The 280,318-nt window shown below is 34.4% G+C and overlaps 1 protein-coding gene across 1 annotated transcript; it reads right to left on the bottom strand.

Annotated features, from left to right (window-relative positions):
- Positions 1-74,531: 74,531 nt before the first annotated feature.
- LOC149578885 (amino acid permease 3-like) lies at positions 74,532-254,023 on the bottom strand. The gene is given in 8 exon segments (XM_089801591.1): positions 74,532-74,753; positions 75,536-75,615; positions 199,373-199,520; positions 199,606-199,748; positions 199,937-200,151; positions 201,995-202,088; positions 202,430-202,666; positions 253,666-254,023. Coding segments are annotated over 8 exon segments (1,497 nt in total).
- Positions 254,024-280,318: the final 26,295 nt, after the last annotated feature.

Genomic DNA, 280,318 nt, shown 5'->3' with positions numbered 1-280,318 from the left:
TGTTCTTTTGTATTTATATATTCCAATCTGACTTCTTTATCTTGAACCAATTCTCTCAAGAAATGATATTTTATAGCAATGTGTTTTGTTTTTTTATGCATCACTGAATTCTTTGATATATTGATTGCACTGGTGTTGTCACAGTATATGAGTACTAGATCCTTGATCTCTATCTTCATACCTACCAATAGTTGTTTGAACCAAATAATATTAGAACAATTGACTATTGTTGCTATATATTCTACATCTTTTGTGGATTGAGAAATAGAATTTTGTTTCTTGCTTGTCCAAGATACTAGTCTTTTACCAAGAAAGAATGTTCCACCACTAGTTCTTTTTTTGTCATCAATACTTCCTGCCCAATCAACATCTGTGAATACTTTTAAGTTCAAATTGCCTCCTATTTTGTACCATAAACCATATTCTTTAGTACCTTTTAGATATCTCATGATTCTTTTGACTGTTATCATGTGATTTCCTCTGGGAGTTGTTGAGAATGTTGCCACCATATTGACTGTTAATGCAATATCAGGCCTTGTATGTATTATATAATGCAATTTTCCAATCATTGATCTGTATGTGGTCTGATCTACCTCTTTGGAATCATCATTTTTGGAAAGTTTATGTCCAGTAGACATAAGGGTTCCAACTAGTCTTGAATCCTCTATTCCAAATTTCTTTAGTAACTCCTTGATGTATTTAGATTGAATAATGTAGATTCCATCTTTCTTCTATTGAATCTGAAATTCAACAAAGAATTTTATCTCACCAAACATAAACATCTCAAATTGTTTACTCATTTCTTCTGAAAATTCCTTGCAAATGTCATCATTTCCTATGAATAAAGTGTTATCCACAAATATTTCTACCAACACAATCTTCTTATCTGGTCCTTCTTTGATGTACAGGTTATTGTTATCATTTGTTCTTTGAAAACTAATCTATATCAAGTAGTTATGAAGTCTTTCATACCAAGCTCTAGGAGCTTGCTTGAGACCATATAATACCTTGTGTAATTTCTATACCATGTCCTCTTTGCTAGGATCTACAAAACCTTTAGGTTGTTCAATATAGACTTCTTTATCAAGAATGCAGATTTTACATCCATTGATAAACTTTAAATCCTATGTGAGTTGCATATGCTAGTAAAGTTCTAACACCTTCTAATCTTGCAATAGGAGAAAAAGTTTCATTGTAATCAATACCTTCTTCTTGAAAATAGCCTTCACATACCAACCTTGCTTTGTTTCTAAAAACTTTTCCATCTTCATCTAGCTTATTTCTGAATTTCCACTTTGTGCCAATTACATTTTTATCCTTGGGTCTAGGAACAAGAGTCCAAATTTTGTTCTTCTCTATCTATTCTATTTCTTCATTCATTGCATTAATCCAACTTTCATTATCCAAAGCATTTTTAACATTTCTAGGGTCAAATTCAGCAAGTAAACATGTACCTTTCAATTTGTTTATTGTCATTCTTCCATCTGATTTGTCTCTAATGATCTGATTGGGTGCATGATGCCTTTTGACATATCTTGCTAACATAGGTTCTTTGGATTGGAGTATGTTTCAATGACTTCATCATGAACTTTAGTATTGAGCTTAGGTCCCATTGTCTTTGACTCGGGTCCATCAAACTTGGTTTGCTCTTGTAGTAGCTTGGTAGCCTCTGATTGTGACTCAAGTCCTTCAAACTGTGACTAAGGTTGCATTGTCTGCAACTTGGTAGCTGTTGGATATTTTGGGGACTTGAGAGGTGAAGCCTCCTTTCTTTCAGATATATTTGGCAGGGTATCAAGTTCATAGTAAAGAAATCTTCTATAATCCTCAGGGTCTTTGTTGCTTTATTCTTCACTATTTTCTACAAACTCATCAATTCTCACATGTGCACTTTTTATGATTTTATGAGTAAAAAAATTCAAACATTTGTATGTTTTACTTCTGTAGGAGTATCCTAGGAATATGCCTTCATCACCTTTGACATCAAATTTACCTTTTCTAGATTCTTTCAAGATATAACATTTGCTACCAAATAGTTTCAAGTAACTTACATTAGGTTTGTAGCCATACCATAGTTCATAAGGAGTTTGATTTGAGTCTTTCTTTAGATGTACTATGTTCAAGGTATGAATGCATTGTTGATTGCTTCCTTCCAATATTTGATTGGAACATTCTTTTCTATCATTAGTGTTCTTGCACAATCCATGATGGATTTGTTCCTTCTTTTAGCTATACCATTTTGTTGTTGTGTACTAGGGGCTAATACTTGTATTTTAATTCTTTTTTCAATGTAGACTTTATTGGAGATGAATTCACCACCTCTATTTGATCTCAAACATTTCAACTTCTTTTCAGTTTCCTTTTCTACTCTTGCTAGATACCACTTGAATTTTTGAAAGGCTTCAGATTTTTCTTTTAGATACAGTACAATCATCATTCTAGAATAGTCATTAAAAAAAAAAAAAAAAAACTTATCTCCACTATAACTCTCTATTTCAATAGGTCCACATAAGTCTGTATGCACAAGCTCTAAGACTTCTTTAGAATGATAGTTCTTGCTTTTGAAACTAGTCTTTCCCATCTTACCAATTTGACAATTTTTACATAGACCCGTATTAGGTTTCATCAAGCTAGGAATACCTCTTACTCTTCTATGTTTTCTTATCTTAACCAGGTTATCAAAGTTTACATGACATAATCTTTTGTGCCATAACCAACTTTCTTATACTTGAGCAATAAAACATGAACTTTTACTGAGATCTTTCTTTATTTTCCAGATCCAACCATATTTCATTTTCTTTATTTGCCAAATCCAACCAGATTTCCTTTTCCATCTAGTAGTTTGGCCTTCCCATTTATAAATTCCACCTTGAATCCAATGTTATTCAACTATGCCACTCAGTAGATTATGCTTTAGCCCTTCAACCCAATAAACATTATCACATATAAGTTCATTGGTTTATGAGATACATCCTTTTCCTTTTATGCAACAAGGTTCATTGTTTCCAAATCTTACACTACCACCACCATAATATTCCATGTGCTCAAACTTTTTTTTGTCTCCAGTCATATGATTTGAGCAACCACTGTCAATAATCCATGTATCATTTTTGCTAACATGAGAGATAAGTGCCATCTTATGTCCTTAATCATCAGATTCATATTTTACAACAATATATACCATCTCATCGTCACTGTTATCAGAATCTTTAGCCATAAGACAAGATTTCTTACCTTTGTCCTTATAATTTTTGAATTCCTTCTTGCCTTTTTACTTATTATTTTTCTTTTCATCCTTGCTTTCTCATTTTGGGCACCTTGTATCAATGTGACCAATTTCTTCACAAGAAAAACATACTAGAGGAATCTTACCTTTGTACTTTCCTCTGCCTTTGGAATATTTCTTTGCAAGTAGGGCTTCAACAACTTCAAGATCATTGTCAGAACTTTCTTCTGTTTCTCCTTCACTTCTTGATTGATTGGCCTTTGATTTCTTACTCTTTTTCTTGAGTGAGAGTTTGGCTTCAAATGCAGACTCAATATCTTTGGAACTAGGAACATAGTTATCATAGTTATCTACTCAAAAGTTGTTAGTCTTCCAACTAAAGCATCCAAAGTTATATTTCTATTTGGGTCACATCTCATCTCTTTAATAATAGACATTCTAATTGAATAGATAGGAAGAAGGGTTCTAAGTACCTTGCTTACAATTGTTTTGTCATCAATGTCTCCTCCAGATGCTTTGATTGTGCTCACACTTGCTTTGATTCTTTCCACATATTTTGCAATGTTTTCATCTTCTCTCATTTTCATCTGATCAAATTGTCCTCTGAGACCTTTTTCTTTAGCTCTTCTTACATTGTCATCTCCTCCATAAATGTCTTTTAGTTTGATCCAAATTGCATGAGCTTTAGTACATTCTTTTACTTCATCAAATTCAACATAATTAAGAGTAGATGCATTATCAATCATCATGATGTTATGATTTTTCTTTTCAACAATGTCGTCAACTAATAATGTTCTAGTAGGAGTCTTGTCTTCAGTATCAAGATACTTACAACTTGAATTATGATAGTTGCTAGATGTAACTTTATAAATCCTTGTCATGCTGCAAAGTTTTCTCAGTTTAACTTGGGAATCTCTCTTCTATAAGACATCCTGATCTTTAGCTTAGGTCCTTGAAACCCTCTCTACAAGCACCAAAAGCGCTAATACCAATTGTTAGAAATATAAGAGGAGTAACTAAGAGGGGAGGGGTGAATCAATTACCACTAAAATAAATCACAGATCCCTTAGATGTCAATACAAAACAACTATGTAAAAACTTAAATCTATTGATGCTCAGTAAACACACATAAACTGTTGTAACTTGGTAAACACTAAAAATGCTCGACAAAAACCTAACATGAAAATCTTAAGAAGTTATCTATGATTACTTATTACTTTAACTTAGTTGCAAACACATAAGAGAAATAGTATGAACACATTTGACACCAAGATTTAACATGGAAACCCAATTTGAGAAAAACCACCAATTGCAACTAGTTATTGATTTTCACTTTTCTAAAGTGAGCCCTATTAGGAACCAACCCTATTAAAGGTTACAAAACACATTGTTAGTTTTGACCTTGTTAGAGGATTTAATCACCCTATTAGGAGTGGCCTCATTAGAGGTATTTTGACAAATAGAAATGCCACATTGTTAGAGGATTTACAAATAGCTATTAAACTAACTCTATTAAGAGATTTAGATCACTGCTACAATAGTTAGAGACTAACAATGACATGACCTGATTTGGATGCAACTAAATTGCTGATTACAAATCTTAATTTTGGCTTATACTTGTTCCTTCTTGATCAAATACATCTTTACAACTCCACAAGGATGTTCAATTGCTAATTACAGATCTCAATTCTAGCTTATACTTGTTCCCTCTTGATCGAATACATCTTTTTAGCTCCACAAGGATATTTTTCTTATCCTTCTGATTTGTTTCCTCTTAGCATCATCAAATCTTCAATTTTCTTTCATGCATTACAATTTCTAATCCTCAATATTTATATCTTTCATATTGTCAAGTCGGCTAGAATATAACTTAGAATAATTAATATTCATTTCCTCATTCAACTAGAACCAATAGACAAGTCAATTAAACTTAATATGCCAAAACAAGAAAATCCTTTGTTAGTTGACCCTGCTCAATAGATACTAACTTAGAAACAATTCTCCTATGTTAACCAAGTGAACTCGATCAACACTACATACTCACAAAGTCCCTTTGGTAATCGAGTGAGCTTGGTTAACACTGGTTTCATCCAAAATTTCTTTCATTAATTGAGTGAGCTTGGTTAACACTCAACTTCCACAAAATTTCCTTTGGCACTCGAGTGAACTTGGTAGACATTGTCTTTTCAACTAGGCAAACTCTTGAATGCTCGATAGACCCAGAAAACTATCTTCAATGCCTAAATGAGCTCGGCATACACTGACTAGTAATGACATGGAATTTTGTGTAACATCAAAGACAATACACAATTAATCAATTGTTCCAGTTCAACTTGTTCTTAGAAACCCTTTTTTTTTATAAGTTTGAGTGTAGTCTCTCGTATCATGCTCTGGGTGCTTGTTTCAATCCCTACAATGAATTCTTTAGTCTACACACTTGATTTTTTCCTTATTTATTTTCAAATGTTTCTAATTATTCAATGTACACTTCCTCCTCTAGAATTCCATTCAAGAATGTAGATTTTACATCTACTTAGTACACTCTAAAGTTCTTGTATGTTGAAAATGCTAGGAGTATCTTGACTCCTTCTATTCTAGCCACTGATGTAAAAGTTTCTCCTTAGTCTATGCCTTCCTCTTACATATATCCTTTGCAAACAAGCCTAGCCCTGTTTCTAACTACTTCTCCATCCTCGTTCATCTTATTTCTAAACACCCACTATATAATAATGACATTCTTGTCTTTAGGTCAGGACACAAAGGTCCATGTATCATTCTTTATTATTTGATTAATCTCTTCCTTCATTACCTTTCTCCATTCTTCATCTTTGAGAGCTTCCCTTATAGCTTTGGGCTCCATGTGTGAGAGAAGACAATATATCTATCTTTCCTTTCTCCTAGTCATCACTCTATTATGTTTCTCTCCAATGATCTAATTGGCTAAGTGACATCTTCTTACATACATTACTAGCATTGGTTCCCCTTCAAGTGTCTCTGTTGTTTGTTCTTTAGGTTGAGAAACTCCTTCCTGAGCTAGTACAACTTCTTGTATAGATTCTAATTCCATTCATACTCTCTTCACTATATCATTTAGTGGGATATATTCAAACTATTTTTAGTCTTCCAGTTCTTTCTTGCTTCTTCTTCATTCTTCTTAGAAAACTCATCTACCTTCACATTAGTAGATTCCACAAGCTTATTTATCTAGAGATTCAAACACTAGTATACTTTTTCTTTTGGTAGAGTTCCCAAGAAAGATACCCTCATCATTTCTAGGTTCAATCTTTTCTTGGTATTCATCTCTCTTGATGTAGCATTTTCTTATGAATACCTTGAAGTAACTCATAGATGGTGAGTGACAAAACCACAACTCATATGAACTCTTCTTTGTTCCCTTCTTCATGTGTACCTATTCAAGGTGTATAAATTTGTGCTTACAAATTCTCTCTGATAGGTCTGTGCAATATTATTATGTATCATCAATTTTCTAGCATAATCTATGATTGTTATGCTTCTTCTTTCAACGATAATATTTTGTTGTGGTGTCTGGGGGGATGACATATGTCTTTTGACTCTTCTCTCCCCACAGTAACTCCTAAGTTCTTATGAGGTAAAATCACATCCCAAATCTAATCACAACAATATTAATACTCAACTAGTCTCCCTTTCCATCTTTTCCTTGTAGGCTTTGAACATGTAGAAGGCTTCTGAATTTTTCTTCAAATAGATAGTCCACATCATTCTAGAAAAATCATCAATAAACAACATAAAGTATTTGTCGCCAAATACACTCTCTGTCCTCACGGGATGATCACACAAGTCAACATCAACTAGATCTAAATTTTTTTGAGAAGTAAATGAGTCACAAGAGAAACTAGAAATTTCCAACTTTCCTAGTTGACAATCTTTACACATAACATTGTCTGGTTTAGTAATAGTAGGTAGACCCCTTACATAGTTTTTCATTCCTACCTTAACAATTCTTTCAAAGTTTACATGACATAACCTTTTATGCCACAAGGAACTATTTCCATTCTTAGCTACCAAGTATTTATTATCAAAAATATTGAGGCAAAAAAGGTTACCTCTGCTTTGATCCCTCATAGCTAAAAGCTTGCATGTCTTCCCAAATATTCTACAAGACCCCTTGTTAATTAAATTCAAACCTATAACATTTATCCATCAACTAGGCCACACTCAACATGTTATATTTCAATCCCTCCACTAAATATACATCTTCACAATCAGTGGACTCATTTAGGGCTACAATACCCTTACCTATTATTGTACATGGTGAGTTGTTTTCAAACTTCACCATTCTTCCATCATAGGCTTTGACCTTATAGAACCTTCTTCTATCACTAGACATGTGGTGTGAGAAACCACTGTCAATTATCCAGTTCTTGTCGATACTGGTATTGGTTATCTGGTTTCTTTTCACCCTTTCTTCTGTGAGGAAAACTTCATCCTCATCTTCATCATCACCACTAGTTGATTCTTTATCAGTCACACCTTCTTCAACAATGTAGGATCACTTCTTCTCCTTCTCTTTGGAGTTTTCCATCTTTTCCTAGTCTCCTTCATATTCTCTAGACATCTAGCATCATAGTGTCCTAATTTTTTTGCATGTTAGAGCATTTGAATGGAAGCTTACCTTTGTACTTCCCTTTCCCTCTAACCATTTTTTTTGTGAAACAAGCCTCCAATTCTTCTTTTTTGGCTTCTTCAACATAAAAAATCTTTTTTTCTCTTCTATATCTAGATGTGCCACCTCCTCCTTTCTTCTTTGTGTTGCAGTTAGTGTAACCAAGGCCTTGAATGCAATTTCAACCTTAGGTTGATTGTTTTTGTAGTTTTTAAGCTCAAATACAACACACTTGAGCTTTCCTAACAAGGCACCAAGAGGTACCTCTATTTTGTCTATTATTCTCAGCTCTTGAATAGCTGACACCCTTATGACATATTTAGGTAGCAAGGTTCTTGATATCTCTCTTACATACTCATCTTTTTATAGTATGCCTCCAAGCCCTCTGATGGATATCATCACATCTTTCACTCACTTGGTATAGGTCTCTATGTCCTCTCCTTTCTACATCCTCATGTCATCAAACCTTCCTCTTAGGATTTTAGATTTAGCGTTCATGACACACTTATCACCACCTTAGAATATTTTGAGCTTCCCCCACATCTTATATATTATTTCTAGATCTTCTACACCTTTGTACTTAGAGTAGGACAAGGTGATGGCTAGAGTATCCATTATAGCCGTGTTCACTTCTTTCTCCTTCATCTAGTCCATAGTGAGTTGGCCAATACATGTTCAACATATTTGACCTCTATATGGGTCTAGTAAGCATCACCAAGAGTTTTCAGGTGCAACCACATCTTTCTACATCACGAGCTATAATTTTCCTTAGAAAACTTTGATGCTTCTCTTCTAAACATTGTTGAGATAATGGGTGTTGCACACATTACATAATATTGTTATATTGTATTATTTTATTTTATTATGTAATGTTGCACCTAGATGGACATTCAACATGTAAAGATTCTCATGGGATATACTTGATGAGTTGTATTGTAACATTGTGATAATATTTGATGTAATTATTTAATATTGGGGAAAAGAATTAAATTTTTCATATTAAATGTGGGGTCAATGGGTTAGGTAGCACATGGTTTTAGCACATGATTTATATTATACCACTTGGTGGTTTTGTGGGACTTGCTACTATATAAGCAACCAAAAGGGTAGTTATTGGTGTGACAAGAAGAAGAAAAAAAGACAAAAGGCAAGAGTCGAGAAGGACAAAGCTTTGAGGTTAGCTAAGGGAGTATTTGTGAAGGTTGGAAGCATGGCATGGGATGTGTGGATTCATGCTTGTTCACATGGATTGCTTAGTTGTGGCTATGGCTTTTAAGGCTTCCATGGTTGTAGTGCAATGATATTTTTTGTTGAATAATACATGGTGATGGATGCTTTTGGAGTCTGGGTTTTTCCCTTAATGAAGGTTTCCCAAGGTATTTCTTGTGTCACAATTTTTGTGGGTATGTTGTCTACTCTCTTGCATGTGGATTTTAATTCCATATTTATTTCAAATCTATCATGGGTTATGTAGAAATGGTTATAATTCTTTGCTGCAAGTTTCCTTACAAATTGTATTAAAGCTATGGTTTTGTTATTGTAACCCTAGATTGAATCCATGGGAATGCATGAGAGGATAAAAGAAATGGCAAGATATATTAGGTTTTTATTGCATATCTAAGGGTTTTAGATTTATTATTATGATGGGATGTTGGTAGATTTTGGGCATGTGAAATTATTGGTCAAAAGGTTTTTTCGGATGTTTCATTTGAATGAGGGTTTTAGGGGGAAGCTTGCAGAAATGACCTCTTGGGTAAAAACATACTTCACCATTGGATCCAAGTTGATATTTCCATAAATTTTGATATATAATATGCCCTAGTTTGGCCATGTTCAAAGGAAATGAAAGAGTTTTTTAGTTTTAGCCTATGATGGCCATCAAATTTAATCTCATTGGAATTTTTGTCACAAAAAAAAAATCATAGTGGAAATGGTAAAAAGAACATCTTAGTAAAATGACCATAACTTTCTCTCAGGATATCAGATTTCAAACTTCTTACAAGCATTGGAAAGCTAATTTAAAGAACTACAACTTGGTGTAGGTTTGGTGCTTGGCCAAAGAAAGGGATCAAAATACTATAACAATCAATTGCTTAATCTAGGATTGGACATCCTGAGTGTTTCTAACCCAACTCATTTGGACTCATTTAATTTATCAACTAGGGATGTAAACTTGAAATGGTGTCTATAAAGTATATGATTCAAACTTCTCTCAACTTAAGAATTATTCTATCGAAATTCAAATGATTATGCTACAGGAAATCTATGCTAAAGTTGATAATCAAATCTATTTTAACAAAGCATGACAATACAACTGAGAACTACTTCAACTGCTTATGCTGCAGGAACAATCCACTAATTCTACTATCAATGGATGTAGGAACAATAGAGTCTACTCTAGTTCAATGAACTGAAGGTAAATCCTATGCTAATTAATTAGTTCACTTCCTATGTGGCCCCCCATAGAGAAGTGAAGTAGAACTACTCAAAGATGGAAACTTGAAATGATCTTTTTAGTCATAACAATAGTAAACATACATATTGATAAACAACAATATTACATTCAGTATTCAAGACTTAGAAAACTTCTTCCTTCTACTAAAAACCACTAATTAATTCCTCCTCTGGAACATAGACTTTCAATTATTTAAGTACAAACTAGGAACATAATTCCTAGATTTTAGACTTCAACAACTACCGAAATAATGGATGGCATTGAATATTACAAGAGATGTATTAACTTTGGTGCCAAATGGAACATGAATTTAGTAGCTCACAACCCCTAGATTTCTCACTTTGACTCCCACTTTCCTAAAAAATGGGTACTAGCTATTATGAACAAAATGGTTGGTGATGTGGAAGGTCATTAATAAAATTTACCACCATTTGCTTGAGCTGTTGACTTCACTTAGCTGAGTTGACTTTACCTTCGAATCTACAAAATATTAGTGCCTCCAAAGTAATATCATATATCAAGACTAATTCAAAATATATCATCTAAATTAGTTTAACCTATGTCACATTGCTACAGGAGAACTACCCAACCTAGCTAAGGAAGAAAAAAAGCATTCTCACTATTCTGTAATCAAATGACATATCATATCATAGCATATTCATTTTAGTCTTGGAAAGTAATTATGCACACATTTGTCTAAAATTATCATAAACATCATGTTCTTAAATATCAAAGTTTTAAGAAAGTTTGCAAATTCAACTAAAAATGAAATTATAAAATAGACCATATTTTGGTCTCATCATTCCTCGCAACTAAAACTTTGACTTGTCCTCAAGGAAACATGAAATTTTTTACCCTTGTAGCCATCTTGAAATCTAAGGGAACACTCTATCCTTTACCTTATGTAGTATAATTCCAATAAAAGCCCTTACTCTTCCTGTACCCTTCCCATTTGCAGAGCTCTTCTGTAATATCAAATTTCTCTAAATCTTGCTTATTAGGAAGCAATGGGGACAATAACAGTGGAGGTTGAAAAGTTAAAGGGATCCAATCACTTTTCTTTTCTTCCCCTAGCTTAATGTACTGAAGTGCTCACTGAGTAGCCATGATAATATTCAACGGAGAATGAGGTTCCTTCTTCTACAAGTCTTCACTCAATCCTATCTATGCCATTGATTTCCATGCCTTGCTGTAGGGAGATCTATTTTTTCCATAACTTTATATTCTTGATAGGCTTCCTCCATTAAAGGAGAAATAATCTGGTTTCTAGATTTTGATTGAGCAACTTTCAACCAATCATAGTACATTGTTCTGCCATCTTTGGCTTCAGGCCTAAGAAAAAGTGGAATCTCATACTCTAATTCTCTATATTGGGAGGCCTCATTTTCTCTACTAACTTCATTTTGGATCCAAGACATTAATGCCTTTAATTGAATATTACCCACATAAAGCAGATGGTTCCAATCTCTATTGTTAGGGACTACTAAGTTATGTAAAAGAGTTCACAGACTAAATTTTTGATGGCTATAGGGGTAGTATGAAAAGCTTGGAAGAATTCCTGAGGAGTATTCAATGTTAAACTTTTACCTTGCATTACATAGGTCATCTGATAATTGACAAATTGTTCTTTCAAGAAGAGAGCATAAATAGGAGAAGGAGAGTAATAAGACATCAATTTAGGAATCATGGCAATGACTTTTGTAAGTTTGCCACTTAATTGTTTAATTTCCACATCCTTTTCAATAAATTCTTGAGTTTGATTGAAGATGGTTTTTTCTAAGCTCTCTCACTATTTTCCATTCTTACCTCTCCTAAATTAACTGATTAGATGGCTATAAAATAATGCTTAACAATGAAATAGTGGAACCAGGATGGTAAATAACATGTGACACAGGTGAAGGACCAAGAGGAACAACTTGCTAGGTTGCAAAGACTAAAGCATCAAGTCCTTGCAAAAGAATCTTCTCAACAATAGTATTAACTATCTCCAAATTTATTCCAATATATTTTTCATGAAATTCTCTCTTTTGAAGAATAGGAGGAGAGTCTGCAACTCTGACAGATACACTGTCGTCATTGTCTGAATCTATGGAAATGATGGGCAACTGGACAGAGGATGTTTCTACTATTGTAGGTACATGTTCTACACTTTCTTCATTTGAACCATCTTCAATGATGATCTTATCCTTATCAAAAGAAGAGTATTGCTCTTTTTTAATAGTTACATTTTCAGACATAGGGGATTGAAAAGACATACCCTCATCGGGTTTTACAAATGATTAGCTCCTTTGAGTTCTACACCTGAGGGGTACTTCTGCTACCTTTGAAGCTGTAGGAAGTTCTAAAGATGTTTCTTGTACATTCCCTTTCTTCTTCTTATAAACCCTAGGAACTGTAGGAGAGCTAGTATTTGGGGAAAATTTAATTTTCATTTTACCCTTATCAGATCTTGGACCTGACCCAGAGGTAGAAGCTATGGAAGTGGAAATTGGGATTCTTCGTGACCTCCTAGGTTTGGACGAGGAAGAGGTTGGTGTTGAGTTTACAAGATTTTCTTGAGGTTCTCTTTCCTTTTCAACTTGCTCTACAGGTTGCCTAACAGGGTTTTGTACTTTGTCTTCAACAAAATCATCTCAAGATATCCCAAGTTGTTCCCTAAGGGCTTTTTCTAAGATGAGCTTAATAAAACAATGGTGTGCAATATCTTTTGGGGTTCCTTTTTGCACTACAACAACTCTTTTTAACAAAATGTGATACATTAAATGAGGAACATTTAAAGGGCAGTCATCATGTCTCAGGTAGCTCAAAAATTTGAAATGTGTGGCATGCAAATATGTCTGTCTCTCCTCATAAGTAAAATATCTCACAATATATATAGCCCATTGATTAAACGGTTTTGGTAAAGATGTGTGGATTGTACCTTGTTTCTGGTCTATCTGAAGCCGTGGGTCTATGTGTACAGTGAATTGGGCTCTAGTTGATACAACATTCAATGTATTTGAAAACTCCTCCCCTACCAGAGGCAATTCCATTATCTCAACTACAATTTCAAGTGAAAACGAAACCCATTCCTCTGACTATGGCAAAACCATCCCTTGACATCTGTAAAAATTCTAAGGTAAGCTCCTCATCCCATGCAAATAGTTTGAACATGTAATTTGTCCATCCCCTGGCTTGAAATATAGGTAGGAAAACTAGGTTTCCCAACAATGTTGTATGGTCAGTTGGTTCTCTTATTTTCAAACCACCACGAATTATTCCTCCGGAATGATTATAGGAGTAATTTCAAAAATGGAAAAACTTGTAACAAGATGAGAAGACAAGTGATAGTACTTGCTTTAAGAAACTAACATTTTTAACATTTAAGATTAGTTAATTCTGCATTAAGTACCTCAGCTGGAACTCGTACTTACCAATTTCCAAAAATGTGCAACATAAAGGTAACGGTCACATCACATCATTCTTTTTATCATGTGGTGGAATATAAAGAATAACATGAACATTTAATGATCACAAAAATGAATAAAATATAATACCCCTCCCCCCAACTAAATTAGGCAATAGCTCCTATAGTTTCTAGTGACAAAGGTAACTAAAAATAGAACAACACATTAAGAAAAAGTTTGAACTTGAGTATGTGTATGAACCTTGTAATTCGTGTTGTCAGATGCAAGTTGATGAAGGGTGAGGTGAGCTGAAAGATGAGAAAAAATAGAGTGAGGTGGAATTATTATGAAGAAAATACTTTCACAAAGAAAGTAGTTTATTATGATGAGTGAAATACTCTTAGAGAGAGGACGACAAATGAGTGAGAAACTCATCTGTAGTTGCTATAGGAATTGTAGGATCAATAGATGATTGGAATTGCTGTAGGAACTCTTCATGGCTACATGACTTATGGTACAGTTTTAAGTGGTTCCCATTAACAAGTAGTTTGAAGTGACCAAGATCAATGGTAGAGAGCTACATTGCACCATTTTCAAATACAAAAATGATTTCATATGGTCCAGGCCAACAGGTTTGGAATTTTCCTAGAGTTTGTGGATAATAGGAAGCATATAGCAGGGCCCAATCTCCAATAGAAAACTTCTTGTCATGGATGAACTTATCATGCCATTTCTTTCACTGCCATTGAATTATCTTAGTATTATGTAGGGCTGATTTGTGGTACTCATCAAGGGCATTTAGCTATAGTAACCTATCTTCTTGAGCCTTTGAAAGATCAACATCCAATTCAAAAGCAATTTTTAAAGTCTTGTGCTCAAATTCTATAGGCATGGAAGTAGATTTACCATAAAGTAATTCAAATGGGTTAAATCCAGTGGTGCTCTTCCATGTAGTCCTATAAGCCAAAATTGCTTCAAGAAGCTGTGTAACCCAATCCCATTTGTGAATAGCAACTGTCTTGGTGAGGATTGCTTCTATCTCCTTGTTTTTGATTTCTACTTGACCATTAGCTTGAGGATGGTATGGGGAAGATGTACCATGATGGATCATGTACTTCTTCATGAGTTTTGCAATCAGGTTGGATGTGAATTGAGTTCCTTGATCTGTGACAATTTCTCTAGGTACTCCAAATCTGGTGAATATGCATTCATATAGAGAATCTGCTACTTTGTGATCTCTGGCATGTATCATAGATTGTGCTTCAACCCATTTAGTTGCATAATTAGTACATACTAAGATGTATGATTTGCCATGAGAAGAGGGTTCTATTGGACTGAAAATCAGTACCCAACTTGTCAAAAGGCATGACAACCACCTATGTTGTAGATGCATTTCATCAGATTTAGTGGGCCTTCCCATGCATTGGCATTGATTGCATCACCTTGTATAGTTTGTTGCATCTTTGTGGAGAGTAGGCCAGTAGTATCTAGTTGTTAAAATCTTGTAGGTTATTCTCTCTACTACAAAATGACCTCCACATGGTTCATCATGACATGCCTGTAGGATGTCATAGGTTTCATCTTCCCTCACACATCAGTGAGTTACTTGATCTGGTCTAGTGTAGAACATCAACCCAGCTATCCACGAGAAATTGAAACTTTTTCCCACTAAGAGACGGTGCTGCTTGGGTGAAAAGTGTGGTGGTTTTCTTCCTATAGCAAGGTAATTTTCTTTCTCTACGAACCATGGGTTATAAATTTCTATTGAAAATAGATGCTCATCAAGGAAGTTGTCATCTATGGCTACAAGATCATTAGGTACTTGAAGTTGTGACAGAAAATCTACTACTACATTAGCTCGACTTGGTTTATTTATTATCTTCACATTAAACTCCCACATGAGGAGTATCCAACATGCTAATCTACCGAAAATAATCAGTTTGTTCATCAAATATTTTATAGTAGAGTGATTAGTGTAGAAAAAAACCTCATAGCTTGTGATGTAATGCCAAAAGTTATTAAGTGCATACACAACAACAAGCAATTCTTTTTCAGTGACAGTATAATTCAGCTTAGCACCCTGCAAATTCTTACTAATATAGTAAATGGCATGCTCAATAGTGCCTTCTTTTTTGCCTAGAACTCTTCCTAAAGTAGTATCAGATGCATTAGTGTGAATGTGAAAAGGTAGCTTCCAATTAGGTCCTCTAAGAATAGGTATTGTAGTTAAAACATCCTTCAATTGTTGGAATGTCGCTTGATAGTCTTCTGTCCACTCAAATTTAGTTGTCTTCTTGAGTAATTTGTAGAAGGGGGTAGCAAGCTTACTGAAGTTTTTGATGAACCTCTTGTAGTAATTGAAATGTCCAAGAAAGCTTTTGACATCTGTTTTCTTAGTTGGTGTTAGTAGATTAGTAATTATAGCGATCTTTGCAGGGTCCACTTGAATTCCACAAGAGGAAAGGTAGTGGCCAAGAACAACTCCTTATTCCATCATGAAATACCATATCTCACTATTATGAGAAAGTGTGTTTTCTTGACACCTTTTTAACACTTTCTCCAAGTTGGCATGAGCTTGTTCAAACGTGTCACCATAAGTGGTGAAATCATCCATATAGATTTCAACACAATTAATAGCTATGTCAGAAAATATGCTAAGTACCACTCGTTGAAAAGTTGCAGTTGCATTACATAATCCAAGTGGTAAGACAAAGTAAGAAAATTTTCCCCATGGATAGGTGAACATTGTCTTATCTTGATCTTCTAGAAAGATTTGGTTTTGATTATATCCACTGAAACTATCTAAAAATGAAAAATATATTCTCCTTGCTAGGTTATCTAGTACTTGATCAATAAATGGTAGAGGAAAGTGATCCTTTTAAGTGGCATTATTAAGCTATATTTCTTTGGAACAATAACTAGAGGTGACATCCACTGGCTATCAAAAATAGGATAGATAAATCCAGCACTAAGAAGTTTTTGTAACTCTACTTTGACTATATCTTTTAATGTTGGGTTTACTCTCCTCTGGTTGTCTTACTGGATTACATTTTGAGTTAATAAATATTCTATGTGTACAAAGACTAGGATCTAAGCCCTTCATGTCAGTATAGTCCCACGCAAAGGCTTGCTAACTATCTTACAATAGTTTAATGAGACTTGTCATCTGAGATGCGGTAAGGTAATTATTGATATTCAACACTTTTCTTGCAAAAATCTTAGCTCTCTTTTCCTTATCCATCTTTAAAACCTCTACTATTGATGGAGATTTAATTTCATGGGGTAATAATGCATGAAGGCAATTAGGTGCTATAGGAGATTGAGATGCATCACATTTAGGCAATACAGTTTGTAAGGATCCAATAGGATTTGCAGAAGCAGAGTCCTCAAAATCATACTAATTAGTAAGGATTGTAGCTAGTACATCATCTTCTTCCTAGGTTACAACAAATGGGTTTCTCTCATGCATCATGAGTTGTTGAATAGAATTGACTTATGAAGGATCATCACCAACATTTGGCCAAGAAAATTGGTCAAGATCTAGTTGTGGTTTTCTAGTAGAGTATAGAGTTAACTTTTTAGTCTTGGCACCATCTGATATTGTTATTTTTCCTGCTCGACATGCAATGCATGCATCTGTAGTGGCCAACCAAGGTCTTCCTAAGATTAATGGATATCCTCCAAGGGTACCTCTAGGTGACATCACAACAAAGTATAAAGGAAATTCAAGGGAACCCAAGGTTACAATGATATCTTCTATCTTACCATCAGGCTTGATAGTTGAGTTGTTTGCTAACTGAAGTATTGTAGGAGTGTCCCTTAATCCAAAAATGCTAAGTCTTAACAAGACTTCTCTAGTCATGACATTTATTGGCACTCCTAGATCAATCAAAACATTTTGAATTTAGATGCCATTTATGTGTATGGTAACCATAGGACTTCTTAGGTCAAAATACTTAGGCATTAGGTCTTTGCTTAACATTAAATCAAAAAGTTGTCTCAACACATGGACAGTAGGAGGATCATTTTTCTTTCTACTAGACTACTTGACACATGCTTCTTTTATAGCTTTATTGCAAAGGGGAATCTCCTTAAGTGCATCCAATAAGGGAATCTGGATAGTCATTTGTTTAAGCTAGTTTAGGAGATCAGTTGCTATAGGATTTGGTTTAGATGGAGTTGTAGGAACTGACCTTTGCAGATATGGGGGAGTAGATGCTTGTGGGGGAATTGAGGCATCATCTAGTTGATTTGTTGGAATATTTTCAGTATCAGTGACTTCAGTTATTATAGGTCCTTTAGGTGGAGGCAACTTGGTTCTAGACCTTAGATGAATATCATTTATCTGCAAAGAATAAGCATGTTGCTTATTGTTGGGATTTGGTGTTGGTTGAGAAGGAAGTTGTGGTTGCTTCTATGGGATAACATTGGTTGTAGGAGGTAGAGGCATTAGGGTTTGCTACTGAGGTGAAGGCATCAGGGATTTCTATTGAGGTGGTTGGTTAGGCCCCCATTGAGGTGGTTGCTACAAATTCCCTTGGTAGATAGGTTGCTGGTTAGGGTCCTACTAAGGATACTAGTTATTTTATTGAGGCCATTCAATATTTTTCTATGGATACTGAGGTGGTTGTTGGTAGGTTTGGTTATACTATGGCTGTTGGTTGGGCCAATTATTGTTCCCATTCTATCCTTGAGGGGTAGAATTTGGAGGAATAGTGCCTTGCCACTGATTATTATTATAACTAAGATTATTTATAGGGTCTTGAGACATACCTTGTCTCTAAGCCCATGGCCATCTTTGAGCAACATAGATCACTTCTCATGTATCCTCATCAATTTCTTTGAACTCAGTGGACAATGGTTGTGCATTCATTGCTGCAATGGTCTTTCATGTGGAGTTCTTCTTCCTTTCTTTGCAATGAGGGAAAAATTTAGTTAGCATAGCATCAACTTCATCCTTTTTCCTTTGGACTTGCATGGTATCCAACTAAGTAGTGACATCATTAATCATATCTTGCTTGAAGTAAGACAGTAGGTTAGATACTCTTGACCCACTATTGGTCTTATGTGGTAGGCTCCTTAGTCCTCTATCTCTAATCACCTAAAAATGGTCATCTAGACTATTAGCCCTCTTTTCAATATTTTGGCTAAATTAATTTAATCATTTACCTAGACCAAATTGCTAATAATCAATTTATTTGATTATAACCTATAGTTTGACTATGCTATCCTAAGTTCATTATTTGATTAAAAGAACATATCCCCTTTTAATTAAATAAAACACCCCATTCTTCTAACCCACTTAAAGTGCACACATAAAGTCCTTTTTTCTATTTTGCAATTAAAAGAAAAGGCTTTATGACTTTTGTCTTATATGACAAGTCAACTTATATTCTATTGGTTAATTTGTGTGTGCACATGGATCACTCCTCTTTTTGAATTCCACCGTTGATCATCCACCATCTTCATCTTGATCTCCACCATCCATATGACTTTAAAATGGAGAGAGCTTTCCCCTTCAAATCATCCATCTTTTGAGTATTGTTATGCTACAAGTCTTCTAACAGGTTTCTTTTGAGCTTTGTGGAGAACTTCTATTTCTTGTCTACATTCTCTCATCCATAGCATCCTAGCTTAGCTTAGCTTTTATTTTTATATGTAGCTTAATAGTTGGATTTGTAACACTCTCATCCATGCTTAGCATAGCTACACTTTGCATCTCATTCTAGCTTAATTTTTATTTGCATTACATTCTTGAGGAACTCCTTGAGACATTTACATTCTTGCATCTTGTCTTTGGAACCTCCCATTACATGGTTTACTAGCAAGAAGAGTATTCTTAAGGCTCAGTTGAGAGCCCTTGAACTTGAAATACACTCTCTTGCACTCCGTGGATAGGGAGCTCTAAGTTGGCATCTAAGCATTCCAAACTCATGGAATCATTTGGATAGAAGGGTTTAGAGTGGGACACTTTCAAGTGTACATTTTTGGCACCCACTGTAGGGCTTGAATCAAGTTTCTAGCTCCATTTACTTTTATTTGTCATCTCTAATTTTTTACAGCAGCATATTGGATCTAATCAAATGCTTTTTAGAATTATCACTTGGGTTTTAAGGCCAACCCATAAGTAGATTGGTTTGAAGGCCAAAAATCTAGTTGGTTTAAAGATTTGATGATATCTTTGAAACCGCTTGGATTTTGGTTCTAAAATGCTTTTTGCAAGTTGGGTATGTGTCCAACATGTCTTAGTCCAATTTTCAAATCATTTTGACTTGATTTGTGTGAGTTATAATATTTTCTTCTTTTTTTTTCATAAAAAGTCATTTTTGGTCAGAAATCAATGTCTTTTTCAGAAAAAATTACATTTTCAAAAAGCTTTTTGAATTCTAAGGGGGGTACTTTTTTTGTGTTTTGAATTTTGAGGTCATATTAAGGATAAAAAATGCGATTTGATAAATCTAGCCTGTTTTGACAAAATGGGTCTATAAGGCACAAATGAAGAGATTTTTTTAAATTTCTTACATTTTTGGAAAGCTCTCTAGTTTTTAGTAGGGGTTTCTTCTTTTCATTTCTATTTTTGAATCTAAAATTATAGCAAAAAAGTCTAATCTTGTTGACTAGGTCAAAAGAAAAGAATAAAAATGAGAGCATTTGTGATTAGTTTGCACTTTCTTTGCATACACTTGATTGGAAGATAACTTGGATATTTGAGGCAACTAACCACTTTTTATTGCAATTTTTAATGTTATTTCACACTAACTTGTGGTGCTAACAAGTTGTGATTGTAGGTTTCCATCCTTGTGAAAAAAAAAATTGAAATATTGCATAAAAAGAATGCATGTCAAAGCTTCAAATGCACAAGGGCTACTAATGATTGTTTGCAGGGCTGCCCAATGCATAAAAACCCAATTTTTCTTGTTCTTTACTTTTACATGTGCGACATATACTAGTTGTTTGTTTTTAGGCACATTAAAACTTACTATTGAGATCTTTTGGTGATAGGAGAGTATGCTCTTCACCCTTGTGGTGAATCAGAAATCTTGACTTACCATTTGGTTTCAAGAGTAAGATGCAACTAAATCTTCTTGGTGCATTTGAGAAAAAATGATTGGAATAGGAGAGTATTCTCTTCACCCTTGTGGTGATCAGAAATCTTGACTCCCAAAAGTTGATCCGCTCTTTGTGTAGTTTAGAACCCTTTAGAGGGCCTTCTCTCGGACAACTTGAGAGGAATGACCCAAGTGGGGACAAGCAGATTACCTGGCTCTTCCAACCAACTATAAACTCAAGGCTATCAAGGACACAAAAATTTGGTAGACATAGTGTTTGTCTTCGCCTAGTGTGATCGCTTATAGGATTCTGACCATAGGGAGATCACTAGGCAAGAATGCTTAAGGTACTCTTGTGGTCACGAGATCAGTTACTCATCACAAGGTGAGGTGTCCCGTAATTGGGAGCAAGAGGAACACTATGAACAGAAGCCCTATCTAAACACTCTAAGTTAGTAACTACCCTTTTTAGCCGCTCAACTTCTTGGTGCAAGGATTGATCCTAGTGGATTACTCGGATCACCCAAGATTTTACACTCACCATATGTGTTCCCTTGGTTATGCTTATGACACTTCCATGAAAAAGCCAATATCTCTTGTGGGAAACCACTTGGTATGAGGTGAAGGAGCATCAAGTGTGGGCCAAGTTATTGAGTAACGAACCATGTCCTTTAGGTAGATATTGCTTGATGTGTTCTCGAATGTGGTATACCTATGAAAATCTTTTGAACATACACATGACGATAATTCTAGGGATTTTTTTTAAGATGTCACATATGATTGTATCATGCAAGGTTGCTTTGTCCCTTGCTTGATTGTTTGGAAACTGCTCCATGTGTCACTATCTTGCTTGGAAAGAAATTGTTTTCGAACATCAAACTTGCTATGCTATCAACTATTGTCAAACTTTGTCAACCAAGTCAAAGCATCAAGTCTTAACATTTTTCTTGTGTTGCTTGCTAAGGGGAGTCTCATCATTTGATTTTTATCTTCTATGTCTCTAGTTCTTGAACATGCTTAAAGTGGCTCTTTGGTCTTAGTGCTCTTGGTCTTTTTTTCTTCATGGTCTATGTTTGCTTGCTAATTATCTTTTTGCTAAAATGGTTACCTTGATTTCTTGACTGCACTCTTAGCTTGGAAAAGTTGTTCACTTGTCACCTCACTTGCTCTATCTACTTGGCTATTGGCTTCTTGCCTAGCTCTTGACTTGAGTCACTAGTGTCATAAGTAACTTGGACACTTTCTTGACAAGTCACTTTACTCTATCTTTATCATATTGGCAAGTGAATAATCTACCTCTCTAGTTTGGACATCAAGTTATCTTGTGTCACCTTATTAGCTTCCTCTAGTCTCCTTCATGCTTGATTATCTATCTACCACTATGGAATTCAAAGCTTGTGCTACCAAACCTCAACCAAATCTAGATGATCACGATATCCTCCATGTCACTAGAGAGTTTCAAGATCTATATGTGCAATACAAATAACTAGAAGAGACAAATGATCTTTCTTACCTTCATCTCTCTAAGCGCATGACAAAAAAGAAGTCTAAACTTTAGAAAAGGTTAGAGGAGAAGATTTCATCATTACATGAATCTTCCTTTAGGTCTTTACATGCATGTGAGTCACCTTCTTTGAGGTCATCCTCTTCTTCTAGGTCTACATGCTCTACTTTAAGACATCAAATGTCTTCATCTTCTAGATCTAACAACCTCTTTAGAGAACAAGCAAGTGATACCTCCTTTGAGCCTATGCTAAAATTTCATGATGGACCTATCTTTGAACAAGATAATGATGAAGACATGGATGCATACCATTCACTTGAGAAACAACAAAAGGACTCTAGACATACTTCTAATAGAACTTTTGCTCCCTTGGAAGATTCTTATGATGACACTTTGCAAAAACTTCTTGGCAATAAGATCATCATGTTATCTAAGTCTAGCTCATATGGAAACCTATTCTTGGATATCTATTGTGCTTATCATCAACATAATGATCATAGTACTTCAGATTGCATTGAGCTAAAACCTAAAATTTAAGATATTATTGATAATGGAATTATTGATACCTCTAATGATTCATGTGATAAGGATACTTTTCTTGAGAAAGATCATATTAATGAACCTATGTCTAGTGATGGTTTCCTTGATACCTCCACTTCTTCCAACACTCATGCATCTCCCAACACTTCAAATCTTTCCAACATGCCTCCATCAAATAAAAAACCTAATGCTTTCCACATTGACTACGTGTATCCTCAAGGGCTACCTCTAAAAGAAACTCAAGCAAACCTTCACTTGGCTACAAACCTTTTCCATGCTACTAATCCTAAATATCCTCAACCTTCATGCACTACTATGCCTAATCCAAGCACTACTCCATTCACTTGTCATTCTCCCTTGTCCTTAGAAGTGGCTCCATGTCAAGAGGACTCTCAAAAAGAAAAAGCTATAAATGTCAAGAAAGATCAAGATCAAGCACTTTTTCATCTCTTTCAAGATTTTTCCCTTCCATATCCTATATCTTGTCCACCTCCTAAGTATGATGAAGATACCACTTCCATTATCTCCCTTGAGCTTACTGAAAATTATGAGAAAATTTCTCTTCATATGCTATCCAAAGCTACTTGTCAAGATCAAAGTATCTCCTCATGTTCTACTTCTCCATATCCACTTCAAAAAATTTCTCAAGCTTCAAGTGCTCCTATTAAAAATGTTGCTCTTGTCAAAGCTACTTATGAGTCTATTGATGGCTTTGACCATGTTGCTCACTCTAAAGATGTTGATATCCCTTTTCACTATCCATTTGCATCTCCTAAGTCTATCCTTGGTCCTTATCTATCAAAGCTAAAGCCTTCAAACCTTCCATCTATATTGGGACCTTATGTTCCTTCATCTCCTACATTTTCCACTCCTAGCTCTCTTGTCATACCTCAAGATCAACAAAGATGCTCATCCTTGATGAATTATCACCCATCTATCCACCTAAACTAGTCATATTAGCTTTATTCATCCACAAATCCCAAGTCCTTTGGAAGTGAGAATAAACATAAGAATCCATTGAAAAATGAAGATCACTATGTCCCATCTAATAGACATGTGAAAGCTAAGGAAGGACAAAAATTCAAGGGACTCGAAAGGTCCACTACTCAAAGAGCTAAACCAAAGAAAATATGGGTTCCTAAATCCATCATTATACAAATGCACTCTCAAGCACCCAAAGAACAAGGAAAATCTAAAGCTATGTGGATTCCCAAGTCTCTTTTAAAAGACTTGAATATTGAAAATACTTCTAAGTTGACATTCAAGCTTCCAAAGGCTTCCATTCCATCTTCTTCCAAAAATCTTCCTAAAATTATTCCAAAGCCTTCCACTCCACTTTTTTCCAAATCTCTTCTACCACCTCATACATCTAAACCTTAAGCTATTTCATCCATGATTCCTCCGTCATTCCAATACCCTTCAAGGTGTGTGCCAATGTTGATCTTGTCCAATATTTTAGCTACCCTCATGAAATCCTCTAAATCTTACACTTACTTTCTATACATGAACTATTATCCTCCATATACTCTTCCTACTACCATTTCTTCTGCATCATCCTATCAACATCTTTGAGTGTACCTTTCTATGGTCTTGTCTTATCATGACTTATCTTTCCTATAGGAGCACTATCTACATTCAAAAAGCTTGAGCTCTTTCCAAAAATTTAAAAAATTCAAAAAAAAAATGAAAATGTGTCTTGGTGAAAACAACTTCTTGTGGCACCTTGGTAGCAAAATTAAAGAGAAATGAATCCATCCTATGGTGAAAACTACTTCTTGTGGCACCTTGGATAAGTACTATGATGAAAACTTGGCAAACAAGCATCATGCATAATTCTTCCATCATCCATCTATCCCCTCTTCTCTCTTTGATCTTGACAATGTTGAACTATCTGTGTATATTGGCTATCTTATCCACGAGATTTTCTATTGTGCTCTCTCATTCACTCATAGCCTCCATCTTGAGCTTTATTTTTATTGCTCTATCCCATCACTATCCTATCTAGTTGACCCCTTGGTCTTGATCATAATAAATGAAACATGGTTCTCATAAGTCTCTTGACATGGCTACTCTTTTGGACTACACACTTCATGCTATCTCACTTGTTGGCTTCATTGCTAATCCTACATGCTATCTTTCTCATTACTTCCATTGCTTATCAAAAATATGCTTCATATGACTATTTCACCTCTTTTCCTAGCTTGGGTACTCTTGAGGAGTCAATTCTTGAGGATCACTTTCACTTGCTTCACATTCCTTTCTTATGAATCTTTGCTTATCCAGCAGCTCGTTGCTCCATCATATCCTATACCTTGCTAGACATTGGGAGAAAATGATGTGATCTTGCTTGAGAACTAGTAATCTCTAAAACCTTCTAAAAAATCCAAAAAATCATATATGATGCTAAAAAAATCTTAAAAATTAAAAAATATCCTAAAAAAATATCATCTTAGTTAAAATCTAGAAATAGGTGCTTTGATGTATCACCAAAAAAATTGAAAAATTGAAATATACAAAAAAAGTGAAAAAAGTCCTAAAAAAATCTGTCAACTGGTGAAAACTTGGAAACAGGTGCTACTTGAAACCCTCACACCTATGTCTATCAGTCTCAATCACTCATTTCACTACACATTTCCTAGCTTGGAATTATTTCTTGTCCTTGTCTTGGGGGCAAAACTACTTAGCCCATTGAGGTATTCTTGTGCATTAGGGTTTCTTTGACAACTCACAAAACAATGTTTCTCAACACTACCCCCACCCACTTTGACATCAAGTGTTTCTCAACACTTTTTAGATAGTTTACCTATGGTCTCCAATGTCACGATATTTCTCACTATCAAAATCAAGTCTTGAAGAAATGACCAAGTGACTTACACACACGCACTTTAACACTTAAACGACTGAGCTATGCTGACCTTTATCTACTTTGTGTGCTGTCTATGATGATTTCTTTGCCATGTGTTCCCTCCCTAATAGTCTTTCAAGGATGTCATTGACTAGAAGACTGGGGGCATGGGACATATTTTCTTGATTTTTGCTTGTGGGTATACTTTGTTCATCTATAGTGTTGTAAGCATTTATGCTTGTCCTATTCAAAATTTTGACTTACAAATGTATCGTCCTTAACTATTTTTCAAGACCGCACTTGGAGTTTATCCTAGCGCTTATGCCTTGATATAGGTGTAATCTTGCTAAATTAAACTTAGGGAATCTAATCGCGTAGTTATCTTGACTTACATGTCTATCATGCTTAGATTGGATTTCCACATACCTATCTGATATTGATCATATTCATATCCTCATAGTTATACTAGTGATGGTTGTATGATCTCATGATGTCCCTAATAAATGCTCAATGATGAAATTAAGAGTCTAAATGTTATGCACTTCTTGCTGGTAAACCACTTTGCATATTAGCTTGCATTTTAGGTTCATTTTCTAGCTTAGTCTTGCATTCTTGCATATGGAAAAAGCTCTCTCTTCATCTTTTCGTAAACATATCGGCTAACTCCTTTCATAGATTTCTTTACTTTCTTCTTGTTCATGTCTTTTCTCCTTCTTAATCTTTCACTTCATCTCTTTTCTATCTTATCATCACATTATATAAAATTTTGACCTCTTAAATAATTTTGACATCCTAGATTCATTTTCAGGATCGAAATTCAAATTTAAGTTCATCATGATGGTCAAAATTGTCGTTTAAATTTCTACTTTCTTCTGAGTAGTTAGCTGACCTTTTGAGGTCTAATCTCTGAATCATCACTAGGGCATCTTCATTTCTTTATGTCTTCATCATTTCCATACCTCATATCTACTTCAATTCACCATTTCATGTCTAAAATCACCTTTCTACTCATTTTGACCTAATTTTTATGCTATATCCTTCAAGGTCCACTCTAGTCAAACTGGGGCATTTTATCAAATTTTTATAGTCATTCTTGGGTTCTAATCATCTATTTGTCATCTTGTACATTGCTATATTCTAATTTTATCATGTCTAGCTAGTTTTTGCATCCCCTTAACTCATTTCAATTTCGATTTCGAGGGGGCAGAAATACTCTATCACTGATTGCTACAACTATCTATTTCTTAGGAGAATTTGTTTGATCTTCTCACTTGTTCTCGATCTATCTACTTTGCTAAGTATTAGTATTCTTCTTGAATTATGACATCATCTTTTTCTAGTGTTCAGTACTACCACTATCAGGCTGTACATTTAGGACTTGCTATCTTTTTCTACATTTCATTCTTCAAAATTAGATATCTATATCTATCACTGCCTACTTGGATTTCTATTTTCTTTGACATAATGTGTTCCCAAATTGATCACGCATTAGTCAAAGAGGGGCAAATGTAATCACCTAAAAATGGTCATCTAGATTATTAGCCCCCTTTCAATATTTTGGCTAAATTAATTTAATCATTTACCTAGACCAAATTGCTAATAATCAATTTATTTGATTATAACCTATAGTTTGACTATGCTATCCTAAGTTCATTATTTGATTAAAAGAACATGTCCCCTTTTAATTAAATAAAAGACCCCATTCTTCTAACCCACTTAAAGTGTACACATAAAGTCATTTTTCTATTTTGCAATTAAAAGAAAAGGCTTTATGACTTTTGTCTTATATGACAAGTCAACTTATATTCTATTGGTTAATTTGTGTGTGCACATGGATCACTCCTCTTTTTGAATTCTACCGTTGATCATCCACCATCTTCATCTTAATCTCCACCATCCGTACAACTTTAAAATGGAGAGAGCTTTCCCCTTCAAATCATCCATCTTTTGAGTATTGTTATGCTGTAGGTTTTCTAACAGGTTTCTTTAATTGGAGCTTTGTGGAGAACTTCTATTTCTTGTCTACATTCTCTCATCCATGGCATCCTAGCTTAGCTTAGCTTTTATTTTTACATGTGGCTTAATAGTTGGATTTGTAACACTCTCATCCATGCTTACTAGCTTAGTCTTTATTTGCATTACATTCTTGAGGAACTCCTTGAGACATTTACATTCTTGCATCTTGTCTTTGGAACCTCCCATTGCATGGTTTACTAGCAAGAAGAGTATTCTTAAGGCTTAGTTGAGAGCCATTGAACTTGAAATACACTCTCTTGCACTCATGGATTGGGAGCTCTAAGCTAGCATCCAAGCATTCCAAACTCATGGAATCGTTTGGATAAAAGGGTTTAGAGTGGGACACTTTTGAGTGTACACTATCTTTCTTCACAGTAGCTCTTAAATAGTTTTGACACATTTCCTTGATTTCATTCCAAGTGCTTTGTGTAACATCTCCTCCAGCCATTAGGTCCAAGGCTTCCATGCTTTCTTCTTGCACACCTCTCAGAAAAAAGATGCTTCTTAGATTCTTCATTTACATTATGTTGTGTGTTCCGTTGCACATTGAACAAAAATCTAGAAACATAGTCTTCCAAGGTTTCACCCTCCTTCTGTGACATTATAAAAATGTCACCCCCCTTCATATCTTGACCTCTGCAATATTCTTTATATTTTTGAAGAAAAACATTACTCATTTTAGTCCAGTTTTCTACAACATTTACACCCAACCCCATGAACCATCATAGAGCAACCTCCTTCGGAGTAGAGGGAAACAATTTCAACTTATGGGCATCAATTGCATAGTCATAGCTCCTATAAAGAATGTCAAACTCTAAGAGTAAGGTTTTAGGGTCTTCTGTAATAAGGCCATAGAATTTTGGAAGGGCAACAACAGGTATGTTCTTCAAATTTTGATTCCCTTGCTAAGGTGGAATAGGAAAAGGAAAGGTAGGCATAGCCATTCCTGAAGGAAGAGGTGGTGCTTGATATATAACAATGGCTAGTGGACTATCTTGATATGCAGGCTTAACAAAAAGTTCATTCAAGTGGAGTGATTCTTCTGAAGATGAAGAAGGTATTTCAACTTGAATATCAACAAATCAATTTTCAAAAGGTTCGTCTTCATCATTCTCTTTTTGGGGTTCATCTAGTTTAGAATGAACATCATTGGATGGTTCTTCCTGATTATCACAAGGAAGGAATCTCCCAAGGTGGTCTCTTCTTCTATGCATAGCATTCTTCTTTAATACTAAATTCTATTCTATAGGGAATAAAAGTGCAACTATAAAGATTGGTTTGAATTAACAGCATCCCTAGTAATGGCACCAAAAATGCTTGGCCAAAGAAAGGGATCAAAATACTATAGCAATGGACTACTTAATCCAAGATTGGAAATCTTGAGTATTTCTAACCCAACTCATTTGGACTCATTTAGTTTATCAACCAAGGATGTAAACTTGAAATGGTGTTTGCAAAGTATATGCTTCAAACTTCTCTCAACTTAAGAATTATTCTACGAAAATTAAAATGATTATGCTATAGGAAATCTATGCTAAAGCTAAGAATCAAATCTATTTTAACAAAGCATGACAATACAACTAAGAACTACTTCAACTACATATGCTACAAGAATAGTGCACTAATTCTGCTACCAATGGCTATAGGAACACCAGAGTCTACTCTAGTTCTACAAACTGAAGATAAATCCTATGCTAATTAATTAGTTCACTTCCTATGTGGGCCCCCACATAGAAGTGAAGTAGAACTACTCAAAGATGGAAACCTGAAATGATCTTTTTATTCATGACAATAGTAAACATACATATTGATAGACAACAAGATTACATTCAGTATTCAAGACTCAGAAAACTTCTTCCTTCTACTAAAAACCACTAATTAATTCCTCCTCTGGAACACAAACTTCAAGTTATTTAAGCACAAACTAGGAACATAATTCCTAGATTTTAGGTTTCAACAACTACCGAAACAATGGACAACATTGAATATTACAAGAGATGTATTAACTTTGGCACCAAATGGAACATGAATTTAGGAGCTCACAACCCTTGGATTTCCCGCTTTGCCTCCTGCTTTCCTGAAAATAGGTACTAGATGTTATGAATGAAATGGTTGGTAATGTGGAAGGTCATTAATGAAATTTACCACCATTTTCTCAGGCTACTGACTCCACTTAGCTAAGTTGACTTTACCTTTGAATCTGCAAAATATTGGTGCCTCCAACATAATAACATACATCAAGACTAATTCAAAATATTTCATCTAAATTAGTTTACCCTATGTCACATTGCTGTAGGAGAACTACCCAACCTAGCTAAGGAAGAAAAAAATTATTCTCACTATTTTGTAATCAAATGATATATCATTTCATAGCATATTCATTTTAGTCCTAGAAAGTAATTATGCACACATTTGTCTGAAATTATCATAAACATCATGTTCTTAAACATCAAAGTTTTAAGAAAGTTTGCAAATTCAACTAAAAATGAAATTATAAAATAGACCATATTCTAGTCTCATCATTTGGCTCTGTGATTTTGACATTTTTTAAGGTTTTTTAAGAGCTTGCATGTTAGATTTTCTATATTTTGAGCATAGATTAGGGCATAACTTGGGCATACAGAGTCAGATTTTGGACTTTGAGTAGGCAACAAAAAGCTCTTGGAGAGCTTTATAGATTGTTTTAGATTTGGTGCAAGTTTGGCATGGTTTATTTAGTGATATATTAATTTAAATAGTTTATGATATATATTGGCTATGGTAGCATTGTGAGTTCATGACATTGTATATTTTCTAGATTTAAGATTTGATGTCATTGTATACTCAGTTCATATTTTAAATTGGTCTCATGATGATATAGTTATCAGTATTTGATTTGGATATGTATGATAACTTGTTGGGTCTACAAGTTGTGTAGTGTTGTAAGCAGTCTATACTTACAGGTTGCATTTATGGCTTGGATATGGGCTATCTTTACCCATTGATCTTTTATTATTGGTGCATATTTAGATTGGTGGCTTTGATTTGGGTTTTTTATGCCCTAAGTCACATGATTTTTTGATTTTTTTTTCATGTAGAAGGGATGAGATGTTGTTACTAGGTACAGTCATGGTGGAGGATTTTGGTTGACTATTTTATGCTGTCAAGCTAGACACATTAGGAGTTAATTGCTCAATTCATGGATGTGATCATGGTGCCATGAATTTTGGCATTACATGATTGGATATATAGGTACGTCCTTGGTATTCATTGATTTGGATTTCTAATTTGGTTATGGTGGTATATATATTCTTGGTTGAGGATATTTGGTTTCTTTTAAGGAGCTCATGATGTGCACTTTGAGTTCTTTGATGGTTTGATGCCTTATTTGATTCTCATGGTTAGAGAATGATTTTTTTTCATCATGATATCATGGATATCTTAGATACATGATTTAGTGGGAGCTTGTGGCAGTGATGAAATGAAAATGAAGGATTAGTTCTTGGTTTGGTTTGTATCTTCTCGGTTTGGAGATCTTGGTTTCACTTGGTATTGACACTTTGGTTGTGTGAGTGTAGACCTAGAGGATCTTCATGTAGGAGATGGATGTTATGATGCCATGGGTTACTCGATACCACAGCTGAGTGGGAGTTCTTGACATTGATATATTTATTGAGTGTTTACAAATGTTGGAGGTTTGTCTTAGATCATGTTGTTGCAGAAGCATCTTTGACATTTGCATGGTGCACTTGGTTATCTTCATGATATGTGAAGATAGTTAGATCTTGAGGACTCATGGAGTTCTTGGTTATCTTAATGGTGTATGGAGATGGTTCTCCATGGTATGTGGAGATGGTTTTTCTTCATGGTATGTGGAGATGGTTGCATCGTGAGGACTAATGGGGTTCTTGGTAAAGGTGTGGTTTATGCTTTCATTTGACATGTTATCCTTGATGTGAGGATGGTTTCATTATTATGCCATGGTATACTCTTGATATGCATTTAGAGTTGTGACATGTTATAGTATGTTCATATGGAGCATGTTATCTCTTTGGTTGAGATGGTTAGATCATATTATCATGTTTATGTTCCTGAGGCCATGGTTAGAACTTTGACATTGATCTTGGTTTAGTTTCTTCGTATTGAGTACATTGATCATAACCTGGATACTTCATGATATTGCTATGTTACATTTGGAGTTGGCATGGATTGATTGGTTACAGGTGCTCATGGTTACTTAGAGATGGTGGTGATGTTGATTTCTCTTGGATTGGAGAATTATATATTGGGATAATTATTTGATTTTAGCAAGAAGTCCAAGGGGCAATCACCTGATATAGACTTGAGAGGAGATTGTTCTTAGATGAGTCTTAGTTGGAGACTTGGATATCTTGATGAGCATTCTCATTCCCCACTCTTGGTCTACTTGTCGGTTTGCTACCTTGAGAGGTATAGCCCATTATGTCTCTCAGGTGCATTATGTTTATGCTTGTCTTTCATGGATATGGATCTTGAGTTATGGTCAATGAGTTAGTTTTGGAGGGTTCATTTGAGAGATGGTTTAACATTATTTATCTCCATTTGCATATATTGTTATGTTGGTTGAATTTGGGAGATGGTTTTATATTGGGCATATTCCTTGGATTAGGAATGGTTATTTCTTGAGTTAGAAATGGTTTATGAGTTTGATCTTCTTGTGAGAGATATACATCCATGATTAGTTATATGGTATGGTTTGGGTGTTGTTGTGGCTTCTTTCTGAGGTTTTATGAAGGAGATCATACTTGCACAATTTACATCTAGAGGTGTGTGTAGAAGGATATGATATAGGTTATGATTTGCATGGTTTCTCTTTGGTCTTGGTTATCTTCCTAGATGTTTAGTTTTACTTACATTGAATTTGATATTGGTTAGAGATTGTGATCACTAGTTTGTGCTCATGTATGCCATGTGAGAGATGATATGGTTATTCCTTTATCTCTTTCCTTTGTTTATTGTGGAGAACTTGGGAGAGTATTGGAGATTTTTTTATAGAGTTACAAGTTATTGGTTTATGTGTTGTGGATGTCCTTGATACTACATGAATTCACTTCTTTGAGATGTTGTGAGTGGATTGGTTATAGATTTGACATTATCTTTTGTAGTGGGAGCTTCTTGGTATATATGTTGTAGGTATTATTCTTGAGGCTTGTGATTGCAGGTTGTAGATTGGATATGTTGATGATGTGAGATTCACTTGGTATACCTTTGGAGGCATGGATAGTTGGATGGGTTTGGCACTTGCTGTGGGTGTTATTTCAACTATGGATATTTTGATAATATGGATACATGTGATTACCTTTGGATCAGGTTTTTGTGCTAGGCATTTTAGTTGGTATAGGATTTTATGATCGTCTAATGTGATAGGTTGGGTGGCTTTCTCTTTGGATGGCTTCTATGTATGTTCGATAGTAGTAACATAATAGGAGGTGAGATCATTCATGTTTGAGATGCTAGATACTTTGATTTTGTTATGGGTACTAGGATGGAACACATGGTGTACTTTGATCCATGATGGTGGATGTGTTGGGAGGGATTATTTTCTTGTTCATTTATGTGGCTACAAATTGACCCTATGCAATGTATACAACAAGTGGGAGATTGTTGAGATAATGGATGTTGCATACATTAAATACTATTGTTATATTGTATTATTTTATTTTATTTTATTATGTAATGTTGCACCTAGATGGACATATGACATGTAAAGATTTCCATGGGATATACTTGATGAGTTGTATTGTATCATTGTGATAATATTTGATGTAATTATTTAATATTGGGAAAAAGAATTAAATTTCCAATATTACATGTGGGGTCAATGAGTTAGGTAGCAGCACATGGTCTATGTAATACCACTTGGTAGTTTTGTGGGACTTGCTACTATATAAGCAACCAAAAGGGTAGTTATCGGTGTGACAAGAAGAAGAAAAAAGGACAAAAAACAAGAGTTGAGCAAGACAAGGCTTGACAAATTAGCCAAGGGAATATTTGCGAAGGTTGGAAGCATGGCATGGGATGTGTGGATTCATGCTTGTTCACATGGATTGCTTAGTTGTGGCTATGGCTTTGAAGGCTTCCATGGTTGTATTGCAATGGTGTTTTTTGTTAAATAATACATGGCAATGGATGCTTTTGAAGGCTGGATTTTTCCCTCAATGAGGGTTTCCCAGGGTATATCTTGTGTCACAATTTTTGTGGGTATGCTGTCTATTCTCTTGCATGTGGATTTTAATTTCATATTTACTTCAGATCTATTATGGATTATTTGGAAATGGTTATATTCTTTGTTGCAAGTTTTCTTACAAAGACTTTGATCTTTTTCCTCGAGTTGTTTTACTCTTACTTTAGAGGACCTAGGATTTGATACCAATTGTTGGTCCAATCATAGGTTTGTATACTTTGGGGGGGTGAACTAGTATACTCTAGTAGTTTCAAATTTTCTACTTTTATCACACATTACACTAGTCTATAGGTTTGTGCTAACTACAACTTAATCGACCAAGGTTTAGTTAAAATAGTGAACATGAATTTAGAAACAGATAAAATAGTATTTATCTCATGGAGACTTATCTAGGGTAAAAAACACAATCTATGAGTCGATCCTCACAAAGCTTGTGCTATTTTAAAGTGTGCCCAGTCAAGAGCATATCTCTATTAAAATATTACAACAATATTTCTAGGTGCCACCTAGTTAAGGGATTTGAATGAGACCTATTAAAATATTTCCCTATTAGGAGTAGCCTAGTTAAATTGTTTTATAGTACACAAGTTAATGTGTCACCTTGCTAGGGGATTTAATATAAAGAACCTATTAGGGTTCACCCTTGATGGGATTTACTTTTGTAGAGATTAGTAAACAACATGGGAATAATCTAATGTAATAGTTACTACACTTAGCTTTTGTAGTGCTAACTTGACCCATCTGCAACTATAATTTTCCTTCTCTTGATTATGTAACTTTAGACATGATTATTTATGTGCTTGGCATTGATTTCACTTGCATACGATTACACTTTTGTTGTTTGGGATCATTTGTTTCTCGTCAAGCACACTAAATCCTTAGTTGTGACTTCTCTTTATCTCTCTTTCTCACTTCAAGATTACACTTAGCTCAACTCTATTAACTCTTTGGCTAATCAATCAACATTCTAACCTTTTCTCTTTCTACTATATTTTTTTTATAGTCTCTTCTCATTTCACTTTGAAACCCTAATCTGTGCATTCAAAATTTGAATTGTCAATCCTACTCCTAGCTTAACTTCATGTTGTTGTTGTGCACTTCTCTCGTAAGATATAGTACATTCATACAAGAGTCATGGATGTCTTGTGTCCTTAATGACTTGCATTGATGGAAAGAGTTCAAATTTGAATTCTTTCAACTATTGATGCCCTACATAGTAACCCTTCGCTCATTCCAAGAGGATAAAAATTGATTGGACACATTTTTTTCATGGCCACCAATCATGCTCTCTATGTGGGAAAAAATTCCCCCATTCTCACACACAAACATCACCTTTGGATTTTTTTGAATGCCTCATCAATTTTTTTTGGCTCTATTTGTAGCTTGGCTCCACTCATGGTAGGAAAATGAAGATAATATAGTTGAATGGAACTATAGATGGAAAAGGTAGGTTATTTCTTAATAAAAACCAAACTCCTTTTGATGGTTGTCCTAATCACAACTTTTATTGTAATAATGACCATTGGATAGTAACATCTCATAATATAACCCACATGATTGTATACATGGGAAATTTTAAAATGAATTTTTTGGTTGACTTTGGTACAAACCCCATCTTTTTTTATTCTTGGGAATGTTCATGGTGCAATTATTATTTCTATAGTTCTAGAAGGGCTCATGACTTGTCATCATAGTCCTTGGTCAATTTAAAATTGATGAAATCATTTTTAACTTAGATATACTACTCAGCAACATAAGTTTCCATGTGTCACCAAAATGATTGATCATCATTAAAATGACAAGGAAAGTATAACCATTAATTACTAGGGTTGTAACCCCACTCCCCATCATTTAAGTTAATAGTATGACTGTGAAATGTGTTCCTTCATAAAATTCTTACAATAAAGAAAAATAATAGTTTGCTACTCAATTCTCATTTCTTTCTCTATTCTTAATTGCATGGTGATGTTACCTAGTAAGATTCAAAATATTGATGAAAAAATGTTCACATAATCTATCTAGAAAAGACATGTCATATCAAAAACATTATACCAAAAAAACCATATTAGTGATTACAAAAATTAAGATAACATAAACTTTACTACTCAAGTAAAGTATCATATGAAATTTTTATTTAAAAATTAAATGAATTAAAATTTATTTTTAAAGCTATCCATCATTTTTACCACTTTTGAGTTTCTTTCCAATCATTTGAAGTTCATGGATTGTTTGACATAACAAAAAATAATTCAAGGAGATACAATACTACACACAATGATTCAATGCGACATTTCTAACATTTTCTTTCAATTGCTCATAAATTTGTCTATTCTAAAAATCTATACATTTAGCAAAATATCTTGTTTTAACACCAAGACATAGACTCCGACCATACCATAGCTCTTGTTTCAATAATTTATCAAATCAATTGTTTACCATTTTTTTTTTGGCTTGAGAGGTTTTGAGAGTGGTCATGTGTTCTAAATGGATTCACAATGAGCCACTACATACATATATTTGAAAATTCCTAAAAAATATGTGTGGACATACATTGGTTGATTTTCTATTGGCATTCCAATTCAGAGTGCAAAATATGGAAAAATTTAATCCAAATGATTAGGTCAGAGATGCCATTTTAAAACATGTTCCATATTCTTATCTTAATGAAAATCATTTGTCAACACAAATAACACTAAAGTTGGAATCATTTTTCTCTCTAATTAATGTACAAGGCTCAATATTGTGTCTTAAATTTAGTGTTTTTTCAAGTTGATTGAAGAAAATAGATGCCTAGCTTGGCAAGAGCTTCTTTCTCCCCACGTTGAGTTTAGTAGCTTTTTAAAATTGTAATAATAGAATTTCTTTTTCTTTATCATATCATATTACCTAGCTTCTTCTCTACATAAGTTTCTTGGTCGGAGTTCCTTCCTTTTCCAGTTCCTTTTGGTTAAGGTCTCTATGTATATAGTGTAGCCATTATCCTAAGGTTTTAGTTATAAGCTTATAGATACCCTTCAATAGAACAAATGCTTTTAGTATCAACATTGTAAATAGTCTAGGTTCCTTATCTCAACACTATAAACAATACATTTATACTTATGATCCAAACTAAATAGTATATTTTTTCAATTCTCAAGTACTAAAAATGAAATTTGTATAATCTCAATTGTGTATTAGCTCGTATTATTCATTTTGGATAGTAAGATCAATTTTAGTATGGTGTTAATATATGCTTCCAATATTTCTCTGCTATTGTAGTTGGTAACACATGAAAATAGATACATCTATCACTTAAATCAGAGCTTAAATCATGATCAACATTTGTAATATATTAGGCAATTGCTTTATTTGAATTATAGTAGCCAAGGTCAAGCATATGTTCCTTCATACTTATTCAATATTTTTTAAGCAAACAAAGACATCTAATTATTAGATGTGATATGAAAAGCATTCAATGATTTGTATAATTGATCTTGCTACAATGATAAAACTCCATGTCAACAAAATCCCATAAGGATAAACCCCTAAGCAAGCACTAATCAGGCTTTAGTCCAGGAGACAAATATGTTATTACTATTTAGGAACAAGAAATCTCTAAACATGAGGTAGGAATCCAAATTCATAAGGATACCAAGTAAGCATGTAAGCTATGTAAATCCTCTTCAACTAATAACTTCTAAAGGAAACTCTATCAAAATCAAAGTCACAAAAGAATGCAAAATAATGGTAATTAAATTGGTTCTAGTACTTGATTAAGCTTGAGCTTGTTCACTTTCATCCATAGAAAAAATTATACCTAAATCAACAACAATCACAAAATAATATAATAATTATGGATTAGCCCCCAAATAAGAGTATTTGATCCTCATTACCACAAGAAAATTTCTAGAGTAATGCTACAAGGGTCTCATATCTCAGAACCGATTTTAACCTTTCTTCATACTATCAGTAAGACTAACCCATAAATAAAAATCAATGGTATAATTATTGTTGTCAATTAGGATTGTGCCCTTAGCAAGATGAAATATCTAGCTATCTTGTTGAAACATGGAAACTCTCTCGGGTGGTGGGTTTTCCTAAAATGAGAGATGCATATCTAGATCTGGATGGTTCCTAAATAGTGATCACTTAAAAACTTAATTGTATGTAGGAAAAGGGATGAAAAGTGAATGAGAATAATGAATACTTAACCTAAATGAGGTGATACACCAATGATTTGTATGCAACTTTAATTAAATCAATGCAAATTATCCACAATACAAATGATTCACAATAGCTAGACAAGAGTTTAATTACAAAATTATTTCTACGCAAGGACCCAAATATTTTTTTTTGAAAGGAAAACCTAACCTTTACCAATTTTTTGTAAAGAATAAGGACACAAACAAAGACTTGCAATTACAAGTATTGAGATTATAAGATGTAATAAGGAAAATAGCTTGAATAAAGGATGAACACAACATAAATGCAAAGAACCCACAATATTGCACAAGAATAAATGAGAAGGCACGTTGAATCTATATAATCAATGCTAGAATTATTTCTACTACAAAGTGCTCCTAAAATCAACTCAAAAATTTACAATGTGCAAAAAATATGAGTGAGAAAGAAGAGAGCTCATAATGAGGTGGAAATACAATAATTATAGCTCAAAACCCTAATTTGGATATGAGAAAAATGCATGAAAAATAAGGCTCAAAACTGCTCGAATCTATGAAGAAATCCATCAAAGCTGCCCTCAAGTACCTATTGTAACAAAAGCTTACACCTTTGCCAGAAGTTTTTACCTAAAGGCAACCTTGTGAAACATGGAAACAATCTCTAAGTTGTGGAACTTGAACTGTGAGATTGAGCCTCTAGAGAAGGTCAACTTCCTTACTATCAGGGTGCACCTAAATACTCTTGAGAGGAAAAGGGAGAAGGAGATGCATGGAAATCAAACTACCTAATCTAATCTAAAAGGGTGATACACCAAAATGGTATGTTCAATCTTATCTCTGCCTAAGAATGCACAATTAACCAACATAATCTCAAAGGATGCAAATTCAATTCTTACTTAATATAAGAACTACATATAGATTAGGAAACAAAAGAATTCTATAAGGAAGAAACTTCACTCTATATCATTCAAATACACAAACAGATACAACAATACAATTGGGTAATACACACAATATGTTAACAAAAGGAAAGAAGGTATTGCATAGTATATTAATGGATGAAAGAGATACAATAGAGAATTATGATAGTTGAGAGGCACATGAAATTATAGTAGTAAGGTAGATAATAAAATACTAGAGAATTAGGGAAAGATTGACCCTTGGGAGGGTTACAAAACTTGCTTTTATAGTTCAAGCATAACTAAGATAGCTTCTACCCTAAGGCATAACTCAACTACTACTATTAAAGCTACAAAGAATAATCACTACAAATCTGGAGAAGATCTGATCTTGGTACACATCTAGATGTAGGAAATCATATATTTCATAGCCAATAGAGCCTTGAGAAGATAGAAACATTAGCCATTAATGCATAACCAAATAAATAGATAACTAGTTGGTGATGGAGGATGAAATTGCATTAAATAGGCATAGAGAACAAAAAAGGTGGTTGCAGACGATCAAGAAGATCAAATTTTTCCATTAAAGAGTTGCCTTTCCTTGTTCTCAGCATGCCAAGTTAGATAAATCAACTAGTCAACTGAAGTTAAACCCCACATTGTACCTTCCCTACAATTTGATTGGTTAGAGACCCTTTTATTTTCTAGCTTGGACAAGTAGAAAATCCTCTTATATTAAGGTCAACTCAAGAACCCATGATCATACGATCATTCAAATAGTCAAAACCCTTGTATCATCTCTAGTTGAAAACCCAACCCTTACAATCTCACAATCACTAGTGTATCTTTTGGTCGTGGGTCTTCATTTGATCTTGCAACAAGTGGTTATCATTAGCCATTTTATAACTTTGGTAGTTACCCTAGTAGCTATCATTGACCTTTGACAGCACGACAACAGTCATCTTTCCTTGGTGTAGCATCGGCAACACCAAATTCTCCCTTTGCAATCATATGACAACACATTGCTTGTGATCTCATGACAACATGATGACATGATAACAATCTGGTGCAAGGTCATGAGACCATTAATATCCTTTCACGATATTACGATGGACACTTGATTGACCTTACAATCTTACGATCACAGTCTATCATAACATCATCAATAGCCATTGTAACCCTTGTGATCTTATGATTGCAGTCAACTAGTCCTCTATCGAGCTATCAATGGTCTCATCATTTTATACTTATGATCTCAAAAACAATAATTTATCATGAGATTGCAACCTTGAATGCTTTCTTTTGTTGATGAAGAATTCAATTCAATCTCAATTGCCTTCGTTCAATGAATTATCACTTAAAAAATGGTTCCTCATGATGCTATGACAATAGGAATACATGAGATTGGGCCCATATGGACACATTTCCAAAGATCACTTCCTTGCTTTGACTAAACCTTGTGCACCTTCATAATGTAGGAATGTGATAACCCTTGATCAACATCTAATCAACAGTTACAAAAAACTTAGAAGGCATTGATGAAGCTCTTACCCTTGGCCAATAGAACACATCAACTTGGTAGCAACCTTGACACATTCGTTCCAACTTTGGCAGCCCACACTAAGAATTAGACCCACCAATCTACATGGTGACAAGGCGCTTACCCGCTTTCATTAAAGATCATGCATTTTGAAAATGAGGGCATATGACCTCCATCTATCATCTGGAATCTAATGGTAGAGATCCATCTATGATGTTGCTCCCTCCCTCATTTGTACTTACGACCATACTATATTACAATGCTATGATAACCTTCTTATTATATGGTAACACATCTTGAAAACTTGCCTTAAGATCTTACGATCAACTACCCTATCGTAGCATCATAACCCTACTTTATTTCTCATGTTCTTGGGATCCTATGATCTCTCGATGCTATGATAACCCAATATCATGACAATAACTACCTCGTATGGTCAAGATTCCTTAACATTTTCCTTACAATCCTACGAACACTGGAACTAAAAGAACCTAGACCCACCTTACATGTGGCAGCCTATCGTTGTGTCGATATGACTAATAACCTTGCAACTTTGGATAGAACAAAATGATAGTTGTAGATCTTCTTCAATTCTGACAGCTAAGAATAGTGGGACCCTTGACCTAAAACTTGCATTTTCTATCCTTCATGTGACGATGTGACAAGGGGAAACACAACATCACCACTAAAATTATGTGGTTAAATAAAATGTTCTAATGCCATGCTAATTGCTAGGAAAAATTGCCTTGCACCATTACCACCTGGAACACAATTAAACCCTGACTATGTGTGATCAAGTGATGGATGTTATCACATGGTTGTAACTTAAAACCCTTTAAAGGATATAACATGAAAGGCTTGAGGCCATAGGATATAAAAATAACCTAAGGTTTTGGCGTATCCTTATATTCTTCAAATGTTTGAATTTTTGAATATTATGATTGTTGGTATGCTTAGGTTTTTGAAATCAATTTTTGGGTGGGAGAGAAATTTTGGCTAATAGTAGCTACCCAACTAATAGCCAACTGAAATCTACCTCTTTATCCTCAAAAAGCATGCAAAAAACCTTGGTTGGATCCATTAAATTAGCCAAAAATACCACATGTCAAATTGCTAAAAATCATGTAAAAAATGCATAAAAGAGGTTTCCCAAGTGATCTGTAAATGTAACTAGGCTTAACTGCTCAAAAGAACTCACCAAAATTAGCACTTAAGTGCCCAACAAATGCATGAGAAAGTGAAACTACCCCCATCTAAAAACTAACTCCCTATGACGTTTAGTTAACTGAAACAATCTTCCTCTGCTAAAAATAGAACTCTATGCTCAACTGAAAGTTATTTCGAGTCTTTGAATTCATAACACAAGGTTCTCTTCAATTCTCTAATTTTTGCATTAAAAAAATTAATATTATCAGAGGCTTTATAATTTTAGCCATTTGACATATTAATTTTACAATATGCAAATACAAATAATTGAGTTTTCTTTAATTTAAAATGTTCAATAAATATTAAATAATTTGATATCAATTTAATAAATATTAAACACATTAATAAAGAAATTAAAATAAGATAAATTTATTTCATAAGTTTATATGTTAAATGAAAATAAGTTTTAACATCATTTAATATATAAACTAATAAATGAATTTTATTCTTATTTTAATTTGTAAAATTAAGAAAAAATTGCTCTTACAATAATGCAGACCCAACAAACTCTTATAAATTAAATTTGATAGAGAATTTAGGTTCGAAAGATAAAAAATGTTAAAGGAATCCAAACATCTCATTTTTGGCATTCTTACTTTTCTAGAGCTTTCTGGGTAGCCTCTATGACTTATCGGCTAGGGTTTGAGGTGGCATTTTACTGCTTGTTAGCAACCGAGAAATTTCTAAAACTCTAGTAAGGAACAATCTATCATTTTATATTTTCTCTATAAGAAATGACTTTCGTGATCCTTGTTTCTTCTTCTTCTTTTTTCTCTATCGCCTGATACCTATCTTGGGTTCTAAATTTTGGTTGTGAACCTAGAGTTGTCATCATAGCGACTATAACTAGAGTTTTAATGTGCATCCTTGAAAAACTAGCCTGGTAAGTCTTGGCCCTTTTGAAATGAATATATCTATTCAATATGATATTGGGCTACTTAAATGAAGTGCTCTATTATGGTAAAAGACAATGATACATGTGCATAGATGGATTATTCTCTCTAACATGGTGCTTAAGGATTTTTCATCATTTAAACAAGATTTGTCAATCTATTCTTGTGATTTGTTGAAACTCTCTAAAATGCATATCTAGTATATTGAGAAGATTCCTTTATTTGTTTATTTACTTTTCTACGCTGTGGATTTATAGACCTTTTTACTGTATGCAATGAATTAGACATGCAATATTGTTATTCTTTTATAATCGAGGTCATAAGTTTATGGGTATTTCACTAGTGGACTTTTTGTGCTGAAAGTAGTGATATCTAAGCTCTGTAAATAAAATTCCAAGCTTTGTAATACTAGGGCATTCTTTTTGGAAAGTGATGCTACAGATATTTTCATTTATCTTGGTTGTTATAGATGATTTCTTTTTTGTGCGGTCTTATTAGATAACATTATTTCAAAAATTTGAAATTGGGTTTTTACAAAATTTATTGGGTTTTTTCAATATCTAAATATATAAATTCAATCCCAATTTTGTAAAAACCCAATTTGTACTTTTTGAGATATGGTAAAAATATGAATACCTACCCTTCTCTATCCATTTGGCTATTTTTCCAATATCTATGAAATTCTACTATATAGTTGCTAAAAGTGTTTTTCCTTATTTGATGATTCCAATATAGAATAAACTAGAAAACTTATGTGCTTATTTTTCCTAGCATTCATTCCTTGTGCTTGACTTGTCGCATTCATTGTGCCTTTACAATGCCTTGGTAGATAATTTCATGACTATTTTATGCATTCCCTCCATGTATCTTTGTATCTTAGAACATTGCTATAATTTCTTTAGATTTTGCACTCTGCTTATCAGAGTAACTCTATGTCGAAGAAATCTTCAAATCTTTTAAACTATGCTACAATTACTTCTCATTCTTGGACTGAATATTAGGTTTACTAAGTGTGCATCATGTTATCCTTATATATGACAAAATCAAGTTTTTTTGTAGCTCTTTATCTCTAGAACATATCCTCTTAAATAGCCATGAATTTATGGATGAATATGATGCTTTACTTTACCTTGAACTAGATATGAATTTTCTATTTCTTTATTGTTTGGATTAGTGCTTCTTTGTGCATCATGATCTTTCTACATAGTGAAAATGCCATTTCTTTTTATATTTTGTTAATATTGTGAACATTTTCAAGCTAGGAATAAATAGAACTTTCATATTTTGTTTACTTCCCTATAGTTTGCTTAACCTTCTAGCATCTAAAACTAGTTAATAGTGTTGTGTTCCCTTACCTTTGATGTAGACTGTTGCAGCTTCATAACTGGATATGTAGCTCTTTTATAAACATGTAGTTGTTCTGATTACCTTGTGAAACAAAATAACTATGTAATATCTTAGAAATAATAAGAAATTTTAAAATGCTGATTTTTGAAATATATTGATATCTCTTTGTCCCTTGCCATTCTAAGAATTTTCCTCACATTAGAACTTAAATAACCATGTTCTGGACATAACCCAATTTTATTTTGCAAGGTTCTTCTTTACTTTCCCATAAATCTCCATGCAACATGACTACACTTTTTGGAAAATAACATTTTTGTTTTCTTTTATGCTTCTCATAAGATGAGTACAAATAGTAAATGCATAGAGAGTAGTTTACTTGTATCAATAATTTGAATAGCCAAAAACTGATTAGTAACTATTGTAATTTAAATTGAATGAATATCCTTTTAGCATATTGAAGTTTGTGAAGTCCATACTTAGTCTTGAGATCCTTTTTCTTTCTTTTTTGTAAATAGTTAATAAAGTTTTGTATAGATAAATTGTTGAAGTTTGATCTTATGATATGAAGGTATATCTTATATTTATATGAAGCATTACGTACATTACATCAAAACAAGACCTCATTTAACTCATTCTTAAACTAGAGCTGAGTTTGGTATATTGTTAAGTTTATGAAGCATTGTTGACAAAATACCTTCCTCCTTTTGTATGAAAGTAGCAAACCCATTTAAGAACACATTGATCTCTTTGTGATAGTATACAATCTTATTCTTTATATCAAAACAACCATCTTACAAACATATCATCTTAATTTGATCTATTTACATTTGAAACTTGATACTCTTTATAACTGAAAAGGTCTCAAAACAAGTTGTTGTGTCCCTTCAACAACCTCACACCCAATTATGTGTCTTCAATAGCTCCATGACTCAATTGAAAGGTTTCATACCTAAACTTATGTATGTCCCTTTGATAATCTCCTCATTATCTCCAATCTTCTACTTTGGCTCAACCAGAAGGTCCCATACATGTAATAAATGAATGCCCCCTCAACAGTCTCCCCAAAATCTTCATTCTTTGCCTCTACATGATTCGGTCAAAAGGTTTCATGAGTGCAACTTATGCATGATCCTTCAACAACCTTAAGTCTTCATACCTATGTCTGCACATGAAATAAACTTATTAGTATAAAACATTCTTTTCTCTCTATTTTCTTCCTTCTCCTTTGCATCTTTTAATGCTTATTGCTCATGTACGACTGATTTGTTTTCATCTAATGTGTATATATTGCTTGATTACGTAGAATTGGTTAGAAATGATTTAATTTTGTATTCTTGAGCTCAGTTATTCATATGAATGACCCATTTTTCTTTGTTGTTTCCACAGGTGGCTGAAGAGATGTAAGGACCTAGGGACTTCATCAATTTCTTCAAGTCAGGCAACCACCATCTGATAATGACAAAAAACACTCTACTCCATTTCTTATTTGGTTCTCCATATTTGAACAATGTATACATGTCTTCTATATTGAACTTTGAATATTCTAAAAATGTCATAAAATAAATTCTAAGTTCATCAAAGTATTTCTATTTTAAAAGCTATCACAACTTGTGTGAATTGAATACAATGTACCTTCTTCCTAATATAATAAATGAATGTTTTATCTCTACAACTTTGAGCCTTCTGAATACTTTGAAATTAACAATGGTCAAAACCATTTAATAATTCAACTCATCATGCAACCATGATTTGTTAATCTATTTACTTAACCAACGGTGATGTATGAAATCAATCTGAACTTATTTCCACATAGGCAATGAAATTAACAATGGTCAAAACCATTTAATAATTCAACTCATCATGCAACCATGATTTATTAATCTATTTACTTAACTAGTAGTGATATATGAAATCAATTTGAACTTATTTCCACATAGGCAATCAAATTTGACAAAATTTATAAATTTTTGCATATGTAGTGAAAATAGTTAACAATTACAAACTGTGTAAGAAATAAAATGATATGAATCTATGTTAAGATATTAATAGCACAGGATTGGTAGAATAAACTGTCCAAATAGAAATTCAAACTATCAAAATTAAGAGTCCTCTTAGAAATCTTAAAACTCAAATCAAATAAAACTCTAAACTAAAAAATCAAATAAAATAATTAAGAGAACTAAGTATAGAAATAGATTTAAATTTATCATCTATAAATTAATCATATTATAATATTTTTAAAAAAACTTGATATTAAATTATCCCTTTATCCAATATTTTGTTCATATTTAATTTTCAAATTGTCTAATGGACTTTGCAGGATCATGAATAAAAATGAGTTCTAAGTGTTTTAAGTTACATGAGTCAATAAAGGAAAGGATGCAACAAGTATCTTAATCCCTTAAATAAAATACATTACCTCTAATCATCAAATAGTAAGACTACCTAATAATTCAAAAAACTAATGAGGCAAAAACAAACATAAAAACGTACAAATTGATCTGAATCTAAAACATAAAGATGCTTATAGATCAAACAAGAAGTACAAACCATATGTCCAAAAAGAATTTCTAATACTCAAATTAAACTAAACTAAAAGCTTAATAAAAAAAATACTATAACTTAAAATTTAGTATACATGCATCCATTAGATTAGATTATATTATACAATGTTTCAATATGCATGCATCCATTAGATTATACAATGCTTAAACTTTGTAGGTTATTTTCCTAGGTCAAAACAACTTTGCAAAAATGTAAACATGAACCAACATAAGAACATTCACACAATTTGACACAATGATTTTACATGGAAACCCAATTTGGGAAAAACCACTAGTAACATGCTACCAATTATCACTCTTCTAAAGTGATGCCATGTGAAAGGCCAACCCTGTTAATGGTTACAATATACATTGTTAAATGTGACTCAGTTAAAAGATTTCAATCACCCTATTTGGAGTGAGCCTTGTTAGAGGACTTTGGACCATTCCATTAGAATGTCACTCAGTTAAAGGATTTACAAATGATTGTTAGGTCAACCTTAATCCAAAGGATTTTATCCACACTAGTACAATTATTAGAAAGTAACAATAGGACTTGATTTGATAAGAACTTACAACTCCATTGTAGATTACAGATATCTATTTCAATCCTCCATTCTACTTGGCATTCATACTCTTCATCTCTAATAGCTTGCTCACCCTTCAAGCATTCATACTCTTAATTCTTCTTGCTTTGCATGCCAACTGTAGTCACCTCTGTTCAACCACTAAATGAAGCAACACCCAAGATTCCTTATCTTCCTTAGGTTCTTGCACATGACAACCCTAGCTTTTGACCAACTATCTCTATAAATAGAGAATTTAGATCTTTTGTCACTTAACCATAATCATCCACTATAGGGTTAGGTAAGATTAGGTAAGAAAAAATGAATCTACCCACTTTTCCATTTGGTTCCACTACAAACTTCTTCTACAATCTTCCTTGTATTTGCCACAAAATGGTTTACCTTGAATTATGTGCCACCAACTCATCATAGTTATTTTCCATACACTTCACATAATTCAAGAAAGAAAAATAGTCAGCTTAGATTTGTCAAATTTTCAATTTAACATAGTTTGTTGTCACTCAACATCGATATTATTCTATCACTCAACCAACACTAGTTCACTCGGCAAACACTAAAGTTTATTGATGCTTGACACCAACTAAACTTTACTCATCATATACTAACATTCACTTGGCTTGCACTATTTTTCATCTTGGCTTGGATCCTCTTGTTTATCACTCAGCTTCTATTGATTTCTACTCAGCTTGCACTAACTACTCGACAAGGCTTGACAAACACTTTTCTTACTTGATCTTCTTCTAGTCTTAACTTGAGGAATCTTTCATTTCAGAATTTAAGTAGATAAACAATACACTATAGTACCAAGTCTTACTTGGTCTTAGTGCTTCTTTTACATATCAAATAACTCAACCTTTATCTAGGTGCTATTGTCATCTCCTCCTTTCAAATCCTCTTCATCAATCAACTAAATGATAAATTTCAGACCAAAAAACAATCGTCTCACCACTAGGTAGTATGTTTAACATCATTGATAAAATAATGATTGTTCTATTATAGGTTCTTCGCTTACTAATAATCTCGTATCAACAATCTCTTTCTTTGGCATTGATGGCAAACCAATACCAAAAAGAAAATAATATCTTTGAAATTTCTTCCTCTGTCAATATATGTCCTTCCTCTATATAGGGTAATTTGAGCTTTGTCAATCTCCTTCAATATATCCCCCTTATATCTCCCTTATCAAATTATTCTTCTCTTTCTCTATCTCCCTCTTTGGAGTATCTCTCCCCCTTTCTAATATTTATGTACTTATCTTGACTTATCTTGCTTAGTACTTATATCCCTCTTTGATAATAATGTCAAAGTCTTGTCATCTCTATATACGAATATAATCCATTCCAGGTTCTCCCTCTATCACCTTGTATGTGACTGTAAGTCTTCCAATTTAGCTCCTTCATTGCTTTAGGTAGCTCCTAAAATAAGATCCATTGCATCAAGTTGTAAGATACAACATTTAGCTCTGTTGATGTAGGATACTACTCATGCTTCTGAAGTAGCTTTGGATAGGGATATCACCCCTAGTTTACCTCTAATATATTCATGATATTAGCTATCTATTCTTTTGTATTCACATATTCCATCCTCATTTATTTGTCTTGAACCAACTCACTCAAGTAATTATACTTGATTGCATGTGCTTAGTCTTTGTGTGCATCACATGGTTCTTTGATATGTTTACAACACTTGTATTATCACAATAAAGTACCATAGGTTTAGTGATTTCCTCCATCACACCTTTGAGTAGCTATTTAATCCATACCACATTTGCACAATTTACTGTAGCAACCACATATTCAGCTTCGACTGTAGATTGAGATATACTATTTTGTTTCTTGCTAGTCAAGTTGACCAGTCCCTTTCCTAAGAAAAATGCTTCACTACTTGTGCTCTTTCTGTCATCAATATTTCTATCCTAGTTGGCATTTATATAGGCTCTTAACTCAAAATTTTTATTTTTCTCATAGTATAGACCATAGTTTTCTATTCTTTGCAGATATCTCATAGTTCTCTTAAACCATAAAATGATTCTCCTTGGAATTTGTAGAAAATATTGCAACAATCTCAACAGCTAATGGAATGTTAGGTCTTCTATGTACTACATATTGCAACTTCCCAATTATAGATATCTATAACATTTGATTCACATCAACATAATCATCATTCTTTGATAGTTTGTGTCTTGTCACCATAGGAGTGCTAACTGGTTTTGAATCCTCTAAACCAAAAGTTTTCCATATTTTCTTTACATATTTAGACTAAGTGATGTATATACCATATTTCATCTGGTATACTTGTAAACCAAAAAAGAACTTGATTTCTCCAATCATAGACATCTCAAATTTTTTCTTCATTTCATTTGCAAATGCCTTGGATAATGTATCTTGACCTCCAAATATGATATCATCAACAAAAACTTCAGCTAATAAATTACTTTTACCTCCTTCTATCTTTAAGTAGAGATTGTTGTTATTATCATTCTTCTCAAAACTAATCTTCACAAGATAATTGTGAAGCCTTTCACACCATGTTCTTGGGGCTTTCTTTAAACCATATAAAGCTTTGTGTAGTCTACATACTGTGTTCTTATTGTTTGGATCAAAATATCCTTCAAGCTATTCTATTTAAACTTCTTCTTCTAATATACCATTCAAAAATTTTGATGTCACATCCATTTGATAAACTTTGAAACCTTTGTATGCAAAGTAAGCAAGTAGAGTTCTTACTCCTTCCAATTTTGCAACTGGGGCAAATATTTCTCCATATACCATGTTCTTGTTGTTTGGATCAAAATATCCTTCAAGCTATTCTATGTAAACTTCTTCTTCTAATATACCATTCAGAAATTTCGATGTCACATCCATTTGATAAACTTTGAAACCTTTGTATGCAAAGTAAGCAAGGAGAGTTCTTACTCCTTCCATTTTTGCAACTAGGGCAAATGTTTCTCCATAGTCTATTCCTTCTTCTCGTGTATAACTCATGCAAAATAATCTTGCCTTATTTCTTGTGACTTCACCATTTTCATCTAACTTTCTTTTGTACACCCACTTGGTTCTAATTTCATTCTTGTTCTCTAGTTTGGGTACTAGAGTCCATGTTTTGTTCTTCTCAATCTAATCAATCTCTTCTATCATGGCTTTACTCCAATCTTCATTCTCTAAGAAATCTTTCACTATCTTAGGCTCATGCATGCTCAACAAACATGTATCATTTCTCAACGTATTCCTTATCATTGGTCTAGCTTCTTTATCTTCAATAATTTGTGCCGTAGGGTGATGTCTTTTGACATACTTTGACAATTTTGGTTCTACTGTTCTTTCTTCAAAAGACTTTTTGAATTCAAAATCCCTATTTACTTCTCTATTAGGCAGATCAACATTCCTTACATGTACACTTATCTTAGAATCATAATGTATCTCATCTTCTATTTGCAACTTGGCTCCTGACTATAGCTCAGTTCCTAAATGCAACTTGACATTCATTATATGTGACTCAATAGTCACTAAAATTTGCTTTTGATTTCCAACTTGGTTTACAACATCTTCATCAGTAGACATAACTTCATAAAAGTATATAAAGGATTTGTACTCTTCAGGTTCCTTGATAGGTTCAGTTTCATGAACTTTTGTATATTCATCAAACTCCACATTTGTACTTTCCACAACTTTGTTAGTGTTAGTATTCAAACACTTATAAGCTTAACTTCTTGTGGAATAGCCAAGGAATATACCTTCTTCACTTTTAGCATCTAATTTACTATTTTTGAAATCCTTAAGAATGTAACACTTGTTTCCAAATACCTTAAAATATTTGACATTGGGTGAGTATCCATACCATAGTTCAAATGATGTTGAATGAGTACCTTTCTTGACTTGTACATGGTTCAAGGTATAAACAACTATTCTTATAGCTTCTCTCCAGTATTTCAAAGAACCATTCTTCTCCATCATGCATGTTCTAGTAATATCTATTATAGATCTATTACTCCTTTCAAAAATCCCATTTTGTGGAGGGGTTCTAGGTGCAAAAGTCTATCTCTTGATTCCTCTATCATTACAAAACATCTCAAACTCATTTGATGTAAATTCTCCACCTCTATCAGATCTTAGACATTTCAAGATTTTTCTTGTCTCCTTTTCAACTCTAGATAAGTACCACTTAAACATTGGGAAAGCATTAGATTTCTATTTCAAAAATACAACTATCATCATCCTAGAATAATCATCAACAAATAGGATAATGTACTTGTCATCTTTGTAGCTTTCCACATCAATTGGTCCACACAAATAAGTGTTAAATAACACCAAAATTTCTTTAGAGGTGTTTGTATTACTTTTAGAACTAGATTTTGTCATATTTCCTAACTAACATTGTTTGTAAATCATATTGCTAGGTTTCTTTAGTTTAGGAAAACCTCTAACTCTTTTCATGTTACTGATACTGACTAAGTTATCAAAGTTAACATGACATAACCTCTTGTGTCATAGCCACACATCATAAAATTATACAAGACAAGTAGCATCATTCATATCAAGATAAAATAGATTACCTCTAGTTCGATCACCTTTCCCAATTAGTTTCCAATTAGTATGATAGATCTTTGCTATCTTGTTCTCAAAATCAACTTTGCAACCTGAATTATTCAGCCATGACACACTCAACAAGTTATAGTTAAGTCCTACATAATAAACATTGCCACACATGATCTTTTCTGTGAGTTTGATTTATCCTTTTCCTTTCATCAGATTGGGTGCATCATTACTCAACCTTACACTATTTCCATCATAATAATAAAGATTTATGAACTTACATTTATCTCTAGTCATGTGATGTGAACACCCACTATCAATGATCTATCTATCAGTCTTGTTCACATAAGATACTAGTGTAGTTGCCTCATTAGAATCAGAATCATCCTTCATTGCAACATACACCACTTCATCATCATGGTCATCAGATCCATCTTTGGTTTCCTCCTCAGGAATATAGCAAGACTACTTTCCTTTATCTTTGTAATCTTTGTCATCCTCATCTCTTTTTCTTCCATATTTGTCTCTAGTTCTATTGTTCTTCTTTTCTGGACATCTAGTAGCAATATGACTAACCTCATTACAATTAAAGCACATGATATGTAGCTTACCTTTGAATTTCCCTTTCCCTTTGTGAAATCTCCTTGCTAGAAATGCTTCAAGTTGTTCTATATCCTCCTCATTTGTATCACTGTCACTAGAAACATATTTTCTCTTTAGGTTCCTTTAATGAAAATTTAGCTTTGAAAATAGATCTAACATTCTTAGATTTGAAATGATCAAAATTAGAGAATTCAAAGGCAATGAGCCTACCTACCAAACTTTCAAGGGACATATTAGTACTAGGTATACATCTTAGTTCTTGTATTATAGAAATTCTAATAACATAGATGGGCATAAGTGTTCTCAGTACTTTTCTCATTACAGTATCATTACCAATGATACCATTAGCTCCTCTAATAGCATTAACATCATCTTTTATTCTAGAGCAATATTGAACAATGTTCTCACCTTCTTGTATTCTCATGTCATCGAAATTTTGTCTTAGACTTTAAGATTTGGCTCTCAAAACATTTTTATCTCCTTCATAAATTGTGTGTAAAGCATCCCACATCTTCTTTGCACTGTCATAATCCTTGATGTCATCAAACTTAGAGCAACTTAGGGTAGAAGCAATCTCCAACATTTCCTAATTATGTTCTTTCCTCTTTTTTTAGATCATCAAGTTAGGTCTCCAGCAAGATCAACATGCTTAGTAGTGATGGTAGATTGTGCATAATCTCCAAGACCTCCTAGGTGTAGCTTCATCTAAATTTTCCACATAGGAAAGTTTCCTTGTTAAGGTTGGGTACCTCTCTTTCAGACATCTCTGCTATTTTTCTTTTAGTACTTTCAAATTGATCCTCTCAAGCACTATGCCTTTGATACCAATTGTTGGAATTCTTTAGAATAACTAAGAGGGGGGTGAATCAGTTATCCAAGGTCCAGATGTAAAAATAAAAAGTTTCAATCCTTGGTAGACCCATATCCATAAAACTTCAATGTGCGTGCATCCATTATATCATACAATACTTAAACTTTGTAGGTTATCATCCTAGGTGAAAACAACTTTGCAGAAATATAAAATGAAACAACATAAGAACATTCACACAATTTGACACAAGGATTTTATGTGGAAACCCAATTTTGAAAAAATCACCAGTAACATGCTACCAATTCTCACTCTTTTGAAGTGATATCATGTGAAAGGCCCACCCTATTAAAGGTTAAAATATACACTATTAAACGTGACCCAGTTAAAGGATTTCAATCACCAAGTTAGGAGTGAGCCTTGTTAGAGGACTTTAGACCATTCCATTATAATGTCACCCAGTTAAAGGATTTACAAATGATTGTTAGGTCAACCTTAATCCAAAGTATTTTATCCACATTGGTTTAGTTATTAGAAAGTAACAGTAGGACTTGATCTAATAAAAACTTACAACTTAATTGTAGATTACATATCTCAGTTTCAATCCTCCATTCTACTTGGCATTCATACTCTTTAGCTTTGATAGCTTTTTCACCCTTCAACCATTCATATTGTTCACCATTTTTTCCCTCCTTCAAAAATTTGAATATCTAGGGCGACAACCATGCCCACGTTCATTTGACCATTCATTAATGCCTTGCAAGTCTAATAGGGATACACGATACTTTGAATTTTCCTTTTATATCCCTAAAATCTTATAAGATTTAATGTTAAATGAAGCATTTAAGCTGTGACAATTCAACTTTTCCTTTTTCACATGGTCACAGGTAGTTAAGGCTTAACTGTCAAGGGGGCCATGAATGCACAAAATAGTCAAGATCAATGTCAGTGCGACTTCAAAGCTCAAATGGGTAGCATACAGATTCAAGTTGTGACCATGTGAAACCTAACCACAATAGTTCAGACATGTGTACTTTCATAGCTTCGTAGGTGGTCAAAGCTAACCTAGGGTTAGGTTGGTGAAGTTGTGAATACCTTTGGTCACTCCATCGCAAGGTTAAATGCTCAACCTCAGTTTTAGGTTGTGAAGGAGTGACAAGTTAACATGTGTCTTCGTGGGCATGATTCATTTGAGTTCTCTTATTTCATTGTCACATGGGTCAAGTTTTTGAAGGAGTATCTTGTTGAATCAGGTAAATAAATTGCATCAATATCATTCCATTGAAAAGATTTTGTGCTTCAGGTTATGAAGCTGAGAAGGAGCTAGTCATGTGGTTATTGCTAGGTTGTAGCAGTTAACAAAGGTAGTTGTTTGTGGTTATGAAGTTGTGAGAGGAATTGAATAGTTAAAAGATGTAGTCATCGTAGCTCTCAAAGATGCAATCAGTTTCATGGTTGCAAAACTATGAATGGAAACACTATAGTTGAGATCATAACAGTCGTGGTGTCGCATGTATTTTATGTTGCACTTAGTTTTAGGTTGTGAAAGGGTGACAAAGGGAAAAATGAATGGCTTAGCACCATTGTAGGGGAAAGAAATGTTAGACCCATAGACGAGGCGATGTTGCAAAGAGTTAATTTTATGATGGTGCAAGGTCACAATAGTTAAGGGGCTTAAGTGATAAATGGCTGTGAAGTAGTGATAAAGCAAATATGAAGGCATCGCAGTTTCGCATAGCCAAATAGTTAAAGATAAATATGAGTTCTGAAACCATGATTAGAGGTAGTCAAGAGGTCAACATAAGATAGAAGCTAGATTAGATGGCAGGATACTTCAGGGATAATGGCTCACATGGTGAGTTTTATGGTTGACTCCATTTGACTGATGACATGGTTGACTTGGTGTGTCGAACAAAGAAAGGTAACTCTTTAATGGTGAATCGATCCTTTGATCACTTGCAACTACTTTTGGTGTTCTTCATGCCTGGTAAACTTAAAGGAGATTCCTCCCACCACTGGGTTCCTCCATCTACCCAATCAAGATAGTAATGATCATCATTTTTTTTTTTTTCAGAACCAAATTTGCATGCAAGGATCAAATTTCCCATATGGGGATGTGCATCTGATCATGATTTCCTCTGCTCAGTAGTTATTACTCCTTTGCAATCTCAACTCTACCTGGTTATGGTTTGAGCTCAACATAGTATCAGAGTTATGTTTGAACTCTATAAAAGGTAGTTGTAAATGTGTTTTAGGGGTTGGAGTTTTTTACAAAAAGTAATCCTGTCATGATCTCTTAGGATTCCTTCATACTTTTTTGTAGATCACTTGTAACCACTAGATGAAATGTTGTTGAATTAACTTGGAAGCTTAAATAAAGGAACAATTCAAGGCCCTTATTATGTTCTTTTTTTTAGTGTAAGCTACTGATCTAATATACTCTTGTGATTTATTTTTGAATCCCTAATTTGGTGTCTCAGTCCTTATTAGCAAGTGAGGTTTGGAATCCTCATACAAGTTTTGAGTCATGACATTTTTCTTCCTTTTCAAGTTTTGTTAAACTATGAATGTTATCATTCCCTTCAGAATCTTGTCTAAAGTTTTTGCTTCTTGTGAAATATTTATGTATGAATGTGTTCTAAGATCAATATTGTGCCACCCTTAACCATTCAGGAAAGCTCCCTCGTGTCTTCTCAATAGTATTTTCATCTTAATGTTTGGTGATCCCTCATGTATTCTCAACAATATTTTCATCTTAATATTTGGTGCATCACCTTAGCCTTGGGTTTTCAGGTTTAGTACTCCTATCCCTTTCCCTCTCAAGTTTAATTTCATGTTTAAAGAAGCAAATAGGTGAAGCATCATAAGGAACAAGCCTATAACCCAAAGATTCACTCCTCCTACCTTAGAAGTGTTTCCATGTTACTCCAAGTGACTGGATCTTAGGATCCAGTTGAAGTGAAACTTTTTGAGATAACACATACTCTTAAGCCTTCTTGCTTTGCATGCTAACTACAATCACCTCTGTTCACCCACTAAATTAAGCAATACCCTAGACTCCTTGTCTTCCTAAGCTTCTCACACATCACAACCTTTGCTTCTAACCAGCTATTGCTATAAATAGAAATTTTAGATCTTTTTCTGCTTAACCACAATCATCCATTTTAGGGATAAGTAGGATTAGGTAAGATTCAATGAATCTACCCATTTTTCTATTTGGTTCCTCTAGAAACTTCTTCTACAATCTTCCTTGTATTTGCCACAAAATAGTTTACCTTCAATTCGGTGCCACTAGCTCATTATAGTTATTTTCCACATGCTTCACATAAATCAAGAAAGAAAAATAGCCGACTTAGATTCATCAAATCTTGGATTTTACACAGTTTCCTGTCACTCAACATCCATACTATTCTATCACTCAACCAACACTAGTTCACTTGGAAAACACTAAAGTTCACTGATGCTTGGCACCAACTAAATTTTACTTGGCATATACTAACATTCACTCGGCTTGTACTATTTTTCATCTTTGCTCGACACCTCTTATTTTTCAATGGACTTCGACTGATTTTTGTTCGGCTTGCACTGACTACTCAACAAGGCTTGGCAAATATTTTTCTTACTTGATCTTCTTCCAGTCTCAACTTGAGTAATCTTTCATTTTAGACTTTAAGTAGATAAACAATACACTACTGTATCAATGTATTACTTGGTCTTAGTGCTTCTTTTGCATACCAAATAACTCAACCTTTCTCTAGGTGCTATTGTTATCTCCTCTTTTCAAATCCTCTTCATCAATCAACTAAATGATAGCTTTCAAAACAAAAAACAATCATCCCACTAGTAGTTAGTAGGGTTTGACATCATTGACAAAATAATGACTGTTACATTACATGTTCTTCACTTCAAAATAATCTCATATCAACATATTAAAAGTTATAGGGCTTAGAAAATGAAAAGGAAGTCAGATCAAATAAGAGAAAAGTTTTGATAAACTATAAATGTATGAAATAAATTAAATATTTTATTTTATAGAACCATTTTAAAGTATTAATAAAGTATTAACATATACTTTGTAAAGGAAGGCATGCCTTCATAAATCTTCCTAAAAATGCAAGGGAGAGTATGCCCTCTCAAAGACCTTTGAATAGTAACAAAGGCGAATATATCAACACACATACATGACATTACATGTCCTAGACAATAGTGGGGGTTTTCTTCCCCATTCTTTTTCCTCCAGTGCCCGCATTTTGAACAAGGTAAAGGTATTTATAAATTATTTCAAAATATATTGTATAGGACATTAAGCCTTTTACCAATAATAATGATAATAATAATAATAATAGAATTTCATTTTTTTAAAGCACAATTTTTTTCCCCTAAATTCTTTGTTTTCAATTCAAGGAAAAGAAATTTGGGAATAATTAGTTTCCATCTCATTATAAATTTATTCTTAAACAATCTAAAAAAATTAAAAGGTGCTCCAAGAGTCCTTAAAACTAAAGGATGGAATTATTTAAGGGATTAGAATAGTCATTAATGGTAAATTTTTTGAATATATATCCAAATCTAGATAAATGCTTCACTCATGGTTATTCTCTGCATTGAGTAGTTAGTTTTGAAATTTTATTTTGACATGCCTACTTTTCTTTCCTAATGGTCCTGGTTATCAAATTAGAAAATAAAATAAATTTTGAAGTCCCAATATTTTCTATTGAACCTTGATGTGAAAACATCTTTGAGGAGAGGAGATTAGCTGCAAATTTCCTTTAAAAAGTTGCATTTCAGTTTCATTGCTATATTATCTGACTTTGTAATGGAGAAAAGTAAAGCATGTCACAACTAAATGATTTCTTCAAGACACTAAAGTAAGGACTTGGTAGCATGTATCGAACAATTTTGTAATATTTTCACAAGGTTTACTTGCTTTTAATTTCCACCAATTTACAACATTGAACATTCCACTCCTCTATATTGAGAAAGTGAGCCACACTTGATTCAGGACTTTCAAAGGAGAATGAATTGGTCACAACAATCTATTTAGTATTCAAATTTAATGACAATGGAGAAGGTACAACCTAAGATGGACAATTTCCCCTTTCTTGTAATTATGAAAAAATACAACATGAAACCATATTGGTTGAATATCAAAATTCATTAGGTTTCACATCTTATTTTCTTAAGTTTTAAAGAAATTTTTTTGATATGTATGTGTGAAGCAAATGAAGTTGTTAGATGTAAATTGTTGAATACATCAGTTAATACCAAGTTAGATATGTGTGCAACCTTTGTATTATGCCTCCTTTGCTATTTCACAAGGTTCACCTTGTCGCCCCTTGTGAAATAGTGCTACATCATGTTAACTGTGTGTATAAAAGTTGTCTAGAGGTGGCTGAAGTATTTATTATGAAGTTTTAATTATTGAAGCTTCTAGATGATGGCACCCAAAATTGTATTTTAAATTAGTTTTTTGGTGCCCTATTTATTGCTCTTGTAATATATACATCCAATGTAAGATGTAATAGAATGTAATGAAATCTTTGGTTGTAGAGTGTTGTTGGTGATTGATTAATAAAAGGATAACCAATTTTCTCTAGTGGGTTTTGTGTATTCTCATATTGTTGTTGTTTATTCCTTATTGGTGTTGAATGTATATTGGTATGTTATGTTGTTAATCTCTTTCTCTATTTATTTCTCTATTATCTTTTCTAAAAAATATTATAAGAGCCAATTTTGAAGATCTAGAAAAGCCAAGGTTTTGCAATAGTGAGAATTCGTTGTTACAAAGTGAGGATGATGAAGGTTTGAAAATCTGGGAAAGCCAAGGGTTTGCAACTGTGAAATTTTTTTTTGCAGACAAAGTGAGGAGAGTAGAAGGTTGGAATTGATTAAAGGAGATTGAAAGATTTAGTCAAACAAGTTGTGTTTGTATCGTGTAGAGACATAGGGAGAACTAGTCATGTTTGTATCTTGTAGAGAGAGAAGGTTAACTAGTTTGTGTTTAACATGTAAAGATAGAGAAAGCAATAGTGAATTATTGCTAGAGAGAATTCCAAGTAAGAGAGCAAGATTGCATTAGTTATTTTGGAATGAATAATTCCAAGAAAATAGATGTATCAAATCTTCTTGATTGGGCTCAATCTATCATGTCTTTATCCTATGGATATGGAGAAATTGATGATGAAGTAGGAGTTGCTTATCCCACTGGAGAGTTTCTTTCATGTGACTTCTATGCTGATCGAAAAGAATTTTCAAATGAATTAGATTGTAAAGTAGAATTTTTTTATAGAGGAGTTCATCAACATGTTGGAACCCAATAGTGATTATAGAAGAAGAATTGATAGGTCTCTTGATGATGTGTACTTGTTTGAAGATTTAGTACCTCAAGAAGTAGACGATTGGACAAAAATGAAGGTGTCATTTGTAGAGACTGTTAGAGGAGAAAAAGATGAAGGGGTAGATGATACTATGGTTAGCATGCTGAAAGACATGGCTGATCCAAAAGATGATGTCATTGTTGTAAATGAAGATGCCTTTCTAGAAAAGCAAGTGTGTGAGGTTAAGGGTGAAGAATCTTCCACTATTATAAACATAGTGGTGAAGAAAGAGCCAAAGATAAAATCATGGAAGAGGCTAAGGAGGTTTTGAAGATGGCCATGAAAACTGTTGTTGAGCCTGCAAAAGATGACAAAGAATAGGTGGAAAGAGAGGAACGAAGGGTGATGATGAATTCAACAGGTTCAACAGAGGGTTCACAATTTGATGGTGAAAAAGAAGAGATAGTAGACATGGATGTTAATGTGGATATGGAACCTAATATGACTATTCTTGCAACATGTGCTAAATTGGCAATTTTGGAACAAGGTAAGCATGTACATGGTGAAATGAATAAATATTGGTTTCAATTTGTTGAATTTGTATAAAGTGATATTGTCAATATGTATGCAAAATATGGGGATGTAGATATGGCACAAATAATATTTGACTGAATGCCTAGAAGGACTACAATGTTATGGATTGCAATGATATTAGGATATGCAATGCATGGCTAGGGGAAAGAGTTTGTGAGGATGTTTGAGAGAATGTAAAGGTTTGGTGTGATTCCAACCAATATTATATTTGCCAATCTTTTGCAAGATGAGGTAGATCATTTGATCATTGGTAAACATGATAGGTTTCTAGATGCATTGTTCATGGTCATAAAAAAGTGAAGCATAGTTGCAGGTTAAGTGTTTGATGAGTTTAAGGGTTTCCCAGGTAGAGGAGTGTATTATGCACCAATAGAAAGTAATATTTTTTATTTTTTTATTAATGAATGAATTAATGCCAATAAAAGTTGTAAGGGAAGATGTTTCCATGTTAGATTTTATTTAGTCTGATAGAACTTGGAGAAAACTCATTTCAAAGTGTGTTGGAGCAGGGCCTGACACTGTTGAGATCTTCTCAATACCCCACTAATTCTACATGATTGATGGATTTGACACCTAGGATATCTTTGTGATTTTTTTCTTCTTTCTCTTTTGGTGATTGTCTTTAAGTGGGAGCTTCTTCATTTGCTTCAAGTGGGAAAATGTTATGTATGTGTGGAGAAAATGAAGTCGTTAGATGTCGTTTGCCAAATACATCGGTTAATATCAAGTTAGATCTATGACTAACCTTCGTGTTATGCATGCTTTGCTATTTTGTTGGGTTCACCTTGTTGTCCCTTGTGAAATAGTGAAATGCTATGTTAACCACATGTGTAAAAGTTGCTAGCGAGTAGTTGAAGTATTTATTATGAAGTTTGAATTATTGAAGCTTCTAGATGATGGCTCTCAGATTTGTATTTCAAATTAGTTTTTTGGTGCTCTATTTATTGCTTTTGTAATATATGCATCCAATGTATCTCATGATGTAATAAAATGTAATGAAAAAGTTGTTGTAGTGTAATGTCCCCATCTCTTTAGCCTCTCAATATATTTCTTAGCCTTTCGTCCTTCGAAGGCTAAGTGGAAATAATTAAATTGATTTCTTATAAAGTCATTAAATAATTTAAAAATTAAAATATGACTATATATTTAATTAATTTAATATTATGGAAAGGGAATCATCGAGAAGCATATCACATTTATTGTTGGAAAGGAGGAAGCTTCCATAATAGTGCAATAAGATAATACTTATTATTCTTCTAGAAGGGAGGGGCAGGAATAAAATAAATAGAGGAGAGAGCCTCATGGGAAGGCATCTGGATTTGATATTAACATTTACATGTGTATTTGTGGAGCCAAGGTCTGCAAATTATCAATTTGTCTTTGGGAACAAAAACTGCCAATGATAGCAATTTTGAGGGTGTGAGACATCACCTAAATTATTGTATATCGGAGGTGATATTTCAATCATTTCATTGTGCTGAATTTGTGGCCAAGGGCTAGGTGTGAAGAGGAAAAAATAAGTTGGGTGTTTGCTACAGGCACCTATTGCAGGAACATGCTACTACTTGTCATTAGGGCATCATTTAGGGCACATCATATGGAGTTGTTTGGCAACCCCATTCTGAAGAATCAAATACTTTAAGGAGGCCACAACATAACTAGGTTTCCCTTATTTATTCATGCATGTTATATGCTTCTACTATAGGTGGAGGTCTTTATCAATTTTAAGCATTCATTTATATATATGTTACCAGAGTCTTGGGTTTGAAATTAGCATTGCATTGGATGAGGAAAATTAATAGATTGCTACAAATATTAGTTTTGTATTTAGATCTTGTAAAGATGTTTTGGTTGTAGATGCATCATATTCTCTTAGTTTTTGCTTGCATAGTAATTGTAGAACTATTTGCAAGTAACAAATAAGGCAATTGGTGATCAGTTTTGAGCAAGGCTAATTACAGTGGTATTAGAGCTTTCATCCTGCCATCCTATGATCAGTCAAATAGTAGATGAGTGAGAGAGAAATCAGATGCTATAATAGGGAACAATGGAAACAACAATATCAGAATCCATAGGTTGAAGGGGATACATCCTCAAAAGCATTAAGAGAAAGAGATACTAGAAAAATAGTTCAAAATATGGAAGAAGAATAAAATAGGGATGCAAGAGCTAAAAGGAAATTTGATACCATGCTTGATATGTTGGCATGCTTATTAGCAAAAATGGATCAGCAAGCCACTCAAAATTAGAACATAGCCACTCAAAATCAAAACATAGGTGAACATAGTGGAGATAATGAGGGAAGGTCTATACATCATGCTGAAGACACTAGAGGATCAACCTCTAGGCCTCTTTTTCCCACCTTTATATCAAGAGAAGAACAACCACATGCTACTCCAGCTATTTCTTTTGGAGATGAAGCTAGACAAGCCTACTTGGAGTATACCACTCTCCCTCCTGATATGAGAGAAATATGGACATTTGATCAATTCATTAATCAAAGGAATAGGAGAGGAGGAAGGAATGATCACTATGCTCCAAGAAATGACTATCAACAAACACTCGGTAAAATTTTCATGCCTTACTATGATGGAAGTAACAAATGCACAGCTAGGTCTTGGGTTCAAAAGCTTGATAATTATCTTTCTTTGAGACCAATGCCTGAGGAGGATGCCATAAGATTTGGCACACTACATCTTGAAGGAGCTACTCATGAGTGGTGGTATCATGGGTTAGTTACTCTTGGACACAACTTTATCACTACATATGAGGAGTTTACTATCAGGCTGATTGAAAGGTTTGATGTCAAAGATCCTAAGGTGAGTTTCCATGAATTGGCACAACTAAAATAGCATGGTTCCCTTGATGCTTATGTGAATGAATTCCAATAGTTATCAGTCATGGTTCCTAACATCAGTGAAAGAAGATTGGTGGTCTTATTTATGGAAGGATTGATGGAGTCATTGAAGGGTTGGTTGAAAGCTTTCGATCCTCCCTCACTATAGGAAGCAATGAAGAAGGCATGAAGCATGTAGTTTGCTGCCCCTACTAGCAAGTTTACACCAAAGGGAACATTTTTCAGTGGTGACAACAAGAAGTTTTTGAAGGAGGACAAAGCTAAAGATAAGTCTACTTTTCCACTTGACCATGAGACTCTTAATGATTTGAGGAAGAGGAAGCTATGCTTCTATTGTAAGGGACTATATGATGTTAACCATGATTTCCCTATGAAACCTAAGGGGAAGTCAAATTGTACAATGTGGGCACTAATTGAAGATTCTGATTCAGACCAACAATTTGAAATTAATGATTTAGAATCAGAAAAATTAGAACATGATGAAGAATTAGAGGAAGAAGTGAAGCTTAAAGAGGTTCGTCTCACAAGTATTTAGTGAGAAGGGTCTTTTAGGATGTGAGGGGTTCTTGCTGGTCAAAAGATTATTACTCTTCTTGACACAGATGTGACACACAATTTCATTGATACTAGGCTTGTTGAGAGGTGTGGTATACACACTGAGAAGTTTGAGGGAATTTGAGTTAAGGTTTTTGATGGTTTCACTCTTAGGTGTGACAAAATGATTTCAAAATTGCCCATGCCCTTGAATAACTATGAGTTCAAGACATATTTTTATGTGGTGAACATGGGAGACACAGATATGGTTTTGGGAATGACATGGTTATATGACATATGAATATTCACCCTCAACCTCCATGAGATGGAAATGAGATTTGAGATGGATGGAAAAACTCATGTGTTGAAGGCACTCAGAGACACCAGTTGCAAGAAATTTCTCTTAGGAAAATGGAACATCTCTTGCATCATGACATGGTTGAGTGGGTAGCAGGTTATGTTTTGAAGCCAATATAAGAAGAGCAACAAAAACTTATTTATCATCCTGATTTACAAGAGTTGAGGATCAAGCATGATAAGGTCTTTAGCAAGATTCCACTTGGTAGACCTCCAGATAGAGGGATAGAACACATAATTGAATTGCAGGAGGGTGCTAAGCCTGCGATAGTCACTCCTATAGGCACCCTAAGTGGCTCAAAGATGAGATAGAAAAAACTATCAAGGACTTGCTAGCTATGGGGCATATTAGATCGAGTAAGTCACCTTTTGCTTCATCAATAGTATTGGTTAAAAAGAAGGATGGTATTCTAAGGATGTGTATTGATTATAGAATGCTTAACAAGAGAACAATCAAGAACTGTTACCCCATTCCAAGGATTGATGGATTGATTAATGAATTGCATGGTGCCAAGTACTTCTCCAAAATTGATCTAAGATCAGGTTACCTCCAAATTTGTGTGAGAGAAGAAGATATTGAGAAGATAGATTTTCGTTGCCATTGTGACATTTTGAGTTTGTGGTTATGCCATTTGGTCTAACCAATGCCCCTGCTAAATTCTAGTCTACTATGAATAGGGTATTTCATTCACAGTTGAGGCAATTTGTGTTAGTCTTCTTTGATGATATCTTGGTTTATAGTTGGACATGGGAAGAGCATCTTGCACATCTTGACATAGTTTTGGGTATTCTTGATAAGGAATCTCTATATGCCAAAGAATCTAAATGTGACTTGGGCATGACAGAATTATTATATTTGGGTCACATCATTAGTGTAGAAGGAGTTCAGATGGATCCAGATAAGGTCAAGGCAATTATTGAGTGGCCTACTTTGACGAATCTGACACAACTTAGAGGATTTTTGGGTTTATGTGGATTCTATCATAGATTTTTCAATGGGTATTATCACCATGCAGCACCACTTACAAATTTGTCTAAGAAAGGGGCTTTTTTTTGGACTCATGAGGCATATGAATGCTTTGATATGTTCAAATGACTTATGACTACTTGCCCAATACTTGCATTGCCTAATTTCACTAAACCCTTTGAGTTGCAGTGTGACGCTTTAGGTGAGGGAATTGGAGCTTTCCTTATGCAAGACAAACATCCAATTGCATATGAAAGTAGGAAGTTGAGAGGCCTTAAGAGGAGCTACAATATATATGACAAGGAAATATTGGCCACTATGCATGCATTGGCCAAGTTCAGGCAATACTTAGTGGGCAGTAAGTTCATTGTTAAAACAAACCATAATAGCTTGAGACATTACCTTGGGTAGTGGGATCTTAATTACCGTTAGCAAAAGTGGGTAAGCAAGTTGCAATCTTATGATTTTGACATTTCTTTTGTCAAAGGTTCATAGAATATAGTTGCTGATGTCTTGTCTTGCTGACCACATTTGAGCTCAATGGCTGAGGTTTCAGAGGATTGGAGTCATTTGATTGTGGTAGAATATGCTAAGGATTCTTGGGCTTCAAGTATTATTGATGGGTCACTACAGGATAATAGGTACACAGTGGTGAATGATCTTATCATTTACAAGGGGAGGATTTTCTTGACTCCAGAATCCAAAGTGAAGAACATAGTATTGAGGTCATTTCATGATTCACCATTGGCAGGCCATCCCTGGTATTTCAAAACCTATCAATCGATTCGAGAGAGGTTCACTTGGAAGGGTCTAAAATCTGATGTTCTATGATATGTTAGAGAATGTGTTGTTTGTCAGTAGAACAAACAAAACCATACATATCCTGCTAGTTTATTACAACCACTTCCAATTCCAAACAAGAAGTGGGAATGTATATTTATGGACTTTATCATAGGATTGCCAAAAGTGCAAGGCAAGGATTGTGTTTATGTGGTGGTTGATCGCTTGACCAACTTTGCACTTTTTTTTTTGTCACTATTTCATATTCAGCCACATAGGTTGTTGAACTAGTTTTTTGTGAGGTGTTTAGATTGCATGGATTATCACAAAACATTGTTAGTGACCAAGATAGTTAGTTTATGAGAAATTTCTGGAAGGAGCTTTTCAGATTGTGTGGGACCGAGCTTTCTCTGAGTACTAGTTACCACCCTCAAATAGATGGACAGACGGAGATAGTCAACAAATGGGTGGAAGGGTACCTCAGAAATTATATTGCTGGGCAGCAAAAATGATGGGTTAAGTGGATATACCTTTGTGAGTACTGCTACAACACCACTTACCATCTTTCTATTCAGATGACACCATTCATGGCCTTGTATGGTTATGAGGCCCCTAGCTTTCTTGATTTGTTGATAAGTGATAGTAGAGTGCCTAGTGCTGGAGACATGTTATAGGAAAATTAGGATATCATGAGAGCTCTTCGCAAAAACATCTGGAAGGTAGAAACCCAACAAAAAAAAATGCAGATCTAAAGAGAGTGGAATGCTCTTTTGAGGTTGGAGACATGGTGTATTTGATGTTGCAACCCTATAGACAGTCTACTCTAAAGAAGAGTGGTGTAGAGAAGCTCAAACCACGATACTATGGACCCTTCTGGGTCATTAGACGTGTGAGTGAAGTTGCTTATGAGCTAGAGTTGCCGGCGGATAGCAAAGTGCACAATATTTTCCATGTATCATGCCTCAAGAAGGCATTGGGACATCATGTGGCTCCTTCTATGGTTCTACCACCCTTAGATGATGAGGGTAAGTTGATTTTGATAACAGAGGCTATACTAGATTTTAGGGAGAAGAAATTGAGAAGCCATGTCATTAGAGAATATTTGATTAAATGGAAGAACCTACCATATTGAGGATGCTACATGGGAGAGTGAAGAGATTCTGTAACATCCAGAGTTGAGATTTCTTAGGGACAAGCAATTTTCAGAGGGGCGAACTGTAATGTCCCCATCTCTTTAGCCTCTCAATAGATTTCTTAGCCTTTCGTCCTTCAAAGGCTAAGTGGAAATAATTAAATTGATTTCTTATAAAGTCATTAAATAATTTAAAAATTAAAAGATGACTTTATATTTAATTAATTTAATATTATGGAAAGGGAATCGTCAAGAAGCACAACTCATTTATTGTTGGAAAGGAGGAAGCTTCCATAATAGTGCAATAAGATAACACTTATGATTCCTCTAGAAGCGAGGGGGCAAGAATAAAATAAATAGAGGAGAGAGCCTCATGGGAAGGCATCTGGGTTTGATATTGACATTTACATGTGTATTTGTGGAGCCAAGGGCCTGCAGATTATCAATTTGTCTTTGGGAACAAAAACTCCCAATGATAGCAATTTTGAGGGTGTGAGACATCACCTGAATTATTGCAGATCAGAGGTGATATTTCAATCACTTCATTGTGTTGAATTTGTGGCCAAGGGCTAGGTGTGAAGAGGAAAAAATAAGTTGGGTTTTTGCTACAGGCACATGTTGCAGGAACATGCTATTACTTGTCATTAGGGCATCATTTAGGGCACATCATATAGAGTTGTTCGGCAACCCCATTCTAAAGAATCAAATACTTTAAGGAGGTTGCAACATAACCAGGTTTCCCTTATTTATTCATGCATGTTATATGCTTCTGCTGTAGGTGGAGGTCTTTATCAGTTTTAAGTATATATATATATATATATATATATATATTACTAGAGTCTTGGGTTTGAAATTTGCATTGCATTGAATGAGGAAAATAAGTAGATTGTTACAAATATTAGTTTTGTATTCAGATCTTGTAAAGATGTTTTGGCTGTAGATGCATCATATTCTCTTAGTTGTTGCTTGCATAGTAATTGTAGAACTGTTTACAAGTAACAAATAAGGCAATTGGTGATCAGTTTTGAGCAAGGCTCATTACATGTAGAGTTTTCCTGGTGATTGATTAATAAAAGGATAACCAATTTTCTCAAGTGGGTTTTATGTATTCTCATATTGTTATTGTTTATTCCTTATTGGTGTTGCATGTATATTGGTATGCATTGTTTTTACCCTCTTTCTCTATTTATTTTTTTGTTAGTTTTCCTTTAAAAAAATCTCTTATTTATGTTTTGACCATTACAAATACACAATCATTTATAGGAACACATAGAATCATCAAATGGAGAGAAGAGAGAAGTTACATGGTCATGTCGTTGTTGGGCTTCACAGACCGAACAATTCTTCATATCTCTACATGATATGCTTTTGTGAACTTTTTTGTTATCCTCTAAAAAGAAAGAAATGCTTCAAGTTTTAAATTTTCTTATTCCACTTGACAACATATGTATATTCAATACTTTAATAGTTTAAATACTTCTTCAAATTTAAAATTGAAAAATAAATATATATTATTCCAAATATTTAATAAATATTTAATAACTAAAAAGAAAATCGATATATATATATATATATATATATTATAGTTATTGATTAATCAAAATTCAAAACATGTAACTTTTAAAATTAATAAGAAATCGAACACATTTAAGATATTATGAATTGAAAACGTAGAAGTTAAAGCCCTATATCGATTTCTTTGACCGAATATTTGATAGAACTGGCATGGAACAATTAGCACGTGACTTGCCATTCTTAATATTCTTTGCATATATTAATATTCTTTTCAAATATCGTAATTCAATATTAAGTATAATTTAATTTTTAATTTTAATAAGTTTATATATTTAATTAAGTATAATTTAATAAAATATAATAATATACTAGCAGTTGTATACTTTTGTACATGCAATAAGTGTGTCAATAAGAGATAGATTTAAGAGAAAAAGGTAGAATGAACATTGAATAATGTAAATATAATTAAAAAATAAATAAAAATACAAAAATAAAAAAGTTGAAGATTAAAACATAGATATAAATTTTACAATATTTAGGAAATTTGAATATTGCTTAAGAAATGTGTTCAATAATTTCAAAATTTTATAATTAAATTCAATTTATCAAATATGAAAAAAATAATTTAAAAAAAAAATATTATGAAAAATTAATAAGAAAAATAAAAATAAAAATTAAAAAAAATAGTGACATCTCTAAAAAATATTCTATTGACTAAATAAATTATAAAAGTTGAAAAAATAATATTTAAAGGAAAAACTAAACTAATACAAAAAAAATAATTTAAAATAATTTAAAAACTAAAACCTAAATCAATTTAAAAAATCAAAAGTTTAATAAATGGAGATCACAACATAATCTAATGTGGAGATCACAGATATTTACTAAAATATTTTAAATAGATTAATAAATATTATTTATTTAAATTAAATTTATCAAATATGAAAAAAAGTCATTTAAAAAACCCATTAAAAAATCTATTATGAAAAATTAATAAGAGAAATACAAAAAAATAATGTCTAACAAATATTTTATTGACTAAATAAATTATAAAAACTAAAAATAAATATTTAAATAAAAAATAAACTAATATAAAAATAAATTGAAATAATTAAAAAATTAAAATCTAAATAATCTTAAAAATCAAAAGTCGAATGAATAGATCGCAACTGATAAATGGAAAAAGAAAAACAATAGTTAAAAGTGAAGATAATAACTAATAAATATTTAAACAAGAGTTAAAAGTGGAGATCACAACTAATAAATAGAAAAAGAAAAACAATAGTTAAAAGTGAAGATAATAACTAATAAATATTTAAACAAGAGTTAAAAGTGGAGGGAGATAAACACTCCGTTAATGAGAAGAATTTTCAATTTTTCTTTTTCGTCAAAAATTTAATTTCCAGAACAAAGTTTCCACAAATAGCCTATCGGCTATGTTATTATAATTTATTTTATCTAATTGTAATCAAATAGTATTAAATTGTAAAAAATTAGTGTAACTAAGTGTAATTTTAATTTAGATATGATATTGTTGAAACATTAGAAAATATATAGATATAATATTAAAATAATTATTTGATATAAACATATATATATATATATATATATATATATATATATATATATATATATATATATATATATATATATATATATATATATATATATATAAAAATCCTTGAAAATCACATGATCTTGATTCTATGTAGATTTTAGAAAATATAAATATATAATAAAATATAAAATAGAATAAATTATAATTTCTTTTATCATCTCTTATATAAATTAATGGTTATAATTAGTAAAAGTTATCAAATGTTTAAGAAAAAGATTAATATGATAAATTAATAATAATTTGGTAAAAATGTATATTTAAAAAAAGAAAGGCAAAATGTCTATTATAGAGGGAAAAAATTAAAAAGAGTTTGAGTGAAAATATTCTTCATATATATAAGATAAATATTTTGTCCCAATTTACCACTTAAAACACTATTATTTCTAAATATTTATACTAGTTTAATAATAATAATATTTAAAAGAAAAATTAAAAGAAACATATATTATGAAAGATTTATATTTAATTAGTTTAGACTATATATATTTTTAGATAACTTTGATATTAAATATTTAAAAAAGATATATATGAAATTATATTTAAATTTTATATTTCAATGTAAAAGTTCACAATACTAATTTTATTAATTTGATTAGTTTTGATATATTACATTATGATTAATAATTAATAATTATATAATTAATATCTATTCAAAATTTAAATAAATAATATCAAAATATTTATCTTAATTTAATAATTATTTTTAAAATATAATTTGAATATTTAAAATGTTTAATTGAAATTATAATCTTATAGTAGAATGTATGACGAAAACATGAAATTATAATTTTATAGTAGGATGAATGAAGAAAAATGGGTGACGTTTAAATATTTTTTAAATTTAAAAAAAATGAATGAATATTACATTATGACGAATGAAGAAAAATAGGCGACCTTTAAATATTTTTTATATTTAAAAAAAATGAATGAACATTACATTATGATTAATAATTAATTAATATTTATGTAAATTTTAATAAATGATATTAGAATATTTATATTAATTTAAAAATATTTTTTCTAATAAAAAATTTAATATTTGAACTGTTTAAAGATTTGGCTGAAATTATAATCTCATAAAATGTATGAAATAAAGAAATTACAATCTTAGAGTAGAATGCATGAAGAAAAATAGATTGTGCCGGGATATTCAAGATGCATGATCTTTGAATATTCATGCACTAGCTTTAACTAATTATAAACATACACAATCCATAAATATATTTTACATACATAATTTATGACAAGTTAACTTATCTTAGAACTCAATATTATAAATTACAATCCTATTTCCTAATTTTCATCACTAATTATAAACTTATAATATAAAAATATATTGTACATGTATAATTTATCAACAAATTAACTTATCTAAAATTTTGATATTATAAATTACAATATATTTCCTAATTTTGATCATTAAATTATAAAGTTATAGTTTACAGCTATACTCTATACATGTATAATTTATCACTCAGTTAACTTATCTTAGCGCTTAGATATTATAAATTACAATCATTTTTCCTATTATCACCATTAAATAATATATTTATAATAAGAAAGTAAATTATTCTGAGAACAGTAGTTCTGTTTATATACAGAAACCTCTTCACATATTACAGTTACTGTGAAGTGAATTTTAGTAGTGTTCAAGTTCCAGTAAAGTCTGAAGAGGAAGATGGATGGACAATTGGGTTCAGTTGGTGAGGGTAAAAGATTTATTTGCAGATTTTGTAAGAGGGAGTTTTCTAAATCACAATCTCTTGGAGGTCATATGAATGGCCATCGTCAAGGTAAGCAATTCAATTTTTTCGTTGGCTTTTCTTGTCAACAAATTAATTTATGGCCATTTGATTAAAATAGAAAGATCTTGCTGTTATTTGTAACTGCAGAGAGAGATAGTGAGAGCTATGTGAAGGCAAAGGAACTTTTGGAACAGAAAGGTGGAAGCAGTTATTGGATGGGGAAGTAAGTATAATGGAAGTTAACAATTACTTGGGTGGGATTTCATGAATTTTTTCATTTAAAAATCTAATGAAGCTTAATGATAACAGATTTCTACAATCCATGATAATATATTCACGTTTATTAGTATCAATGTTTTAGATCATATTCAACAATTCATTTGTAGCTCTCTCATTGTAATGATGGATCATTGAGTATGATCTGAAATTGATACTAATCAACTCACACACAATCTTATCCAGAAACATGAATATAATATTACGGATTGTGGAAATCTGTTATCATTAGTATGATCTTGATACTAATAAACTCACACACAATCTTACCTAGATATGTGAATATAATCTAATGAATTCTTTTCACTTTGTAGCAATCAATATGCAACACCTCAAAATTATTCATCCATTCCAGGAGTACAAGGAAATGTTAACTTATCTAGTCCATCACAAGTCCAGTCATGGGCTCAAGCTGGTTATCCATCTTCAATGTCAACTTATTCAAACCAGAGCGTGGATGGTGTTGGACCTACATCATATTCAAACCAGAATGCAGTTGGAGTTGGAGCCACATCATATTTGAACCAGCAACAGCATGCATTTGCTCAAAACCAAGAAGATCATACTGATTATCAAGTGAGGGAGACATATCCATTTAGCCCTAATTATCAAATGATGGAGACATATCAATCCCTTCCTTACCAAAGGAACAACAATCTACAAACAGAAGATTCTCTTCTTGACAATTCAGGGATAAGTGGACCACCTCTACACATGAAGAGCTGTCTACAAATAAGAGGGTCATATCTTCCAACTCCACTAGGAGGAAGTCAAAATGCTGTTGCGAATGGATATGTAGCAGAATCAGCATCTGAGCAACAGCAACCCACTTTTCCAACTTCACGAGGAAATCCTGATCTTCATGCGAATGGATATGGAGTAGTATCAGCATCTGAGCAACAGCAACCCACTTTTCCGACTTCACAAGGAGGAAATCCAAATCTTGGTGTGAATGGATATGCAGCAGCATCAGCTTGTGGGCAACAGCAACAGTTGTTTAGAGTGGATCATTCGCATCAACCGTATTAAGGGAACAACCCAGTTCAGTAATCAGAGAGGCTCATTGTGACTCTGGATCATATGACTATTTTGATATTTATGACATTATCCTAAATGTGAACCTGCTATCAAGATTCAATTGTGTAGTTTTTTTAGTCAAACTTATTGACCCATATTTCATGAGTAGTAGTTCATATGAACCCATCTCTTATGTGAATGAATGGAACACTTAGCACTCATTGCATCTAGGCAATGCTCACAATGTTGAAATACCAGGACTTTCCAGGATGCCACTCATCCCAGTAGTACTCCTACTTGTCAATCATTTTAAATTCTAAAAACTATGTATGACAAAGATATAGTTCCATTTCCTTTCAATTATTATAGTTGTGATTTTGTTCATATAATTTATTATCTTGTTTCATGACTTAATCTTGGCAACTATTGGTGGGTTTAGTTTTGCCCATCCTCATCTCTATCATGAGCATGCTGATTATGGGATTTTAAACTCTATGTAATGATTAACATAAATGCTATAAACCATATATGATGAAGATATTGTTTCATTTCCTTCTAGTTATTATGGTTCTGATTTCATTCATATACCTTATTAAAAATGTTTTGCGACTTAATGTCAGTAACTATCCATGGGTTTCGTTTTGTCCATCCTCATCTCTAGGATGAGCTAGCTGACTATCGGTTTTTTTGAGATATTTTCTAATAACATGGAGGTAGTGCTCTTAATGATGGTGACTGTGAACAAAAGTAGTCAGGGTTAAGGGTCTTTTTTATGAAGAATACAAATTCAATTTCTTAACAATGGATAAACGACATGTAATCTAAGAAAACATTTGTAAAGATTGTGATATTGCTATCAGGATTCAATTGTGTATTTTTGAGTCAAACTCATTGGTCCATATTTCATGAGTAATGGTTCACACAAATCCATCTCTAATGAGAACGAATGAAACACTTAGCACTCATTGGATCTAGGTACTAGGACTTCTTGGGAGGTCACCCATCCCAATCTCCAGCTTAGCTGGAGTAGTACTGAGCTGGGTGACCTCCTAGGAAGTCCCAGTGCTTGACCTTTGTGAGAATCACCTAGTGCTAGTTGTTTCAATCATTCTCATGAGAGATGGGTTTGTGTGAACCAGTACTCATGAAAAATGGGGCAAAGAATTTGACTCAGAAAACTACACAGTTGAATCCTAATAGCAACATCACAATTTGACTTACTATAAAAATATCTCCTACTTGTTAAGATTGTTGGAATGCTTCATTTAGCAACAGTTTCTGAATTAGCAGCAGGATCAGATGACATTTTGGAGACAACTCTAAAATCAGCTTATTAAGTTGATATATTTATGACGCAAATTGAAATCCAATATGAAATCTCTTTTATCTCTGTGTAAAAACTGAACTATGAATGCCCAATCTAAAATTATTCTCCCTGTATTCAGATCATGTATGCAAAAGAATGCCTTTAGAACATACAATGTTTTGCACCCTCATGAAGGCGGTAAAGCACGCAGACTAAAAACAAATTGAACCACAGGGCTAATAGGCAACCATAACCAATTTTGTTTTGGTATGCCTGCCATGTACAATTGAACTTTCAATGAAAAATTTGTAAAGCCTACAAGTTTTCATTTACACTGCCCTTTTTAGATGGTTGAACTTATTTCCTATTTTGTTTGATTTTTGTCTATTTCACTATAGGAATCCATATTTTTGCTCAACTTCTTAAAGAGCGTATCTTCAAATAAATATAATATACAACAAATAAGCAGATAGAAGCAAATACTGCCCCATACTAGATATCAGTAAGGGAAATATCTAATTTCACTCGTCTTACACAATCCTTCCAGTAAGAGCTGCCACTGAGACAAGGAGACAAATAAAGCTGAAAGTATGAAAAAGAGTCCATCTCAATGACCAACATTGAATATTATTTTTTACAATGAACATCCCCACTGGAAAGTATATTGTCAATGGCCAAAAATTAATAGCACCCAAAATCCCAAGCACATTGTTGAAGTAGGGAAACAACATTGAAATGACAATTGCAATTCTCTAAAACAACTTGAATAAATTAATGGTGATTGGTCCAGCCAAGGGAAGAGATATGCTGCATTGGTGGTTGATAAATCTGTTATTCGGCCATCTACAAGAAAACCATCGTTCACCAAAAGCAAACAAGGGCTAACAATATACCTGCAATTGAAGGTCATCACTATCCAGAGGGAAAAAACTGCAATAAGTACACCAAAATCAAGCCGCATAACTCCATATATATGTCATATAACTCCATATATATGTTTCCAAGCATAAATGGAGATGTTTAATTCCTCGCATGGTCAGTGACCAAGAGAGTTTTATAAAAACTAAGCCTTTTGTAAGAGTTCAAGCTTTCGAGAACCATTAGATTTGGTCATATAAATCTTGAAAAAAATTGGAGGAACTCCATAAGGATTTTAATTGTTATCATAGGTTTCTGAATTTGATTGTGCGTGTGTTTTTAGCATCAATGTCTTGGATCACACTCTGTGATCCATCATTAGGATGAATAGCAAGAGATGTATACAGATGTATTATAGCATCAACGTTATACACATCTATTATATAGCATCAACGTTATACATCTCTTGCTATTCATCCTGATGATGGATCACGGAGTGTGACATTGAGGCTAACATCTGTTATACATCTGTTGCTATTCATCCTGATGATGGATCACAAAGTGTGATCCGAAACATTGATGCTAAATACACAATCAAATCCAGAAATCTACGATAACAATTATAATAGATTGTGGAAATTTAATATCTCTGAAGGACTTAAATTGTATTACTTACTTGGTAAGCTCCTACCAGATGAGCTGCAATGCATGCATTGGCGAAGTAAATCAACCAATAAGGCTCATAGAATCCAAACGCTGTCAAAAGGTTTTCAGGTGCATCTTCACCAAAGGCTGCATAGCCAAAGCAGCCACAAAGTATATAGAAGAAAGTTGTGATCATAATAGAAATCAAGGGTGCTTTCTTCATGGTTCTGTTTTCTGCAGATGGCGCTTTCAGTGTGTCCTGCATATGATCATAGAATAAAAAGCTTCAAATTATGCATCTTTTGCTACTAACAATAACAAGATTGCATTAATTCAGTTTATACCTCAATTTCGATGATAATGAAAGAATATGGATAGCCAAACGTTCTGAGCGGAAGTAAGCGTAGCTATGACACCTATTCCCGATATGCTTCCATAAAATTGTCTATGTTCTGCCATTTCACCAAGAATTTGAATATGAGAACTAGTGGGGAAATTGTTGCATATAGGATTTCTGGCTTATATAGTGACATTCAGGTGACCTGAATAAAATCTTGAACTTCCTTAGCCTGGTCAGATGTGCTGTATGCTGATCCCAAAAATTGAAAGAGAGGAATCCGAACTATACCGATTACTTTTGCGATGCCCAATCCTAATCCTATGGTTCAATAGGAATAGGAAATTATTGCTGCCACTATGGAAAGTCACCAAATTTGGTCGAAATCTGGAATTTGAGATAGATAATTTGCATTGTGCCAAAGAGGATCATGAAAGTGCACTTCAAGTAATTGCAAGGAAAGTCATGTTCATATTTGTGGTAACAATTAGATTTTCTGATTGCTCTGCAATGTACAGAATGAATAAGAACTTAAGTATTGACCCGAGCCTGGTATAAATTATGCTAGTTCAGCAATGCCCGAGATAACATGTTTACACAAAGCCGTTACCATTTGAATGTTTCTTCCCAAAATATTTTGGATACATTTCCTAAATTGAACACATTGTAATATACCATGAAGATGGATCAGAAAGGATTTGCGGGAGAAACTGAACCAATATACGGAGAATTCCTTGCAGATTAACTTTTTCAATTCACTAGAAATTGAAATCCAAGGTGTTAAAACGATATCAAATGATTCACCACCTACATTGGTGTGTAAAATCTATAATTTTAGAAACAGATAAAAGTTTGTGAAAATTATATTGATTTAAAGCTTCACAGATGCATAAGGGCAGAACTTGCTTGCAAACAAGAACAGAGAAGGTCTTGGCATCACGCCCAGTTGATTGTCTTACATACACCCATGGTTCATGGTGTTTACAGATCTCAATCTTGTTTTGCCAATGGTGAGAACTTGGGAGGTTGGAATCTTGATATTTCACTCCATTTGGTCCATTTGGTTCATGGAATTGTAAATTTTTATAAATTTTGGTTTTGCCAAATTTTCATTCCTATTTTTGGAATTTTACTTGAACCATTTGTTTCACTCAGAAGATGAGTGTGAAGACACATTTTTATACATAAACTTAGAATTGGAGGCAGACTCTAAAAATTAGACCAATCTATTGTTTTAAATACACCAAAATTCCAAGCTCTCTATCCAACTTGATTACTCTAGAAATCTTGGATCTTTCCAATAATAAGTTGACAGGAGATATTCCAGGATCATTATCAAACATGAAGAGTCTCACAATATTAAACCTGTCATACAATAAATTATCAGGCATTTTTCCCTCGACTCTCTTGGACAATCAAAACATAGTTTTTAAATATACAGGGGTCTTGTTCTTACTCGAGAGCGATCTAGTCAGTTTTCCACTAAGAAGAGGAAAATATCATTAGTAGGATTGCTAGTTGGAGTTGCTGGTGGTGGTGCCATTTTTTCTCATGGGGCAGTTGGATTGACATACCCAACAGAGATTCAATCTATCAGAAGCATCTCCCATGCCTGAGAGAGTATAAACTTAGACAATCCTCCATTTGTCGGGAATCAACTCAGACAATCCTCACGCACAAAATGGAAGTCACTGAGCGTCAATCCAGTTCGAGCAGTCAAAATCATATTTTTAATTTTCACAATTTTCATTCATACATGACATTTCAGAAATGGCAATGATCCTCCGTTTATTCACCCAATGGTGAAGTGGCCCAAATTGCTTTCAGACATTAACATTTTACACTCCTAAGAAACCTAGTTTTGAGGTAAAATTAGAATTCAAAAATTCTAATTCCGTTTTTTTATTTTGACACAAACGCGTCCATTTTTCAAAACTGGTTTTTGCAAAAGCCAATTCCGATCTAATTCACAAACCAAACCGACCCTTAGGGTCCATTTGGTTTGTGGAATTTTAAAAACCCGGATTTCTACAAACCTTGGTTTAGCCAAATCAAGGTTTTGCATATCTTCATTCCGATTTTTGAGATTTTACTAAAACTGTTTGTTTCACTTGGAATATGCGTGTGAAGTGCGTAAGCTTGGAGTTGAAGGCGAATTTCAAAAAGTAGTCCAATCTATTGTTTTTACTCTCATTAAAAAACAAAACTAGGTTTTGATTTTCAATTCCTACTTGCTAGTAGGAAGTGTTGTAGTTGAGGAAAGCCAACTCCGAAGACGCCAAGATCACCTGCATGCGAAACCTGTCAAAGAGAAGCCATAGAAGGGAAGAGCATGGAGCACGGGCAAAAAATCCTAAACGGACATGAGAGCCATCATAATGCAAACACAAGAAGAAATGTATTTACAATAAGAAATGATGTTATTGTTAAAATACAATGAGAGAGAGCCCGAATATAAAGAGCTCATGGAAGCTTGTAGAACAAGCTGGAAGGTGGTAAAAGATAAGTGTGACAACTAGAAGGGAACAAACTCCCGTGTTGTCACCAACTAACCACAACATGCATTAAATATAAAATATTAAATAAATGCATGACCTAAGTAAGCTTAAGCAATAGAATAAATAAATAATAATTAATTATTTACTCTAACACCCCCCCTTAAGTGCAACTTAGGGAAATGCCTTAAGCTCACAAAACTAAGATGAAATGCATAATGGGTCCCGGCAACGAGGCCATGTTAGGTACCCATGTACAATGCAAGAAGAATGCAACCTCTGTAAGCGAGGAAAGAGAGAAAACCACATGGGAAAAACCCTCCCCCAAAAAGAGGTAAGAACCCAGTGAAGAGCTAAAGAAGTCTCCAACTAGTGAAATTGTCCCCTAAAACAGGAACAAAGAGTGATCATGAAGAAGCAGCATCACTGAAGCAGGAAGAACCGCAAAATCTGCCAAACTGCTGATCTGAAGAACCTCCATGGAAGAAGAAGGCACGAACCGAGCATGTCTATATGGTAGATGATCCATCTCACCGAAATGCATAGGTAGCCAGCCACTGCAATTGCCTTGTACATAGGATCAACCACTGAATACATAGTTCACACTATTGAACCATCAAACCATGGATGCATTAGAACACAGCATAACCCCCCCTTAATGCAGACGGGGTGTGATGACAGGCAACTGAGAAGGTGAGCCAAAATCTCCTGCAAACGAACCAAGAACGAGGAAAGAGAAAAAGAGATACAGACACCGATAAAGACACGGTCTAACTGACTCTGCATGGGGCTAATGTCGTGGAAGGGACACTCACTTGACAAAGGGAGAATGCCTAAAACAGCAAACAAAAATCCCCCCCATGGTGCTTTATGAAAATAGTGCAAGTACACCTAACTCAAAACAACGTTCATGACTACCAGAATGCAAAAGTGACACTTTATCTCAGTGCGATACAAAAAAGTGCTTCAAAATGATAGCTACAATGATCAAAACTGAAAAAGAGCTTAACCAAAAGAAAGTACAGCCGAAAAGAAAGCAAACCATGCCAGGAAAACGATCCTCGGGCCTAAAACACTCAAAATATCCATCATAGAGTAAAAATGCCAAAACTATGATAGAAAGAGTAGAGGCCAAAAACAAAGAAAAATGACTACTTTTCTGAAGAGTACATAGAACCAGCTTTCTAGAAATATAAAGTTTTCAAAAAATTGACATGGGACGCAAAAGATATGCATGTTGGAGTCAAAAATAGGACTTCGGACTTCAACAGAAAAAATGAGCAATAAAAAAGCATCAAAACCAAAAAATACCTGCACCAAAATCTCCGTCTCGGAACCAGCTTTCCGGCGCTTCTTTCGGATCGGAAAAATACCTCCGTATGCAAGAGTTATGGCCAAAAAACCAAAGGTAGGTCCAAAAGCAATCGGGAGAGGTGCATGCAAGGGTTGATGCAGCGCTGACGTCAGCAAGTCAGACGATTAAATTTGACGGTTTGGTGGCCGTCGCAGCAAAAAAGAGTGCCACGTGGCATACGGATGATGACGTGGCTGACGTGGCGGGTCCACGTGGCAAGGTGCCACGTGGTGCCCAGGCCACGTGTCACCCCCGCAGTGGCTGCAATGGCGCTGACGCGGCTGCAGAGCTGTCGGGTTGAGCAGAGGTGGCCGGGCTGGTGGAGCTACCGGCGGAGGTGGCCGCAGGGCGGCCGACGAGGAGGAACCACCAGTGGAGGGCAGAGGACGGGCGGTGGCCGGGCCGCAGCTGAGCCGGGGCGGTGCTGCCCGCTGCGGCCGCTGCAGGCTACGCGTGGGTGGCACGGTGGTGGCCCGGCGGCGGTGCACCCGGAAAACACCTTTTTAAAAATTTTTTACGCTCTGCATCCGTACGATCCGTACGGCAGCGACCCTGGAGGCTTCAAAAAATCTCTAAAATTGCCCTGTGTCCAAAAACGACAAGTTTTATATGAATCCTGACTGCAAATGGCCTTCCGGATCCAATGGTGATGTCCGTTCGGTCCCAAAGTGCTCTGAAAAATCGCTGATCCCCTGATTTGAAGAAAAATTGCACAAACAAACTAGGGTTTGTGACTCCAAATCACGGCTTCAAAATTTCTTCAACGAAGCAGCAGCAGGAAGGCTCTGATACCATGTTGTAGTTGAGGAAAGCCAACTCCGAAGACACCAAGATCACCTGCATGTGAAACCTGTCAAAGAGAAGCCATAGAAGGGAAGAGCATGGAGCACGGGCAAAAAAACCTAAACGGACATAAGAGCCATCATAATGCAAACACAAGAAGAAATGTATTTACAATAAGAAATGATGTTATTGTTAAAATACAATGAGAGAGAGCCCGAATATAAAGAGCTCATGGAAGCTTGTAGAACAAGCTGGAAGGTGGTAGAAGATAAGTGTGACAACTAGAAGGGAACAAACTCCCGTGTTGTCACCAACTAACCACAACATGCATTAAATATAAAATATTAAATAAATGCATGACCTAAGTAAGCTTAAGCAATAGAATAAATAATTAATAATTAATTATTTACTCTAACAGGAAGTTGGAAAACTTGGTTTTGAAGCAAAATTGGAAGTCCCGTATCCTAATTCCATTTTGCAAATTTTGAAACAAATGCACAAATTTTCAAATCTAGATTTTGAAAAAGCCAATTCCTATCATCTTCTAGGAACCAAACGGACCCTAGGGTTTGATTTTTGAATTCTTGAATTTGGTTCCTCAAAAGATAAGGGATTCATTCTACAATTGGTTCATGAGATTCTCAAGAAGATTTTCTATGCAATAGGTCTTGGCTCCTTACCTTTGATCCACACAAACTCTTTCTCAACTTTTTTGGAATGTAAGATTTTGGAAAATATCACCAAATGTTGAATGCAATTGCTAGATATTCTTGTTTCATTTATGTCCATATCTGTGTTCATAATTTTTATCAAGGGTTTGTCTATTTTTTAAAAGATATTACCAAGGGTTTGCCTTTGGATATTGCTAACTGACAGTTGACAAAAATGTTTTTAGGTGCATAATTTTTATCAAGGATTTGTTTGTAGAAACTTCTTTACTAATGGCTTATTTGAATTAACAAGGGCAAATCAAATCACGAATTAACCATGAATCAGAAATTAAAAAAACCCTTGAAATTTAGTGAGTAACTTATTTCATAAACCCTTTATCGCTTATTTGATTCACTAATTCACAAAAAGTCATTTTCTTGAATTGAATCATTGCAATTCTCATTACTATGGTTGAAAGCCATTATAAGATTGCTCTAAATACTTCACTTGAGGCTTATGCTCGGAGTTTTCCCAAATTGTTGAAGCTCCAGATTGGGGCTGTTGAAGCTTCTTGATGCCTTCAAGTTGTTTCAACTTCTGAGTGAAAGTAATTGCCCCTGCAAGCAGTCACTTTAAGGGTTCCCTTTTCATCCCTACCACTTTTTGCTAAGGATTCAAGTTCAGTTATAAACTCTAAGAATAGTTTTTGTGGGCTTGGAAACAAGAAAGTTGATTCGCTATCCTTTTGTTTCAAAGTGTGTTAAGGCCAAAGTTAGACATAATTATGGAAGCATTATATCAAGCATTGCATTGGACTAAGGAGAAGATCACATTTGTCAACTTTAGGCAACTTGTATCTCTGCTAGCATAGGTCATAAAAGCATGAAGGATACACAAGAGGTGGTTAAGCCATGTCACAAATTCTAAAGGGAAATATTGGCAGTTAGTTCAACAATCCCCCCTTAGTGTTACCCGAAGATATTTGAACTTTCAATCAAGCTCTAATACCACTTCTTACAAGCTAAAGTTGTAGTTACACCAAAAGACTGACATGTCAATGCTCAGTACAACCACTAGACATATAGAACACATGAGGTGGTTAAGTCATGTCATGAATCTTAAAGGGAAACATGGGTGGTTAGGCCGACATATATTATCTACAAGAAGCTACTATTGGTTCGGGTGTTTTAAGGGTTCCATTTTCAGTCCTCCCACTCTTTGCCTAAGGACACAAGTTCAATTTTAAACTCTACGAATACTTTTTGTGGGCTTGGGTACAAGAAAGTGGATTCTCTATTCTTCTATGTCAAAGTGTGTTAAGGTTACAATGAGACAAAGTTAAGAAAGTAGACTTATAGAATATGCATGAGAGTATTAAACCATTTCATAAATCCCAAAGGACATTCTCAATTAGTCCAACAAATATTTTTTTATCAAACTCTATGATCCATCATGAAAATACAATCTAAGAGAGTATAACAAAACTTGATGTTAAAGACAACCAACATGTTTGTAGGAAGTGATCATTCTTATCAAAAGATGAACATAGGCTTGTAGATTTGGTGTCCTTTGGATCAAGTAAAGCAGAGTGTAAGACTTCCATTTCTCCAGAATACATCAATCCCAAACCTCGATTGAAACATGTGAAAATTCAGTACCTGCTTGCCAGTTTTATGAATGGTTGGATAAAATTATTGGTTATGAAGGCAATTTGTTAACATTGGCTTTGATTGCGTGGTATGACTAGTTGGTATGCTACTCCTCATAACATATATATTTTGTCTAGTCATTGAATGTAGTGAGTATATGTTGTTTTTTCTCTTCTTTTAGCTAATGCTTATGAATTCTATTAAATTAGTAGTCAAATAATTATTTTAAAATAATTAACAATTTAAAGTTTTATGAGAAAATAATTTGAATGACATGAATTAAGCTTGTTGCCATCTTTCATCAAGTAAATCAAGCTAGTTGAGATTTGTAACTCAGTAGTCTTCATCAGATATTTCTGTTGACATATCAGTCAAGTTTGTTATTAGTGACACACACTTATTTAGACTGTATATAGCTACCAAGCTCTTTGTACAACTATTAGTGTTTGCTAAGTATTTTAGTTGTCACCTAGTTCTATAATTGTTACTGAGTCCTTTAGACAAATCTTAGTGGTTACTGAGTAGTCACAGTCACAATGAAGACCAATAGTGTAAATTGTGCATCTTAGTACATGTCGAGTTTACTAGTGCAAGATGAGTTGTGCAATGTTCACCGAGTTCGCAGTGCATGTGATGCGAGTCTAGTGTTAACCGAGCCACTTAGTGTTAACCAAGAGACTCAATTTATATCGAGCTTGAAGTGATAGTGTTTACTAAGTCATACAATGTAAATCAAGAGACTTAGTTTATATGACGAGTTTCATAGTATCTACTGAGTTACCAGTACAGACTGAGTTCAAGACTACTTGAAAGTGATCAGTATGGACTAAGCTTCTACATCTACCAAGTGCATGATGATACCAAGCATTAACAATGGATGCTGAGTATCAGAACCTTATCGAGTTAGTCTTTAGAACTTGAGTGTCTTCATGTGGGCCAACTTTGTAATATTTGTGTTCACTTGTATTGTGGTCAACTTTGTAATTTGTATAATTGGATATATTGTTGGGTGATGCGACGCACTCCCCTGCCCACAGGTGGTTAATTATGTGGTGTTCCATGTTCACTAACAGTCATGTCTTTTGGTGCAATGGAAAATGGGCCCTACAAGTGGTATCAGCGCCTGGTTTTGGCCTGGTCATGGGTTCAAATCTCCCCGGTGCCTTCCAGACCCGCGTAAGCGCCTGGTATGCATGTCGAGGGGGAGATTGTTGGGTGATGCGACGCGCTCCCCTGCCCATAGGTGGTTAATTATGTGGTGTTCCATGTTCACTAACAGTCATGGCTTTTGGTGCAATGGCAAATGGGCCCTATATATATATATATATATATATATATATATATATGTATATACATATATATATATATATATATATATATATATATGTATATACATATATATATATATATATATGTATATATATATATATATATGTATATACATATATATATATATATGTATATATATATATATATATGTATATATATATATATATGTATATACATATATATATATATATATATCCAAAAGAGTAAGAAATGTGAATTGGAATGCAATGTAAGTGAATATAATTAGAGAAAAGTAGAAAGAGTGAATTACAAAGGCTACAACAGTATAAGGATAGATTACAAAATCATATCTATCACAGCAAGATGGTTAGTACATAAAGGAATCTCATTCATCAAACCAAGTTGCAGATTAGAGATCATCTATTGTTTCATCCTAACAAGTGGATCAGTCAAATCCTTTAACAAGGTAGACCTAATAGTCTTTTGTAAATCTCTTTACCGAGTGCATACTTAATTGTATTCTATAAATTTTTTCACAAGGTGGACCTAGCAGTCCTTATTGCTCCTAATAGGATAGATCATTAGAAGTGATCAATGTAAGTTTTAACAAGCTAACTTTATACTACAGTACTAAAGTTTGTGGGTATCATCCTCACCCCAGTTTTAGTTTCTATTTGGAAGGTTTTTGGGTCACCAAATCTTTGTGTCACAATGTTATGAATGCTTTCATGTTTTTAGTTTCTTATGCATGCAATTAGATCAGATTATATGTAACAAATTAAATGCTAATTGGATTGTTGAATTAAGATTTGAAATTGTTGAAGTTTTAGAAGTTACTGATTCACCCCTCCCCTCTCAATAACTTAGCATAGTCTTGAATGTTTCCAACAATTGGTATTAGAGCTTTGTGGTTCTCAGGAGAAAGCTTAACAACTTGAGCAAAGATCAAAGCTACAGAGATATTTAGACTTGACAAAGCTATTGATAATGAGAAGCTAGATTTGGAAATAACCATTGCCCAACTCAAGAAAGCAAAGGAGAAACTCTCTCAATCCCTAAAAAGAAAAAAAGAACTTGCAATTCAAATGAATGATCATCTCTACATTAAAGAAAGAATTGAATACCTTCATTCAAGCAATTTAGATGAAGCCAATGAAGCAATCAAAGGACTCCTAGAAAAAAATGGCTCCCTACAAGAAGAGGTAAGAAAACTTAAAAAAGAGCAAGAAATTCAAACAGTAAGGTTATGTGAAGTCATGGAATAGAAAAAAAAGATAAAATAAGAGATAGATAGAAGGAACAATGAAATTTAGAACCAATCCCTTTAGCAAGCAGACCTTATTGATCAACTCTCCAATGCAAATGAGGAAATCATGAGACTAAGATTTGAAAATGAAAGATTACAAAATGATCTAAATTCTGAAAGGAAAATCAATGAAAGATTATGGAATGATCTAAACTCTTAGAGGAAAATCAATGAAAGAATGATTTTAAATCACAAGAAGACATGAATCAATTGAATGGGAAAAATATTTATAAACAAAAAGGAAAAGCAAGAATTGGATATACAGAAGAAGGAGAATCATCTAAGCAAGGAGCTCAAAAGAACCAAAGACCTACTTGCAGTCACTGTGGTAAGATAGGTCATGTACATTAAATAAATGTTGGAGCAATGAAAAAGTAAAATTCAATAGAAAATGCTACAGTTGCAACCAACATGGTCATAAGGCTAATGAATGCAAGAGAAACCAAGATTTGAAGGCAAGTGTCACAAATGTAAGAAACATGGACACAAGTCATCAAAATGAAAAACCAAGGTATTGAATCCAACAGAGAAAATTGTGAAAGCAATATTTGGTTGAGACTACAACACCTATTGTAGATGTCATTATTGTGGAGAATTTGGACACATTGGAATAAATTGTGTAAAACATCATTTGAGGAAAAGAGACACTACTAAAAGATGTTTCATTTGTATAGAACTTGGTCATCTTGCCAAGAATTGTATGAATACTGGTAGAATTGAAGATGAGAAAATAGAAAAAGCTGATAACATCTATAAACAAATGAGACAACAATGGGTTCCTAAGTCTACCAAGGATACAAGTCTAAGTAATGATGATCAAGTCACTCAAGAATTGGGTGACTCTATCATTTTTACTTGAGTTCTCAAAGGAGAAACTATAACTATGCTATCAAAGAAGACATCCAAAATAATTCCATATTGAAATAGCAAAATGATCCAAATCAGTAGTCAGGATACAAAGGGATCACCAAGTACAAGTGTCTACCAAGTTATCTTCTCTATTGAGTGAGGTTGGGTCATAGACTCTATTGAGCAAGGTCAGGATTGATAAAGATGCTTATGGTTAATGAGTCACGAAGACTTTGTCGAGTGTTCAATGCAAGCATAGTGGATGATAGTCTATCAACATGATGTTTGCCAATCTACATTTTGTACTGAACATTTATGGCAAAATTTTAAACAAAAAGCATGAAATCAAAGTCATTTCTTATCATGATATTTTGAGTGCTATTGCGAAAGTGCGATCTTTAGAGCTTCCAAGCGATTTGAGTGAATTTCCATCAATTTTTTTTGAATTCCCTCAAACCCTACTAAGTGAAGATGGAATCCATTGGTAGCAAGGTTAAGTGAGGATCTAACATGTTGGTTCATGGAGTGGAATGGAAAGCATCGGATTTCAAGCTCACTCTTGTGATTGTTGAAACCCTAGATCTGAGTGGAGCCCAATCTCAAATCCCTCCAAAGGTACTTCTAATCAACTATATTTTCACTCATTTCAAATGTGTTATTCAAGAGATTGGTACATTGGAAATGGATGATGCCCTAGGCCAACTGTGTGTAAATGGAGCTTTGAAACTCGAGCACCAACACTTGGAAACTAAAGGGTTAACTCACATCCCTTACATGCCTCATGAATTTCAAGTTAAATGGATTAGGTTTATCCTTAGTTAGGTGCATAATGGTTGGTTATGGTTGGAACAACCATTTTTGATCACAAAGAAGATGATTCATCGAATCACTAGCCTCCCAATGCTAGCCAAGGCCAAAATGAAAAAAAACCCTAAGTCAGGCTGAACTTGAAAAGAAAACCCTAGCACAATTGGAGGACAGAGGAATGAAAATTAGCAGTGTTTCATAAATAGAATTGAAGTTTGGTATTCACATCAGTGCGCACGAGATATACAACTCTAGTAGGTTGAATAATGTGTCATGTGAAGCTATGGACTTGACATACAAGGTGGTAAAGAAAAAATTATCATTTGACCTTACCGAGCTATTGTTGAAATAGTTCAACAAAAATATGGTAAGCATAAGAACTTTAAAGAATAACTTGTGTAAGTTTGGTTCCTTGTTAACTTGTCTATTCTTTTATGTTCAAAAATTCTTCCCTTCAAAAGACACTGTTGTTTGGAGAAAAGTTGTGCCTGTGTTATATCAGATAAATGAGTTTAATGCTGAAATGGGTGAAAATTATAATAGTATAATGGAAATTTTTTTTGATGCATTCAAAGAGAAAATGAACAATAGGTTCCAAATCCCCAATAAACTAGTTGAAGATTATAAGGATGATGTATGTTTCATGGTGGATTGTGACAAAGTGTACATTCAAGCAACCAAGCCTAGAATTGTGTGGGTAAAACCTCTTGGTTATGAGGTTAATATTGATGAAACTAAAGACATTATTGAAGCTCTTGTCAATGAGCCAGTTGATCCTAAGTGTAGTGCCTGCCCCTAGTTCGCATTCTGTTATCATTGCTGAACTCTTTTAGGGTTAGTTCTATGTTGATGGTTAGTAGCATTCTTTTGAGATTATCAGATATTGTGCTATGGATTTAGTTTATTATGTGATGAGATCACTTAGACTTTATATTTCATGTATGCATGATGATTATTTTCAGTGTTTGCAGTTATTAATGATGATTAATAAGATGATTTATTATCATATGTGTTTTATTATGGATACTTACCCCATACTTGCATGTGTATGGTGTGTGTGTTTTCTTTGCGTGTTTACTTTTGTATGGCGTGTCTGATGTGTTTAAGGAAGGGAGTCGTAGTCACCTGCTAGTCGGGATCTACACGATGCACCACTTCCTACCATTGCCTATTTAGTTTAGTATATATTGTGCTTGTACATGCATGGTTTTTATGCAGGTTGCAGGTACCGGGTATCGACTTTCCTGAATTGTCAGGATGAGCGTACCCTATCACACTATCTCAATGATAAGAGAGGGGAGATAAATTCTCAAGTCCAAATCCCAACCCCTTTAAGCCATTTGTTCTAGTTGGAAAATTAGGACAAGTATCTGAGTTGAGTACCCTTCGAATACGTTGGATAACATAATTCGTGATATTAACCCTTGGTTTGATTTTGTCTGTATTTTGGTTATGATGGATTTTCATATTTTTACCTTGCGAGTCTTTGGAGTATTTTCTATTAATTAAGCCTAATTAAAAGATTTAATTAATGGTTTAATTTAATGGAATTTTAATACTTATTTTATTTAATTAATTGAGAAATTAATTAAATAAAATAATTAAATTTGAAAATAAAAAGTTATATGTTTAAATTTGGAATGTGACAATATTTATTTTAATAATAATATATTTGGAGTTCATTTTTAAATAAATGACTAAATATTATTATTATTAAAGCTAATAAATATTTTAGCAATTAAGTTTTGGAAAATGAAATTTAAAAGTGGAAGATATATTTAAATTAATAAAAGATTCTAAATCTCATGTGATTAAAATATAAATATATTAAGATTGCAAAGTGGAATTATTAAAGTTAGTGCATGAGATTTAATAAATAAATAAATTAAATTGGGAAGAATAAAGTAAATATTATATTAATTAATATGCATTATTTTTAATATTTGCTCACATAGGAGTTGGCAAATTCTTGGAAGTTGTCATGTAGACAACATAGGAGTTTGCACTCTAAGAATGCACTAGTTGTCTACACTTAGGAGTTAGCATTTTATTTGAGCACATGGTGTCTACAACCTTAAGATTCATCTAGAAGGTTGGAGAAGACCCATGCTTGGTTGTCATGCTCATCTTCTAGTTGTTTCTAGAGACACTCTAGATGCATCTTAGAGGCCTTTAAATAGAGGCTCTCCTAGTATGGTTCGACAAACTTAATGGAAGCTACAAGCTACAAGCTTAAATGGAAGCTTCAAAGCTTACATGCATTGGAGAAGATTCATATGCTCATATATTTTCTACATGCTTCTATGCTTCTTCTAGCACTTCTAGTCACTTGGAGGATTCGGTTGGCTTGGATCTTGGAGGAATTGAAAATGATGGAGAAGGAAGGGATTTTCTATAGATTTTCTGAGGTATGATAGATTAGCATCAGTGTCCAGGTGCACTCATGATATTCACATACTCTCTCTGCACTATTTCTCTTCCTATCTTCATCATGTCTGTTATATGTGTCTGAATACTCTTGTGATAGAATCTACTATTAAATTGGAATCTAGATATTTTATTAGAAAACCCTACCTTCAATTTAAGAAAGAAATTAGATTTGAATCGGGTTTGGGTTCGAATTAGAATCAAATTGAGAAAATAGATTTGAAAATGGTTTCAAAATTTATAGTCAAAACTATTAGATGAATTAATGGGTAAAATTTAGAGAACAATTACCCTTTTAGAGAAATTCTTAATCCATCGTAATGAAAAGCCCTTCTTGTATGTAAATAGATGTGTTTTCTTTTATATAAATGAAATCTACAAACATATATATATATATTTATTAAAATGCAATATGCTTGATTTAAAAGAAAACTATTTGCATATATATATATATATATATATATATATATATATACATATACGTATATACATATAGATATATATACATATATGTATATACTTGGTTAAAAATGTTGTTTTATTATCGCAATAGAATCGCGCACGCGAATTGAAGGAAACGTTATAAAAAAAAAATATAATAATAAATTGTGGGGGGGGCAGGGGTTTTCACCCCACCCCATCCCCCTTTGTTTTCACCGTCCCCATTGTTGTCCACAGCAGACACTGCTGCTGACGCGGCAGTACTCTGCTACTGCAGCACAGTACCGCAGGATGCGGTCAAGCCGGCGGGCCTTCATAAACGTTTTTAATAACCTGCGTTTGGGTTTTAAAATAAATTAAATTTTTTTTTTAAAAGTTTATAATATGTATTAAGATTTAAATATGTATAAAGTTCAAAATTTCGATTAAGTTTCTAATTATAGTTTTGTTGAATATATATATATATATATATATATGAGGTTTAAAACACTATTGTTAATTGTTCACTATTATCAGTTGGAAAGTAATATTATAATTTTATATTTAGAATTTAATAATTAGCTTAATTAAATTTAGTTTAATTAAGGCTAATTATTAGAATGTATTCAATTGTTGTTATCAATGTTATTGGGATTCAATAGTATTGCACATTGGCTTATTTGGGAATCAATGAATTTGTGGAGATTGAATTTAGTGGAAAAGGACTCATAACGTGTTGAAAAAATTATGAAGTTATAAATATGAAGATTTAGGTTATTGGAACACTTACCTTAGTTGATTTTAGAAAATGGAGTCTAATGGTTGACATTTAGTGTTAATATTTAATGTATATTAAATACTATTTAATATATATTAAATACTATTTAATATATATTAAATAATTATGAGATGGTAATATATAAAGATGTTTAATGGTGATTATTATGGTAATGTAAATTAAGAGATTTTGGATTTAATTAACAAGGTCAAAATCATTGTTATAATATTTAATAACCTAGTCATGATTTGAATTTGTTAATACGTTATACCTTAAAGGTTAGTTGAATATTAACTAATGAAGATTGTGGAAGGATCTCTAGAATGAGTTTTAATAGTTTTGATGAGTTTATTAATGTTTGTTGGGACTAACAAACTATTAATAAATAATGGTTTAAATAGTTATCAATAAATTTGATTAGATTTAATCTAGAGGAGATTATTTAATGATTTAAGTTTTGTAAAGATAATAGTTTTTGGATTTGAAGTATAATCGATTTGTAATAAATTGATATTCATTGAGTTGATATTATAACTATGATATTACCAATTAAAATTGTGCAATAAAGTTTTATTTGAAATGATTAATGATAATACGAATTAGTCAAGAGAATGTTGGTATTCTTTGAAAGATGACGAATGCGGTCATACGGAATTATTATTAAGATTTTCAATATAGCTTGTTATTAAATATTAACAAGTTATTATTATTGAACTATTAATATGATTATTTGTGTACTGAATTATAGTTGACTTTTGACTTACAAAATTATAGTTAGTTATTGGTCAACTTATATTAATTGGAACGTTACCATGGATATGTAATTATTAATTAAATTAATTAATCAGAGTTAATTGGATTTAATTAATAATTAAGTTATGTTATAAGAGAGTTATTTGATATAATTATTTTAACGAGATTGTAGATTATCTGTATTGAAGTTGATAAATCTTATGACTTGAATTATGACTTTAGATATTATATGATTGTCAATGATGATAACGATTGAATTAAAAGGCTTAAATTTTAATAATATTTAATTAAGTCTTAATTAAGAATTATTAGAATGATAATAGGTCATGGATGGTGTGCCTATGTTAATTGATGGATTTAATTGATCATTCTAATTAAGTTATGATATCTTATTCGAAGAATGATAATTGGTTCTCTTATAATTTAACGATTAATGATCCTTGATTTATGTGAAAAGTTGAAGAACGACAAGAAGAGTTGATCAATTTGAATATGGATCTTAGCTAAATAAAGAGAACAATTTAATTAAAGGTCAATGATGATCAATTTAATGAGTAAATGTTTATCCTTAAGTTATTCTTAGAATGTAATTCTTAATAATGGAAGGATAATGCTATCGGGGAACAATTGGGTTGACTTGTAGGTCAAATGATGATAACTTTATACACTTGAAGTATACTTGAAAATGGAAACTGGAAACCCCTACACTTGATTCACCTATGAGATTATAGCAAAACCAAAACATGTGTCTGCATCGTGTATTCTGTATGCTTCTTGTTTTAGGTTTTGGGTTGACTAGTGTTGACCAGTCTTAGGTTGTTACCAGAGGCTTAGGGGTTATGAGATGCGTTGGCATGTTGATCTTATTTGGTCTCGATCTTTATAATCCCAACCATGGTTATGTGATCGTATGCTCTATGAATGTTTGTTATTGTTCATCAGTCTTCATGTGTGAAGCTGAGATTTATGTGTATGAGACACTTGAGCTAATCATTTTTGAGTCATCGATCAGTTATCCTTGGATTGCTTTCTAGTCGCCATGATGGGACTGAAATGTGGATTTATTTCCTGATGATGTCATGTTGTGACATGTTTTGACTCAACCATTTTGGAGTCTTCGATCAGTATGATTTTGAGATATATTTTGGTTGCTTGTTAAGAACCAATGGATATTGTGATTCATGTTGGAGATTATATTTATGAGGTATATTTTGTGGTGCTTTTATGTGTTCTTCAATGGGAGAACTGTCTTATTATCAGGTTTCCTGTTAAGGAACCGAGTTTGATCTTTATGAGTGTTGTGGTATGGGACACAACTATGGATTTATGTGCTTAGGAGAGGTTGTCTAGGTACATGACTATGGGAGTGGCTTGCATAAGGGTCCGAGGCCCAAAGTGATCAGTACCAAGGTAACCTAATGCAAGTTATGTAATAAGTGATAATCCAGTAATTAAAATTATGGGGGGAAAACACACTAAAAAGATAAGTTAGAGATATTTGAACCACCCATACCTTGAGTGCTTGTATAGATTAAGGATGGGAGAAGTGCCTCGTCTTCTTGAGAGGGCTTCTTGGTTTCCACATGTGCCACGTTGAGGGTTCGGGGTTCAGAGTAACCAGTCCAGGGTAACTCAACGCTTGAGGGTCCGAGGTCTAATGAGAAGACCAGTCTAGGGTAACTCAAGCAGCCATGTGATGACACTCTCTAGTATGTAGCATGAGTCTCCTCTAGAGATTTTATGTACCTTTGGTGGTGTACTTATTGTTGTGCCTTTGGGATTAGATGTCAATTTGTGATTGGAACCTTTGAGTTAGTATAGTTTTAGGATTCCTGGACTTAGAGAGTAATTATGCTATGTGTTTTGGATAGCCTGTTTGGGACTTGAGATTATCTCCTCAGCACGGTGGGAGTGGACCACTTAGGTTCCACGCGATCGGGTGGTAGTGTTTTATCACTCTTATCATTTGAGATCCATTGAGACACCGTGGCTGGAGTATTCTTGGTTGGTATTTAACTTCATTTTGTTCTTGGATCATTATGATAGATGGTATACTCTATGGTGGATGTATTTATTGGTATGTTTCTTATATTGATAGTTTGCATATGTTAGATGATGGTATCCTATGCTTTACTTTGCATGTTAGTAGGATGTTTTAGGAGTGACATTCCTACTATGTTTATAGCCGATGATCTCTTCGGTGCTTTGGAATGTTATGCATGGAGGGATGGCTAGGATCCATGATGGTCTAATGATGCTATTTACGGTTGGGAGGAACCGTGCACTTAGTTAATTATGTTTGTGATATATGGTTATCTTTTATGATGGATGTTTATATCTTTTGTGGAGATGTATCATGTATGGTTTACGGTTTCATTTATGTTATTGCATCATGGATTAATGTTGGATGATGATGTACTTTAATTACATGGATGTTTATTCTTTTAAGCTTTTCATACCTTGTGATATGTACAGTGGATGATTGAGCAATCTGAAATGTAATTACTAAAAGGACACTTGTATATTGTCTAAGAACATTGGATGTATCATTGTTACTCCTAAGGATGTGATGATAGATGAATGGTTAATTAGATGTGATTCAACGTTAAGGGATCTTTAAAGAATGTAATCTGTTATGTATGTTATGTGTACTTTCAGATGGATGTTACTATTGCTTCCGCTATCATATTAATGTTATGAATGGTTATACTTTCATGTTTAAAAAAAAAAAATTGTTTGGTAAACTTAGTGAAATTCTTTGGATCCCTTTGCGGGGCATTACACTAAGGCTACATATTTTGGAACATATGATGAAGTAAAAGCCAAGATTGAACTTGAAATAAAGCTCCCTCAGGTGGTGAAAAAAGGAAAGAAGAGGATTGCAAAATTAAAAACCAATTCTACCCTTTTATTAACTGAGGGAAAAGGTGAAGATGAGGAAGTAGAGGATGTGGAAGCAAAGGATGAGACAAAATCTAAGGAAGAAAGGCAAGGTGATTATCACCAAGCCACAGAATCCATCCATTGCAATTTTCACTAGGAGATCCTCAAGGAAGAAATCTGACAAGGAAGGAGGAGATATTATATTTAGGAAACCTCCAACTACTTTCCAAGATAGACTGAAAGAAATTCAGGAAGGAGCAAGCATAACCAACTTTAATGCATTAAAATATGAGACTAGGACTGAGGAAGAAAAGAAGCAGATTGAAGACCTGGTGATGAACAAAATGGGTAAGTGGAAATACTCACTAGAACAACTTACCTCTTAGCTCCCTAATATTTTGTTGGAAAAGATAAAGCCAAGATGGGATTTTTCCATGCCCCAGTTTTACTTTCTATTTGGAAGGTTTCGAGGTCATCAAATCTTTGTGTCACAATGTTATGAATGCTTTCATATTTTTAGTTTTTTATGCATGCAATTAGATCAAATTATATGTAATGAATTAAATGCTAATTGGATTATTGGATTAAGAGTTGAAATTGTTGAAGTTTTAGAAGTTACTAATTGACCCCTCCCCTTTCAGCAACTTAGCATAGTCTTGAATATTTCCAAAGATTTTACCTTGCAAAGATATGTGCAAGGAAGGGAGTTCAACCTCTATAAGTAGTATAGCTTCAACACCATAGACCTGGGAGTATGGGGTTGTGCATGTGGATGTGCAGAATGAAGTGTGGTATGCCCAAAGGACAAGGTTGATTTGTCAATGTCAATTGTGATTGGAATCATTAACAACCTTCTTGAGGATTTTGAAGAGGGTTTTATTGTTTGCCTCAACTTGACCGTTACCTCATGGGAAGTATGGGTTGGAAAAGTGACGGTGGATGTAGAGGGAGGAGCACAACTCCTCTATATTGAGATTCTCAAAGTTTCCTCCATGATTGGTGAAGATGGTGGCAAGGATACCAAAATGACAACAATGTGGTAGAGGATAATTTTGGATACTTTAGCTCCCATGACATTGACAAGTGGAATTGCCTCATTCTACTTGGTGAAATAGTCTATCACTATGATGATCCATTTGTGTCATTCTGAAGATGAGGGTGTGATCACCTCGACTAGGTTATATCCCTCGCATGAAAATGATCATGGTGGTACAATGGGTTGTAGATCTTGAGCTAAAGCACACATCAGATTGACATTGTGCTGACATAGTAGACACCTTTGTACAAACTCATAGGCATCATGCTCTAATGTGGGCCAAGAATACCCAACTCTTAAAATATACTTAGCTAGGACTATACTGCTCATATGGACACTACAAAGTCTAACATTTACCTCCCTTAGAGCCATCACGAACTAGCTCAAGCCTAAACATCTAGAAAGGGTATCATGACAACCTCAATGATATAGGGGGTTGGCTACAATAGAGTAGTGGGAAGATTTATGAATAAGGCTCTAGTGTTGGGTTCATTTGAGGTGGGGGAATATGATGCCATCTTTTAGGTAAGCATGAACCTCATGGTACTATGGGGATTGGGGACCAACTAGAATGCACACCATTGTTGACACATCATTCTCATATACATATGAATACATATAAAATTATTGACAAGAATTTGTATTTTGAAGCTTCCTGAGGAATTTCTAGGAGTGAGTTGATAGTATTCATTACATATGCAACCTTGTTCTATAGTTGTAGCACTTGCATGAACTAGATCTTTGTGAAGTGTTCTTTCATCTTATCCACCACCTCCTTATATGGAAATAATTGTATGATATGAAATTAGTGCGCTTAAGAATATGAAAAACTAATCTAACATTCACACATCTAAATAAAATAAAAATACGCATGATAAGACAAAGGAAACACTATAGAGGAAGGGGTAAGTGCACCAAGTTGTGGTGCCAAAAGGGGGCTATAAGTGGACACCTTTTTTCTGAAATCAACAATTTCTGAACTTCGACAAGAGTTTAAAGATAGTTATGCTCAAAATTTTAAGATATGACAAAAAAAAGAAGTAGTAGTCCTTTGAATCTAGTTTCTAAACTACTAATTTTTTTTTTGAAATGGTTTAATTTTAGGCCCTCAAAAAAGTGGGCCACAAAAAGAGGTACTATTTTTTCAGAAAAAGCGTAAGTGTGGCCCCCCCTAAAATTTTAACTTTTGTTTTGAAATTCTTTAATTTCTCTAGTCAAAAGTTACCTAACACTATGTAGTTTATCCCAAAATTTTTGGGTAATTTTATAATGTGTAACTTTTTTTAATGAATTTTGTAAGTGGACACATCCCAAAAACATGAAATATTTGTGTGCTTCCCCTAGAAATTATTGAAAACTAATCCAAAATAAAAACTTCTTTTTTTCAAAGTGTGTAGAATGGAGTCTAGTTTCTAAAAAACTAACATTTTACAAAATTTGACAAATGAGCTAAAATCCATGCCCCAATTAGTACATGTTGGTTTTTGAGAGAAATTGGACGTACATTCAAAAGAAATTATAGTTAAAATGCTTGAAATAATATGAATTTGAAATAAATTATATGGTTATATAGCTAACAAAGAGATCTATAATACTATGTAACCTAATTTTATCGATTCTCAACCACAGGAAAAACTTGAAGGAGAGAACAGGAGAAAAAAATAAGCATTTTTTGTATGCTTGCTACAAAACACTTCTTAGACCAGTTTAGAGCCTCCAAACCTTTGGGTTGGATCCCCAAGGAAAATCCAAGCCTTAGAATAGGTGGTATCCAATGCTTTAGATAGTGTATGCACACAATACTGTGTACATGCTATAGTGTGTGTGCTCTATTTAAAGCATTTTAAAATTCAAAGCTTAAATAGTGCATATGTGCTATAGTGCATGCATGTTATTTAAACCTTTTTTAAATTGAAGACTTAAATAGCACTTATGCTCTATAGTAAATTAAGCCTTCAATTTTAATAGAGAAGATGTATAAGGAGAGAGGGTAAAGAGTGAGAGAGATTAGAGGTTGGGGAGAGAGTAGGGGATCTAATGTAGAGTGACAGAGAAGAATAAAAAGATAGAAGGGAATGGGGAAAGAGCATAGAGAGAAAGAAAGAGAGAGTTCAAATAAATTAAATAAATAATAAATAATAAGGTAGGGGAGAGAGAGAGAGAGAGAGATGGGGTAGGGAGAGAGGGAGAGAGAGAGAGAGAGAGAGAGAGAGAGAGAGAGAGAGAGAGAGAGAGAGAGAGAAGGGGATGGGAGTTCAAAGCGTACATGGGATAGGATTCATAGAAAGAGAGAGGGACATAGAGTAGGGGATGGGAGGGAGAGAGAGAGAGAGAGAGAGAGAGAGAGAGAGAGTAGTGGATGATATAGGGAGGGAGAGACAGAGGAATGGGGGTGCAAAGAGAATGTGGGATAGGAAGTTAATAAAGAGAGAGAGGGGTGGGACATAGAGTAGTGGATGATAGAGGGAGGGAGAGAGAGAGGAGGGAGAGGGAGGAGGGAAAGAGTATGGGATAGGATGTAGAGAGAGAGGATGGGGTAGGGAGAGAGGGAGGGAGAAATGGAGAGAGAGGGTGGAGGGAAAGAGAGGGGGGAGAGAGAGAGTAGGGGTTTCTATTTTGTATGTGATTTCCAATAGTGTGTACATACTATTGAGAAATCTATTTTTCCATAGCATGCACACACTATTGAGAAATCCATTTTTCCATAGTGTGTATGCAGTATAGCATGCACACACTATGGCCTAGGCTTAACAAGCCTATAACCAAGCCATTGTGTGTGTGCGCTATTAAAAATTTTGAAGAAAAAAATGTGTCATCTTTTTGGCACTACAACTTGGTGCATTCACTCGAAAGAAAACCAAGAATGGTGAGCACCCCAAGTGTGACCTTGATGTTTTGATGTGTCCAAAGTGATGATGGATGTATGTTCAAACATGCTTAAAGCCTTCAAAGGGGTAAAACATGGTGTATGGGGTGAGTATGAATTCTTGCATGGTAAGAGTGAGTTTTGATGATTTTTTCTTCAAAGGGACATTATAAGTTTGCATGAAAAAGTGGATGATTTGTGAGAGGGGAAGGGTCCAATTTATAGGCTAAGGGGTAGTGAGATGGAGGGCCAAGATGCAAAGATGAAGTTTTGATGAGGGAGGGATAGGATGCAAGGAAGGGGAAGAGGATGAAAATGGGTGGTCAAAGGGAGTTATGAGGGAGAAGGAGTGTGGAAGAGGGATGTAAGAGGCATTAAAGGGCCATAAATGCATGTAAGAGCCATTAATACTCTTGGATAGGAATGTAAGAGGATGGGGATGACTTTTGACTTTGGCTTGGGTTAGAAAGTCTTAACCCTTGCTTAAATTTGTGCATATGTTTAGGAGGAGGATTAGGCTTTGGCTTAGGAGGGGATTAGGAGACAAGTGGTTTGGCATTAATGGGGTAAGTTAATTAGCTAGCTAAGTAGGTTAGTATGGGTGAGTGGGTTGGATTTGGGTAATGATAGGGTTTTAGGAATGGTTTGGGGTTTGAGGTTGTTTTATTAAATGATTTATTTAATAAAAGGGGATGTGGGATTAAATTAAATAGAGTTTAATTGATAATTGGACTTTGGGTTGTCATTTGATTTTATCAATTGGACTATAGTTAATTAAACAAATTAACTAGGGGGTGATTATTATTAATTAAATATTAAATATTTAATCAATAATGTCCTATAATATGATTAAATAAGATTATATAGTGATGTAATCAAACTTAGGTGTCTACAGTTTTCACCCTTTGTTTGATACTTATCGAGGACTTTTTTGATGATCAATTGTGAATCATCAAACACTTGTAACTCTGTGATATTTTAGCCTATTTCTATTTTTAATCCTCAAATGAGAGCCTCGTTCTCTGATATATTGTTGGTGCATTGGAATATTAACTTGTAGGATTTAGAGATGTAATCACCTTGAGGGATAAGAAACAATATCCTTGATCTATATCTACAAGATGTGTGGGACCCATCAAAGAAGAGTTTCTATGGAGGCTTCTCTTCTATCACACAAAGATATTCATTGGGAAACTCCATGGCCAGTGGATAAGCATCCACTAGAGGTGCATTGGCTAGTTGATCCACAATTATTTTTCCTTTTACTACTTTGCTATCCACATACTAGATGTCAAACTCATTGAACAATATCACCCATTTAGCCAATCAACCTATGAGAGTTATGTGTGAGAGTATATACATTCAACATATCTATTTTTTGAAATGAGCTTCACAATGTAACTAAGCACCTAATTACAAAGCTTCTAAGTGACAAAAACCAATGCCATACACACTTTCTCCATTGGGGTGTAATTGAGCTCATAGTTGGTGAGGGTACAATTGATGTGATAGATGACCCTTTCCCTATCATCATCATCTAGTTGAGCTAGGAGAAACCCTAGTGCCATTAGAGTAGCTGATAAGTACAAAATTAAGGGTCTTCCAATTATTGGTGGAATCAAAATGGGTGGATTGGCTAGATACTACTTGATTGTTTCAAAACTATGCTGACATATAGGATCCCATTTGAAATGTTGATCTTTCTTCAACAAATGTCTAAATAGATGGAACTTGTCTACAAGTTGTGAGTTGAATATTTTGACTGATTGCAACTTTCCCTAAAGGTCGTAAAGTTGTCTTAATGTTCTAGGAGGAGGCATTCCCATGATAATTTTGACCTTTTTGGGTTCAATTTATATACCTTTGTGTGATACTATGAGTCCTAGGAGCTTACTTGATGTGACACCAAAGAAACACTTCTTTGGGTTAAACATGAGGTGATATTTTTGGAGATGGTCAAAAATTTCCTTCAAGTCCTGAAGATGGTCCAACATATCAATTAACTTTGCCAAGATATCATAAACATAATCCTCAAGAGTCTTGTGGATTACCTCATGGAAGATGACAATTATGATCCTCTAATATGTTTCTCTAGCCTCCTTTGATTTGAAAGGCATCATGTTGTAGTAGAAGGTCCCCCATGGGGTCATAAATGCTATCTTATGATGATCTTTTTCTACTATGTGGATATGATTATATCATGAAAATCTATCCATGAGAGATATCACCTCATGTCTGGCTATGAGATCCACAATCATGTCTATCTTAGGAAATGGTAAGTCATATTTAAGACACACCTTATTGAGGTCTCTAAAATTGATGCAGAACCCGATGCCACCATATGGCTTGGTGATTAGCACCATGTTTGAGATCCAATCTGAATAGTCAATGTGTCAATGAATTTTTCTTGAAGAAGTTTCTTATGTTCTAGTTTTACCAGTAAGGCCAACTTGGGATGCATCTTTTTGAGTTTCTACTTGACTAGTTCTTCTTTTGGATCCACTACCAAATGATGTAAACTAATTATGGGTCTAGTCATGGCATGTCATTATATGACCATACAAATCTACCAATGTTCTCTCGAAGGACCTTAACAAGAGCACCGTCTTGTGGTTCTGGTAAGTATGTTGTGATGTGATGATTATGGGAAACTCTATTGTGTTGATGTTGATTGGCTTAGTTTCTTTAACCAATATGGATGAAACCTTTGGTATGTGATCTTGTAGGGGAAGGAAGAAATCTCAATCCTCAGGTGCCTTAGAGAGGTTTTCACCTTCGGATATGTCCTTTATTTAATTTTGTTTTTATTTGGTTTGTTGGTGCTCTAGAGGAGTTTTTGCGAGGGAATCCTTTTGTTTTAATTTTTTGATTTTATTTTCACTTTTGAAACTAGAGACTTTTTCCCTATTTAATTAATTAAATTGATAAATTATAACCCAATTAATAAACTAAACGAAAATCAATAGTCTAATTTATTATTTAGATCCCCCTTCCCCTATTAAATAAAAAAAATGCAAAATCCATTTAATTTAATTCCAAATGCCCTCTCCATTTAATTAATTTAATTAATTAAATCCCTCAACCACAAACTCACCCTCTAAACCAACAGCTACCCAAACTCAACCCATGCACCAATAATTTCCCTTTTAATTAAATAATTTATTTATTTAATTAAGCTCACCACCAACATTTCTTCTAACAAATCCATCCACCTCCCACATCATCCAATCAATTGAACCACCTCACCCATCTTAACTTAAACACATTACCCCTTCATCCAAGTCTAAAATCCCTTTCTAGATCACTTGTATAAATTAAGGCACGATTTATTTTTCCTCACTCAAGCCCAAGTCTATTCTCCTGCCACATCTACCTCTTCCACCTCTAAACATAGAAGATCATCTCCTACACCTATCCTAGTCAGCTCAAGCCTATGTCACTCCTCACTTAGCTAACTATCTATCAACAATTCTTAACTCCTCACCCACTTGCCTATAAATTGAGCTCTTTGCTCCTCACAAATCATCCACCTTTTGAGTAGAATTATTATGCCATTTTGAGAGCTAAACACTATTAAAGTGATATTTAATATTATTTAGATTTCCATACATTTGTTTATTCCCATCCATTACTGAAGCATTGAGCATACCATTGAGCACACATCCATAATCATGACCATATCTACACATGAAGGAGGCTACACAGAGGTATCTCGGTTTGAATTCTATATTATTGGTTTCCTTCTAGTTTATCATATTCGTTGCTTTTTTATTAGTCTATGGATTTTTTAATTTGGTTTTATATCCTTAGCACACTAGTTTTATCGCATACATTTTGGCATAGTTGGCGGGACCTTGTAATTGGGTCATTTCGCTATCCAAGATTCATTTTTTTAAAGGGCTAACAAAATTTCTAATGTTTTTGTGTTTTTATGGTTCACTTGCATTGCTTCTTGGAGTTTGTAGGTGAATGTTGATATTAGGAGCCTACAATAGAAAGTTTAGTGTTTTTGGATCAATTTTCAATAACTTAAAATTTTTTTCATGATTTTTCATAAAAAAAATATTTTGGGAGCAAATAAAAGAATTAGATGATAAAAATTTTTGCAGGTTGTTGTTTGTAGCCTATAGTAAAAAAATTAGAATATTTGGACCAATTTTTGATAATTTATATTTTAATAAAAATAATAATTTTTGGAGTAAATAAAGAATTGGTGATAAATTATGTTTTGTAGGTTGTTGTTGATGTTCGTAGCCTACAGTAAAAAAATTAGAATTTTTAGATCACTTTTCGATAATTTAATTTTTTTCATGAGTTTTCATTAATTTTTTTTTTGAGAGGAAATAAGGGAATTATATGATGAAAGTTTTTAATAATTTGATGTTGATGTGCATAATGTACTGTAAAAAATTCAAAATTTATGAAGCAATTTTCAATAATTTATATTTTTAATAAAGATCAAATAAAAGACCTAGATGATGATTTTTTTTAGGTTGATGTTGATGTCTGCAGCCTACAGTAAATATATCAAAGTTTTAAGATCAATTTCTATCAGTTTGTGATTTTTTCATGATTTTTGATAAAAAATAAAAATTTGGGAGAATATTTTGGAATTGGCTAATGAATTTGTTTTTGCAAGTTGATGTTGTTGTCTGAAGCCTATAGTAAAAAAATTAGATTTGTTGGATCAAGTTTTGGCAATTTATAAAATTTTCATGATTTTTCATTAAACAAATTCTTTTGGGAGCAAATAGAGGAATTGTCTAATAATTTTTTTTGCTACAGGGTGGTAATGCTATCAAGAGAGTACAATACAAATTCAGATTTGAATAAAGCTTTGGGAGTTAACATTTTTTAAATCTTAAAATTCAACTCACATTTCATTTTGGGCACTAAAAAGAATAATGCATTCTCTCTCATAAAGACAATTTTGAATGATTAAGAGAATGAACCAAATAATGAATTTTTTGATTTGGGTCTAAAATTAAGTCACACATTCTTGAATGCATGAGGGTTTAAAGAACATTGCAAACTAAACACTTGATTTTGGTCTAAAATGAATACACAATTCTTGAATGGCTAAATTTAAAATGTTCATATTCCAAGCTTTCCACAAATTGATTTATTAAGTTGACCACCAAATTATTTGTTAAGTTGATGATCGATTTCTTCAGTCAACCATATGTATTTTCAAATTGGAAAATTGAACATTGCATCTTAATCACATGTCTTCTGTCATAGATAGAAAACTTAAAAAATTTTATTTGGAAAGAACAAACTAATTGGTGAGTTTTTAGGAGTGTTTCTACTAGAACACTTTCATGCAATCATTTTCTTTTTTGCATCTTAGAATCCATTAAATTAAGTGATGTCAAGATTATTTGCAACAATCCTAGGAGAACTTCTAGAGAGGCCCATCCTTTGGGAAGCTCTTCCCCACTGAAATACAACCTCACACTAGTAAATTCCCTAATCAGTCTATAAATAAGGCATTGAGAAAAAACTCTGACTTCATATTTGTGCAAGTTCAAGCGATGGATTTTTGATGGTAGTCTGAGGTAGGAAACCTTTAATTCTACAATTTTAGCATGGTTAGAATAGACTCTTATGGGTCATGCACCTAACTATTGTTTGGGAGGAATCCACAGAATTAATTATGAACCAACTTAGTAGCTATCTTTTTAGCCATATTTTACAAGCCAATTTGACCTTAGGGATAATGTGTTTGCATTGTGTTTTAACCTCATGAAAACATTTGTTGAACACTTTTTTTTTTGAAAATCTTCCTCTAGAAGTGATCACTTTCTTGTCTTGTTAGCATGAATAATGGTGATATTCCTTTAGACAAGTATCCTAAGCATTGACAAGTATTGAGATGTTTCATTCATGAGTACGTGTGTCATTGATTTCAACATAGTAGTAAGTCTATGAAGACTAATAGAGTAGCAGCCAAAGATCTTAGTTGTACAAACAATATTTTGATTTTCTGGTGATGCACGTTCATGGAAATGTTTGATATATTATCTTGATGTGAATGTTCAATGTGCAACATGTAAGTCGAAGACGCATAAAAGTTATACCTGATATATAGAGAGCATTACAAAAATTGAATACTTAAGAAGCTATTTCTAATGTTTTCATTATATCATTTTCCAATGATATAATATGTTTATGCATGGTTAGCTAGTGATCAATGATAGTCTGATGATGATGTCAGTAGATGTGCAAGCCCTAGTGTTGCGTGTGCGAGAAGTTGTATAGATTGTAAGCCAATAATGTTGTTGCAGTTATAAATAAATAAATAATATTATTATAGATAATTGGGAAAGCCTCAAGGTCAACTCAAGGAATTATTTTGAAGATATGGTGTAAAGGAAAGATGTTTTCCTTGTTTGTAAGATGTGCATAGCAGTTTTGATCATTGTATTGAGTGCGAAGTGCAAAAAGGAGCAGAGTGTTTTTTGAATGCGAGTAAGTGATCCAAGGTATTATTAGATGGAAGATTTTTGATCTAGTTACAAGATCAGAAGGAGCAAAAGTCTAGTTGATAGGATAGGAAGAGGAAGGAGCAATACTATTCATTTCTATTATTCTACAAAGAATAATAGATCAATCATTTGGATAGTGGGTTCATTGATCTTGCCCTTGATTGGGAAGTGGGTCAAGCTATCTTCCACACTCCTAATAGGGTTGGAATCTCCTAACAATGATTCAAAGTCTTCTAATAGGTACTAATATGTGTTGAACATTTTTATTGACTCCTAATAGGGTCCATCCTCTAATAAGGAATATTTGTATTAGTACATCATCTTTTGGGTACCATCCCCACCGGGATTTTCCCTTTGATCAAGAGTTTACCTAGTTAACATATCTAGTGTTATTGTGCATGAGTATCTTGTTTTGATTTTTTATTATATTTCTCATATAGTTAATGTTTAATAAGTTTTATAATTGTGATATTAGTTGGATAATTGATTCACCCTCCCCTTCTCAATTGCATTGGTGGACTATATATTCTAATAATTGGCATCAAAGCATCAAGTCCTTGAAGGATAAGCTTAACAACTTTGGGAGATCGATGGAAAATATTTTCAGAAAGGATATTCCTAGATTTTATGGGGCCAATTATGAGAGTTGGAAGGAGTCGATAAATAATCATATGCTTTGTATGGGTCTAGGTTATTGGCTCTTGACAAAGAGTGAAAAGACATTTGTCAAAGAAGGGAAACTTGATGAATGCAATGAAGTAGAGAGAGATCTATTCATGTACAACATGAGTGCTAGAGAAGCTTTACTATCAGTTCTTCTAGAGAATGAATATAGTTAGGTAAAGTCAATTCAAACATCTAATAATATTTGGACAACATTATAATCAATTTTTGAAGGTGATACACACAAAAAGAGCTAGCTTGCAGAATTGGATATGTGCATTTCAAGATGCTAACATGATGGAAGATGAATCTATAAGAAGCTATATTGGTAGGATATTTGAGATTATTACATAAATCAAGATATATGGTGGAAAAAAGGAAGAAGATGAGGTTGTGTCAAAGATATTGAAGACTTCGACACCACCATTCAAGTAAGTAGCTCAGATGATTCAACTACTTATACCTTGTACTAATGAGTTTACCAGGGAACAGTTGCTTGGAAGATTGGAAGCAATAGAAGTAGGTTTAAGACAATCAGGAGAACAAACAAGAGTGGAGATAGATTTTAGTGCCTTAAATGTTTGGCCAAGTCTATCTAGAAGTGTAAGTACAAATGGAGATAGCTTTCAGTGCCTCAAATGTTTGGCCAAGTCTGTCTAGAGTGTAAGTACACATGAAAATTTTTCTAATAGCAATGAACCAGATGTGATTAAGACAAGAAGATTGAAGAAGATATAAGACTTCTTGTGAGAAGAGTAGAAGATGGTAAGGATGTATTTAAATGTTGAACTTCTAATTAGTTTGGTCATTATGCATCTAAATATCATAAAAGAGAGAAAAAGTATAAGGGAAAGTTTAATCCTAGAAGACCTAGGAATTTCTTTTGTGCTAATAAAGAAGACGAATCTAATGAAAAAGTCCATAGTGAAAGTGATGATGAGCTAAGATTTGTAGCTATTAAGGAAGATGATCTTGATAAAGAAATTAAAGAAGAAAAGGCTCTAGTTTCTCAAGTTGTAAAGAAATATGATTGGAATAGACAGTGGATGTTCACATCACATGATTGGTGATATGAATAAGTTTGTCAAATTCAAGAACTATGATGGATGTATTGTTAGAGTTGGTAACAATGCAACCTATCAAATTACATGAATAGGATCCATTAATTTAGATGGAAAGACTAACATTGATTATGTTTACTTTGTTGATGGATTAAAGCATAATTTTTTGAGTGTTGGATAGTTCGTGGACAAAGGGTGTCAATTGAAATTTATAGAAAATACTTGCACTATCAAGGATATAGTTGGTAAGATGATTGGAACTTGAATTATGTCCAAAGGTAATGTATTTTAGTTGAATCCCACTAAAATAACATGTTTGGTTGCTAAAGTGGATAATAGTTGGTTATGGCATTGGAGATTCTATCATATAAACTTTGATAATATCATAAAAGTTAGTAGCACATTTGAAGTTATAGATTTTCCTAAGGTAATAAAGCCTACTAATATTGTTTGCAAAGAATGTATTTTTTCTAAGCAGAAGAAGGTATCATTTCCTAACAAGAAGTTCACAACCATAGAGAAGCAAGAAATTGTTCAAACAGATCTAAGTGGTCCATCCAGAATAAGAGGATTCTATGGTTAAAGGTATTTCATGATTTTTTTTGATGATTTCACTAGAATGACGTGGGTAGAATTTCTTAAAGAGAAGTTTGAAGCTTTTGAAAATTTTAAGGTATTTAAGAATAGAATTGAACATGAATCTAGTGTCAAGATAATTTTTTTGAGATTAGATAGAGGAGGATAATTCACCTCTAGAAAGTTTAATATGTTTTGTGAAGAGAATAGAATCAAGAAAAAAATATTTTCACCTAGGACACCTAAAAAAAATGGGATTGCAAAAAGAAGAAACAGATCAATATCAAAGGTAGCAAGAGTGATGTTGTTTGAAAATGGTGTATCTTAGAAATTTTGGAGAGTAGTCAATATAATAGTGTACACTATGAATAGAGTACAAATCATAAAAGGTATGAGCAAGACCTCTTATGAATTATGGTTTGGTCATTCAGCATCAATTAAGTATTTTAGAATATTTGGAAGCAAGTATTATATTAAGAGAGATGATGATATTGGTAAGTTTGATCCAAGAAATGATGAAGGTATGTTTCCTGGCTATTCATTGAAAATAAAGGAATACATATGTTTCTTGGCATACATATGTTTTAATTATTGAACTAAGACAATATTTGAATGCACAAATGTAAATATTGACAGAAATTTTAGAACTAAGGAAAATATTTTAGATTGCAATTCAAATGAAGAAGATGATAATTATGGAATTGTTAGATAGAATGTAGAAGTTTTCTTTGAGACTAACAATGATTTGCAGAATGATGTGCAAATAGTTGAGAAAAGAGGAAGGGTGAGGTCTAAACCTAGAGATGAGATAAGAGTTGAGATGTCAAATCCTACCTCCAACAGGAACATGACAAATAATCACCCTCCAAAGCAGATAATTAGAAGTAAAGACAAAGGAGTGATGACAGGAAATAGAGTTAATGAAGAGATATGTTTGATTTCTCAAGTTGAGCCTAAAAGTGAAGCTTGCAAAGATGATCATTGGATTCAAGAAATGAAGGAAGAACTAGATTATTTTGTGAAGAATGAAACATGGGAGTTAATTCCTAGACCCAAAGACCAAAATGTGATAGGAAAAAAATGGTTATTTAGAAATAAAATGAATGAACAAGGTGAAATTGTGAGAAAAAAGGCCTAACTTTTATGCAAAGGTTACTCACAACAAGAAGGCATAGACTATCTAAAAACATATCCCCCTATATCCTAATGGAAGCACCAAGATTTTTTTGGCTTATGTAGTGAATAAGAAACTCAAACTATATCAAATGTATGTTAAATCAGCTTTCCTAAATAGAGAACTTGAAGAAGAGGTATCTATTGAGCAGCTTGAAGGTTTCCCTCTGACAGAAGACAAAGTTATGGATTGTAAACTAAATAAAGCTCTATATGGACTGAAGCAAGCACCTAAAACCTGGTATGCAAGGTTGGATAGCTATTAGGAAAAACTTGGATTTTCTAAAGGTACAAAATATAGTAACTTGTATTTGAATGAAATTGAGAATGGTTTGTTGATAATTGTAATATTCTTTTTATGATATCATATTTGGAGGTAATGGTGAAGCAAGTGATAAGTTTTCTAAATAAATGAAGAATGAATTTGAGATGAGCATGATAGGAGAAATGAAGTTTATCCTGGGATTTTAGATTGTGCATAATAGTGATGGTATTTTCATTTCACAAGCTAAGTACTTGAAAGACTTGTTGAAGAGATTTGGATTGGAAAGTTGTAAACCTTTTTGGTACACCTATAATAACTAGTCACAAGTTATATAGCAAAGATGAGACACCAATATTTGAGCAAAAAAATATAGATCCATGAATTGAGGTTTGCAATATTTGACTCCCATCAAACTAGATATAGAAAATGGAGTTGGGATTGTAGCTAGATTTCAAGCTGATCCTAAAGAGTATCATTATGTAATAGTGAGAAGGGTATCTAGATATTTGAAAGGAACATTTGACTGTGGATTTTAGAGTGCTAGATCAAGTAATTTCACTCTATGTGCATATATTGATAAGGATTGGGGAGGCAATATGGATGATAGAAAGAGCACCAGTGGTGGAGCATTCTTTCTTGGAGGAAGATTGGTTTCTTGGCTAATCAAGAAACAAGATTATATTTCACAAATTATGATTGAGGCATAATATTTTGTATAAAAAAATAATTGTAATCAAGTTATGTGGATGAAATGAATGCAAAAAGATATTAGAATTGAATTTAAAAACTTGTTATCATGTACTATGATAAAAAAAGTACTGTAAGTATGTCTAAGAATCCTATATTTCATTCTAAGACTAAGCATATATCTACTAAGTATTATTTCTTGAGAGAGAAGACAACATAAAAAGAGATTTGATTGGAATATGTGAGTACTAAAGATCAGATTGTAGATATCTTTACGAAGCCCTTACCTAAAGATACATTTGAGTACTTGAGAGGTATGCATGGGGTTATGCCCCATCCTACTTTTTCATAGATGATGTAGAGATTGCATCAGTCTAGTGGTACATAGCACTATTGTTAGACTAGACTAAATGTTGATGCTTCCTACATGGGTGAATATCTCTGATGAGTTGAGTCATTAAGGACTCTTGGTATTTGGTCTTGAATAGTATATTTGGACACTTAAATTGACATAATGAGGCCTTTCTCATTGATGTAAATGGGGGAGATATGTACATGGAAAATACCCTCTAGTTGAATGGGGGAGAGAATGCAAAAGAAAAGTATGAATGAGATAGAAATCTATACTTTATTAGGGAGATTTGGAAAGATTCATGTAAAAAAGAAGGAGGAATAGCTCTATGGGGAGATATGCAGCATAAGGAATTCTGATGTATGGTGAGTTGTTTAGTGTGACCAACTTCTGTCAATCTAAAAGAAGAAGAGAAAAGCAATATTCCAAAGGGTTTTAGATTTGATTGATGAAGAGGATTTAGAAATATGATAACAACAAGAACATCAATAGAGTACTATTTGGTATTCTTGGAACTTAGATGTTTTTCATTTATGTTGCCATCAATGCCAGAGGGGGAGATTGTTAGCATGAATGCTGATGATATTCTTTTGGGGGAGCATCCTAAGCATTGGAGAGTATTGACATGTTGCATTCATGACTATGTTTGTTATTGATGTCAACAAAGTAATAAGTTTGTAAAGACTAACATAGATCTTAGTTGTATGGACAATGTTTTGATTTTCTAGTTATGCATGTTCATGGACATGATCAATATAGTGTCCTAATGTGAAGATTCAATGCACAAAATGTAAGTTTAAGACATATGGAAGTTGTACCTAATTTACAAAGAGCAGTATAGAGACAGAGTACCTAAAAAGTAGTTTCTAATGTTTGTATTATATTCTTTGATAGTGATATAATTTGTCAATGTAAAATTAGCTAGTGACTGATGATAGTCTGATGATGACATCAATAGATGCGCAAGCCCTAATGTCACATGTGTGAGAAGTTGTATAGATTGTAAACTGAGAGTGCTATTGTAATCATAAATTAGCTAATTATCTAATTATAATTAATTGGGAAAACCTCAAGGCCAACTCAAGGAATTATTTTGAAGATATGGTATAAAGGAAAGATATTTTCCTTTGTTTGTAAGATGTGCATAGTAGTTGTGATCATTGTATTGTGTGTGAAGTGCAAAAAGGATCAAAGTTCTTTCTGAATGTGAGTAAGCAATACAAGGGATTATAGTTACAAGATCAAAAGGAGTAGAAGTTTGGTTGATAGGATAGGAAGAGGAAGGAGCAATACTATTCATTTATATTATTCTACAAGGAATAATATAGAGATCATTTGGATAGTGGGTTCATTGATCTTTCCCTTGAAGCTATTTAAGTAGTGGGTCAATTTTTCTTCCACAACTCCTAACAAGGTTGGCACAACTCCTAATAGGGTTGGAATATCCTAACAAGGATTCAAAGTCTCCTAATTGGGATTGATATGCATTGAATGTTGTTATTGACTCCTCATAGGGTCCATCCTCTAATAAATAATATTTATATTAGTACATCATCTTGTGGGCACCATCCCACTGGGGTTTTTCCTCTAATTAGAGGTTCCCCTAGCTAACATGTTTGGTGTTATTTTGTTTGAGTATGTTGTTATGGTTTCTGATTATATTGCTCATATGGTTAAAGTTTCATAAAGTCAATAATTGCGATATTAGTTGGATAACTGATTTATGCACTGCACCATCCTACTTTTTCGTAGATGATGTAGAGATTGCATCAGTCTAGTGGTACATAGCACTATTGTTAGACTAGACTAAATGTTGATGCTTCCTACATGGGTGAATATCTCTGATGAGTTGAGTCATTAAGGACTCTTGGTATTTGGTCTTGAATAGTATATTTGGACACTTAAATTGACATAATGAGGCCTTTCTCATTGATGTAAATAGGGGAGATATGTACATGGAAAATACCCTCTAGTTGAATGGGGGAGAGAATGCAAAAGAAAAGTATGAATGAGATAAAAATCTATACTTTATTAGGGAGATTTGGAAAGATTCATGTAAAAAAGAAGGAGGAATAGCTCTATGGGGAGATATGCAGCATAAGGAATTCTGATGTATGGTGAGTTGTTTAGTGTGACCAACTTCTGTCAATCTAAAAGAAGAAGAGAAAAGCAATATTCCAAAGGATTTTAGATTTGATTGATGAAGAGGATTTAGAAATATGATAACAACAAGAACATCAATAGAGTACTATTTGGTATTCTTGGAACTTAGATGTTTTTCATTTATGTTGCCATCAATGCCAGAGGGGGAGATTGTTAGCATGAATGCTGATGATATTCTTTTGGGGGAGCATCCTAAGCATTGGAGAGTATTGACATGTTGCATTCATGACTATGTTTGTTATTGATGTCAACAGAGTAATAAGTTTGTAAAGACTAACATAGATCTTAGTTGTATGGACAATGTTTTGATTTTCTAGTTATGCATGTTCATAGACATGATCAATATAGTGTCCTAATGTGAAGATTCAATGCACAAAATGTAAGTTTAAGACATATGGAAGTTGTACCTAATTTACAAAGAGCAGTATAGAGACAGAGTACCTAAAAAGTAGTTTCTAATGTTTGTATTATATTCTTTGATAGTGATATAATTTGTCAATGTAAAATTAGCTAGTGACTGATGATAGTCTGATGATGACATCAATAGATGCGCAAGCCCTAATGTCACATGTGTGAGAATTTGTATAGATTGTAAACTGAGAGTGCTATTGTAATCATAAATTAGCTAATTATCTAATTATAATTAATTGGGAAAACCTCAAGGCCAACTCAAGGAATTATTTTGAAGATATGGTATAAAGGAAAGATATTTTCCTTTGTTTGTAAGATGTGCATAGTAGTTGTGATCATTGTATTGTGTGTGAAGTGCAAAAAGGATCAAAGTGTTTTTTGAATGTGAGTAAGCAATACAAGGGATTATAGTTACAAGATCAAAAGGAGTAGAAGTTTGGTTGATAGGATAGGAAGAGGAAGGAGCAATACTATTCATTTATATTATTCTACAAGGAATAATACAGAGATCATTTGGATAGTGGGTTCATTGATCTTTCCCTTGAAGCTATTTAAGTAGTGGGTCAAGTTTTCTTCCACAACTCCTAACAAGGTTGGCACAACTCCTAATAGGGTTGGAATATCCTAACAAGGATTCAAAGTCTCCTAATTGGGATTGATATGCATTGAATGTTGTTATTGACTCCTCATAGGGTCCATCCTCTAATAAATAATATTTATATTAGTACATCATCTTGTGGGCACCATCCCACTGGGGTTTTTCCTCTAATTAGAGGTTCCCCTAGCTAACATGTTTGGTGTTATTTTGTATGAGTATGTTGTTATGGTTTCTGATTATATTTCTCATATGGTTAAAGTTTCATAAAGTCGATAATTGCGATATTAGTTGGATAACTGATTTATGCACTGCACCATCCTACTTTTTCGTAGATGATGTAGAGATTGCATCAGTCTAGTGGTACATAGCACTATTGTTAGACTAGACTAAATGTTGATGCTTCCTACATGGGTGAATATCTCTGATGAGTTGAGTCATTAAGGACTCTTGGTATTTGGTCTTGAATAGTATATTTGGACACTTAAATTGACATAATGAGGCCTTTCTCATTGATGTAAATGGGGGAGATATGTACATGGAAAATACCCTCTAGTTGAATGGGGGAGAGAATGCAAAAGAAAAGTATGAATGAAATAGAAATCTATACTTTATTAGGGAGATTTGGAAAGATTCATGTAAAAAAGAAGGAGGAATAGCTCTATGGGGAGATATGCAGCATAAGGAATTCTGATGTATGGTGAGTTGTTTAGTGTGACCAACTTCTGTCAATCTAAAAGAAGAAGAGAAAAGCAATATTCCAAAGGATTTTAGATTTGATTGATGAAGAGGATTTAGAAATATGATAACAACAAGAACATCAATAGAGTACTATTTGGTATTCTTGGAACTTAGATGTTTTTCATTTATGTTGCCATCAATGCCAGAGGGGGAGATTGTTAGCATGAATGCTGATGATATTCTTTTGGGGGAGCATCCTAAGCATTGGAGAGTATTGACATGTTGCATTCATGACTATGTTTGTTATTGATGTCAACAGAGTAATAAGTTTGTAAAGACTAACATAGATCTTAGTTGTATGGACAATGTTTTGATTTTCTAGTTATTCATGTTCATGGAAATGATCAATATAGTGTCCTAATGAGAAGATTCAATGCACAAAATGTAAATTTAAGACATATGGAAGTTGTACCTAATTTACAAAGAGCAGTATAGAGACAGAGTACCTAAAAAGTAGTTTCTAATGTTTGTATTATATTCTTTGATAGTGATATAATTTGTCAATGTAAAATTAGCTAGTGACTGATGATAGTCTGATGATGACATCAATAGATGCGCAAGTCCTAATGTCACATGTGTGAGAAGTTGTATAGATTGTAAACTGAGAGTGCTATTGTAATCATAAATTAGCTAATTATCTAATTATAATTAATTGGGAAAACCTCAAGGCCAACTCAAGGAATTATTTTGAAGATATGTTATAGAGGAAAGATATTTTCCTTTGTTTGTAAGATGTGCATAGTAGTTGTGATCATTGTATTGTGTGTGAAGTGCAAAAAGGATCAAAGTGTTTTTTGAATGTGAGTAAGCAATACAAGGGATTATAGTTACAAGATCAAAAGGAGTAGAAGTTTGGTTGATAGGATAGGAAGAGGAAGGAGCAATACTATTCATTTATATTATTCTACAAGGAATAATACAGAGATCATTTGGATAGTGGGTTCATTGATCTTTCCCTTGAAGCTATTTAAGTAGTGGGTCAAGTTTTCTTCCACAACTCCTAACAAGGTTGGCACAACTCCTAATAGGGTTGGAATATCCTAACAAGGATTCAAAGTCTCCTAATTGGGATTGATATGCATTGAATGTTGTTATTGACTCCTCATAGGGTCCATCCTCTAATAAATAATATTTATATTAGTACATCATCTTGTGGGCACCATCCCACTGGGGTTTTTCCTCTAATTAGAGGTTCCCCTAGCTAACATGTTTGGTTTTATTTTGTATGAGTATGTTGTTATGGTTTCTGATTATATTGCTCATATGGTTAAAGTTTCATAAAGTTGATAATTGCGATATTAGTTGGATAACTGATTTATGCACTGCACCATCCTACTTTTTCATAGATGATGTAGAGATTGCATCAGTCTAGTGGTACATAGCACTATTGTTAGACTAGACTAAATTTTGATGCTTCCTACATGGGTGAATATCTCGAATGAGTTGAGTCATTAAGGACTCTTGGTATTTGGTCTTGAATAGTATATTTGGACACTTAAATTGACATAATGAGGCCTTTCTCATTGATGTGAATGGGGGAGATATGTACATGGAAAATACCCTCTAGTTGAATGGGGGAGAGAATGCAAAAGAAAAGTATGAATGAGATAGAAATCTATACTTTATTAGGGAGATTTGGAAAGATTCATGTAAAAAAGAAGGAGGAATAGCTCTATGGGGAGATATGCAACATAAGGAATTCTGATGTATGGTGAGTTGTTTAGTGTGACCAACTTCTGTCAATCTAAAAGAAGAAGAGAAAAGCAATATTCCAAAGGATTTTAGATTTGATTGATGAAGAGGATTTAGAAATATGATAACAACAAGAACATCAATAGAGTACTATTTGGTATTCTTGGAACTTAGATGTTTTTCATTTATGTTGCCATCAATGCCAGAGGGGGAGATTGTTAGCATGAATGCTGATGATATTCTTTTGGGGGAGCATCCTAAGCATTGGAGAGTATTGACATGTTGCATTCATGACTATGTTTGTTATTGATGTCAACAGAGTAATAAGTTTGTAAAGACTAACATAGATCTTAGTTGTATGGACAATGTTTTGATTTTCTAGTTATGCATGTTCATAGACATGATCAATATAGTGTCCTAATGTGAAGATTCAATGCACAAAATGTAAGTTTAAGACATATGGAAGTTGTACCTAATTTACAAAGAGCAGTATAGAGACAAAGTACCTAAAAAGTAGTTTCTAATGTTTGTATTATATTCTTTGATAGTGATATAATTTGTCAATGTAAAATTATCTAGTGACTGATGATAGTCTGATGATGACATCAATAGATGCGCAAGCCCTAATGTCACATGTGTGAGAAGTTGTATAGATTGTAAACTGAGAGTGCTATTGTAATCATAAATTAGCTAATTATCTAATTATAATTAATTGGGAAAACCTCAAGGCCAACTCAAGGAATTATTTTGAAGATATGGTATAAAGGAAAGATATTTTCCTTTGTTTGTAAGATGTGCATAGTAGTTGTGATCATTGTATTGTGTGTGAAGTGCAAAAAGGATCAAAGTGCTTTCTGAATGTGAGTAAGCAATACAAGGGATTATAGTTACAAGATCAAAAGGAGTAGAAGTTTGGTTGATAGGATAGGAAGAGGAAGGAGCAATACTATTCATTTATATTATTCTACAAGGAATAATACAGAGATCATTTGGATAGTGGGTTCATTGATCTTTCCCTTGAAGCTATTTAAGTAGTGGGTCAAGTTTTCTTCCACAACTCCTAACAAGGTTGGCACAACTCCTAATAGGGTTGGAATATCCTAACAAGGATTCAAAGTCTCCTAATTGGGATTGATATGCATTGAATGTTGTTATTGACTCCTCATAGGGTCCATCCTCTAATAAATAATATTTATATTAGTACATCATCTTGTGGGCACCATCCCACTGGGGTTTTTCCTCTAATTAGAGGTTCCCCTAGCTAACATGTTTGGTTTTATTTTGTATGAGTATGTTGTTATGGTTTCTAATTATATTGCTCATATGGTTAAAGTTTCATAAAGTCAATAATTGCGATATTAGTTGGATAACTGATTTATGCACTGCACCACCCCCCCCCCCCCCCCCCCCCCTCTCTTAGTTATATTGGTGGACTATATATTCCAACATGTCTCTCTAAATTTTTTCTAGAAGTGACCACTTGCTTGTCTCTCTCAAAGTTTTTATGTCCTTTGAGAGACTGTTTGTTCACATATCTTATTTATTGTTTTGAAATCTATTTTTCAGTACTAGAAGGTTGTTAGAAGTTCATTCACAATAACCCTAGGATTTTTTCATAGAAAATATTGGTCAAATCATATCATTTCTTTATCTATTTGAGAGATTATTTGTCTTATTTATCATTAGGATTATTTATTAGTGCATAGAGAAGTCACATCAAGGAATTGAGGTAACCATCCATGTTGATCCTGAACCCTTTGCATACTACAAGGCAGTAGAAGCATCTTATGCCAATCACTATCCTTGAATTGAAATCAACACTTCTGTTGATAGCTCTTCCAACACTTGTCATTATCCAAACACCATCCTCACCTCTACTTTATCCATTGTTAAAATAAACCACTAGGGATGTGGTGAATACATCCTTACATATGCATGTTCAATTATTTCCTTACCCCTTTATCCATATACACAAGGGCACCCATCGCATAAAGACAAAAAGAAGAACACCGCCCCTTAGCTTAAACATATGGAAAAGTGCACATTTGTCTCTAATGACATACTAAATCAGAAATAAATAGAACCATACATAGGCACCTAGATATACAAGGAAACACCTCCTAAGGAAAAAGAATTCCCAAACTATATGAAAGACAAATATCCCTATTCCCATAAACTTGTGATGGAAAACTAGGACTATTAAGGAGGTGGCCTAGACCTAAAGGAAATAGGCATAATACAACCTATAGAAGCATATGAAAATGTAAAGAAGAAAGGCATTAGTTTTGGACTACCCATAATTGAGGGCATTAATAAGGACAACCATGCTTTCCTTAGTTTCGAAAATGAACTCATGGAAGTCAAAGACATCCTAGAAGAAGTAGAAAAGAAATCCTACAATGACACCCCTAATGAAATCTACCTAGGAGAATTTTTCCTCCATGAACTATGTTGGAAATATAGATGAAGTAACTGAGAGGCAAGGGGTGAATTAGTTACCAAAAAAACAATTCCAAAAATCTCTTAGATGTCTATAATGCTTTATTTTTTGCTGATACTCAGTAAACAATGCAGGAATACTATAACTCGGTAGATTAACTAGTTATCGATCATCTAGCATTCATAGTTATTAATATGCATGCAAAGGTTAAATAAATAAACACAAGAGACACCAAATTTAATGTGCAAACCCAATATGGGAAAAACCACCAAGTAACTAGTCACCAATTTCACTCTTCTGAAGTGAGCTCTGTTAGGAGCCAACCCTGTTAAAGGTTACAAATACACATTGTTAGGTGCGACCTTGTTGGAGGATTTAATCAACTTGTTAGGAGTGGCCTAGTTAGAGGTCTTTAGAACAATTCGACTGAATTGTCACCTTGTTAGAGGATTTACATAATGGCAGTTAAACTAACTCTGTAAAGAGATTCTGGATTCACTGTTACAATGATTAGAAAGCAACAATGAAGTGACCTGAATGATATGTAACTTATCTTTTTGCTGATTACAAATCTTTGTTATGCTTTCCTAGATCCTTATTGATTGAATACAACTTTGCAACTCCTCCAGGATATCTAATCCTTCATCAGAATTCGCTTAATATTCACTTATTCCATCCTCATCCATATATTCTCACAGACACTCGATTTCACAACTTAAACATCTATATATACCTTTCAGATTATCAAGTCGGCTCAAATATAAGTTACAATAATTGAAAAAATCATTACATCAGTCGGCTACATTTATTGCATGAAACAATTGAATTTAATATGAAAATAATAAAATCCTTTGCTGGCCGACCCAGTTCAGTAACCACTACTCTAGAATGGTTTTCTAGTGTTAACCAAGTGAAGCTTGGTAAACATTGCAAACCTTGCAAAAATCCTTTGGAGACTGAGTGAACTCGATTAGCACTGACCTTCCTTTGCTGACCTTGTGAGCTCGGTAGAAGCTAACTTTCTGCCACATTTTCTTTGATGATCGAGTGAGCTCGGTAGACATTAAATTTCATTCGTTAACCTTGGGAGCTCGGTTAACACTAACTTTTTGCTACACAATCCTTTGATGCTCGAGTGAGCTTGGTAAGAACTGACTTTACTGTGTAATGTTCAGGAACATTCGGTAGACACTATAAATTTCTTTGCTGATCATCTGAGCTTGGTAGATTCTATCTGATGACTGATATGACATTTGTGTAACATCAAAGACAATACACAATTAACAATTGTATCCAACAATCTCCCTCTTTGGCATTGATGGCAACACAACATGTCATAACAGAATGAAATTTGAAAACAAGTCTTTTTCTGTCAGAACAACTTTCTCTATTAGATAGAAAACTCTCTCTCTATAAAGGAATTACATAGAAAACTCTTCCTCTCAAACAAATTTTAGAAAGATATGACAGTAAAACTCTCCCTCTTTGACAACACATGCCAAAGACAACACAACTCGAATGGATTTTCATGTACCTTTAGTACTAATTCATATGCAATATTTCCTAATTATGTTACATCAATTGATAGATCTTCAACTTGGTATGCATTGATGCATCACTAAAACTTCATTTTAGTGAACTTTAGATAGGGGAGTGACCCCTAACTTACCTCTTAGATACAAAAATGCATCCTTAGGTAATGGATTTGTGAATATTTCAGCAATTTGTTCTTTTGTATGGACATATTCCAATCCGATCTCCTTATCTTGCACCAATTCTCTAACAAAATGGTATCTTATTGCAATGTGCTTGGTTTTGGAATGCATGATTGGATTCTTAGATATGTTGATTGCACTTGTATTATCACAGAACATAACAACTAGTTCTTTGATTTCCACCTTCATACCTTCCAACAACTATTTAAACCAAACAATATTAGAACAGTTTACTGTTGCAGCAACATACTCTGCCTCTGCTATAGATTGGGATGTACAATTTTTTTTTTGCTTGTCCAAGAAACTAACCTCTTTCCAAGAAAGAATAATCCTCCACTTGTACTTTTTTTGTCATCAAGGTTTCTTGCCCAATCATCATCAGTAAACACTTTCAAATCCAGATTAACTCCAAATTTGTACCATAAGCCATAATCTTCAGTTCCTTTCAAATATCTCGTTATTCTTTTGATTGTCATCATGTGGTTTTCTCTTGGTGTTGCTGAAAATCTCGCTACAATACCAACTGCAAGGGCAATATCTGGCTTAGTATGAACAACATACTGCAACTTTCCAATCATAGATCTATACAATGTTTGATCTACTTCTTTTGATTCATCTTCCTTGGTAAGTTTTACTCTAGTACACATAGGAGTCCCAACTAGTTTACAGTCTTCCATACCAAACTTTTTCAATATCTCCTTGATGTATTTTGATTGAGTGATGTAGATACCATTTTTATTCTGCTAAATTTGAAGACCAACAAAGAATTTGATCTCATCAAACATAGAAATTTCAAATTCCTTGTTTATTTTCTCTGAAAATTCTTTGCAAAGATCATCATTCCTTCTGAAAATAGTATCATCTACAAATATTTCTACCAAGACAATCTTATTATTTGGTTCTTCCTTTATATACAAGCTACTGTTATCATTAGTTCTTTGAAAACCAATCTGAATAAGATAGTTATGCAATCTTTCATACCATGCTCTAGGGGTTTGTTTCAGACCATACAATGCCTTGTGTAATTTGCAGACCATGTTCTCCTTATCTAGATCAACAAAACCTTTAGGTTGTTCAATGTAAACCTCTTCATCCAGTATACCATTGAGGAATGTTGACTTGACATCCATCTGATAAACTTTGAATCTTTTGTGAGCAGCATATGCAAGTAAGGTTCTGACTCCTTCCAATCTTGCAACAGGAGCAAAAGTTTCTCCATAGTCTATTCCTTCTTCTTGAGCATATCCTTTGCATACTAGTCTAGCTTTGTTTCTTGATACCTTACCATCTTCAGTCAACTTGTTTCTGAATACCCACTTAGTTCCAATCACATTTTTATCTTTAGGCCTGGGTACAAGAGTCCATGTCTTGTTTTTCTCTACATGCTCTATCTCTTCATTCATAGCCTCAATCCAACTATCATTTCCTAATGCATCTTTGATATTTCTAGGTTCAAAATTAGCAAGTAAACAAGTACCTTTCAACTTACTTCTTGTCATGGTTCCTTCAGATTTGTCTCCAATGATCTGATCTGCTGAATGATGTCTCCTAACATATTTTGCTAATATAGGTTCCTTAGCTTTTGAATGAATTTCATTGTTATCTTCTTGCACTTCAACTTTAGATTCTAGCTATTCTGGCTTGGTAGATATTGGCTCGAGTTCTTCAAACTCGATAGACACTTGCTCGGTAGCATCTGAATGTAACTCGGGTTGTAGTAGCTCGGTTTGAACTTCCTATAACTCAGTTACTGATGACTTAGGAGTAGAAGATTCCTGATTGACTGGTACTATATTAGGTTTAATGAAAAAAAACCTTCTATAATCTTTTGGTTCCCTTTTGCTTTCTTCTTTAGTCCTTTCTGCGAACTCATCAACTTTCACATGTGCACTTTCTATGACTTTGTAAGTAGACAAGTTCAAACATCTATATGCTTTACTTTTGCAAGAGTATCCCAAAAATATTCCTTCATCACTTTTCACATCAAATTTTCCTTTTCTAGATTCTTTCAAAATGTAACATTTACTTCCAAATACTTTTAGATAACTTACATTAAGTTTATAGCCATACCATAGCTCATAGAGAGTTTTGAATGAGTCCTTTTTTAGCTGTACTCAGTTTAAGGTATGAACTGTAGTGCTGATAGCTTCCTTCTAGTATTTGATATCAATGCTCTTTTCAATAATTAAGTTTCTTGCACAATCCATGATAGATCTATTCCTCCTTTCAGCTATTCCATTTTGCTCAGGAGTTCTAGGGGCTGATACCTATCTTTTGATTTCTCTTTCAATAAAAAAATTATTGAACTCATGTGAAATGAATTCTTCACCTTTGTCTGACCTCAAGCATTTCAATATTTTCCTTGTTTCCTTTTCTACTCTGGCCAAATACCATTTGAATTTCTCAAATGCTTCTAATTTGTTCCTTAGATACATGAAAATCAGCATTCTTGAGTAATCATCAACAAAAAGAATGAAGAAATTTTCTCCAGTATAGCTTTCAATTCCAATGGGTCCACATAAATTAGTATGCACAATTTCTAATATATCTTCAGACTGATAGTTTTTACTTTTAAAACTAGTCTTTCCCATTTTACCAATCTAACAATTCTTGCATAGATCGACCTTAGGTTTTTTTATGTTAGGAATGCCTCTTACTTTCTTGAATTTTCTTATCTTCACCAAATTATCAAAATTGACATGACACAACCTTTTATGCCATAACCACCTTTCTTCAACTTGAGCAATAAAACATGAACATTCACCTAGTTCAAGATAGAACAAGTTACCTTTAGTTTGAGTGCCTAATCCAATCAGCTTTCTTTAGTTATTCAATAGTATTTCTTTTCCATGCATGAATTCCACCTTGAATCCAATATTGAGTAACTATGCCACTCTTAAAAATTATGTTTGAGACCTTCAACCCAATAGGCATTATCACATATAAGTTCTTTGGTTAGAGAGGTTCTTCCTCTTCCTTTTATGTAATGAGGCTCATTATTACTAAACCCGACACTACCACCATCATAGTCTTCAAAATGTTCAAACTTAGTTTTATCACCAGTCATATGATGAGAGCAACCACTGTCTTTAATCTATGTATCATTTTTACTCATATGAGAAATGAGTGCCATTTCCTCATCATTATCAGACTCATCTTTCATAGCAATATAGACAATTTCATCTTCTTCTTCATCATTAGAATCATTAGAATCTTTAGCCATAAAACATGTTTTCTTAACTTTATCCTTGAATGATTTGAAATTTTTCTTGCCATTGTACTTGTAACCTTTCTTCTCATCTTTGTTCTGCTTGTTTGGTCACCTAGTAACAATATGACCAACTTCTTCACATGGAAAATAGATTAGAGGAACTTTACCTTTATATTTTCCTCTGCCTCTAGAATATTTTCTTGCTAGTAGAGCATCAATCACCTCAAGATCATTGTTTGAACTTTGGTCTAATTCATTTTCACTTTCTGACTGAGATTCCTTTTTCTTTTTTCTTTTCTCCTTGAGTGAAAGCTTGGCTTAAAATGCTAATTCAATGTTCTTGGAAGATGGAACATAGTTGTCAAAGTTGTCTAGTTCAAATGCAGCTAATCTTGCAACTATGGCCTCTAGATTTATCTTATGATTTACTTCACATCTTCTTTCTTGAATTACAGAAACTCTGATTGCATAAATGGGAAGTAGAGTTCTAAGAACTTTACTTATAATTGTCTCCTCCTTGATATCTCCTCTAGATGCTTTGATTGCACTGACACACGCTTTGACTCTTTCAACATATTTTGCAATGTTTTCATCCTCTCTCATCCTCATTTGATCAAATTATTCTCTCAAACTTTTTGCTTTGGCTCTTCTTACATTATCATCTCCTCCATGGATTTATTTCATCTTTTCCCACATTTCAAAGGCAGATTTGTAGTGCTTGATGTCATCAAATTCTTCATAACTCATAGCAGATGCTATATCTGTCATCATAATGTTGTGGGTCTTCTTTTCAGCAATATCATTGACAGATAGTGTACTAGCTAGTTCTACATATTTTTCATCAAGGTATTTTAGTCCTATATCTCCAATAGAAGCTAGATAAAGTCTCATCAACCCTTTCCATGCTAAGAAGTTGTCCCTATTAAGTCTTGGAATTTCCCTCTTATAAGACATCCTGATCTTTGGCTTAGATCCTTGAAATCTTATCCTGTAAGCACCAAAAGCTCTGATACCAATTGTTGGAAATATAGATGAAGTAACTGAGAGGGGAGGGGTGAATAAGTTACCACAAAAAGAATTCCAAAAATCTCGTAGATGTCTATAATGCTTTACTTTTTGTTGATACTTGGTAAACAGTGCAGGAATATTGTAACTCGGTAGATTAACTAGTTACTGAGCATCTAGCATTCATAGTTATTAATATGCATGCAAAGGTTAAATAAATGAACACAAGAGACACCAGATTTAACGTGGAAACCCAATATGGGAAAAACCACCAAGTAACTAGCCACCAATTTTTCACTCTTCTAAAGTGAGCCCTATTAGGAGCCAACCTTGTTAAAGGTTACAAATACACACTGTTAGGTGTGAACTTGTTAGAGGATTTAATCACCCTGTTAGAAGTGGCCTGATTAGAGGTTTTTAGAAAAATTCAACTGAACTGTCACCTTGTTAGAGGATTTACATAATGGTTATTAAACCAACTCTGTAAAGGGATTCTGGATTCACTATTACAATGGTTAGAAAGCAACAATGAAGTGACTTGAATGATATGCAACTTATCTTTTTGCTGATTACAAATCTCTGTTATGCTTTACTGGATCCTTACTAATCGAATACAACTTTGCAGCTCCTCTAGGATATCTAATCCTTCATCATAATTTGCTCAATATTTTCTTATTCCATCCTCATCCATATATTCTCACACACACTTGATTTCAGAACTTAAACATCTATATATACCTTTCAGATTATCAAGTCGGCTCAAATATAAGTTACAATAACTGAAAAATCATTACATCAGTCAGCTACATTTATTGCATGAATCAATTGAACTTAATATGAAAACAATAAAATCCTTCACTGGCTGACCCATTTCGGCAACCACTACTCCAAAAAATGCTTTGGAGACCGAGTGAACTCGGTTAGCACTGACCTTCCTTTGCTGACCTTGTGAGCTCGGTAGAAGCTAACTTTCTACCACATTTTCTTTCATGACCGAGTGAGCTCGGTAGACATTAACTTTCCTTCATTAACCTTGGGAGCTTGGTTAACACTAACTTTCTACTACACAATCCTTTGATGCCCGAGTGAGCTCGGTAAGAATTGACTTTACTGTGTAATGTTTAGGAACATTCGATAGACACTGTAAATTGCTTTGCTGATCAAATACCACAAAAAAATGCTATATTGACATCAATGATAAACTTAGTCATGAATGTAACATACCATCATAGTAATATATCTACAATACTCCCCCATAGGAATACCATCAGCATTCATGCTTGCAACAATCTCCCCCTTTGGCATTGATGGCAACATGGATGAAAAAAATCTAGTTCCAAGAATATCAACAAAAAGAAACTATTCATCTTACTTTTCAAATCCTCTTCATCAATCATTCTCCCTCATTGATATACCTCAATGTGCTTTTTGTCAAACTGTCATTCCATGCTCTGCTTCTTCCAAACTTACTATACTCATGCCAAACTTCTCCAACTCTCATACCATTTTTCCATGCTATTTTTCATGTTGAATATCTCCCCCATTGAGATCAATGTCAAAAGTTTCATAAACCAATTTTATTGTATCAAACTCTGCAAAAATTGATTCTTACTTAGCTCAAGTGTTAAAAGGCACTATTCAAAAAAACATCCAACAAGACTCTTAGATGAATCTATCTATCATAGATACTTCCCCATTGATGTAATATATGGTGGTGGGAAGAAGGTCCAAATAGCAAGAGTAAGGAATACACAAGATTCACAATGTTCTAATGTAATGTAATGACCTACAAGCATCTAGTACCTAAGATAATTAACCAAGAGCTATGCCCTATTCCAAGGTGATTGAATGGTCTTAAAACATCAAAAATAAAATGATCAAACTAGTTTTACCTTTATAGAAACTTTCTTTTGTCACAAACTGAACAATGCATATTCTAGGCCTAATAGCCCTGCTAATGAGGTCTCCAACAACCTTCAAAATTGAATAACTCTTCAAAATTCAAAAACAAAAAGGAAAAAAATTAAATTTTTAGATACCCTTTATTGCGTACTTCAACATACTAAAGGGTAGGTATAGTTTCTTTGAAGAATATTCCTTATTCCAACGTCTAATTAACAATTTATGCTTGCAAAAGGATGGTTTTCCATAGCAACTTTTTCTTAAACTTACTCCATGGCTCCAAGACTCTCAATAGTCTCATAAAATGGATCCAATTAGAAGAATGTACAACCAATTTCAATGTATAGTCTCAAGAAACACAAAAACCCCAAATCATGCCCTCAAACCCTCAAAATCTAGGGCTTTTTCAATCTCTGCTCTCCCAATGCATTCTTTAAGAAGTAAAGGTTGTGACACCTTGTATTTGACATGTATGGATGAAATCAAACACAAAAATAGGCCCTCCTTAAGGTCAAACTCCTATTGCTACAACATACCAAGAAAATTCAATGCAAAATGCTTCTAAATAGCATGGTGATCACCAAAAATCTATCTCCTTCCTTCACAATAGGATGTTAATGGGTTATAAGATATGATAAAGACGAAATTAGTGTTATTCCATGAGAACTAGGCATACATTCATGGATGACCATTTCTTTAAGAGTTTTATCAAGACTTCTTAAGGAAAATTTGAAAATGTTGTTACAATCAGCACTAGAGAATACAAGAACATTGGAAAGCCTTCAAACCAAGTGTGAGATGGAGTGTGGAAACATAAAACAATGTCCTTGAATCATCCAAGGCCAATAGACCTTCAAAAAATACAAAAAGAAAAGAATGAACTTATCAAAATGGAGATTTTTCTTATCAAATCTATGTGCAATCCGTACAACCAATTCCTCCTGTCCATACAAATTATTTCTCCATAATATATAATATTCCATATAACCTTCCTAACCACCTTTGGTTGGCATAGGAATGATTAAGAGCCTAAAACATAAAGAAAACAATTTTCCCTCCTAAATCCAACTAACCATTGTAATTCAAAAATTTAAATTTACTACATTACAAATTTTGGATTTTGAAAGCATTTAAACCAATCTAACCTTTCCAAATGACTTAGATAGTCTTATTAAGCATTCCTAAATACTAACATATCCCATTATGATCCCTTTTACATTCTAATGACCATTTAGTCTCTTTTTGAGCCTTCAGGACCTAGGATTTACATATTTTGCAATTTTATGCCATGATAGGCTTTAAAACTTCCCAATTGATTCCACCATGATATAAGTGTTTTTTTTTCATGCTTGGAGTCCCCTAGTTTTCCTTGTTCCCTAAAGTGTCTCTATACCATACTACCCACCTTTTAAAAGATTCTTGCCCCAAGAATGAGACTTGCCAAAATGGTGTTGTCTTCCATGGTACTGTTGTTTATATGGTTGCATGAAATCTCCTAAAGTCATAGGCCTCTTCCTCTAACTTGCATACAACTTATTAGGATAATAATCAACATGGTCATGTTTATTATTCACCTTGGACCAATGGAGTGTGTAATTGCTACCATTGTTGTTTGTGTCCTTGCCTAATTTTTGTGCCATTTCTTTTGCCATCTAGACATCTACAACTTCTTCCCTTGACTAGTATCTCTATGCCCAATGATTGGACAATAAATGGTATCTAATTTTATGTAGTTCTAATCTTCAAAACTTTTTTTTAGCATTCCCAAGATGTTTTGATTTCTAGGACAGTTTGCCCCAATATTTTGATTTATCCTCCAACCAATGTCCTTCTTGTCTCTATGTTGACCTTGCGATGGTATCTTATCAAAGAAACACATAGTAATGGGTTCTTGAATTTTGTAAGTGGATGGTTGTAACTTATACTTCTCCTTTCCCTTATACACAATGTATGTGTTAGAGTATCCATCATGTAAGGTTCTCCTAGAAATTTTCCAAGGCTTTCCTAATATCATATGTCCACAATTCATTGACATGACATCACACCAAACCTAATCTTGATATGGACCAATTGAAAAATTTACAAGAGCCCTTTGACTAACCTTTACATTCAACTCTTGGTTTAGCCAAGTGGCACTATAAGGATTAGGATATTTTACTAATGTCAAACCCAATTTAGAAACCATATCAACTAAAACCAGATTACAATGATCCCCTAAATCAATGATGAAAGTACATACTTTACCTTTCACCAAGCATCTAGATCTAAAGATACCTTCTTGTGTTGGTGGTAATGTTGATCCTCCATTCCTCATATGAAGACATTCTCCTTCCTTAGATAGTATTATGGTAGATTTGTCTTCTTCTTCCTCCTTTGTTAGGTTTGCTCTCCTTTCTTTTCCTATATCTAGATTAATCCATTTAGGAAACCTAAATGATTGATGGCCCACTTCATTACAATGGAAACATCTCCTTGTGAAGCCTCCACTTCCTCTTCCACCTCCAAATCTTCCTCCTCTATAACCTCCTCTTGTCTAAGATGTAGACCCTTTGTCTTTGTCTTGATTACTTGAATTATCAGCTTGATTTCTTCCTCCTCATCATTGCATGGAAGATTCTCCTCTATTATTTTTCCTTTCACTCTTTCTTTTCAACTTCTCCTCTGCCCTGATGGCTTATTGGAAACATTCCCCAAGGGTCCTAGGAATGTTTAAACCAATCTCATCTTTAATGTTGAACTTTAGTCCACTCATATACCTTGCAAAATTTTCATCGTCTTCTTAAACTCCTCCCTTTATGCTTAAGGTATGAAACTTCTCAACATGACACCCATTATTCTTCTCATCTTCATTTGCATAGCCTAGTCTGATGGTAAAAAATGACTTCTTACCATTGTCTTCAATCTATCCCAATTTAAAATCTTATTTAGGCCTCTAGCCACTCTTTCATTTTGTAAAATTGTCCACCAAGTAAGGGTTGTTTTCCTTAACTTTTCCTTTTCCACTTTCACTTTCTTGTACTCTTCTGATTCCTCTAGATTAAAATAGTTTTCAAGTGCCTCTATCCATCCAAGCACTTCTTCACTCTCCATCTTTCCATGATAGATGGGTAAATACACTCCTACCTTCAATCTAGTACCCTGTACTACCTTTATCAACTTAAAAAATATTCTTTCATCAAGATCATCTGATACTTCATGATCCTCTTGCTTTTATCTTACATCATGATTGCCTTCTTCATTATTGTTCTCTCCAAGATCTTCCTCATGGATCGTTTCCCTTCTAGGTTCATGCCTATCCTTCTCCAAGGCTTCAATCCTTGCAATTAGTTACAATCTTTCTCTTCTTAACTATCTCTCTTCCCTCTCTTTGGATGCTTCTAGTTTCCTCTTCTCTCTTCTTTACCTTTCCAATTATTGTCTCAACTTTTCCATCTCCCTAGCCATTTGTCCCTTAGGAGGCATGCTTGAAACCAATTTTCCTCCCTACTCAAGGACCTACTAACTAGTGCTCTAATACCACTTGCTGCAATGGATGGTGGTGGGAAGAAGATCCAATACATAAGATTCACAATGTTCCAATGTAATGTAATGACCTACAAGCCTCTAGTACCTAAGATGATTGAGTAAGACCTATGCCCTATTGCAAGGTGATTGAATGGTCTTAAAACATCAAACATAAGATGATTAAACTAGCTTTATCTTTCTCCAAACTTTCTTTGGTCACAAATTGAACAATGCATATTGTAGGCCTAGTAGCCCTACTAATTAGGTCTCCAATAGCCTTCAAAATTGAATAACTCTTCAAAACCTTAAAATAACAAGGAAAAAAATTACATCTTTAGATACCCTTTATTGAGTACTTCAACATCCCAAAAGAGTAGGTATAGTTCCTTTGAAGAATATTCCTTATTCCAATGTCTGATCAACAATTTATGCTTGTAAAAAGGTGGTTTTCCAAAGCAACTCTATCTTAAACTTATTCCCTAGCTCCAGGACTCTCAATGGTCTCATAAAATGGATCCAAGTAGAAGAATCTACATTTAATTTCAATGTATAGTCTCAACAAAGACAAAAACCCCAAATCATGTCCTCAAACCCTCAAAATCTAGGGTTTTGTCAATCTCCACTCTCCCAATGCCTTCTTCAAGAATTAAAGGTTGCAACACCTTGTCTTTGACATGTATGGATGAAATCCAACACAAAAAAAACCCCTCCTTAAGGCCAAACTCCTACTGCTACAACATACCAAGAAAATTCAACGCAAAATGCTTCCAAATAGCATGGTGATCACCAAGAATCTATCTCCTACATGTTAATGGTTTAATAAGATATAATAAAGATAAAATTAGTGTCATTCCATGAGACATAGACATACATTCATGGGTCCCATTTCTTTAAGAGTTTTATCAAGACTTCTTAAGGAAAATCTGAAAATATTGTTACAATTAGCACTAAAGAATGCAAGAACACTAGAAAGCCTTCAAACCAAGTGTGAGATGGAGTGTGGAAACATGAAACAAAATCCTTGAATCATCTAAGGCCAATGGATCTTCAAAAAATACACAAAGAAAATAATGAACTTATGAAAATGGAGATTTTTCTTATCAAAATTGTGAGCAATTCGTACAACCACTTCCTCCTATCTGTATAAATTACTTCTCCACAATATATAATATTCCATATCACCTTCCTAACCAACTTTGGTTGGTATAGGAATGATTAAGAGCCTAACACATAAAGAAAAAAATTTTCCCTCCTAAATCCAACTAATCATTGTAATTCAAAAATTTGAATTTACAATATTACAAATTTTGGATTTTGAAAGCATTTAAACTAATCTAGCCTTGCCAAATGACTTAGATAGTCTTATTAAGCATTCCTAATTGCTAACATATCCCATTATGATCCCTTTTACATCTTGATGACCATTTAGTCTCTTTTTGAGCCTTTAGGACCTAGGATTTACATATTTTACAATTTTATGTCATGATAGGCTTTAAATTTTCCCTGTTGATTCCACCATGATATAAGTGGTTTTTCTTCATGCTTGGAATCCTTTAGTTTTCCTTTTTCCATTAAGTGCATTTGCACCACCCACATAGAAAGCATCAACATTTAGTCTAGACAATAATGGAGCTCTGTTACATTGGATCGATGCTCTCTTGCATCTTTTACTCTGATGTAGGAAGGGGCATAACCCCAAGCATACCTTGAAAATACTCAAAAGTCTCTTTGGGAAGAGGCTTACTGAATATATCTACAATTTTCTCTTTAGTGCTTGCATCCTCCAATTTAATTTCTTTTTCTGCAACTTTCTCTCTCAACATGTGAGACTTCATAGAAATATGCTTAGTCCTTGAATGAAACACTAGATTCTTAGATATATTTAAGGTGCTTGTGTTGTCACAATGTATGACAATAGGTTCACTAATTTCTATCCTTATATCCTTCAACATTTCCTTCATCTAAACAATTTGATTTCAATTGCTTGCTACTATAACATATTCTGCTTCCACTATACTTTGTGATGTATAGTCCTACTTCTTGCTTAACCAAGAAACAAATCTTTCTCCAAAAAAGAAGGTTCCACCACTAGTGCTCTTTTTGTCATCCATACTACCTACCCAATCAACATCAGTATAAGGACCTAGAGTAAAATCATTAGATCTATGATACCACAATCCAAACTCAAATGTTTCCTTCATATATCTAAATATCCTTTTAACTATTTCATAATTTGCTACTCTAGGATCAACTTGGAATCTTGCAAAAATTCCAAGTACATTTGCTATATCTAGCCTTATGTGAGTCTAATATTGAAATCTTCTATTCATAGAACTATACTTCTTCTACTAAACAGTAGGTGTCTCATCCTTAGTAGATAACTTGTGTCTAGTTACCATAGGTGATCCAATAGGTTTGCATGTTTGCAAACCAAACCTTTTTAGTAAATACTTTAAGTACTTAGTTTAAGGAATAAAGATTCCTTCTTTATTCTATACAATCTATAATCCTAGAAAGTATTTCATTTCTCCTATCATACTCATCTCAAAGTCTTTCTTCATCTCTTTTGCAAATTTCTCACTTTCTTCATCATTTCCTCCAAATATGGTCCAATCAACAAATATCGTCAAACCATCATCAATTTCTTTCCAGTAGAGATTACTATCTGCCATACCTTTTCTATATCCAAGCTTTGTCAAATGCTTTTCCAACCTTGCATACTAGGTCCTGGGTGCTTGCTTCAAGCCATACAATGCTTTCTTCAATCTACATACTATGTCCTTGTCATCTGTCAAAGGGCAACCTTCAAGTTGCTCAATGTACACTTCTTCTTCGAGTTCTCCATTCATCAATGCTGATTTGATATCCATTTGATACACTTTGAATTTCTTCTAAGCTATATAGGCTAAGAATAATCTTACTACTTCTATTGTAGTGACTAGAGCATAGAGCTCCTCATCATCTATTCCTTCTTGCTATGAGTAACCTTTACATACCAATCTTACTTTGTTCCTGACAACTTTACCTTGTTCATTCATCTTGTTCTTGAATACCCATTTAGTTCCTATCACATTCTTGTTTGCTAGTTTGGGGACCAATTCCCATGTCTCATTTTTTATTATCTAATCCAATTCCTCTTTCATAGCTTATTTCCAATAATCATCTTTACATGCTTAATCTACATTCTTAGGTTCAACTTGAGATATCAAATATAGTTCTTCATTGACTCTATTTCTTGTCATCACACCTTTGTCTTTTCTTTCGATGATCTTCTTAGATGGGTGATTCTTATCATATGATTTCCTAAAGTGAGAGTTGCTATTTAAACTCTTGGATCTACTGAAGATTATGAGGTTTGTTCCAACCTTGGCTCTCCTTCATTCTGAAAATCATTGTTAGTCTCAAGAAATACTTCATCATTCTTTGGCTTAGTAACAACATCATCATTAAAATTGTAATCAACTATTCTTTCTTGTGTTATGAATTTCTCATCAATTCTTACATTTGCACTTTCCATAATAGTCTTAGTTCTCTGATTATAACATCTATAAGACTTTCTTTTTAATGAATAACCAAGAAACATACCTTCATCACTTCTAGCATCAAACTTACCAATATCATTATCTCTTTTGATATAACACTTACTCCCAAAAAATTTGAAATGCTTAATTGTAGGTGAGTGACCAAACCACAGTTCATAAGGGGTCTTGTTTGTGTCTTTCTTGATTTGTACTCTATTCATAGTGTAGACTATTGTATTCATAGCTTCTCTCCAAAATGTCTTGGATACCTCATTCTCAACTAACATAGCTCTTGTAGCTTTTGTAAATGACCTGTTCCTTCTCTCTATAATGTCATCCTGTTCAGGGGTTCTTGGAGTTGATAATTATCTTCTAATTCCATTTTCTTCACAAAACATGTTAAACTCATTTGAAGTTAATTATTCTCTTTTATCTGATCTTAAATGTTTAATCTTCACTCTAGATTCATTCTCAACTCTATTCTTGAATATCTTAAACTTATCAAATGCCTCAGATTTCTCTTTATGAAATAAAACCCACATCATTCTAGAAAATTCATCAACTAGAATAATAAAGTACCTTTCATCATAGAATCCTTTAGTCTTCATTGGAACACTAATATCTATGTGTACAATCTCCAATTTTTCTATAGCAGTAAACTTCTTGTAGGGAAAAGAAGTTATTTTATTCTTTTCTAACACACATTCCTTGCATATTGTGTTCGTAGGCTTTACAATCTTAGGAAAATACCTAACTACAAACATACTACTAGTCTTCACAATACTATCATAGTTTATATGAAAAAATCTCTTGTGACTTAACCAACTATCATCTACCTTTGAAACCAAACATGTCATTTCAGTAGGATTCAATTGAAATACATTATATCTAGATCTAGTTCTTATTCCAATTATCTTTCCATCTTTATCTCTGATCATGCATGTTTTCTCTATGAACTGCAATTGATAACCTTTGTCCACTAGTTGTCCAACACTCAAAATATTGTGCTTTAAACCATCAAAAAAAATATACATCCTCAATGTTAGTCTTACCACCAAGACTTATAGATCCAATACCTTTAACTTGGCCCGCTGCATTGTTTCCAACTCTAACAATGCCTCCATCCTGACTTTTGAAGTCAACAAAACTGTTCATATCACTAGTCATATTACTATGAACAACCATTTTCAATAATCCAATTAGATTTCTTCTCAACCTATGGCACCAAAGCTACTTTCTCTAGACTTTCTTCTTTATTACTACAAATCCAATTTCATCATCACTAGCACTTAATGCTTGTTCATCAAAATCATTATCTTCATTTTCATACAAACACTCTCTATCTCTTTTAGGTTTTTAGTTTCCCTTATAATTTTTCTCCTTTAGGACACTTAGATGCATAATGACCATATTCATCGCAAGTCCAACATTTAAAGAATCTCTTACTTCCTTTTTTTCTTTTCACCAAAAGGACTACTCCTTCAATCTTTCTATCCTCCTCAGATCTATTGCTGCTAGTAAAATCTCCTCTAGCACTTGTGCTCCTTAATAAATTAGGTCAAATTTTCAAGGTACTAAAAGTTATCTCTATTCTGGTTAATTCTCAGAACTGTCTATGCTCATTCTCCACTACTTCAAGTCTTCTAAGCAATGATTCCTTTGTGAAATATTTGGTACAAGATATCAAAAACTATATCATCTGAACTATAACTTAAATGGTATTGTTAGAGCCTTCAATATCTTCCATATAACCTCATCATCTTCTTTGGTTCCTCCTTGAGATTTAATACCTGGAGTAATTTATGATATCCTGCCTATCTATGTTCTTACAAATTCATCTTCCATCATTTTAGCATCTTGAAATGCACAAATACAACTTTGTAGCCTCAACTTCTTAGAATGTGCATCACCTTCAAAACTATATTCCAAATCTTTCGAAATAAAATGTAAAGTAGCAAGTGATTTTACCTAATTGTATTCAATTTTAGGAAGAGCAATCAATATTGCTTCTCTAGCTCTCATGTCACACAAAAAAGATCTCTTTCATCCTTGGTACAATTTTCCAAATCCTTTTTAGCAATGATTGTCTTTGCTGATTTTGTCAAGATCCAATATCTTGGACCCATACATAACATATGTGTCTTCATCTTTTCTTTCCAACTATCATAATTCATTCCATCAAACTTTGGACTATCTTTCCTGAACATGCTTGCCATGGATCTCCCAAAGTTGTCAAAATTTATCATCAATGACCTAATGCTCTGATACCCATTGTTAGAAAAAATGGTCTACCAAGATAACTGGTGGGTGGGTAGGTGGGGGGGAGGGGGGTGTGGATTAGTAATCCAATAATTAAAACATTTATCTCCTTTAAACAAACTTAACCATTCAACCAAAGTAAAAAATAACCATAATAATATACACATAGACAATTACACTAGATATGTTGACTAGGGAAAACATTGATTAGAGGGAAAACCTTGGTGGGAATGATCCCCACAAGATAATGTACTAATATAAATGTTCCTTGTTAGAGGATGGACCCTATTAGGAGTCTATTACAACATTTAGTACATAGAGTCCCTAATAGGAGACTTTGAATCCTTATTAGGAGATTCCACCCCTATTAGGAGTTGTGCCAACCCTATTAGGAGTTGTAGTACAATGTATGCAAGAAGAGCCCACTATCCAAACATGCAATTTAATCTATAAGAAGAGCTCACTACTCAAACATATAGTTTACTATTATTTTCTTCTTTTCTTTATTTTCTCAATTGAACCAATAACTATTAGACCTTGTAGACTAGGTCATGAACCTTGGATCCAAATATCAAACCTTAGATCACCCAACAAAACCTTGACAATGAAGTTTCATTCACTTTTGCACTGCTCTACTCAACTTTGCATTTCACTCTTATTATTGCTCATCATCAATCATCAACCATGTCATATGATAAAGGAAAATGTCATTCCTTTAGACAAAGTCCACAAAATAATTCCTTGAGTCAGTTGTTAGACCTTCTCAATTAATCATTATAGGACCACATTAAGAACATGTTACACTTAGCAATAACATTAATCTTCTGCCTTGTAACTTGAATATCTTTTTGTACACATAATATTATGATGATTGATCTTAGCCACACCATCACCAACCTCAATTCTCAGAATAACAACTCTACTAGGAGATATAACAAGTTTACCAGAACATGCCTCTGTAAACTCTATCTTAGAACGTACATTACCAAAACTTACATAACTTCTTCCAGACTTATCATTTCTTCTTCCAACATTAACTACATACACTAGATACTCAAAAGTATCTCCCATAACCTTAGATAGTTAAATATTCAACTATCCATCCATACCAACTTGATCTTTCCATTATTCTTCTATCAAATACCATAGAAAACTACTATGTTGACATCAATGACAAAGTTAGGACCATGAATGTAACATACCATCATAGTAACATATCTACAACATTCTCACCTAGGAATATCATCAACATTTATGCTTGCAATACATTCCATAAGAAGCTTCACACTATTAGTTCTTAGTTGAGAAATTACATGATCACACTTACAAAAATGACGAATCAATGATGGTTTTCATTCCAGGTGTTCTCTTATCCCCTTAGTACCATGAAATTTAGACCTACCTCAAAGAAGGTATCATCTCCCTCCATCTTACAAAACACCAATGCCTACACCTCATTTGTGGATCTTGTCACTACAATATTGTGGAAAAAAACCTTATATCATTAGGGGTATCTTGATACTCTTTCTTGATTTCTAGATTCAAACAAGGCCACTGTGGCTCTAGAGGAAGTACACATTAGACTTTGTGGTGCCCACATGAGTGGAATGGTCCTAGCTAAGAAAATCTTAAGGACTAAGTATTATTGGCCCATTTTAAAACATGAAGCTTATGATTTTTTAAGGAAGTGTCTACCATGTTAGCATCATGATAATATAATACATGCACTAACACAAGATTTGCAACCCATCACACCACCATGGCTCTTTTCATATTGGGAGTTTGACCTTGATGGGGTAATGACGCCTCCATCTTTTGAGAGACATAAATGGATCATTGCAGCTACTGATTATTTCAGCAAGTGAGTTGAAGCAATCCCACTTGTTAATGCTACAAGAGTCCAAGTTTCTAAATTAATCCCACCACATTATTTCCTACTTCAGTATCCCAACCACTATCTTTATAGACAATGGTGGAAATATTGAAAACCTTAATATGGAGCAATTATGTTCTTGTTTACACATCCATCAGTGCTTCTCTAGTCCATACTTCCCACAAGGAAATAGTCAAGTGAAGACAACCAATAAAACCTTACTCAAAATCCGAAAGAAGGTTATCAATGATTCTAACCTTGATTGGCATCTACGAATCAAACCTAGCCTTTGGGCATACCACACTTAATTTTGTACATCGACTGGCACAATCCCATACTACCTAGTTTATGGTGTCAAAGAATTCTTACCCATAGAGGTTGAACTTCCATCCTTGCACATATATTTGCAAGGTGAAATATTTGATGATGACTACAGAGTTGCTAGACTCACCCAGCTAGATCTACTTGATAAAATAAAGTAGCAGGCGTATGACCACCTTGTGGTTTATTAAAATAGATTCAAGAGGAACTTCAATAAAAAGGTTCACACCCATTAGTTTCAAGTGAATGACATGATCCTAAAAGAGAACATGAAGGTCTAATTAGATAGAGAGAAGAAAGGAAAATAGGTCCATAGGTTGTCACATCATCTTTTGGCTCAGGAGCATAATGACTATCTATTGTAGAAGGTGAGCTTCTAAATGATCCCACCAATATCATTCACCTAAAGAAGTTTTATACCCGAGCCACTTAGTGTACCGTTCTAGTCCCAAAAAAAGTAAAAAAACATCATAAAAAGTAAAAAAAATATAAATATAAAAAAAGAAAAGGAAAAATTAGAAAATACTAGAAAATGACAAAAACAAGCATCCAACGATGAAAGCTTGACAATTCAAGCACCTTGGATAGGCCAATTGGTGAAAACCTAGCAATAGGTGTCATGTTTACTTGGACCTTTCTATTACCTATCAACAATCATACTTGATCCCCACAACATCCTTCCATCCACTTACCCATATCTCGAAGGATTTCCAAAATTGCACAATTGAAACACCTATGCCAATCACCATTCTTACAGAAAATCCAAAAACATTGTATTCTAACATGCTCTAGATGTACTATATCTTTGCCATGCATGGTGTCATCCCAAATCTTCACATGTGCTATATTACAATTCAAATGTAAAAAATCACATGTACTATATCAACATCTCACTATTACACTATCTTACAACAACCACCATTCTTGCAAAAAATCCAAAAACATTGTAATCTAATGTGGTACATATCTCCTATAGCTCTACCATGCATGATATCATCCCAAATATTCACATGTAATATATCACAATCAAAATGTAATATATCACATGTACTATATCAATATCTCTTTATCACACTATCTTACACTCTCAAAATATGTACTATACAATGCACCCTATACAATCTTCCACCCTAATAAATAGCTCTTGTATAGTTTCATCCTTGTAAATAGAAGTCAGTTCCATTGTATATGCCATCCCACATTATTAGTTATCCATCATTAGTCATCTTTCATCAGTCATCAATCATCAGTCACAAGTCATCAATCATCAATTGTTAATCCAATCCCATTGTACATGGCTCAGTCTCATGTTCTCTCCACTCTACCCTATAGAAAGTCCTAATGTAAGATCTTGTGTTATCGAAGTATTTTTCTTGATACTTTTAGTTGTTATTTAATCTAGGTGCTAGGTGCTATCAATAAGTTCTTGTAGGATAAAATTTCCTCTCATCAAACTTGGTTCTGTCAACATCTAGTCCTACCAATCTCTCTCACACATGGTTGTTTTTGGTCAATTTACACTTTCTTTTGATGGTGTCTTTCAATTTTGGTTCTTGATTATCTTTCTCAAGCAATTCGGATATCCCCTCCTAAAGGTCACCATGATCATTCATATCTTGGTGTGTTGCAAATGGGGCAATCAAAGAGTAAAGTATTGATTAGTCTTTCATTTGTTTTCTTTTCTACCTATGAGTCAGTTGGGTATAACCCTTGCATATCCAAAAATATGATCATTTATGGTTACATGGTGCACTTGGGAAATATCATTTTCTTGTGGGTGTCCTAATATCATTTCCATCCCAATTCTCATTGAGATTCATGTGTGATCCTAGGGAAATCCTTGCATGTTTGTTTCAAATTAGTCCTATGAAATGACATTTTCAAGGCCTTCATATTCTTGGTAACCTTGGAAGGTCCTCAATATTTCTACATTAAATTAAGTTCTCAACTACATGTTGGTTCTCCTTATGGAGAATCCCATGCTCAAAGCTTCAAATGGATTCCATCTCATCACCCCATTCACAAAAAAGAAACAAAAAAAAGATTTGGTTTCTTTAATCCTTATCAGAATTATTCTATCAAGATCTATCCTACATCCGTATCCTATCTTGAATCCTATTGAAAAATCCTAGAAGGATCCTACAAGTTTCTAAAATTTCACCCATTCACCCACTCCCATACTAAGGGTTCAATTTAAAATCAAAATCCCCCTAGAATGCCTCATAACTCCCTGATGTACATCCTCCTCCCTAATGAAGCTGTCTGAATTATGTAATTGATCTCCCCTTATATTGTTGTCCTGCAATGAGATTATGAACCCCTCTTAACCCTTTGTCACCATTTTTCATTCTCTTTCTCACCTTGGCCTTATGCACATTGTGAGACACCATTTGGCAATGTATTCTCTCCTCACCATCTACTCAAGGGGGCATCACATAGCATAGTCCTTATCAAGATTGTCACAACCTAGTTTCTTAAAAATATTCCTTGCATCATCTATTATTTAAAAATATCTTCAAAATAGTGTTGTATCAACACTATGTTGAAGTGGGGGGGAAATGTAGACACCTAAATTTGATCACATACATACATAATCAAATTTAGCCATTTTATATTTAATTATTTTATTCTTATCCCCTATTTCATTAATTTAATTAATTAATAATAGCCCAAGGCACTTGAAACTTGAATCCAATTCATTCTATCAAGATTGGCCTTTTTTTTTTCTTTTTCAATCTGGCTCCCCCAAGCCAGTTTTAGAATTAATTCCCACCCTACCCCCTAAGAATAGTAGCAATAACAAGCTGATTAATGTCAGGGTGGCCCAACATAACCTCTTGATGAACCATGGGTGGATTTGTAGGGTTGGCCCCAACTTCTCATTGGGACAGGTGGTTATTCTAGTTATTTGAGTTGACTTATGTTCCCCTACTGGGAAACCAACATTAATGAAGCATAGTAGATTTATGTCATTTACTTACTCTAGCAAGCACTATTAATATAGGAAGACCCCTGCCCTTGTCCCTCCATAAGAAGTTGTAGGGCTATGACTAGTTTTTTGTTGCACAAGTGAAAGATCCCCAATCCTAGTGACCTTGGAAATTGATGTTTGTTTCAAAATTTGAGACTTTGACCAGAATTTTGTACCTCTAAATAGAATTTATAGAATTCTGATTTCTTTTTGATTTTTCCTTATTTTCAAGATTTTAGGTATTTTGAAGATATATGCAAGTAAATAAAAAGTAACAAATAACTTTGAACTAAGAATGATGAGTAGCATTCATATATTAAAAACACTTAACAATCTAGAAATGATTCAAATCATATCAGGCATAGTATTCAAATTTTTGCAATTAATAAATTAAATATATTAAATGGATTTGATGATGTCTACAATGAATTGATGCTAGCTATAGAGGATTTTACAATCACAAAAGATGGAGAGCTTGCTGCCACAAACCCTTGTATGATCTCCAAATTGCAAAACATGGTTGCTAATAAGGAATGTCACCACAAATACAAGCCTAAGCTACACCTAGAAGAAACATCAAGCTAGAATAGGCTAGTTGCCTCATTGAATGTAATGTTTCCTTTTGATAAAAGGTGTTATGAATGATGTCAATCCTTACCACATAGAATAGAACCTTCCAACTGCAATACTGAATCACCAAATCCTTGTTGAGGTTTGCATCCCAACACTCTAGACTTAAGGTTTTTGTCCCAAGCTTCTAAATCACTCCATTAGAGAAATTTCCAATTTCACAAGTTTCAAATGTATAAAGATACTCCATAATTAGGTCTTCATCTCCTTATAACTCCTCCCAAGTGCAAATCAAACCCTAAATGAGAATTACACTTTGCACTTTATAATAAAATAACATTTTCCCTAATAAAGGAATCCAAGCTATAGGAAAAATATTACTTTATTAAAATATCATAACCCAAAGTGCCAAAAGGCCTCTAGATAGTGAAAATAGTTTATAATAATTCAAGACCTTTCCAATGAGCCATAACATAAGGGCACATTTGACCAAATGAAGCCATATTCCCCTTATTACTCTGTAATGGCTATATAAATAGCCTTATTATAAATTATTTAAATGCTAACTTAGGAAATATTTAAATATATGAAATATTCCCCATTTTGCCTCTAAAATCAAAAACCAACCAGATAAATGTGAAAGTGACCATGTCACTAGTCTGTGACTGATAAAAAATGAGATGGGTCAACTGGTAGTCCCTTCCCTATAATCTAGGGATGCTCCTACAAACTAGGGAACACACCCTATCATCCTAAAACTAAAACCATGGAATGAACCCATGGAATCCCACATATTAAAAATGCCACATCCTCCTAAAATGTAGGAATACCCCATAAAATTAAGCAATTTCCCCCAACTGGCTCCTAATTACTTGTAATGTCAAGCTCAGTAACTGAATATCTTGTATGAGTCTCTATCCACAACTACTAGCCTATGAGACCCCCATGATAGGCTAACATACATAACTCCACTAGTTATACTAAAGATGGAACATGAGAATCCTCCCTTCTCAAAGATGCTTTGCTACAAGAAATTGCAATGTTGGGTGATACAAAATGGATTCAAACTCCCAAGATGTATCCTCTATGGGTAGACCTCTCTAGCATAGCAAATAATATTGAATTAACCTAATTCTTGGTCATCATTCCATCACTTCAAAAATATCCTCAAGAACCAAAGTCAACTTACCTTCCTCATCCAAAGTAGGTAAATTGGGTGATTCTATAATATGCTGCACCAGTGCCTTCTTCAAGCATGATACGTGGAACATATTATGAATCCCATTATTAGGTGGTAACTCAACCTCATAAGAAACCTCTCCAACTCACCTAAGAACTCTGTAAGGTTTGTAAAAATTGAATGAGGATTGAGCTTCTCATCTCCCCCCTTTAAGGGTACTCTATCAGAAGAGATGTAAGCATAGGAAAACTATGTCATCCACCTCAAATACCCTCTCAATCCTATACCAATCAATGCGCATCTTCTACTAATTTTGTACATGCTATAAGTTATCCCTGAGATAACTCATGATATCATGGTTCTTTTATAACTAATCCTATGCCAAAGGAAATCTATTGTCACTCAAAGCCAGATCAACAAAATATAATGCATCATAGCCATAAAGAACTATGAAAGTAGACATATCAATGGACATGTGGTACATAGTATTATAATAATACTCACCTAGATACAACCAACACACCCATACATTCTGTTTCCTTGAAACATAGTTACACAGATACCCCTCAATCCATTTATTAATTATCTCCATTTGCCTATCTGTCTGAGGGTGGTAGCTGGTACTAGGTGGAAACTCTATGCCCGCGAGCCTAAAAATTTCCTACCAAAAGGAACTTAAGAATCTATTGTCCTTGTCACTCACTATGGTCTTAGGGAGACCATGGAATCTGAATACCTTATTGAAGAATACCTCAGCTACTTGGGATGCTATGAAATCAACTACAATCATAAATAAGTGGTCATATTTAGTCAACTTGTCCACCACAACATAAATACAATCCTTCCCATGTACTTGAGGAGGACCTGTAATGAAGTTCATAGAGAGTCCTATCCACTTCTATTCCAATATAGGCAAAAGCTACAAAAAACTAGCCAAGAAAGTATGCTCTATTTATTCTACTGGAAAGTCATGCATTCATGAACATGGTGTAAGACATCATCCTTGAGACTCTTCCAAGAGAATCTCTCCCATACTACTCTATATGTCTTACCATAACCAGAGTTTCTTTCTGTAGGAGTATCATGGAGAGCATGCAAAATTTTTCACTTTAACTGTGATTCAGGAACAAGGTAGACTCCATTTTTGTAGTAGATGACATCATCAATCACTCTATATTTATTATCCTGTACTAATCAATCCATGATCTCACAAGCTTACTAATTTTTGGAATACTCAACTCAAATTTGAGCTTCCAATTTGTTGAAATCTCGCTCAATGAACACAGGGTAGCAAGTAATGGTTTCCTAGAAAGTGCATCAACAATAGTATTCTTTTTCCCCTTAATAAATTCTATGTCAAAATCATAGGCTTGAATCTTACTTACCCACTTTTGTTGATGATCATTGAGCTCTTTTTGATCAAGAAAATATTTCAGACTATTGTAGTTAGTTCTTACCATGAATTTTTTGCCAACAAGATAATGTCTGAATTTGACTAATGCATGCATAATAGCCAAAATTTCCTTATCATAAGTTGAATACAACCTCTGATTATCACACAACTTTCTACTCTCAGGCAATGTGATGTATGTTCTATATTAAAACACCTCCTATACTACTACTAGAAGCATCACACTCAAGTACAAAAGGCTATGAGAAATTAGGGAGTGCTAAAATTAGACATGTGCTCATAACCTCCTCGAGTCTGTCAAAGACTCCTTGTGCAAGCTATGTCTATTTGAAGGCCCCCTTCTTTGTGAGATCTATCAAGGATGATTCTAACTAATAGAATATTCTCATAAACCTCCACTAATATTCACATAAATCGAGGAATCCATGTAACTCAATAATGTTCCTAAGATAAGGCCAATACTAAATTGCCTAGATTTTCTCCTTATGCACCTTCACTCCGTCAGTACTAATCACATGGACCAAATATAAAATCTAACTAAGTCCAAACACATATTTGGATAGCTTAGAAAATAGAGACTAACTTTCAATGATGCTAACTATATCCTCCTAGTGTCTGAGATGATCCTCCCAAGTACAACTATAAATCAAGATATCATCAAAAAACACTAGCATTGATTTCCTCAACTGCTTGTTGAAGTTATAATTCATACAAGACTATAAAGTGACTAGTGCATTTATAAGAACAAAAGACATCACCAAGAACTCATATAGTGACAACAAAATGTAGTCTTATGTATGTCCTCATCACACACACATATCTAATGAGAACCTGAATGAAGATCAATCTTAGAGAAGTAGATATCTCCATGAAGCTCACCCAACAACTCATCAATGCATGGAATGGGATAGCTATTTTTAATCATCTTCTTATTCAAGGCCCTATAATCTATACACATCCATAGAGTCCCATCCTTCTTTTTAACCAGTGCCACATAAAAAGAAAAAGGACTAGAGCTAGGATGAATGAACCCCATGTCTAAAAACTCATGAATGGTCTTCTCAGTCTCATCCTTGTATGCTCTAGGATGATGATATGGAGTGGTGATTACTGGCTTAGATCCATCCTCCATCTCTATCCCATGCTCAAATTCTCTATCAAGAGGTACATTCAGGGGTATATCACATAACACTCAAGCATGTGAATCCATCACTAAATGTATATCAAAATGAAATGGCCTACCATCCTAAGGTGCAAGTGTCTTGGGCTTCACATAATAATGTGTAACCCAAATTACATCATCATGTCTAATGATAGTCTCCATCCTTTGAGAAGACACCTCCCTAGATCTACCATTTGATGCTACTCTCAAGATAGTCTTCTTCCCCTTGGAAAGGAACTCTAACTACATATAATGGTGGTCAATAATGTAGCATCCGATACCCTATAACCACTACATGCCCAAAACCATATCATAATCCTCCCGTGGGAGTACATCAAAATCATCTATCAAGTAATAATCCTCCATATGAAGCTAAGAAATCCTTCCAGTACAACCCGATACTATGCCATTTGCAACCTCCACCCCAACACTAGAAAGCAACTCATAATGTAGCCATGCATATCCACTAACTTCTAATCAATAAAATTATGCATGGTGCTTTTGTCTACCAAGCTCATAACCCATTGGCCCTAAATTATTCCTTTCAAATGAAATGCATGAAATATGGGATAATTGGATAGAGTATCCATAGTCACTTTAACTGATGCCAAGAGCTCAAAAGTGTCTTACTCTAACTAGGCATGCTCTTGCTCAATCTCCTTCAGAATATCCTTAGTATCAGTGTCAGGAATCTCTTCATCTCCCATCTTAGATGTCACCTCAATCAAATTATTTTTTCCTTTACCAAGGAAATGATGTCTAGGCTCCCATGGATCCTTATAGGAGAAGCCTAGCTTTCTCCTTCTCAAATCATTCCTCATCTCCTAGTCCATCCTAGGAGGTTGAGGTGATGGTCCACCTCTACCTAGGAAGTGTTGGCCTTCTATGGAGGCTAAGAATCCCTGAATGGCTTCTTATCTATATGATAAGTAGAGGTAGTGTCTACTCTCAATTTCACATCAATGACATCCTTAAGAGTGGTCATCTTGAAAGTGCACACCAATTCCTTAAGCCTATCCTATAGTCCTCAATAAATAACATTACACTATGCTTTTGAGGCATATTAGACACCATAACTACAATACACAAAAATTCATTAACATACACCTCTACATGTCCAGTTTGTCTAAGATGCACCATCTCCCTATAGTAGAGTTATGTGTCCTTAAGGTCAAATTGGGTAATGAGACACTCAATGAACTCTGCATAGGAGTGAACCCTGGCGTGATCCTAGGTGACCAATCCATGGTGCCACTAGTCATAGGAAACCCCATATAAATGCAAGACCAAAAACTAAATAATATCATGCTTAGGCATGACCCTCAAAGATAGAAATATGGCTAGCTTGTACACCCAAGCTCGTGCACACGTACCACTAGTACCATCATATGTACTGTAGAGGAACCTTAAGAAAAATAACACAAGGATGATAAGATGTATTATATGATATATTGAACTTAATTTGAGTCATTTATGATATATTTGAGTCCATTAAGTCAAGGTGTAAAGGCTAGAGAAGCCATTTGTAATAAGTTATCAATATTGCACAATGAGGTCTTAAAGTGGTAAAAAAGATAAACATATGAAACACATCCCTATAAAAGCTAAAACTCATGTAAAATGTATAGATAAGTCCATTTTAGGGTGATTCAAGTGTCTATGCAAATACTTGTCAATGTTAGAGTTCAAATTGTAAAAGTTATAATGCAAAATGCATAAAATGTTGTCATGAAAATGTGTCATGATTAAAAGAATGTATGGAGTTGGTTCAAAAGGTAGTTAAGAATTTTTAAACTACCAAGGAGTCTATAAAAATTGATGTATGATTGAACCAAAGGATAATGGAAGGAATGAGTTACATTTGAAATAAATTTGGAGTGATTCTAAGTTGTTGTTTTGATTGGTTTTTCAATTTTTGTGTTGGTTCTAGTTCTTGTATAGCCACATGTTAACTATAAACCATGTATAATCTATACATTTGGAAATTTGGATGAATAAATGTTCTTGTGGCTTTGTTTTAGGTTTATTTCATAAATAAATGAATAATTTATGGTAGTTTTGGTAAAAGTTATTATTTGCATATTTGATGATGTCTGACTATAGTAAGATTGAAATGTTTGGTATGGACACATTGTGATGAATAAAGAAATGCATTTATATTCATTGGAAATATATATGAACTATCTTTCATTTCCAATTATTTTGAGTCATTTTCATTCAAATTTGTGTAAGTTGTGTGTCTTGGAGTGAAGACTGGTTTTTAAGGATCTCAATTGAAGTTACAGACAATGACTTATGTTTTTGTAGTTATCTATGGACTGGAAAAATTCATGACTTATAGATTAAAAAGATAGACTCATATAAGGTTTAGTTTCAATTGGTTTGGTATCATTTAGGATTTTTTTGGGAAAGTTATTAGATGCCCTGGGTAGGGTTATTGGTTTTACTTTTGGTTTTTGACACTAAATATGGGTCGTGGTTCAGAGAACATAACTTTTAATTTATTTATTGGATTGGTCTCATCTTTTGATATTCTTTATAACAAATAATTTGGAACAAATATTTCAAAGGGTTTTATAAGAAGATGTTGAGAACAATAGCTATGAATAAAATAATCTGGTATAGATTTCAGACTGTGTGAATGTAGATATATTGATAAACTTGTTGAAGCATATTTTGTTTTACTCATGAAATTCCTCTAATTATTTAATGGGATTAGTTAATGGATGTTGAAGGGATTAGAATGTATCCCACTTATTGGTTGGTTTTTAAGATGCTCTACATCAATATGTAGCTAATATGATCTTCCTAATAGCTCTACTAAGGTCATTGCTCTATTGTGGCATATGTCCCTTATTTGTTCTAAACCTAGAAACATCTCTCCACTGTGCATAATACTAGGGAAGAGGAAAAGAATCCCTAACCTCTAGAGGTAGGGATCTCCACTCATCCATAGCTTCCATAACTGAATCCTAGAATCCCATCTCGTGTGACTCTACCTGTGTTGATTGCTCTCTTGATACAAATTGCAAAAGTAGGGGTCTATCCCTAACTAGTGTACAAGGGCATGCCTATCTATTGGAATTAAGGGATCTCCCAAATAATATGTGGGATCTATGAACATGTTGACTTCCTAAAACTAAAACTGATATCCTCTACCCATATCTCTCATGTCTACCTCCCTCTCTATCCAACTCCATCCATTCTAAGGTACCCTATAACCTTTCCCAAATTTGAACTATCTTGGGCTATGTAGTGATGAGATTTTGCATCATTTCCATTCCTTCCTTCTCCATTTGGTTATGTCTATAACATCTCTATTCATCTACCATAATAGTTTCTTATGTAATTCCAAACCCTTGCTCAAGTTGAGATCTCCTACATGTGTAAAATTTGTTTATCTCAACTCTACCTAGATGCATAGAAGTGTCAATAAAATTCACAAGATGGCAAAATCAAAGCTCTAATACCACTGAAAGATCGCCAATCTTGGTGACCTTGGAAATCAAATTTTTTTTTCCAAAATTTAAGACTTTGACCAAAATTTTGTACCTCTGAATAAACTTTATAGAATTATGATTTCTTTTTGGCTTTTCCTCATTTTCAAATTTTTAGGATTTTTTGAAGATTTATGCAAGTAAATAACAATTAAAAAATAATTTTGAACTAAGAATGATGAGTAACATTCATATATATTGAAAAAACTTAACAATCTAGAAATTATTCAAATTGTACCAGGTATAATATTTAGATTTTTGTAGTCAAAGAATTAAATATATCAAAGGGATTTGATGCTATTTATAATGAACTTGATGTCAGCTATAGATGGTTTTACAATCAAGAAAGATGGAGAGTTTTTTGCCACAAACCCATGCATGATCTCCAAAATACAAAATGCGGTTGCTAATAATGAATGACACACACAATACATGCCTGAGCTACCCTTGGAAGAAACACCCAAGCTGGAATAGGATGGTCACCGAGTTGAATGTGATGTTTCCTTTTGATAAAAGTTTTTATGAAGAATTTTTATTCTTACCAAAAAGAATAGTACCTTCCAACTCCAATACTAAATTTCCAAATCCTTGTTGAGGATTGCATCCCAACACTCTAGACTTAAGGTTTTCATCCTAAGCCTTTGAATTGCTCCACTAGAGAAATTTCCAATTCCACAAATTTCAAATGTCAAAAGATACTCCATAATTAGTTCTTTATCTCCTTATAACTCTTCCCAAGCAAAAATCAAAGCCTAAATGAGAATTACACTTTGCACTTTATAATAAAATAACACTTTCCCAAATAAAGGTGTCCAGGCTATAGAAAAAATATTACTTTATTAAAATTTCATATCCCAAAGCACCAAAAGGTCTTCAAATAGTGAAAATAGTTTATAATGATTTAATACCTTTCTAACAAGCTATAACAAAAAGGCACATTTGACAAAACAAATCCATATTCCCTTATTACTCTAAAATCGCTATATAAATAGCCCTATTATAAATGATTTAAATGCTAAGTTAGAAAATATTTAAATATATTAAAGTATTCTCCATTTTGCCTCTAAAAACCCAAACCAACCAAATAAACATGGAACTAACCATGTCATGTTTTTGTGAGTGATATCGAACAAGATGGGTTAACTGGTAGTCCCTTCCCTATAATACAATAATGCTCCTAGAAACTAGGGAACACACCCTATCATCCTGAAATTGAAACCATGGAACCTCACATTTGGAAACTGCCACATCCTCCTAAAATGTATGGTAGCCCCCTAAAATCAAGGAATTGCACCCAACTAGCTCCCAACTACCTATATAGTTAAGCCCTAACACTGAAATATCCTATATGAATCTCTATCCATAACTGCTAGCCTATGAGACCCCCATGATAGGCTAACTCACATAACTTTACTAGTCAAACTAAAGAGGGGACATGACAATAGGGGTTTTATGGACTAGGGTTTGGGAAGGAGATAGGGACATTTCTTAAACCAGGCTTAGTAGCACTAGGATATGATATGTTCTTCCTTTCACTAATAAGGATAATATCTTTCACCTAGGGTTCCTTGTAGTTTCTTTATGCAAGTTTGATAGTGAGATACAAATCTCAAGTCCAATGTTCAAGATTGAGAAGCACCACCACCTATCGCCTCATAGGGCCTAATGAGAGCCATTTATGACCCATTCTATGCCATATTTTAATACATTTCATTTAGTTTCATACTTGTTTCCATATTCCATATCCATCCCATTTTATCCTATTTTACTATTTTATGTTGCATATGATCTAATATATATAAGTAGTATTTAATATTTTTTGTCAGGTTAAAATATGGAAAATTAATCATTGATTACTTTTTACTAATCTTTATTATCACAACATATTGATGTGCAAAATAGACATTCCCATCACATCCTTGATAAGAACTTCATGTCACATTTGAGACATAATTATTGTGGATAATGTTGGCCTACAAATTATTTGTGCTATTATTTTAAAATGTTATTCTAGCTTTTACTGTGGCATTACCTCTTCAACATAAACCATGTTGGAAAATGTGTGATAGTGAAAATCCTAATGTATTTTTTAATAACAAAATTGTTTCAATTTGTGGAAGGTAAACTATCCAATAAAATTTCCAAATGAAAACAACTAGCAGGGAGCACATGGGTATCAACATAGGCAACATGTCTACCATTGTGATCTCAAGCTTAAAGATGTTTTAGTTGCTACAAATATGGGTTGCCTTCCATTCCATGCTACTCATTTGTGAAAGATATAAAAAGATATGATATCTTCCACTTCTATCCACTTTTATATCAAATAAGTTTATGATTTGTGGGCAGAAAATGAGTTTTTACATACACTCATATTTCTTGGTCAATAGCAAAACAAAGTCATTATGTTTTATGCTATCTTTGTAATCTCAAACATAAAAATATATGTGCTATGCAATATTAGCATGAGATATAGATTATTAGAAGAATATATATTCATTTTTGACACTATTGTACAGAGATCTGAACTACAATATTTTTGAAATAAATAAAAATAGTGGTTTCACATGGTCCCAATAATGTAAGAAAACATTTTTTTCTATTAATCATGCAAGTTGAGGAGTCAAGGCCCGCTCTTTGGCAAAGCATGATGGTATTTCTACTTAGTGCATTTTTCTAATGTATAATTAAAGAGTTTAATTTCACGACGAGTTTATTTGATAAATTAGATGTGCATGTTTTTATCTATTTAGTAATTTTCAGCTAAGTTTATTTAGAGTCATTATTTTATTGTTATTTCTTTCATAAATTATAATTTTTTAATGTTTATTTATGTTTCTGACATTCCTATTGTTAGGAAGTGATAGTTCCTATTGCTAGGATTTATTTGGTTTTTAATAGATTTTCTTTTTTGTATTGTAGCTACATTTATAATCTCTCATCTCATAACTATCATCCTTTGATGGCATATTGCCTAGACACGTTTCACAAGCTTACACTCTCAGATTGGCATGAATAGACCAAGCTAAATTTCATCTTTAATTGTTAATTATTTCTTAATCATTTACCCTAGGGTTGGCCTATCAGGGCCACCTGTCACAATAATATTAAAGGGGGACCAATTAATAATAACTGGTTAGGCCCTTACCCCTCAGCCAGGATGCCCCCCCCCCTCTATATTATTGTAGGGGTTAATAAATTAAACAAGCATTAGTCTAATTTATTAATTAAATCCCCATTTGTTTATTAAATTTAAAAATGAAAAACCCATTTAATTTAATCCCAAATACCCTCTCTATTTAATTAATTAAATCCCTCAACCATAAACTCACCCTCTACACTAGCAATTATCTAGGCACAACCCATGCACCAATAATTTCCCTTTTAATTAAATAATTCATTTCTTTAATTAATGTAATCCACCAACCTTTTTTCTAACAACTCCATCCACCTCCCACATCATCTATTCAACTAAGATACCTCACCCACCTTAATTGAGACACATCAGCCCCTCATCTAAGTTTAAAATCCCTCTCCAAATTACTTGCATACATTAAGACATGATTTATTCTTCTTGACTCAAGCCCAAGTCCACTCTCCTATCGCATCTCCCTCTTCCACCTCTAAAGACAAAAGTCCATCTCCTACACCTATCCCAGGAAACTCAAACCTATTTCACACCATACTCAGCTAACTATCCATAAAAAATTATTATCTCCTCCTTACCCAATTGTCTATAAATTGAACCCTTTGCTCCTCACAAAACATCCACCTTATAAGTAGAATTACTATACCATTTTGAGAGATTAAAACTATAAAAGCATTATTTGATATTATTCAGATTTCCATACATTTGTTTGTTCCCATTCTTTACTAAAGCATCGAGCTTTCTATTGAGCACACATAATCATGACCATATCTATACATCAAGGAGGCTATATAGAGGTATGAAGGTTTGAATTCTATTTTTTCAGTTTCCTTTTGGTTTATCATATTTTTTCTTTTTTATTAGTTTATGGATGTTTGATTTTGGTTTTACATCCTTAGCATACTAGATTTAACACATACACCCCCAATTGTGGGAAGTCCAAAACCAAATTCCTTTGTGTCACATTTGAATATATGCCTCTACATAATTTCTGATTCCTATTTCTTCTCACCCTAAGCCACCTCCTTGATAATCCCATTTCTCTATGGTAAGTCAACATAAGTTGGGATAACCAATACTTCATCCTTGGGAGGTAGTTATTTCTACAAATTGGTGTTGATGTTCGAGGCCATCTCTTTTCCATTCAAGATTCTATTGGAGACAAATGTAGATGGCCTGACTTTCTTGAGCTAAGGTGTGGTGTCATTCTTTGGGACTTAGTGTGATGTACACCCTTGTGTATGTCAGTCAAGGAGCAAGGCACCAACAAAAAATTCATCTAATAAGATATACTCACCATAGCCTTGGTGGTTGATCTTAGTGATTTACAATATGGAGGAAAGAGTGGTGTGTGGATCATATTAGTTTCCATAAGAGCTAGTGACAAAAGTACCAATCTCAATCCTAGGATAATGATTTTTGTTGGGGTATGAAACTTCCAATGCATGACAATATGCAAAGGGTTTAAGAACAACATGAATGGTTATCCCATTTCTCTAGTGTTGGAATTAAATGTACTAATGATATGTGGATGGAACAACCTTTATTGAATGAACCCAAGGTTGACCAAGGATGACATTGAAGGGGAGGTTAAGATCAACCATGTGGCATACCATATCTTAAGGGGTTGGGTTGACTCTGATAGGAAACACAATAGTGCCTTCTGATGTTCTTTCTAAGTTATCATATGCCTTAATTATGATGATTTCATCCATAATACTTGCCTCAATATATCTTTCCTATTTGATAAATTTCAAAGCACATAAGTTCAAGGCTGACCCATATCTATCATGATTGACTTGACCTCAAATATAGAGGCCATAATGAAGATGTAGAGTGGAAGTTTGTGGTTTGGTTCTTCTTCAAGGATATTAGAGGGTTTCAATGATAGGGCACATGACATAGATAGGTATCCCACTAGGTTTTTAAAATTTAGTTGCATTGATATATATATAGGGACACATTATTTGTGGAGAGAATTTTTAGGATCCCTTGATGGAGTGGGATTGTGTAGAGGAGTTCCAAGGTAGAGATTTAGGCTAGCATATTCCCAAGTTATTACAGGATGTTATATTGTGCTCCGAGAGAGAAAATATGGGTGGACTTGTAATAGATATTTGGTTTCATTAGGTTGTAAAAACACACTAAATTTGCATGCCCTTGATATATATAAAGTTGATGGAGGGCTCAACTTGGGATATGCACCCAATTAAATTATTGTAGTTAATATAGACTGTGGTGTAAATTTTTTGTCACAAAAGTTACCTTGTTTGTGGTGTCTATTGTTATTGTTGTTATTGGTGGTCTTGTTTTTGGTATTGGTGTTTTGGGTGGGTTCCTTGCCCAAGTTCTTGTTATTATGTAGTGGGAATGTATTTTTGGTAAGTTTGAAATCTTATATTTGGAGAAGCTTGTGCAAGTACCCTTAGTGTAATTTCCTTGTGGTCTATCAAATTTCACACATAACTCTTGAGCTTCATACACTTGATTGTGGCATGTCCCTTGACCCAATGATAGGTCCATAACTCATTGTCTTTGTACCACGTGGGCTTAGGTTGACTCCAATCCAATGGTTATGTTTGTGGGAAGATCACTATGTTCCCTTTATCATTTATTTTTCAAAAATGATGTCAAGTGGTTTCCCTAAGGGAGTGAAGACTCTCTTGGAATTATTCTAGACATGCATCTGTTGTCCAATAGTGACAAACATCAAATTTGTTTGATTGGTTAGCACTTGTGAAAATATTGTCACACATGATTGATATGTCTATTTTTGGGGTTACTAAAATGATTGCTGGTAAAATATGGTTTTTTGTTGGAATGTTTCTATTGTTGGAATTTTTTTGATAACATGGGGGTGGTGGACTTGTCATTTTTCCTACCACATGGACGTTCTTTGTGTTATGTAGCACCATTCATTATCATGTTCTTGTTCTTGTTCTAGTATCATAATTTTTCATTAGAGTGATCCCACTCTTGGGTATTTTCTTTGTATAGATTTATGGATCCATCTTTGATGAGTCCTCTTTCTAGCTCAATACCCTTATGTTTGGTATCCTTGTATGTTTGCAAGAAGTTCCATCACATATGATACATAAGTTTCATGTGCCCATTATTGATGAAAATGTTGACAAGGTGATCTTCTAAAGGGTTGCATGATACTTTGGTTATAATGTTATTCCACCTTTGCAAGTAGTCAGCTAGGCTTTTGCCTACCTTCTATTTCCCATGGCATATGTCAACTGTTGATAGCTCATTTTTGACCAAGTGAGCATATTGCACAATGAATTTTTCAAAGAGTTATGAAAATGTGTTGACTATTCCATAGGGTATATGGTAAAACTATTTGAGAGAATGAGCCCCAAGGATCTTTGGGAATAGACATGCAAGGAAAATGTCACTATAAGACACTTCTTAGCAATGCATGCAAAGATCCTTTATGTGGCCACTTGATCTCCCTTCCCCCTAAATTTGTTAAATTACAACATCTCAAAGCTCTTAAGGAAGGGTGTCACCATGATGATAGATCTATCAAATGGGTAGGGGAATGATTCCTTAAATTTAAATTCCTCCTTAATCACATTCCTCATTTCCTCCCACTCTGAGTAAATAGGTGTTGCATGAGGTACCCCCAATCCTAGTGCCCCCAATGCAAGGTACATATCATATAGAGCATGTGAGTATGGATGATTTTGATGTGTTAATTGAGGTGGTTAGAATGATGAATATTTTTCTAGTTGGATAGAAGTTTGTAGTTGCTACGAGTGTGATGGGACATACTTCTGTTGTACTTCTAGGATATATTGTTGTTGATGCTACAAATTTTGTATATGTTGTTGTGGGATGCAATACAAATGGATAGGTATGATATTATACATTTTTATACTAATATTATTGTTTTTTTTGTTGTTGTTGGAGTTGATAGGTTTGTACACTGGTTTGGGAAGCCACATATGATGGATGTGCACCTACATGTGATGGCATCTAGGTACTGAATTGTGTAAAGTAGTTTGCATAAGGGGATGCCCCCATTTGTGGATATTGTGGTGGTGGTATAGGTTTGTTAATTCCTAAGGGAGGCATGGCCAAGTAGTTGGTGATAGGTGGTAATAAGATTGTAGGTGGCGCTAATCATTATGGTTGTACATAGAAGGTAGGTGCAATAGGAGTGTTGGTTTGGATGCTAGTGGCCTAGATTTGTGTTTATGTTAATATTTGGTCCCAAATGGTCCTAAGAGGAGTGGGGTGGGGGTGAATCAGTACTCTTCATAAAACTAGTTTTCTTTTTTCTTTCTTCTAACCTTGGCATGATCCACTTTACACTTTAAACATAAGATAAATGCATCAAGATAAAACAAGTTAACTCACACATACAAAAGAATTCAATAATTAACACATGTATTTTGTATGTAGAAAACATTAATGTGAGGATTAAAACCACATTGGGGATAATATGCCCACTAGCCCTTATAATGCATGTAAAGGGGTGCCCAGTTAAGAGCTACAAGTGCTTCCTCTTTCGGTTAGGAATGTCTAGAGCCTGTTAGGGTTACTAAATATTTATTACAACTACCTGGTTAGAGGATTTACAAAACTTATTTTGAGAGACATCTTGTTAGAGGATTTTACAATAGGATTCCAAAGGAATTTGGCCATGTTAGGGGCTCACAAAGAGATGCAATGGTGAGAAAGAATAGTATGTATTTGACTTGAATGTGGCACTGATTTTCTTTGTAGATCTTTTCTTTGTCTCCCTCGAATATTCTTTTATTTTTTTCTTATTTGATGAGTAATTTATCCTCATCTCTCCCTTGGTTTCTTGCAATAGTTCTCTACTATGATTATTTCACTCTACCACACTTTCTTCTCCCCCTACTATAGTTAGTCTTTTTTGACTTCTCTCCTCTCTCTTTTCTACAATCTCTTGAACAACATTCACACTTTGTTTCATATTCCATTTTATTGATATTGAGGCATATTTACCCATAGCTGAATTATCCCACTCATTTTGAATTTGAATTTTGAATACCATGCATACTTGGTTCATGAAAGACATGTAACCCCTACACATAGGGTTTGGACTAGTAGATTTTGCCAATCCTAGTTGTATGCCAATGGTGGCCTATTGTCCTTGCACTATTTTAGCCTCTCCTTTTTGTTACATTGATGGTGACCTAGTGTATTGATGACTTAGATGAATTGATATTTATTTTTGACTTCTTGCCAATAGGTGTTCCAGAGTGTATGCCAGTGTGCTTATCTACCTATAGCTCTATATCTCTTCCTTCTTTTTCTTTCTCTCAACTAGTTGTCACACATTTTCCCAAATGAATTTTTTTGCCATCAATGATAACACTCAATACTTCTCTGGCTAACAATCTCCCCCTTTGGCATTGATGGCATAACATCATTTATGGCCATGCTCCCCATTCCTTTTTGTGAAGTGCCTTACTCCTTTTTCTTTTACTAGTAAACGGTGCTGGTCCGTGCAATTCAAAAACTATGTTAGACACTTTGTTTATTGTGCATATCTCCCTTTATGCCACTTTGGCTTATGGTGCCTTTTGTTGTTATTTGTTTGTATTCCTTTGATGTTCTTCATAGTTGATATTCTTATCCTCCTCCTTTCATATATTTTCCCCCTTTTATGCTCTTCCCCTTTTGGTAGTCTCCTCTTTGGATCACATATTCATTCTCCTTATGTTCTTTCTTGTACTCTCTCCCTTTTTTTCATCAATGAAGAAGGGTTATGTGGCTACAAGTTACTAAATTCATCTTGATATTGTCCTTGTATGGTGGCAATATGGGTGTCCTATGATGACTTCAAAGTTGTAAGAGCAATGATCTCACTCTTCATCTCTCCCAAGAATGTCTCCACTTCAGTCATGCTTATGTTTGAGAGTTGGATGATGATGACTTCTTCTCTTGAAATTTATGTTTGGATAAACACTATCAAGGGAGATAGTTTGTGTTGAATTTCTATGAGCTTGTGGGCTCTCTTCTCTTGTTCATTCTTGATATCATGAATGAGATGTAGTGTCCCTTGTTTTTTGGATAGATAGTTAGCTCTAGAGTCAGTGAGTGCATTGTAATTTTCTTTTAGACTTTATAGCTCCTATTGAGCTTGTTGAAGTTTTATTCTCCAACTCTAGTGATAGAGCATGTGGATCATATGACTTATTTAGAATGAGAGCTGAGGCTTGCAAGATTTCTTTTAGATTTTGTTTGATTTCCTATAGAGTGGTCACATTCTTTATCACTTGTTTGTGTATAATACTCATCCATTTGGTTTCAATCTTCTTCTCGACCTATGCTTCTATACTTCCTTGGTCGTCTTTGACTTTATCACCCAATGTGGAGAGTTGGTTGATGAGATCTATTTTGGGATCATATTGCAAATTAGATGCTAGTTCTGACATGATATTTTTAGTAATCACTAGTGTACTATCTAGTTGTTCCTTTTTGATTTCTTCTTGCCTCTTCAAATGCTATCGCATTCATTGATCTCTTCTAGATCCATATTCTAAATTTTCTCTTTCTTTTCAGTAATAATTGCATCCAGCTTATTTTTTCCTTATGCTAGTCCAACATCTTTTTCATAAAATTCTCCTTCATCTTTTGAGCTAGAAGATGATGACGATAATGATAATGATGATGTCATCATGCATCTGGCTAGTTTTCTTCTTTTTCTTACTTGTTCTCTTCCTATAGTTCTAGAAAGGCTTGGTGGTCTCCTTTTACTATCTGGTTTATATGTCTTTCTTTTAAACACCTTTGGTTGTGACAATTCTAGCCTAGTTGTGACATCTTGTTTTTTCTTTTGTGATTCAAATTCTTGTGCTTTTGTCTTAGGTAGGGATTTCACGTCTTCTTTCATAACTGGGGACCTTTCTTTCTGAGGTTCTTCATCTAGAACTTGAAATTCAAGTGATTCCTTTGCTTCATATTCTTCATTTTCTTATGATGAATCAATAGAGATGGTCATAGTCTTAATTATTTCTTCAATCTTCTATTGAATCATGTCTTCTAGTGACTTGACTCTCTCTTCCATTATGTGTTTCTCAATCCATATAACCAATGGGGCATATATTAGTTGACCATATTTATTTTCTTTAGCTACAAACTTGTGTATTTCTATTTCCTTAGGTGCTATTGTCTCCTCTTGAGTTTATTTTCTTGATTCATGTTCTTCTTATTCTAACCAATATTCCTCCCTTTAAGGATTGTGAATTTCTTGAATCCTTTCTTTTTCTTTTATTTTTTGTTTCTATCCTTGTATTAGTTTCACCTTCTATTTTCCTAGCCTTGTTTGTTCCAGTACTCATCCCACTACCTAGAAATTAATTTCTTTTTAGACAAGCATCAATGTTTGATATTAGCTCTTTTAAATGCTGGTTAATGTTAGTTCTTGTCTACTTCCTATTACTGGTTACAAGATATATAATATATCCCATGTATTATTGAATTTCCCTTGGTACACCCTTATTATACAAAAATTTTGAGACTCACTTATTTTCGGTCTCATTTTCATTAAGAATTCTTCCAACATCTTCTCAAAAAATTTTACTCTAGTGCTCCATTTATCATTTAATATTTTTCTCAAATTTTGGGCAATTCTAACCCAACATCATATGATCTTCTATTGCTTATTCTTAGACTAGATAATACATCATTTGCAACCTTTTCTTTGTTTTCTTTAGTTAACCTTGTATATCTATTCTTAAGTATAGTGTAATCATAATTCATTATGATTATGTGTACAACCTTACTAATAGGAATTGGTTTAGACTTTATCTGACCTTTCTTAGCCATTAATGATGCTTCCTCTCTAGTGGTTCTGAAGTGACCACATCTACTTCAACTATAGCATCTTCAGATTCCATTTCTTCAACTTCTAGTTCCTTAGGAGATGACTCACTTCTCTATGTTGTTGTAGTCATGTGAGGTGAATTGGTTTCTCTCTTTTATTCCATCTCCTTTGTTCTCTTGGATTTCATAGTTTTAGAGAGCTTATGTGCCTAGCACCTTGTCATTTTTGGTTGGGTGGACTTTTGTATTTACTGTTTCTCCAATAAGAGCTTGTTTCTAATTTTTGCACATTTTTTAAACCTTTGTAGGATGATGCTTTCCTTTGAGGCTAGAAGCATTTCTATATGGTTCCTAGATTCTTCATCATTCAACTCATATCCAAAAGGTATTTACCACAATTCACATATCCATGTTTACCAAAAAGAGAATCCTATCCTTATATCTTTCCACTAGACTTGTGTCAATCCTTTCTCTCTAATTCATTTCCTTTTGAAAATGCTTGAAGTAATTGCACATAATGTAATTCCCTTTTCCTTCCAATCTTCTATATAACTCTTCTATTTGAGTCATGATCAATTAGTCTTTACACTATTTGAGCTTTAGGGATCTAGAGAATTCTTTCCTTAGATAGAGAAAAATACATACCAAAATGGATCCATATCTTAGAGTTTTATTCTGATGGTTATTCATTTTATTTCCAACATTTTATAGGATATGTTTATGAAGATATCTGTAGTGCCTACCCTCGTTCACATCTTTCTGGACACATTGTTGTTATTATTATCAGACTATGCTAGACTATTTTTATGTTGATGGATTAGTGGTATTGTTTTGAGATTATCAGATATTATGTTATGGATTCAGTTGATATATGATGAGATCATTTAGACTTTACATTTCATGAATGCATGATGATCATTACATTGCTTTCAGTTATTGATGATGATTAGTTAGATGGTTTATTATCTCATGTGTTTTATTATGGATACTTACCCCATACTTGCATGTGTATGGTGTGCATGTTTTCTCTTATTGTATGAAATTTCTGATATGGTTAAGGAAGCGAGTCATAGTCACCTGCTAGTCGGGATCTACACGATGCACCACTTCCTACCATTTCCTGTTTAGCATAGCATTATATATATTGTATGTACATGCATGGTTTTTATGCAGGTTGCAGGTATTGAGTATCAACTTTCCTGAATTGCCAGGATGAGTGTACCCTATTACACTATCTCAATGATAAGAGAAGGGAGATAAATTCTCAAATCCAAATCCCAAACCCTTAAACCATTTTTCCTAGTGAGGTAGGACAAGTATCTGGATATTTTACCCATCGAATGTGTCGAATGACATAATTTGTGATTTTTAACCCTTTAGACTGATTTTGTGTGAATTGTTCTATGATGGGTTTTTATATTTTATCTTGGAGGTCTATGGTGAATTTTCTATTAATTAAGTCTTAAAAGAATATATTTAATTAATAAATTAATTATTTGGAGAAATTAATATAATATCATGATCTTTGATATTTTGATTATAATTAATTAAATAAGAATTGATTGAGAAAAAGAATTAAATAAAAGAAAATTAGAAATTAGAAATTAATAATAATTATAAAATAATAATAATGTAATAAATAAATAATAATAATAAAAGTTATAAAATTTAAATAGAAGTTAAAAAAAAATTAAATAAAAGTTATAAGCTTGCCTAGGAGTAAATGCACCTTTTTATTTCTCATATGTCAACAACACAGGGATTAGTGCACCAATTATGCACATGGTGTCTACAACCTAATGACTCATCTAGAAGGTTAGAATAGACTCATGCTTAGTTGTCTACACCTTCTAGTTGTTTCGAGAGACATTTTAGGTGCTTCCTGAGAAGCCTTTATATCCAGGCATTCCTAGAAGCTTAGACATAGCGTTTGGAGAGCATTTTGGAGCATTGGAGGAATCAGGAACTCTGGAGAAGGGAGGAGCTTGCTCTGTAGGTTTTCTGAGGAAGAGCGAATTAGCATCAGAATTCGGGTAGACTCTTGTGATTTTGCTTATGCTATTTCTGCATCTTGCACTTCCTGTCTTCTTCGTGTCTTCCATATTTTTTCTGAAGAATTCCATATTTTGGTTGTTTGCATTCTTAATATGGGTAGTTAAAATTTATTTAAGAAAACACCCTATATGCATAGATCTGAAGAGAACACAGGGCTAGGGTTTAAATTATAGTCAAATCTATATATATATATATATATATATATATATGTATATAAGTATATATGTATATATAGTTATGAATAATTATTATTATATTTAAAACGTTAAATTAATGGGTCATTCTTTTAAAAGATAAATGATTTAAAATATTTTGTCAAATATTATTTAAAAAGGAAAGATATTAATAAGTTAGCTTAATTAAACTTAGTTTAATTAAGGTTAAATCCAAGTTTTAATTATGCAAATTATTGAATTAATTATTGGAACTCGATAGGAATCAATTTTGAACAATGTTTATATAAACAATATAATTAGAAAATTGAGTCTAATGGTTTTGGGAGAGAAACCTTTTAAACAAATACATGGGTTGGGAAAAACGTACAAATGTTTCTCCATTCATTATCTAAAACTCGAAACGAAAACTGAAACCTCTACACTCTATTCAAGTATGTAATTTTAGCAAAACCAAAACATGTGCTTGCATTGTGTTTTTGTTTTGGGTTTTGGGTTGACTAGTGTTGACCAGTTATAGGATGTCTACCAGAGGCTTGGGGGGGTTATGATTGTGATGTCGTGATGATGTCTTATTTCCGATCTTTATAAACCCAACCATGGTTATGTGATGGATTGCTCTATTTAATGTTTGTAATTACTGATTGTATAGTTGAGATTCTTATGTATGAGACACTTGACCTAATCATTTTTGAGTCATCGATCAGTTATCCTTGAGATATTTTCCAGTTGCCATGATGGGACTGAAATGTTATTTTATGATGTCATGTTGTGACATGTTTTGACTCAACCATTTTGGAGTCTTCGATCAGTATGATTTGAGATATATTTTGGTTATTGGGAACCAATGGATACTTTTGATTATCAATGATGCTTTAGTTGCCAATAGAGAGCTGTTGTGGTCATGATTTTCTATGGATGCTTGCTCATGGAGATTTGATGCTTTTATTGTGCATATTTGATGTTCTTATTATGGATTATCTTTTATGATTTTGAGATTTATGATTCCATGAGCTTAGGGTAGGTTATCTGCTTGTAGTGTCGAGAAGTGGCTTGCAATGGGGGCCGGGGCCCTAAGAGGCTGCCAGGGTAACTCATTGTAAGTTGTTTAATAAGTGAAAACATTCACACCTAATACTAACTAAATGAACATAAAAAGATAATTGTTTTGTTCTCACCCATGCCTCGAGTGCTTGTATAGACTAGGATGGGAGTAGAGAGAATGCATGGTTGCGACCTTGCATTCCATAGTATGACTCGTTAGTATGAGAGGATACTAGTGGCTGCATGAGGATCAGTAGGGACCCATGGAGTTTAGCTAACTGCTAGGGTAACTTCTACATGATATATGCGATGACACTTTTCCGCATGCATAGTAGGTTTCCTACATGTCATTGTGTGCCTCTAGGAATTAGATGTCATTTTTGTGTGATGGAACCTTGAGTTAGTATACTTTTAGGGTTCCTGGACTTAGAGAGCATTCTTATGCTATGTGATTTTGATAGCTTGTTTGGGACTTGAGATTATCTCCTCAGCATGGTGGGAGTGGACCACTTAGGTACCACACGATCGGGTGGTAGTGTTTTTTCACTCTTATCATTTGAGATCCGTTTGAGACATCGTGGCTGATGCATCCTTCATGATGGTGGATATGTATCCTTTCATTGATGATTAGTATATGTTAGATGATGTTATCTTATGCTTATATTTTCATGTTAGATTACTTTCTGCATATGATGTAGTATATGATAGGAGTGACATTCCTACTATGCTAATACCGATGATCTCTTTGGTGATTTGGAATGTTATGCACGGAGGGATGGCTAGGATCCACGATGGTCTAATGATGCTATTTACGATTGAGAGGAATCGTGCATTTAGTTTATTATGTTTGAACTTTATGATGGATGTATATATCTTCTATGATGATGTATCATGTATGACATGAAATTATCTCCACTTGATGTATCATGGATTAGAATAGGATGATGTACCTTGTTTCACATATGTATATTCTTTTAAGCTTTTTATAGCCTGTGACATGTACAGTGGATGATTGAGCATTTAGAAATGTAATGTATAAACATTGGACTTATCATTATTATTTCATGTGGTTGTTGTATTAGATGGATTCAATAATGTTAGTTGATTTAGATGTAATTCAACATTAAGGGATCCTTAAAGAATGTAATCTATTGTGTATGTTATGTTTACTTTTAGATGGACATTGCTATTACTTCCGTTATTGTGTATAAGTTATATGTGGTATTTACTTTCATGTTTAAAATTAAAAAAAATGCTACCAAACTTAGTGAAATTCTAGGTTAATTCTTTGGATCCCTTGGTGGGGCATTACATTTGGTATTAGAGCCCAAGTTTCTACATTGGGAGCTCTGGGTATTTTGGAACAACTAGAACTCTGAACTATTAAGTGTAACATCTTAGCTTGAAACTAGGTGAACTAAACTTGTATTGTTACTTGTATATTTTTTTTTTCATACTTCAACACTTAGTTTTAAAATTGAGATCTTACTTAAACCTAAACATAGACAAAACTGGATTGGACTTAGTTTTTTTTTGCAAACATGTGTTTTCTTGGTTGTAATAGTACTTTATAATGTTGCAGGATGGTATCTAGGACTACGTCTTCTATTGCAGGCCGTGGTAGAGGTCGTGGTCATGGCAGAGCCATTAGTGTCCATGAGTCTGCCCATGGGGAATCTTCTCATGAAGAGAGCAGAGGAGAGCATGCTAGTAAGCAGCAGGAAGAGAGCCGTAGAGAGGACCAAGCTGAGTTTGAAGAGGTTGATTTGAGACAGATGATGCAGACTATTCTTGACCATCTGCCTCCTATTCAAGATAAACCCAAAGCACATCAGACAGAACAAGAGCATAGACCCAGGTCTAGGAGTCCCTGGAAGGATTGTCAAAGGTCCATTGTATCCACTCAGATGAAGGATCTTTCAAGATCTAAGGTCAAGCCTTTCAATGGGCAAGGTTCTGGTTATGTGACTGAACATTGGCTTATTTCCCTTGACAGGATTTTTTCCATACAAGATGTCATCAGCAATGTTAAGGTAAGATTTGCGATCACCAATTTGGAGAATTTTGGGGCCACTTGGTAGACAATTGAGGAGAACAAGCTGGGAATCGATATGAGCAGTGTCATGTGGGAACTATTCTTAGAGAGTTTTCGTGAATGATTCCTACCAGAGGAATGGAAATAGCAAAGGGCAGATGAATTTCATAATCTCAGGTAGTACACTATGTCAGTGACCGAGTATGAGCGTAAGTTTTATGAACTCATGTCTTTTTCAGGATTCAGTGAAAATTCAGCTCAGTTGACACATCACTTTATTAGGGGTTTGAATAACCGTATAATTGGGGGTGTTAAGGTATTTGAGCCAAAAACCCTCAAGGATGCAGTACATCAAGATATCCTTGTTGAGCAAAGTGTCAACCTTGGTCAAGGAGGTTTTGTAGGAGCACCAACAGCATCAGGATCTAAAGGCAACTACAATTCAGGTGGTAACAAGAAGCCTTCTTTTTCTAAGGGGAAACAGTATCAGTAACAGTCTCAGCAGACGCAGCAGCAGAAGGGATCAAATTTTTAGGCTCAAGGTGGTGGCAGAGGTTCTAACTCCAATAACAACCACAATACTCAATGCAATAAACAAAATTAGTCCAACCAGCCAGCTTAGAGCAGTCAATTTTTTGTTAGTAGGAACAACCATCAGCAATCAAATGCACCACCTATGGGTAAAGGATCTAGCAGAAATACAAAATGTTTTTCATGTGGACAGATTGGACATTATGCAGCCCAATGTCCACAATGAGCACCTAAGTTTTTAGGACCTAGGCCTATAGCTTCAGAGCCTATAGTTGGTGATGCAGGTAGAACTCATAGAGTATTTGCAGCAGTAGACCACTGTCAGGAAGATCATCAGGGAATAGTGGTTGAGACCACAGGTTCTATTTGAGGTATATCCCTTTCAGTATTGTTTGATTCAGGAGCTACAGATTCATTTATTTCACCATCTATAGTTTCTAAGTGTAAGTTGGATGTGGTGAAGCAAGATTATGGTTGGCAAGTGGAACTAGCCTCAGGTATTAAGGTTTCCATAGATTCTATAGTTCATAAGTGTGGGCTTAGTTTAGGAGGTTTTGATACTGCAGTTGACCTTCGAGTCATACCCCTTGGTTAATACGATGTGGTCTTGGGTATGGACTGGCTTGAATCTCATAGAGCCAGTATAGATTGCAGGAAGAAGATTATAATTTGCCAAGATGACCAAGGGAATGATGTGAAGATAGTTGGGATACCAAGGCCTATATCTCTGCGGATGATTTCTGCTATGCAAATGAAGCAGAGTTTTCATAAAGGATGTCAGATATTTGCTATTATGGTAAATGACCTTGATGAGGAAGATCCTATGAGGAAGACTTTAGATCACCTAATTTTACAGGAGTACGCAGATGTCTTTCCAAGTGAGATTCTAGGCATGCCTCTAAAGAGGGACATCGATTTTAGTATTGATCTAATTCCTGGAGCAAAGCCTATCTCAAAGCTCCTTATCGTATGACTACATAGGAATTGGGTGAGTTACATCTTTAGCTAGAGGAACTTCTAGCCAAAGGGAGCATTCAACCTAGTGTATCACCATGGGGAGCTCTAGTGCTCTTTGTGAAGAAGAAAGATGATTCTTTGTGCCTTTGTATTGACTACAGATAGTTGAATAAGGTGACTATTAAGAACAAGTATCCTCTACCTATGATTGATGACTTATTTGATCAGATCAAGGGAGCTACAGTATTCTCCAAGATTAACCTCAAGTTAGGATACCACCAGCTTCACATTAAGGAAGCCGATATTTGCAAGACTGCCTTTCAAACTCACTATGGGCATTATGAGTTCACAGTGGTACCTTTTGGGTTGACTAATGCTCCATCAGTTTTCATGAGTTTGATGAATGGTGTGTTCTGATCTTATCGGGACAGGTTTGTACTTATGTTTCTTGATGATACATTGATATATTCTAAGACTCGAAAGGAGCATGAGGAACACTTGCAATTGATTTTATAGTGTTTGAGAGACAATCAGCTTTATGCCAATACAGCTAAGTGCAAATTCTTCAAATTAGAGATTTAGTATTTAGGGCATGTCATTTTAGGTGATGGTATTTTAGTGGATCCTACAAAGATTTAGGTGATAATAGATTGGCCTACACTGACTAATGTGTTAGAGATTCATAGTTTTATGGGTCTAGCTGGTTATTATCGCAAATATGTCCAAAACTTCTCTAGGATAGCGTATCCTATCACTTCTCTTCAGAGGAAAGGAAAGAAGTTCGTGTGGATGGAGAAATGTGAGGAAGCATTTTAGAAGCTCAAGGAGCTTTTGACTGGTGCACCGATCTTAGTTGTACCTAATCCAGAAGGTGATTTCATGGTGTGTACAGATGCTTCCCTAGAAGGGATTGGGGCAGTGTTGATGCAGAATGGACGGGTGATTGCATATGAATCATGCAAGCTCAAGGATCATGAGCTAAATTATCCTATGCATGACCTTGAGTTAGCAATAGTAGTTCATGCTTTGACAAGGTGGAGACATTTCTTGTTGGGGCACAAATTTGAGCTACACAGTGATCATCACAGTCTTCAATACATTTTCACTCAGCCTAATTTGAATGCTTGCCAGAGACGATGGATGGAATTTCTATGCGAGTATGATTTTGAGGTTAAGTACATTTAGGGAAAGGAGAATGTGGTGGAAAATACTTTGAGTCACACGAGACATGTTATATCATCTATGACTCTTAGTGTGGATTTGAGGAGTCAAATTCTTTAGGCACTTCCTACAGACTTTTGGTTTCAGGAAGTGTGCAGAGAGATAGATTCAGGAAGACCTTTGGAGGGTAAGTTTGCAGGCTACGCTCGAGAGTCAGATGGTCTTCTAAGACATTTGGCGAGGATTTATGTGCCATTACTAGATGAGCTTCGCACCTTGATCCTAGTAGAAGCCCATCATAAACCTTACTCAGCACATCCAGGTGTCAAGAAGATGCATGCTAATTTGAGATGTTTGTTCTTTTGGTCTGGGATGAAGTGAGACATTGCTGATTATGTGGCTAGGTGTCTTGAGTGTTAGAGAGTGAAGGTAGAACACTAGCACCCAACTAGACTTTTGCAGCCGAATCTCATTCCTTCTTGGAAGTGGGATATCATCTCCATGGATTTCATAGTAGGATTACCTATGACTATTTGTCGTCATGATGCTATCATGGTCACCATTGATTGGTTGACTAAGGTGGCACATTTTTCACCGATCAGGTCTTCCTACACAGCAGCTTCTGTAGCCAATGTCTTCATGCATGACATTGTAAGATTACATGGCATTCCTAGAAAGATTATTTCTAATAGGGATCCTATATTTACATCCACATTCTAGACATTGTTGCAGCATGAGCTTGGAGCTCAATTGAATTTCAGTTCGGCATATCATCTAGAGACAGATGGTCAGATAGAGAGGGTGAATCAAGTTTTGGAAGATATGTTACAGATGTATGTGATGGATAGATAGACGCATTGGAAGGACTATCTCTACCTAGTGGAGTTTTCTTACAACAATGGGTATCATAGTTCTATTGGCATGGCACCATTTCAAGAATTATATGGACATCCTTGTCATACAACATTGAGTTGGGATAATCTTGAGGTTCGCATCCTATTGGGTCCTGAGATGCTTCGTGATATGGAACAATAGGTAGTGCATATCCGTGAGCACTTGACTATGGCATAGGATAGGCAGAAAAAGTATGTTGATGCTCATAGGACAAATAAGAAATTTGCTGCGGGAGATAAGGTTTTCTTGAGAGTACGTCTGCGAAAGAGTCCGATCTAATATGGAAAGGGTTCTAAGCTAGCACCTCACTTTGTGGGACCATTTGAGATTCTAGAGAGGATTGGCCCGGTTGCTTACCGCCTTGCTCTACCGCTCAACCTAGCTCGCATTCATGATGTTTTCCATGTTTTAGTACTTAGGCAGTATATTCCTGATGTTGTACATGTTCTTGATTGGAATGCGTTGTAGGTAGAGGATGGGTAGCTAGTTTTGGAGCCGGTTCATATTCTGGAGCAGCGGGAGTTGACCCTTAGGGGTCGAACCATCAAGCAGGTAAGGGTCCAATGGGACCCTACTGATGATTCTTCAGCTACATGGGAGGATGCAGCAAGATTGCGGGAGTTATATCCCTACTTTTTTGTAGGCTTCCAGGAGTAAGCCTAACCCAAGGGGGGGTGGATGTAGTGCCTACCCTCATTCACATCTTTTTGGACACATTGTTGTTATTATTATTAAACTATGCTAGACTAGTTTTATGTTGACGGATTAGTGGTATTGTTTCGAGATTATCAAATATTATGTTATGGATTCAGTTGATATATGATGAGATCATTTAGACTTTACATTTCATGTATGAATGATGATCATTACATTGCTTTCAGTTATTGATGATGATTAGTTAGATGGTTTATTATCTCTGTGTTTGATTATGAATACTTACCCCATACTTGCATGTGTATGGTGTACGTGTTTGCTCTTATTGTATGGTGTTTCTGATATGGTTAAGGAAGGGAAGCATAGTCACCTGCTAGTCAGGATCTACACGATGCACCACTTCCTGCCATTGCCTGTTTAGCATAGCATTATATATATTGTATGTACATGCATGGATTTTATGCAGGTTGCAAGTACCGAGCATCGACTTCCCTGAATTGCCAAGATGAGCGTACCCTATTACACTATCTCAATGATAAGAGAAGGGAGATAAATTCTCAAGTCCAAATCCCAAACCCTTAAACCATTTGTCCTAGTGAGGTAGGACAAGGATCTGGATATTTTACCCACCGAATGTGTCAGATGATATAATTCGCGATTTTTAACCTTTTAGACTGATTTTGTGTGAATTGTTCTATGATGGGTTTTTATATTTTATCTTGGAGGTCTATGGTGAATTTTCTTTTAATTAAGTCTTAATAAATAGATTTAATTAATAAATTAATTATTTGGAGAAAATTAATATAATATCATGATCTTTGATATTTTGATTATAATTAATTAAATGAGAATTAATTGAGAAAAAGAATTAAATAAAATAAAATTAGAAATTAGAAATTAATAATAATTATAAAATAATAGTAAAGTAATAAATAAATAATAATAATAAAAGTTATAAAATTTAAATAGAAGTTATAAAAAAATTAAATAAAAGTTATAAGCTTGCCTAGAAGTAAATGCACCTTTTTATTTCTCATATGTCAACAACACGTGGATTAGTGCACCAATTAAGCACATGGTGTCTACAACCTAATGACTCATTTAGAAGGTTGGAATAGACTCCTGCTTAGTTGTCTACACCTTCTAGTTGTTTTTAGAGACATTCTAGGTGCTTCCTAAGAAGCCTTTATATTTAGGCATTCCTAGAAGCTTAGACACAACGTTTGGAGAGTGTTTTGGAGCATTGGAGGACTCGAGAACTTTGGAGAGGGGAGGAGCCTGCTCTGCGGGTTTTCTGAGGAAGAGAAAATTAGCATCAGAATCCGGGTAGACTCTTATGATTTTGCTTATTGTATTTCTGCATCTTGCACTTCCTGTCTTCTTCGTGTCTTCCATATGTTTTTTGAAGAATTCCATATTTTGGTTGTTTGCATTCTCAATATGGGAAGTTAAAATTTATTTGAGAAAACACCTTATATGCATAGATCTGAAGAGAACACGGGGCTAGGGTTTAAATTATAGTCAAATCTATTAGCAAACTTATTGAGTAAATTTGGAGAGAAAAATATTTCATGGTTTCATTTAAATTGAAAACCTTTAGAAAATTGTATTGATATGAACATGTTAATTCAGATCTGCAAATATATATATATATATATGTATATATATATATGTATATATATACATATGTATATATATATGTATATATATATATATATGTATATATATATATGTATATATATACATATGTATATATATATATATATGTATATATATATATATATATATATGTATATATATACATATGTATATACATATGTATATACATATGTATATACATATGTATATACATATGTATATACATATGTATATACATATGTATATACATATGTATATATATATACATATATATATATGTATATATACATATATGTATATATATATATTATGCTTAATCTTTGCATATTTATATAAATACACACACACACACACACACACACACACACACACATAAGTACATATATATTTTATTGGAGGACAGAATGTCTAATCCCATTGCGATTTACGTTTTTAAAAAAAATGTTATATATATTAAAAAAAAAGATTTGCATATAATAGGTGGGCAGGGAGGGCTGAGCCCGTACCCCCACCTCTGTGCTATGGTAGTGGTCAGCGACACTACTACCACAGGCTCTGCGACCATTGTCGCAAGCTTGTGACAGTAGGCCTGCACGGTACCTCCGTTTGCAGTGGCATTTTTAACATATGCAGTATCAACTTTGATAATATGCATTTTTTGATTCGTTTTCAATTTTTATAAATGTTGATATTATTAATATATATATATATATATATGTATGTATGTATACATAAATATATATATATATATACAGTTAATAATTATTATTATTATATTTAAAAGGTTAAATTAATGGGTCATTCTTTTAAAAGATAAATGATTTAAAATATTTTGTCAAATATTATTTAAAAAGGAAAGATATTAATAAGTTAGCGTAATTAAACTTAGTTTAATTAAGGTTAAATCAAAGTTTTAATTATGCAAATTATTGAATTAATTATTGGAACTTGGTAGGAGTCAATTTTGAACAATGTTTATATAAACAATATAATTAGAAAATTGAGTCTAATGGTTTTGGGAGAGAAACTTTTTAAACAAATACATGGGTTGGGAAAAATGTACAAATGTTTCTCCATTCATTATTTAAAACTTGAAACAAAAATTGAAACCTCTACACTCTATTCAAGTATGTAATTTTAGCAAAACCAAAACATGTGCTTGCGTTGTGTTTTCTATATGCTATTTGTTTTGAGTTTTGGGTTGACTAGTGTTGACCAGTTATAGGACGTCTACCAGAGGCTTGGGAGGTTATGATTGTGATGTCGTGATGATGTCTTATTTTCGATCTTTATAAACCCAACCATGGTTATGTGATGGAATGCTCTATTTAATGTTTGTAATTACTGATTGTATAGTTGAGATTCTTATGTATGAGACACTTGACCTAATCATTTTTGAGTCATCGATCAATTATCCTTGGGATATTTTCCAGTTGCCATGATGGGACTGAAATGTTATTTTATGATGTCATGTTGTTACATGTTTTGACTCAACCATTTTGGCATCTTCGATCAGTATGATTTGAGATATATTTTGGTTATTTGGAACCAATGGATACTTTTGATTATCAGTGATGCTTCAGTTGCCAATAGAGAGTTGTTGTGGTCATGATTTTCTATTGATGCTTGCTCATGGAGATTTGATGCTTTTATTGTGCATATTTGATGTTCTTATTATGGATTATCTTTTATGATTTTGAGATTTATGATTCCATGAGCTTAGGGTAGGTTATCTGCTTGTAGTGTCGAGAAGTGGCTTGCAATGGGGGTCGGGGCCCTAAGAGATTGCCAGGGTAACTCATTGTAAGTTGTTTAATAAGTGAAAACATTCACACCTAATACTAACTAAATGAACCTAAAAAGATAATTATTTTGTTCTCGCCCATGCCTCGAGTGCTTGTATAGACTAGGATGGGAGTAGAGAGAATGCATGGTTGCGACATTGCTTTCCATAGTATGCCTTGTCAGTATGAGAGGATACTAGTGGCCGCATGAGGATCAGTAGGGACCCGTGGAGTTTAGCTAATTTCTAGGGTAACTTCTACATGATATATGCGATGACACTTTCCCGCATGCATAGTAGGTTTCCTACATGTCATTGTGTGCCTCTGGGAATTATATTTCAGTTTTGTGTGATGGAACCTTTAGTTAGTATACTTTTAGGGTTCCTAGACTTAGAGAGTATTCTTATGCTATGTGGTTTTGATAGCTTGTTTGGGACTTGAGATTATCTGGAGCCTCAGCACGGTGGGAGTGGACCACTTAGGTACCACGCGGTCGGGTGGTAGTGTTTTTTCACTCTTATCATTTGAGATCCGTTTGAGACATCGTGGTTGATGCGTCCTTCATGATGGTGGATATGTATCCTTTCATTGATGATTAGTATATGTTAGATGATGTTATCTTATGCTTATATTTGCATGTTAGATTACTTTCTACATATGATATAGTATATGATAGGAGTGACATTCCTACTATGCTAATACCGATGATCTCTTCGGTGATTTGGAATGTTACGCATGGAGGGATGGCTAGGATCCACGATGGTCTAATGATGCTATTTACAGTTGGGAGGAACTGCGCATTTAGTTTATTATCTTTGATCTTTATGATGGATGTATATATCTTCTATGATGAGGTATCATGTATGACATGAAATTATCTCTACTTGATGTATCATGGATTAGAATAGGATGATGTACCTTGTTTCATATATGTATATTCTTTTAAGCTTTTCATACCCTGTGACATGTACAGTGGATGATTGAGCATTTAGAAATGTAATGTATAAACATTGGACTTATCATTATTATTTCATGTGGTTGTTGTATTAGATGGATTCAATAATTTTAGTTGATTTAGATGTAATTCAACATTAAGGGATCCTTAAAGAATGTAATATGTTGTGTATGTTATGTTTACTTTTAGATGGACATTGCTATTGCTTCCATTATTGTGTATAAGTTATATGTGGTATTTACTTTCATGTTTTAAAAAACAAAATGCTACCAAACTTAGTGAAATTCTAGGTTAATTCTTTGGATCCCTTGGCGGGGCATTACAATATCCACATAGATCAACCTTTGACTTGTTGTGTATGATCTAAGATGCTTCATAAGATACATTTCTTGCATCATGTTCACTTTCATTGGTGTGGTACAATTTTTACCCAAATATCATTGATGTTTACTTTAATTTTGAGCTTGGAATGTCACTTATGGTGCACCCCAATCCATCTTGTGTGGTCCTCCCTCCTATGAGTGTGGATACTTATCTTGCCTAGAAAATGTTCATAGAAAAATCAATGCTAGATGCATTAAACCTATTTACTCTTTCAATTAGGGCTTCAATTATCTTATATGGGTTGTTAAACCACATATATTGGTCATGAATTCTGCAAAGAACAAACCTTACCCATTCATCATGAAAGAAATTGGGTATTTTCACCACTTTGTATAATATAGACTCCATTGGATCATTGTGTTCTCTTTTAGGGATCCTTAAGCATAGAATGTGTTGTACAACTCCCTTATCTCTTAGTTGTTGATTTCTCATATCTCAACCTCTTCATATGCACTCACATCTTCAGTGAACAAAATGTCATCATGTAGAGAAGATAGTGTAGTTTCATCTTCAACATATCTTCCTCTTACTATGATTTCTTGATACTCTAGGTGATTTCTTTTCCTACTATCAAATAGGTTTACCATATTGATATCTTCCTCCATTGTTTGATTCAAGATTCCATACAAAGAATATTTTTAATAATTTATCTTTTTAGAGGATGCTTTCACAATCTCTCACTCTTCAACTCCAAGAGTTTCATACTATGAAAGCACAAATGTTTTTACAATGCAAAGTATGAAGTGACTCTCAATCCTTGTATTTATATCTCAAGATTTTCACTATTAGAGTTGTAATGGTTGAGAAATGCCTTAGCTACCAAGGGACATATATCATTAAAGTGCTAAGTCATTTGTAATAACTACCTTTTTAGAGACTTGATCAATAGGTTATGCTTGATTTCTTAATTATTTCTCTTTCATTTGCACTATATTGGTTTTGTATTGGGGGACCACTTTCTAAGTGCTACTATAGACTCTTAACCCCTCTAAGCTTTGTGACCTTAGTTAGTTTTTGAGATCTTGCCAATGACTGATGTGTTCTCCACCTCATCTGGATTAGTCTTGACTCTCTTGGTGGTGAAGTCTTTCTCTAGATGTTCTATAGTCATGATATTCTCCTTTTTGACTAGGAACTTATTGCCTTATCTTCTACTAAATTTGTAGCCTCTTGCAAGATGCCCAATTTTTTGGTAGATATAGCATGGCATTCTGGTACCTATCCATGTTTTGGTGCTATTCCTTGGGTTCATCCTCAACTTGCATTGGGTTGTTGGGTGTGCACCATTGCCACAAGTTATGCATCCTAGTGTGGAAAACCTATTCCTTCTAACATGACTCATTTCCTTAGGGGATCTTTTATTGTCTCAAGCTCTAGTCCAATAATATTCTTCTTTGTTCTTGCACTTGTTGTAGTAGTGGCAATGTCTATCTATTCTCTTCTCATTAAAATGAGATAAACACTTTTATGTAGTGTGGTCATAGAGATGGAAGTTGTTACAATGCTCCACACTATTGAACATGTGTTATCTACCTACAAAAGTTTCTTTGCTACTATTCTTTCACTCTACTACACTTGCCTCTCTCCTGGTAGTAGTTACTCTCTTTCAACTTCTCTTTTCTCTATTTTTTGCAACTTCTTCAACAACATTCACACTTCATTTCATATGCCCTTTATTGATGTTAGCAAAAAATTATCCTTCTCATTTTGAATTCAAATTTTGAACACCATGTTTACTTGATTCATGAAAGACTTGTGACCCCTATGCCTAGGGTCTAGACTGGTAGCTTTTGCCAGTCCTAGCTGCATGCCACTGGCACCCTATCATCCTTGCCTAATTGTACCATTTTACCTTATTATTTCTATCACATCAATGGTGTTTCACTATGTTAATGACTAGGACCAATTGATGTTCATTTCTAACTTCTTGCTAGTAGGTGTGCCAAAGTGTATACCAATTTGCTTCTCAACTAATAGCTCTAGACCTTTTCCTTCTATTGTTTTTTCTCAATCGATTGTCACACATTTTTCCAAACAAATATTCTTGGTCATCAATGACAACACTCAATGATTCTCTTACTCTTCATGCCAAATATGCATGTAGGGCTAAAAGGTTGTTGTTGTTGGAGTTGATAGGTTTTCACATTGATTTGGGAGCCACGTATGATGGGTGTGCACCTACATGTGATGGCATCTGGGTAATGAATGGTGCAAAGTAGTTTACATAAGGGGTTTCCCCCATGTATTGTGGTGGTGACATAGTTTTGTTACTTTCTAGGGGAGGCATGGTCAAGTAGTTGGTGATAGGTGGTAATAAACTTACAAGTGACATTGGTGGTGGTTATTGTGGCTGCACATGGAAGGTAGGTGCAATAGAATTTTTGGTTTGGATTCCAATGGCCTACATTTTCATTTGTGTTAAGCCATTATGGGCTGAGTGAAAATGAGACATTTGTGCCTTGTGTTAGGGTGAATGGATATTTTTTGGTTAACAAACATGATATTTTTTGGTTGGTTCATTAACACTTCCAAGGTAGTTGTGGTAGGTCTCAAATTGTTTAGATTTTGGGTAGGTGGATCGTACATGATCATGGAGACTTCTAGATTAGGATTTGAACTAGAAGAACCATAATCAAAATTGGGATCCATATCTTTTTTCTTATTTTTTTTGTGAGGGGCAATAGGTGGCATGAAATGATAATGCACTTAGGTGTGGGTTGTAAGTGATACCATATGTAGAGTGCAAGGTGAGTTCTAAGACCTTAAGTGATGAGGGGATAAGATATGACCTATGATGCAATGATTTTATAAGGATTTAAGGATAGGTGATCAAAGCAAAGGGATATGATGTATGATGATGTAAATATTGTGATGGAGGATTAGTCCTAAGGACATGATGCCTATAGGACCTAAAGATCAACTTGGTGTCAAGGATGCATGATATTTGTTTCCTATGTGTAAGCTCAAGATGATGGTGGATATCTTAACCTAGGGTAGGATAATGACCTTTGGAATATGTGAGATGATAAAATATGGATCCCAAATTATAATACAAGGTGATGAGGGACACAAGTGATAAGATCAACTATCCTAGGCAATGTGAGGTCCAAGGGTTAGTCACAATAATGTGATAGGTGGAAGATGTAGGATATAAAACTCTAGAATAATGACACCAAATGATAGTATATAATGGGTATTTGGTTGGAATTTTATTGGATGAGAATGTGATAAGGATATCTAAAATATTATCTAAGGATTATTGATCTAGAAATTCTAAAAGGATTATTACCTATGTGATAACTCCTATTGACAACTCTATGGTAAGATTGTGCAAATACAAAGTGCATGTGAGGAGGAAGACAAATATAATCATGGTAATGATAGTTTTTGTATGATATAAATATATAGTTGACTCCATGTCTAAGCTCCATGTTTTGGACTTTGCATTTTCATTAAGTTTGTTGAGCAACTTCAATGCCTTGTTTCTCAATTTACGATTCTTTCACAATTCATTTTTTGGGTTCCAACTTGTTAAGCTCTATTTTTTGTTCTCTACAGGCTAGAGATGGTTTGGTCTTGACTTTCTTGGACTTTTCCTTGGATTGATCTGACATGAGGTTTAAAATTGACTTCTTGGAATAACAACTTTTAGCTTTAGGTAGTGACTACGCTAAGTGTGCCCTAACTTAAGTTGGAAGATATGGAAATTTGATAATGGGTGAAGTAAACAAGAAATTCATCAAAGGAAAAAAAAATACTTGGCAGAGACACGCAAATGATCACTTTTGGAAAATAATTTCATAGCACCAAAGTGTGTATGTTCAACAAGTTTTTTTCATGCGATTAATCACAATAAGTATACTTCAAGCACATGCTATCCCTATGGTCAATTTGACTTCAATATGTTATTCATAGGCCCATACGGAGGAGCCCAATATTGATATTTTATGGTTCTAGTGCAGTTTGTCCCTCTCAATCTAAGAGGTGATTCAATACAAAAGTTGATTGATAAAATTACACATCAACAAGTCTTCAAGGCATGACAAATAGAATCCCTCTTTGTGTGGGCTTGATGACTCTTGGAGATGAAACCCAAGTAGCCTTATGCCTATACTAGGAAAAACATATATGGTGAGTAACTTTAGAGAAAAATTATATCCTTTTGCACCATGAATAATATACCAAGGAAAATGGGGTAGATGCTAGGTTGGACCATAGTAAGATCTATGGAGTCTTCCCAATAAATTTTTATGTGTGCAACTCACTTAAGAGCCTAGTTGACCATGCCAAAATTGTATGGATATTTACCTAGCTTAGACTACCATCAACACACATCACAAGAGCCTAAGAGGATGAGGTGAGAGTTTACTCAATGCTTTGTTTCTATATTAGACGAGGAGTTTACCAATGTGAGGTCATTATCCAAAGGGGATACACTCTTCCCAAAGGAAAAGCCTCTCTAGAAGTACTTCTAAAGTTGTTGTGTTTCTCTTGCAAACAACTCTCTAGTACACACATCACATAATTAATGGATCTACTTTAATGAAAGAAACAAAATAGCTCAAGGAAGTGTTGAGAAACACTCCTCCAAATACATCAACTAGTTGTTCACTCCAAATTGAAGATTTTAATTGTTTTCTATCTCGAGGCATAAAACACTCTTGATTAACATGCAAGATTTTTTTTGGATTTTGAAATTGAAAAAACAATGAAAGTTTGATTAGTCCAAAAAATCTTTTTATCCCTTAAGCATTCAAGAATTGTGATTCATTTAAAGGCCAAATCGGAAGTGTTTTATCATAGCTTTGTTCTTTCTCCTTAAGGCTTTCAAGATATTGTTGATTGATTTTAAGACCAAAATGAAATGTTTTGATTTTCCTTGTTCAATTCTTTAGAACACCAAAGTGAAGTGTGTTGATTGATTTTAGAGTACCAAGTGAAATATTTGATTATGTTTGGAGCACCAAAATAGAACATAAGATTTTTCCCTTGTTCAAGTTTTACCAAGTTGTTTTTAAAGCCCAAAAATCAAAGTTTGAGGTGTTGTGGATGCATATAAAGTTCATTTTAAGTACCCAAATCAAAATGTGAGTCATTTTTTCAATCAAAAATTATTAACTCTTTCACTTACATTCTTGCAGACTTGAGGAAACTGGTCAAGAGGTCAAAAGGAAACCCCATCATTATGGGAAAGCAATCCCATTGACTATTTAAAAATAGTGAATGTAATAACAAAAATCATGAATCATAAAATGGAAGCCCATGAGTGAAATACTCATAGAGCATTCCTATAGAAGATTGATCCTATCGATGTATCTGTCATTCCTGTAGTCACAAATTGGGAAATTTTTAAATTAATGCCCAAAGGCTTACAATGAGTGATCCCATGAGGTTCATAAGTGTTTTGACATCATCAAACAACGTTCCCACAAAGGTGGGATTGAGACAATAAGAAGGAGAAATGTTAGAGAGAGAAAAGGCCACATGGTTTGATTTAATTGGGTATAGGTTGCAATCCCACATTAGCAAGAATTCATTCCTTCCTTTCTATTTGGCATTCCCATAGCTGCAGATTTGACTGTATTTTTTTTATTGGCTATGTAAAATTTGAGTTAAACATGGGTAGTGTCCTAGCTTTCTATTGCATCTTCAACCTACAAAACCCAAGAAAACTATGCAAAACACCACTAAAACACAAGAACTATTAGGTACTTTATTTGTCCTTTAGTAGAGACAAAAAAAAGAACTTAGATAGTGTTGACAATTGGCAAAATATCATATGTAATTGTTTCCATTAATGGAAACACATGATGTACATGTCGATAGGAAACCTTGGAAATAAAGATACTTAGTGTTTGGTTGTCAAAAAATTGCCTAAGTATAGAATTTGGTTTACAACAATGTATTGTTTTGTTTATAACATGTTGCAAACACCATATTATGACAAGTGAAGTTACATGGAGATAGTATACATGTTTTTCATGATGTGTATAACCTAAAAAGTTTGTATGAACTATATGGAACAGAGTTAATCATATTTTGATGAAGCAAGATAATGGAATTGAAGGAAAGAATTGTTTTGGTTGCAAAACAATTACTTGTCTAATTGGGGACGACACCCTAGATGTTTACTCTAACTTGGAAAAGTGAATTGTGGTCTTAGTTGACCCAATAGTATTTTATGTAAAGGCATGGTACTTATGCAAAGGACTTCGTGTGATAAGAAGTGTGCTATTATGTGTATTGTATGCAAACTTGTGAGCAAACTTTTGTGAAAGTGATATATGTGAATTTTTGTATGAACTATTTGGTGATCTGAGATTGAGTTGAAGATTAGAGATTAGTGAAGGAAGGAAAATAATAGTAGATTATTTGATGGAGCAGTGAGCTCTTAATGTAGTTGAAATTGCATGTTTGGGCAGTGAGCTTATCTTGCATACATTATTCCACAACTCCTAACAAGGTTGTAATCTCCTAACAGAGATTCAAAGTCTCCTAACAAGGACTATTATGCTAAATTTTCTCATTGACTCCTAACAGGGTCCATCCTCTAACAAGGAACATATATATTAGTATATTATCTAGTGGGTATCATCTCCACCAGGGTTTTCCCTTGGCTAAGGTTTCCCTAGTCAACAAAATATGGTGTCATGAGTTATCTTTATGCATTGTTACTATTAATGTTCAACATCACTTTATTACTTTGTTATGCATGGTTTAAAGTAAGTAATAATATCCAGTTGGTGACTAAAGTTTTTAGATTACTGATTGACCCCCTCCCCCCCAGTTATCCCTATTTCTAACATTTGGTATCAGAGCATAGTTACTTTGAAGAGGCTTAACAACTTAACTAAGATCCTTATGGATATGGAACAATTGATGAAGAGCCTCAAAGAAGCTCTTCAACAAATTGATGTCTTTACTAAAGAAAGAGATAAGGTAAAGGACAAATATGAAGACTCCAAAGTATACATTGGTTAGTTGAAAGAAAAGATTGAACATCTAAAATCCGAGCTTGAATCTACTGAATCTAGAACTACTGATGATGACTATTCAAAGTTGAAGATAGAGTACAAAATCTTGAAGTATGAATTGAAGATTAAAAATCTAAAGTTGACTTTAAGAAATGATCCTGGCAAAATTGAATCTAATTTAAAGATGAAAAATGTAGATTTGAGAGCAAGTCTAGTGAAGAAAATGTTTGAGTTTGAAACATTGAAAGAAGATCATGAAAAACTCCATAAGTATAATACTATTGTGAAAGGTGGATTAACATAGTGTAAACAATAGCTTGAGAAACTTTATTCTAGTAGAGAAAAGCTTGATGATTCTATCTATATAGGGACCTTCTTATGACAAGATTGGTCTTGGTTATTTAATTAACATGTCTATGAAGAAACCTGAGATTAGATTAGATCCAAAAGGAAAAAAAAAATTCTGATGATAAGATTGAATCCAATCAATCTTTTGAGAAACCTAAAGAAGTAGAGCAAAACAAGGAAGTTAAAATCTTGGATGAATGAAAGCAAGTGGAGACTCCCAAGGAAACTAGGTATGAATTTAGAGGTAAGTGCTTTTTATGTAATGAAATAGGTGATATGGAAAAAGATTATACTAATAAGTCATTTAATCATGTTAAGGACTTTTATTGTCATAATTGTCATGGTATGGGTCATAATGCAATTGATTGTAGGAAACCTAAGTATGATAATAGAAGAAATAGTAGAATGTCTAGAAATACTAACCATATAGATAGAAGAAGATCTAATGAAAGGACATCAGGAGATAGAAGATCTTATGATGATAGAAGACAGATCATGTGTTATAAGTGTAACAACTTAAGACACATTGCTCGAAATTGTCATGCACCTGATGGTCAATAGAATCCTAGAAGTAGAGCACCTGTATGTCGGTTATGCAATAACTTCAAATACATAGCAAGGTACTGTAGAATGGACATAAACTTTGGAGATAGAAGGAACAATGGAAGAAACTTCGAGAATAGAAGGAATGATGGAACAAACTCCGAAAATGATAGAAGGAACCAAGAAAGGAACTCTAGAACTAGTAGAAGCAATGAAGAACAAAGAAACATTGTAAATGAAATTTGGGAAGAACTTAATGAAGCATTCATGGAAGGAACATATATCTCAAAAGAAAAGTTAGATGGTGATATAGAAAGATCAAAGTTAGTTGTTGAGTTTGATTCAATTAAGTTGAATTAAGCTTGTTCACAACATCTGAATTTGAGAACTTCAAAAAAAATTGAATTAGAGGTAGTGAAATTGGCAAATGATGTATCCAATTGTGTTTAGATGTTACCTAAGCTCACTTGTGATTTGGAGCTCATCTAAACAAGTCATGATGAAATTCAAAGTTACTGGTATTATAGTAATAATTGATTTTGTAACAAAACATGAAAATAAGTTTTTGTAGAAAATTTGGTGATGCAAAGTTTTGAGAATGATTTTCATGATGAAAGGAGGCTATAGTAAACCTCGAATGACATTTAAAGATTAGACAGATGATTTTGGATAGTTATTTGATTGTAGAAAGCAAATAGAGTAACATCAAGTAGGGAATAGATTTAACAATGAAGTAAAATTAATTATGTACTCTACTTATAATGTTATCATTTTGGAATGTTCTCATAATCAGATAACCACTATCCAATTGCTTGTCTATAGGGTGTCTTCTACATACCTCTAATATCTTCTCCATAGTGCATCTATCACTACTCATTATATCTGTTACTCACAAGTAGGGAATAGAGTTAACCTCAAAAGTTTGTACAAACTGTACGGAATAGAGTTAATCATGTTTTGATGAAGTAGGACAATGAAATTAAAGGAAATAATTGTTTTCGTTGCAAAACAATTATTTGTCCAATTAGGGTTGATCCTAGATGTTTACTCTAACTTGAAAAAGTGAATTGTGGTCTTAGTCGACCCAGCAATATTTTATGCAAAGGCATGGTACTTATGCAAATGACTTCTTGTGATAAGAAGTGTGTTATTATGTGCATTGTATCAAGTATGCAAACTTGTGAGCGAACTTTTGTAAAAGTGATATATGTGAAGTTTTGTATGAACTATCTAGTGATCCAAGATCGAGATGAAGATTAGAGATCAGTGAAGGAAGGAAAATAATACTAGATTACTTGATTGAGCAATGAGCTCTTCATGTAGTTGAAATTGCATGTTTGGGCAGTGGGCTCATCTTGCATACATTATTCCACAACTCCTAACAAGGTTGGAATCTCCTAACATAGATTCAAAGTCTCTGAACAGGAACTATTATACTTAATTTTCTCATTGACTCCTAACAGGGTCCATCCTCTAACAAGGAACATATATATTAGTATATCATCTAGTAGGTATTATCCCCACCAGGGTTTTCCCTTGGCCAGGGTTTCCCTGGTTAACAAAATATGGTGTCATGAGTTATCTTTGTGCATTGTTACTATTACTATTCAGCATCACTTTATTGCTTTGTTATGCATGGTTTAAAGTAAGTAATAATATCCGGTTGGAAACTAAAGTTTGTAGATTACTGATTTAGCCCCCACCCCCCACCCTCTTAGTAATCCCTATTTCTAACATATAGTAAAATGACCTATTGTGGGGTCCCACTGGGTACACCAAAATGTATGAAAAATAACTAGTATGCTAAGAACATAAATCTAACTAAGCATTTAACAAGCCAATTATTTGCTACACTTATGAATGACTAAAGAAAACATGAAAATAGAATGCAAACCAAGTATGATAAGCACTAAAAGTAGCCCTCTTAATCTTAAGATGTGTCCAATAGATGATATGTGTGCTCAAGCTTCATGTGGATTCAATAGTGGAGGATAGAGATAAAAAAAGTGTGGAATGAGAGGAAATTTGGGCATGGTGATATTTGGTTCTCAAAATGACATTATAACATTAGCTCAAAAGGTAGATGAATTTTGAAAGGAGAACAATTCAATTATAGGCCAAGGGTGAGTGAAATGGATGGCCAAGATGCAAAATAGAGGGATTGTGATTGTGAGGGACTACTAGGATACAAGAAAAAGGGAGAACATGGATTGTACTTTCTCACAAGAGATAGCCTTGTGACACTTGTCACAAGAGTAGTGAGTGTGAAGACATTTGGGTTTTGGAGGGATTGTGACAATTTTGGGGAATGTGAGGAGACAAATGAGTTATTAGGGGATGGGCATGTAAGAGATGTGTAAGGAGCATTTAAGGTTGACATTTAAGACAATTGGGTTGGGGTGTAAGGGATGTAAGTGATGAGACATGCTAGTGGACTTGGGTTTGGTTTAGGAAGTCTTAATCCATGCTTAAAATTATGTAAATGCTTACAAAGGTGATTAAGCTTAGATAGGAGGGAAATTAGGATGGTAAGTGGGCATGTTAGGAAAATGCAAGTGAGTGGGTTAATTAAGTGGATTTATCTAGTGAAATGAGTTAGTATGGTTGAATGGGTTGGATCAATCTAAAACTAAAGTTTGAGAATTGATTGATTATTTATTTAATCAAAAGGGGAAATTGGACTTAAATTAAATAGTTCATATAATTATTTAATTTAACAAAAGAATAGATATTTAATTAATAAATTAGACTATTCATTGTCATTTGATTATTAATTTGGAGTATAGCCAATTAGTTAGCTAGGGGAATTAATAAAATAGGCTAAAAGATATATTAATATAAAATATATTTTAATAAAGACTGCACTTCTAACTTTTATAACCTCCCCAATTAGTCATATATAAAAGTTTGATTTTATTTTCATAAGTAATGAATTGGATTTCAACTAACAATGATCTTGGTCAAGATAAGTTAGTTTTGCAACTTTTCACAATTAAGGTAGAGGGAAGTGCAATTCTCCATAAACAATTGCCTCAGATTTTAGAATGAAGTAAACATGAACAAGGTCAAATAGTAACTAAGTGATGGAAGATATAACTAAGAAGATAAATCAACAAGATAAAGCTTCTGGTATACTAAAAGGCTTGATAATGACGACCAAAGTATGTCTACAATCATATAATTCTTATAAACTCAAAGATAATCACTACTAAATTAAATTAAATTTTGTAAAGGAAGGAATGCCTTCCTAAATCTTCCCAAAATTCAAGGGAAGAAAAGATGAAAGGGAGGGGATGCCCTTTCAAAGAGCTTTGTCAAGTTACAAAGGAAAATATATTTACACACACACATGACATTAAACATCGCAGGCTATACTGGGGGTTTTCTTCCCCATTCTTTTCTCCCCAGTGCCCGCACTCTCATTGGGGAAAAATAGATTGAAAATATATTTGAATACAATATAATATATAAGGGCACTATGCCTTTTACTAATTTAAAGAAAAAATAATAATAAAATATTAAATACTAAATTAATAATGCCTTAGGAGATGGCTAAATAAATTTATTTAATTGTGTAATTAGATCTAGGTGTCTACAACTATTGATCCTTTCCTAATGGTCCTAGTTATCAACTTAAAAAATAGAAGAAATTTTAAAGTCTCAATATTTTCTATAAACTTGCCAATAGTGGCATGTTGTGATGGTTAAGTTATTGAGTTGTTATCCTTGCCATCAAGGTTCGAATCTAATGGGGATGAGGTCCCCCATTTGTGGCCTCACTAGTTCATAGCTCCAAGTCAAAGCGTTTACCACTCTTTATAAAAAATAAAAAATAATATTTTCTATAAACCCTTGATGTGAAAACATCTTTGAGGAGAGGAGAGTAGCTACAACTTCCTTAAAATAACAAATCAAGTTCATTTTAATATAATTTGACATTGTAATGGAGAAAAGAAAAACATTACAACTAAATGATTTCTTCAAGAAACTAAAGTCTTAAAGGTCTTGGTAGCATGTATGGTAGCATTTTGTAAAATTTTCACAAGGCCTAGTTGCTTTTAGTTTTCATTGATTTACAACATTCAACATTCCACTCCTCTACTATGAGAATGTGAGCCACATCTAATTGAGGACTTTCAAAGTAGACATGGAGAATAATTTGGCCACAACAATCTTTTTGGTGCTCAAAGTTGATGACAATGGAAAAGGTACAACCTAAGATGGAGAGTTGCCCTTTTTTTGTAATTGTAGCAAAATACAACATGAAGTGATATTGGTTGAATATCCAAATTCATTACGTTTTACATCTTATTTTTGTAAGTTTTAAAGGAGGGAAATCTCTTATTAATGTTTTAAACAATCCAATTTCTCTCCATGGCATGTACAACAAATAGGGGGAGGAAGAAGGTGAATGGTCATGTGACAATTGACCTTCACATACCCAACAATTGTTTTTTATCTCTCACATGATACTAAAAAATAGTGTTTATATTTTTGTAGACTTTTTGTTATCCTCTTGAATGGAAGATATGCTTCAAATTTTAAACTTCCTTATTCCACTTTACAACATTATATCAATTCAATACTTTTTATAATTTAAATACTTAAATTTTTTTTAAACAAATATATCTAACTAAAAATAAAAATCAACTACCTATAACCCCATACACACACATATATATAATTCAAAATTAAACATATTCATAATAAACATTTTTTAAAAAATTCAATACATTTATTAAATCCTTATTGAATAATCAAAATTCAAAACATGTTACTTATCTTAAAATAATTAAATATTTATCGAACACATTTAGGGTTATAATTAGAAATCAAAACCTCATAGAGACTTGTTTGAACGAATATTAATAGAATTGGTAAGGAACAATTAGCACGTGACTTGGCATTCATTCGTTAATATTCTTTGCAATTTCTTTCCAAATATTGTAATTAAATACGATTATGATTTTATTTTTCAATTTTAATAAATTTACTATATTAAGTATATTTATAGACATTTGATTTCCACAATCTATCATTATTGTATTCTAGAATTTTTTTGGAATTTGATTGTGTAAATTTTTTTAGCATCAACATTTCGGATCACACACAGAGATCCATCATCAAGATGAACAGCAAGAGAATAGAAAAAATAAGTTCATCCTGATGATGATGGATCTCTGTGTGTGATCTGAAACGTTGATGCTAAAAAAATTTACACAATCAAATTCCAAAAATATTCTAGAATACAGAAGGATATTTATAGTTAATATAATAATGTATCATTGTAATTTATTTCATATAAATATGATTGATATAATAAATTTATATGAAATCTAATATGTTCTTTCTCAAATTGTTTCTTCATTATATTTTAATTAAATAGGAAAAGAAAAACAAGTAGTCTTAGTCTTATTTGAACAAATTAGATTATTAATAATTTTCAATTTAAATACCATCATATTTACTAAAATCTTTTATAAAGATTAATAAATATTATTTATTTAAATTCAATTTATCAAATATGAAAAAATAATCATTTAAAAAAATCCTATTATGAAAAATTAATAAGAAAAATAAATTAAAAAAATATATTAAAAAATAGCAACATTACTAATAAATGTTATATTGACTAAATAAATTATCCAAACAAAAAAAAATTTAAAGGAAAAACTAAATTAATATTTAATTTTTTTTTAAAAAAATTAAAAACTAAAATCGAAATCAATTTTAAATATCAAAAGACAAATAAATAGAAATCATAACATGACCGAATGTGGAGATGACAAGTAATTAGTTTTTGAAATAAATAGAAAAAGAAAAATAATAGTTACTAATAAATATCAAAACAAGAGTTAAAAGTGGAGTAACATAAAAATTGTTTTGTTAATAATTAATGTGAATGATTCACAATTTTCCATCCAAATTCAATTTTTGGAATTGCTATATTATGTAATTAATATTTATTTGAATTTTAAATAAATAATATAAAATATTTATATTAATTTTAAAAATATAAAGCTGAAATTATAATTTATAGTAGAAGTGAAAAAAAAATGAAATTACAACCTTATAATATAATGTATGAAGAAAAATGGACGACGTTTAAATATATTCTAGATTTAAAAATGCATGAATATTAGATTATGATTAAAAATTTACAATTATGAAATTAATATTTATGTAAAATTTAAATAAATATTATACAATTCTAATATTTGAATTGTCTAAAAATTTGGCTGAAATTATAATGTCATAAAGTGCATGAAGAAAAAGAAATAAATTACAATCTTATAATAATATAATGTAGAAGAAATATATATTCTAAATGGAAAAAATGGAAAAAATGCATGAATATTCAAAATGATCTTTGAATATTCATGCATTATTTGTAAACTAATATTAAATGCATAATTTATTAACATATTCTACACATATGATTTATCAACCAGTTAACTTATCTTAGAACTTGATATTATAAATTACAATTATATTTCCTAATTTTTATCATTACATTCTAAACTTATTATCCACAAATATATTCTATATGCATAATTTATCAACAAGTTAACTTATTTTAGACCTTGATATTATAAATTACAATCATATTTCTTAAATTTTTTCTTTATGGGATCTAGCAATGCGAATTTGATCAGACATTGCGAATTCAGTGGTAATGAGCAGAATTTGAATAGCGAATTTGATTTAGTCAGGTAGTGGCACCCAAATTATATATTTATCGAGGAAATGATCTCAAACAGGAGCGAATTGTAGCGTAATTAGCAACGATAAGTAGTGACCTTTGCAGCGAAAAGTAGCGGAAGAAAATTATAGAGACTTGATTTGCAAGTTTGTTTTTGTCTTTGGTAGCATGTGCCCTGGGGGCGTGGTGATCATTTGTGGAGGAGAACGCTCCTCCACCCTAGTTTGATTTTCTCTTTCCTTAACTCTTTGTCTACCTCTGCTCTACATTTTCTTTCTATCTCATGGAGATGGGCTCCGGTGGCTCCCTTATCGCCATTAATCCCAATCCTACTATGTTATCTCCATCGCCTTTAAATGTGCCCTCAGGTTCTGGCTCTTCCACTTTGTCTTCTGGTGTTGAAACCCGACCCTCGGCTTCTAACCCTAGTTGTAGCCCTTCAACCTTGCCTCAAAAGAAGACTTTTGCAGAGACGGTGGCACCCAGTAATCATGGGGTCTCCATTGATGCAAGATTTGTGCAGGTGGTTGGAGGGAAGAGATCATTCGAGGAAGGTAGGGAATCTCCCAACCCTTTGCATGAATTTTTCATCTCACCAAATGATGCTATGCTTAAGGAAATTGCTCTGGAGAAGTCTCAGCTCTGTGACACTACCATTTTCTTTGCATGCGTTGACATTGAGAAATGCCCTCCTAGAAAAATTTTAGACGATTGGTTTCATAATTTATGGAATTTGAAACTAGGGCTTAAAATTTCCTTTTGTAGATAGGTTCAGAAAGGGCTTTTCATTTTTTTTTTTTCATAATCATGAGGCTCAGGTCGAAGCCCTAAAACGATAGTACTGGAATGTCAAAAAAACCTCCTTTAGGGCTTTGGCTTGGTCTCATGATGTCGTATGCGAAGAAGTCCTTAGTCTGTCTTCACTCAGATGGATCATTTTAAAAGAAGTTCCAGCATTCCTTTGGAAATTCCTTGCTCAATTGCTTGCTCCTTTTGGTACCATTATCAGAATTGATGAAACCTCCAAACTTGTGGCTAATCTTGATGCTAGGGTTTTAGTTTCTCTTAAACCAGGGGTTGATATTCCCCAAAAAATTACACTAAAAATTCATGGTGAAACTATTTCTTGCTCAGCTAAAATTCTAGGGGGTCTCAATGCTTATTTTTTGTGTAAAAAAGAAGGGCATATCCGAAAGAATTGTCCTATCATTTATAGGAAAAATGTTGAAAGAAATCAGGGGGACATAGCTAACGGTTACCCTAACAACAAAGAATTAGCTATTATCCCATCTGCTTCGATTCCCACTCGAAACTTTGATAAATCCTCTAGTTCTCACACTGGACAGGGTGCTATTAAACCTAGCATTAATAACCCTATAGCTAATCAACCTAGCAACATTCAACACCCTACCATTTCTGACTAGAAAATCGATTTGAGGGATAATGAGGGATTTCAAACAGTGAAAAATAAGAAACCAAGAAAAAAGAATGCTCAACAATTGGCCCTTGATCAAATCCGTGCTACTTCTAAATCTAATCCCTTTGCTGTTCTGGCATCTCCTATGCGGTTGGTTGAAGATAGACACTCTGTGGATGAAAGGTTCCTTGGTAAAAATATTTTGGAAGGTCAGAGCTTAAGCAATGGTAGGTTTGGTGATGTTACCATGAGTGAAGTCCCTACAGACATGGTTAGTTGTAAGGAGTGCCCTAACCTGAATGTAGTCCCCCCTTCTGATGATAACATCATTAGTGCCCCCATCCCTACCCTTAAAGAGTTGGATGCTGATTTTTATATTGAAGTTATTCTTGCTAACAATGGTTCTGATAATGCCAAGTCTCAAACCTCGGTTGGTTCTAGCATTATTGGGAACCACAGAAACCCTGATTGCATGTTGACCCAAAACTTGGATGGATCACATGTTATTGGGGATTTTGACATAGTTTATATTAGTGGGGATGAGGATGCTCCCTCATGGGACCTAATGCCTCTAAGAAAAAGGGCAGGCCCTTAGGTTCTAAAAATAAAAAGAAGAACGGAGAAATCTTGACTCCTCTTATTGGCCCCTTAATGCATTCTTCATCATGAAGTGCATATCTTGGAATATAAGAGGCCTCGAGTCTCCTGATAGGAAATCTATCATCAAGAGATTTTTTTTGGGGCATAAAAACATAGATTTTTTTATGATGCAAGAGCTCAAAGCTATTAACTTTCTTCTTAATTCCTCTCTGGATTTCATCTGGAGGGATGCCATTAAAATTTGCACTAATCATCCTAAAGGGAAGGGTGGTGCTGCCTTGCTTATTAATCCCTATTGGGGAAGATATATTAATTCCATTGGAAGCTCCCTTTGTAACCGTGTGGCTTGGGTCATAATTGAATTCAATGGCACATCTTTTGGAGTTTACTCCATATACGCTCCCAATGAGGTTAAAGAGAGGACCATTCTTTAGGATTGGCTTCATAATCTAGCCAACATACCCTAGATTCTGGCTAGAGACTTTAACATGGTTGAGAATCAAGATGATAAGGCTGGTGGTCTTCCTTTTCCTTGAAAACATCAAGAGAAATTCTATTGGGATCGCTGTAAACATAAACTTAATCTATTTGATCCTATGGAAGGGTGTAGAAGGGATACTTCTGGCCTGTGGTTCACATGGTGTAACTTTCAGTAGGGGTCTAAAATGATCTACTCCAAGCTTGATAGATTTTATGTTAATTCTGACTTTTTTTCATTCTCTCCTCACCAACAACAATCCCCTGTTTTTGCTTCTTCATCTACTCTCTCTGATCACCTTCCTATAGTTGCTCTTATTAACATAAGGAATGCTCTGGCTCTTAGCGCTCATCATAATGAAAAGTTTATTCTTAACACATCCTTGCTTAATGATCAGGATACTAATATTGTTGTTAAGATGGTTAGGTCATTCAATCTTATTAATATTTTCTCTTCTCAAGTTGATAGATGGAATAGAAATGTCTCCTCGTGGAGGAAAATATTTCAATCCTTAGGTCAAAGAAAGGCTAAAAATTAGAGAAGAGTGGAAAATGAATTGAATGACCACCTTCAATCTGCTGAATTAGATGCCCAAGCTAATCCCTCCTCTATATCACATATTGAACGTGTCTCTGCTGCTAGAGATTCTCTGAGGAAGCATCAACATATTAAAACCATTGGAGCCTCTATTAGAAGTCATCAACAATGGTTGAAATATGGGGATAAAGGCTCCAAATTCTTCTTTAATTACCTTAAGCAAAAACAGAGAAAAGAGAAAATTGATACAATTGTTATGGATAATCAGGAGCTTAGTGATATCAATGACATTGCTGCTGCCTTTGAGCAATTTTACAAAGCTCTTTTCAATTCTGAAGATAGTAGTAATCCCAAAGATCTTAGGAATAAATGCAAGGAGTTCATTCCTAAAAAAATTGTTGAGGGTGATGTCTCCATCCTTAGGGCTAGGATATCAGTTCAGGAGATCTCTGATGCTATATCTGCTCTTAAAAAGGATAAAGCTCCTGGGTCAGATGGCCTCCCTGCTGAATTTTACAAATCCAATATTTATTGGATTGCCAAGGATCTATTTGATTTATATTCAGAAGCTTATGATCGTGGCACTCTTGGTAATTCTATCAATATGGGGACTATTAAGCTCATCCCTAAAGATGGAGACAAATCTCTAATCAAGAATTGGTGGCCGATTACTTTGCTTAACGTTTCATACAAAATTTTGGCCAAAGCCTTGGCCTCTCGGCTTGTTAATATTCTGCCCAACTTCATTTGTCCCACCCAGATTGGTTTCATCAAGGGACGCTATATTCTAGAAAACTTTGTCACCAGCTGGGAGTCAATGGAGTGGGCTAAGTCCTCAAATCAGAATTCTGCTATGTTTCTTTTAGATTTTGAGAAAACTTATGACCAGGTCGAATGGGATTTCATCCTTTCTATCCTTCAAACCTTTGGATTCCCTGATGAATTTGCTAGATATATTCAAGTTTTGTTTAAGGATTCCTCTGCTAGAATTGAAATTAATGGTTTTTTATCTAATCCTATATCCCTGTCTTGATCCATTCGACAGGGATGTCCTCTTGCTCCCACTCTCTTTGTTATTGCTTCTGATGCCTTGTATTATATCCTCAAAGATGATACTATCTCTCCCAAAGTTAATGGGATTTCCCTCCCTGACAACTCTGAGCTTCTTAATATCCAATTTGCAGATGATACCTCGCTCTTCCTTGAATTATCTTGTCTTAATATTCAACGTCTTGATCTGAAACTAGAGTTATTTGAAACCATCTCAGGTGCTCATATATCTAAGCCCAAATCTATCATGCTTGGATGGAAAGAGGAACCTCCAGATTGGTTTCTCCAATTTGGTTACTCATGGGGCGGACCTCATAAGATTGTTAGATATTTTGGGGTTCCTTTTTCCATCTCCCCTTCTCTCAAAGACATGTGGAATTGGGTTAAGGATAGAATTATGAAGAAACTCTACAAGTGGGATAATAGGGTGCTTTCGCTTGCTGGTAAAGTGCAGGTGTGCCAAAAATTCTTGTCATCCTACAGTATGTACTTTTCTTCTGTCTGGATGTTTAGTAATTACCAACTATTTGAAATTCAGAAGGCCATCAAGAGATTCCTATGGTCTGATGGTAAAGGTAATAGGAAGAAACATGCTGTTAGATGGAGTTGGTGTCACATTGATAAGAAGTTAGGTGGTTTAGGCCTTAAAGACCTTAGGATTCAAGGGGTTTCTCTTGCTACTAAGTGGATTTTTCAGGCTCTTGATGGTCATGAGCCTTGGAAAATTCTTCTTAGAAATAATAATCAATCTAGATTTCCTGAGCAAGCTAAATACTGGAAGAACCTTTCCTTTGTTGATCTTGTTGCTAGGACGTTCCCTGTCTCTGTTCAAGGCTCCATGGTTTTTAAGTCTATCTGGAAGGCTTGGGAGTTGGTGAGGGGCTTTATTTATAATTCTAACTTCGATAGCAATAATTCTATCCACAGTGAACGCTCTATCTGGTGGAATCTGAAACATAATGGCAAGCCTCTTGCCATGACTCAAGGGTGTTCTGCTAAACATTGACACAATCATGGTATCAAGAGCTTTATTGATATTTTGGAGAATGACAACCTTGCCAGTTGGCAAGATATTAGGCTTAAGTTCAATCTTCCTGACTCTCATAAACGTACCTATAATATGATAGCTAATGCCTGTCACCCTCTCAATCTTCCTCGTAGATGTGATGTGGATTCCCATAGATTCTTATATTTCCGTTGGGATGATGGATCCCTCTTACATAAAATCAAAGCTAAAGATATATATAAGGTGCTTAATAAAGATCACTCTATTTTATCACACCTGAATACCACCCGGTATATGAATTTGGACTCTCTTGAATGGCATAAAATCCTTGATAGATTCTGGAAGTCTCGTATTCCTCCCAAAATCTTACATTTTAAATGGCAACTTCTTCTTGATAGACTTCCTATTAAAAATCAAATTGGTGATACTAACTCTTGTTCTATTTGCAGGGTTCCTGAAAATTTAAGACATATTTTCTTTACTTGTCATTTTGCTAGGATTATATGGAATTTTTTTGGAATATCTTTAACTGATCACGTCTCTATGCTGGATACTATTCTTGGAAACATATCCGGTCTTAAGAAGGATGCTATTTTTTTTGGAATATTCTCTCTTCTCATATTCTTTGGTTTATTTGGAAAAGTAGAAATGAGGACAAATTCCAATATGTTGGTAGATCCCTTACTTTGTTTCATTTGAAACTCATACGCTTTAAGATTGTCTCGCGCAAGTGTGCTGCATTATGAAACTTGAAAAAGATAAACTAAAAAGATTCTCCGTGATGGGCACGCTACGATGTTCATCTACGGAATGAAGCATGGGCTGGAATGGGCCAGCATTATTGATGACCAAGCTGCTTTTGAAGAAGCCCTTAAGTGGTTGATTAAGGAGATACGAGATACTAGAGGCCCTTTTTCCGATAGACTTGATTTTTTTGCTCATATTCTTGAATGGAAGAAAGCTGTTTGGATGGAAGGAGAGCTAGGATGGACAACATGGATTGATGATCATGATGATACTCTGGATTAGCTTATCCAATTTTCTTTTTTGTAATCTCGCCAAAACTGTTACATATTGTGCTAGTTGATTGATCATGGATTACCAGTTGAACTAGGAGGTTGAGGTTCGCCTCCCCTCTCTTGATTTTGTACCTATCTTTTTGAACTATCAATTATTTAATTTAAATTTTATCTTTAAATTATTAACTTATAAACCATAAATAGATTCTAAATCTATAATTTATCCACCAGTTAACTTATCTTAGAACTTGGTATTATAAATTACAATCACTTTTCCTAAATTTTACCATTAAATTATATATTTATAATAATGATTATAGCAGAAAGAAGTGTTAGTGTGAAAAGTAAATTGGAAATCATAAGAGAAATACAAAAAAATTATATGAAAAAATATTAACATCACTAACAAAATATCTATTGACTAAATAAATTATCCAAACAAAAAAAATATTTAAAGAAAAACTAAACTAATATTAAAAAGATTTAAAAAATAAAAACTAAAATCTAAATCAATTTTAAAAATCAAAAGTTAAATAAATAGAAATCACAACATGAGCTAATGTAGATGACAAGTAATTATTATTTTTAAATAAATAGAAAAACAAAAATAATAATTAAAAGTGAAGATAACAACGAATAAATATCAAAACAAGAGTTAAAACTGGAGTGAGATCAAAACTATCCAGTTAATAATTAATGGGAAGGATTTACAATTTTTTGGTTTAGTAACTACTAAATTATGTAATTAGTATTTGTTTAAATTTTAAATAAATAATAGTAAAATATTTATATTAACTTAAAAATATTCTTATATAGAAAGCTGAAATTATAATTTATAGTAGAAGTGAAAAAAAATGAAATTACAATCTTATAATAGAATGTATGTAGAAAAATGGATGACCTTTAAATATGTTCTAAATTTAAAAAACACATGAATATTACATTATGATTAATAAATTACAATTATGAAATTAATATTGATGTAAAATTTAAATAAATAATATGCGAATATTTATATCAAGTCAAAAATAAATTTTAAAAAATAATTATAATATTTGAATTGTTTAAAGATTTCTTTGAAATTAAATGTCTAAAGTGCATGAAGAAAAATAAAAATATTACAATCTTATAATATAATGTAAAAGAAAAATAGATGACCTTTAAATATATTCTAAACTGAAAAAATGCATGAATATTCAAAATGATCTTTGAATATCCATGCATTATTTGTAAACTAATAATAAATGCACAATCTATAAATATATTCTACATATATAATTTATCAACCCATTAACTTATCTTAGAACTTAATATTATAAATTACAATTATATTTCTTAATTTTTATCATTACATTCTAAACTTATTATTCACAAATATATTCTACATGCATAAGTTATCAACAACTTATTTTAGACATCGATATTATAAATTACAATCATATTTCTTAAATTCTATCTTTAAATTATAAACTTCTAAACCATAAATAGATTCTAAATGTATAATTTATCCACCAGTTAACTTATCTTATACCTTGGTATTATAAATTACAAACATTTTTCGTATTTTTTACCATTAAATTATATATTTATAATAATGATCGTGGCTTAAAGAAGTTGGTATAAGAAAGTAATGTTCCGAGAACAGTAGTTCTGTTTATATCACAGAAACCTCTTCACATATTACAGTTAGTGCGAAGTGAATTTTAGTAGTGTTCAAGTTCCAGTAAAGTCTGAAGAGGAAGATGGATGGAGAATTAGGTTCAGTTGGTGAGGGTAAAAGATTTATTTGCAGATTTTGTAAGAGGGAGTTTTCTAAATCACAAGCTCTTGGAGGTCATATGAATGGCCATCGTCAAGGTAACCAATTCAATTTTCTCTCTATCTGCAGATTACATTGGTTTTTCTTGTCAATAAATTAATTTATGGCCATTTGATTAAAATAGAAAGATCTTGCTGTTATTTGTCACTACAGAGAGAGATACTGAGAGCTATTTGAAGGCAAAGGAACTTTTGGAACAGAATGGTGGAAGCAGTTATTGGATGGGGAAGTAAGTATAATGGAAGTTAACTGTTACCTGGGTGGGATCTCATAATTCTTTTAGTTTAATGATAACAGGGTTAATGATATTATACTCAGGGTAAGATTGTGTGTGAGTTTATTAGCAGTAATGTTTCGGATGTGAACATAATCTAATGAAGTGTTTCTTTTCAATTTTAGCAATCAATATGGAACACCTCAAAATTATTCATCCATCTCAGGAGGAGTGCAGAGACATGTTAGCCTATCTAGTCCATCACAAGTCCAATCATGGGCTCAAGCTGGTTACTCATCTTCAATGTCAACTTTATCAAACCAGAATGTGGGTGGTGCTGGACCTGCAGCCTATTCAAACCAGAATGCTGTTGGAGTTGAAGCCACATCATATCTGAACCAGCAACATCATCCATTTGCTCAAAACCAAGGAGATCATACTGATTATCAAGGGAGGGAGACATATCCATCTCGCCCTAATTATCGAATGATGGAGACATGTCAATCCCTTCCTTACCAACGGAACAACAATCTACAAATGGAAACATCTCTTCTAGAAAATTCAGGGATCAGTGAACCACCTCTAGACATGAAGAGCCACTTACAAATGAGAGGGCCCTATTTTCAAACTCCACAAGGAGGAAATCCTGATCTTCATGTGAATGGATATGCAGCAGCATCAGCAACTGGGCAACAGGAATCCACTTTTCCGACTTTACAAGGAGGAAATCCGAATCATGGTCTGCATGGATATGCATCAGCATCAGCATCTGAGCAACAGCAACCCTCTTTCCGAACTTCACAAGGAGGAAATCCTGATCTTCATGTGAATGGATATGGAGTAGTATCAGCATCTGAGCACCCGCAACCCACTCTTCCGACTTCGCAAGGAGGAAATCCAAATCATGGTTTGAATGGGTATGCAGCAGCATCAGCATCTGGGCAACAGCAATCAGCTTTTTTGACTTCATGAGGAAATCCAAATCATGGTCTGAATGGATATGCATCAGCATTGGCATCTGAGCAACAACAACCCTCTTTACAAACTTCACAAGGAGGAAATCCTGATCTTCATGTGAATGGATATGGAGTAGTATCAGCATCTGAGCATCAGCAACCTGCTTTTCCGACTTCACAAGGAGGAAATCCAAATCATGGTTTTAATGGATATGCAGCAGCATCAGCCTCTGGACAACATCAACAGTTTTTCAGCGTGGATCATTCTCATCAACCATGGCAATGGAACAACCCACTTCAGTAATCAAAGAAGTTCATTGCGACTCTAGATCATATGATTATTTTGGTATTTATGGAATTATCCTAAATGTAAACCTGCTATCAGGATTCAATTGTGTAGTTTTTAGTCAAACCCATTGACCCATTCTTCATGAATAGTGATTCAGATGAACCATCTCTCATGAGAATGAATGGAACACTTAACGCTCATTGCATCTAGGTGATGCTTATAGAGGTGAAATACCGGAACTTCTCGAGAGGTCACCCATCCCAGTATTACTCCCGCTTATCTATTATCCTAAATTCTAAAAACGATGTATGATGAAGATAGTATTTCATGTCCTTCTAATTATTATGGTTGTGACTTCATTGATATACTTTATTATAATGTTTTGTTACTTAATGTTGGCAACTATCCATGGATTTCATTTTGTCCATCCTCATCTCCATCATGAGCTTGCCGGTTATGGTTTATTTTGAGATATTTTCAGATAACATGGAGGTAGTACTCTTGATGATGATTACTGTGAACAAAAGTAGTTAGGGTTAAGGGTCTTTTTGATTAAGAATACAGAGTCAATTTCTTAACAATGGACCCCACACATGTAATCTAAGAAATACTTATAAAGATTGTGATATTGTTATCAGGGTTCAATTCTGTAGGTTTTTGCAGTCAGATTCATTAACCCATGTTTTAGCACTCAATGCATCAATGTGATGTTCATAGATTTCACCCATCCCGGTACTACTACTTTTTAATTATCCTAAATGCTAAAAACCATGTATAACAATAACAAAGTTCCATTTTGTTATATGTTTGTGATTTCATTCATGTACTTTATTAAAATGTTTTGTGACTTAAATATGTGTAACCATCTATGGATTTTATTTGTCCATCCTCATCTCTCGCACGAGCTTGCTAAATATGGTTTTGTTTTGAGATATTTTCCAATAATGTGAAAGTAGTGCTCTTGATGATGATGATGCTGATTCTAAATAAAAATAGTTAGGATCAAGGGTATTTATTGATGAAGAATACAGAGTCAATTTCTTAAAAACGGACGACACACGTTTATTTAAGAAAACACTTTCAGAAATTGCTGGAATGCTTCATTCAACAACAATTTCTGAATTAGCAGCAGGGTCAGATGACGTTTTGAAGACAACTTTAAAATCAGCTTATAAAGTAGATATATTTATGGTACGAATTGAAATCGAATATGAAATCTCTTTTATCTCTGTGTAAACATTGAACTATGAATGCACAATCTAAAATTATTCTTCCAGTATTCAGATTATGTATGCAAGAGAATGCCTTTAGACCACACGACGTTTTGCACCCTGAAGGCAATAAAGCATGCAGACTAGAAAAAATTGAATCACAGGGCTAATAAGCAAACGATTGAACTTTCAATGAAAAATTCGTGAAACCTACAAGTTTTCATTTACACTGCCCTTTTTTGAGATGAGATGGTTGAACTTATTTCAACTTTTGTTTGATTTTTGTCTATTTTCATTTAGGAATTCATATTTTATATCTTCAAATAAATTAAATATACAACAAATAAGCAGATAGAAGCAGATACTGCAAATATCTAATTTCACTCATCTTACACAATCCCTTCTATGGATCCAGCAAGAGCTGCTACTGAGACAAGGAGCAAATAAATCTGAAAGTTTGAAAAAGAGCCCATCTCAATGATCAACATTGAATTTTATTGTTTACAATGTACATCCCCACTTGAAAGTATATAGTCAAGGGCCAAAAATTAATAGCACCCAAAATCCCTAACACATTGTTCAAATAGGGAAACAACATTGAAATGGCAGTTGTTGACAACACAAGTGCAGTCTCCAAAACAACTTGAAGATTTTAATGGTGATCGGTCCAGCCAAGGGGAGAGATATGCTACGTTGGTGGTTAATTAATCTGTTATTCGGCCATCTACAAGAAAACCATCGTTCACCAAAAGAAAACAAGGGCTGACAATTTACCTGCAATTGAAGGTCATCACTATCCAGAGGGCAAAACTGCAATAAATACACCAAAATCAAGCCACATATTACTCCATATATATGTTTCCAAACATAAATATAGATGTATATGGCCAGATTCAGGTGCATTTATTGCAATTTAGTTCCTTGGAGAGTCAGTAATCAAGAGAGCAGAGTGTTATGAAAATGAGTCTTTTGTAAGAGTTCAAGCTTTCAAGAACCATTAAATTTGGTCATATAAATCTTGAAAAACATTGGAGGAACTCAACAAGGATACTGAGCAAGTTTCCACAAGCCATAATAAATTTTCAGGTCATGCTTCTAGAATCGATTGTGTAAAGATCTTTTCATCAACGTTTCAGATCACACTCTGTGATCCATCATCGGGATGAATGAAAGAAAGAAATCAAAAGAAGAATTCATTCATCCTGATGATGATGGATCACAGAGTGTGATCTGAAACGTAGATGAACAAATCTTTACACAATTGATTCAAGAAGCATGAACTGAAAAACTCAACAAGAATTCAAATTTAATTACTTACTTGGTAGGCTCCAACAAGATGAACTGCAATGGCAAAGTCAATCAACCAATAAGGTTCATAGAATCCAAAACCCGTCAAAAGGTTTCCAGGTGCATCTTCACCAAAGGCTGCATAGCCAAAGCAACCACAAATCATATAGAAGAAAGTTGTGATCATAATAGAAATCAAGGATGCTTTCTTCATGGTTCTGTTTTCTGCAGGTGGCGCTTTCAGTGTGTCCTGCATTTGACCATAGAATAAAAAGCTTCAAATTATTCATCTTCTGCTACTAGCAATAACAACATTGCATTAACTCAATTTATACCTCAATTTCTATGATAATGAAAGAATATAGATATGCAAATGCAATATCCCCAGGAGCTTGGAAAATACGCCAAACTTTCTGAGTTGAAGTAAGCGTAGTCATTACACCTATTCCCGATATGCTTCCACAGAACTGTCCATGTTCTACCATTTCACCAAGGATTTGAATATGAGAACTATTGGGGAAATTGTTGCATATAGAATTTCTGGCTTATATAGTAAAATTTTAGGTGACCTAAATAAAAACTTGAACTTTTTAAAAATTTTAGGTGACCTAAATCATGGGTACTTACGCAGATCCTAAAATTGAAAGAGGAGAATCGGAACTATACCGATTACTTTTACAATGCCCAATCCCAATCCTATTGTTGAATAGGAAAATGACATTATTGCTGCAACGATGGAAAGGCACCAAATTTGGTCAAAATCTGGAATTTGAGATAAGATAATTTGTATTATCCCAAAGAGGATCATAAAAGTGTACTCCGAGTAATTGCATGGAAAGTCATGTCCATATTTGTGGTAACAATTAGATTTTCTGATTGCTCTGCAATATATAGGATGAGTAAGAACATAAATGTATCGACCAGAGCCTGGTATAAATTATGCCAAGACAACAATGCCTCACATGACATCTGTACACAAAGCGGTTACCATTTGAATGCTTCTTGCAAAAATATTGTAGATACATCCCTAAATTGAACACATTGTAATAGATCATGAAAATGGTGGATCAGAAAGGATTTGGGCAAGAAACTGAACAAATATATAGAGAATGCCATCCAGATTAACTTTTCAAAATCACTACAAATTGAAATGCAAGGTGTTACAAGTATATCTAAGTACAGAATCTAAAATTTAAGAAACAACAGCACTTCTAGTAACATTGTCAGATCTCAATCTTGTTTTGCCAATCACGAGAACTTGGAAGGTTGGAATCTTGATATTTCCCTCCACTTAAGGTTTTGGTTTTTGAATTGTTGAATTCGGTTCCCCAAAGGAAAAGGGATTTGTTTTACCATTGGTTCAGGGGATTTTCAAGAGGATTTTCTAGGCATTGGGTCTTGGCTCCTTACCTTTGATCCTCACTGACTCTTTCTCGGCCCTTTTGTGTGAGATTGTCTTCTCTGCCCCTGAAATTCTAAGAAATGAAGAGCACTGAGACTATTGGAAATAGATTTGGAAAATATCACCAAATGTTGGATGCAATTCCTAGATATTCTTATTTCATTTATGTCTATATCTGTGCTGAGAAAGATATAACCAAGGGTTTACATTTGGAAATTGCTTTACTGGCGGTTGATAAAAATGACAACCACTTGCGGACTATGAGATAATTGCTTTTAAGTTCATACTTTTTATCAAGGGTTCGTCTGTAGAAATTTCTTTATCGATGACTTATGAGAAATGATCACCACCTGTATAGTTTGAGAAAATTGCTTTATTTCCATCAACATTTTATGTCCTTCAAGGCAATAGATGCAAGGGATTCATGTTCTCATCAATCCTCTGAAATCCACTTGATGGGTGGGTATTGAAACCCATCGTTATACGATTGCTCCAGATGTTTATCTAGAGACTTATGCTCAGTTTTTCTAAACAGATTGGGGCTGCTGAAGCTTCTGGTTTGGCTTTGACGCCTTCAAGTTGTTTCAACTTCTGTCAGTGAAAGCAATTTCCCCTACAAGCAACCACTATTGACTCGGGTGTTTTAAGGGTTCCCTTTTCATCCCTCCCACTCTTTGCCTAAGGACTCAAGCCCAGTTATATACTCTTAGAATATATTTTGTGGACTTGGAAACAAGAAAGTGGATTCTCTATCCTTCTGTTTCAAAGTGTGTTAAGGCCAAAATCAGAGGCATTACATCAAGCATTGCTTGAGGAGCTGGATTGGACTGAAGAGAAGATTAAGGATAAACTCTTTGTAGAAGTATACATTCATTGACTTGAAGCAATTTGTGTCTCTGCCAGCATAGGTCATAAAAACATGAAGGATACAAAGGACGCGGTTAAGCTATGTAACAAATTTCGAAGGGGAATGTTAGTGGCTAGTCCCGCAATCCTTCCTCAGCATTATTTGAAGGGATTTGAACTTGTGGCCAAGCTCTAATACCACTTATTACAAGTTAAGGTGGTTGTTGCACCAAAAGACCGACCTGTCAATGTCTGATACAACCACTAGACTTATAGAACAAAAAAGGTGGTTAAGCCATGTCACAAATTCTGAAAGTAAATATTGTCTGTTAGTCCAACATGTATTATATACCACAAAAGACCCGTCAAAGAATTTCTATGTTTATGATCTTGAACGTAGGTCTCTTCAAAAGTGTTTGTTACATTTGAGTGTTGGATCTTCTATTTTAATAATTCTTGAAGTAAAATTCAGATACCTCATGCTGATTGCAGCAGTAATAGTGTAGGCAGCCCCTGTTCACTACAGATTGATGTATTGCACTAATCCGCAAAGCCATTCTTTTGTTGCACCTGATATTTAGCAGCAAAACAGGTACAGTAATCACTATCAACACAGTCTGCCAAAACATAACAAGCTAACCCATTTGTGCTTATACAGATTCCCCGTTTAGGATGGCTATAGAATATTATGGAATTTAAAATTCACATATCAAAAACTGTGTTCCAATGCAAGAGTCTACAACAAAACGAGGTAAATTGTTAGTCTTTTATTTGGAAGGTCTTGGGTTGAGTCTACTCGAACTTACCAAATAATAATTAATCAAAATGCATAGTAATAATTAATCTTAGCTTCGGCCTTAAGTTCAGCATTGAAATGCCCAACTGAATGTTCTAATGAGAAAGGTGAGTACCCAAATAGACAGTGACAGCATCCTTGTATGTATAGTTCCTATTGGGTCCAGTGACAGAATCTAGAAACCTGTAACAATCAGCAAGCAATGAACTGGAATACAATGTGATGGAAGCTAAAACAAGCATGACAATAGGCCCCGCGATCCACCCCAACTGTGCGACACTCCATGCTAATGATAAAACTCCTGCTCCTATCACTGCTGTTACAATGTGAGCTTTTGCAGTCCATACTGCGCCTGTCATAGAACACCATACAAAGTTGAGAATCCAATTGCGAAAAAGAGTAACAGGATTCGATGTTGCTGAATTTTCTGAATTTGTTGGTGTGAAAGTTTTATATATATTAATAATATTAATATAGTGAGTATATTTTTAGTATATTCTCTCTTGTCATATTACTTCTGCCTGCCTTTCCTGTAACTTGATTCTTAGCTGTTTCGAGTTTGCTTGTTTCTGTCCTTTTCCTTTCTTTGGCAATGACTCAGTTTTCTTGCTAGTTCTTTTTATAAGAGTCTCCCTAACAAGCTTATTCTTTTAATAAATAATTTATTCTCTGCCCTTGTCCAACCAACAACCTGTACGAACAAGGATGAGACATGAAATAAGAGGTTACCTATCATACCAATAGCATTTCTGCAATCCTCCCTACAAATTGCACCATTGAATAAATTTCAAAAAAATGAAAATACAATGATTTAAAAAAGAAAAAAAATTCAGCATTTGATTTCATGATCTATATACTTTGTGATCAAAAAAGAATATTTTGCCTTAAGATTAGCCAGTGCCTTTTACTTTCCAAACGTGCTAAAATATTTAAATCTCATTTATTAATTCTTTTCATTTTCATAAATGTTTAAAATATTTCTAATGTTTTATAAACTCTTTCTTTCATTTTCATTAATGTATTTTCATAAATATTTAAAATATTTCTAATGTTTTATAAACTCTTTCTTTCATTTTCATTAATGTGATTAATCTAATTAGTAGACATCAGCATATATACATGTAAATAATGTTTGTTTTAAATATGAAGTATTAATTACTAGCAATTGCACCTTGGTGCCCAATAAATACGCAGTAACTAATTATTTGTAATATATCAATTTTAATAATTTTTGGTTACAACCTTGAGTATCATTTTTTTCAAGCAGTACTTATTGTTACTTTTACAAATTCGATACTTGTTTTCAATGTTTTCACTATTTTGTTATTTATTACTAATTTTGTATTTGGTATGGAAATGCCTTGAACCTTTTGTAGAATTGAATTTTTCAATTAGCAAATCTCTTGTCTTCATCAACTTTGAATTAGTAACTATGTTTTTGTATTGTAATTAATAAAATGATTCATTTTGAAATTAACTTGTAGTGCTTGCCATTAAAATTTTCTATTGTTGGAGGGGTAGTATTTGAAAATGTTAGTAGGTGCCTCTCCTCTTCCTTTTAGCAAGCAACAAATGGAGGTGGACCCAATCGATTTTGAGGAGTAGGTCAGAGGTGGTAGAAAAAAGTCTAGGAGACTCGCAAAATCAAAGGCTAAGAGGAGGTTAAGAGTCATTGTCCTACAAGATGATGAAGAGTTGGATTCTAAAGATGTGGCCCCCTCTAGCAAAGGATGAAGCAAAAGGTGACAAGATGCAGAGAGGAAAAAGACGATGATGTGGAGATGGAGGTTTGTATTTTGGATTCCTCGGTGTCGAGCTTGGGAGATGAGGATAATGGGAACAAGGAGGTGACCCGTGTCTCTGCATCCCTCATGATGAATGTGATGGATCTTACTCTAGATCAATTCCTGAATACTATGGATGACAAGGTTCCCTCTCCCATGATGGTCTCCTCGCCCTGCTCGGGCGAAACCTAAAGAGAAGATGATTTTTGACTCCCCAATTTGCAGGTTAACAACATGGAAGTGGAGAAGTGCAAGTCATGTGGCTCTTTGGAGGAAACTGTGGCAAATATGAAAGTGGAGGTCAAGGGGCTCAGAGAGAAAATGAGGGTTCTAGAGGAAAGGTTTGGCCTTTTGTCTAAGTTCACCATTAAAGTGACTCACATGGTGGCTACCACTCTACAATTGCTTCAAGATAATCAGGAGGAGGGTTTGAACTAGGAGGACTCCAAATTACTATTCGAATTCCTGACAAAAGATTGAGCTAATGTCCTCCTTAAGGGAAAAGGTAATGAGAAGGAAAACTAGTGCCTTGTCCCCTCCTCTGGTTTCTTTATGTGTTTTTGGTTTCTTTGGTGGGTCACTGACTTGGTTAGATTTAAGGTAGTGATGTCTTTGTTTAAAAACTTTTTATGATTGAAATGGTGTTGGTTATGGTACTCTACTATTTTGTCAATTTTTAAAGTTTTGGCTAGATAACCCCTATTGGGATCCTAGGTTGATCAGGTTTTTTTTTGGGTGTGTTAAGCTTGGTTAGGGGATGTGTTTTGTCTTTGTGCTTTGATCATTATCAACTGGTAATTGGTCGATAAGACAATTTTTGTAAGGGCCAACCTCCTTGTTTTGGCTACTTAATATTTCAAAAATAAATAGGTTTTGTTGCATTCATGCATATCTTTCAAATGTGAACATTGTTTGAATATAGATGTATGCAAGTTGACGAACTCTTGTTATTGTTGCAAATGTTAGCTATTTTCAGTCAGTATTCCCAATGTCGATTATTTTCTTTTGAAGTGTAAATCCTTATGATTTGTGTATTGTAAGGGCCCATGCCATTTTTAGTGGTATTTGACAATAGACCTTATGATTTATTGGTAACACTAGATAACAAAATTGTCTTAAATTCTATAGCTAGAAGGGGCTAGTTATTGAGCTCATAAATCCTCTGCATTTATTAGTGGAATGCCCCCAACTATCTCCATTCTGATGAACCATATTTATGCTAGCATATTCTATCCCATGAATAATCTTCTCATTTTATAAAATAATAATAATATAATAACTTTCACTCTATGTGTATGTTTCTTTATCTATTTATTTTCTTTCCTGATGTATTCCTTTTTCCCCTCTCCTCTCTCATCTTCTCTTTTCAATCGTGCTTTCCATCTTCACATTTCAATATTTGATAGGTTGATAAAGTAATAACTAATATGAAAAACTAAAATTTAAATCACAACATTTTTTTCATTTTTCATCCTTCTCAATTCTCAATTTTTGGTTCAAGTTGTACCTCTATCCTTTTATCTCTAGTTAACGGTTTGCTTGAGCTTCACTAGTATTATCTACCTCTAGTTCTTCTACTTCTACATCATCCTCCTCCTTAGATCTAGGAGATTTAGGAACTTGTTTCTTCATTCCTCTCCTTGGTTTCCTTTTTTTTTTTGTTGCCATCTCTTGTTCTTGGAGTTGTTTCTTGAGTTTAGCTTTGATTTCCTTTTATGTTCCAAATCTTGGCAGTGTACGATGTATCAACATATATATAAATATCTGAATGTGTAGACTGGCTATCAATATAAGAATTTGAAGCTTGTGTGTGTTCAATATTTGAAGTCATAAATTTGCATAGTGCATGACCTCTTGGCCAATACATAATATGACACTCAATTGAAGTTGTTCTTCATCTAAATTTGAGCACGACAACCCTTTAAGCTTTTTTTTTGTAAATTGGATAAGGAAATAGGCTTTGCTAAAGATTGCAACATGCATTTTTATGGAGTAATGCCATTTTATTTGTGGATAAAATATGTATGGATGAGGCAAAGATAGTTTTATCTTTTGCCTTAGCATCAAACCTATCGTGACATTAGAAGCTCCCAATTTGCAATTATTAGTGTTGCATTCCTTAAATTTGGTAAGAGTGCATGGGCATCTTGTCATGAACCGTCAAATTGTGTGTGTGTGTGTGTGAGAGAAAAAGAGAGAGAGAGATAAATTATTAATCTCAAAACTTCATTATTAGATAAATCATTTGACATTTAATTATTACAACTTTATTTGATAATTTATTTAATATTAGTCATCAAACTCAAACTTAGAGTTAGTAATATTTAATTATCAAATATCATATTGTCATTCATTAATATAATTGTGAAGATACCAAAGACATTATAGTGAACCCATAATATTAGAATGTCAAACATCATAACATCCTTGCAATATACATAAAATGTTATATTAGAACATATTGCATTAATATAATAACATCCTTGCAATATACACAAAATGTTATATTAAAACATATTGTATTAATACAAAAAGGAGGGTCTGAAGGGATGTGTCACATCACCTATCACACTATAAATAGGCGTGATCCATCGAATAGGGAGGTGAGCGAAAAAAGTTTTGGGAGTTTGAAAAAGGTTGGCAAAAAAAAGTTAAAAGGATTGAATCACCAGCGAACGGTACCATCCTTGAATAAATGACTGCCTAGTAAAAAGGACGTGCAGCAGCCGTAAGCCACGATTGTCTAATCCACAGTCGCTGCTTGATATTTTAATAGCATTTTAGCAACTGTGTTGTATGCTATCCTTCCTTTACTATTATATGAACTTATTTCTTATTCTTTCCCACCATGTAACATGAAAGATATAATTTTTGATATATATATATAGAGGATGGTAATTCTTTCCATCATATAATAAAATAATTAATTTAAATAGATAAAACTTTAAATAATATTTTTTAAAAATCATAATAATAATAATAAAATACAATTTTAAAATCTAATATTAGTAAGATCAAGTGCCTCTTGTATTGGTCACACGATGGATAGGGAGTGTGCACAGGGGGAGGAGTAAATCGATCACGTTGGAGCAAAATAAATCTCAATATGGACTAAGGTCTGAGGGAGCCTCAAGCTGAGTGTGTCCAAACTTAGAGACGCAATAAATCTTCCATCCATCTTGGGACCCACTACAAGGGCAACAATTATATGATTCTATTCATAACAATAGCATTATGTGTTTACTCCTAAGATTAACTCAATTCAAAAATAAAATCTCTCTCTAATATTAATTTATGTATTTATTTGTGTTTTAGGACCATTTTTTTTTTTGAACTAGTAGAAAGGGTCATTACAAGTGGTATCAGAGCATAATCTTGCCATCTTGTGAATTAAGGGTTATGGAAAATCAAGAGGGAAGGACAAAAAGAACTACTATGAATGACGTTGCAAATGAAATGAGATCTTACATGGAATGAAATAACTAAACATTAATAAATCAAATGGAAAGATCAAATCAAGCACTTATTCAAGCTCTACAAAATATGGGAAACTCAATTAGTAACAATTTGAAAGACCAATCTCTCCGTATAAAAGACACTAGCTCAAATCACTCAGAAAATAAAAATCTTTCCTTGAGAGCTAAGATACCACAACCTGCCTTTTTGCCCAGAGGAGAATTGTTGAGAGAAGAAGAAGGGGTAGAACAACCCATAAATTGAACTGAGGATATAGCAAGAGCATATGCTGAACTAGAGCCTTACATTAGAGCAGTAGTATCATTTAGAGAATTCTATGAAGATAAGAGAAAGGAAGCACCAAGGATACATGTAAATAGGGATCTTAGGCATAAAACGAAGAAAGTAGATGTTCCCAATTTTGATGGATCAAAAAAAAATTCAGCATACGATTGGCTACAAACACTAAACACATACTTAATATTCAATCCCATGACTGAAGAAGATGCACTCCAATTTGCTATTCTCCATCTAATTGACATAGCACGTGGATGGTGGCACTATGGAAAGAGCACTCAAGGTCATGATAATATTACTTCATATAGAGAGTTCACACAAAAGATTATGAAAAGATTCAATCGAAAACATCCCCAAGAAGACTTCAAAAGACTAACACCTATCAAATAATATGGATCAGTTGAAAGTTACATTAATGAATTTGATAAAAATATCAGTAAGAGTCACAAAGATGGACAAAGACAAGCTCGCGTATTTATTTATAGAAGGGCTAAAAGAACCACTCAAGGGATTGGTCAATTCGCTAAAACCTAAGAATCTTGAAGATGCATTCGAAGATGCATTCGAAGCAGCATCGAGTCTAGAATCTTCAGCAAATGTTAGACCAACAAATACCCAAGTCAAGACATATCATAAAGAGAATGGCTCCTATGAGAAAGAGAACTCTCACAAAAAAGAAGAAGCCCGTAAAAATTTTCTATCTAAGAGGGAGAAAGAAAAACTAAGAAAACAAAATCGATGTTTTAAATGTAGAGGAATATGGCAAAAAGGACATGATTTTAGCAAAAACAGACTCTGCTTCTCATGTAAGGAGGATTGGGAACTTGGTCATAAATGTGGAAAAAGAGAAAGAATACAAAATATTGAAACCATCTATGATGAGGATAATCAAGAACATACTCACAAGAAACTAAGGAAAGAAGAAGAAGAAGATCTTGGGGTAATATCAACTTTCACTAAAGCATCTAAGCATTGAGTAATGAGAATTAGGAGCACTCTTCAAGGGAAAAAAGTTATGACTTTAATTGATAGTGGAGCCTCTCACAATTTTATTAATAAAGAATTGGTTAAAAAGTTAGGATTGAAAACAAATAATTTTAAGGGCTTTTCAGCAATACAAGCCACGAGATCCTTAGTCAAGTGTACAAAAATAATTCCTCAACAAGAATTTATGTTGGGAAAACATTGTTTTAAGGAAGACTTACATGTGGTACCATTACATGGCAACATAATCTTGGGTTCACCTTGGATTTGTTCCTTGGGGTGCTTTAAGTTTGATTTAACAAATTTGAAAATCTATTTCATGCATGAAGGACAAGAGATAACCTTAGAAGGAATTCCAAATGGATCACCTCAATTAGTTTCCTATAAAAATATTGAAAGAATATTTAGGCATGGAAGAGGAGAATGGGCTGCCCAATGCGTAGTCTTGGATAAATCTACCTCAAAAGTTCCATCTATACATATTGATATTCAACCCATCATCAACAAATATAAGAAAATATTTGATGAAATTCCACCCATTCTACCCCCCAAAAGAGGTTTTGAACACATCATAGGACTAGAAGAAGGAGCAAAACCCATCATCACTACTCCATACCGACATCCCCAAAAGTATAAGGATGAAATAGAAAAAAAAATTAAAGAGCTCCTGGAGATGGGACTGTAATGGACACCCCTGGATGTCCCATAAAACTAAACCAATTTGCTGAAATGAATTTTGTCAAACAGTTTGCATGCAACCTCTTAAAACCCCTTATAACTCTGGAAATCAAACGTTTATTTGTTTGTTGTGTTTCGTGCATGGAATTGGTATCATACAACATAAACAAGAGAGAAACTACAACAATATGCAAAGTGGAAATGAACTGCTGCTAATAAAATGTTATTTTCAGAATTCATAAAACCAAATACATGGCAGATTTATCAACTCACTAATTGCTTCAGCAATATTGTCATAATACTCCAGCCCATGCTTACGAACTTGCTGCTACAATACTTTGTCCTCCAATCAGTCCACTACCTTCATAATACCATTCCCTCCAAGCGGCATAAGCGTCGGACAAGTAGTGAAGAAGATATGAGCAAAATATCAAATCTCCCTGTAGCCGGAAATGCAACTAAACTGCCTGATACTAAAGCCAATAAGAAAGAATTCCAAAGGCCAAACCCCAAGGGAATGACGTCTAGAATGTTACAAGAGAGGATAGACGTCCTCAAATGCCAAGAACAAAGCTGCAACTCACACACCAATTTCTTCTCATATTCAACCTGCCTAATGAAGCCACAGATGCTTCCTTTTATTCTATTCCCACGGGTCCGCTCAACTCATATGGGCAATGTGGGATAAAAGATGTGTAATATAAAACATATATTAAAATACCCCTTATGTCTCCCTTGGGTACACATCACCATAAAATAAATATTAAAGTAACACTTTAATATTTTACAATTAAATTAGACGTTACTTTTAATAAAACTTCAGGCATTAAAATGTATTAGCAATCGAACTCCGAATAATGCGAGTGATAGCTCATCGAAAAGCTCTCACCGAGGAGTATCGAATCCAATCACCAAAATTGACCTGCACTGTGTCCTACCGACTTACTAAAAATAGTAAGTATGCCTAAAACTGAGTAAATCAACTTCGTTTTGGCCCAAACTGGAAATGACTAGGCCAAAACACTCCAAGATCCCATTAAACCCTTCGTTAGCCCTCGGGACCATGTAGAACAAGGCTAACGCACACACACTTGGTCAACTGCTAAAATGGGGACATTACAGTCCGCCCCCCTTGAAATTGCTTGTCCTCAAGCAATCTCAGTCCAGCCTGCTGAATAACCTACTCACTCTCCCATGTAGAATCTTCCTCCGGCAGGTCTTTCCATCTGACCAAATACTCCTTCACTATCCTGCTTCTAAGCTTCCTCTCTCTGGTATCCAGAATAGCCTCAGGTACTAACACAAGCTTCCCCTCCTCATCCAAAGGTGGTAAATCTGCAGAAGGCACTACACTCTGACCAATGGCTTTCTTAAGCCTAGACACATGAAACACATTGTGCACTCGATTGCCTTCTGGAAGCTCAAGCTCATAGGCGACTTTGCCCACTTTGCGAATCACCCTGTATGGACCATAAAATCTAGGTTTCAACTTTTCAGCTCCGCTCTTCTTGAGCGATGACTGTCTATATGGTTGTAGCCTCAAGTAAACCATATCCCCTACCTCGAAGCTACGCTCTATTCGGTGCTGATCAGCATACAATTTTTGTTGATTCTGGGCCTGTTTTATATTCTCTTTGAGCACTTTCAGGATGTCCTGACTATCCTGCAATAAGTTTTTGGCTTTGGGCACTCTACTGTCCCCCAAAACTAAATCCATGAAGCTAGGTGCTTCATAACCATAGAGTGCCATGAAAGGAGTCATCTTGATGGACATATGATAAGTGGTGTTATAACAATACTCTCCCATATGCAACCATCTGATCCAAGCCTTTTGTTGTGTAGTTACATAGTTCCTCAAATATCCTTCCGCCCATTTATTCACAATCTCTGTTTGCCCATCTGTTTGCGGATGATAACTAGTGCTAGGTGTAAGATCTGTACCACACAACCTAAACAACTCTTGCCAAAAAACACTCATAAACTTACTATCCCGGTCGCTGACAATGAATCTGGGCAACCCATGTAACCTGAATATCTCTTTAAAGAAAAGCTCTGCCACCTGTGCTGCTGTGTAAGTGGACGGAATAGCAATGAAGTGAGCAAACTTCGTCAAGCGGTCCACCACCACATAGATGCAATCCCTTCCCTGTACTCGTGGTAAACCAGTGATGAAGTCCATCAAAATACTTTTCCATTTCCTATCAGGAATGGGAAAGGGCTGTAATAAACCTGCAGGAAATGTGTGTTCTCCCTTATTCTGTTGACAAACCACACACTCCCTGACATACCTCTGAACATCATCCTTGAGCCCTTTCCATGAAAACCGCTCTCGGATCTGCCTGTAGGTCTTGAAGACCCCCGAATGTCCAACTGTGGGTGCATCATGAAATGCCTTCAGTATCGCCTCTCTCAAATGTGATGATGGAATCAAATAAACCCTGTCCTGAACTCTGATCAATCCATCTATCACCTCATAGCGATCATCCTGTATGGTACCTGAAATCAATCCAGAAGCCCAAGCATCTCCGACATACTCTGCTATAATCCGATCTCTCCAATCTCCTGAAATCTCTGCCAGAGTACATAAGTGAGGTCTCCGAGATAAGGCATCAGCCACCACATTTTTCTTACCTTTGACAAACTCTATGTCAAAGTCATAAGCCTGCAATTTAGTCACCCATTTTTGTTGCCGGTCATTAAGATCACGCTGGCTCATGAAGTATTTAATACTGTTGTGATCAGTCTTGATCACAAAACGTCCACCTACCAAATATGATCGAAATTTGGCCAATGCATGCATTATGGCCAACATCTCCCGGTCATAGACAGAATAACTTTTCTCAACTCCTCGGAGCTTCCTACTCTTGAATGCAATGGGATGCTTCTCGTGCATCAATACTGCTCCAATCCCATCACCAGATGCATCACAATGAAGCTCAAAAGGCTTCGTGAAATCCGATAGAGCTAGAACTGGACATGAAGACATTACCTGCTTGAAATGCTCAAAACACCTCTGTGCTGCCCCTGTCCACACGAAGGCTCCTTTCCTGGTAAGATCTGTCAAGGGTGTAGAAATCTGTGAGAATCTATTAACAAACCTCCTATAAAAACCACATAAACCAAAGAATCCCTTAAGCTGTGTAAGGTTTGTGGGAGTAGGCCATTCTACAATAGCTCTAATCTTTTCGGGATCAACCCGAACGCCATCTGCACTAATGATATGCCCCAGGTAAAGGAGCCCAGTCATGCCAAACTCACATTTAGATTCCTTGGCATACAATGACTCTCTCTCCAAAATAGATAACACCTCCTCTAGATGATGTAAGTGCTCCTCCCAGGTCTTACTGAAGACCAAGATGTCATCAAAGAAGATCAAGACAAATCTCCTCATCTGCTTCCTGAATACCTGGTTCATACAACTTTGAAATGTAGCAGGTGCATTGGTTAGACCAAATGGCATAACCATGAACTCAAAGTGGCCATAGTGACATCGGAAGGTTGTTTTCTCAATGTCCTTTGCTCTCATCCTGATCTGATGATATCCGGATCGCAAATCAATTTTGGTGAAGAAGCATGCCCCATGCAACTCATCAATCAGCTCATCAATCCTAGGAATGGGATACCTGTTTTTAATTGTTTTCTTATTCAGTGCCCTGTAATCGATGCACATGCGCATCGTCCCATCCTTCTTCTTTACCAATACTACTGCTGAAGCAAAAGGGCTCTTACTAGGCCTGATATGCCCCATCTCCAACAAATCCTTAATCGCCTTCTCTATCTCATCCTTGTGTTTCTTAGGATGACGATAGGGAGTAATCATAACTGGTTTGGCTCCCTCCTCGAGCTCAATAACATGTTCCATCCCTCTGTCAGGAGGAACCCCATGAGGAATATCGCTAAATACTTTAGCGTGTCTATCGAGTATCTTCTGGACATCTAGTGGATGACTCTTTTCTTGTGGCTCTGGTGAAGTTGGCATAATGTGGCACTCTGCCGCCCACTCTATGTCATCATGACGAAAAAATCTCTGCATTATCCTCAAGGACACTATTCTGCAACCTCCATCTGAAAGCCCTCTAAGTACCACAGTTCTCCCCTCATGCTGGAATCTCATCTCCAATTTCGCTAGATTGAGTGTGAACTCAACTAGTGAAGCCATCCATGTCATGCCAAGGATGACATCATAATCTCCCATGTCCACAACATAGAACTCATCCTCCAACTCGTAGCCATCTCCAAACCTGATGCAAAGATTAGATATCTTTCGAGTGCATAATAACTTATCACCGTTAGCCACCATGACTCTAAACCCATCATGCTCCTCTATCTGTAACCCTCTCCTGGCTACCAATTGTGCATCTATGAAGTTATGTGTAGCCCCAGTGTCAATAAGAGATATCACTTTCTGCCCCTGGATAGTACCCCTGACCTTAAATGTGATTGCCTTTTGGGCGCCTGTCAAGCGTGCCAACGATCTATCATCCTTAGGAATGTTGCTCTCCTCTATAGTGTTACCCTCATCTGAATCAGAGTGCTGATCCTCCCCTTCTGACTCTGACTCTTCTGCTGAAAAATACTCCATTTGATTTGCCTTAGCCTTGAGAGAACATTTATGAGATAAGTCCCAAGGCTTTCTACAATGGAAGCACAGCTTCTTCTTTCGAAGTTCATTCAAGGTTTCATTGTCTAGTCCTTTTGATCCTTCTTTGGGTTTGCTATACTCTTTCTGAAATGATTTTTTGTCTTTGTCCTTGCGGTAGGAAGAATCTGTTGAATGGTTTTTTCCTTTGTATACCGAAGGGGCTAAATCTCATGCCTTTTTAGTTGCTTCAGCTAACGTGAGTGGATCATGTCCCTTCACCCAACCTCGTAATGGATCAGCAAGACCATCACAAAATAACACCACCAATCTCCTAGGAGAGATATTAGTAACAAGTACAGACAAGCGCTGAAACTCGGCAATGTAAGCATCCACAGAACCTGACTGTTTTAACTGTGCTAGCTCCTTGAAATGTAACTCGGGATCCTTAGTGTCAAATCTCCCAATCAATGTTTCAGTGAATTCCTCATAGGATGTAATCTGATTATGCCCCAAAGTCACCATGCCATGATGCCACCATTCATGTGCAATGCCATCCAAGTGCATAGCCGCATACTTGATAGCCTCCTCCTCAGGCATAGGATTTAGCTGCAAGTATGTATCTACCTTCTGCACCCAAGCTCGTGCAGTCATCTTCCCTGAAGCATCATAATAAGGTAAAGAAAGTTTTCCAACTTTCTTCCTCAGCTCAAAGTTTTGATTCCTCCCTCCTGCTTTAGGCATGTGTCTCATCCTCAAGTCCATATAATCTCTAAGAGAAATATCCGCCTGAAACTCTGGTCCACTAGCCTCCCAGTCCCTCCTGAACTGATCTTGTAACTCGGTAATCTGCGGTTCGTTTACTGGATGAACCGGATCTCTGGGTGGAAAAGTGGGTAGAAGAGGTCTCGAGCTCGCAGTCCGTGCTGGGTGTGCAACGTGTCTAAAGTTATCAGCCTCATTCCCATTATTGCCGTGTCCATTATTACGATTAATGTTATTCTCAGGACCATTGTTGTTGCCTTGGCCTTCATGGTTATTGTTTCCCCCGTTGTTATTGTTTCCCTCGTTGTTATTGTTTCTGTTGTTGGCATCACCTGGATTAATATTGACACCCATCTGTCTAGCCATGAGCTACAACATCATGTCCATTCGCCTATTCTGCTCCTGCTGCATACGCTGCCCCTGCTCTAATGTATCCAGTAACTGTCAGAACAGTACCTCCTCCTGATCTAGACCAGCATTTTTGCCTCCGCCTAATCCTGTATTCCTGTCATCTCGATCACCCATATTATTGTCCTGATCACAGAATATCTCCTCTGTGTCCGTATGGTTGAATTCAATGTCCCCCTGCATGGATGTACTAGACTGTTTGCTTTGCAAGTCTGAAATCCTATTTTGTCTTGCTTTGGTATCGCAAAAATTATAAGACCCCTGTCGCATGCTCAAACATAAATGCTTAGCCTGTGTTTTTTACTTACTTTTTCCCTCTATCCGGCTGTTCCAAATTCCCTATAAGACCTCCACAGGATGGCAGGACTTATAGCTCTGATACCACTGTAATGGACACCCCTGGATGTCCCATAAAACTAAACCAATTTGCTGAAATGAATTTTGTCAAACAGTTTGCATGCAACCTCTTAAAACCCCTTATAACTCTGGAAATCAAACGTTTATTTGTTTGTTGTGTTTCGTGCATGGAATTGGTATCATACAACATAAACAAGAGAGAAACTACAACAATATACAAAGTGGAAATGAACTGCTGCTAATAAAATGTTATTTTCAGAATTCATAAAACCAAATACATGGCAGATTTATCAACTCACTAATTGCTTCAGCAATATTGTCATAATACTCCAGCCCATGCTTACGAACTTGTTGCTACAATACTTTGTCCTCCAATCAGTCCACTACCTTCATAATACCATTCCCTCCAAGCGGCATAAGCGTCGAACAAGTAGTGAAGAAGATATGAGCAAAATATCAAATCTGCTTGTAGCCGGAAATGCAACTAAACTGCCTGATACTAAAGCCAATAAGAAAGAATTCCAAAGGCCAAACCCCAAGGGAATGACGTCTAGAATGTTACAAGAGAGGATAGACATCCTCAAATGCCAAGAACAAAGCTGCAACTCACACACCAATTTCTTCTCATATTCAACCTGCCTAATGAAGCCACAGATGCTTCCTTTTATTCTATTCCCACGGGTTCGCTCAACTCATATGGGCAATGTGGGATAAAAGATGTGTAATATAAAACATATATTAAAATACCCCTTATGTCTCCCTTGGGTACACATCACCATAAAATAAATATTAAAGTAACACTTTAATATTTTACAATTAAATTAGACGTTACTTTTAATAAAACTTCAGGCATTAAAATGTATTAGCAATCGAACTCCGAATAATGCGAGTGATAGCTCATCGGAAAGCTCTCACCGAGGAGTATCGAATCCAATCACCAAAATTGACCTGCACTGTGTCCTGCCGACTTACTAAAAATAGTAAGTATGCCTGAAACTGAGTAAATCAACTTCGTTTTGGCCCAAACTGGAAATGACTAGGCCAAAACACTCCAAGATCCCATTAAACCCTTCGTTAGCCCTCGGGACCATGTAGAACAAGGCTAACGCACACACACTTGGTCAACTGCTAAAATGGGGACATTACAGGGACACATACAACCTAGCTCTAGCCCATTTGCCTCCTTAGTAGTACTTGTTAAAAAGAAGGATGGAACAATTTGAATGTGTATAGACTACAGAGCATTAAACAAAAAGACTATTAAGAACCACTACCTCATTCCAAGAGTGGATGAGCTCATTGATGAACTACATGGGCTAAATACTTCTCCAAAATTGATTTAAGGTTAGGTTATCATCAAATAAGGATGTGGGAAGAGGACATACCAAAAACAACTTTTAGATGTCATTATGGACATTTTGAATTCCTAGTTTTACCATTCGGCCTTACAAATGCACCCACCACTTTCCAATCATGCATGAACCATACTTTTTGAAAGCAATTGATAATTTTTTTGCTTATATTTTTTGATGACATCTTGATCTATAGCAAGTCATGGGAGGAACACCTACAACATATCAAAGAAGTCTTAAGTATTTTGGAATCAAACTCTTTATTTGCAAAAGCCTCAAAATGCAAATTTGGATTAGAAGAGATTCTCTATTTAGGTCAGAAAATAAATGTAGAAGGAGTTAGTGTGGATGAAGAAAAAATTAGAGCAATTGAAGAATGGAAGGTACCTAAAACCCTAACACAACTTCGAGGTTTTATTGGGTTATGTAGTTACTACAAACGCTTTGTGAAAGGATTCTCAAAAATTGCAGCCCCCCTTACAGACTTAACCAAAAAGGGATCTTTTGGACGGAATGAAGTAACCCAACAAGCCTTTGAAAGGTTAAAGGAAGCAATGAGTTCATGCCCAGTTCTAGCCATTCCAAATTTTTCACAACCATTTGAGTTGTAGTGTGATGCTTAAGGAGAAGGAATTGGAGCAATCCTAATGCAAAATAAACATCCCATTGCTTTTGAAAGCCACAAACTGAATGAAAGTGAATGACACTACTTTATCTATGACAAAGAAATGTTAGCAATAATTCATGGTCTAACTAAGTTTAGACAATACTTAGTATGTGGAAAATTCAACATCAAGACTGATCATAACAGCCTAAGGTTCTTTATGAATCAAAAGGATCTCAACGACTGTCAACAAAAATGGGTTAGCAAAATTCAAGCATATAACTTTGACATTGAATATGTCAAAGGGACAAATAATGTGGTAACAGATGCCTTGTCACGGAAATATTATATAATTACAATAACAAGTTATAGCCAAGATTGGATAAGGGACATAATAGTTGAGTACACCAAAGACCCACAAACAAGAAGGATCATGGAAGGAGATCCACCAAGTGACAAATATAAAATAGTTGAAGAACTCATTTTTTATAAAGGAAGGATATTTCTTGCAGCAAATTCATAGGTGAAAAGGAAGATTATGGAGGAATACCATGATAACCCATTATCGGGACACCCAGGATTTTACAAAACTTACAAGAAGATTTGAGAAAGATATTCTTGGAAAGGCCTCAAGAAGGATATAATCAAGTATGTCCAAGAATGTTTAATTTTTCAAAAGAATAAAATTGAACATACTCTCCCAGTAGGATTACTACAACCACTTCCCATTCCAAACCAAAAATGAGAAAGCATTTCTATGGACTTCATTATAGGCCTACCCAAAGTACAAGAAAAAGATTGTATATTTGTGGTAGTAGACAGGTTAACCAAATATGCACACTTCATGGCTATCTCCACTCACCATAAAGCATCAAAAATTGCAGAGGTATTTTTCAAGGAGATCTTTAGGTTGCATGGAATTCCAAAGAATATTGTTAGTGACAGGGACAGTAAATTCCTCAGTCTATTTTGGCAAGAACTTTTTCAATTAAAAGGAACTCATCTAACTCCTAGCACAAGCTATCATCCTCAAACAGATGGGCAAACTGAAATTGTTAACAAATGGATAGAAGGATATCTGTAGAACTATGTAATAGGACAACATAAGGCTTGGGTAAAATGGTTATATTTGGGAGAATATTGCTATAATACTACTTATCATATGTCCATCAAAATGAGCCCATTCAAAGCTTTGTATGGATATGAGGCAACCACATTTGGAGATTTTATCATTGAAAAAAGCAAGGTACTTGAAGCTCAGGATTTCATTCAGCAAGGTATTGATGTTATGAACACTCTTAAAGATAATTTGCACAATGCTCAAAACCAACAGAAACTATATGCAGATTAGAAGTGCGTAGAGAGAGTATTTGAAATCAGTGATTGGGTATTCTTGAGATTACAACCCTACAAACAATCAACTATCAAAGAGAGTGGAGCAAAAAAATTCAAGCCGCATTTTTATGGACCCTATAAAATCTTAATGAAGATAGGTGAAGTGGCTTATGAGATTGACTTACTTGAGAATAGCGGAATACACAACATTTTTCATGTATCTAGACTTAAGAAGGTTGTGGGACAAAGAGTAAAGCCCTGCACAGAGTTGCCACTGCTAGATGATGAAGGGAAACTCATATTAGAACTGGAAGTGATTATTGATAAAGGGAAAAGATATTAAGGAATAGAACCATTCCCAAATAATTGGTAAAATGGAAGAATCTACTAACAGAACATGCTACATGGATGAGTGAAGAAATTATGTCTCACCCAAAGTTGCTTGAGGACAAGCAAAATTAGGGAGGGTGGACTGTCATGAACCCTCAAATTATATATATATGATAAGTTATTAACCTTAATAAATGATATTAATATGTACTTGTAATTGTTATTTTTTAGTAACATTTGACTATATGTGTAATTGCAATTAATATTAACTATTAATCTCAAAACTTAATTATTAGATAAATCATTCGACATTTAATTATTAAAACTTTATTTGATAGTTTATTTAATATTATTCATCAACCTCAAACTTACAGTTAGTAATATTTAATTATCGAATATCATATTGTCATTCATTAATATAATTGTGAAGATACCAAAGACATTATAGTTAACCCATAATATTAGAATGTCAAACATCATAACATCCTTGCAATATACATAAAACATTATATTAAAACATATTGCATTAATATGATAACATCCTTGTAATATACACAAAATGTTATATTAAAACATATTGCATTAATACAAAAAGGAGGGTCTGAAGGGACATGTTGCATCACCTATCACACTATAAATAGGTGTGATCCATCGAATAGGGAGGTGAGTGAATTTTTTTTTGGGAGTTTGAAAAAGGTTGGCAAAAAAAAGTTTAAAGGATTGAATCACCAACGAACAGTACCTTCCTTGAATAAATGACTGCCTAGTAAAACGGATGTGCAACAGTCGTAAGCCACATCTGTCTAATCCACAGTCGTTGCTTGATATTTTAATAGAACTTAGCAACCATGTGGTATGCTATCCTTCCTTTACTAATATATGAACTTATTTCTTATTCTTTCCTACTATGTAACATGAAAGATATAATTTTTGACATATATATATGGGTAAGTGCACAAAGTTGTGGTGCCAAAAGGGTGGTATAAGTGGACACCTTTTTCCTGAAATCTGCAAATTTTGAACTTCAACAAGAATTTGAAGATAGTTACGCTCAAAATTTTTAGATATGACAAAAAAAAAAGTCGTAGTCCTTTGAATCTAGTTTCTAAACTACTGATTTTTTTTCAAAATGGTTTAGTTTTAGGTCCTCAAAAAAGGGGGCCAAAAAAAGTGGTACTGTTTATTCCAAAAAAACATAGCACAATACAAAGTGTGCCCCCCCTAAAATTTTAACTTTTTTTTTCAATTTTTTTAATCGCTCTGGTCAAAAGTTACTTAACACTATGTAGTTTATCCTAGATTTTTTGAGTAATTTAATAATGTCTATTTTTTTTTTAACGAATTTTTTAACTAGACACATCCCAAAAATGTGAAATATCTGTGTGCTCCCCCTAGAAATAATTGAAAACTAATCTAAAATCAAAACTTTTTTTTTTCAAAGTGTGTAGAATGGAGTCTAGTTTCTAAAAAACTAAGTTGTTACAAAATTCAATGAACGAGCTAAAATCTATAGCCCAATTAGTACGTGGTGGTTTTTGACAAAAAATAAACATACATTCAAAAGAAATTATAGATGAAAGGCTTGAAGTAGTTCAAATTAAAAATAAATTATATGGTTAGATAGCTAACACAAAGACCTATAATGCTATGTAACCTGATCTTATCGATACCCAACCACGACAAATCTTGAAGGGGAGCACAGAAGAAAAAACAATCATTTTTTGTATGTTTGCTGAAAAACACGTCTTAGGCATGTTCATCGAATCCAAACCTTTGGGTTGGATCTCCAAGGCAAAACCAAGCCTTAGGCTTGGATTTGATTAAGGTTTAAATAGTGTGTGCACCCTATAGTGCGCACACGCTATAGTGTGCACGCGCTATTTAAGCCTCAGTTCTAAATAGTGCATGCGCGCTATAGGGTGCAAGCACTATAGTGCGCATGCACTATTAAGATGTAAGTTGCAAAAGAGAACTAGGTGGGGAGGGATAGGGGAATGGCTATGTGTGTGCATGAAAGAGATAGAGAGAAAGTAGGGGATAGGAGAGGGGAGAGAGTATAGGATGGGAGAGAGAAAGTGAGAAAGAGTAGGGGTGACAAAGAGAGTATAGGATGAGAGAGAGAGAGTAGGGGTGGTAAAGAGAGGAAGTGTGAGAGAGAGTACAGGTGGAAAAGAGAGAGTGTGGGATGGGGGAAAGAGATTTAAAGTAGGGGATGGGAGAGAGAGGAAGTGTGAGAGAGAGTACAGGTTGGGAGAGAGATTAAGAGTAGGGGATGGAGGAGAGAGAGAGTAGGTGATGGGAGATAGAGTGGGAGAGGAAGAACTTGAGAGAGAGGAGGATGGGAGTGCATGTGTGTGAAAGAGAGAGAGTATTGAATGGGAGAGGGGGAAGACAAAGTAGCTCAAGAGAGAGTAGGGGATGGAAGAGAGAGTAGGCGATGGGAGAGGGAGTGGGAGAGGGGGAGACAGGGGGGAATTAAATGTGTGTAAGAGAGAAGAGAGAGAGAGAGAGAGAGAGAGAGAGAGAGAGAGAGAGAGAGAGAGAGAGAGTAGGGGATAGGAGAGAGTGAAAATTTAAGAGAGACTAGAGGGTAGAAGAGAGAGAGAGTGGAGAGGGAGAGAGTAAGAGTGAGAGTGAGAGAGAGAGTAGGCAGTGGGAGAGGGAGTGGGAGAGGGAGAGCAAGTGAGAGAAAAAGTAGGGGATGGAAGAGGAGAGAGGAGGGATGGGTGTGTGTGTGTCAAAGAGAGAGAGTCAAGAATGAGAGAGGGGAGAGAGAGATAGAGAGAGTAGGCAATGGTGGAGGGATGGGGGAGAGAGAGAGAGAGAGAGAGAGAGAGAGAGAGAGAGAGAGAGAGAGAGAGTAGGAAGTGGGAGAGGGAGTGGGAGGGAGAGAGAGGTGGAATGGAAGCATTTAAGAGAGATAGAGTAGGGGATGGGAGAGAGTAGGCAGTGGTACAAGGACTGCAAGAGAGAGAGAGAGAGGGGGGAATGGGAATGTGTATTTATTTATAAGAGAGATAGAGTAAAGGATGGAAGAGAGTGTGAGAGTTTGAGAGAAATTAGTAGGGGATGGGAGAGAGAGTAAGAGTAAGGGATGGAGAGAGAGAGAGAGAGAGAGAGAGAGAGAGAGAGAGAGAGAGAGAGAGAGAGTAGAGAGGAAGAAAGAGAACTTGAGAGAGATAGACAGTAGGCAGTAGGAGAGGGAGTGGGAGAGGGAGAGAAATTGGGGGGATGGGAGTGTGTGTGACAAATGTAGAGAGTAGGGGATGGGAGAGAAGAAGAAGAGTGGGGGGATAAGAGTGTGTGTATCTATGAAAGTGAGAGAGTAGGGGATGGGAGAGAGTGTGAAAGTGTGAAAGTAGGGGGTGGCGGAGAGAGAGTACGACGATGGGGGAGAAAAAGTAGGCGATAGGAGAGGAAAAGAGAGAGGGGGGATGGGAGTGTGTGTGTAAGAGAGATAGAGTAGGAGATGAGAGAGAGTGTGAGACTGTGAGAGTAGGGGGTGGATGAGAGAGAGAGTACGATGATGGGGGAGAGAAAGTAGGCGATGGGAGAGGGAAAGAGAGAGAGGGGGATGGGGGTGTATGTGTAAGAGAGATAGAGTAGGGGATGGGAGAGAGTGAGAGTGTGAGAGAGTAGGGGATGGGAGAGGAGAGAGAGCAAGGGATGGGGGAGAGTAAGTAGGCGGTGGGAGAGAGAATGGGAGAGGCAGAGAGAGCTTGTACAAGATGGGAGAGAGGGAGAGAGTAGAGAGGGAGAGAGAGAACTTGAGAGAGAGAGATAGTAGGTAGTAGTAGTGTGAGTGAGAGAGAGAGTAGGGGGTGGTAGAGAGAGTACGACGATGGGGTAGAGAAAGTAGGCAGTGGGAGAGGGAGAGAGAGGGGGAATGGGAATGTGTGTAAGAGTGAAAAATTAGGGGATGGAAGAGAAGAGATAGAGTAGGGGATGGGGGAGAGAAATTAGGTGGTAGGAGAGGGAGAGAGATAGGGGGGATAAGAGTTTGTGTGAGAGATCTAAAGAGCCAGGGATGGGAGAGGAGAGGGGGTGAGAGAGGTAGAGAGAGTAGGTGGTGGGAGAGGGAGAGTGAGAGAGAGAGTAAAGGATGGGAGAGAGTAGGAAGAGAGAGAGGGAGGGGATGGGAGAGAGTGTAGGGAGGATAGAGAGTAGGGAGGATGGGGAGTGATGTGTTTTGAGAAAGTAGGGGGTGGCAGAGAGAGTACGATGATGGGGGAGAGAAAGTAGGTGGTGGGAGAGGAAAAGAGAGAGGGGGGATGGGAGTGTGTGTGTGTAAGAGAGATAGAGCAAGGGATGGGATATAGTGTGAGAGTAGGGGGTGGAAGAGAGAGAGAGTACGACGATGGGGGAGAGAAAGTAGGCAGTGGGAGAGGGAAAGAGAGAGGGGGGGATGGGGGTGTATGTATAAGAGAGATAGAGTAGGGGATGGGAGAGAGTGAGAGTGTGAGAGTGTAGGGGATGGGAGAGAAGAGAGAGAGTAGGGGATAGGGGAGAGTGTGAGAGTGTGAGAGAGTAGGGGATGGGAGACGAGAGAGAAATAGTAGGGGATGGGGGAGAGAAAGTAGGCAATGGGAGAGAGAGTGGGAGAGGCAGAGAGAGCTTGTACACGATGGGGGAGAGAGAGTAGAGAGGGAGAGAGAGAACTTGAGAGAGAGAGATAGTAGGTAGTAGTAGTGTGAGGGTGAGAGAGAGTAGGGGGTGGTAGAGAGAGTACGACGATGGGGGAGAGAAAGTAGGCAGCAAGATAGGGAGAGAGAGGGGGAATGGGAATGTGTGTAAGAGACACAAAGTAGGGGATGGGAGAGAAGAGAGAGAGTAGGGGATGGGGGAGAGAAATTAGGTGGTAGGAGAGGGAGAGGGAGAGAGATAGGGGGGATAAGAGTGTGTGTGAGAGATCTAAAGAGTCAGGGATGGGAGAGGAGAGGGGGTGAGAGAGGTAGAGAGAGTAGGTGGTGGGAGAGGGAGGGTGAGAGAGAATAAAGGATGGGAGAGAGTAGGAAGAGAGAGAGGGAGGGGATGGGAGAGAGAGTAGGGAGGATAGAGAGTAGGGAGGATGGGGAGTGATGTGTTTTGAGATAGTGTGTACGCGCTATAGTGCTTACGCACTATCTTAAATCACCAAAAAAGGGTCAAAAACCAACCTTGGGGCCCATTTCGTCCATTTTAAACTTTTGGTCTATTATGCTGTCTATTATTCTGACAGAAAACACGGGTTTCAACATCTAGCAAACACTATTTCAACACTTTTGGAAGGTAGCAAACACCAAATTCAATCATTGGATACGTGATTTGAAGAATTTTTGAATATTCTTTTAATAGAAAAGGTTAGTGCAATCCATTTTAAATATTATTTGTCAATATATAGATACAAATTTGATTATAATTTGATATGTTATGTAATATATAGTGAATTCATTAAAAATTGTATGTTTGAATGAAATGTTATTTCGAAATGGTTAGAAATTTGACAAGTCATTTGATATATATTGTGTATTCATTCAAATAATTATAATTTTTATATGTAATTCAATAATTTGTAATTTACACATTTTAGTAATTCGGATGTTTGAATAATTTGACATGTAGAAATCATCATCATGCCAAGGAAGAAATCAAAGATTCAAACAAATGCAGATAGGGAGAGAGATTTGACAATTAAAAGAGATAAAATGAAATTACTATGTGAACAAAGAAAATTGCAAAGCAATGATGAAGAATTAACTTTTGAAGAGGATCAAGAACCACCAGTACAAAGAAACAAGGAGGAAGAATTAGAAAGACAAAGAGAACGAATGAGATTTTTACGCTCAAGAAGACAATTGAATTGTGAAGCTACACCATCCTCCAATGTTGGAGTCATATCATCCGCTACACCATCTTCGAATGTTGGAGTCATATCATCCACTACACCATCTTCCAATGTTGAAGTCATATCATCCTCTTATGTTGAAGAGACAATGATTTATAGATCCAACGATATACACACTCCATCATGTCATGTTGAAAGCACAACATCAACACATCAAGTAGGTGATATTCCATCTTTTACATCTTATTGCCAAGGCACATCATCTTCAGTTCAAGGTACACAATACACTCAACCTTATATTGATGTTCAAAATGTTGAGAGAATTGAAGAGATTAGAACACCTTCTAGAATTTGTTTTAGAAAATCAAAATATTTGATTGATATTGATACTAACATTTTGAAATCAATGCCTAACAAGATTAGCAAGCGTACTTTTTAAAGAAAAGTTAATCATATGTGGAGATTATTTGTTGAAGAGTTAAATATTACAGGTCAATGCCAATTATTCGTTGAAATGACGAGGAATTTGAAATTTAGGCCTATCATGAAGATTCTTGGGCTAAGAACGATGGATGATTCAAATGAAAGAAATATTGTAAAGAATCTAATGAGTGCTTATGACAAAGTGGGTTCTAAATCACGCACCAAAGATAGTAATATCACACGACGAGTACTCACATCGACAATAGTAAGTAGGCAAATGAAGAAAGCTCGACTCATGAGAAAGACAAGCAAAACATTAAAAATTGGTAGAGGTACCTTAAGGAGAGCCATGCTAAGGCATGAGAGATTAGAACATCCAACAAAAAATGAGTTATGGACATTTAGTGGTAGACTACCACGAAAGGATAAAGAAATTAGTGAAGCCTTGAAATCATTGATCAAAGATTTTTTGAAAAATAACACACGTGTTTCTCCTAATCAAAGAGATGTTGTAAGAAGGAGGATTGGTAGCCGAAATCACGAGCCACATGCGAAACATTTTTTGGACTCAACTCAAACAAAATTTTTTGCAAAATTTATTGGTATGTATCCTCAAATTCGAATAAGTCAAAGATTTTTTGAAATGGGTAAACCTTTTTATGTGAAAATAAATCACACACGCACAACTTGTTGTTGTAGGATACATATTGAATTTTCTAACCATTTTGATGTTTTTAGGCACATATGCGTAGTTTTGCATTCTCAGTTTGTTTTGCAGGATTGTGACATAAAAGAGCCACCAAGATCTTCAAGGGAATTCATATCCAACATTTTATGTGAAATAGGGGATGGCCAACAATTTTACAAGACATCATGCTTGGATGGTACGTGCTTATTTTGTGGTTCTTTGCAACTTTTATCAACTTGTCAACATATGGATAGTACACATGCAATTGAAAATGAAATAGTAGATTACGAAAAATTCAAGACAGTGACATATGCTCTAAAAGATGGGAAACATGGTAAAAGATGTGATCTAGTTATTGAAAAGATTCTAGTGTATGAGTTCATGAAGATTTTTTGTGAAAAGATTATGTACGAGTATGCAAGGCATACCCATAGAGCTCGATGGTTGGATTTGCAATTCAAGTTGTGCCAGGATACGTTTCCATTGGATACCATTGTTTTGGTTGTAGATTTTACAAAGAACTACACACTACAACCACAAAATGAGGTGCAAGCAAAGTATTATACATCTCAACAGGTTTCTATCTTTGTTCACATAACATTCATGCATTCACCTACAAGTATAGAGGATGACAGGAAGATTTTGAGGGAGTACCATTTTTACATCAGCGATGATCGATCACATTCTACAGAGTTTGTACATGGTTGTTTTCAACTATTTTATGGAGAGTTGGCTAATAGGGGCATATCATATCGTCAACACATTATTTGGTTAGACAATTGTGCATCTCAATTCAAGAATGCACAGATGTTCTATTGGTTGAGCAAGATGCACAGGTTGTGTAGAATTCAATATATGTGGAATTTCATAGAGGCTGGTCATGGTAAGGGAGAGCATGATGGTGCAGGCACATGCATTAAAAGAGCCTTGGGTCGTGAAGAACTAAAGTACAAAGATGGAGCAATATTGATAGATGCAAAATCCATCGTCCAATGGTATAACACTACAATGGGTCCAGGTAAGGAAGGTGAGTCTACAGTTCGTAGATTTTTTTAGTTGATAGATAATACTAACGTTGCACCATATCAAGATTGTTGCACACTAACAGGATCTAGTGAGTTACACTCTTTTAGAAGCTCTGATGCAGGTTCATGGAGTATCCACACACGAAAAATGGCATGCTATTGTCCATCATGTGCAGAGGAAAATTGGGATGACTGTAAGTCAACTGAATGGGTGGACAAATGGGATATACGGGTTTTGGACCCAATTGACACCTATCGTCCCCCACAAGCACTGAAAATGGTAGAGATGGATTCATCTATTGACTTTGACTGCTTGTCAAATTTAGTGCAACTTGGTAATATATATATATATATATATATATATATATATATACATATATATATATATATATTTATATATCTTTTTAATTTCAATATGTAACTTTATAACTTTTACCCAAGTATTTTTTGAATTAATGATCGCATTTTGTACATTTGTCACTGCAGGCCATGTTTTTGTTGTTATTGCACCTGAAGACAATGAAGAAGGGACAGATTATTATTTGTGTCATTGTGTTGAAGCCAAACAAAAATTGGATCACTCAGTTCTAGATGGTGAAGGTTTAGAGTACCATGTTGGTGCAGTGGTTGTAACAAGCACATGGCTTAGACGATATCCTATGAAGAATCCTAACTTGTGGTTATTCGAGGATTGGCAAACAGAGAGGAAGATTCTTCATTATTCAAACCTTGTTTTCGCATCAAATGTCCACTTGATAAAATATGGTGGAAAACCACATAATAAGATTCTTTGGAAAGTTCACGAGTCAGACCATGAGGCAATACTTGAGACATTAAAATGTCGAGCAGATCCAGTTGGCTCATTAGATTGAATTGTGAGAGAGAAAAAAAGTGATCAATTGGATTCAAATACAATGTTACAACCTCTTCCCCAAGACTATCACATGACTAAGGTGGACCTTATTTTTATGATGTGTAAGTGATGAGATTTAGTTTTGATTTGTTTAGAATATAGATACATTATTTGAATTTATATTAGATTCTTTAATAGGACCCATTTTTAAAATCTTATCTTAGATTTGTTACTGTGCTAATTCTTCATTTGTAGGTCACCAAAGAAGAGGGCTAATAAAGTTGACGCACAAGTGATAAAGGGTGAGATGCCAAAATCATCTGCGAAATGGTATTATCAATTCACATCCTCAATATTTATTAGTGTTCTTTGTTCAAGTACCATTGTATGCTAATCATCTTATGCCTAGAATTGCAGAGGTTAAATTATGTCAATACTAAGGTTTGTAGAATAAATACTAAGGTTTTTAGCATCAATTGGTCATGCTAAGTATAGTAGTTGTATCATGAATCCTTCTGAACCAATATGACTAAGATTCTTGGAAGAAGACTAAACCATATCATCTGTCTACTCCCTCTTTATATAAGAGATTGTCAAACAATGAGAATGAAACATTGATTATTACTCCCCCCTCAATGTAAAATTCTCATTGATTTCATTTTGTAAAGTTTTAAGTCACTATCAACCTCTATATCATTGTATTCTTCTTATCATCAGATTACACAACAATGAGAATATGAATGATGACTTCTTCACATGAACCTGACAATTATAAATGCTACACCTTAATAAATGTTTGGGCTTGGTCTTTACCATTCAAGCTTATAATACAATACATTGGCTACATTTGTATTTGGAAGTATTTATTATGTTTGTTCCAAAAGTCATTCTTCATTTGCCAATATGAAAATGCGACTATCATGAAAGGCATAGTATTATAATTTGTAATTTGTATAATGGTATAAAAGCTTGGTTGTGGGTTTGAATCCATTGCCCCCATGACCCTCCTTCTCATGCATTTATTCTATTTATTCTTCTACCTCCTCCTCCACTTGGCCATTTTGCAACACCATCTGGATGGAACTCTAGCCTTCCTCAAAACCATTATACATGACCTCTCCTTCTTCAAGATATTCTATAAAAAGTTCTTCAACCCTTGAACCTTTCAAAATCCCAATCTCAATGGAAGGCTTCTAGACCAAAGGTACAAGTAGATCCGGTTCTTTAAGAGAAAGAGATAACAAATCCAATTTTCTAGTGACTAGATAGAAAATTGGGGAAATCATTTCAATTAGTTGTAGATCGAAAGGAATTATAAGTAAACTATATCAATATAATAAGTAACTTAGTAATTATATCAATATAATTTAATTACTAAGGAAATGAATTTATTACTCTAACATATAGTACATTATTTTGCAGACAAAGGTGTTGAATTTGATGCTTAATAGATTTACATACATGTGTAATAAATAATAAGTGTTGTAGCTTTGGGATCAACACTATAAAATGAAGGATGTCATACTACATTCACAGAGGTACCAAAATATTTTATTTGATATGGAGACAAAAGAAAATGTGTATTCTTCATAACTGCATTTGAGTCTCATGTATTATCATTTTCAGCTATTGACATCAAAGATACCTTTACATCTTCATCATTGTAATGATCAACGAGTCCTTATTGCACTCACTAGTTCTAAGGCAATGACTAAGGTATGAAAGAGTTTACATTAAAATTTAATTAGTACTAAAATTCAATATAAAATTCATAGGCACAATCGAGTGGTAACTTTGATGGTTTTTGTAGGGTCTTATTATTCCTGACCATCAGTGTATCCCTGAGGTGTATATACAGAGGAATTATCAGCTAGCTGTAAGAAAATATTAAGTTTTATGTGTAAATATATTATATTTTTTTAATATAAAATAGTTATTTATTCATATATAATTTTGATTGTAACATGTCGAGTTACAGAAGATTCTAGACTAATGGACTAGTGAGCATGTTAGGAAGACCTCGTTATATACACTGGTCATCTCCCACTTGTTGGCAATTAAAGACAATTAGGGATTTATTTTGTTCCCCTAGTTGGAAAGAGTATATATCTAATGATGTACATTTTACACCTATATGGCATTATTGGGCATATGTTTTGTATAATTTTTTCTATGTATGTCATTTTTTACATACATTTCATGTATGACATTATTAGACATATGCTTATGATGTTTCAAATTATTGATAAATGAATTATATGATATTATTAGACCTTATGGAATCAACTTTGATTTTTTGTTATCACATTGGTTTGATGCTTGTATTCAATCAATCAACATATTTTCCTTTTGATTCTTCCACATTTGGCATATCCATCTAACAATGAACTTATGATACTCCCATCAAGAAGTGCATGATTGCATGGTTTTATGGTGGATGTCCCTCTCTTTTTAAAATTCCAATTTTATTCATCTACATGAGTAAGGGAGATCAATTCCATTTCTTTCAATTGTATTTAAAGGTCATTAAATTTTTTTCAAACAATGTGATTAAATAAATATTATTCAGCATTTACCTCTATCATCAAGGTTGATTCATTCCTCCTCTTATTTTACCAAATAATTTGGATGAATCACCCATGGCTCCTTACATTTCTTGAAGAAAATTTTCAAAGACTTTGCAACATGTCTTCTCTTCTTCCATATAGTTCATGTTCATTGAAGACATTTGGTCAAACAATATATATGCTTTGTATATTCTCACAACACCAATAGTCATGGTACAATGCTTACAAGATCCATAGTTGAAGAGAAGCTATGTGAAGCTTCTAGAACCATGGACCTATACTTAATTTAGTATTATTGCATCCATGTTACTTATGAAAGTGAAACTTTCACATAGATAAGTAGGGAAACCAAAATTGAAAGCCAAACTTAACATAGAAAAGTAAAGCAAGCCTCAACTATATTCTCATTAAACATTGTGAATTCAAATATCTTTGACAGGGCATATTTTAGAGCTCGTGCAAGATATGGATGAGGTTCTAGTTCCTACAGGACCATGTTATAGAGACCTACAATAACCTCTCTCACTTTTTGGAGATCGCATTCCATTTTCATTCTACAATGCCATCTTGGGTGATGTTGAAACTTGTAGTGTTGGCGAGTACAAAGTTGCCAACTGCCAAATCTCTCTCATCTTTCATTGTGGGATCAAATTGTCTACTCCATTAGCTCTGGGTGGTCGGGTAAACCCTATCCCCAACCTCGTATTGTCCCCTTCAATGCTCAAACATTCTCAGGCACGCTGAACTAGAATGTCCCTAAGGGTCACTAAATGCCACAGGGCTGCAATCTTTGATGAGGTATATCTTGGAGCTCGTGTGAGATATGGATGAGATTCTAGTTCTTACAAGATCATGTTACAAATACCTACAATAACCTCTCTCACTTTTTGGAGATCGCATTCCATTTTCATTCTACAACGCAATCTCGGGTGATGTTGAAACTTGCAGTGTTGGCCAGTACAAAGTTGCCAACTGCCAAATCTCTCTCATCTTTCTTCGTGGGATCAAACTGTCTTCTGCATTAGCTCCGAGTGGCTGGGTAAACCCTATCCCCAACCTCATCTTTTCCCCTTTAGTGCTCGAACATTCTCAGGCACGCTAAATCGGAATGTCCCTAAAGGTCACTAAATGCCACAAGGCTGCAATCTTTGACGAGGCATATCTCAGAGCTCATGTGAGATATGGATGAGATTCTAGTTCCTACAGGACCATGTTACAGAGACCTACAATAACCTCTCTCACTTTTTGGAGATCGCATTCCATTTTCATTCTACAACTCCATCTCGGGTGATGTTGAAACTTGCAGTGTTGGCCAGTACAAAGTTGCCAACTGCCAAATCTCTCTCATCTTTCATCATGGGATCAAACTATCTACTCCATTAGCTCCGGGTGGCCAGGTAAACCCTATCCCCAACCTCGTCTTGTCCCCTTCAGTGCTTGAACATTCTCAAGCACACTGAACCGAAATGTCCCTAAGGGTCACTAAATGCCACAGGGCTGCAATCTTTGATGGGGCATATCTCGGAGCTCGTGCGAGATATGTATGAGATTCCAATTCCTATAGGACTGTGTTGCAGAGACCTACAATAACCTCTCTTGCTTCTTGGAGATCACATTTCATTTTCATTCTACAATGCCATCTCGAGTGATGTTGAAACTTGCAGTGTTGGCCAGTACAAAGTTGCCAACTGCCAAATCTCTCTCATCTTTCGTCGTGGGATCAAACTGTCTGCTCCATTAGCTTCAAGTGGCTGGGTAAACCCTATCCCCAACCTCGTCTTGTCCCCTTTAGTGCTCAAACGTTCTCAAGAATGCTGAACTAGAATGTCCCTAAGGGTCACTAAATGCTACAGGGCTGCAATCTTTGATGGGGCATATCTCGGAGCTCGTGTGAGATATGGATGAGATTCCAGTTCCTATAGGATCGTGTTGCAGAGACCTAAAATAAACTCTCTCACTTTTTGGAGATCGCATTCCATTTTCATTCTACAACGCCATCTCAGGTGATGTTGAAACTTGTAGTGTTGGCCAGTACAAAGTTGTCAACTGCCAAATCTCTCTCATCTTTCATTGTGGGATCAAGCTGTCTACTCCATTAGCTTTGGGTGGCCAGTTAAACCCTATCCCCAACCTCATCTTGTCCCCTTTAGTGCTCGAATGTTCTTAGGCACGCTGAACTGGAATGTCCCTAAGGGTCACTAAATTCCACAGGGCTGCAATCTTTGACGAGGCATATCTCAGAGCTCGTGTGAGATATGGATGAGATTCTAGTTCCTACAGGACTGTGTTCCAGAGACCTAAAATAACCTCTCTCACTTTTTGGAGATTTCTTTTTATTTTCATTCTACAATGCCATCTCGGGTGATGTTGAAACTTGTAGCGTTGGCCAGTACAAAGTTACCAACTGCCAAATCTCTCTCATCTTTTGTCGTGGGATCAAACTGTCTTCTCCATTAGCTCCGAGTGGCCGGGTAAACCCTATCCCCAACCTTGTCTTGTACCCTTCATTTCTCAAACGTTCTTAGGCACGTTGAACCAGAATGTCCCTAAGGGTCACTAAATGCCACAGGGCTGCAATCTTTGATGGGGCATATCTTGGAGCTCGTGTGAGATATGGATGAGATTCCAATTCCTATAGGACCATGTTGCAGAGACCTACAATAAACTCTCTCACTTTTTGTAGATCACATTCCGTTTTCATTCTACAATGCCATCTCGGGTGATGCTGAAACTTGTAGTGTTGGCCAGTACAAAGTTGCCAATTGCCAAATATCTCTCATCTTTCGTCGTGGGATCAAACTGTTTGCTCCATTAGCTCTGGGTGGCTGAGTAAACCCTATCCCCAACCTTGTCTTGTCCCCTTCAGTGCTTGAACGTTCTCAGGAACGCTCAACCGAAATGTCCCTAAGGGTCACTAAATGCCACAGGGCTACAATCTTTGACGGGGCATATCTCGGAGCTTGTACGAGATATGGATGAGATTCTAGTTCCTACAAGACCGTGTTGCAGAGACCTACAATAACCTCTCTCACTTTTTGGAGATCACATTTCATTTTATTCTACAACACCATCTTGCGTAATGCTGAAACTTGTAGTGTTGGCCAGTACAAAGTTGCCAACTGCCAAATCTCTCTCATCTTTCATCGAGGGATCAAACTGTCTGCTCCATTAGCTCTGAGTGGCCAAGTAAACTCTATCCCCAACCTCATATTGTCCCCTTTAGTGCTCGAACATTCTCAGGCACGCTCAACCGAAATGTCCCTAAGGGTCACTAAATGCCACAAGGTTGCAATCTTTGATGAGACATATGTCAGAGCTCGTGCAATATATGGATGAGATTCTAGTTCCTACAGGACTATCTTGCAGAGACCTACAATAACCTCTCTCTCTTTTTGGAGATCCCATTCCATTTTCATTCTACAATGCCATCTCGGGTGATGCGTATCTTAATTATATTGTTGGAAAGTGTATCTAGCATGTCATTTTTTGAAAGACAAATCATGGAACTTGGTAAATGTTTCATAAGTTAATGAAATGTGTTACTACCAAATTATGTAAACTTAGGATTATATGATCTCCAAGAGTTTGGTTATGTTCTTTAGCGCACCTTGGACACAAGGTAGTGTGTAGCTTCTACTCCCTCTTTGTGAGTAATGTTAGTCACTTTGTATATGTAAATTGGTTTTCAATTGGGTATGTTATTTTCAACCTTAATGGTGATGAAGGATTAGCTTGAATCAGCTTGTAACTATCTAGCCACCAGATTTTTTGTGATTCCATCAAATGTGGGTTTTGTTCGTATTTTTTTATTTTATTTTTTTTGTTGTGCTCTTGACCTTTGAGGCTTTGAATTTAAACTTGTGCACTTTGGTTTTTGAAATTTTATGTTCTTGAGGTGGCTAGGATGTATGTTCTATGTTGCTAGTTATGTGTTGTGATGTTCTCTATCAGGTTCAATGTGAAACATTGATAGAATGTATAAGGGAGTAGATTGCGAAGAACATACCATTCTCCTTTTTGTAATATACTATTTATTATGTTTTAATTAAACTCACTTCTAAATCCTATCTTCCACTTGGACCCATTCCTCTTTTGGCAATCCTTGAGATTGCCAATTCTTATTAATTCGAGTAGAGACAAGATGAACCAGATTAATACAGTGACCTATAGATCGAAGGAGGATGGTTAAGAAATGGTCTACTAGAGATCAGCCAAGGATAAGGATAGCATAGTAGAAAATGATTATTTATCTGGTGGATATAAGTCTTTTATATAACAAACCATTTATATGCATAGTAAAAGAACTAAATATAGATTTGAGACATATTGATCACCTGCAGTATGATCATCTTCACAAGTATGCAACTTTTGTTTCACTATTTCATGCAGGTTTATTGAACTTTCTTTATGAGGTCATTTACAGATGGGATGTTCAAAGGTTGAGTTCCTATGGGCTGTCAATACTTTGACTATACTTTAAGTCAACGATTATCAATATGGGAAAAAATGGAACTTGTTGTATTTTGAAAAACCGAGAAGATGGCCTTGCCCTTCCCCAGGAGTTTTAGAAATGGGAGACATTAGGTAAGAGAGTGAAAATGTTACTATCGCTTCAACACACATGACACAATTGGAAATGTAAATTTTGATGGTAATCATTTTGTGATAAGGGAGAGACTAGGGATGATCATTGTTACTATCTCTTTAGTAGTGGATTTTAGTTTTCTCTTGAATTTGGTGGTGGGGGATCAGTGGTAATTCTCCTTGGATATTCCTTCTTATGATGTTAGTGACAAGTGTTGCTCTTTGAAAACACTTGTACAATCTTTTTTAAATTATTAGATAAAAACAAAGAATTGTAAGTATTAAACATGATTAGCCTTTAGTTCCTAGAAGATCTTTATTTCCCCATCAATGCATTTAGAAAGTTAAGTTTTAAGAAGATCATAAATAGAAAAAATTAGAGAAGTGATTTAAACATTTATATTGATTGGAAACATGTGAGTCTTGAGTTTCCTCTACCTTTTAAAGAATGTTCCTTAGCTAGCATACCTAATTCCACATTCCATAAGAGTGTCATTGCGCTAAAGATTTAGGAAACCAACTACTCTAAGATAAAGCTTCCCAGTCAATAATAATCTAGCCTATTGAGGTACATAATACTTCTCAATTAAACTTGTGTTAATTCAGTAATAATTTTGTAATTAACTACAATTTCAGTATTTGTGTACAGGGGGTGACTGAGAAAACTATTTGAGGTCCAATTTGAAAATATATTTGTAAGGATCTTGACCAAGGTTCACAACTTCGATGATTAATACATTCATTCAGGCTAGAACCTCACTACAAAAAAATAATATATAAAAAAAGTAGTGAATAACGTCATGTCTCGACCCAAATCAACCAATGAAAGTCAAATCAGCATAATGTGGAACAACAATATATGCATTGAGTGGGTTGTCATAGAAAAGCTTCAGAATAAAATTCATGTCTAGAATTAAAAGACCTTAAAGAAAATTTATGCTTGTAACACAAATGGCCATTCAAAATTGAATATGATTACAATATGTGAAATAGCATTACGAGAACTTGTAATGTTCTTGTGAACATTGTGTTAATTCTTGTAAGAATCCCTAAGATGCTTGTTATACTCAAAATTTTGTTGAAATTGAATTAATTTTTATCCTGTCAGTTAATTGGCTTAGGGTGATATATGCTTCTTGGATGGAATAATGAGTTCGTGATTAACTCTGTATTAAGATTCATAGCATCTTCTAGTTATTAGCAAAAGAAATTTATAAATTAAGCTAATGTCATATGGCTTGCTTGAGAAATATTTTCGTGTTCTTATTGATGGGTACTAATGACTGTCCACATTTAGTTCTTCAATATCCTATTTGACAAGCTTTCCATAGACATTTCTTTGCCATACTAAGTATTTTTGAAAACATATTTGAGTAGAAGCACTATAGTAGATACTACATGATGTTTTAACAAATAAAGTAATGGGTTAAAGACTATTATTTCCAAGGTATTATGTCATAGTATTTTAATTGTAATGATCTTAAACTAATGATATTCTTGAAGGTAACTTTGACATGCAGCAAGAAAGACAACCTACAGCCAAGGCTATACTGTGCCTACAACCAAAGCCATAAATGCTCACAGCCAAAGCCTCAAGTGCACATAGCCAAAGCCATGGATGCTTATAGCCAAAGTTACGAGTGTTCACAGCCAAAGCCATGAGTACATGAATTCGATGATCATAATTGTTTACAACTATTCACCAGAAACAGCTTCTTTTCAGTTTTTGAGAAATACTAATAAAGCAAAAAATAACATCTACTAGTTGGTAGACATAATGGAAACTCTCTAGCAATTGAATTTAATTTCATACATGCACATATCTAATTTAATGTCATACACAAACATATCTAATTTAACGTCATACATGAACAAACATATAATATAAAATGATAACCAATAATGTCATATACATTAACAAACACATAATATATTATGATAACCAATAATGTCATATATGAACAAACATATCATATATTAACCAATAATGTCATACATCAAATAAATGGCATACAAATATAGAATGTCATATGTACATCAAATGTATGTCAAATATGTCTCTCTGGTGCCTATATATATACATGGGGAAGGAAATAACTCTCTCTCTCTCTCTCTCTCTCTCTCTCTATATATATATATATATATATATATATATATATATGTATCGAATATCTCAACTACATCTTTTCCTTCCCACGAGGGGAAGGAAATAAGTCTCTTGATGTCCTCTACTGTCGTGTGGAGGGAGACAGTGGAGATGACGGGGCCCTCCTAACATGCTCACTTGACCTCTTGTTGAGGCTCTTCTCCAAGTCCAACTGATACAAAGAAAGTAGATATGAATCAATATTTATTATATGTTGAAATCAAATATATGTACACACAAAATCAATTATTTTCTTACCGCCAACAAATAGTCACTCTGTAAGTCCATCTCAAATGCTCGTGGACGATCAGGCATGACAAGACCCTACAACAATTCAATAAATATAATCACTTATAAATAACATTAGAAATTTTGAGATTAACTATTATAAAAAAAAACTAAAATGAAGAAAATTCTTTCATACCTTCGTTAGTGGCTGTGAGCTAGCCACAACTGCGACCACTCCACTATCAACAAACTGTCACAGATGAGGATGTGTGTCTGACATCATGAGTTGCATGTCATACAATACATGTTATATCTAACATGAAACATGGAATAAATATAATCAAATGAATTAAATTAACATGAAACAACTATACCTGTGTGAAGCTCGTATGATGTCTCTGCTCTGTGTTTGTGGTAAAGGTTGAGGGTCCTGTGGAGAACTGATGCACATGCATAATTTTTTTTGTCAATCCTTAATATGATTACGTAATAAATATATGTATTAATTAAAATTATTAAATTGATACATACCTCAGGAGTCATCAAAGGGACAAAAAATGGGCCTGGAGGATCACTGCTAGGCCCAACAACACTTTGACCCTAAATTTTGAACAATGTCAATAAATACTAATTAATTAATCATTCGCTATACATATGAAATGTGATCAAATTAGTAATTTACCTATGTGTCAATGCCAAATGTCTCGTTCAGGAACTCATCAATGACAAGCCCATCATTTGCACCATCTTCGGCATGAGTGCCAAATGTGCATAGGGATCCGCATGAAGTGCACATGTGACCACGATGAATAGAAGGCTCCCCCTCAACTAATGGGCTCGTGGAATGGATGAGGGTCTGCGTCAAAGCATTAATGGTCCCTAGAGTGCTGGCCTCTACATGTTCCTTCACAACTAAAAGAATAATCACATGCTTGTGCTCTGGATGGACCGCAGGTGCCCTAACTACATTAGGGTCACGATGTGCTCCTGGCCTCTCAAATGATGAGCCCCCACCTCTACCCTGAGAGTCTAACATATCAAAATAATTGAGGATCTCCCCAAGGACAAACTCACAATATAATTTCTTCAAAAAATACATGGAGACCTCGTGATTGTTGCAAGGAGGGGCATCAAAAACCATCCACCATCTATCCCAAAAATTATTTCTAATAGCATCGTTTATGCACCAATGGATGGGGAATCGTTTAGTACCCTCTCTAACAGTATTTGGCTCACTGGGTTTTCTAAATAATGCACATATACTACCTTTTGATATTTCTTTTTTTTTTAAATCTTCATATGACAATTTATTTGTATAAAATCTTTTTTGTTCATCCCTCTTAGCCTGCCAAATATCTAACTGACCACTAACTGAGGTTATCTGAGTGTTAATGGATTCGAGGGATGATGCTAATTGAGCCCTCATTGGATTGGTTTGTCCGGATTCTTTCAACCGAGCAATGAGTCTTTCTAATTCAGTTTTGCCTCTCTGTATTTCATTTCTTATATTTTCTTGTGTGCTTGGCAGAGGTCTTGCAATTGGTTTGGGTTGTGGAATTTGTTGTTCTTCTTGAGGAGGGTTTTGATTTTGAGGTTCTTGATGGTTTTGTGGATTTTCTGGTTGATTATGGACATTTCCTGATAAAAAATCAATTTAAATCCAACTAAATAAACAAATCTAACTAAAATTTGTAAAAACCCTACAAAAGAAAATAAAAAACCAATAAAACAATATGGAAAACATATTAAACAATGCAAAGTTAAGTTTATATCACTTACCTCGTCATCGTGGGTGTGCTCATTGTCTTGGATTTCATCGGTGAGGAGGCATTTTGGCAAATGGTGGTGAATTTTTGTTGTCAAACCCGCGTACGCACTGTTGGAGGGCCAAAAAACAAAATAAAAATGATGGGCCAAGGGTCTGCAGCCCATCATATAACTTTTTGTGGACATCAGAATAGCGCGTACGCACTATAGCGCGTACACACTATGGCTTGGGTGACCCAAGCCATAGCGCATACGTGCTATTGAAAATTAGAAAAAAAAAAAAAAACTTGTCATCTTTTTGGCACCACAACTCGGTGCATATGCCCATATATATATATATATATATATATATATATATATATATATATATATATATATATATATATATATATATATATATATATATATATATATATATATATATATATATATATATATATATATATATATATATGATGGTAATTCTTTCCATCATATAATAAAATAATTAATTTAAATAGATAAGACTTTAAATAATATTCAAAAGAAAATTCATAATAATAATAATATATACAATTTTAAAATTTAATATTAGTAAGATCAAGTGCCTCTTGTATTGGTCACATGATGGATAAGGAGTGTGCACAGGTGGAGGAGTAAATCGGTCGCATTGGGAAAAAATGAATCCCAATATGGACTAAGGTCTGAGGGAGCCTCAAGCTGAGCATGTCCAAACTCAAAGCCACAGTAAATCTTCCATCCATCTTGGGACCCACTACAAGGGCAACAATTATATGATTCTATTCATAACAATATCATTATGTGTTTACTCCTGAGATTAACTCAATCCAAAAAGAAAATCTCTCTCTAACATTAATTTATGTATTTATTTGTGTTTTAGGACCATTTATTTTTTTGACCTAGTAGAAAGGGTCATTACACATCTAAACAAAATTTCCTTCAATTTGAAAGATCATTTTTTAACAATAGATGTGAAGTTATGTCATACTGTACCACTATAGGAACTAGAATCATACATTGGGATGTCTTTGACTAGTGGTAGTTGTCCTAAGTTTTCAAATAGAACACTTAAGCATGCTCCAAAGTGAATATGGTTACGAGCAAGAAATGCTTCTCATAGTCTCATATAAATTTTTTCTAGTGACTTTGTGCAATGAAATTCATTTCATCTATTTAAACATAACAAACAAAGCACATGCTCTCTTGGAAGGTTGAAAGTGGCTGTCCTTACAAGGGTGTCATTTATTTGATTGGTATTCAAAGAGAAGAATGAATTGTTCATGCTTGAATGTTGATGATGCCCACTATGTAGACGACATGGTCCAATGAAAATGAATTAATTAATTAAAAAATAGAGATCATGAAGAACACTCAATTTTTTTGTTGTTTTTTATTGCAAAACATACAAATCAATTTTGGTCAAAGGTGCATTTTTCATGGAAGATAGGTGCATCCTTAATAATGATGCAACAACCTGTTTTATGGATGAGATTTATTGAATGGTTGTACAACCTTCTCCCTGAATTTGGACCATTAGATTGCAAAATCATCTTTTCCACTTCAAATAAAGAAACACCTACAACATAAAAAATGGAAGATTAGCAACCCAACTTTGTACTTAAAAACATGTCACTGAATCTAGTGACAATATGTAAATTGTGTTCAAAAAAATAGCAAAGTATTAATTACAAAAATTCACACCATCTATGTTTTGATGTTTATTATTGCATTATAATTATTAATTTATTTCAGTGTTAGTCTTTAATTTGAGTTAGGGTTCATAAGGGATAGAATTATGATTAGGCTTATAAGAACTAAAGTTAGGATTAATCAAAATTAACAGCAAGTTAGGGTTGGATTATAAAATTAAGAATCAAGGAAGGTTCTATCATGTTTAAATGGTTTATTTGGAATTAGTATACTATCAATTGTAGTTGATTTTCAATTAAGATTAGGGTTATAGTTTTTTTAAAAAAAAGGTTGAGTAGTTGTTTGGATTATAGTTAGTATTTAATATTATAATGAATGTTAATATAATTAAATTTATATTCAAATGCATTACATATATTATAATGTTATTAGTTGGTATGAATACTAATGAATAAGTTGAACCCAACTTTTTCAATAGTTCAGTCAAAAGGTGTATAGAATTAAAAAAAATTGAGGAAAATTTATATTATATATTCACTTTCTTATTTATTAATTTAAAAAATAAAAGCAAGTATATTTCCAAAATCCATTAGAATATTATGCTCATCTTGATGATGGATCACATCTTGAAACATTGATGCAAAAAAATGTTACACATCAAATCTAGAAACTATATTGTTATAGTTTTAAAATATCATTTATGTTTCTCATTATTGATTCATGTTGGAGATAGTCATTGCATTGAATTTTTTCATATGTTATCTCCTCAAGGGACATTTGTGTTGTCATTCTCTATCTAACTAAATATACAATTTAAAAAAAATCCTAGGCGTTATATATTCTAAAAATGAGCTATCTATTCTATAGATTGTTTATCTAAAAATTGGTCTATTTAACATTCGAATTGTTTTTATTTTTAATATTTTTTCATTACGTCATGGGCCTAATGATCTAAATGTTGAAGGGAGAAAAGGGAGTGAGTATAGGATCTATCTATAACTTGAAATGACATCTATTTATTTATTTATTTTTAAATAATGATAAAGATTTTCTATTAATTCAAAAGGATTCAATACAATCAGAAGCCATATTGTGCTGACCTAACCACCAAAAAAGATACAAAAAGAAAAAAAAACTACATATTGGAAAATTTTCAACTAATAGCATCCTTCACCTAACCTATACACCCAAAAAATCTACTTGCTAGCAAATTAGCATAAAAAAATTGTCATCCCCTAACCTGCATGAAACACCAAAGAGGAAACATAACAATGTAGCTCATACTAAGGAAGATTGGGCATGCAAATGAATAGGGGCCAAGACCTTAGCTAAACCAATGAGCAACCTCTTCCTTTGAGAAATTTAGGAAGGGAGGTTCAGTTGATATGACATTTCGATGTCCACTACAAACACTAAAGGTGTACCACTCGCATTCTCCTCACCACTAGAACCCATGCCCAACTCATAGTCACTACCAACATAAGCTAAGGTCACACTCACCACACCACCAACCTTGTGTTTTCCTTGCAGATGTCAACATGGAATAGGGAATCCATCCTCATCCATGGGAGTAGAAGACCTGATTGGAGTTACTTAGCTCCTCACTCAACCTTTGACCTTGTTAGATTGTTTAGAATAACTAAGAGTAGGGGCAGGGTGGAGGGGTGAATCAATTATTGAAGGTCCATATGTACCAATTCAATAAATAAATACTTCAACTAATTTGGTTCTTAACATCCATTAGCTTAGTCTCTATTGTAAACTTTTAGTAACATAAACTAGCAGTCCACTATCCTAAATACAATAGCCTTGCAGAATGCAAAACATTAACTGTAAAACATAATAAACAACATCCACACACATTTAACACTGGGATTTAACATCAAAACCCAATTTGGGAAAAACCACCAGAAACATGTCACCAATTTTTTGTTAGAGTAATAAAGCATTTTCTTATTAATTAAATCATATTGATTTAATTATTAAGTCACTTATTATCTCTAGTTTACTTAAGCTAAACTTTGGGCATATAATAATTAATTCTTTTATTAAATATTATCATGCAACCTAGGTTAGTTACCTGTTAGGGTTTTGATCTCCTTTTATATGGATTGACTTCTTTGTAATTTATAATTCATTTTTTATAATATCAATCTCTCTTTTTTCTCATCAAGAAGTCTCATCTGTGGATTTGGGAATTCCAGCCTCCATAGCTTTTTCTTCTCTTTTTCTATAATAAGTGTTTACATGTAGGTGATTCTTGGGAGTTGTGAAGTTGATCTTTCATCAACTTAAACATGGTACCAGAGCCCTAGATCTTCATGCCCTTGTTCTATTTATGAGAAGTTTGGCTTGGCTTTTAGATATGTATATTTTTAGAGGGTTTCATTTTTCAAATTTTTTGTACTATATTTGTGGGGTCACCATTTTTTGGTGCACTTTTAGCCCAAATGAACCTCACCATTGAGCTCAGGGTGCCAAAAAACCCCTATTTCATATAAAATTTGTCAAATTTGGATATTGTTGGAATCTGAGGCAAAAAAGTATTGCTCACAAATTGAATACATTTCCCGAAGTGGTGATTTAATGATTTTTAACACAAAATTGAGATTTTAGGTATGGAAATCGAGATTTCTTTGCAAAAAAATTGATTTTTTTGGCATGTAGATCAAGCTTTTTTGGCACTCAAATTGAGCTTTTTTAGCATGCAAATAAAGATTTTTCGGTACACAAATCAAGATTTTTATCATGTGAATTGATTTTTTGGCACACAAATCAAGATAGTTTGGGTACAAAATTGGCACACTTCTTGAGATAATTTATGGTATTGAGGGGCACACTTTCCAATGCATTTTGATGAGGATTCTGAGGCGATAATTTTGTTGGGCCCTTCTAGCTCTTTTTTTACCTTCATGTGATTTTTTGGTTGTAACTTGCTCGTCTGGACTTCATTTTTTGCAAATGAGATATCATTAGAAAGCTAGTTCTAAGGTTTTCTTGATGATGTAGTTTATTTGGACTTTTGATGTTGTTTGGTTTATGGTTTATGTAGTCAAAGTTAGAGGTTCTATTTTGTACTTTGGGAGACATATTTTTAGACATTCTATTTTTCAAATTCTACTCTAGGCACATCCCATTTTTAATTTTTCTTTTTTTGTATTCTGGTGGATATCTTGGTTATTTTAGGTCCAAAGATCAATTTTGTTGCTTCAGATGATTTTCCATTAGTTGCACTATCTCTTGTATCAGCTTTATATCTCTTTTGATCTTTGTTGACATTCTTTTGTAGCATTTTTGCAAATGCTTTGAGATAAAGTGCCACTCTATTGGATTTTGGGATCTTCCACATCTTTGTGTTTTGTTGTACTTGCACTACATTATAAAGTGCCTTGGGGGGTTTCATGTTTTTGATATTTGTCATCTTCCTTTGTCAAGTGAGTGGTCCTTGTATGACATTAGCCTCATGATGTGTCAATAACACGTGCCATTATAGGTGTTTGTACTTCTTTTGCACTCTCAATGTTCTCGACTCTTCTTTCCGAAGGAGATATTACATTTACTTTCAATGTTCATGTCTTAGCTCTCAACGTTATAGGGGGGTTATGTTCATTCTATTTCTTTCTTGGTTCGATGGAGTGAGCTATGTATTCAACATTTGATCCTATGTACTAGGAAATTGTAGTGGCTAGATACCTATGTATTTTAGTGAGATGGATCATTTACCATGTAAACATATTTTTATTCCTATTTTTAGAGGCCATGAAGATACGTTCCATTTTCTATTTATCAGCTCTTTAGACTTAGTCTTCTCTACCTGTTCATGTTCTATACAATGGAGGTTCTTTAGATCAACAATTTTGCAGTGTTTGCAACTTCATGCTTCAATGGTGTTCTTCATGATTATCCTTTTGTTCCTATCTTCTTGAACATTCTTTCCATCTATTTTTGGAGTAAGATTTTTCCCATGTTTTTTTCTCTATTTCTCCTCCTTTCAAAGGTTTTGTTGTGCTTGGGTACCCCATCAAGCCTTGTTGTTGGGACCTAATTCTTCTTTCAATAGTAGTTTCTAGGTTTTTAGCTACTCCCTAAGTTTATCTTGGGGTAGGGAGGGTGGATTATAGTAATAAAGTATTTTCTTATTAATTAAATCATATTAATTAAATTATTAAGTCACTTATTATCTCTACTTTACTTAAGTTAAACTTTGGGCATATAATAATTAATTCTTTTATTAATTATTATCATGCAACCTAGGTTAGTTACCCGATAGGGTTTTGATATCTTTTTTATAAGGATTGATCTCTTTGTAATGTATTAATTTATTTTTGATAATAACAATCTCTCTTTTTGCTCATTAAGAGTATCTCATCTGTGGATCTAGGAATTCCAACCTCCATAGCTTTTGCTTCTCTCTTTCTATGATAGGTGTTTGCATATAGGTGATTCTTGGGAGCTGGGTAGAAGCAAGGAGTTGGGTCTCAATTTTGCAAAAGTCTGCGGATTAAGATCATGCTCTTTTAGAAAGGGGTACCCATTTTAGGCTTAGGCACCTGATCTGAAATTTAAAAAATGGGCACCCATTTTTTAAAAATCGGGTACTCATTTTTTATTTTCAAAAAACAAGTACCCATTTTTGGAAATATAATGAATTTGCATATTTTTAAAAATGGGTACCCATTTTTGAAAAGTAAATAACGGGTACCCTTTTTTTACTTTTAAAAAAGGGTACCCATTTCTAAAAAAATAATATTTTGTTTTTTGGGGGGGATTTTATATGCCGATTTGACTTTTTCAAAATGGGTACTCATTTTTTGAATTTCAAATAATAGGTGCCCATTTCTTACAACATTGGGTGGGGTTTTTTTCTCCTACCTTAGATTTTGGTTTGGGACAGGCTTGGTGAAACCAAGCCCATGCCTTGACCTCTCAAGATTTGGCTAAGGCATGAAAATGACAAATTCACATCTTGCCATAATTTTTAGAGGGTCTTCTTGATAAAAAAATTTATGAAACAAAAACCCATTAGAGCTCTCACCTCTCTTGATTTCAGAAATATAAATTTTATAGTACGATAATTTTATTTACTATTTGTGCATTATTTTGTAATGAAAGGTGGTACCTAAATGTAAAATAGTGAAGTTCACTGAAACTTTAATAACTTTTATATTTTATAATTTTTCATAAATTTATTTGTATGTCATCAATCTACATACAATTCTTTTGAGGTTAAGAAAATTAATTTTTGAAAACAGCGAAATTTTGTCAAATTATGGTGTGTGTATATGAGAGGTTTAAAATTTACCTTTATAGCCAATTAATAATTGTTGGTGTAAATACGCATTTACTATTTACACTTTACTTAAGTTTACTTAGGTTAATGCATTATTTTATTATTTATTTTGTGAGACACTTAAGAGTTTACACAACTTTATGAGTTGTCATGTTGACAACACAAAAGTACACAACTCTAATTCAACACATGTTGTCTACAATATAAATTTGCATGTTACACCCTTGTAGGCTTATCCTCTCATCATTGCACTTACTTCCTTGCTTAATGGAGGATAACCCATATCTAGTGGACATGTGCCTGGTTGTATGACTTATCATGTAGCTCATTCTTAGGCATTCTAGATGCATCTCAAAGGCCTTTATATATAGACACTTCTAGTGCACTTTCATGCATATTGAATCGAATACATATCAATATTCTGATCATACTCTTTTTAGTCTACAATTGTGCTTGTGTTTGAGTTCTTAGTTCTTGGGTGAATTTTTCCCTAAGGAAAATTCTTACATGGTATCAAAGCTATACCAAATTCCTACATGGTATCAGAGCTTGGAGAATTTCTCTTCGCATAGTCATTCGAGATAATTGTTGCTTCATCACCTCAGCCTGAATCTGGAGTATCGCTATCATTGGGAGCATCTAGAGCTAGAATGGACCTCGTCATTGCATCCAAAACATCAATTTGGTGCAAATTGACTATAAATTCGACTACTCTGGGCCAAAGTCAATTGTGAGGCAATTTTTTTTTTTGCAAATCGACACTTAGAGGCCCTAATTTGCAGTTTGGGTATGGTCATTTTTTAGATCTAATTAATTATTTTGGATTTTTAATTTTATAATTTCTTTATTTTTTAAAAAATATTTTCAAAAAAAAAAAATTGCCCAATCAAGCTAGTAGAGAAATTATTTTTTGCAGAACCAAGCAGTCATACCCCAGCCTTGCAATTTGGTCAGAAGGAATATTCTTTATTTAAGAATCAATGGGCTTCTTTATTTATTCTAGCAATACCAATGACTACACAATTCAAATCTGGTAGCACCCACAATATTCTCGCATTACCAACAACACCAACCATCTAGCGGTCTTCATCCATGATCCATAGACTTGATTTACAATTATGGGAAAAGTATTTTAAAAAATAGCTTAATTCTCCCACTGCATACATGTGGGATTAAAACCCACAATGTCAGGCACCAAAAAAACTCCATTCTAGTGACTAAATTTAATCTGGCACCCGATGATCTTGCTCCAGCCATTGCTGCCAATAAAACATGTGATAGCCACATAAGAAGACCCTTTGTGACATGCAACATGATTCACACTTTTCCATGCATAACCTACCAGATAGCACCTACTAATGCAACATCCAATCAGAGTCCACATTTGCAGCCTACATCAGCCCATACGTGGATGTATAGTTAGCCAACCCTATCATGTAGGTTCTAGCATGTTGGAAGTCATACAATCTGACTTGGTAGGACTAACTGCCACTTCTACATTTTTGTACTACCACGTGTCAGAAATCTATACTTTATTCATACAACCAAGTTAACGACTATACTGCCATGTCATCTGGGCAGCTTTATTTTTGGTGATGTTAGCATTTTATGAGGTCAAATTTGACGGCTATTGAACTGTCAAAACTAGGCTTTTTAAAACTGCTATCATGACCATTTTACCATCAAATTTAAGCTAGCAATTTTTTGCCTAGACCCCTCTTTAGATTTCTTTTTGATTTGGTAGTTTGACTTTGTGAGGCCATAACTCGGTCATCCGAACTCCAATTCAGGTGTGATTTCTTTTGATTTTGGGTAAAATTTCATGAAATTTCCAGTGGTGGTGTTCTTTTCTAGTTTTGGTGCAAGGACTTTTTAGAAATTGCATTTTTGGTGACTATACCTATTCAATCCTACATTTTGCAACTTCAAACACTCTGTATGGGCTCATTTGGACATGAAAATAGGTTTTTTTTCTTTTGAAAGTGCATTATTTTTCATCTACTTTCAAAATCTATAGTTATATTCTAGGGTTGTGTGGACAAAAATCTCACTTTCAGAATTAGGACTTTTTTTTGCATTGTATTACTTTGATTACTTTTCCGAATTGTTGTGCATTTGAGCTACAATGCTTATTGATAGATTTGGGCCTCAAAAGACAGTTGTAAAAAGAAAAAATTAGAAGTCCACTTTGCACATTTGGACAGGTGGCCTATTGTACATGCACTATATATAAAGTGCCAAAAGAATCTTTTTTGGGGGGTTCTTTTGATTAAGTGAAAAGGTGGGGGTGTGTACTGTGTTCTTGTGTCTCTCTTGTGTGCTCTTTTCATTTTCTACATCATGGGTTCACCTAAATGTCCACTTCTAACTTCAGGTAATTATTCTACTTGGAAAGATATTGCATGGAGTAGATTAATGGAAAAAAGTTACAATCTTTATGTTGATGGTACAATTAACAAACCTACTGATGCTAAAGAACTCATTGATTAGAAAAAATGAGACCAATAGGCTTTAGGAATTATTAGGAGTTGTGTACATAGAGATCTCTTTTTATACATTGGTAGTTTCATAGAATCCAAACCTACATGGGACAAACTTGAATCATTGTATAGTAAGGTAGATAAGGAAAAGGGATTTCAAATTGAGGATGATCTACTTGTATTGGATCCAGAGAACTTTGACACAATTCAAGATTACATCAAAAAAGCCAATGAGTTTAGGGCACTACTTAAAGATTGTGGTAATCCCATGAAAGATTAAAATTTGATTCATCACATCCTGAAGAGGCTACCTTTAGAGTATGCTTTGTTTGTTTCGAGTTTTAATACTCACAAGTTGACCATGGAAAGTGCTTACTAAAAGCCTACATTTGATGCATTTGTAGAGATGTTGATTGTTGAACAATCTCACTTGATAGATTTGGGACTTCTCACAACATGAAAGACAAAATTCTTGGTGGCTAGTGATGAGCACCAATCAAGTCAAGGAAAAAGAAGTTCTAACAACAACAACAATAAGCAGTGGAAGCAGAAATCACAGTCTGAGACACAAAAATCTTCCTCACAACAAGGCAATTCTTCTTCCAACAAGAAGGGAAGTAATGAAAAGAAGTACAAATTTTTTTGTACATATTGCAAAAAAGAAAATCATGATGAACATCATTGCAAGACTAAAAGAAGTGATGAGTTGGAAAACCTACTCAAGAAGAACAAAATTCAAGTGCTAGGTACTTCCAAAGATTCAACTCCAACCTCTTCAAAGGGAAAAGGGCAAGAAATTATGGCAAATAAAAGTTCTTCTTCAGAATGGATACTTGACTCAGGTGCCTCTTATAATATGGGTTCTTCAAAGTGAGACTTTTTTTCATTGAAGTAGTCACAGGTACCGCACATCTTTGTGGGAGATGATACTAAAATAGAAGTTGAAAGAAAAGGACATGTGGAAATGGAAAATGGGGAATTCAAAGATGTTCTCTATGTTCCAAATCTTAGCTCCAATCTCCTCTTAGTTTACCAAATCACTTACCTTGGAGATGGTCACAAAGTTGTGTTCCTTCTAGATTCAGTGATGGTGCCTAGTCTTAAAGATGATTCATTGGTTATAGTGGGAAAAGTCAATCATGACAAGAGCCTTTATTCCTTCTCCCACATTGTGCCTAAGTCTCCTTCACATGCCTTTTTAACTCAATCTAATTTACAAATCAAACTATGGCATGAGCAGTTTGGTCATAGACTTCTGATATCTTCAACAACTTTGCTCTAAACACATGGTCAAATGTCTACCTAACATCAACTTTTGTAAGAGTGAGTATTCATCATGTTCAATGGATATGCATCTTGAGGAGAAGTATGATAAATGCAAGTCTACAAGAGCACCAGTTGTTCTTTAGTTGGTTCACATGGCTTTAGTAGGTCCTTTTGCAATAACTTTAGTCAGCCAAGGCTGCTACATCCTTACTTTTGTTGATGACTTTTCATGATTCACATGGGTGTACTTCCTTCATCACAAGAATGAAGTGGTTGATAAGCTTCAAACCTTTAAGAGTCATGTTGAACAGAAATCAAGGAAAGCCTTCAAGGTACTATGGATGGAAAATGAAAGCCAATATGTGGATAGAAGACTTAAAGACTTTTGAAAACTTGAGGAAATTGATCTTCAGAATCCACTAGCATTCAGTCTACACAAGATAGATATTGAAGCACTAAGGATACAAACTCTTAAGTCCATGGAAAGTTTTATGATTACAACAAAGTCTCTTGATCCAACACTTGAAGTTGAAGCCATTAGTAGTGCTATTCACATACTTAATAGGTCTCCTCATAATGCCTTAGATGTAAAAACTCCTTTTGAGGCATGGTGCACTAGAAAACCAGTTGTGAGTCACTTCAAATTCTTTGGTTGTCTAGCATGAGAAAACTTGTCTTCTAGGGGATGCAAGGCACCAACACCTAGGCCTTGTACTTTCATTGGTTATGAAGATGGTGTTAAGGCTTACAAACTTATTGATCCAGAGACTCATGAGATCTTTGTGGAGAAGGATGTTCACTTTGAAAAAATTTTACCCAGCTTATCCTCGACTCCTCTCCGCACATCATATAGTGTCAAAACTGATAGTGACACTAGTGATAGTGTTTCAAAAAATTTAAACACATGGAGTTCTATCGATGGTTGCAACAAGAGGTCACAACATTAGTCTAGTCCACATGCTTATATTGTCACAGTGAAAGGTCCAGCATAGCAGGGTACACATTGTCTTCTAGCTCTAGCAATAGAAGATGACTACATGATAGAAATTACAAGTTTGTTTGTAAAGTCACACGTAGTAGATCTAGGAGATAGCCTTGATGATTTGCATCTTCTCTTTGATTAAGATGATCCTTCTACAGCTATTGCAAGGGCTCACTCTGACCCTCATGTCCATTCTCTACATGATCAATCTTTACAGGTTGATGTGATTGTGGATCCTTATGAACATAAGTCATTAGCGGTCTCTTTATCAGTTGAGGAGACAGATGGTTCTTTGGAATAGGTTCAATAGACATCCTTGCCAAATCTGCATTCCTTCTATTCAAAGTGTTGGAAGGGGCAACCATCAACATCGACACAGGGATACTTGAGTAGGTTTCAGGGCCACCTTACATCTTTAGGATTTTACCTTTGCCATTGTTTCTTCCAAAGGGGAGGAACATCATTCTACACTCTTGGACCAACTTTTTCCTTGGAGCAGCAATCACTGGTCGACATTCCTCATTAGGGGGGACTACCTTGTCTCTCTTCCTCTTCTTTCTTATTGGGGGGGGGGGGAACTTTTTCCTCTTATGAGGATTTGTTCTTCTCATTCTTCACTATTGTATATACTTGATGTATGGCGTAATGGGAGGGTCTTAATTACTCCATCCATCCATGCATCCCTATTCATCTCTCTTTTTTGGGGAGGGTTTTTCCCATGAGGTTTTCCCTCTTTCTCCACTTTATGAGAGATTGCATTTTCATTATGTACATGGGTACCCAACATGGCCTAGTAGCTGTAACCCATTATGCATTTCATCCTAGTTTTCGTAAGCTTAAGGGCATTCCCCTAAGTTTCACTTAAGGGGGGGTGTTGGTGTAAATATGTATTTACTATTTACACATTACTTAAGTTTACTTAGGTTAATGCATTATTTTATTTTTTTCATTATTTTATTATTTATTTTGTGAGACACTTAGGAGTTTGTGCAACTTTATGAGTTGTCATGTTGACAACATAGAAGTATGCAACTCTAACTCAGCACATGTTGTCTACAACATAAATTTGCATGTTACACCCTTATAGGCTTATCCTCTCATCATCGCACTTACTTCCGTGCTTAATGGAGGATAACCCATATCTAGTGGACATTTGCCTGGTTGTATGACTTATCATGTAGCTGATTCTTAGGCATTCTAGATGCATCTCAAAGGCCTTTATATATAGGCACTCCTAGTGTACTTTCATGCATATTGAATCAAATACATATCAATATTCTGATCATACTCTTTCTAGTCTACAATTGTGCTTGTGTTTGAGTTCTTAGTTCTTGGGTGAATTTTTCCCTAAGGCAAATTCTTACATGGTATCAAAGCTATACCAAATTATTACAATAATTAGTAATAATAAAATTATTCAATAAAAAATTAAGAAAAAATATTGTCATCAACTTTAGGTGTATTAGGTAACTCCCTTTAAAAGGATTTATGAAAACTCATTTATTTGTTTCAAATTATGGTGTCCATCCATGAGTGTGGTATGGTCCTGAAATAGGCATTTTGAAAAAGTGGTTTTTAAAGATCTATATCAAAAACAAAATCTATCATATGGGTGCACAAATAAATTACATATTCAAAAACTAGATTCTAAACACTAAAATTTTTATTTTTGAAATTTTTTAATATCCAATCTCTAAATGCCTCAATTTGACATTAATTGACAAGAAATTTCAAAAATTGGAAAAACACTTTTTGCTTAAAAGTGAGACCCAACTTCTTACAATTGCCCATCTATGGGGTTGATCTTTCATCAACTTCAACATTTTTCTCTCTTCTATGGTGAGCTCTAGTAGGAACCAACTCTGTTAAAGGTTACAAAATATGCTATTTTTGAAATAAAAAGTGACCAAAAACAAGGGGGTCAACCCTTACAATCAAAAAACTGGTAACCAACACATTACTAGCAAAGACCAATAGAGAACCTTAACAGATTGAACTAAAGTTCCACTAAGCCACAGTAAAACATATACATGTAACCAACCAGCATAATAATATGAACAATACCTCCTAAACTATAGTAGCAGTCCAATAAGTCTATCAAACTATAGGATTTCATCATAAAAATTGTTGACATAACCATGCCTACCTAGGTCTGAGCCACATTTGAAAACTAGAAAAACCAAGACTAGCATATAAACATAAAATTTTGGATCCAAGGATCCCCAAAATCTAGAAAACTTAATTAACAATTTTCTCCTTTCCCTTTGTGGTGAGTAGAATCTGAGCCTAGTCATTTGCAAAGAATTTAAAGAGGAGCTTTTGATCCTCCAAATTCATTCCAGTGTCCTCCTTCTCCTGAGCCAGTAGTTGGAGGGTAGTGGCAACAATGTGGGTGACCTTAAGGGAAAATTTAGAGAAGGGAAGAACCCTTCATCTAAAGATTTAACCCTCATTTCCAATTTGGCATATGCCTCCAATTGCTCCTCGGTCTCATCCTTATTATCTGCTTCCACCTTCTTAGCTTCCTCTTTAGCATTCTGCTCCTAGTTATCATCCTGCAAAACCCTAGGGTTAGTAAAAACCTTAAGTTTATCTTTGGCCAATAGGATATAGTGATGGGGGAAATGTCCACTTTTCTGCTATCCTCACAGAAGGTAATTGGCTGAAAAGTAAAGCTGGTAGAAACATGGGTAATCTCTGTGGTTGCAACATTGCCAACTACCACTTGAGTGTTATCCGCATACAACTGGGCATTACCAATAGAATTGTCCATTGAGTTAACACTTTTTTCAACCTCCTCCATTCCTTCTTCTCCTTTGGAATCATCCTCCTCACCTTCTTCATCATTATCTTTTTCTCTCTCTTCTTTAGCCTCTTCAACCTTGAACTTGTTGGATTTTTGTTTGTGTCTTGCCTGGGATTGGGCAATTCTCCCATACCTTCTCCTTGCCTTTCCCTCAGTCTCCTCCTCTGAGTCCTCCTCTTCCACCACCATAGGTTTTTCCATTTTAATTTTTTTACTTCCCTTTTTTTCCCCAATATTATTAGGTTTTTTCTTTTTCTTATTTTCATGGCTAGGGGAGAGTCGTAGGGTATGAATTTTTGATCCAGTACTGGTGCTCGAGGGTGAATTTTGATGGTGATGCTAGTTTTCAACCACCACCACCCTAGGGAGACAAAGGGCAAGGTGGAATTGGTACAGGTGAAAGATAAGGCCTTGGTGGATAATGGTAAAGTGTTGCCCTTTATTTCTTTTCTCCCTGACATCACTGACCATATCTTCAAGAGAATGTAGTATAAAAAAGGGGATAGAAATAAAATCCCTAATCCTAAAATGATTCAATAAACAAAAGTGATAGTAGAATTAAACATTGAACCAACCCTCCAGTGTTAGATATTTCATTAGAACCAGGCACATATCATCCCATGGAGTAGGTGGTTTGTCCCTCTTAAATCCTCCTCTATAGCACATTGGTTCCTCACTGTCTGCAAAAAAACTATTCTTACTGACCTCATCCACAGTTTTAGTAACCTTCTTCCATTTCTTTCTTCTCATTGAAAGACTAGTAGCCATGGCTATCACCTCCTCATTCACTTGAAAAGTGTGTTGGGCCCATTTGCCGTTGCACCAAAAGCCATGACTGTTAGTGAACATGGAACACCACATAATTAACCACCTATGGGTAGGGGAGCGCGTCACATCACCCAACAATCTCCCCCTCGATGTGCATACCAGGTGCTTACGCGGGTTGGGAAGGCACTGGGGAGATTTGAACCCATGACCAGGCCAAAACCAGGCTCTGATACCAATCGTAGGGCCCATTTACCGTTGCACCAAAAGCCATGACTGTTAGTGAACATGGAACACCACATAATTAACCACTTGTGGGCAGGGGAGCACGTCGCGTCACCCAACAAAGTGATTCCATTAATGGTGACCTTGCGGTCATTCCAACCATTGACAAACTGACTGGCACAATTCTCATCATATCTCGCCATCAATTGCATGTAGGGAAAAAAGCCCCCTTCCTTCAACAAAAACCAAAATGCCATCCTATCTTTGTAGTTCTCCATTTTCGTGGGCTCTAGCCTATTCAAGTCCCCTCCCATATCTATCCCACCAATTTCCCGTTTCCCCACTTTAGTGATGCGCATCTGAACCTCCTTGTCTATGAAAGCACTGCACCTATAGTTGACCTTGAGTCTTTCAACAAAAAGAAAAGAAGTTTTATAGTCCCATGCTTGATAGACTTCAATATCCCAAAGGAATTCATTATGAGATTCGTGATTGTATGTTATCATAATTTTAGCACCCCAAAAAATTTTGACAATCTGATTAATGATATCGTTCGTCCTTTTAAATGGGGAGAAATTTGAATTTTGCAATGTGTTACCATAATGATGAAGTGACATTCCTCTTAATTTGCATTCACTCATATTTCTATTTGTATGGCCACGTCTCCTCATTTCCCTAAAACCTTTCTTAATTTTAGCACACTTCGACTCACACTTGCCAAATTTGGCCCTATTATTAAATATTATAGACAAAATATACTATTAAAATGTGACCTTGTTGAAGGATTTAATCACCATATTAGGAGTGGCCTTGTTAGAGGACTTTAGAACATTCTATTAAAATGCAACCTTGATTAAAGGATTTACATATGACTATTAGGTCAACCTTGATTAAATGATTTCAATACTGATATAATGGTTAGAAAGTAACAATAGGTTTTGATCTAACAAATATAACTCACTTTGCAAATATAAAACATAGTTTTATTCACATGTTGATCCACTAACTAACCTTCATTGTTATCTCTATCTCTAATCTACTTGGAAACCCTTCAAGCAATCACTCTTCGCATATTCACAATTATCTTCAACCTTCTACTTAAGCTCACCAATCAATAATATCAACAACTAATCCAACCTTTTTAGGTTAGATGTTGTACCTCCTTAAATAGGTAATTCTGATCTTTTGTCACTGAAACACCACCGTAGATCTTAGGATTTTGATCAGATCCAACACATACAATGAATTTGTCCACCTTATTGTTCATCCTTTCATTTTCTAGAAATTTCTCTTTCAAATTAATCCATTGATCACTTACCTAAACCTTTCCTTGCATTAGATGTTCCAAGTCATCCATCCTTATCTTCAACATGCTTTACATATTCCAATTAGAAATCAACTCCATTGGCTAGAAATCATGATTTTCTCATAAATTATCAAAATGTTATTCCTCAACCAACATTATAGTCTAATGCTTGATTGTTACTAGGTCACTCAATCACTACTAACATTCTTGTTTAGCACATATATTGATGCTCAGTTAATACTAATGCTCAACACATACTTGCACTCAGTCGACACTAGCATCACTCAACAATAATTTCAAGTTTCTTAATCTTCTCCTCTTATGCTTGGCCAAACCTATGCATTTGGTCAATCTTTGATCACTTCTTGAAGGCTTTAATAAAACTATCATCATCACTTGTAGGATGATTTAAACAATCACTTTATCTTGTCCAATTCTAACTAATCAAGTGTCCATTGTAGATTCCTCACTCAACCTTTCCTCTAGGTGCTATTGTTATGACCAAATTCTTAAATCCTTTTCATCAATCATCTAGATATGACACTTAAATTAGATAAAAAATTGTCTTATCAATAAGGTTTGACATCAATGATAATGTAACAATTGTTCCAATTATAGTTTCCAATAGACCCTCTCCCCACTGTTTACTTAGTTGCCTAGAAATGCAACCAACTTCCACCAACAACTCTTCACTTGTTTCATGTGGGTTTTATGCCTATAAGTAGGTGTCCATATGACCAGTGGTTGCAACTCCTCATCTCCACCCCTAATCAGCTCCTAGTACCCTAAAACATGTAAAGGCATGCACCAACTTCTACAAGTTCCATTATTTCTTTGAGCCCACTAGCCCATTTGGGATTGAAGTACACACTAGACATGCAAAGAGCCTCCTCTTTTATCAATCTCGCCAAGAGATCTAGACCCAAAAAGAGTAAGGAGATGTCCAAATTGGACCTCAGATGAAGCTCTTTTTTGAGGAATTCATCCTCAATAATCTCCACTATTGCATCCCATAACTTGATATCATCAAACATGAATATGTTACACATGAAAATGATTCAAATTTCCCCTTTGAAGGTTGGAGCCTGACACTTTTTCTTAAGAGAAACATTTCTTCCATCCTTCAAATCAACAACAACTTACTAGAACTCTGAACTCATTTCTCAATCAAATCTCCAAAATGGAAAAGGAATAATGGTGCTAGCATACCTTCATTTATCACTTAAAGGGAAGTTCACACACATCCTCTATGCTGAGAGTGTGAGGCATCCTACTTATCATCACAAAAAAGATATAAATCCTCACAAAATTCTATTCATACCCCCACATGTCCACTCTTTCATGTTCTTTCCTTAATCAAAATTTGGGTTGTCCTTGCCATGCCCCTATTTACTTAAAATCATACCTTTACATCCTTCCTTTTGGGGATGGGGGGTATCCTTCAATAAGCTTCCAGAAATTGGGAAAGATATAGGTACATTAAGTACCTTAGATGTTCAAAAAGATCAAAATTAACCTCTAAGGATCCATTAGCTTCAATGTTTGAGAGCTTCTCCACTAATGAGTTTGCTTGTCAAAACACATAAGAAATCTTAAAATCATTGAATTCTAACAAGAGAACTTTAATCCTTTTGATATTATTCTTTACCAAGTATTCATTTAACCCTTAACAATGTCATTTACCACAAGTTGGGAATCCCCTCCAAGGTAGATTTTTTCATACCACAATTTTTTGCCTAACATAATTGCTCCCACTAATGCCAAACATTCTTCTTCATTATTTTTCCCTTGGAGAGGCTCATATCCCCTATTTCAAAGATAGTTCCACATATCCTTCACTTGAATGACTTAGGTTGCCTCTTGAAGCGTTGTCAAAGTTGACCTTAATCCATCCATGATTTAGAAGTTGCCATAGTGCTTTGACCTATCACTTTCCAAAGGATTAACTCTCTGAGGCCCATTAGCATGCCACCTTGAAACAACATCATTTTATGTAGTTATTATGTTATTTAAGTTTAATTTAACATAAATATTTATATAATTATTATTTTTAAATGGTGTAGGAAAAGATCATGATATCTTACTAGATCACAATCCACAATTTTATAACAAAGACAAGAGATACTAGGGAATGATTGAACAATGACCATTACCCAATCCTTATAAAGAAAGATGAAAATATCATACAAGAATTCATTCATAAATATGTACCTTCTAAAAGGGTGTGGATAACATTCAATCGTTGGGTCTATTTCATCAAAATATAAAAATTCCAAATAGATGTAACTAATAGTCGACAAACAACATTATGAGAGGTGAATGGAAGGAGGCTTTCCAAAAACCTCCACACTTTGAATGAAGACACTTGTATGGATCAAATTAGAAAAGAAGGTTTTTGGGGCCTCAAGAATGGAAAAGAAAACTAATTAATCAAGAGAATAAAAATAGGAGGAGTCATAATGGTAGTTAGTGGAAAGAAATTGAGAAGAAAACAACAAAAGGTATGCCAAATCCCTTTATTCCCTTCAATGTCTTATATTTGGATAGCATAGTTACAAGAAGTGAAGTTTCTGAATTAAGAGAAGTGGGATTTTTAAAATATAATGGTTAGATTGTGTAAATGAAATAGGGGTTATCTTACCAAGATAAAATCTTTATTAGATAAATATTTTCTTGTAGAATACCCATCATAGGATATAAATAACAAGGTGATGTCTCAAGTTCCTTACATGATGGATGAATCAAGGTTATTTATGAAGGAATAGGTTCCTAATTTTGATCTATGGAAGTATAACATTGAGGTTGTTCTAGTATGGATTATAATGTATAGTCTACCCACAAAGAATTAAAACGAGAATGTACTAAAAAACATAGGGGACAAAATTGGAAACTTCATCAAAGTAAATTCAAGTGCTATCTGGATGACAAAAACTATCAGGTATGTGTCAAGATCTATTTGGAAGTACTCCATTTCCTTCAATATTCAAATCATTAGTACTAAACTCAAAATTTAGTATCTAGAAGTAGGTGGTAGAAAGGGAAGATCACTTAATCATGTGCCCTAAGTGTGGTTCAAAATGACACTTGATAGTAGATTGTTGGAAGGAAAAAAAGTAAATAGAATAAGGTCATTGAAAATCCACATGAAAGGAATAGTGAAAAATAATATTTTATTCATCGAGAGCCTAACCACAACTTTACAATATAGGAGATGAAACCAACACAACCAATATTAAGAAAATTTATCTAGTAGATAATGAATCAATAATATAAGTTAAGGGTAAGAATAAATTAAAGATAGGTGGGGAGATCCTCATTGGAGAGCTAGGAGATCATATGGAAGATATTGAAGAAGATTGGAAAATTTAGGATCTAGGAGTGCCTTAAGATAAATAAGATAAAGAAAAATACTTAGTAAATCTTATGTTCTCAAAATTACAAAATCTTTGGAAAATATATTTGGGAAAATATATTTGGGAAAATGTATGGAGAAAAATAGAGATTCTCACTTATATAATAGAATATGAACTATACTAATTAGAATCAAATAGTGAATTCAAATAGGAAGAAGATGATGACGGAGCAAAGAATATTAGAATAAACAATAAAAAATCTAAAAGACTCATTTATAACCCAAAGGATAGAAGATGTTTAAAAAAAAAAGGAAAAAAATTGAGTTGGTAGTCAATGTCAAGGGTCAAATAAAACTAAGATTAGAGAAGGAAATACTCCTTCTTGAGGATAAATTTATAAATTGGAACATTATGGGATTACTCCTCTAACAATAGGTTCTTGATTAGGAACCAAGTAAACCATTTCAAAATTGATGTAGTTCTTTTGCAAGAAACCAAATGGAGTGATGAGGAGATTGAAAAGAAATGTGATTCTAGTAAACATGGAAATGATGTTGTAGATAGAAAAATGGATTCTTAGGGGGGTTACTCTCATTATGGAATCCAATGTGTTTGAAATTGTTGATTTCTGATTGGTTTTGACAAGTGAGTGTCAACACACTTAAGCCATTTACTTAGTTCATGCTGAACTAGTAATACATGTGAAGCACAACATGTAAATATTAGACTATGTCGATTTTTAATGAGTGTCCAATTGCTCATGTGCTAATTCACTCAAGTGCTGAGCAGATAGGCAATGCCAAGTGATTCAAGAGCTGAGTAAATAGTGGATGTCGAATAATGCAAATGCTGAGTCACAATATAAAGATCAGTGCATGCCAAGCATCAAAGACTTCATATGTTGAGTGACAAAGTTTTTACATACTTTTTTGTAATGACACAAACAAATATGTAAAGCATTTTTGAGCCAACTTAATATTATATTTTGATATTGTGAAGATAAGGATGAATCTCTATTTGGATTACTTATGCAATTACATGCAACCAATCAAAAAATGAGAACATTTAAGCAAAAAAATGGATGAATCTCAGCCGTAGATTCATACCTAACCCTAAGCCTCCTAAGTATTCTTGGGGAGGATGAACCCCTACACTCTTAATGGATGATGATGGGTGAATGTTGAATGAAGGAATTGAAGGAGCAAACAAGATAGTTTGCATGTAGAGCATTCAAGGTGACTTAGAGTAAAGAGTGAATTGAAAAATTAGTTAGAGCATAGTAGAGGATAGAGAAAAAAATACAACATTGATACGTTTGATTAGGAAGGATCAAGAATACATTGTGTAGAGGTGATCTACTATTAGGAAAGCAAGTGCTAATCCCAGGATCTATGCTAAGACATTTTAACAGGTGATTTCAATTAAATCTCTTAACAAAGTAGTCTTAATAGGCTATATGAAATCCTTTAATAGGGTGCTTACTTAGTTGTAAGTTGAAGTCCTCTAACCAAAAACACTTCTAACAGGGTGTTGAAATCCTCTAACAAGGTGAGAGCTAACAGTCTTTGTAAGCCTTTAATAGGTTAGATCATGTTTTATGGTCAAATCATTGTAACCTTCATTGGATACACTTTAATTATTATAATAGTGAAGATTTTTGGGTATCATTCCCACCCCATGGGGGGTTTATGGGTAATCATATCTAGTGTTATGTGTGTGAATGCTTACATGGTTATGTGATTTAGATGCATATGCTTTACATGATTATTTTTATTTACTTATTGAATGCATGTGATGAATGAGTGGTGAAAGTTTTATGGGTCCTAGTGTAAACTACTAATTCACCCCCCACCTCTTAGAAGTTTATTGTTTCCCCTTGTAATTCCAACAATTGGTATCAAAGCCTTGTTCTCTAAAAGAGAAGCTTTGAAGCTTTGAGGAAAGATCTTGAAATAGAAGTCTATAAGTTGGGAAAGACAATTGAGAACTAGGAGATTGAAATACATCTCATACTACATCAATTGAATGAGGCAAGAGAGGAACAAAAGAAATCCTTGAAGAGAAGGAAAGAGATTTCTATTGTAGAGAATGATGCATTATACAAAGAGATAAACACTACCAAGCTATTTGTAGATGGTGATTCCAATGAATTTGATGCAATAGTTGTAGATCTAATGGAAAAGAACAGAATCCAAGCTGAGGAAATTAGAAATCTCAAGTTAGAACAAGAATCATAAACTATACTGCTATGTAAAGTGACTGAACAAAAGAAGAAAGCTATGGAAGACAAAAACATTCTAGTCAATAGATTGGAAGAGAAGTCAATGGAACTAACCAAGATTTCCAACATGCAATTGGATACTCTAATTTAAATGATGAATGCCAACTATGAATCGAATGTCAAGGAAATTGAAATAACTACATTGAAGTTGTAGAATGAACAATTTCAGAGTGACCTAAAGAGAGAAAATTAATTTGCAAAGAGTTTCAACAAGCCAAATGAAGCCATCAAATACTTTGAGAAATTATTGAGATCCCCTAGATCTAATAATGATACATTAGGATTGGGCTACACAAGCACTAAAGAAGGAGAATCATCCAAAGTTGCAGAAGAAATGAACATCAAATGTACCTACTTGTCATAATTGTGGCAAGAAAGGAAATATTACTAATTGTGCAAGAGAAAAACTAAAAATAAAAATGTCAAGCCTAAGAACATGACTCATTATCATAAGTGCAACAAGCAAGGTCATCAGGAACATGAATGCAGAACCAGGACCATGCATACACAAAGGTTTGAAGGATATTGCTACAATTGTCAGAAGTATGGACATAGAGTTTTTCAATGCAGATCCAAATCCATGTGGTCATCAAATAGGCTAGCAAAGGTGAGAAAAAATGGGAATTCTTACAATTGGGACTATAATACGAGATATAGCTATCATTATTTTCAAGAATATGGACATATCCCTGAGAATTCTATTAGAACACACTTCACTGGCAATTACAAAATATGTTTAAATTAAACTACATGTTTTAGCTATTTGAAAATTGGTCACATCAATAAATATTGTCTAACTAGGTCAAAGGTACCAAGTTGTGAATTTGATAAAGGTAAAGGCAAGACAAATGTTGAACACATCAGAGATGAGATGAACAAGACATGGAGAAAGAAAGATATTTGCAACACATAAAATGGAGAAGGGGTCACTTCACCCAATGGGTTAGGTGATCACACCTCATCAAACTAGGCAAACAAGAGGTATGTGGGACTGATATTTAAAGTTATATCATACATTAGTTCCAAAAGGAGATAGTACTAAAAAAGAATACATTAGCATGAATAAAGATGCAAGATGTTATTAGAAGTTCAAGATAAATCTTTAAAAAAATTTCATGTTGTTGTTGAGTATGAAAAGTTTCCTATAAGTGCCTAGTGAAAAGCTAGTTGATGTCAAGTTGTCAGTAGTTGATATCGAGTTGCTAGAGTACCTAGTTGATGTTGAGCCTATAGTAGCTGCCAAGTGATCGAAATATCAACGGATGCTGAGTGAACTCGAAAATGGTTATTGCTGAGCTTACAACTATGTAAACACTTAGCATTTAATGCAAGGTTTTCAAAGGGTATATGATTGATTTGAGCTCATTTTTCATCATTTCAAAATTGAGAAAGAGCAAGAAGAGCTAAAAGCAACCTCAAATCTGTCAAAAGCGATTGCAGAAGATCTGTACAAAGATTCATCACTAGCTCATAATATTTTCAAAGGTATTTATTGAGAGTTGAGCTACGTAGTTTAAATTTTCATAAACCCTAAGTTGTCAAGATGGCATCAAGTTCAAAAAATGTTGAAGGGAAAGAAGTTTTAAATGGTTAGCTAGTTAGTAATTGATCCAAGGGATTAAAAATTACTGAAAAGTAAAATGTCCCCAATGCTCCAAGAATCAACATCATTACAAAGTGTTCACAATTTTGACTCCAACATAACTTGAATGAGCAAAATTGGAGTTCAAGTGCAAAAAATATAACTAGTCAAAGTTTGGTCAAACTAGGACTAGAGGCCATAAAAGGGTGAAAAAATAATCATCTCAAAAGTATTTGAAAATGGATTCCAAATGAAAGAGCTCATCAAAAGCTTTCCAATGGAATTCATTTCATCAAGAACGGAGATTGGATATAAAAGTTATGATGGTTTCAAATTCAAGCAAAAGTATGGATTTTGATGATGTCAGCATGACATCACAAAATCATAAAGAGAGGGAAAATGTTCAAATTTGAATTAAAATGGCTATTTAATTCGAATTAAAGGAATGAGATAATGGGAGTTGAACTCCTAACCATTGGCCTCCTAAAATTAAGGCCAACCAATGGGCTATTTATAGCATACATAATATGAGGGGAAGAGTTGTTATCTATTCATAACAAATCCGCCCAAGCTTATTTAATTAAGGGTATTTGTTGAAAACAAACCCTTAATTTTGGTGTCAAATCATAACAAAATAATGGTAAAAGGGGTAAATTCGAAATATGTAACCAAAATGGGGGATTTTGTTGGTTAATTGTTTTAGCCCATTTTTGGCTAAATTTGATGTATAAAATGGGGGTAGTAGGCTTTGGAAAGGCATCCAGGTGGTGAGAAGGAGATTATGATCTTGGAGACTTGATGATTATTCCTGCACATTGGAGAGTAATGCTGCAATTGTGCTTAAAGGGAAGATCTTGAACACTTGTAATTGATTTTGGAGCAAATTGGATCGGTCCCCCTATTGGAGTTAGACCTAGAGACATAGTCCTTCCTAGATGAACTCCGTTATCAATTGTGTTTTGTCTTATGTCTCTCTACTCTCTTTCTTTCAGTCATTACCTTTTTATGCTTTGTTTATTTAAGCATTTAAGTTGTGTTAATTTTCTAATTAACACTGTGAAATTTTACTTTATGAAATAATGTCAAGCATTCCTCTATAATAGTCCTAGATCCTATTCATATCAAATTTGGTATTAGAGCTTTTGTTGGACTAGTATTGCAGATTTGAATGCTAACAAGATCCAGGATTGAGAAAGGAAAAGGAAAGCTCGAGGAATACAATCCTAAGATTGGAAAATGAAGGACTAAACCATCATCACAAATGGTAGACAAAGGTGGACAAGCTTTTCAAGATAAGAGTATTCAAAAGACTCTTCAGAATTTGTAGACAATGGTAGAAGTTTTGGTACAAGAAAGAGAAGAGAGGATGTGAAGATGTGCAACTCGAAAGGACAAAGGGAAAAAGAAAGGTGCTGATCATGATTTGCCAAAAACACCTCCATCTTCTCCTTCTTCTCCCTCTTCTCCTTCTTCCCCCTCTTCTCCTTCTTCTACCCATTCTGAGTCTTCTAATATTTTTAAGGGTGGACATAAGCCTCGAATCAAGTTGGATGTAAAGTTTGACTTGCCAAAATATTGTGGGGAGTTAAATGCCAAAGAACTAGATGATCGGATTCAACAAGTAGAAGTCTACTGTAGAGTTCAAAACCTTGTAGATGATGTTGATAGAATTTAGTTAGCCACTCTTCAATTAGGTGGTGTAGCCTTAACTTGGTGGGAGAGTAGGTCTAGGGATGAAACTTCACAACATGGTAAGTTTAATTTTCCTTGGTCAAAATTTGTTACTGCTTTAAAGAAGCAATTCTACCCCCTAGGCCATATGCAGCAGTTAATGATGAACTGGCAACATTTTAGGCAAGGGAAAGGTCAGCCTGTCCAGGATTACACCCACGAATTTTGTAAAAAGGATATTTCATTAAATGTCCCATTATATACCCAGGATAATTTACTCAAGTATATAGGTGGTCTTCATTCTTACCTAAGGCATTCTATTCTCATCCTGAATCCTTGTAATTTGGGTGAAGTATGTGTCCAGGCAACACATTTAGAATCAAGGGGTAAGGGTACTTTCATTGATAAGTCTGATAAAAAGACATCTAAGTTTGAGGAAAATTCTGAAGGAAAAGGAAAGGGTAAAAAGATAGCAATAGTAAAGAAAGAGGGTGAGAAACCCACATGCTCAGATTGCAAGAAAGAAGGGCATGATGATTCTAAGTGTTGGACGCTGCATCCTAAAAAGAGGTCAAAGCGGTTTGGTGGAAACAAAGGCAAACAAAAGACTGCTGCTATAACTCAACAAGATCTTGGATCTGACTCTGGAGATGAGACAAAAATTGTTGCTACTAGGATCCAAGGTAAAGGAAAAGGTATATCTCTCTCATCAGCTATAAATTCTTCTAGCATAAGTGCAAGTACAAGTAAAGAATCTTCTCCTAAGGATGATAAGCTAAGGAATGAATTATTTCACATCCAAGTTATTATTAAGCATACTAAGGTTGATACACTATTTGACATGGGTTCTCAAGTTAATTTGATAGCTGAAGAAGTTAAAAAGCTTAATTTGACTACAATGCCTCATCCGAAACCATACCCTCTTGGATGGGTTTGCGATGATGCACAATTACAAGTAACTAAACAATGCAAGTTAAGATTTGCTATCACTGCAAACTTTGTGGATGAGGTAGAAGCTGATGTAGTCCCTTTAGATATTTGTGGTCTTGTACTTGGGAGTCCCTATTTGTATGATCGACAGGCAATCTTCTATAGGGGGGAAAATAAGTATCATTTTTTTAAAGACAAGATTGAATACATTGTATGGGAAAATAAGGTTAAGACTAATCTGGCATTAGTCAATTCTGGTCAAATGAAAAGGTTAATCAACTCTAGTAAGAATTTTGTGTTAATTCTTGTAAAAGCCAAAGAAGATGAAACATCTGAGGCATTTAAGGGATGTGATCCAAAACATAAGGCTGAAATGGTCAAAGTTGTTTCCGCTTATGATGACTTGTTTCAGGAACCGAAAGGATTGCCTCCTAAGAGAGAGATACAACATGAGATTTAGTTGCAACAAGATGCGCCACTTCCTAATATTGACATGTACCGCTTATCAGTCTTGTAGAATGAAGAAATAAAGAAGCAAGTTCAAGAGCTAGTCGAGAAAGGAGTTATCCATCCTAGTACTTCTCCTTGTGGTTCTCCTATTGTGTTGGTTCCAAAGAAAGATGGGACTTGGAGAATGTGTATTGACTACAGGGCTCTGAACAAGATAATGGTAAAGAACAGGTACCCTCTTCCTAGAATTGATGATTTAGTTGATCAGTTGAAACATGCAATTTATTTCACTAAGCTAGATTTATGTAGTGGATATCATCAAATAAGAATTGCAGAAAGTGATATTTGAAAAATTGCTTTTAAGACAAAACAAGGACTTTTTGAGTGGTTGGTCATGCCATTTGGGCTTTGTAATGCACCAGCTACATTTATGAGAGTCATGAATGATGTCTTCCATCCCTTTATTGATGATTTTTTCATAGTCTATTTAGATGATATTCTTGTATTTAGTAAGACTTGGGATGATCATGTAATTCATGTAAAGAAAGTACTTGATGTACTAAGAAAAGAAAAACTCTATGTAAAGATGTCAAAATGCAAATTTGCAAAGACATCCTTAGTGTACTTAGGCTATGTCGTAGGGAATGGTCAATTGAAAGTAGACCCTACAAAGGTCAAATGTATTGTAAAATGGCCTAAGCCAAGTATAGTTATAGAAGTCAAGAGTTTCTTAGGTGCAGTTCAATACTGGAGAAAGTTCATTTCAAACTTCTCTTATATTGCATCACCGTTGCATGCATTAACCAGTAGCAAGGAAACTTTTCAGTGGGGAGGTCTACAACAGAAGGCTTTCAACACTTTAAAGGAAAAGTTGAGCACTGCACCAATTCTAGCTCTACCTGATTTACATCAACCGTTTGAGATTGAGACAGATGCGAGTGGGTTTGTCATGGGAGCTATACTCATGCAAGAAGGTAAACCAGTCTGCTACCACTCTGAAAATTTTTCAGGAGCAGTAAGTAACTATCCTATGTATGATAAAGAACTTGATGCTTTAGTTTAGAATGTTAAAAAATGGAAACATTACTTAATGGGAAAAGAAATTGTAATCCACACCGATCACCAGCCATTGCAATATTTACACTCACAATCTAAGTTGCAACAAAGTAGGCACTTTAGGTGGATGGGTTTTCTACAACAATTTCATTTGGTAATTAAGTATAAGAAGGGTTCCCATAACAAAGTAGTAGATATGTTTTCTAGAACTCCTGTTCAGAATGCTTTGATAATCCTTCAAAATAGTTCTATGGCTCATGAAAGTTTTCAGGAACGATAGGCTAATGATGCGAACTTTAAGGATATCTATGTAGCTTTAATCTAGGGTAAACCTGTAGAAGAGAAAGATTACTATGTGCAGGATAATTTGTTGTACCACTTGGGAAAACTATGCATTCCTAAAGATGAGCAAGCACATGTAATCCGTGAAGCACACACCTCTTTGATTGCAAGACATTTTGGGGTAAGTAAGACATTAGCTCAATTGCATAAATATTGTTATTGGCCTCATATGCAGGAAACTATCACTAAGTATATAAAAGGATGTGTAATGTGTGCAACCAGCAAACCAAGTAATAGGAAATTAGGTTTGTACACACCATTACCTGTACCATCCCGTCCATGGGAAAGTGTGTCTATGGACTTTGTGGGAGGTTTACCCATGTCTAGGAAGGGTCATGATTATTTGTATGTAGTAGTCGATCAGTTTAGAAAAATGTGTATTTTAATGCCTTGTAAAAAGCAAGTTACTGCTGAACTAATTTCTCATTTGTACTTTCAAAATGTATGGGTTCATTTTGGGTTACCCACTTCTATTGTATCGGATCGAGATTCTCGATTCTTAGGGGAATTTTGGTCATGTTTATGGGGACTCATGGACACCAAGATGAAGAAGAGTACAACCTTCCATCTGCAGACTGATGGACAAACAGATGTAGTGAACAGAATAGTTGTGCATCTACTTAGAGGTTACTACAACAAGCATCCTAAGTTATGGGATGAGAGTATTCACTATGTGCAACATGCTTACAACCATGCGACACACTCTTCTACAAAGAGGTCTCCTTTTGAGACTTGCTTCAGTTACTTGCCTAAGACACCAATGGATTTTTCTTTTGGGAAGGATGACATTTTAGATGGACGCCATGATACAAAAAAGGCTTTAAAGTTCATCCAGAAGGTCCAAGCAATCCATCAGGCAATAGAAGCATAGTTGGAGCAGAGCCAAGCAAAATACAAGGCTCGCCATGATAAGCATCACATTGATCACCAATTCCAAGTTGGTGATAGAGTTTGGTTACACATCAGCAAGGAAAGAATGCAAGGTGAAGGAAGCTCAAGCCTATCAGGAATGGTCCTTTTGAGATCTTGGAAAAGATTGGTACCAATGCTTTCCGCCTTAATCTTCCTCCATACATGCAAATTTACTCAGTTGTAAATGTTGAGAATATAAAGTTGTATGAGCCTCCAATGATCTTGGATGAAGACATTAGTGTTTAGGTTCCATCAGTTGATGATCTGTCACTAGAGTATATGTCAAAATTGCCAGAAGATGTTATCCTAGACAGGAATGTCAGAACTTCAAGAAGAGGACCAGTTGAATACCTCTGAGTGGGATTGAAGGGGATGCATCCAAGCAAAGCAAGATGGATGGAGATTGGTAAAGTAAGGGAAAAATACCCTCACCTTCTTTTCAAGTAATCCAAACTTTCGGAGCTTCGAAAGCTCTTCAGTGGGGAGGCTTGATCCAAGGGATAAAAAATTACTGAAAAGTAAAATGTCCCCAATGCTCCAAGAATCAACATCATTACAAAGTGTTCACAATTTTGACTCCAACATAACTCAAATGAGCAAAATTGGAGTTCAAGTGCAAAAAAATGACTGGTCAAAGTTTGGTCAAACTAAGACTAGAGGCCATAAAAGGGTGAAAAAAAATCATCTCAAAAGTATTTGACAATGGATTCCAAATGAAAGAGCTCATCAAAAGCTTTCCAATGGCATTTGTTTCATCAAGAACGAAGATCGAATATAAAAGTTATGATGGTTTTAAATTCAAGCAAAAGTATGGATTTTGATGATGTCAGCGTGACCTCACGAAATCATAAAGAGAGGGAAACCATTCAAATTTGAATTAAAATAGCTATTTAATTCGAATTAAAGGAATGAGATAATGAGAGTTGAACTCCTAACCATTGGCCTCCTAAAATTAAGGCCAACCAATGGGCTATTTATGGCATATATAATATTAGGGGAAGAGTTGTTATCTATTCATAAAAAACACGCCCAAGCTTATTTAATTAAGGGTATTTGTTGAAAACAAACCCTTAATTTTGGTGTCAAATCATAACAATATAATGGTAAAAGGGGTAAATTCGAAATATGTAACCAAAATGGGGGATTTTGTTGGTTAATTATTTTAGCCCATTTTTGGCTAAATTTGATGTATAAAATGGGGGCAATAGGCTTTGGAAAGGCATCCAAGTGGTGAGAAGGAGATTATGATCTTGGAGACTTGATGATTATTCCTGCACATTGGAGAGTAATGTTGCAATTGTGCTTAAAGGGAAGATCTTGAACACTTGTAATTGATTTTGGAGCAAATTGGATCAGTCCCCCTATTGGAGCTGGACCCAAAGACGTAGTCCTTCTCAGACGAACTCCGTTATCAATTGTGTTTTGTCTTATGTCTCTCTACTCTTTTTTTTTCAGTCATTACCTTTTTATGCTTTGTTTATTTAAGCATTTAAGTTGTGTTAATTTGCTAATTAACACTTTGAAATTTTACTTTATGAAATAATGTTAAGCATTCCTCTGTAATAGTCCTAGATCCTAATAAGATTAGTAATGAAGTTAAGCAGCCTATATTTAAAGCCTTTCCTGACATCACCTATAAACAAGACCCTTCTGGCACATTGTCAATGATCCCACCAAATGTGATAATGGTGTAAGATGTGAGGAAATGCTACAATTGTAAGATAGGAGGCATTAGAGACATGGAGATAAGAGGTGCATATAACAGATTGTGTAAAAATAGTATTTTGAAGGAAGAATACAAAATCATAGAGAAAAAGAGTTTGACATGAGCCTTATTTTTTCTAAATGTATTTAAGATTGAGTGGATACATATTGTGCTAAGCCAAATTCATGATGGATCCTTATGGATGGAAGGAATACCAATCAATATAACCAAGAGAATGGTTTATAGGGTTACTAGCTACCCAACCCTAGATCAGCCAAAGACACTCAAGAGTGATTCCAAGGAGGTTATTGAGAAGAATATCAAAGTAGTCTGGAATAAGAGAGGTATGACTATATATACCATCACTAATCTATTGCTAAAATTTATTGTAAGGGTAATCTCACATAAATTCTATCAATCCAGTAGATTGAATAGTGTACCCTACATAGTTGTGGATGTTGGTTACAAAATTATCAAGAAAGATCATACATATGATCTAGTAGAACTTTAGCTACAACAACTTATGGAGAATCTTGGAACAATAAGGAAAACCAAGAGTACACAACACAAGTTTGGTTCTATACTAGTTTGTATATTCTTTTATGTACAGAACACTTTTCCCTCATTTGGAAAATTAGGATGGAAGACAAACAAATCAATTGTAGTGTAGATAAATGATTTCATTAAGCAACTAGGAGAAAAATTTGAATCCATAATGACCAGTTACTTTGAAGATTTCAAGAATTCAACGAGGTAGAGACACAAGATTCCAATTTCCTTAGTGGAGAAACATTACAATGATGTATGTTTTCTTGTTGATGCTACCTACACATTTGTGCAAGCTACCACACCAAGGGTAAGATGGTTGAGACCCTTAGGTTATGAGGTAAATGTAGATGAAGCCTTAGTAGCCATTATAGCCCTACTTGCAGAAGTAGAAAAGACTTTAAAAAGTTTTTGGAACTTATGAGATGGTGAAATCAAAGATTGCCATGGAATTGAAAACTGCCTCCACAATCAAGAAAAAGGATAAGCTAGTTAAGAAGTTAAAAGCAAAACTTGGAGATGCTACCAAGGATGAGGAGGAAGAAGTTGAAGAAGAAGAAGATGAAGAACATACACAAGCTCAAGAATCTCTAGCATTAACTCAAGGCATGGGAGAAGATAGAGAAGAAGAGGAGATTGTAGGTGTTGAGGGAGAAAAAGCCAAGGAAGTACCTACCCCTATCGAGTCAAAGAAAAGGAAGGCAAAGGCACAACTAGCAGCAAAGGCAATGAAGATTGTGAAACTAATCCAGAAAAAACCTACTATACCTACTACAAGGGCCACTACATGAGAAACTACTCAAAAGGCCAAGGAAAAGTCAAAGAAAACAAAGCAAGGCAGATAGGAGCAGAAAAGACAGAGAAGGAAATATGTGGCTCAACTAGATTTAGATGAAGAAAAGATAGAATCAGATGATATCAACCAATTCAAGGTGGTAAGTCACAAGCCTCTCTTTAATCTTGAGAATTTGTGTGAAAATTTCAAGACTGATGGTGATTAATTAGTTTTTAGACATATTGATTTTGATAAGTTGAGTAAGGAAGAGAAACACCAAGTGGAAGAGGCATTATATGTGTTGGTGTAAATATGTATTTACTATTTACACTTACTTAAGTTTACTTAGGTTAATGTATTATTTTATTATTTTATTTTTGAGACACTTAGGAGTTTGCACACCTTTTTGAGTTGTCATGTTGACAACATAGAAGTATGAAACTCTATTTTAGCACATGCTGTCTACAACACTGATTTGCGTGTCACACCCTTGTAGGCTTATCCTCTCATCACCACACTTACTTCCATGCTTAATGTAGGATAACCCATATCTATTGGACATGTGCCTAGTTGTATGACATATCATGATGCTAATTTCAAGGCATTCTAGATGTATCTCAGAGGCCTTTATATAGAGTCACTCCTAGCATACTTTCATAATGCCTATTGAATGAATATATTGTCATTCTGATCATACTCTCTCTTTCTGGTCTATAGTTGTCCTTGTGTTTGAGTTCTTATTTCTTCGGTGAATTTTTCCCTTAGGAAAATTCTTACATGGTATCAAAGCGTGGAGATTTTCTCATCACATAGCCATTCGAGACCATTGTTTCTTTAGCACCTCAGCCTAAATCTAAAGTACTACAGAAATTAGGAGTGTTTAGAGCCAAATTTGATCTCACCATTGTGTCTAGAATGCTAATTCAGTGAAGATCGACTATAAACTTGACTACCTTGGCCCAAAGTCAACAGTGAGACAATTTTTTTGCAAATAGGAACCCTAAGGCCCCAATTTGCAGTTTAGTTATGGTCATTTTCAGATCTACAATTTAATTAATTTGGATCTTTTTTTTTTTTAATTTCTCTACCATTTCTAGAAAAAAAATTCCCTTCCGACACCGAGTAGAGATATATTTTTAGCAAAACTGGGTAGTCACACCCCGACTCTATGATTTGAAGGTTGATTTTGCACAGAGAATATTCCCCAAGCATCAAATAATATTTGACCAACATATCTGGGACCACACAGAGGCCTTACTACAATTTTTGGCCATGTCAAACAACCCTCTTGATGGACGCTTCTGGCAAAGTAGATATACCACTCACTGCGGCTTTGTTTAATACTTTGGTGTATTTTTTTTTTAAACCACCTAAAACCCCCATGCCCCATGCATGTGGGATTATAAATTTTAATTCTGGCATAGTGAAACTCTTTTTGACACCTGGTTATTGCCTTTTTTGGCCATGCAGAAGAATTTGATGTCTGCTATTTTTGTTGTTTCTAGTATTTGCATTTCTGACCTCAACGTTATTTTTTGAAGACCAGTGTCTACAAAGTCTGATCTTGGTGAGATCATAGAGGACTCTAGTCACTGCTATTTAAATATTCCAATCACTAAAGATTTTCCCTCTATTCTCTACAACATATTTTTCATCAGTGGTATCTTTAGTCATGTTTTGTTTGTGCAATCTTCTTTTTAGTGCTATTTGAATCTTGCGCCCATGACATGCATTCCACACCTTGCAACATGTGGCATCTGGTCTCCCGTCCATGTAGTGAGACACCCGTCAACAATGTACTAACACAAGGATGACCCTACCCCACCGCTAGCCTAGTCAGTAGGGCCCATGCCATGCAGGACTATTGCCACCTATATAGACCTTCTTGACATGTCATACAACCACTTGGACTTGACACACAGGTAATCGTACAAACACATTAGCAACTCTTCATCTACCATGTGTCATAGCTATACTTGCCACATCACCATTTGACTATTTTACAACGTTAGTGACATGCGTCTACCATGTCAACATCCATACGATATGAATGCCCAGTAAGCTTGACATGTCAGTAGGGGGCCCTTTTTTTCTAATGTCAATAGAGCATGAGTTTAAAATTGATAGCCATTTGACATTCAAAACTGAGCATTTTATAATTATTGTCATGGTCATTTGACTGTCAAATTTAACATAGCAATTTTCCTGCCAGACCCCTCTCTAGATTGCTTTTTGCTTTGGTAGCGTGACTTTGCGAGCCCATAACTTGGTCATCCAAACTCTGATTCAGGTGTAATTTTTTTTTTTGAAATTGGGTAGAATTTCCTAAACTTTCTAGTGGTGGTATTATTTTCTAGTTTTGGTGCAAGGATTTTTCAAAAATTGCATTTTTTGGTGATTGTACCTACTTAATCCTACATTTTTCCACTTCAAATGCTTCGTACGAGAACATCTAGTCACTTTTTTAGGTTTTTTTTTTTTTTTGAAAGTGCATATTTTTTGTCTACTTTCCAGATCTACAATTAGATTCTAGGGTTGTGTGGACAAAATTCTCACTTTTAGAACTAGGAAATTTTTGCATTGTAAAGCTTTGATTACTTTTCAAAATTGTTGTATATATGAGCTACAATGCTTACTGACAAATTTGGGCCTTAAAAGGTAGTTATAAAAGAAAAATTAGAAAGTCCACTTTGTTCATTTTGACAAGTGGCCCATTGTACATGCACTACTTATAAAGTGCCAAAAGCATCTTTTTTGGGGGGTCTTTTGATTGAGTAAAAAGAGGGGGGGGGGGGGTGTGTATTGTGTTCTTATGTCTCTCTTTTGTGCTCTTTTTTCTACATTAGGGGTTCATTTAAATATCCACCTTTAACTTCATGAAATTATTCTACATGGAAAGATATTGCTTGGAGTAGATTAATGGAAAAATGATATAGTCTTTATGTTGATGGTACAATTACCAAACTTACTGATGCTAAAGAACTCATTAAATGGAAAAGACAAGACCATCAGGCTTTAGGAATTATCAGGAGTTGTGTACATAGAGATCTCTTCTTTTACATTGCCTCTTGTATAGAATTCAAAGTAGCTTGGGATAAGCTTGAATCATTATATGGTAAGGTGGATGAAGAAAAGGGATTTGAGATTGAGGATGATCTACTTCTTTTGGATCCAAAGAACTTTGACACAATTCAGAATTACATCAACAAAGCCAATGAGTATAGGGAACTACTTAAAGATTGTGTAAATCTCATGAAGGATGAAAAGTTGATTCATCACATCCTGAAGAGGATACCTTTAGAGTATGCTTCATTTGTTTCGAGTTTTAATACTCATAGGTTGACCATGGGAATTGCTTACCAAAAGCCTACATTTGATGCATTTGTAGAGATGTTTATTGTTGAACAATCTCACTTAATGGATTTAGGAAATCTCAAGTCATCAAAGACCAAAGCCTTGGTGGCTAGTGATGAGCACCAATCAAGTCAAGGAGGGAAAAGTTCTAGAAACAAGAAGAAGAAGTAGTGGAAGCAGAAATCACAATCTGAGACACAACAATCCTCCTCATAGCAAGGAAATTCTTCTTCCAACAAGAAGGGAAGTAATGAAAAGAAGGACAAACTTTTTTGTTCATATTGCAAAAAGCCAAATCATGATGAGCATCATTGCAAGACAAAAAGAATCAATGAGTTGGAAAATCTACTCAAGAAGAACAAGATCCAAGTGCCAGGTACTTCCAAGGATTCAACTCCAACCTCTTCAAAGGGTAAAGGGCAAGCACTTATGGCCAACACAAGTTCTTCTTTGAAATGGATACTTGACTCAGGTGCCTCCTATCATATGGGTTCTTCAAAGGGAGACTTTTCTTCATTGAAGCAGTCAAAGGTACCACACATCTTTGTAGGAGATGATACTAAAATAGAAATTGAAGGAAAAGGACATGTGGAAATGGAAAATGGGGAATTCAAAGATGTTCTCTACATTCCAAACCTTAGTTCCAATCTCCTCCTATTTTACCAAATCACTAACCTTGGAGATGATCATAAAGTTGAGTTCCTTCCCCATTCAATGATGGTGTGTAGTCTCAAAGATGATTCATTGATTGTAGTGGGGTAAGTTAATGATGAAAAGAGGCTTTAATCCTCCCACTTTGTGCCTGTTGAGTTGTCATTTTACATGATGCTAAACGATAGGAATTATTGTGAATTCCTCTCTTGAAAAGTTGACTTTGTGAATCGACTCCAAGGTTTTGGGTGATCTTGTGACCTATTGGAATCCACTTAGTTGAAGATAAATGTGAATGTTCATGAGGAGGCCTTTGCTAGTTCATTTTGATCTTAGATGAAATGAAGAATCTACACACTGTTTCAAAAATAACACTAAAAGAACTATGTTTATGTATTTTTATGTTTTTTATGAATGCAATCTAATAATGCAACTAGTATGAAATCCTATTCTAACAATGGGGTTAATAAAGAAAATAAGAAGAAATTAAAAGAAAATGACATGGAATTCAAAGAAAATAATATGAAATTGAAATCTTAACAGACATAAGATACAAAAAATAACACGTCTGCGAGTTAAGCTTTTGAAGAGATCGATAGGTAACCAATGAAAGTAGGAGTAATGCTTCTTCAATTCCACTAATGCAATCATTAGTGAGAAAATTTAATGATCATATGATATTTCACTCTTCATCAAATTGCAAGGCCATGGAAAGTGCACTTATGCGAGACAGAGAGTTATGCAAGCATAATTTGATGATTTCTTCTCAAGCTCGTTACATCAGCAAAATTCATCAAACTGTAGCAAACACCAGAACTAAAATATTGCACAACTAGAAATAAAGAAATAAACCTTTGGCTCAATCATAATTCCATGAAGAAAATTCACAAAAATATGACACATTCAGGCAAGAATTACTACACTCCAAATGCGAGCACCAAAAGCATAATTTTATTGCAAAATAATAGCGGCCCTAAATTGCATATTACAATGGAGTATTTATAAGAAATCATCTCCTCAATTTGTGTTGAGAGTGAGAGATATCTTCATGCAATAAAATGCTTTTAAACAATAAATCAAACTACTTATATACAAACTAACAAATCTAATTGGTGCTAAATAGGACTCCATCCATATTTTATTCATTAATTGGATGCATGAGCCTTTACATGTCAAAATCAAAGAAATTATGAGAGAAGGGAGAATGAGAAAGCTCTAAACCAAAGTGGAAGTGTTTGGAAGTACCAAAATTGGAAGCTGATCCTTCATAGGGTGTTTTTCAGAGTTAAACTAATGTTAGAATGCATTTTTGATGCATGAAAATCTCTATTTTTGGAACTAGCAGTTAACTATTGGTGGAACTTTCAAAAATTTGTACCTATGAAGCTATGTACCTATAGACCTATAGAGATGCGCACCTCAAAATGGTCTTAATCATAAAGCTATGTTTGGATGTTTGCCCTTGAATTCCTCTATAATCTCAGTAATTTTAGCCACATCTGATAAATTTAAAGCCTTGTATTTGTCCTTGACCTTCTATTTGTAATTGTCTACCTCAATTCAGGTATCAGCGAAATCCCTGAGTTTGGTATCCAATTCTAGCAAAGCTTCTTCAATCCTGAAGGCTTGCTAGATGTATTCATTATCAACAACTTCCACAAAAATCTTCTTAAAATTCTCTACCACTATCTCTATAGGCAACAACTTTTCTCATTCCTCATCTTCAAAATTATCCAAGTAAGCATCATTGTAATGCTTTTCTTCTTCCAAAATTTGTTCTTAGGCTTGGTCCTTAAGCCTATGGATCTCCGCATATAATGTTTCCATCACTTTATTGCTATCTTCTATTTTCTCTATCCAATCATCAATCAAAATCTAGTACCTTTTCCCCTTTATGGCTTGTAGAGTTTGTAAGTCCTTACTCTAGGCCCTTACTTCATCCATAATGTTGAAGTCCTGCTTCAAAATTGCTACCATTTTATTCACGTTTTCTTGTGTAGCATGCAGTAACTTTAGGTTCCCCTAAATAATCAAAATTCCGTTCTCCTTGAAACTTTCCCACCATTATTGACAAGTTTTAAAAAATGGATTTGACTGTACACCTCCCCCTTCTCTTAGTATTCAATGTCTCCTCGGGGCGCTTAGGATCTAGAGGACCAACTATTTTGGCTAAATATCCCTTTAGGATCTCGATCTACCTTCGAAGTGTTTGGATTTCTATCTCTTCATGCTCCATGCTCCTAAAGGCTTCTTTGATTCCCATGGTCACCATCAATCAGGCTATATCTCATGTGGGTCTTCCCAACATAACCTCTTTCAATTGATAATCTTGAAGACCAAGGCTTTTCACATCTATGTCTTTAGGAGGGACAACCACTTCCGCAAACAATTCCTCATCCTATGTATTGGTGACAAACACCAACAGTCTTGCCTCGTGTGACAAGGACTCAAGTTTATTCTATAGACACCTAAAAATCCTTTAGAAAATAAAATATTTTTATTTTCTAGAAAAGTCTCTGATGACATCATCATTTATTAATTACTTATTTATTTAATTAATTAATTTATTTTTATGCCATTAAATCCGTTTATCTTAATTAAAAATATTTAATTAAGGAATCCCTCCCAAAAATGTTTAAATATTATTTAAACATTATTTCCTTATTTATTAATTATTTAATTAATAAATGGACCAAAAACCCCAAAATGAATAATTTATTTATTTTTTGCCCAAAATTTGGCCAATTTCCTTAAGACCACTAACCTCTTCCAAAATCTTCTAATCCTTCTCTAGTTTCGATTAAAGGCTAATCCCATCATTTCCTACCCCTAATCCCAACTCAAAATATTTAATTAAGATTAAATATTAATCCTCATGTTTATTAAAAATACTTTAATAAATATCTCCTCGACCCAAACCCTTGAAATAAACAAAACTTTATTTATTTCCTGAAAAACTTATTTATCCTCATCCTAGGAAGTTCTAGACTCTTCTAGAAAGTCTTCATCCTCATCCAAAGCCTAGACTCTTCTAGAAGATGTCAATCCTTATCTTTGACCCTAATCCTAATCCCCCCCCCAACCTTGTCACATTCCCTAAACATGGGTTAAGACTTGCTAACCCAAGCCAAAGTTAACAAATATCTCTTCCTTCACCCACCCTCATTTATTGTCATCCACTTGCCCATCTCTAACAAGCCTAATCTAATCTTAACCCAAGCCTAATCCAAGCCTTAATCATTTGCACATTCCTAAGTCAAGCTTAAAGACTTTCTTAATCCAACCCAAGTCAAAATATCTCAACTCTCTCACAAATATCCCAACCATAAAACTTTATGAAGCCCACAAGGCCATAAATGACTCTTACAAGCCCTTTCATTTCTCTTACAAGCCATTATGAGGATCTTCATGAGCTTTGAGTCTCCTTTGTTGACCCCTCAACCCTTCTTGCTCTAACCAAAGACCCTGTGACATGTGTAACTCCCTGATTATTTGTAAGGAAGCACAATCCATGTGCTCTCCTCTCATTCAATCTAAACCTTCCATAAGCTTTCTCGTATCCTTGCATCCTAGCCCTTGATCCCTCAAGCCCTTTGCCTATTTAAGGAATCCTCTCCCAAGCCATTTTAACACAATCACCCATAGTAACAAGGTAATGCCAGTTTGATCATGAAGTAAAGCCATAATGCCATTTTTGAGAAGCCAATTTACATCAAATCCATTCACCCAAGCCAAAATCCATCAAGAACACCATTGAAGCCTTTGGAGAATCGAGCATACATCCTATCTAATTAGACAAAGCTAATCAACTAGAGAGCTTCTCATTGAGAGAGCCCATTAATGGCTCATATTCTCAATTGAGAGCTCATCTTAGTCTATCTTGAAGTTACGTTTATTTAGTTTTGTGAATACTTTTGATTTGATATTTAGTGTTCTTTGCATTACTAATCCTCGTATACATATTCAAAATATTCGTATTCTCAAAAATGTCTTTCTCTAAAGCACATAATTGAGGTCTAGTACTCCTCATTATTTCTTTTCGAAGCCATCTTGGGATGTGCTCAGCCAAAGACCTACCTCTCAAAGATGAAGGAGTATGTTCTGCTACCTTCTTCCCCTTATCACTCCTCCTCAGAGTACTTCCCCTTTGCAAGGGCTCTTCTTCTATGGTCTTAGTCTCAGTGGACCATGCAACTTGCACCTCAGTGTCTTGGGAAGGTGGTTGAGAATATTCCACCATTTTTCCCTCCCTCGACACTTCATTGGTTGCCATTTGTTTTGGCTCCTCCCCTTGTGATGGTTCCTTTTGAAACTATTCTTCTTCTCAACTCTAAGGTAGAGGAGTAACATAATCTTTATCTACCACTATGACTTGTGGTGGAGATGGGGGAGTAAGATTGGGACCCTATGAATTTGGTGACATCTACGTCCAGTCTTCTTGTTGGGGATCACTTGTAGGGGTATCCCTGATCTTATCCCTATCTATTTCTATATCGATGGGCATAAAATCAAAATCTAACATTTTGAAAATGTCATTGCCCTCTTCATTTTTCTCATCCACACATTGTTGCACTTCATCTTTTGAAGAAGAG

The sequence above is a fragment of the Cupressus sempervirens genome, chromosome 1, assembly GCF_028749045.1.
Source record: "Cupressus sempervirens isolate cs-2001-9-10 chromosome 1, ASM2874904v1, whole genome shotgun sequence".
Lineage (NCBI taxonomy): Eukaryota > Viridiplantae > Streptophyta > Pinopsida > Cupressales > Cupressaceae > Cupressus > Cupressus sempervirens.
Note: the sequence above shows the minus strand (reverse complement) of the source record. Positions and strands in the feature narration are given on the sequence as shown.